Genomic DNA, 218345 nt, shown 5'->3' on the forward strand with positions numbered 1-218345 from the left:
GGTTAAAATGCAACGTGATGGTCACTGATGGACATGGGCAGTATTGAGGGTGTAGGGGGAATGTTGACTATTGGCTGACCGTGGCCCTAAAAACAGTACTTTGAATTTGGGGTCAAAGTGAGCTTTTTTGCCGTCAAGGGGGGGCAAATTCCTGGCCAGAGACAAAAACGTTGCTTATAAATGACTAGCAGTAATGCAGTTTTCTGACCTTTTCAGTTCAGAGATCACTTCCGCTATCTAGCGGCCACACTTGTGAATTGCGTGAAAAGCATATATTGCTTAGCAACAACAACTAAATTATTGCTACAATATCAAATGAAGTACATTTCAACGAAAAATTACAAGGATGAGCTCTTCAAATACCGTACAAGCAAATTCACTTGAAGAATTTAAAACAGCACGTTAACTGCAAATATAACTGCTTGATGCTAGACGTGACCGCTTATTTTTGATCAATGGCAACATTTGTGACTTTGTAAGAAAAGACAAGGAAATCTTTGACAAACATTACTTTAAAATGATTTTATTTATTAATACAGTGGTATACTTAAAATTGTGTTGAAGAAAAAAAAGAAATCAGCCACACGTGTAGAGCAAATATCCAATTAAAGCTGTTAAAGTCTAAAAATAAGATGGTACTGGTGTGCCATATATCATTAATGGTCTATAAGTACAAAAATACATTTAAGGGCACACGATACAGCATCCAGTACTGAAATTAGTGAAGGGAACACTTTGGGAGCACACCTTTTATTTTAGAAAAACAACAACAACAACAACAACAACAAAAACATTTTAAATGTTTTTGAACCCAAGCACTTTCCTGATCCTTAAGTAGCCACAAAAAGACTATTGAATGTTGGTAGAAAAGGTGTATTATTGTCAGATTCATTTTTTTTTTTTTCAAGGCTTGAGGGTATAATCCAGAATACAAAGATAATCATGTTTCTCTTCTGCTTTTTAAAACATGTTTCCGCTACATTTTATACAAAAAGAAAGACTTACAAAAAAATGTTCATTTACAAAGAACCAAGGCAATATGCTAGCATTATTTACAGCCTCTCTTTTTCTTCTATGTTTTTTTTTTTTCCTCAAAGTAATGCATAGGAGACAAAAGACCAACAGAAATGTGTTATCCTCTCTCAACTGTGTGCTGAACCCGAGTTGGCTTATAGACTGGGTTAACAAAAATGGCAGCCCAAACAACACTAGAGAGTTATTCATCATAAATTATTTTCTTCATGAAAAGAGGTGATCTGCAGATAAGGCATCACTGCTTATTGTGTTTGAATGCAAGAGTGCAAAACGAGATGAGAATGAAACGTGAGGAAGCAACTGAGGAGGCCGCTGGACCTGAGTAGAACAACATGCATAGATCTCCCTCAGGCTGGAAGGAGAGAGAAAAACTCAAGCTACAAGATCTGACTGGAAGAAAAGGTGCAACAGAGGAAGAATAAAGGTTAAAGTGTGCTGCTTGGCTTTCAGATCCAGCTGACCTTCAAACTCCAACTGTCTCATCTCAGACTAACACCTTCATCAGATTCCCACCAAGTGGAAGAATGCGGATACATATTTAAATTCAGTCACCTGAACTGAAAAAATAACAGGAGGTTGAAATCAGAAGTGAAATACATTACCATATACAGTTTGTCTAGACTACTATATATACTGTATGCATATATAGCATAAATACACGACACTGGTTTGTAAAATATGTTCGCTGGTGGCGCAAATTGGAAAACCATCTATGTATAGGCATGTAGAAACCTCTGTGTATACTGTATATAACAAACCTTAGTAGGAGGGGCGGGTGCATGCATCAGTGGTTTCATTTCACGACTTCTAGACTTCATTTGGGGGAAAAATTACTGAATAAATCTTCAGTGCCCAGTCGTAAACAGCACTGACTGGATCTTCTTCACACTACCATGAGGAGTCGGAGAGTGTAGCTGTGTGTGCGTGTGCGTGTGTCCTTGTTTATCCAACATCGATTCATATTCAGTAACATCGCACCTGCTGGCCCCTCCCCACTTAAAAGTGGTCGATGAGCACAGACACACAATTGGCTCCCACCAGATAGTTGGGGTCTCCAGGGAGCGATTTGTTCTGCCAGTTTTTGGGGTCACCTGGGAGGAAAAGGAACAGATGGACCAGATGGTGAGTTATAACGGTCTTGTAGGTTAAATTCAACTGTAATGACTATATAAGCACTCCATTTTCACAGGCTGTACAGAGAAACAACTTTAGTATAAATTCATTTAGTGAGGAATACTTGAGTGGCACTGAAGGGCCTGATTGCATCTCCTGCCTGCCAGCCAGCCACACTTGGATATTACAAGACAGTGGCCTACATCCAAACACTGGAGACACAAGAGAATAGGCAAGTCATTTCATCTTTAATGAATGTCCCCGGCCTCTTGTTGACTCTAAATTCAACCTCAATCGCTATGAGGACTATGTGCACTATACTGCAGGGGAAAAGTCCACATTAAAGGGGGGGAGGGAAACAAGTACAGTACATCTTGAATTAACTTTGGCCTATTTCTGAAAATGTATTTTTTGATATCATGCGCCACACAGTTACTTTCATTGTGTAGTTAAGTGTAAGTGTATTACATTGGTTTGATTTGGTACCTACATTGTGCGTGGATGATTTGCATTATAACAGTGTTAGCAGGGTCCGAAATTAACACTCACCAGTCACCAAATGCAACTAAATTATCCATTTAGCGAGTGAATCTCAAAAGGACTACTCACTACATGGCGAGTGAATGTTGTACCCACGTACACTAACATATACGCGCAAATCATTAGCGCAGTGACGCGTGTCCTGGAGCCAGTAATATTGGAGCAGGCCGTGTCCTGCCAGGAAACTGTGTGGGATTCCTAATAACGCTTCGCCACCATGGCCTGTAGCGAGATATAAAAATAATAAATATAATTATTATAAAATAATTCATGAAACCACCAATTCATAATGTCATATGTTTTGTAGTCAAAATAGAAAGTTTTACTAAAACAATTTATTTTCCGGCGGCATGGTGGATGACTAATAAGCACATCTGCCTCACAGTTCTCAGGACAATGGTTCAAATTCGGCTTCGCCTGTGTGGAGTTTGCATGTTCTCCCCGTGGCTGCGTGGGTTTTCTCCGGGCACTCCGGTTTCCTCCCACATCCCTTTTATGCCAGAGCCAGAGTCTTGGAATTTAAGGATCTGACGGTAGCGAGTCCCGATCCCAGACCTCGACAATGCATTAGAGTGCATCCAATTGTTCTCAAATTAATTTTATGTGTAGCCTATGTATATAGTTATACATACATACATACAGGTATATACATACAATACATATATATAAAAATGATATGGGCCATTGACATACACACAGCTTGCTCTCAGGGTGCATGGTCCGTGTCTGTCTGCTATGAGCATGGTGCAATGGGCCAACAGAATCAAGGTAGACGGTCACGCACGCACACACTCTTTCACAGTGACTTATACACGTACTAAAACCGCCCCCCGAAATGTACATTGTCTAATATAAAATGAAGCTATTACTGTTCCATTTGGCAAGTGGGATGAATGACGCAGCTGCTCGGTGCTCTTCGGTTCATTATATTGTATGGAAGTGTCTTGTAGTATTGCTCCTTGTCCTGACCACTTTTTGCCGAGCGAACTACATCTACAGCCGACAGGACGTTCTCACGATCGGAGCTGGCAGCGAGAGGAGTGTTACAACAGAGTATGTTCGCTCCCACAACATCCCGGTGGACATAGCGAGGAGTCCTGGCTCTCCGTGGTTTACCATCACCGCGGGACAATGTCGGAGGCGGTGCAGAGAGAGGAAGCAAAAGGGAGGCTGCAGGGCTGGCGTACTAGCGAGGCTATATGGAAGCAGCCGGTTAAACCTCTGCTTCCCAGCATCTTCCTCACGTTGCAACGCCAGATCTCTCATCAACAATATCGACGAACTGAGGCTACACATTGCGACAAATAACACTATCAAGAACAGCTGTATTCTATTGATCACTGAATCGTGGCTTCACTCATTTGATTCCTGACTCTGCCATCCAGCTGACAGGTTACACTGCAGAGCGCCACGATCGGACCAGTGACTCCGGTACGAGCAGTCTGTGTGTGTTTATAAACAACGACTGGTGTACAAACACAGTAACTGTAGACAAGTCACTGCTCCCCAGACCTGGGAGTATGTGACTGTTAAATGCAGACCCATATACTGTACACAGAGTTCATTGTGGTCATGATCACCGCTGTTTACATAGCATCTGGATGCTAATGCTAACTATCTGACTTTTATATCTTTGCTGGGGACTTTAACTATGTGCTATGTGCTACGGGCTGCCAACCCACGGAAGTCGGCTGGATCTGATGGCATCTCAGAAAGGGTGCTAAAGGATTGTACAGACCAACTGTCTGCGGTCTTCACCAGGATATTCAACCAGTCTCTGTCCCAGTCCGCCGTCCCACCCTGCCTGAAGTCCACCATCATAGTCCCTCTGCCCAAAAAACAGACCATCACCACTCTCAACGAATATAGGTAAGTGGCACTGACTCCTGTGGTGATGATGTACTTTGAGAAGCTCATCAGGAACAACATCCTGTCCTTCATCTCTCCCACGTTCGACCCATACCAAAATTTCAATTCCCAGTTTCGATGCCTAGTCCTCCAGCCGCGAAGAAGTGGCGACAACGATGACATGCTTGTGCCCAACGGCAGCGGCGGCGAATAAAAGTGTGTCTTAACTTTGTTAAAATGAATGACCAGTCGCCTCAGTGGAATACGACTACATTGTGCAAAGGAGTTTTTCCCGATGTGTAGCATCTGACGCACTCTGACCCTCAGCCTACACCGCGCGGAGCTTCAGTGAAGTCAACTCTCAGTCAATTGGGTGAGTGAAAAAATTATTTAAGTCTATGCCAACATTGAGACAGTTAACAAGGTAAATGGTTTCTTGCACTTTTGCACTGATGGTTTTTAGCGTTTATTTTAGTCTTCAAACCAACTTAAGAGCCAATGACAGAAAAAAAAAAAAAAAAAAAAGCTTATGACAGCTTAATTTGGACACCCTTTATTTAAACCATGCAAACTTTTTTGACCCAGCCCCCTAAAATAATCGGAACCGAACTAGAACCGGAACCGGAATCGCACAAATTCAAACGATGCCCAACTCTAACTCCACCTGCTGCTGGATTAAGGACTTCCTGAGTGAAAACACACTGAGGGTTAAAGTGGGCCCCCACTTCTCCACAGCCATCAGCACCGACTCCCCTCAGGGCTGTGTACTAAGCCCCCTCCTCTACACCCACTATACTATCGACTGTACCCTTGCTCAACACAGTAACACTATCGTTAAGTTCGCTGATGACGCCACAGCAGTTGGGCTATGAGGGGGACGAGTCTCCCTACAGGGATGAGGTGGAGCAGCTGACAGTGTGGTGCAGGAACAACTTGCTCCTGAACACAGCAAAGAAAAGGGAGCTTATCGTGGACTTCAATAAGAGAGTCAGCAATATCCAGCTACTCATCATCAACGGTGACATGTGCAGAGGGTTTCAGACTTCTGCATCAGGGAGGACCTGACCTGGGGAACACACACTGCTGAGCTAGTGAAGAAGGCTCAAGATAGACTCTACTTCCTGAGGGTTTTCAGGAAGAACAACATCCATGAGAAACTGCTGGTGTCCTTCTACCGCTGCACAGTGGAGAGCTTCCTGACCTACTGTCTGTCTCTGGTTCACCAGCTACACAGTAGCACAAAGGAAAGAGCTCCACAGGGTCGTACAGGTCGCCCAGCGGCGAGTCAGCTGTCCTCTCCTTTCACTTGAAGATCTGCACAGTTCCCGTTGCCTTGGGAATATCAAGAGGATTCCCCAGGATCTATCAGACCTTGGACACAAAGTCGTTCAGACTGCCCTCAGACAAACGTTTCAGGTCCATAAAGACTACAACAAACAGATTAAGAAACAGTTTCTATCCTTCTGCCATTACCATGTTAAATGCTGCTAAGTTGATCTAATGCAATTTAAGACTGCACTTTTGACTTGACAGACATGTTTATATACTGTCTATATAAACATATACATACACACACATTTCTTTTTTACCGCTCGTTTTGTTTAGCATATTTTATCTCCCGAGCACCTCAATTTCATTGTACGATGTCTCATTGCAACAATGACGAAGAGTATCTGATTCTGAAGATCTTTGTATCTTTGCATTATTTTGTCACTTTGTGACATTTAAAATGTCAGAAAATGAATAAAACCAATCTTTTTCAGCCGATTTCGATCAGCTGAAAATCACTTTCGATTGGCCCTGATTTTCGATCATGTGATCAGACCGGTACATCCCTACTATTCAGTACTCACGCAATTACATTTTCTAGTTTGACAATGTTAATTAACACCCACAGACACACACACGACAAAATCTGTTTTTATTTTGACACATATATAGCTTATGCGACGGTTGATGCAAGCTCTCAGGCTGGCAACGCTGTAGTCTCTGTCAGTCTTTGTTGACTGGACAGCGGCATCAAATTGTCGCAGGGTATCATTCAAAGTGTTCTGTTTGTATTGGGCAGTTTTTGTGCCAGCAAGTGTCTCGGTGTGTTAATTGCCTATTTTGTTGTGTTCTTGGCCTTGATTTTCATCCTTGTCGGCAAGTTGATTTAATTCTGACAGCGTTAACTCTTTGTGCCACTTCTGTCTCTTAATTTTTCCCCTCAATTCCTCAGCAGCATCCCAGTCATCAAAGGCACTGTAATCACCAAATAAAGTAAATGATTAAATCACTGATTGTTTTCATTCATTTTCCGTACCGCTTCTACAACTCCAAATCCAATGAAGTTGGGACGTTGTGTTAAACAGAATACAATGATTTGCAAATCATGTTCAACCTATATGTAATTGAATACACTACAAAGACAATGGCATGGGTAACTTACACATCTGTGACGGAACCATTAATGCTGAAAGGTACATACAGGTTTTGGAGAAACATATGCTGCCATCCAAGCAATGTCTTTTCATGGACGCCCCTGCTTATTTCAGCAAGACAATGCCAAACCACATTCTGCACGTGTTACAACAGCGTGGCTTCGTAGTAAAAGAGTGCGGGTACTAGACTGGCCTGCATGCAGTCCAGACCGGTCTCCCATCGAAAATGTGTGGCGCATTATGAAGCGTAAAATACGACAACGGATACACCGGACTGTTGAACAGATGAAGCTTTACATCAAGCAAGAATGGGTAAGAATTCCACCTACAAAGCTTCAACAATTAGTGTCCTCAGTTCCCAAACGTTTATTGAATGTTATTAAAAGAAAAGGTGATGTAACACAGTTGTAAACATGACCCTGTCCCAGCTTTTTTGGAACGTGTTGCAGCCATAAAATTCTAAGTTAATGATTATTTGCTAAAAACAATAAAGTTTATCAGTTTGAACATTAAATATCTTGTCTTTGTAGTGTATTCAATTAAATATAGGTTGAACATGATTTGCAAATCATTGTATTCTGTTTTTATTTATGTTCAACACAACGTCCCAACTTCATTGGAATTGGGGTTGTACTCAATAGGGTCGCTGGCGTGCTGGAGCCTATCCCAGCCGACTCGCGGCGAGAGGCAGGGTACCCCCTAAACTGGTTCCCAGCCAATCGCAGGGCACATATAAACAACCATTCGCACTCCCATTCACACCTATGGGCAATTTAGAGTCTTCAATTAACCTACCATGCATGTTTTTGGGATGTGGGAGGAAACTGGAGCAAACTCCACAGCGAGGTCAGATTTGAACCCAGGTCCTCAGAACTGTGAGCCAGATGTGCCAACCAGTCGTCCATCGTGCCACCACTCATTGTTTTAAAATCCCTCATTTCTGTCCTCAGAATACTTCACATTTACTGACTGTGCTAGGTTGCCATGTTGCTCATATAATCTAATGGCTAAGGTGCTGTGCATTAAGTTGGAAGAATGTAATGATTTTTTTAATTTTATTTTATTTTTTACAGGGACTACAGGTCCTTGAGATGTTCGAAAGGTGTACATTATCGGTTGGTAATGTACACAGATGGAATTTTCTGACCCAATCAGAATTGGGTATTCACCAAGACCATGGTATAGCACTGTGTGCTGTCACACAAACATTGTAACTGTGCTTCCAAACACCTTTTTTTTTTTTTTTTTTTTTAAATATAGAAAATTAGTGCTGTTGTAGCAGTCTTGGAAATATGAATATTTTTCCTTATGATAGTTTCCAATTTCCATACTTTTGCAGACCTGGAAAATTATGAAATCAAACTCCATATTTTACCATAATTTCCATACTTGCTTAGGAACCCTGTTGCAAGCTTCCCTCTTTTTTCTTCAAACGTAACAATGCTCATTACGGCCAAATAGTTCAATTTTAGTTTCGTCAGACCACAGGACATGTCTTCAAAAATTAGGGTCTTTGTCCCTGTGTGCAGTGAGAGATCTGCTGCTCATGCAATCTAAAGTTCATTAGCTTTACGTCTTTGGAATAAAAAAATAAATAAAATTTAAAAAAATCAAAGTGTGATCAGAGAACCAGACATACTCCAAGGACGAGCATCCATGAGACGCAGAGTGCTGTAATGAAGGAAAAGTGTAGTGGAGACTCGATGTAGGAAGAAAGTGACAAGAGAGAGCCGAAGCAGGCCGGAGAGTGGCCTTGACTCGTAATAAGAGGATTAGCACGCAGACTGATAATCCTCCTACTATTCAGCGGAAAATTGGGAGCAAAACAGATTCTCATTCTTAAAATGAGGGTAATTAACAGCTAATCCTAACAACGGCTAAATTTCCCACTCTTCTTGAAGGGATGAGGAAATTAAGTGACTCTTTTTATTTCTTTCCCGTAATTGAGCCGAGCTTTTTAGAAGTGTTCAAATGCTAAAGTGTTGCTCATGCACTTTAGCCACCTAATGTCACATTTTAGTCTTCTATTATAATGACTACAGGCCTTGTATTAATGCATATCTGTTGCAATGTATTTAATAGGAAATGTGAATGAATGGTTATTATCAAATTATCAAAAACTTGTTCTGGAAACAAGCACAAACATCCAGTGTAGTCAACAAAATCACGGACATCAAAGGGAGGACTTCCCTAACCCAATCCTAATTGATCAATGCATCACAACATTAATCCAACCATCCCTTTTTACTCAACTTATACTCGTAAGGATCGCGGGTGAGCTGGATGTCTAATTTAATTGGACTGGGCAGAGTCAAAAAAAGAGGTCTATAAAAGCACAGATCTGTAAAAGCAGTTCTACGGGCCAGGATGTGAGTGGCTGTGTGAGAGGAAAGAAACAACAACATTCAATATCCTCACGCGGGTCGCGGGCGTGCTGGAGCCTATTTCAGCTATCTTTGAGCTAGAGGCGGGATACACCCTGAACTGGTTGCAAGCCAATCGCAGGGCACATATAAATAAACAACCATTTGCACTGACATCCACACCTATGGGGAATTTAGAGTCTTCAATTAACCTACCATGCATGTTTTTGGAATGTGGGAGGAAACCGGAGTACTATGCCCACGCGGGCACGGGGAGAACATGCAAACTCCACGCAGGCGAGCCTGTATTTGAACCCGGGTCCTCAGAACTGTGAGGCAGTCATCCACCGTGCCACAGACAGACAGACAGACACACACACACACACACACACACAAACACACACACTGAGAAATTAAAAGTTCATCGTATATGCATGCATATACAATGAACCAGTGAGGTTGATGTACACTCAAGGGCACAAAAATAGGTACACATGCTAATGAGATCCAATACAATAAGCTGTAAAAAGAAGAAAACTGACACAAATAATTGAGTTAATGTATGAGAAATTAAAGTGAACATTACTGTATAATTTTTGATACAGTTCTTATATTGGCAATCATTAGATTGACCACTGTGAAGGTCGATGGGAAGAGTGAAACAGTACCTCCAGTGAGTAAAAATAATTAAGAGGGTGGCTTTGATGACCACAAAGACAGACAAGTTGTAAATGAGTAAACATAAAGTGATAGTGAAATGGATAAAACTAAAGCCATTGTGATTAGTGCTGTGTGATATGGCCTACATTTGATATCACATTTTTTCTCCCTAATGTCGATATGACTCGATATTTATTGTCTTAAAGTTAATACATTTATAAAACTGGACTAGACCAAAATAAATTACTTTACCTTGCAGCTATTACAAAATATAATGATCTTGAAGTCAAGCCACTGTAGTAACCTGACCTGATTCTCCTCATCCAGCTTCCTAGAATATAAGACACCTTTAAGTCCTTATGCAATTGTCTCGCCAGTATTATCTTCGGGTCCATAGCGTGTCTGCAAACAGGTAATTTTCAGCTCCCAGTCTTCAAGGTAGTGAAGTACGTTGCACTGTGTGACTACTCCACCGGTCAGTCGTCGCAAAAAAAGTGTTTTACACACTTGGTGTAACTTTCTCCCTGATGTTATTGTAAAGTTTAGGCAATGCTTCCTCTGCAAAATGTTTCCAACTAGGCAAATTGTATCTGGGATCCAATGTTTTCATCAGCTTTTTGAATCCATCTTTTTCCAATGCATAAATAGGAATCATGTCCTTGGCTAAAATATATAGAATGAAATTGTTGACGTGACCTCCCTCCATTTGGTGCTCAAACTCTCATAACGAGAGGAGTTAACATACAGTAGATCCTGTTGTTTTGTTGAGGTTATAGGAAAGGCACAAGGAGTCGTGACTCTCTTTAGAGTGATACATGCATCGCACTCAATAACGTGCTTCATCTTCAGGTGATTTTACACGGATATGCCTTTCTTCGTCACAATATCTTTCATACACGTTTTGCAAACTACGGTTGTTTCCAAATGATAGATGTTACGTGCCCTTTTGTTTGGATTATTTCTGACTCGCTAGTCGCTAGCTAGAGCTGCCACGATCCCCTTTTTCCATATTGAGCTTTAATAAATTATCGAATTGAGCTTCACGATATATCGCCCAGCACTAATTGTGATATGCAAATGGAAGGACAGCTTTAATTCACCGTAGACTGATTATTTTACCAAAATGTCACCCAAAACCAAAACCAAAAAAAAAAAAAAAAAATCACAACTAGGGAGAAATTATTTAGATGATACACAATAGTCACAGAGCCAGCCCAAACGACCCCAGAGGAACTGAGAGCACAGCATACCCGACGAGGAGTCGGAGGATTTTAGAGCAAAAGACCAACCATCAGGGGTCATTGACGCACAGTGAGGTAAGCGCAGCTCCACAGGCTTCAAAAACTTGAGGCCGTGAGGTCCACACATCACTAGAGGGCTCAGCAGAGTCTCCCCTAAAAAAAACAAGAGCAGAATAAAAACATCACAGCATCAGAAACACAAATGATCAAGTAAAACTGCATTCACAAATAGAAAAGCTTTTTTTTTTGGTGTGTTAAAAAGTGTTAACTTCCTTTATTTTAAACAGAAAGATACAGGAGAAAAACTTTGCATTAAACAAATGACTGACATCGATTGATTAAATGGACTGAGACCCCACTGGCAGGCAGTTAAATTTGCTAAGAATGTGAACCTTTTACCCAGTGTAGGGAGTAACGTGACAAAATTTAATAACAATTACAGTAACTATCACTCTTTAATGTAACTAAGTAATGTAAATGCAATACCATCCAATGTACCGGTTACAATGTCAGTGCCGTGTAACAATATATAAAACACTACTGTAATTTCTCGTGTATAATGCGCATTCCCCCCCCCCCCCCAAATAAATTGTCAAAGGTTAATAGTGGCCATTATACATGGGTATAAGGGTAAATGGGGGGGGAAAAAAATTCACATTTTATAAATGTATGCCATCATCTAGTGGTTATGAAAAAGCTATACACTTTCATTCCAAAATGCCACCGCCACCTAGTGGTTATAAATAAAGTGTTTGCCTACACTTTCATTCCAATACGACATGGGTAGGCATGACTGCATATATGTACAGTTGTGCTCATAAGTTTACATACCCTGGCAGAATTTGTGAAATTATTATTTTATTTTATTTTAAATATGACTGAACAGCAACCATCATTAATTTCTTTTTTGTTATGTTTTGTTTAATGTTAATGCTTTTCTGAAATGCTTGACCGTTTAATTTGAATTCCAATAAATTAAAATTAAATGTGTTTCGCCTGGTCCTTCCGGTTTTCTTTAAAGAATTGTACCCATCTTACAAATTCTTCCTGGGTAATCAAACATATGAGCACAACTGTGTGTTTTCTAATTTACCAAATAAAAGTCGGGCTGTGAATTTCAAAATAAGAGCGAGTAAATTAAAAAAAGGATTACGTTTTCAGATGAAGTGCTTAAGTTCAGAATTATTCTTTGAAAAAAAAAAAAAAAACAGACAATACTACGTTTTGATCATATGGGTAGACGCAAAATCAGGCATTGTAAAAATGCATTATACATAGCTAGAAGGGTTTTTCTTATTTTTAGGTCAATTTTGGGGGTGCGCATTATACACGAGAAATTACGGTATATATTTTAACGTTGTGGTGACAATACTTTGTTGTGTCCCAGTTTTTCCAACTTCCTCATCCAGTTCCTCTCAGTTTCTGCTTGATCCTTCAGAATTAAAATCTATTTCAAAGTAGCTACAGTGTAAATGATATTTTATTTTCTGAAGGTTAAATGTTGCATTTGTTCGACTGACTATCCTAAGTAGATAAAAGCACCTCCTTGCACAAAGCAATCGAGGCATGGAAAATAAGTCACAAATACACTTAGAATAAACACAGGTGTACAGACATTTTAAGACTTCCTCGGGGTCACTTTATTATTAATAGATTTTTCAAAATTAGGCCACAGTGTTCCCTCGCCACTTCGCGGCTTCAGTGCTTCGCGGGTTTTTCCAAAATATTCATTAAATTTTTTTTAATAAAATACAGCCATATCAGCAGCCATATTGTGGAAAGACGCGTTGTTTCATGTTGATGCGCGCGAGAGAAGGTTTCCCTTCATGCCAAACAAAGAGATGAGTTGACTCAGAGGCTTTGTACATGCCTGCACTGTGCGGGCACTCATACAACGCGCGTGATTGGTTCCCGGCGCGACATCGACCAATGAGAGCACGAGTGGATTTATCCCGTTAGCTGATTGGCTGCGTATCATCGCAACCTCACCCAGCATCTTCCCTTGTTGTGTCTCGCCAGTCTCGTCCACGCTGTTGTGTTCGCAATAACTTTTTTTGTTTAAGCGATTTTTTTTTTTAAATTAATTAAGCCCTTACAATGCCGCGAAAGCACTGTGCCCCTGCGAAAGCTTCCTCCGGGGCGCCCAAGAGGAAGATGATGATGATGACCATCAGCGAAAAAGTGAAACTTTTAGATTTGATCAAAGAGGGCAGAAGTTATGCATCTGTGGCACGCCATTATGGCGTGAATGAATCTACAGTGCAGAACATAAAGAAAGAGGAAGCAAACATCCGCAAAACTGCTTCAATAACCTTCAATAAGGAAGCGAAATGTGTGGTAACTCCACATAATAAGAGAATTGTGTAAATGGAAGCTGCATTGGCATTGTGGATTGCTGATTGCAGGGAAAAGACAGTGAGTAATTAATTACTTTATAAGGTTTTCTAATTAAAGATGTAAGTAAATACGTGTACTGTTGTAATCTTTGTCTCAAATATGTAAAGTATAAATACTGTTTAAATATTTTAAACATTCTGGTACCCACATACACATCCACAAAAATTCCTGGGGTGGGGGGGGGGCAAATCCTACTTCGCGGTTTTTCACCTTTCGCGGGGGGGTTCTGGTCCCGGTCCCCATTAACCACGAAAAACGAGGGAACACTATTTCATTTTTTAACATCGCGCTTCCAGTAAGCATTTGTTGTACCAGGTAGCAGAATTGCAGTATGAGCCCTCATATTTTGTAAGGTTAAAAAATAAACGTACCCAAACATTTTTACTTTAGCAAGCAAACTAAATAAATATGCTATTACAAAGTGCAATCACAAATTGCAACATAATGGAAGCAAATACAGTTAATGCATTGTATTTAAATGCTTTTAATCATGTAAAGCTCATTGAGTTACCTTGTGTATGAAATTAGTTATATACATAAATTTGCTTTGGGCTGCGAACACCGACTTTTCATTTGAAAATCCTCATCAAGATAGTGAATTGTCAAGGATGGTACGTCTCCGTTGTTCTGCTTGACCATTGGTCAGTCGTGCACGGTCACAATGTGCAAAGAACGACAGTTGTGATTTCCCCCTCTATTTACTCCCAGCGTCTTTTTTTCCATTGCGGTCAGGCCAGCCAAAAAGTTTAAGTAAAGGCAGCCGCTACAACAATTAATAGTGTCTTACCGTGATATGGCACCTCTCCGCCAACATGCTGAGGGGTCCAACTTCAAAATAAAAGCTTCATATATTCTACATTGGACATCAATGCCATTTTAAGGCTTTTATTTTGAAGTTGGTACTGAGCGCAGTGCCAGTGCTTAATGAAGCCTTAACCATATGTTCCCCCGCTGGCTGACTAGGCTGCGGGCACTGAAACATGATGTTTCCACCCCCATGCTTAACAGTAGGTACAGTGTTCTTTGGATGCAACTCAGCATTCTTTCTCCTCCAAACACGACAAGTTGAGTTTTTACCATAAAGTTCTATTTTGGTTTAATCTAGCCATATGACATTCTTCTGGATCATCCAAATGCTCTCTCGCAAACTTCAGACGGGCCAGGACATGTACTGGGTTAAGCAGGGGGACACGTCTGGCACTGCAGGATTTAAGTCCCTGGTGGCGTAGTGTGTTACTGATGGTAGCCTTTGTTACTTTGGTCCCAGCTCTCTGCAGATCTTTCACTAGGTCCGGCCGTGTGGTTCTGGGATTTTTGCACATCGCTCTTGTCATCATTTTGCGTGGCACCCCAGATCGAGGGACATTATCATTGGTCTTGTATGTCTTCCATTTTCTCATAATTGCTCCCAGAGTTGATTTCTTCACACCAAGATGCTTACCTATTGCAGATTCAGTCTTCCCAGCCTGGTGCAGGTCTACAATTTTGTTTCTGGTGTCCTTTGACAGCTCTTTCGTCTTGGCCATAGTAGAGTTTGGAGTGTGACTGTTTGAGGTTGTGGACAGGTGTCTTTTATACTGATAAAATACTGAGTTCAAACAGGTGCCATTAATACAGGTAACGTGTGGAGGACAGAGGAGCCTCTTAAAGAAGAAGTTACAGGTCTGTGAGAGCCAGAAATCTTGCTTGTTTGTACATAGGTGACCAAATACTTATTTTCCACAATAATTTGCTAATAAATTCTTTAAAAATCAGACAATGTGATTTTCTGGATCTTTTTTCTCATTTTGTCTCTCATAAGTGAGGTATACCTATGATGAAAAATACAGGCCTCTCTCATCTTTTTAAGCGGGAGAACTTGAACAATTGGTCGCTGACTAAATACTTTTTTGTCGTACTGTACGATGAATAAAAAAAGACTGCTTAGATGACAAGAAACAATGCAAAGATGAAAACAGAAAGAAAGACAGCATAAGTGCAGGAATGTACATATGAGTGACTTTGCAATCTCATCTCAATGTCATTTTGTGTTTTTATGTTACCTTTCTCCTTGTCAAGCGGAGGCAGGATGCTGTTATCTCGGCAGACCTTGAAGTAGATCTCCTGTTCCACACCTTCAGGAATGGCGCCCTGAGGGATGATAATGCTGACACCTGTCTCAATGGAGCTCAGGACGCCACCATTGGTGTTGAAGATGCCTCGAGCAGTCGCAACCACTGTGTGGCCCTCATCTTCATCATCATCATCGTCCAGGGCAGTGGGGCTAAAAGGCAGCAATGTTCACTATAATACATTCAATTTCATCTATGGATGATGTGATTAGATACCTCACGGGGATTGCTTTGGGCACTGCGTCGATATTGTTGTGCTGGTGCTTGGAGCGATGATCCGTTGTACGAGTGAACGTATCAAGGCCACTGTCATGGTCTGTGTTGTGTGACTGGGAGGGCTTCACTGGGCTTGCACTCTGACTCTGTTCAAAACAAAACTGACTAATTACTTTACCGGAACCAGAACATTTTTCCTAAACAGCCAGCTATTTGGTTATAGAAACATATTTCTATCACACAAATCCATATTTTAGTTGCAGGTAAAACAATAGATAGTTGGTTCCCACAGGTCTAAATGAATTGTCGATGATTTGCCTTGGTCAAAGTACCCCAATTAGTTGGTTTTATTTCACAGTTGATGGGTGAGCAGGCCTTCCAGTGATTGATAGGGCAGGGTGATTAATCGAAATATAATTGTGATTTCAATTTTGGCTTTTCACATTCATAAAAACTTTATAACCTAAGAAAACCAATGTGGCGCGGCACGAATTGTGTCTGCAAGTTCCTGTGCTGTAAATGCACCTTGAACACACACTGTATACATATATGTATACATATATGTATACATGTATATATGTATAAATATACATGTATATATATATATATATATATATACACACACATGTATATATGTGGAGCTGGAGCCCATCCCAGCTATCATCGGGCAGGAGGCGGGGTACACCCAGAACTGGTTGCTAGCCAATTGCAGGGCACATACAAACAAACAACCATTCGCACTCACAGTCACACCTACAGGCAATTTAGAGTCTCCTATTCATGCATGTTTTTGGGAAACCGGAGTGCCCGGAGAAAACCCACGCAGGCACGGGGAGAACATGCAAACTCCACACAGGTGGGGCCGGGGATTGAACCCCGGTCCTCAGAGCTGTGAGGCTGACGCTCTAACCAGTAACCAGTCGTCCACCGTGCCGCCTATATACATACACATACACACACATATACATATATAGATTGTGTGTTACATTGAAACACCTTTTTTGAGGTCATATGCATTCATATTACTATACAAAAATTTATTTTTTTCGTAGCCGGGTCATGGTGACATTGTTGACGTACAATACTCATTATAGGCAAGTCGCTTTCATGAGCCACGTGGAATTCGTGTGCTTCCTCGTTCCAAATTTATTCCAAATCTTTTTAGTGTTTGTATTCCTCAGAGTTAACACTGCCTCCATCCCGCTATCGCTCTCTGTGCTGCAAGTCTATGTACAATCGACAATAGATATATCCATCAAGACAGGGCTGCCACGTCAATACCCCACATTCAACATGGCGGCCACGTAAGCACTGGAGGCACGTCTTTTGGAATTGGATCTATTTTTTTTATATATCTGTGACCTGGAAATATGTCAGTCCCATTCTCTGCCTGCATTACGCCACAGCACCAGTGAACAACAGCGGCCAATTCTGCAACTAACAGAGTTGGTCAACTGCAGTTTAAGTGACAATTATTTACAATTATTATTTTGGGACGCATTGTTCAGTTCCAACGGTCCATTTTATCCTGTATCTGTTATATCGGGGTCCGTTTTATCGAGGTTCCACTGTATAATAGACAATACCCCTGGCGTGCCAATGTTTTTAGCCATGGCTATATTCATTTTTATGTCTATAATTTAATATATTATTATTTTATTTGTTACTAATTTACTTTCTGGTTGTTCGTTTAAGTTAGATTTAAAGTTGAGCTTTGGTAATTAAATAAATACTATGTTTCGAAAGCAATGAATATTCGTGTTTATTCATCTGGATTTGAATATCAATCAAAACGCCCAACCCTACTGACTGAGTTCACTTGAACATCATTATACACACCAGCCACAACATTAGGTAAACCAACACCTGTTCAAAAGCCGCTTACCTTTGAGGCCATATCTGGCTTGTCATTGGGCAGAAGGTTGTGGTTGAATTTGGGACTGTCAAACTTGCGCTCGAAAGGCCTTGCAGAGGTTGTGTAAGGTTTGGGCACATAGCGGTTGTAGCTAGGTGCCGGGGGAGCCCCGCTGCTAGTAATTGTTTTCGGAGGCTTTTCACTAGTGCCATTCACTGGAGGCTTCTCAGGAAAACCTTTGTGAGGCAGGAAGTTGCTCTGGACAGTGTCCTCTCTGTAAGGATGCTTGGCTGAGGAACAGTGTTTCACAAGTATTAATAAAGGAATTATTAGGGTGTTTTTTACACAAAACTATTTGCGCTACTCAGCAGGGTGTGTGTTGTACCTTCAGTTGAGGGCTTGGGAAGTGTGGCTGGTGGCAGAGAGGGTGTCAACTGGGGTACTGGTTCATATCGTTTCTCTGCTGCACTTGGTTTCTCCATTGATTCAGTTCTGTAAACACAGGAAGAAAACTATCACAAACATTGAACGTGGACAGGATATTTGGGTGCAAGGAATGTACAGTGGATTCAACAACCCCTCCGACAAAAGGCCTTCTGTAGATTTGACCTTATAAGGACCCATCTAATGAACATTGGCACTTATTCCATAGTTCTGGACTTAAAAACGATTTCTGCAGAAAAAAAATTCCCACCAAAATAGACTCAGTAGTAATTTCAGGCTTGTTTTCTGATGACAAGTTAGATTTTCGGACAGATTGTGGCCGCCCACATTTAGGTAGAAAACCTGCGTAAGCCTGCTGACGTCAACAAGAGAAGACAAGGACATTCATTTTTGTTCAACCAATATTTAACCAGGTATGTTCTGTCCCTCATTTATGAGAAAATTCTACTGTAACGCAAATTAATCTGTCTCGAAAACTGCTTTTGCTCTTTTCTTGCCAGTAGATGTCACTGTTGCCATTATTATACCTGTCTGTGCATTTCATTGTGTATACCAGTGCCATCTAGCGATTAATGATTTTAAGCAGCAGCTAAATAATTGGGAGTTGCTACAGCACAACTCAGAGGTCTAAAAACGACAATTTATCTCTCTCGTCACCATTTATCATTTGGGAGCCCTGGCAAATCAATCTTTTCACAAAATGAAAAAAAAATAATGCTATGAATGGTCTTCAGTAAATAATGGGTACAACAAAAGTGTCCTTTTATTAGGAAATCTGGGCTTCCATAACTCCCAGGCAATGCCACGGCGCATCGAGGCAGTGATTAGAGCAAAGGGATTGAAAGTGTAGCTTTTTGAAAGGAATTATGAAAATAAAAAACTTTTCCATGATATAATTTTTTTTTGGAAAGGGTCTGTACATATCTGATGTTATGCTTCGCTTTCATCTGAACATGTTTCCATTATGTCTTAAAATTATATAAATGACCTCTTTAGTCAGCCACTGATTGCTGCAAATAAACTTAATACAGAGTAAAATATTTTGCAGATACAACTTGAGTCACTTTCAATCTTCATTAAATACAACACTACACTATGCCAATTAAGTAAGACTACATCATGCATGGTCCAGTGCTACCAATGGAAAAGTAGAGCCCTGTAAGTGTTTGATTTTACATTAATTTCTTGATGATTTTCTTTTTATTTTCGATTGTATTTTGTTATTGAAATATTTTAATTTATTGTAAGTTATTCAGTCAGTGTTTGTTTACCCTTATGCCCGCCTTCCTCGGATACGGCCAGCCACCAGATACTCACCACCGCAAATACATTCTGTTTCTATGGGGAAACACCGCATGGTATTGATCTGCTGGTAACCCTCTGACATTCATGTGCATGGAATGCAGTTTCCCTAACAGCACAGGAGAATCCACTACAAGTGTCTTTGCTCACATAGCCTCGTGAGCCACGGACGGTTACATCCCAGTGGCTAACGCTAACACATGCTAATTTGTCTGCAGGAGGAAGTCGGCAGTTTGAAGCCATTTCATTCTCCAGATTCCCACACAGTCGCGCATACACACACACACAGAATCCACCCTCCACACATAATGGCATTTTTAACCTGTCGAAAGACAGGCAGTCATTGGCTGACCCTGTACTGGCCTTTAAGTTGCCATATGAACGCTGTCGCAGATTTTGAAAATAAAAAAAATAAAAAACTGGTACCGTGCTATTTTTGTCATCAAAATACCTCGTTCCGCTACTGGTATCGGTACTTTACAGTTCATAGTATCGTACAGTACATTCCTTTGCCCACATGGGCTACGTAGTGAATTTGGTCTCCAGTTGGCGGCCTATCAATTTTGGCCATGTAAAAAGGGGCGTTCCCAGGGCAATTTTTTATATTCTTATCGCTCCAAAATGGATTGATATTATTGGAATGACTGCCAGTTTCATTTAGTTGAGCGGGGGGAAAAAGGACAACTTGTGAAATATAGGCCATCTGGACACTATAGGTCCTTTAAAAAAAAAAAAAAATAAATAAATAAAAAAAACATTGAAATGCCAAGAGTCACAACAAAACCACACGGAAATCGGACTTTTACTGGAGTTCCAACATTACCAAAAGTAACTACAACGGATCCATCTTTTTTTGCACATTTTTCAATCATTAAAAATCCTGAAATCCCAGTCTAATTTGTATACACGACATTTTCTTCAATTTGTCGATTTCTGTATGAATTCAAGAGTAAATCTGGTGCCATGGGTGACTGCTTTAGAACAAACCATGTCAAAATCATAATGCACTTTTGAGAATTACCTGGAGAAGTTGTGCGTTGGTTGTGCTTGAGCTTGAGCTTGGGGTTTGGCGGGGCCAGTCTGGAGCCTGTCAAAGTAAGAGAGCTGTTTCCTGTAGTAGTCCTCATCCTCATCTGGGTCATAATTGTTGGAACGCACAATGTCATCAGCCACTTTGGACAGAGGTTTCTGAGGCTCTGGGACTCTAGGTGGATAAACAATGCCACTCATCAGTTGCAATGCAAGGAAGACATGGTCGTGCAAGGAGCAATAAAATAAAATAAAATTAGTCAAATTGGGCGTGACAATTAAACAACAAACGTCGTTCTAGAATCAACCTCAAATCTCAGAGTGCCAAAGAGTGAAAAACAAAAACAAAAGCTTACCTAAACCTGTTTTCTGAGTCCAGGTTGCTCAAAGAATTCGCTTTTGGGATGATTCCCCCTGCTTTCAAGGGCAAATCTGTGACCTATGTTAACAATAGGACAAATGTGTGACTAGTACATTGGGGAAATTTTCCCATACCAGTACTGAGATTATTTAACTTGAATTATTAATCAATGGAAAGCCAAAAAGTTTACCTTGTTCCCAGATGGATCTGCTGTATCTCTGGCTCGGTCAACGGAAACAGACCGTTTGTTCTCAAACATCTTGACCCTTGTTAGGACCGACTGTGGTTGCATGGCAGGATCATCTTCGTGTAACTTATTTCTGGCAGTGTCTACAGGGGAAAGTGAGGAGACCTCTGCTTTGGGAGGTGATGTGGGGCTGGTGTCAGAGTTTACAGGAGTAGTGTCATACTGCTGAGGTTTGTAGCCTTTTACGTGCAGTGTTGGTCCCTGGCTGTAGGCAGGCCACTGGCCACTGGGAGAGCGGCCAGCCGAAGAGTGAGAAGTTAGTTGAGAATCATGGTTGTAGTGCAGGTCATGTCCTGGAGAAAGGGGTGGGGGATCATCGTAGCGGACAGGCCCCGGAACTGTGGGTTTACCATAGCGAGGACGTCCGTCGAATCCCTGCTGAGGTGGAGGCTCATCGAAGCGGAGTGGAGGGGAATGCTGAGAGTCGAGGCTATCGCTGTATGGCAGGCGTGGATCATAGCCCTGGGAGTTGGCAGTAGAGTCTGTCTGGCCGTAAGGGTTCCACTGTTGCTGGTCGTAGTGAGGCACACTGTTCTCAAACGGCGGCTGAGAGTCATAATTTCGGTACTTTGGTTCTAGATAACCACCTCCACTGTTGCCATCATATCGACTGGGTGGGTGGTCGTAATCTCTGTACGGCTGCTGTTCAGGGTGATAGCCCTGCTGAGAGTTGTAAATTCCAGGTTTCATAGCAGAACCAGGTCTCCCTGTGCTATCTGGGCTGTATGGATCCTTTTGAAACATCTACAAATACACAACACATTAAAAGGTTAGCAGCATCACAGAATCCACCAATATATTACACACTTCAATACAAGATGTGAAAGGCTGAAGTAACTAAAAATCTTTAAACAATTATGTGAAATTAATTACAGAAGAGGAAACGAGTGGGGGAAAGACCTGCAATAGAGAAACTGAGAGGGAGGGATTACTGATCAGATAATATATATTAAAACAGAAATCACAATGACAGCATACTTTCAAATTAATGAAAATTATATTGCAGAAAAAAAAAATACTACACTACAAAACAATGGGATACATTTTTGCCTGAAGCATTTTCTGACATCCAGATGTGTGGAAATTTAACAAGATATGCACTGTATAAGCCATTGGTACAGACCAATCTGAGGTGACTGATCAAATTTAGGAAAATGACACCCACTGTCTTACAATAACATAACTAGCACATTGCATAAACATACTTTAAAACATGGTATTAAAGAAGTAACCATTCATTTTCCAGCCAAATCTTAAGTCTTTCACCAAAGCTTTTATTACAGGATTCTTTCTTTGATCACTAGAGACGTAGATGTGACGGTTGGAAAATCAACAGCTACTTTTACAAAAACAAAGGCTCTGTTTCATCAGCTTTTGGAAAATACAGCACAGAGATCTAGTTCTAGTGGCCATGCAAATAAATTAAACCAGTGGTTCTCAACTGTTGTCATCCTGGGACCCACATTTTCCTATTTTTACAAAGTTGTGACCCACTAAAGAACAATTAAGATTTCTTTTTTTTTTTTTGTTTAGAAATAGCCTCCGAAAACATTTGGGCAGTATATTTTTCAATTCTGTTTCAAATTCGTTTGACATACTGCCCAAGGCATATTGCTAGCCATGATGCCTGTTAGTCAGAGGCTGAGCTCCACTGTCCAATATTTATGGAGTAAACTAAACATTTCCTGTCCCTTACCTAACATGCTCCATGTGGGAACTTGGTACGATTCTGAACAGTACAGAAAAAAATCAGAATAAGAATACAGGTAATTTAGCTGTTCGTGATCCACCCAAAATAGGTCAGTGACCCACTTTTGGGTCCCAACCCATCAGTTGAGAATCACTGGATTAAACAACAGTGAGAGATGCCAGACATTCACTGCACCAGCTAATACTTCCACACTCACTGTTGCTTACCAGCACGTGCTCACACATGCACAAATGTAAACACGCACACACACAAAATTCTATGTCTTCTGGGCAGCATTGTGGTCAGCAGACATGCAGGGGGCGAAAAGTAGAGACGGATAAGCGTGGCAGCAGAAGTAGGCAGGTAGAAATGCAGCAGCAGCACAGGCGGTCAGTTGGGTCATATCGAGCTGAGCTGGGCCCGGTCATGGAGCATCCAGTGGCAGGTCAGTTGGATACCTTTGGTTCTGAACTGTCCAGTCCAGACTGTCTTGGTTCTGGTGTGACACTCTCAGGGGCTAGCTCAGGCGTGGGCCTCTTTAGTGAGCCAGCCTCTGGGTTGGGACTTGGTAGGCTGTGGAGAGCTCCAGGAGCCTCGCCAGGGCTCAGGCCCTCTACAGTTTTTACAGCAGGGGTCACTGTCTCAGCCAGGGGGTCAGAGAGCTGGGGGTTGCTAGGGGTGGCAGTGGCTTCTGCTTTCTGTGAAGTGGTTCAAAAATGTTTAATAACACGTGCTGACACTACTGTGCAGTGCAAACAAGTGTTAGTGTTGTCATGGCCTCTCTATAATAGTCTGCTCCTTGCTTGTGCTTTACAGTTTACACTGATTCAAACAGCCAATCACCTTGCCTCCACACTTACTGGGAGCTGTTGATCAACTAACAGCATGCCAAGTTAGGAATTAGGACACATTTTCAATGTTAGAATACACTAATTTGGCTTTAATTCTATGGTAACAATACAGTAATGTATCCTTCTCCCTTTTTATGATTATTAACAGATACTGTATCGACAAACATTTAGATTTGGAAATCGAATTGTGATAAATACATTTTTACAACATTAATGGATTTACACGTTTTTTTCAACATGCACACAATACTTTCTGGTATCAACACAGTCCCAATCACAAGTGTAACAAGAGTAGGAAGTGCATATAGGTGAGTACTGTTACAGACAATTGGACAAATATGTGATTGTTTTCTCAGTGAAAGCAGCAACTGTCACACAGATGAGACAAGTCTTGGTAATACAGAATACAAGAGGAAAAGTGAGTATTAAGTTCTAATATAAGGTTCTAAAATGCAACACAGAGATTAGTCAACACACACACGAAAGGGTTAAATACATAAATACTGTAGTAGTAATAGATTTTGTATAATATTTTTATAGTGTGGTGATAAATACCTTACCAGCAAGTTTTGACTTTCACACTGATATTGCATTGGAACAATAAAGGTACACAATAACTGTAAAAATAAACATGAGCCTTCAATAGCGCTTCCAGAACACCCTTCTAACGCACACCACGTCCTCCAGACAACAGGGGAGACGCACAGCTCTCAGAAACGCTACCTGCTGCGGCGCTGGTGTCTTGAAACCAGCCGGGTCGATGCGGTTCAGGGGGTCAGACTGCAATGCGTGTTGGTAACCAGCGTAGCCAGGTGCTTCCTGGATGACAGGCGGGTCCTCTCGGACAGGCTCAGATGAGCGGGTGATGGCAGGCCCCGTAGGAGGACCCACATCGTCATTCAGGGTTTCGTCCAACTCCTGGTCGGTGTAGGCTCCACCCTCCGTGTCGGTGTCCTCGTAGTCAGAGGTGTGGCGGCTGTCGGTGCTGTACATGGAATATTCACTGCCTGGTGCAGACAGGTAGGACAGACGGTCGTCATGGATATCCAGATCGTCCTCTGCTGCTCCATCAGCCTGTAACACAAAGTGGCAGCAAAGAGTTTTCACTCAGCAATATGAACAAAGATTCATTTAAGGTCGATGTTAAATTTCTTTCAAGCAGTGCAATTCAGATAATCAGTGCATCGGCTATGTAAACCACATAATGCAGGGTAGCCCACCAACTAAACCTTCCCACTCTATTGCCAATGTTGCGTAGAGTCAATTCTTTCAACTGTGCCATGGTGGATGATCAATGCAAGATCACCTCACAGCAACAAGGTCCTGAACTGTACTACTTGGTGAAAAAAACATTTCCTTTGTGTGCTTTACCTTGCCCTCTGAAACCCACACAAGTTGGTTTTGCTGCTGCTGGATTATTTCCTTCAGTGCTCCAAACCATCCATCATTCATGTTGTTCAAGTTAATCGTTGCTGAACACACAAAGAGTAGCAGAGACAAATGAGATTTCAATTTTTATTTTTATTTTTAAACGGAGAACTAACATCATCTGCAGCCTTATTTTTGCATGTGTGTTTGTCGAGGGGATTATATAAAGTAGAACTGCAATAATTTTTATCATTTACAGATGCTTCAAAAGCATAGCTGGAGCATGGGCCTTGGCAGGAAAAGCAAATGTAGAGGAAGTCTAAATCTGGATGAAACAGCAGCATAGCTGCTGCATGACGTCGCCTCTGAACAATACCAGTTAGATTGAGTGTAGTGAGGCCAACACTGCAGACCATGAAATGTGTCTTTACGATTGTAAAATGTTATAATTTTCCCTCCTTTAAAACAACTCGTTCATTCTCCCCCGAGGGACTTACTGGTGAAGAGATGGTGATTGTTCTTCCTCAATTTTAGGGCTCGTTCATAGAGCTTCCTGGCACTCTTCCGAGACTCAGGACAGAGTCTGGTCCTCATGTTCTTGACGCCTTGCTTTGTGTCAGGGTTGAGAAACACTACAATTGGATACCACTGTGCGTAGTTCAAGCGGTCCACTGCATTCGGGGTGATGTCCAGCACCGCATGTTTGTCCTTATGCAAACATTAAGCGTCAATACATATTGTTTTCAAAGCATGTATCTTGTGCACGCTACTTGAGGGTTTGCCGTGCTCTGAAAATTACATCCAATCAGACCAAGTTTGTGCACTCCACCAGAGGGCAGCATTGAGCCGCTCATAATAAAGCAACATGCTACAAAAGTTAAAAGAATTATACTTATTGTGATTTTAGATCAAAGGGTTCTCTCACCCGGTCAATAATCTGTTTGATGGTGTGCAGGCGAATGATGCCAGAGCTTTTCTGGTCAGTTCCAGCATCCCTTGGTTCACTTTCTGTGGAAGGCAGAGAGACACTGTAACTGCATCACATCAACACGAAAGATAAACTGTCAAAAGACAAGCAGTGCCCAAATTAGTCTTCCTTGTGGCATGCGGTTGTCGACTCCCATAAAAAGAACTGTAAAATACAGAATAATAATCTCTGTACAGGAGAAGACAAGTGTTTATGAAAACAGATGCCAAGACAAAATGAGGATGGCAGCCAATTCATGCACTAGCCATTCGGAATTTTGGATAGATCAATGGAAATGACAGATGGTTTGTAGTGAATGTGTGCGTGCAAATGCAAACAAAGTGAATCAAGTTGCCAGAAGTCTGTTTTGTGAGAAACACTGACATGAAATATAGGAACGGGAGGGTCATTTGGCATTAATGACAATTCACAGTCACTGTAAAATGCAGGGATTTAAGCATGGATGTGTAAAGGGGATTATGATTCATACAACTATCAGAAATTATGTCCAGCCTGGAAACACAAGAGTACTAAAAGGGTAGTTTTCTCATGAGGATGCTAAGGATAGTGACTCATAGAACTCCAAAATACACAGTACATAAAACGTTCAGATTTTTAATTAATTACTGGGCTCCAGTAGGGTCTTCTTTGACTATTACAGTACAAACAGTACTGCCATGCAACAAGTCAGATACTCAACCATATGCAGCAATATCAAAAAGTCAATAGGATTCATAGGTTTCTATAGCTTTACATTAAATAAAATGCTCAAGTTGCTGACAGTATACAGTAAGTCATTGTGCAGGCATTTGTTTTTTTCTAACTCAATGGGACACAAGATAAAATTTTGTTTTGTTTTTGGATTTTGCCAAAGATTGTTGTCAATTCAATAGTGTCAGCTTTATCTTAAAAACACATGATGATTGGTGGATAAATAATGGCAGTTTAGAAAAGATGCCTCTTTCTTTACTCAAAAATATCACACGCTGAAGTTAGAATCTTCTGATTTCAGTGTGTATTGAGACTACAACGATCCAAATATTATGGCGCCTTTTGATGGTGTGAAAATCTTAAGACAGTAACCAAAGCAACATGGGATGTGCAAAAAGTTGATTTTTTTTTTTATTTGATTTTTTTTATGTTGATGTGCTGTCATCTTGCTTCCTTTTAGTGTCAAATTTGTGCCAAAAAAAAGTCAATCAGTCTAATCTAAATGTTTTTACTCAAGTGACTCGAGAAACGTCATGACTTAGTGGAGAATTTGCAGTGGAGCTGTGTGGCTGCGAAACTGATGAACCATTTGACTGGCATGTCCCAAGGCATAGTAAGTCATTCAACTACCGTTTCACATGAGAATGCCACTCAAAAAGAAACATGTTTTTAAATCACTCTTAACACAACTTGAGTAATAATACAACAGCTGTAAATCCATCCAACTCTTTTCTCTACTGCTTATTCTGTGTAGTGCCACACTGTAGCTAAATTCTGAGAGTAAAGGTAGAAAACTGATGGATATGAATTCAAATATTTTTTACTTACAGCATTAGTCATGATTAATAATGGGAACTCAGTCCCATGAGACTACTTAAAGAACCTTTAGAAAAATACCTCATACAGTACTCATATTTGTAAGAACAGGTACTAATGGCTGTGAGTTAGTATGTTACATTTCATTAGTGGCACGTCTCCCATGTTGAGTCAAGCCATTACTGTTTTGCGAGTTATTTAATCAAGTGGTATTACCCAACATATCTAAAAGCAAGCAAGCCATTTACCAAATGCTTGCTGATTAATTATCTGCCATTCTTTAAATCAAATAAAACAAATGCAAGTTGATGCACTGAATGACATACTTTCTCCTCCTTGTTGTTGCTGTGTTTCTGAAAAGAAAATACAGTTACAAAAAGATCACTAGAGTTACGAAGACAAATCAAGAAATGGAATCATTTCTTATGTTGGTCTCAGTAGGTTTGGTTCAATCTTTGCTTACTTGGAATTCATAGTACGCAAATTTTTATGTAACAAAGTAAAGAGCAGTACACAGTAAAAACTAAATAAGTTAAAAGAGTTGAGGATGCTTACTTATCGCTGGTGTCAGGCCGAAACTGCCTATGTCCATATTTGGTCAATTTCATGTTTTTTTTTCACAAATCGTTACTATTGGTCAGTCCCCACGTGGGTATGTTATTTATTTACTTACTTACTTACGTATGTATGTATGTATGTAGGTATGTATTTATTGGCTGGCAGACAGAGTGTTAAAAATGTGTTGCTCTCTTTGACAATGCAATGTTAATGGCTCAACAAATCGGCCGTCTTTTTGGTTTCACGAAAAGTAATATTTTTGGAGATGCAAGGTTTCTGCCCGACACCAACGTTATGTTGCTTTAATTGTTGAAGAATGACACCTAAACATGAGAAAAACAATGAACAGAAAATGCCACAGGAACAAGACCCGACAATGTGCATCATCAATGATCATTGCACTGCAGGGTTCAAACATGAGCAAAAGAAGAAACTTTGTACAGAATTTAACTCTGCTTCCAGTCAGTATTATATAAGTGTATGAAATAATTATTGTTCTAATTCAAAAGACAAGCCTAACAAAGAATGTACAGTATGTGTAATGTTATAGTGTGACAATCTTTCTCCTCCACTGTTCTTTTAAATCAAAAAGCCATTTAACTTAAGTTAAAAAAACTAACATTTTTATGAAACTTCACATCTCTTGCAACCATTGAACCCTAATTAATGGACCTAAATCAACTAATTACAGTGTTGTTTAAAGAACTGCACCATTCAGTCAACCTTGACAATGTGAGAGATCTGTAAACAGGGCCAATGAACCAACACTGATTTCAACATTTGTTACATGCAGGCTGATTCATAAAATACACTTTAGCATATTAAGAGGAGCAAAAGGGGACTGGTTGTTGACTACTTACTTGCTAATTCAAAGACATCAGGCTCTTCTCTGGCCAGCTTTTCTCTTGCCACGTCTGCTATTGGCCCAAAGATGACCACAGGCCTCAGGAACCCAGCTGTTTGTATAAAAAAATAAATAAATAAATAAAAAGACCATGTCAAGGTGAGCTACAGTTCTGGGCATATTAGCAATATCAAACAAGCTGAAATTTTCTAAAGGTCTAATGTGGAAATCTATGCCACTGACTAATATGATGAACTCTAAACTCATCATTTTGTAAAACATTTAGGTATGAATAAAAAAAAGCGATCAACATAAAAAGGAAGGGATATTCTTCAGGTTGAAACATCACTACTAGTTCACAGACCTGTACAATGTTAATCTTGATATTCTCAATTTGTCAATGCCTTGACCTTTGCTCACCTTCCCTAAGCACCACCCTCTCATAGGCGGGGAACTTAGTCTGAACTGGTTGTGCTGATAGGTCCTCCCTGCTCTTCCGCAAATTCCTCTTTGAGCTTCGCAAGCCACGGAATCGCCAGAAATCCGCTCTATCACCCCCTGGTGTTTTGGGGAGGGTGTACTGCACACTGGACAGCTGCTCAGCCCTGTCGCAAAGAGCAGTCGGATATGTTGTCATGACTTCAAAAGTAGTGTTCAGTCTCAAGTTACAAATTAATTTAATGATTTACACATCTAAAAAAATATAGTGTAAAGCAAAATTAACATTTACCAATATTCAATTACATTATATTACACCCGGTTCAGAAAATGGATGCATGGCTGGATGGATATTATGTTCGTGCTTTACTAAAGCATCTCCATATCAATATCTGCAGGTGTCATTAACGTGTGAAATTATGAATACGTATGAGCTACTTCACATTCATACTGGTAAAAAAAAACAGTCCCAAGACTACAAAAGGAAGTGGCATAATTTGCTGCAAGGTTTTGGATGTTTTGTTGTTGCTGCTTCAAACTTATGTCCTTTGGTGTGACCTGAGACTTACCTGTTCTTGTTGGGTATGATGCCCCTCTCCACCTCCTGATGGTTCTTGCCAATGCGAATAGCAAGCCAGGATCCTAATTTGCCATTGTAGAGGGTGTCTACCACTCGGAACACCTCGCCCTTGTTAAAGCTCAAGCCATATGGTGACTCTTTTTCATATTCAAAATGTGTGCGAATGTAGAAGGAGTCGCCCACATCTGACTCCACTATTCTCCGATACACTTTTGATATAAAAAAAATAAAACGAATTGTTACAATGACATTGTGAAATTATTTTAGTATGCAGATGGCCGATGTGATTCAAGTACTAACAACTCACCATCTTTCTTCTTCTGAGCGAGGATTGTAACTTCCTCTCCTCTCGGGAGATCAAGCAGAAACAACACCGCCTCTTCCCTAATTATGTTGGCAAAGTCCACATTGTTCACCTACAGGTACAAAAAAATGAAGCAGTTCATAATCTTCCTTCACTTCTAAAATATTTCATTTGCTTATTATGTTCTTAACTGGACATTGCACCGACAACTGGAAAATCATTTGAGTCAGTCAGCAAATTCTCTCGTAGACACTAAATGTTTTTTTTTCTCCTAGATCAGTGATTTCCAACCTTTATGGAGGGAAGGCATATATTTTACAATTGAAAAATCTCACGGCACACCAACAAACAAAAATGTCACAAAAAGTGGATACATTAATTACTGTATGTACTTCCTGCCATCTAATACAAGAGCATTTATTTGTTCCGTCTGTCACTATGCCTCAAAACCACGGGGATCACCAGTGACACCGCAGCGCATGTGTATTTCAAACACCTTGCTACTTCGTGCAATTTTAATCATTCAAACTGCCCCCGAAAGCTGTGAAACTAATAAATATATCTATTATTATGGTGCTAAAAGGGCTAAATAGATGAACAAAGATACATTATTTCTTGTGAATAAAGAATTGTTTGAGCAATTAAGTAAAAGCTGATAATTTCCCATGGCACACCTGAAAAGCCCTCACAGCACACTAATGTTCCACAGCACACTGGTTGGGAATCACTGATCTAGAGTAGATGGAGAAAATTCTACAGAACCCGGAGAAAATGCTTAGGAAGAATGAGCATGAAGTATAAAAATATAAATTTATATCAACTTTTGGACAATTTTGCATTAGCACGAAATTAAAAACCTGTTTGTCATCAGAAGCTATCCAATCATCCCCTATGACATAGCTGCCTCCCCCTCATGTCCTGCTACCCTCCCAAACACAATAAGTGCATGTTTATTGACTCTGGTTGAAGGGCAGCGGGGGAAGTGGAATCACAAGGGCTTAATCACAGAACTTCAGAACGACACCTTTATCCTTCCCTGAAACAGAGCGACTTGATGTCTTTATCTCCACCAGAACACCAGGAACAAAAAGCAAGAATTCAAAGATGGAGAACAATGTCCTGGAAGTCTTAACATGTTTGTGCAGCAGAATAGGAAGAACATTTAATAAAAGAGATAAACAATTACATGAGCTTCGATACTAGTTTGTCTTTTACTTAAAACTACCATGACGAGAGATATTTTTTATTTAAATAATAACAAAATCAATTATTGTAAATTACTATGCACAACCTCAAGCCATCAATTTTCTATACCACTTATCCTCATTAGGGTCACGAGTGTGCTGGAGCCTATCCCAGGTGAATTCTGGCGAGGCGGGTAAAAACTGCACCAGAAGTGGGACCAAGTCATTGCTTTGCAAGTCACATGTAGGTCAAGTCTTTGCCCTCAAGTCAGAGCCGAGTCGCAAGTCTGACACTGAGTTTTGAGTCCTTTCGAGTCATTTTAACAACAAAGTAATAATAATCCACATGAACGTGCCCATCAGGGCATTACTTGTTAAAAGAAAATAAGCCTAAAGAAAGCTTTAGTGTTAGCATTGTGGAACATTTCCATGAATGATATTCGTTAAGAACAGTGACTATCATTTTGTCACTCATAAATTCCTGTAAACTCTTAAGTATGAGTCAATTAAAGCGATGGAGAGAGAGATGCGGAGCATTTGATTCTTGGTGCTTTCATACTTCATAGGAGACAACCCAGAAGGACACTGCTGTTGAAAAAAGTAAAAAAAAGTGAGACTGGAGTTTGCCAAACTGTATGTTGATAAGCCACAAAGCTTCTGGGAGAATGTTCTATGGACCGATGAGACAAAACTGGAACTTTTGGGCAAAGGACATCAGCTCTATGTTCACAGATGGAAAAAATGAAAGCACAGGAGGCTGTGTTATGTTCTGGGGCAAAATGCCGCCGAACCGTAGGGTCTCCTCGGTTACATGCTCTATAGTATTGTCTATCTTTTTGTGTTTTTCGTTCGTCTTTCGAGACATTACGCAACTTACTTACACAAGGGATGACTTGCTAAACATAAGGCGGTCTACCCCGGACTTTCTTTCACCAACTTTAACAAATCCGCTCAGTTTTTCTCTGAGTTACTTATCAGAGGGATGGCCTCGGTGTACGGAGCATGGAGGCAAAGACGACGCCATCGGGGGAAATGAGGCTTAAGAGAGGATTCCAAATGCTGTTCCTGTCGTTTCACCTCGTAAATCTATGCTACCTATCCAACAAAATGGATGAGCTTCATCTTCTCACAAAGACCAGTAAAGACTTCGGACATTCCGCCGCCCTGTGCTTCACGGAGACATGGCTTTGTGAACGCGTCCCTGATGGCGCCGTAATGCCAAGTACAACGGGCAGACCGCGTCATGGAGTTATTGGGGAAAACAAAAGGAGGCAGGATATGCGTCGATATCAACGAAAAATGGTGTACAGACGTCACGGAGCTCAGCACACACTGCAGCCCGGACTTGGAGTCGCTGTTTGTGAACTGTAAGTCATTTTGCTCGCCGCACAAGTTCACCTCTTTCATCCTCGTCAGTGTCTACATTCCTCCTCAAGCTAACACGAATGCCGCACTGCTAACACTTGCTGAACAAGTAAATGAACTCGAAAAAATAGAACCCAGATTCTCCCCTCATTATTGTTGGGGACTTTAACAAAGCTAAACTCAACCACAAACTCCCGAATTATAAGCAGTACATCGACTGTCCTACCAGGGAAAACAACATCCTAGACCACTGCTATACTACGCTAAATAACGCCTATCGTGCTATCCCCCGTGCAGCTCTGGCCTCGTCTGACCACTGCTTAATTCACTCAATACCAACATACAGGCAAAAACTAAAATGTGCAAAGCCTATTATGAAAACAGTGAAGAAGTGGACCAATGAAGCAAAGCTCGAACTTAGAAGCTGCACAAACTGGAGTGTCTTTGAAACTTCAACTGGCAGCCTGGATGAATATACAGACACTGTTACATCCTATATCAGTTTCTTTGAAAATGTGTGTACCAAGTCATTTTGCACATTCAATAACAACAAGCTGTGGTTTCACTGCTAAATTTAAGCAACTTCGCCAGGCTACAGAGGTCACCTATCGAAGTGGGGATAGAGCACTGTATAATTGCAACAGAAACCAGCTGACTGCAGAAATTAATGTCGAAGATAAATTATGCAGTAAAGCTAGAAAAACAGTTTAGCGTAAACGGCTAAATCAGTCTGGCGTGGATGACAATTGCTAACCAACTACAAGCCACCATCACCCCAACCACAGAACAATAAAGGGATACCTGACGACTTTCATACCTTCTACTGCAGATTTGAAAAGAACATCCCTGAAAAACCTCGACGGCAGGGGGACCTACACGGGGATCCTGTTCGTGGACTTCAGCTGTGCGTTCAACACTATCATTATCGAACTCCTCTCCTCCAAGCTTCTCCAGCTCAGCGTCTCAAGTGCTATCTGCCAGTGGATTTACAGCTTCCTGACGGGCAGGACACCATCTCATCCACACGCACCACCAGCACCGGGGCGTCCCAAGGATGTGTCCTCTCTCCGTTGCTCTTCTCTCTCTATACGAACGACTGCACCCGGCTGTCAAACTCCTGAAGTTTGCAGATGACACCACAGGCATCGGCCTCATCAAAAACGGTGACGAGGCTGCGTATCTACAGGAAATGGGGCGGCTGGAGCTCTGGTGCCGCCGACACAACCTGGAGCTGAACATGCTCAAGACTCTAGAAATTGTGGACTTCAGGAGGCATCCTTCGCCACAGCTGCCCCTCACGCTGTCCAACTGCCCTGTGTCAACCGTCGTGACCTTCAAGTTCAGTCTCTCAGGACCTGAAGTGGGAGACCAACCTCAACTCCATCCTCAAAAAGCAGAGGATGTACTTTCTGTGGCTTCTGAGGAAACACGGCCTGCCGCAGGAGCTGTTGAGGCAGTTCTACACAGCAGTCATCAAATCAGTCCTGTGTTCATCCATCACAGTATGGTTTGGTACTGCCACAAAAAGGACAAACTCCAATTTCAACTGCAGAGTCTTCAGTTAACCTACCATGCATGTTTTGGGGATGTGGGAGGAAACCGGAGCACCCGGAGAAAACCCACGCAGGCACGAGGAGAACATGCAAACTCCACACAGGCGGGGCCGTGATTTGAATCCCGGTCCTCAGAAATGTGAGGCAGATTGCACTATTGTCAAAAAAAAGTATCAGCATTACCACATTACTGGTAACCTTTCATTGCTCAGTGACTCTCCGTACTGTGTTTTTATGTTTTTACGTCTCAAAAGTATTTTCTGTCAAATGGCTGTCTGGTGTCGTACTAGAGCGGCTCCAACTACCGGGGTCAAATTCCTTGTGTGTTTTTGACAAACTTGGCAAATAAAGATGATTCTGATTCTTTGCTGCATCTGGCACAGTGTGTCTTGAATTTGTGCAGGGTACAATGACATCTCAAGACTATCAAAGTATTCTCGAGAGAAATGTGCTGCTCAATTTCAGAAAGCTTAGCCTCAGTTGCTGGTCTGCTGTGTATAGCAGCCAAAGCTTCTAAGGTATTTTTGCATAATGACAGAAAAATTGGTCAGTTTCCACATATTTTGCAGAGATCATTTTCACACCTGCAGGGAGGGGTCTGCCATGTCAAAACCTAATAATCCAGTAAAAATATCAGTCCGAAACCTTGTTGCTGATAATGATTGGCCGCAGCCAATTATTTACAACTTCATCCATTTGGACCATCAATTGTGGGGGGTAGAACAAAATACAGTTTCATGCATGACTGCAAAACCATTGGAGGATCCTGCATTGAGAGGTTCATTGTACTATAGAGTCCAGCAGCTTCAAATACTTTATTTCTGCTCATGATTGGCTTTTTAACAGCTGCTCCCTTAATATGATGCATTTGCCTGACAGAAACCTTTCCCTAATACACCTTTATCGGAACAAACCTCTGAGAATGTTTGAATAGTTTTACAATTGCTTGTTTTGTAGAAATGACCAGTGTGAAAAATATTTTAAAACCTGCGTGCATAATAATTTTGAACAAAGTGTACATATTGTAGATTGTCCAAACAGTGGATTCGAGGCTGAAATCAAAAGCGTCATCCAGTCAAATGGCACTCAGTGAAACAGAAGAACTGTTCAAGAGGTCAGGCAGCAAGAACGACTACTATTGTTTGTTCACACTGGACACAATGGGAGTCTTGACACTAGGCACAGCTTGGTAATGACTCATAGACTGACAGATAAAGTACATTGTACTGTATTCCCAGTACTATCAGGGTGTTGGGAGTCCAGTGGATTCATTAAAGTTCGTGTAGGCTGCTACCTCTTGCTAACCACCAGCTGTTCCTCCCACTATGATATGATTTGGAAAAGGAATTTAACTAATGGTACTTTCCAAAGACCTTAGATGTGCACGATAGACAACAGTACAACTTAAAAGCTATGTTAAAAAAGAAATCATGGCTCTATGTGAGCCAGTCCTCCTTAGGTCAGAGACAGGTGGCATTTTCAATATGTGCCAATGTGGCGAGAAGGCTTTTTTCTTGAAACACTTCCGACTTCTGGTTTAGGACAGTGTAAACAATGTCATTAAAGACAGATTAGCCTTGAAAACCACAACTATTCAACTATTCAGTCAGATCTTTGCGCGAAATGTTTTGATACAAATGCAAGACTCATGCGTTACCCTTCTGCCTGAAACGATGTAAAACAGTAAAATCAACCAAGTCCTATGATATTTTCTTTTCCCCCAGAGAAAATGTTTAAGGAATACATCACTAAGGTGCATGTGTGCAAGTGCATGTAAAGAAATAGTTGAGGTGCTTAGTACCCTGAGAATCTGGTCCCCTTCTTCCAGTCCTTCCTTGGCTGCAGGACTGTCCTCCAAAACTCCCGCTACAAAAATTCCAACGTCGTTTCCTCCAGCTAGCCGAAGACCAACACTTTCTCCCTTTTTGAACTTTACCAGCTTCATACTTGGCCTACAAGAGAAAATTGGTGGTCATATAGCACTTGGCAAAATGTTACATTCATCTGAAAAGAGAATTTAAAGGCTTGATTTTGAACTAGACTTACACAGGTGGACAAAATTGTCAGCACCCATCCAAAAGAAAGAAACACCCCAAATTGGAAACTGAAATAACTTGTAATAATGTAATCCATTGAAAAGAAAGAGTAAAAATTAGGTGTTGCTTAATTTTGTGGTCCTAAAGATTTAGTGAAGGCTTGACTGAGCTTTGTGTGAGCAGAGAAGATACCTGAGGATACTGTCATCATGAGCAGCGCTGGGCACAGGTGCGTCAGAGGGGCTGACTGGCAGGTCCACATCAGGCTGGCCAGGCTGTGCATACACAGGCTTTGGTTCTGCCAAAATACAAACATCAGCAGGTCAAATTCTAAACCAAGGGGGGGGGAGAAATGTGCCATACCAAAGCCTTACGTACTGCGATATGAATAAAAAATTATTCAGTGGGGTCAAACAATTTATTGCACCTTTTAACAGACACTTAACTAACTTAATTGTCAAAGTAAGTAGTAAATAAATAACTAGAATTTAAATGCTTCTGAAAAACCTAGAGTAAGGAGTGAAGTCCACTACACTAAATCTAAAGAGTCCCAGATCTTTACTGTATTGAGCACCAGTTTCAGAATTATAATTGTTGCCAAGGTTTAAGTCCCTTTTATCATTTACTGACACGTTTCATGTAATTCTCACCACCTTTCCCCATTAACAACAGAGACTTGACAATAAAAGAAAAACTGTGTACCGGGCAGCGGAGGTAACTGTTTGTCATCTCTGGAGCTGGTCTGGTCACTAGACTGAGACAAGACACCATCATCAGAGCTTTTGACTGGCGTGGAGATAGCCCCTGGTTTAGACCGCTCCTCATCTCGACTTCGATGACTGAAACAAACAAGCCTCACAATTATACTGAAATCCATACCAGAATGCTTCCTTTTGCTTCTTAAAGGGCTGAATAATTTGTTGTGTCTATAATAACATTTAGAACGCTCAAACACATACAATTCAATTGCAATAGCAGAATCAACAAGAAAAAAAGAATAGAACAATGAATAGAAATGATTAGGGGTGCTCCGATCAGGGTTTTATGCTGCCAATTCCGATAACGACCATCGATGACTGATATCTTCCAATCACTGCCAATACCGTTCATATGGATTAGCTGTAAATTTTTCAATTATGTTTGGGTTTGCGTTGCAGGGGCTGGGCGCTTGCGCAATGTGAAGGGCGATGTTACACTAGGGCTAGGTGACTATGGGGAAACTTAAGAATCAGGCATCTCGTTTGATTTGCGTCCCACGTCTGAGACACACAAAAATGAGCAGGGACGCATGAAGCCTTGTGAATCTGCGTCCACAGATGAACAGCATTGCTAACCCACGTATGTGTGTGTGTTGTCTTGCTGAAGTGCTTCAGCGAATCCTTCTCCACTAAAGGTACAACTCCTGTTTTAGAGCTAGCGAGTAGCCAATCAGAGACAGAGTAGGGCGGGTTATGGTTCCAAAAAACAATGGAGACTTTTTTCCAGACTCAATAAATTGTCATTGCTGTGGTAATATCCGGCACGCCACTCACGACAGCAGCGAGCCGCTGGCGGAACAGCATTGGCTCCTGTAGATGAACACAAGTGAGACACTTTAGGGAAAGTCAACTAATTATTCATGGCCTAAAGTACTCCGGTGTAGTGCTGGAAATCCGGCGTATGATTTTTTTTTTTTTTTTTTTTTGACGAGACTGGCCCATGTATGTGTGTTAAAACAGAGCTTCCAAAATTAGCAGTAGCGGTGACTAGTACTTAAAATACATAAGCGAATGCACAAGTACCGATGCGGCTCCTTTGAAACTGGTACCCGATTGGCCAACTGTCGTATCACCACTAACCCAACACTGAGTACTGTATAGTTCATACAAATAAGATGCTATTCATGGAATTTACTGCATGTTTGGCTGATGCCGTTGTGCTGGCCAATGTCATGCTGACTTTTGATCGCCACAGGGCGGACAAAATTGCTGCGCGGGCCGGTAGTGGCCCACGGGCCGGGAGCTTGGCATGTCTGAATTAAGGTTTCATAATATAAGAATAAATGTGGTTAAAGGTAATTGATTTCATGGAATTAAAATGTATGTTCTGTGTACAAAGAAATAGAAAAAAAACCCCAACCCTACAAAAAAGTTCCACATGAAAAATCTAAAGGTTTAACTGTGTTTATCCACTTGTGTGTGTGTGTGTGTGTGTGTATTAGAAGAGAGAGGTGGGCGGCACTGAGGGCTGTTGGGAAGAGTGAGGCAAGAAGGCCATGAGAGAATGGGCTGTGCTACTTAAAACAATAGTTGAATTCCAATCTCATCACATGACTGCCTGCTGGAACAGCACTCAGAGCTTTTTAAAAAAATAATAATAATAAAATAAAATTAAAAATTTAAAACGTAGACCAAACCACAAGCTCCAACTAAACCACGTGTTACTCACGGTGATATTGACACACTTAAAGGTACATCAAACATGTACTATTATATATATTTAGTGTATATTGTATGTTTCATGCTCAAGAATGCCATTTCAAAGTTCCTTAAGACATCCTTTCCTTCCTCATTTTACAATGACCTGTGCATGTTTGTTTTACATCAGCGTCAAGATCAAGTACAATTGTATGAGGTTATTGTGGAGCTGGTGCTTATTGATAAAGAATTACAAATCATTATAACACTATTACAATAACATACTGGTAATTACATTTGGAGAGAATGTGTACAAATGTTTGCACTGTGTGTGCAACACTTGAATGATGTGAAAACAGGGCAAAAGATGGACAGTTAGTGCTATGAATGAATTATTACCAATTACATTGCTCATTACAATTTACAATTCAACACATTTATTGTAGGAAAACATAGCATCTTGTCCAATCAAAATACAAGTGACAAAAATTGTAAACTAAATACATATTTTATTGTTTATAAAATTAAAAAAGATTAAAAGACCAAAAAAACAAAATTACTCACATGTATGTCTGGGTAAGCTGCACCATGATACTTAAGAGAATCTTGAATGAAAGTACCTGAGAAACACTATTCCCTACACCAAAAATAGACTCATAGCCTAATAGAAGGTAACCTGTATGAAGTGAGTTTTAAATGATTTGGTCAATTCAAAAACACTGAACAGTGTCTTGTCCAAAGGAAAAGAATGCATCTAAGCCCTGCAGCCAATCAGGTTAAACAAACCATCTGTCCTCAGGCAAAGCACTGTGGGAAGTATGTCAAATTCCTTTTATCCTTCTGAAACGGAGAGATAATAAAACTTTCTGTTACGTCATGGTCTAGTGACAGGCATACTGTTATGTCCTCTTCTACCACTTTGGCCATAACCACAGAATGAAAACTGGAACAAACTGAATGTGATTGCATACAAAGTAAGGCTTAGGTCTAGAGTTATGAATTCTCTGGTATCTTATATTGACATACAAATGAACATGATAGTATTAATACAATTTGTAAGAAAAAAATAAAGGTTAAAAAACAATCTTATTTAAAAAAATAACACATACACCATGAATAGTCAATTACATGAAAGGAAAAATGAGTCAACTACAGTAGCTCAGGAAAAGGAACCACATTTTAACAGCTGCACTAGGGCTGAAGTGATAAGGCTTTAATATAAAAGCTGACTTTTTTCCCTCCATGAAAATCTGATTTTTAATTTTTTCCTCTTCGCTTAAAGAAAAATCAAATGACAATGGCATTATTCAAAATAGGTTTTGTTTGTTTTTATCCTGTCTAGGATATCTGATACCAAAAAAAACTTTTTTCTGATGGACTAGTCTGGGTTTGGCGGTTGTCAGGAGAATGGCACTTGTCTGAGTACATTGTGCCAAGTGTAAAGATTGGTGGGGTTGTTTTTCAGGAGCTGGGCTTGGCCCCTTAGTTCCAGTGAAAGAGGTCTGAATGCTTCAGCATACAAGAGATTTTGGACAATTCCATGCTCCTAACTTTGGGGGCATAATTTGGAGCTGGCACCTTCCTCTTCCAACATGACTGTGCACCAGTGCACAAAGCAAGGTCCATAAAGACATGGATGACAGAGTCTGGTGTGGATGAACTTGACTGGCCTGCACACAGTCCTGACCTCAACACCTTGGGGATGAATTGGAGTGGAGAATGAGACCCAGGACTTATCGTCCAACATCAGTGTGACTTCAAATATTCCCATAAACACACTCCTAAACCTTGTGGACAGCCTTCCCAGAAGAGTTGAAGCTGTTATAGCTGCAAAGGGATGTCACCTAAATTCATAGGGGAGTCAAGGCAGATGAGGGAATAATTGTTCACACTAACTAATGAAAATACTGTATAATCCTTGTGATCATAGACCGGCTTGTGATCATAGACCGGCAACCAACTAGCATCTCTTGTTTCAGCCAGTTGGTGAAAGGCTACTTTAAATAAGTGACAAGCTTGTTTCACTGCCCAGTCTTGTTTTATCAACTACCTCCAACCCTCTGAGACCTATGCCAACAAGATGTTTAATCTGTTGTTTTTCACTGTAAAATTTAAATGCTTGGCGTCAAACAGTCTGACATAAAGGTAACGATGTGTTACATCTCTTGACGAGGGCGTCATTGTCATATGTTCTTGTATGTGTATCTTTTATGCTCTCCTGTGCAGCCACTAATTTACATTAGATTAGATTATATTAGTAAAGATAAAAACTGTATTGCCAAGATTAATCAATTGAATTGCAAATGTTGAGATGAGAACATTTTATTTAAATTATGTCTAATGACACTGACATATTTGACTCGGCAACAATTCTGTGTTTGGTTGCTTCAGTCTTGGTTAAAATGGTTTAAAGCTCTAGTCAAGCAAAGTCGCTTTCTAACACAGTAAACTGATAAACAAGAAGATGGATCAATACCTCTTTCCTCACTAAACCTTAGTCTTGGGGAGGCATATGAAAACGCACTGATGACTCCAGAGGGAGTTTGATGGTTTATGTATGCATTAGTGGTGCACAGTCAGCAGACCACCTGTGGGTGTGAATATGATCTATGTATGTCCAGCAATGGGAGTGGGGATGTATCTCTATGCATGTGTGACAGATGTGTCACATGTGTTTAAATCAGTAGTTTGCAAATGATTACTCCCGTACCTGCCATTAGTGATCTGCCGAGGTGAGAGCCGGAGATGGTCCGATGGCTCATTCTTGTCAGGTGAGCGTGATCGACCCCGGCCACGGGATCGATTGGAATGGTCTGATGTCAGTGAATGTATTTCTGAAATGTCTGTGAAAGTCAAATATCTATTGTATTTAAGTGTTCGGTAATACACATTGAAATATGAAATGAAATGTACACACACACAAAATAGTAGGTACTGAATCATATACATTTGTCTATTGAAAAATAAACATGTAATCCTAATTACACTGTTACATCCTTGAAGCCTGTTATCTCACCATCTCTATCCGAGTTATTGGCTGAGGGAATGCTGTCATCTAAATCAGGAATGTTCAGGAGCGTGGCTCGGTCATCTCTCTGAACAACCATTTTCAACTTGCCCTTTGATCGCTCAATCAGCTTCTTGGCATCTATCAATGATAGGTTCTCAGTAACTGTGCCATTGATCTGTTGAGGGAAACAGATGGATCTTCATTAAGAAATGGTAAAAATCATGTACAGCGTGCACATTGAGTGACCAAAGAATCATTAGAATAAGGATTTGGTATCAGAATAAAAGGATTGGGAATGGTTTACCTTGACGCGATGCTTGCATAATATAACTATATCCAAGACAAGAGCTGCATCTATAATTTATCTTTTGTAAAAGATACTAAATGCTTAGTTTTGTCAGAGGGGTATTAATTCAAGATTATGTTTGTTAGTGCAGCTATAGTTCGTAGTGGTGTACAATTGTGTTGCATTATAATAGTTTGGTGACTTCCATTAAATACATGAGTCCAAAATAGTAGTAAAGCACTACACTGCGGTTTCCAAACACAATAATGAACACTTAAACGTGGTTACATTGAGCAAAACTGAACATTATTACTTTTGTAAAGGCAAAATATTTGCTACAGCATGTATACCATTTTACAAGTATGATTAAGAATTTAAAAAGCAAGTAGTCATGTTCTAGCAGCTTGGTGTATGTCTTAAATTAAAAAAAATGTGGTGACTAAAAGTAAACTTATAATCAGGGCACATTAACAAAATGATCACAATATTCCTAAAATAACAAATACAAGCATTGCAACATAATTTTTTTTAATACAAAAATGATAAGGGGAAAAAATATAAATAAATAAATCAGTAAATCTATGTGCTTTTAGACAAGAAATTGTAAACAAAATCCTTGCAACAACCAAAGCATGTTAGACCGCACGAAAATGACGACGACAGCAGTGATTTATTTAATAATGGTGGGAATAAAGTATAATAATAATTGTAAATAAGTGATTTAGCTCATTTAAAATATAAATGTGACACAAATACTCTCCAATTCAAATAGATTTGGGTTGATGAATAGACAAAAAGGCAGTCATTTACACAAACACTTTACAGAAATTATTAAAGGAACGTGTTCACGTAGTATTTTAAGATGTCAATATTCACAACAATCCAACTCATATACATATTCAAGTTGGCTATATTTAAGATCTGGGATCTCGTTAGATGTGCGGCCCGCGTCTGAGACGTACAAAAATGAGCAGGGACGCAAAATCTAAAATAAATCTGCGTCTAAGAACGGAATGCTATGGATTAAACTATTGCGGCGTGGTGCTGGAAATCCGGCGTAGGATTTTTTTCTTTTTTTCTCTCAACAAGACAGGGCTCTAGAATGGGACTAATTTGGTCACATATGCACCCGAATTTCAGAATGGTGCGGTCCACCTGCACGCCGAGCCATGAGGAAGAAATGCGACTTGAAAGCAGACACACAAAATCCATCCGGTCTCGAAACCAATCAGAGATAGTGAAGGGCGGATGGGCCCCTTCCGGTGATCGGTGGTATGCTTGCCTGTGTGCTTTTTTGCAGGCACTAACGTAGTAAGCGTCCTGAAAGCGAGCCGGTCGCTGCACAGTTACAGTAAGTTGAGCGGCATAAATGGAATTAGATCCAAACCCTAACGCCACCGCAATGATGTGGGAACATTTTGGATTCAAGCCAAATGAACGCAGCCAACGAGCTGGTATGTTGAATTTCTATAACATCACTACAAAGACAACATAACTTAAAACCTCTTAGTGACAAAATCCATTTTAAACACAACCATCCCACCCAATTTCTTCAGCTGGGAAAAAAAAAAAACACGGTGTGATATTTCCCGTCAGCTTGGACTTATAGAAATCTTTGCCCAACAATGCAAATACAAACGTGACAGCATATATAGTGCACCTATGCTCACATTAAAAACAGTTACTATTGTAAGAGCTGTAGCCGCTGAACATGTTGACAAAGCAGCTTTTAAAGCAGACATGCGAAACACCAAAGGCATGAAAAATGTGACCAAAAAAAAAAATAAATAATAATTTGTAGAGGAGGTCTGTGGGGATCCGGCCTCCCGCAGAGATTTTTATTTTTACATATATTAAGCATTCTCTGAAGAGTACAATAAGGCAAAATAAAAAAGAAAAGTTTTTTTACTCCCCAACTCTGGTATTGAGCATGACCAGTTAGACTTACCTGTGTAGATTGTCAGACATCGAGGTCATAGGTAATCCTCAAAGGTTGAATCAAGGAAACTGGACTGTTCTTGTTTTTTGAAGACATTTCACCTTTAATCCAAAAGGCTTCTTCAGTTCTAAATTTCCAGTGTGAAGTCCTTCTATTTATGCCTCGGCGTGTGTGTTCCCTGGCTTAGTCAACAATAGGGTGTTGCTGTTTTTGCCCCATGTGGCTAGTGAAACGACCGTCCTCTATACTAATCAGTCGACAAGTCAACATTTATTTGTTTTTTTAAATTCATAATTTACTTTAAGAGCTCTGGGATTTTCATGCAGAAACCTGTTTGTGCACTTTCGTGCCAATTTGAAATGTGTTGTTTTTTAATAAAGGAATAGAAATTAAGAAATATTGTATTTTATCCGATTCATCGATTAAAATATTAAATTAATTGTTAGTTAAAGCTCTATTTTCATTCCCGTGAGTCGGATCTCGGGATGCCGCCGTGAAATATAGCCAACATTTGAGTGCACTTGACCGAACAGGGCAAGCTCAAGCCACGGGCACAAGCAAATGTTTTAGGGCACTTGCACTGACAAGATTTAGTTTTTCAAATAAAAACAAATTATAATTTACAAATATATCAGCTTCTTTCACCATTCATACTTACTGCAAGTTTAAATCTTTTACACACGAGCTCATGCAATCACAGTCTATTCTCTTACCTTCAAAACAACATCTCCCTCCTGGATGTTCCCATCCCTGGCAGCAAGGCTCTCAGCCGAGATGTCCTTCACAAAGATGTGGCTAGCTAACCGCAGTCCATATTCTGCTTTCAGTGTTGAAATGTACATTTAAAAAAAAAAAAAAAAAAAAAAAAAAAGAAAAAAAATGTTAGCAGAGAACCAAGTGATTGCTGTGTGACCGTAAAACTTTTTCCACAGTTACCGTATTTTCACGACCATAAGGTGCACTTAAAAGTCTTACATTTTCTCTAAAATGGACGGGGCACCTTACAATGCAGGCACGCCTTATGTGTGCACCGAGTTCCAAAATCTCACTCACGCTCACTTTCGACATCCCGGTGAACCAAACTGTAGAGAAGAAGGGGACCAGCACGGTAGCGATACGCACAACGGGGCACGAGAAGTCGGTTTTTACTGATGTGCTTGGTTGCCATGGTAATGGCCAGAAACTGCCACGTATGGCGATCTTTAAGAGGAAGACGCTGCCGAAAGAAAGGTTTCCAGCCGAAGTTATCGTTAAGGCCAATCAAAAGGGCTGGATGGACGAGGAGAAAATGAGAGAGTGGCTGAGCGAGGTGAGCGTAAAGAGACCGGATGTTTTTTTCAGGCGTCACCGTCCCTGTTGATCTGTGACTCCATGCGCGCCAATCTCACAGCCGCTGTGAAAAACCAAGTGCAGCAAATGAACTCGGAGCTTGCCATCATTCCGGGAGGCTTGACCAAGAACTCCAACCGCTGGACATCGGTGTAAACAGGGCGCTCAAAGTGAAGTTGCGAGCGGCGTGGGAGCGATGGATGACAGAGGCGAACACACCTTTACTAAAACTAGGAGGCAACGCCGGGTGAGTTACACCACCATATGTGAAGGGATTGTGGATGCCTGTACTAAGGTATCTGCTTTGACTGTTGTCCGAGCTTTCGCAAAAACCGGCATCATTGCTGAACAGCCCCTTGGCAACGAGACTGACTCCGACAATAACGAGAGGGAACCTGGCATGTTTGATGGAGAACTTTCCCAGCTGTTCATTTCGGATACAGAAGATGAGGACTTTGATGGATTTGTGGATGAGGATTGATAAAAAAAAATAACGTGAGTACATTGTTAAATACTTCAATAAAGTACAACCGAACTCAGTTTTGCTCCCGCTGCCTTTTTAAAAACATACGCTAGCATGCATGCCAGCATATGTTTTCCATGCCTGCGCCCAATAATACGGTGCGCCCTATGTATGTGTCAAATACAGAAATAGACCCCGTAACTGAGACTGCGCCTTTTAATACGGTGCGCCTTATGGTCGTGAAAATACGGTAATCATTCTGACTGAACTCTGAATGCACAGTAAATCTGACTTATATTTAGGGCTTTCACTATCGAATATATATATAATCGATTAGTCCATCGATTAATCGAATTCATCATAATTTATTTTGCATTAAAGTTTATTGCGCAATAATTTGTTTCCTGATTACTGTTTATTGATGAATACTTGTTGTTATTTGGTGTTTAATGATTAAACAAAACCAAATAACTATTACGGTAAGCAATATCACAAGAGGTACTAATTTATGAGAAGGTCTGCTCGTTTGATATACACATCTGAGGTTGCTTCAGGTTCAATTACAGGTTACTTATACTATAGCTGAAAATAATGATTATTTTTGTAATAGATTAAACTGACTTAATTTTTTTCCATAAATTGATTATGATTCAGTTACTGGTTTGGTCCGTAACATGTCAGAAAATTGGGGAAAAATGTTGATCATTGTTTTCCAAAATAAAAGCAGATGTTTGCAAATGGTTTATTTTAATTAAACACAAATATTAACAGTCTGCTTTCATGAAGGACTACATAAATCAGAGACTTTACTGTTGAGAGGCTGAAATCAGAGGATTTGGACAATTATAAATTAAACAATGATTCTAAACAATTCATTGATTATAGAAATGGTTAATTTGATAATCGATTAGCTGTCGATTAATTGATGAATTATTGCACCTCTACTTCGATTGTTACAATAATAGAAAACTGTGTTGCTTTGAGACTTGTAAAATGTAACATTTTGTATTGTGCCCTGTCATATATAGCCAGTTTGTTTGGATATTGTGTTTGTGTTGCTCACCTTCATTCTTCCGCGACTTGACAAGTGTGACCTTGGAAGGTCTGCTGGGAGCAGAGGAGGCTTGTGAACGTCGATCAGAGCGTGGTGAGATGCTCCTTTCCCGTGAGGCACTCTGATCCCGTCTTCCACTGCTGCTACGTTCACGATCGTGTCGCCTACTACTGCTCGTGCCTCCACTTGCGCCTGCATAGGCACTTTGGCCTCCATGACCACTGTGATGCTCATAGCCATCTTCCTCATTACTCTCGTCATCCTCATGCTCTGACATGGTCTCCCTGTCCCCTGGCCGAGAAACAGGGATCTGTACTTTCCTTTTCCTCCGAATAGTCTGAGAATTAAAAGACAGGAGTCATAAGGCACACACAACAGGCACTTTTCACACTGGCATCCCAGTAAATAGAATCACCAGCATGATAGTAAAGCCAGAATTTATACACCTGTCCCTTTTCAGAAAGAACTCACCAAAGTGGAACATTGCAGTGTTCGAAGTACGTATTTACACAGCCATTGTGGGGATACACACTTGCAGTCCCCTCCAAAAATATTGGAAAGGCAAGGTCAATTCCTTTGTTTTTGTTGTATACTGAAGACATTTGGGTTTCACATAAAAGGATTAATGAGACAAAAGTTCAGAATTCAAGCTTTTATTTCATGGTATTTACATCTAGATGTGTTAAACAACTCAGGACAGAGCACCTTTTGTGTGACCCCACCCAATTTTCAAGTGAGCAAAAGTATTGGAACATGTGACAGATGGGGTTTTGTAGTTGATCGGATTAAGATTGATTGCTTAAACATTAGCGCTTGTTTTTGGATTTGGGTTTCACCTGTGAAAACTGAATTTGCTTTTAAGCAAACATGAAGACCCGAGAGCTGTCTATTGGAGAAAATCAAACCATTGTGAAGCTGAGAGAAGAGGGAAAATCAATCAGAGCTATTGCACAAACATTGACCATAACCAATGAAAACAATTTGGAATGTCCTGAAAAAGTAAAAACTACTGGTGTACTGAGCAACAGACATCGAACAGGTCGGCCAAGGGTATCAACAGCAGTTGATGATAGAAACATTGTGAGAGCTTCGAAGAAACACCCAAAGACAACAGTCAGTAACATCACTGCCAACCTCCATGGGGCAGGGGTTAAGGTATCACATTCCACTGTTCGAAGAAGACAGAAGAAATATACAGGCCATACCACAACATGCAAACCACTCATCAGCAAAAAGAATCGCAAGGCCAGATTGGATTTTACAAAGTACAGAGATGAGCCACAAAAGTTTTATGGACTGATGAAACCAAGATTAACCAAAGTGATGGAAAGGCCAAAGTATGAGAAAGGAGAAAGGATCTGCTTATGATCGAAAACACAGGTCATCTGTGAAGCATTGGTGGAGGAAATGTCATGGCTTGGGATTGCATGGCTGCTGCTGGACTGGGCTCACTCGTCTTTATTGATGATGTAACTCACTCTTTTTTTTGGGGGGGGGGGGGTCTTGTTCGGCTGTTAGGTCAAGCAGAAAGGAGGATTTGTATCCCTTTTATGCCGGAACAGTGTTACTGTGTCACAGTGGACTTTTGAAGCTGCCGCTGTGGTTTCTTAGTATTTTAATGGATATTTATTGTTAGATTATTATATTGTTTAATATGTTATATTACATATTATTACTGTTATATTTATTATTATTTATATAACCCAGAGAGCAGAAGTCAAAAGTTATTGTCAGATGGGACTCTACCCAGGCAGAGGAATAAAAAATCTAGATTCGGCATGGTGAAGAAAGGTGACCAGCTATCTGTGTAATTATGTAATTGATTTTTTGTTTCATTCCGCTCATGATGGTAGCAGCAGAATGAATTCTGAAGTCTACAAAACCATTTTGTCTGGCAATTTACCAAAAAATGCATCCACACTAATTGAGAGAAGCTTCATCATGCAACAAGACAATGATCAAAAACATACTGCCAGCACAACAAAGGATTTCATCAGGGGGGAAAAGTGGAAGGTCTTAAGACTGGCCAAATCAAGTACCGTACCTTAATCCAATAGAGCATGCATTTTACCTCCTGAGGAGGAGACTGAAGGAAGAAACCCCCAGAAACAAACAAGCACTAAAAGAGGCCTGGAAAAGCATTTCAAATAAAGAATGCAACACTCTGGTGAAGTCAATGGGTCGCAGGCTTGATGCAGTTATTGCAAGTCAGGGTTATGCCACCATTTATTAAATGTTATTCACTTTAATTAATTTAATCATGTCTCTTCCACTACTTTTGCTCACTTGAAAAGTGGGTGGCTTCAAACACAGGGTGCTCTGTCCTGAGCTGTTTAACACATCTAGATATAAATAGCATGGAAATAAAAGCTGGGATTCTGAACTTTTGTCTCATTCATCTTTTGATCTGAAACCCAAATGTCTTCAGTATAGAAGAAAAAAACAAAAGGAATTGACCTTGCCGTTCCAATATTTTTGGAGAGGACTGTAGATAAATGTGTGGCAAGATCAGTGACAATTAGTTTCAATACAAAGAGGTGTGGGCGTGAGTAAATTTCATACTTCCTTACACACTGGTGGCGTTACAAATGACACTATCGAAGAAGATGGTCAATTCGCAGGTCGACTTCAAATCCCTCATATTGCGTCGGCGCCTTAAATTTGCTGCATACCGATCGACGCAACTAAACAAGGCAAAACTGGACAATCACGAACAAATTAAAGTCGGCAACTGACCATCATGCATTTACTGATGACCCCGAACTCAGGAGAGGGGTTGACCTCTGGCATTCTTCGCGGGAAAGAAAGGTTTGAAGTGCCACTTTAAATATTGTACTGAATCACAAGCAGTAGGCAAGTTAAAAGCAGATTACCCTGGAGCTGGAGCTGTATTTCTCATTCGGCAGTGAATACAAAGACAGGACGGGGGAAAAGAAAGGAGTATTTTTTTTTTTATTATTTTAATAATTTTCAATCTTGTCACGGAGTTTCAAGATGGCAATCACACATCCTTTGCACATTTATCCATGATGCATACGGAGATACATAAGAGGCTTCTGGCAATGATAGCCCCATTCATTGCCCGCATGAACACAAACCTTTGTTGGGACCGATCATGTGATAAAACCTGGCATTTTGATTGGCCGTAACAAGTCATTCTATGAAAATGTTGGCTTACTGAACAGCAATTCCATGTTTATTGTATCCTTTTTTAATTTAAAAAAAAATAATAATAATCAATCTCATAAGAGTTAACTACTCACCATTATAAATATTTTTTTTATTTGTTTATATTAAGTTGAATGGTGTTACTAAACAGAAAAGCAACACGAGTGACAAATCTACAGAGAGGATGGATTATTACAGATTTTGGACATTGTAGGAAAAAACACAATTCTTAACTTATGAATAAATATATCAGCTAATCTTATAGTTTGAGTTTATTTTAATCAGAATCAGAATCATCTTTATTTGCCAAGTATGTCCAAAAAAACAAGGAATTTGTCTCCGGTAGTTGGAGCCGATCTAGTACGACAACAGACAGTCAATTGACAGAACACTTTGGAGACAGAAAGACATTGACCAAAAAAAAAAGAAAAAAAAAGTCACTGAGCAGTAAAGGGTTGCTAGTTATCTGGTAATGCAGGTACATTTTATTTTTTATTTTTTTTGACAATTGTGCAAAAAGATGCAGAGTCCTCTAGCACTTAGAGCAGTTTGAATGACTAATATTGCAATAGTCCGGTGCAATGACCATTGTGTAAAGGGCGCTGAGACTTCAAGGAGTGTATGCGGTTTAAAGTGACGAGTAGTGCGATAATCTGGGACAATGTTGGTTGTGCAAATGTTACACATACTCCTCAATCAGTGTGCAAATGGAGCAGATGCTACTCTGGCATGAGTGGCCAGTATATGCAAATATGCAGCATGGCGAGACAACTACAGTGAGTGGACGAGTAATACATAATTGAATGCCGGCTCGCTTCCCTCTGTGGCGCCGCTTCCGTCTCCATGCGCCAAAAACCACGGACGCCGCTCCTGTGAGTAACTCGGGGAAAAAACTGAGCGGATTTGCGAAAGTTGGTGACAGAAAGTCTGGAGAAGCCTCCTTGATGGTTAGCAGGTCTCCCCTTGTGTAAGTGAGTCGTGTAAGGTCTCCAAAGACGGACAAAAAACACAAAAACAAAAAAAATACGAGCGCGCGTTACCGAGGCGACCACACTGGGAGGCGCCATCTTGGTTCAGAGATCCAGAGAAAGATTGGAGTTGTGTCCTCTCTCCGCTGCTCTTCTCTCTCTACACGAACAACTGCACCTCAGCGAACCCGTAATACATAATAAAATTTCCATTCCCCTTACTATAAATTCCGTAACACCGGTAACGCGTCTTACAACCCCAATTCCATTGTTTTTAGCAAATAATCATTAAGTTGGAATTTTATGGCTGCAACACGTTCCAAAAAAGCTGGGACAGGGTCTTGTTTACCACTGTGTTACATCACATTTTCTTTTAAAAACATTCAATAAACGTTTGGGAACAGAGGACACTAATTGTTGAAGCTTTGTATGTGGAATTCTTTCCCATTCTTGCTTGAGTCCGGGGTCTCCGTTGTCGTATTTTACGCTTCATAATGCGCCACACATTTTTAATGGGAGGCAGGTCTGGAATGCAGGCAGGCCAGTCTAGTACCCGCAGTCTTTTACTACGAAGCCACGCTGTTGTAACACGTGCAGAATGTGGTTTGGCATTGTCTTGCTGAAATAAGCAGGGGCGTCCATGAAAAAGACGTTGCTTGGATGGCAGCATATGTTTCTCCAAAATCTGTATGTACCTTTCAGCATTAATGATGCCTTCACAGATGTGTAAGTTACCCATGCCATTGACACTAACACAGACCCATACCATCACAGATGCAGGCTTTTGAACTTTGCGTCCATAGCAGTCCGGATGGTTCTTTTCCCTCTTTGGCCCGGAGGACACGACGTCCACAATTTCCAAAAACAACTTGAAATGTGGACTCGTCGAACCACAGAACACTTTTCCACTTTGCATCAGTCCTTCTTAGATGAGCTCAGGCCCAGAGAAGCCGGCAGCGTTTCTGGGTGTTGTTGATAAATGGCTTTTGCTTTGCGTAGTAGAGTTTCAAGTTGCACTTATGGATGTACCGCCGAATTGTACTAAGTGACATTGGTTTTTTGAAGTGTTCCTGATCCCATGTGGTGAAATCCTTTACACATTGATGTCGATTTTTGATGCAGTGCCGCCTGAGGGATCGAAGGTCAAGGGCATTCAATGTTGGTTTTTGGCCTTGCCGCTTACATGCAGTGATTTCTCCAGATTCTGAACCTTTTGATGATATTATGGACCGTAGATGATGAAATCCCTAAATTCCTTGCAATTGTACGTTGAGGAACATTGTCCTTAAACTGTTTCTCATACACTTGTTCACATAGAGGTGACCTTCGCCCCATCTTTGCTTGTGAATGACTGAGCAATTCAGGGAAGCTCCTTTTATACCCAATCATGGCACCCACCTGTTCCCAATTCACCTGTGGAATGTTCCAAACAGGTGTTTGATGAGCATTCCTCAACTTTCTCAGTGTTTTTTGCCACCCGTCCCAGCTTTTTTGGAAGGTGTTGCAGCCATAAAATTCTAAGTGAATGATTATTTGCTAAAAACAATAGTTTATCAGTTTGAACATTAAATATCTTGTCTAGTAAATATAGCTTGAACATGATTTGCAAATCATTGTGTTCTGTTTTAATTTTTGTTTAACACAACGTCCCAACTTCATTGGAATTGGGGTTGTAGTTACAGATCGTTGGCAACTACTGAGAACTAGTTGCAGAACCACGCACACTGTGCGATGCAACTGAATGGTTGAGTTGCATCCATCCATCCATCCATTTTCTACCGCTTATCTGAGGTCGGGTCGCGGGGGCAGCAGCTTTAGCGGGGACGCCCAGACTTCCCTCTCCCCAGCCACTTCATCTAGCTCCTCCGGGGGGACCCTGAGGCGTTCCCAGGCCAGCCGAAGGATGTAGTCTCTCCAGCGTGTCCTGGGTAGTCCCCGGGGTCTTGTCCCGGTGGGACGTGCCCGGAACACCTCACCAGGGAGGCGTCCGGGAGGAATCCGAAACAGATTCCCCAGCCACCTCATCTGGGTCATCTCGATGTGGAGGAGCAGCGGATCTATTCTGAGATCCTCCCGGATGACCAAGCTTCTCACCCTCTCTCTAAGGGAGAGCCTGGACACCCTACGGAGGAAACTCATTTCGGCCGCTTGTATCTGGGATCTTGTTCTTGATTGGTTGAGTTACATTTGGTGGTTTTACACACAGGACAGTGATCCGGTAATAAGGCATGAAAAAAGGAGCACAAAAAAATTCAGTGTATCCATGTCAAACTTACTATCTTTGCATTTTTGCCACTTTTGCGCAGTTGTTGCACAGCATATGCATGCTCCACGTTGTCCATAGAAACTGCATTCACCATTACCACACGGTCATTTTCTCTGAAACGTCAAACATGAGGATAATTAACACAGAGAAAGACATGTATGTCGAGGGATATGCTCATGGAAACTTACTGCAGCAATCCCTCTGCTGGACCTCCTTTTAAAACATCAGATATCACGATGGAGGTCTCCCCGCTTTGAAAATGTGGGTTGTCTCGCCCACCTGAGATGGCAATACCAAACCCAAATCCAGCGGCCTGCACAAATAAGGAAAAATTCACAACATACTAATATGGAACAATATTTTCTTTACAATGTGTAAATAAATGAACTCGGGCTGGGGGGGTGGGGACGACGACGACTAACTCGGCTAACTCGACATCAAAAATAGGTAGATGCAAAATTTCTGTTCACCTGGAACCAAACAAATAAACTAAAAAAATAAAGCCGTTCTGCCCGGAATGTTTGCGCCGCCGGAACCCATGTTTCACACACACATTTATTGACAGACGCAGTGTTGGGCCACTGATAAACTCGCCAGAAACGACAGAGTGTCTGTAAGTGATTTTTAAGACGCTGTTAGATGTGTAATACATATAACATGATGGTTGGGTGAGCTGAATAGTAGTTTTTTGACATAAATGGTCATCGCTAGCGTGCTAATGCTACTTGCTAACCCTTTTGCATTTAGTTGTCCCAAATTCTGTACACCGAATTTACACCATACACGTATTACCAACATCTAGAGTTTCAGGATAGATGTCAATTCCTCATAAATGAGAATAGAATGCATGTTAGTAAAAAAAGCATTTTAAATTAAAAATGTAAAGGAAATTTGAGCGGGGGTGATTATTATTAAATTATTCCATCAATAATCAAAAAGAGAATCGATTCTAAAAAGATTCAATGGTGACAGCCCGAAAATTAATTGTTAAAACTAGCAATTAATGGCTCATATTTGTCATATTGCAATTATTGTAAAGCAAAATATGTTTGTGAAACAACATTTTTCCATAGAGACAGCCCAACAGAAGCAGGCCATGTGATGTAAACTTCCATCCATAAAATTAGCAGCGAGCCAGAGGGCTCTGAGCCAACGGGCTGCTCCTTCAGCCTCACTAAAGCTGCTACTAACTAGATTACAACAACCAGTCCAGTCTAGACAGGTACTCCAGTCTACACGTTCCCGGAGCACAACTGCATCAATTAAAAATATTTGATAACCTTAGTTTTGCAATAGGGAAATGACTAATATTTCATCTAAGATGTGTACGCAATATACCACTAGTTCAATATACTATACGCATCATTTTGATTACATGAATTAGCTGGGGCCTTTATTTTCAATTTTTTGGAACATTACTGTCATCCATCCATCCATCCATTTTCAACACCACTTATCCTGGTTAGGGTCGCGGGACGCTGGAGCCTATACCAGCTGGCTTTGGGCGAAAGGCGGACTACATCCTGAAATGGTCGCCAGTCAGTCACAGGGCACATTCACACTCACATTCACATTCACACCGTCACTGAGTGGGAACTGAACCCACGCTGCCCGCACCAAAGTCAGGCGAGTGTACCACTACACCATCAGTGACTCATTACTGTCATATTCAAGGGAAAACTTTGGGAAAGGCCGTTTACAGTTCAAGCATGTCTCTACCCCAGTGGACAAAACAAGCTCCATAAAGGCATATTGGATGAGTTCGGTGTGAAAGATCTTGACTGTCCTGCACAGATGCACTGACCTCAGCCCCACCCAGCACTCTTGGGATAAACTAGAGTGGAGATGGTGAGCCCGGCCCACTCACCCAACGTCAGTGACCTCACACGTTCTTCTGGTTGAATTGGCAAACGGGCACTCACAGACGCATGATGGAATTGTGTAGAAAGTATTTCCAAAAGAGGGAAGGCTAATAGGTGCAAAAAGGGGGACCAACCCCATATTTGCTGATTGTGTAAGAGGTGCCCCAATGCCTTGGCTCACAGTAAATGTAGGACAGTATGACTTCTAGTTGTGCCTGAGAGACTGATCAGTTGGTCATACCAATCTCATCTATTAGAATTCAGAGGTGCAGTCCATGAAAATGAAATCTGACTAAGATAAAAAGCAAGAGTGCATTTCCTTCTTTGTTTTGAGCAGGAAGGAAGCGAAAAGTAGTAGTAAGGAAGTGGATGCTGTCTGTCTGTCTTTCTTAGTTTCCTGCCATTTAGGCTCCTTGACTATTGTTCCAGCAACATACATCCTGCTCCTACAGCTGGTCCTCTCAGTACAAGGAAAGAAGACACATGATTGGGTAAAGGACATGGGGCAACATTGAGGGAGATGTTCAGAACAAATAAGAACTAGTTCGCAATTACGACACAAGATACAGACAGGAAGGGGAAAAGACAATAGAGAAGAAATGGCAAAGAATTATAGGGCTGTAAACACCAACCCTGTGAAGGGTCACTGTGTGCTGTTCCCATATGACTGTTTCCTCCATCGCTGCGCTCTGGAAGAGAAGAAACAAAAAGGAAATCTTCATTATGACATACAGTAGGCGTTGATTTGTAAGGTTTTCCTTGAGTCTTGTTATCTAATTTTAATTGCAGACCAAAAGTTTAAACCAGAAAAAGCAGGTCGCACACAATAATCCAAAACAACACAGCTTCTAAAAACAACAAATTTTGCATCATTGCATCAAAATCACATCATATTGACATTATCTTGCATGTCACTGGCATCGGACCTTAAACCTCCTTTGTCCAAATTTGGGACATTTCGTCTTTTTTTCCCCCCCACAAAATACTATTGGTCAGTCCCCACGTGGGTGTGTTATTTTTACAAATTACTGACCAATATAAAGTGTTGAAAATGACTTGCTCTCCTTGACGATGCAATGTTAATGGATTCACAAAGTGTTTTTGTTTTTTTTGGCTTCCTGAAAAGTGATGGCCTTGGAGATCCGAGGTTTCCGGCCAACGCCAGCTATAACAATAAAAATATAATGATTTTATTATACCCATTCTATATTATATATCCATTTAACCAGAAAATCTTAACATTGAAAAAACAAAATATGATAACTGGATGCAAAAGCTCTTATAATCCAGGAAATGAACGTTGCTTAGTTTAATGAAGGATCGAGAACCAAGACACAGAGATAACAGTCATAAGGTAGGTAATGTCTTGATTATTTACATGACTGGGGAGCCGCAAGTCCATATGTGAAAAGATTATGAGTGACAGCAATGTGAGTGAATAGCCACTAAGGATCTTGTGAGATATGAAAAGCAGAGTAAACGTGCAAATATTATTCCTGGCTGGGTCATTTGAGAGCTGAAGCAAAGATTAATTTAGCTACTCATCTCTCTCTGTGGATTAAATTTACGCTACACAAGCATCTCTTGCTATCACTCATTTTCAACATTGGGTTGCATCAACTATAGGGGCAACTGGGTTGACAGTTGATTCAATTGTCACTACCAAGTTGCTTACATGACTGCATGTCTCTTTTGCTTTAAAGTCCTTAATGTCAGAAAAGAGCCAGTCACACTTTAGCGGTTCTTTTCCTGGATCCAGAATTAAATAATTAGGTCTGAAACCAACATTTTAACCGAGTAGTACATTGTTTGCCTTAAATTTCCTCTCTCCATTCCTCCCTTCCAGCTGATAAAGCACTGTTGGTCGGTTGCATCTGCCTGTAGGGAGTGAGTCTACAGCTGTCTGTGGCAGAATGCTGAGCACAGTCCAATGTGGCAAGAGAAAGAAAAGACAAACACCACCATGCATGCCACAGTGCACATTAACTACCACTTCCATAATCAGGCCTTCAAAACAACTCGGTGTGCTATCTGTCCACCCCATCATTGGGATAAGCGTCCCAATCTTAATCAGTATTTTGTAGTAGAACAACCTCACTCATCATCTTCAGGCTCATAATAATTACTGTCATTATCATCCTCTTCATTAATATTGTATGGCTGCACTGCAATGTAATAAGAATGTGCAACAGATGGAATGTAGGAAAGACTCCATTTTTATTAACACAAGCACATTCAATAGTCAAGTTGAGCAAGAGACTGACGCCTCTTTTACAAGAAGATTGTGCAACGTCCACTGTCGTGCCAACTTGGCTTGTTGACACAGAACATAATCAAGATAGGCAAAAAGCCACCTAGCATGTGGATGAAACATTCCTAGACAACTGCTGTGCCTTGGGGGCTAGAATTGACCAAATGCACCTAAAATAAATGGAGAAAATCAGGAGCAGATTGGCTTTCCAAGTAAAATTTTGTCAGATTATGCACATATAAAATAGGAAATTTCCTGAAGTGGGAAGATGGGTTACAGATCACAAATAAATCATTTTCGTTTTTTAAGCAATGTGAGACATTTTGCCGAGAACAAAAACTGTACTTCACTTACAGTACTGTAAGTCTACTTGAGTTTTTTTTCATTCATCTTATAATTTCAGTCACCTGCAACAATAAATCAGTTGGCCCCATCCTATTGAAATCACAACCCTTTGACCCCAATTTCCATGGCAGCTCTGTGTGGATGTTATTTATGTCCATAATTGGCGCAGAGCTTGGGTGTCCCCCAAAACTACCCCCCCCCCCCTCTCCAGTCCCCCTTCCATGTCTGCCACTACAACTCCCACACTAATACTGCTATTGTTTGATGGGTCGTGACCCATTTATCCACAGCTCCCTCTGACATTCCCAAACACATCCATTTCTCTCAAGTGTTTTGTGATCTATTCAGCCATCCGTTCATCCATCCTATCATCTAACTGTCCAGGCCCACCAAGGGGAACTACACATGAGAAACAGGGTGATTGGGTCACAGAGATCAGGCAGAAAGGTGCCCTTGTCCTTGAACTGTGGTTTGCGGTGTTAGGCAGGGAGCAGTGTGAAGAGGAAAAGAACAGCCAATGACTGGTTTCACTAATTACACATGGGAATGTAGGCTATCCGTTGAAACATTAGGGGGAGATATATATATATATATATATATATATATATATATATACATACACACATACACACACACACACACACACACACACACACACACACACAACTCTCGTTTAACATTTTCTGTAAAGGGCTACCAAAAGGCGGGCACGGTGACCGACTGTTTAGAGCGTCAGCCTCACAGTTCTGAGGACCCGGGTTCAATCCCCGGCCCCGCCTGTGTGGAGTTTGCATGTTCTCCCCGTGCCTGCGTGGGTTTTCTCCGGGTACTCCGGTTACCTCCCACATCCCAAAAACATGCATGAATTGGAGACTCTAAATTGCCCGTAGGCATGACTGTGAGTGCGAATGGTTGTTTGTTCCTATGTGCCCTGCGATTGGCTGGCAACCAGTTCAGGGTGTACCCCGCCTCCTGCCCGATGACAGCTGGGATAGGCTCCAGCACGCCCGCGACCCTAGTGAGGAGAAGCGGCTCAGAAAATGGATGGATGGATGGGCTACCAAAAGGCCACGGTGCACATACACAGACGATGACCCAGGCTGAGAAGGGCTTACAGAAATGGAGAGTCATACTGTAGATCAACTGACTCAGGAGTTATCAGTGGAAGAACAAGAGACACAGAGGCATCTTGAAGCAGGGGGGTTGATCGTCTAAATTTTCTGCTGGCGATTGTTAGGGTTATCCTGTAAATCTAAAGATATTCTCAATTTAGCACCGAAAGGAGGTTATGATCATATGGGTAGAAGCAAAATTATGCATTGTAAAAATGCATTATACATAGGTACAAGGGTTTTCCAGAATTTTGGGGTCAACTTTGGGGGTGCGTATTATACATGGGTGTGCATTATACACGAGATTACAGTAATAAGGAATCAAAATTTGCATTTTCGCCAGGAGCAGAAGAAACAGATGGTTGAAACTATTTCTGCTAGCCAACGACCCATCCACCCATGTTTTATCAAACCTTCCACACAACTCAGAGTAAAGTGAATCATATGCTGGAAACTTTCATTGCTAAAGATTTTTACTCACATTTGGGGTTCCGTGGTCATTTCTGTCCTTCGGCAATTGTGCAATACTTGGCTGTAACCAGTAGAGGTATTGTTGCTTCAGTCTGAACTCACATGCGCGCTTAAGAATAACCTAACATATGGCACAACTCCTCCGTGACACATTATTTCTACTCAACCACAATGGCATAAAGGAGTTAAATACATTCAGAAAAAAATTAGAAGCATTAGGTTCATTTAAAGGAACTGCCTGAAGAGCTCAGAGACATAATTGTGCCAAGGCACAGATACAGCCAAGGTTACAACAAAATTTCTGCTGCACTGAAGCTTCGTAAGAGCACAGTGGCCTCCATAATCCTTAAAGGGAAGACGTTTGGAACGACCAGAACCCTTCCAAGAGCTGGCCGTCCAGCCAAACTGAGCAATCGGTGGAGAAGAGCCTTGGTGAAAGAGGTAAAGTAGAACCCAAAGATCACCGTGGCTGAGCTCCAGAGATGCAGTCGGGAGAAGGGAGTAAGTTCTAGAAAGTCAACCATCACTGCAGCCCTCCGCCAATCTGGGCTTTATGAAGAATAATAATCACCTTTTATTGTCATGAACATGCATGCATGCACACGAAATTTGTTCTCTGAATTTTACCCATAAAAGTGAACACATACACATGTTAGTGGAACACACTGGAGCAGGGGGCAGCTGAAGCGCCCGGGGAGCATTTCAGGGTATCAGTGTCTTGCTCAAGGACACCGCAGCCGTGAGCCTGGGGTATGTTGGCGGCTGGTCCAGTGGGGGTCTTGAACCTCGGTCCCCCACTGTGGCAGGCGATGATCTTAACCATTGGGCCACGGCTTTATGGCGGAGTGGACTGACGGAAGCCTCTCCTCAGTGCAAGACACATGAAAGCCCGCATGGAGTTTGCAAAAAAAATAAAAAATAAAAAATAAAATAAAACACCTGAAGGACTCCAAGATGGCGAGAAATAAGATTCTCTGGTCTCTTGAGACCAAGCTAGAACATTTTGGCCTTAATTCTAAGGGGTATGTGTGGAGAAAACCAGGCACTGCTCATCACCTGTCCAATACAGTCCCAACAGTGAAGCATGGTGGTGGCAGCATCATGCTGTGGTGGTGTTTTTCAGCAAAGCAATACTGAGAAAAGGGTTTGAATACTGTGGCTGTGAGATATTTCAGTTTTTCTTTTTTTTAATAAATCTGCAAACATGTCAACAATTGTGTTTTTTCTGTCAATATGGGGTGCTGTGTGTACATTAATGAGGGGGGAAAAAATGAACTTAAATTCAAGCCACAGTGTTGAAAAACAGGGGGCTCTGCCTGTTTCAGACAAGTATGAATATTTACTGAGACTATATTTTGCACCATCATTGCGATTATGATGGTAATTATTCAGTGCAATCAGAAAGGATAATTAATACGCTGTCTGATTGAATGTGAGCTAATCAGCATCCTAAGCATAACGCAGAGTATCAACAGGGACGTCAAAGAAAAAAAGTAATTATAGCAAAATAGTATTTTTATTAATATATATATTTTACATTCATAAACATTTCTCTTCAACAACGTGCAAAATTTTGATCTCTTCACAAGTGATACAATCAAAGGAGGGATATTCTGAGAGGTAGCTCAAAATCTGTCAGTTTAAAAGCACATCTATTTATTTTGTCATTGGAACAGTGCAGGTCACTTCCCTAGCAAAGAACACAGGTCATGCATGTCTCATTTCTATACAAAGAAAAGAAAATTATTAGCGGGAGAAAGGAAAAGGTTCGTTGAGGTGAGAAAGTAAAAAACTGTGTATTTGATGTTGCCTAAACTAATGGCAGCCTAGTGTATTTATACTTCCACATTAGTCAGGCTTGAACTATGGCCAGCAAGGCCGGGGGCTGGGAAACAAAGAGCAGCAATCAAACCACACGAGTGTGTACACACATCCACATATACAGAAAAAACATGATGTACAGGGTCTCTTTGTTGAAGCCTGCCGTGGCCTGGCCCTGGCTCTTGATACACAGTCCAGTACAGATGGTAAAAACTCACTCAGACAGTTCGAAGGCTAATCTACTCATTTTGGGCACACTACTGAAGTGAATGGAACATCAGTGACAAAAAGGAGAGTAATAATTTTGCTACAGAAAGTCATCAAAGTCTTGGCATATGTGACAATTGTGAAACCCACACAAAATAGTGTCCATCCATCTTAAAAACCTTTAAAAAATAATAATAATAATAATTAATGATCTAATCGAGCTAAGTCATCCTAAGAGCATCAAACGCGTCAGCCAAAACTAGCCACAACTAAGTCAAACTCTACTTGAAAGCACTACAAACACATTGATTTTTATCACAATCACCCGAAGCCAAATACACCCACAACTTAAGTATTCCTTTCATATCAAAGCAACCCTTAATAAACAAATTAGAAGATACTTTAGAAATTAAGTAAGAGGAATAATTGCTCCCAGTACTTCTGTGTGGGCAATGACCTATTATCCAAGTAGACCATTACTCACCTTTCCAGCATCCTCTTAGCGGAACCACATGAATGATTCAAAACATCAGGAAAAACAGAATACAGATCAGTAAAGATCATCACCCACATCTCTGCCATTCAAGCAAATGGTTCGATAAGTCCAAAGTTATTTGCATATTTGAATATTGGCTAGCATCAGAGACTCAGTCTTCTAGAGAAGGACAAGAGTGAGGTACAGCCCTTCCAATGCTTTAGATCAATGTTCCTGTACTCCTTGCTAGCCTGAGGCAGGATGTAAGCAAGAACAGCCACAGCACCCACAGGAAAACACTCAGTTTCCTGTTTGCAGGAAATCACTTGAGCTTCCACTAAAGACTTGAAAATTCCTCCTCATATAGCTCAGCTAATCTCATGGCCTCATCACTTTTAGGAAGTCCAGCAGTCTTTCCCATCAGGATCATTAGCACACAAAAATATGTAATTTGGCTGGTTGCAGTGTAGTGGACACCTGGTTGTGATTTGTTAAATTATTATTATTATTATTATTTTTTTTTTTAAATAAAAAACGGACAAAGTCCAGCATTTTTCAAATTAATATCAAGACAAGCAACTCCAACAAGACCTGCCACCCTGTACCAGCATCTTACTTAACACTAAGGCAGTAGTACCCATGGTAAATGAATTTTCAGTCTTCCTGAACCCACAGGAACATTTAAGCAGGAGTGTCAAACTAAATACAAAATACAGGGGCCACATTCACCCCAATTTGATCTCAAATGGGCCAGACCAGCATATTCATGGCCTAATAAGATGTTAATAACGACAATTCTCTATTGTTCCCGTTTTTTTGGTGCAAATAATTACAAGTACAGTATTTTCACGACTATAAGGCGCACTTAAAAGTCTTAAATTTTCTCCAAAATGGACTGGGCGCCTTATAATGCGGCGCGCCCTACGTGTGCACAGACTTCCAAAATCTATAAAAGTTGTTGTGTGATTAGCGCTCCGCTTGACTGACTGGGACAGAGGAAGGCGGACGTGACTGAGGACAGCATACGGACGTAAAGGGGGAAGGGTGCGCGTGACAGAGGACGCTAAAGACACGCCCCCAGTAGGTATATAGTTCCGGTATGTGCATCGGTTTGGCTAAGGACCCCCGAAAATGACTGCGGTCAAGCCAGCCTCCACTCGTAAAGTAGCAGTCAAGCCAGCCACCCCTAATTTTGTTCATACTCGGCATTACGGTAATAAGTCGCCAACTCGCGGCGAAAGCCACCTTCAAAATAAAAGCCTCGCAATAATACGGACGTATTTTGTTTTACAGATTTTTTCAGTCAGTGATAATGACAGTAAAATATGCAGTTTTCAGAGACTTTTATTTTGAAATACAATATCAGATCTTCATCAAACCTCTTTTAGTGGAGTCCTTGGTGGTCTGTCACACAGATCTGGACTTGTCTTGCGATACCAATGGGATTATGTTGGGGTGTCTTTGGCTCAGTAGGTAGAACAGGTTCGAATCCCTGCTACGACTGTCCGCATGTCGAAGTGTCCTTGGGCAAGACACTGAACCCTAATTTGCTCCCAGTGGGCCTGGCAGCGCCTTGCATGGCAGTAGTCGCCCATTGGTTTATGAACGTGTGTGTGAATGTGAGGCTTTGTAAAGCGCTTTGGGCACTGTGATGATGTAGATAAAGCGCTATGCAAGTATTTATTTATCCTAAGATATCAAAAAACTAAATTTTTTAATGTATCTCAAGATTCAAATTAACTTTGCTGGTTGCATTCCTTAACCGAAGAGCACTGACGTCCGTATTATTGGGAAGCTTTTATTTTGAAGGTGACTTTCGCCTCGAGTTGGCGTCCTATTACCGTAATGCCTAATACGAACAAAATTAGGAGCGGCTGGCTTGACTGCTACTATACGAGTGGAGGCTGGCTTGACCGCAGTCGAAAATGGCACCTACGAAGAGACACGCTTACGAAGCACAGTTTAAACTGCAAGCTATCAGTTACGCGGAGGAACATGAGAATCGAGCAGCCGCGAGAGAATTCAAGATCAACGAATCCATGGTTGGCAAGTGGAGGAAGCAGGAAAACGAGCTTCGCCAAGTCAAGAAGACGTAGCTGAGTTTCCGCGGAAACAAGGCGAGGTGGCTCGAGTTGGAAGACCAACTCGAGCAATGAATTAATGAGCAAAGAACAGCCGGGAGAAGTGTCTCTACAGTCACCATTCGACTGAGTGCAATAACTCGGAGCTTGATGAAGGAACTCCAACCGCTGGACATCGGTGTAAACAGGGCGTTCAAAGTGAAGTTGGGAGCGGCGTGGGAGCCATGGATGACAGATGGCGAACACAGCTTTACTAAGACTAGGAGGCAGCGCTTGTGGATGCTTGGGCTAACGTGTATGCTTGCACTGTTGTTCAAGCTTTCGTAAAAGCCGGCATCATTTCTGAGGAGCCGCACGGCAACGAGACTGTCTCAGACAATGACGAGAGGGAACCTGGCATGTTTGATGGAGAACTTGCCCAGCTGTTCATTTTGGATACAGAACATGAGGACTTTGATGGATTTGTGGATGAGGGTTGATCAAAAAAATAACATGAGTACATTGTTAAATACTTCAATAAAGTACAACCGAACTCAGTTTTGCTCCCGCTGCCTTTTTAAAAACATACGCTAGCATGCATGCATGCATGCATGGTACCGTATGTTTTAAGCTAGCGTATGTTTTACCATGCCTCCGCCCAATAATGCGGTGCGCCTTATGTACGTGTTAAATACAGAAAAAGACCCCGTAACTGAGACTGCGCCTTTTAATACGCACCGTATTATGGTCGTGAAAATACGGTACATGAAGAAAATAAATTTACTGATTATTATCTTGTTGCAAATGTTTCAAATCATATCAGTAATCGGAGATTTTCTTAAGAAAAATGAGTGCAATTTCAACAATATTATGAATCAGTGTTTTACACATGCAATTTACCGATCACAGTGGATCTACAATATATCGGGGGTGTCCAACTCATTTTAGTTTGCGGTCCACATTCACCCCAATAGACTATGCACGCACCACCTCTGCATTTGGGGTATGGTTCCATGGTAACTTTCGGTCACCAGTCAAATGCATAGCGATCAGAATAACAGCATCAAACTCCTCAAAGTATAGCCGCGGGCTGCTGGAATTATGTAAAGTTACTGTGAATGACGTATTACCTTTATAATTGCTACAGTTTTCCAAGTATCACCGAAGTAAACAAAGGATCCATGTCTGATGTAATGAGCCATTCCCAGTTTCACCGTAGTATATACATACGCTATATATACACGCGCAGGTCCGAGTGTACTTCCTCTTGCATGGCTTAATCTTTGAGACACTCAACTCAACTTTGTTTACAAAGAGCACTTTAAAAAACACACAGCTGTAATAAAGTGCTGTACAGTGACCGAACGCGAAGAAAGCCTTTATTGTCATTGTATGACTCAGATACAAACACATTGGGTTATGAAAGCATTTAAAACAACCTGTTAAATGTGCTAAAATAAAAAGCCTAGTTGGATTTCTGAAAATAATGGGCAGCAAACTGCAGTGTTAGCTAATACAGCTATCCCTTTGTCTTTCAAAAGCAAAATCTTCCGATGAAATTTCCACCTCAAGGTACTACCACCGAACTATTGAATTATACCCATTACACAACCCAACATTATCACACATTTAACGAATGGGGTTATTTTTTCCATCAGACAGTGTCGCAGTAGCATTAAACAAAGGGACACCGGAAACTCATACATCACCTAATGCTTCCACTGAATGCTTAATGCGTTGCCGGGGATATGGTCCATTGGATCTCAAGTGGGCCGGTGTTCTGTCATGTGTCAAAGTCATGCAGCTTTGTCAAACTGCACTTCCAACCCTTCTGCACATGCGCTTGTCGACCGGTGACATCAGTGTCGCGAGATGTACATCTCTTGAATATATTTTGTTGGCAATCACTGAAGTTCGGAAGAGTGGCATAAATCTTGAGAGCAACTTTTTTTAGATATTAATTAATGACAGTATTCAACAGATTGCTCGTTTCAACAAGCAAGGTAAACTGTTCAATACGTCTGTGATTGTACTTGTAGCTTTTACAAGAAATGCAGCCTATTGCGACAGGTAAATAGAAAAGAAATTGCTACCCAATTAAGGTTGGTTGGTAGGCCAATATTAAAATCATTATCCTTACTCGATTGGAATAGTATAGTGTAGTATATTGGACAGTATTCCTCTTGTGCTGAGTTGCCATCCAGCGGAACTGACGGAAGCTCAGAATAGTGCGGTTTGACAAGATCCTTGTTGAAAATATTTGAAATCATATGAGCAATCGGAAATTGCTTAACAGAAATCAGTGCAATTTTCAACAATATTGTAAATCACTGTTGTCATTTACACATGCACTTTACAAATTACAGTGATTGAAAACCTCAACTGACTCATCACCCCATACAAACTGAATTGGGTACTTTTCAGAATGGGGGTGCAGTTGTCCCCCTGCCTCGTCAATAAATGTATACATAAAAACACATACAAGTTGTGTCAGTGTATGTAAAAAGGGTTCCACCAAACCAACCTCTTTAGAACTGAAGATGCTGACTGGTATTTTACAATATTCAGGCTCATGAAGTTTTTCCTAAAGGAGATTATTCATTTTCACAGAACCGTATTCTTCACAACGCAGAGGTGGCAGAGCATTTTATTGAAGTAGGCTTACTTTGCTCCTAAATATGCAATGTTTCAGCCTTTACAAGTGCATGAATATCAGGCTTTAAATCCTGAGTAAGAGCCAATTTCAGAACATAATATAAGAGGTAGGTGGTCATTTAAGTGGTTGTCAGTGGACAAATTAAGCAACAACTTATTTTTATTAAAAAATAGCAGTTAATGTGTTCTATCCGTGCTTAGTCTGAGCTAGACAGCGAGTTAAACTCTGAATAGATGATGCAAGATGTCCTAATAGTAGTTTGCAGCTTTAATGTTGTCTTGACAGGCAGATTGACATAGTTAAACTAAAAAATGAACAGAAACTAAATCTATTAGCTATGACAACATACATAGTCACAGTAAGTGCAAAATAGAAACTTAAATTAGCTGCTAATATACAATATCGTATTTCAAAAATTTTGTACAGCCCTGACATTATGAATATTTTAATCTTTTCATGGGACAAAAGTGAAATGACACTTTGCTACAATGTGAGGTAGTGTACATCTTGTATCACAGCGTAAATTCATTGTCCCCTCTGTAGCCCGCTGACAACAAAAGTGAGTGCACCCCTAAGTGAAAATGTCTCACTAATGCCCAAAGTGTCAATGTTTTTTTGGGCTAGCATTATTTTCCAGCACTGACTTGTCTTGCAAGGCTTGAAATATTTTTTCTCTTTGAGGAGCAGTTTTGCCCATAATTTCTTCATTTGAGGAGCAACTTCCTAATTTTAAGGAGAATTTTTTTGCAGCTTAATTCCAGAGGGACCCAAACCAAGGCTTTTATTAAACAATAAAAAGTATATAATACATAAACAATAAAAAGTATATAATATAATGGGGGAGTTGAATGTAGGGCTGCAGCTAACATATTTTAGTACTTGAGTATCCTACAGAAAATTCTATCGAACAATCGAGTACGGCTGTCACTATCGAATCTTTTTTGAATCAATTCTCCTATTGATTGATCGATCTAATAATTGAATAATAACTGCCCCCATCACGATTCATCACAAAAACAAACAAAAAAAAACTTTTTTGAATACTAACATTTTATTCTCATTTATGAGGGACGGATTTCAAGCCTTAAACTGCATATGCTGGTACTAAGGGTCTGGTATAAATTTGGTGTACAGAATTTGAGACAGCAAAAGGCTGAATGTTAAACCGTTACCAATTGTGGTTAGGATTACCGCATTAGTAATAAGCATTTTAGGTATATAAAAAAAATAATAATAAAAAATAAATAAATAAATAAAACTCAGCTCACTCATTCTTATGTTATCTGTACATTACAGATATAACAGTGTCTTAAAAATCACTTACAGACGCTTTGTCGTTTTTGAAAAAGTTTAACAATGGCCAAACACTATGTCAGTCTACAATGAAGGTCTGTGTGAAACATGGGTTGCGGTAGCGCAAACATGGTTCCAGGCGGAACTTTTTTATTTTTTTGGATCCCGGCAGAGCTTCGAAGCAAAAATTTTGTGTTGACCTATTTTTGAAGTCGACTTAGCAGAGTTATTAAAAAAAATTTCCCCAGCCCTACAATCGAGTGTTTGGATAACATATTTTTGCTTGGTTAAAGAGCAATTATGAATACAAAATAAAATAAGACCTTACTCTTAATAATGTACAACAAACTGGTTTCCTTTTCTATACAATCAACAATTTGTAGTTCTTAAATTCACATTGTGCATAAAAGGCATACATTTAAAAAAAGGGTTAATGGCTGTGCTTTTATGAGTTTAGGCCAGCTGACTAGGAATAAGACAAATATTCTTTGTACTACTACTAGTTTTGAAGTACCGTATCTTCACGACCATAAGGCGCACTTAAAAGTCTTAAATTTTCTCCAAAATGGACGGGGCGCCTTATAATGCGACGCGCCTTATGTGTGTTCCAACATCTATAAATGTGTGATGAGTGCTCCGCTTGACTTTTTTCTTTTTTTTTTTATGAGCATTTCCAGCCGACATGCTGCTTACACAGAGGAAAAGCGGACGTGGCTGAGGACAGGGGAGGGTGCGTGAAGGAGGACGCTAAAGCCACGCCCCCGCGCAAATGATTTTTTTTCATTTAAATATATTTATTTATAATAAGATATTAAGTAAGTGTTCATTTACCTTTAACCCCCATTGGGCAGTGACCCCTGGAAACCTCAGGCCTGCAATGCTATTCCATTCCTTCATTACAGAGCTAGTGATGTTAGAAACCTTGTGTTCCTCCACCTTCCATTTGAGGATTCCACACAGATCCCCAATATGATTTAAGTCAGGAGACATATTTGAATATTCAATCACATTTACCATCTAGGAGATACATCAGCTGAAATAAGTATACAACATGTCACCATTTTTTTTCCACTAAATACAATTCAAAAGATGCTATTGGCATGAAATTTTCACCAGATGTTGGGAACAACCCAACTAGTCCATACATACAAAGAAAGTAGAACAAATACGATCAGAAATTAAGTTGTGTGTAATAATGTGAAATGACAGGGAAAAAGTATTGAACACATGAAGGGTGGTGGAAAAAGGAATGGAAAGCCAAGACAACAACTAAAATCTATCAATAATCAAACAGCAATCCAGCCCCTTATCAGTGCAAATGAATATCAGCTGGCTCAGTCCTAATTGATGGCCACCAAAAAGGTCTAATTGCCAAGGTGTGAGTCTCATGATGGGTAAGTGCAGAGTTGTCTCAAGACCATCACGAAATAATTGTTGCCAAACATAACGATGGCATTGGTTACAGGCGCATATCTAAGCTTCTGAACGTTCCAGTGCGCACGGTTGGGGTTTAAAGTTAAAAAAAAAAAAAAAAGACTTTTGTCCTTAATTTGCAAACAAAAACACGCAACAGAGTATGACACGAACAATGGTGAAAGGATATTGACAACTTTGCATTTCCCGCAGCTCTGGATGACTATATTAAAATAATTTATCCTTATTAGGCTTCACACGATCAGGATTTTTAGGACCGATCACCAATCAAGTTGGAAGAAAAAAAAACATAACCGATCACCGATCCGATCACAAGATGGAGCAATGTGTCTATTTCAATGACTTGTTCAATTACTGTATATACTTGTGTATTGTATACTGAGTATCTTCAAAAGTATTCTCTAGTCAGGTCATGTATTCTAATCAGTCAGGTCAAACAAATATTACAACATGACAGAAATAATGGGTGCTAACTTAGTGTAATTAAATTATTGTAATTAAATTACTTCACACACACCGAAACTTTAGAGCATGATTCGACAGAACGCCGGCATGTTTACGTACAACCGTTTGTGCTAGCACTAGCTTGCTAGTCTACATAAAGCTTTGTTGCGTGCTTGCGAGCCGTATCGTATTAAAAGTATGTGAAAATACCTCAAGCAGTCCTTAAATGAAAGTCCTCTCCCAAGCACAGGTGACCACCACCACACGTTTTCCCCCCATTTTGTTCGTCTAATACAAGCAGCGCGATCAATTGTTGTTTTTGTCGCCATGGTAACGAGTGTATCGGGTCGCATTTGAGTTGAAGAGGTAAAGCCCAGTGATCGTAAAAGACGGGATGCGGTGGTATCGGAATTCAAGATTTTATTGCAGTAGTCTGACATAGTGCAATCGGGAAAGACCACATTTTTCTTGTAGTCTGATGCAGGCATTATGTGTTGTCTGTCTCAGATGTGTTCTGTCACACACCGCCGACAAGTTTTTTTTTTTTTTTTTTTTTTTTTTAAATAACTATTGGTGGTGAGATATTTACAGTACTACATCAAAATACACGCAACAAGGCTAAAAATAAACTCGCTTTTGGATTAAAATACACTGTACACAACGGCGATGCAGAGTTAATGTCTTTTGCGCAGCCAATCAATGACGTCATTGATCGGATCGGCGAATTATGACAAAGCCGATCAGCATAAAATGCTAATTATTGGTCTATACCGATCAAGCCGATTAGATCGGTGTAAAGTCTAATCCTTATATTACAAAAAAATAATTAACATTTCACAAGTGTGATAACACAGTGTTTTAACTAAGGCATTCTGATAAAAAAAAAAATTTGTTGTATCCCTATTTGTAACACCAATGAGGCACATGACACTGGGAAGGGAAAGAGGATTTTCACTTGGGGGTGTACTCACTTTTGTTCCCAGAGGTTTAGACAATGGCTGTGTGTTGTTATTTTGAGGCGAAAGCACATTTAAATTGTTGTACAAGCTGGACACTGATCACTTTAAATTGTAGCTGTCATTTGAGAGGCCAGGACAGCACGCAAGACGATGAAATAAGTTATGAGTGTGACGTACTTCCTCTCTGATTAGTGTAACATTGTTCGATGTACGTTTAATATTCAACACAGACAAAATATTATAGAAAGCTCTGATGGACAGAGGCCATTTTTAGAACAGTTTTTGTGACTGTGATGGGGGAGAGAGGACAGCCAGAACTGTGCATACACATGGGTGGGTAGATGAGGGCAAATAGCCAATGGGCAGATGATGATGATGATGACGAGCCTAAGTACTGTTGCTGAATCGTGCTGGCATGCTTTAATATGCTTGAGTTAATTAGTCTCAAACAGCAGCTAGACTCTGTCATATATCTCTATGATAACCAGTACAAGGACCCCCTTTAGCAGAACAAATAGATAAAAACACTTAAACACCTCTGACTGACAACTATCTGTCAAAGAGTTACTGCTGGACTGGTGAAGCTACGAATAAAATACAAAACCTATAATCCAGGCTTTTGGATTAAAACGTTAATCTGAGCCATGCTTCCCTCTGAAGACTATTGCTGCTGCTGTCTCATGAAAGCAGACGAAAGGAAATAAATAGAAGGTTGGATGGACTGAGGGCTTTCTGAAAACAAAACGGGAGACAACTGTCATGTCTGTAGATGTGATTCTGCCAGTGCACTGCCACATTCATGAAGACATGCCTCAGTCTCAGGTGCATGCCAACCATTTGAGGAAGAATGTTTATCTCACACTCAACTACAGCTGGCCGAAAAGGTTCTAAAATATTTTTTTTCTCTCAAAAATTCTATATTCCAATTTCAATCATTTTCCCCCTTCATGTATGTACAGCGGGTGCAATAAGTATTTAACCGTGGCCCAATGGTTAAGCTCATCGCCTGCCACCGTGAGGGACCTAGGTTCAAGACCGGACCATCCGCCAACATCCCCTGGACTCACGGCTGTGGTGTCCTTGAGCAAGACACTGATACCCCGAAATGCTCCCTGGGCGCTTCAGCTGCCCCCTGCTCCACTAACATGTGTATGTGGTCACTGTGATGGGTTAAATGCAGAGAACAAATTTCGTGTACATGCATGCATGTTCATGACAATAAAAGGTGATTTTTCTTCTTCTTCTTAACATGTCACCATTACAGTGGCTGAAATAAATACTGGCTACAGGCGCATGTTTAAGCTTCTGAACGTTCCAGTGAGCACGATTGGGGGCATAATATGTAAGTGGAAAGCCAATTATACCACGATAAATTTGCCTCGATCAGGTGCTACTCACAAGATTTCTGACAAAGTGCAAAGAATAATCAGAAGAGTTGTCCAAAAGCCAAGGACCACCTGTGGAGAGCTTCGAAAAGACCTGGAATTAGCAGATACTGTTGTCACAAGGAAAACAGTGAGTAATGCACTCCGCCGCCATAACCTGTATGGACACTCCCCACGCAAGACCCTATTGCTGAAAAAAAAGCATGTCGTTTAAAGTTTGTTGAACAAAATTTGAACCAGCCAGTTAAATACTGGGAGAATATAGTCTGGTCTGATGAGAGCAAAATTTAACTCTTTGGATGTCATAATGCACACCACGTCTGGAGGAGAAATGCCACTGCACATCACCCTAAAAACACCATACCAACGGTGAAGTTCGGAGCTGGGAACATGATGGTGTTTGGCTGCTTTTCAGCAAATGGTACTGGTAAACATCACATTATTTAAGGAAGGATGAATGGGCAAAGGCGGCACGGTGGCCGACTGGTTAGAGCGTCAGCCTCACAGTTCTGAGGACCCGGGTTCAATCCCCGGCCCCGCCTGTGTGGAGTTTGCATGTTCTCCCCGTGCCTGCGTGGGTTTCCTCCGGGCACTCCGGTTTCCTCCCACATCCCAAAAACATGCATGAATTGGAGATGCTAAATTGCCCGTAGGCATGACTGTGAGTGCGAATGGTTGTTTGTTCCTATGTGCCCTGCGATTGGCTGGCAACCGGTTCAGGGTGTACCCCGCCTCCTGCCCGATGACAGCTGGGATAGGCTCCAGCACGCCCGCGACCCTAGTGAGGAGAAGCGGCTCAGAAAATGGATGGATGGATGGATGGATGAATGGGCAAATGTACTGAAGACATTCTTGACAAAAATCTGCTGCCATCTATGAGGATTATGAAACTGAAAGGAGGGTGGACATTTCAGCAGGATAAGGATCCAAAACATACTGCCAAGGAAACTCTCAATTGGTTTAAAAAAATAAAAATAAAGCTGCTCGGACAGCCCAGTCAATCACCTGACGTGAATCCAATCGAAAATTGATGTAAAGAACTGAAATTCAAGGTCCATAAAAGAAGCCCACGGAACCCTCAAGATTTGAAGACTGCTTTTATGGAAGAATGGGCCAAAATCAGACCAGAGCAATGAATGCGACTAGTATCGCCATACAGGAGGCGTTTTGAAGCTGTCATTGAAAACAAAGGCTTTTGTACAAAGTATTAAATAATACCAGTTGGCATGTTCAATACATTTTCCCTGTGTCATTTCAAATTATTACACACAACTAAATTTCTGATCTTATTTGTACTACTTTCTTTGTATGTATGGATTACTTGGGTTGCTCCCAACATCTGGTGAAATTTTCATGTCAATAACACCTTTGAAAATATATTTAGTGAGCAAAATGGTGACGTGTTAAATAATTTCAGCCGCTGTATACTCACTATTTGACTTTTTAAAAAATAGTCACTCAAGGGGTCAAAAGTTGGCTTCACTCATCGAATCAGTCCTGTGTTCTTCCATCACAGTATGGTTTGGTGCTACTACAAAAAAGACCAACTCAGACTGCAACGGACAATAGAAACTGCTGAAAGGGTTGTTGGTACTCTTGGACCCTCCACATCCCGGTCACCAGCACTTCCAGCTCCTTCCCTTAGGTAGGCGCTACCGATCAATGGAAACTAGAACTAGCAGCCATTCAGCTTCTTCCCTCTTGCAATCAACTTCTTAAACACCTAACCTAAAATTCCATTGCAACATGCTGGCAATTTTTTTTGTCTTGAGTTTGTTGTCACTTTTCTGTCGGGGCAATTATATATTACTTGTGCACTCACTGTAGTAGTCTCGCCACGCTGCACTATTTGCATATCTGTTGTTGACCAATACTGGCCACTCGTGCCAGAGTAGCATCTGCTCCATTTGCACACTGATTGAGGAGTATCTGCAACATTTGCACAATCAACATTGTCCCAGATTATCGCACTACTCGTCAATTTAAACCACATACACTCCTTGAAGTCTCGGCGCCCTTTGCACAATGGTCATTGCACCGGACTATTGCAATATTAGTCATTCGAACTGCTCTAAGTGCTAGAAGACTGCATCTTTTTGCACAATTGTCAAACCAGATAACTAGCAACCCTTTATTGCTCAGTGACTGTTTTTTTTTTTTTTTTGTCAATGTCTTTATGTCTCTAAAGTGTTCTCTGTCAATTGACTGTCTGTTGTCGTACTAGAGCGGCTCCAACTACCGGAGACAAATTCCTTGTGTTTTTTGGAAATACTTGGCAAATAAAGATGATTCTGATTCTGACATTTATAAAATGTGAAAGTATTTCCATTCGCCCCTATACCCATGTATAATGCGCACTATTGACTTTAGACAATTTTTGGGGTGGGGGGGAATGCGCATTATACACGAGAAATTACGGTACATTGTTCGTAAGAATAAACGTCTGCTTCACCACTACTACCTGTACATTTTTGGAACCCAGCTTTAATATTTTGGTTGCACAACTTTCCCAATCCTCTCGAGCTGTCACATTATCGTGGTGGAGGGGTTTGTGTGCCCCAGTGATCCTAGGAGCCAAGTTGTCTGGGGTTTTATGCCCCTGCCAGGGTCACCCATGGCAAACAGGTCCTAGGTGAAGGACCAGAGCACGGCTCCAAAGACCCCTATGATGTTTAAAAATACAGGAAGACGTTTTCCCTTGCCTGGACGTGGGTCACCGGGGTCCCCCTCTGGAGGCAGGCCTGGCCTCCAGGCCACTCATGGGGCCCGGCCGGGCACAGCCCGAAAGGGTAACGTGGGTCCCCCTTCCCATGGGCTCACCACCTGTGGGAGGGGCCATAGGGGTCTGAGTGTTGTTTGCGCCTAAGCACCAAACAGCAGTTCAGAGTACCCACCCTTTTTGAAGTCCTTGCAGGGGGTGAGAGCGTTCCCACTGGGGAGTCCTCGTTCTGCTGGGGGACTTCAATGCTCACATGGGAAATGACAGTGAGACCTTGAAGGGCGTGATTGAGATTCATGAGTGAGGGAGGGCGGATCGGTGCAGGGTCTGCAGTGATGCAGACTTTGTATCGTTCCGTTGTGGTAAAGAAGGAGCTAAGCCGGAGGGTGAAGCTCTCAATTTACTGGTCGATCTACGTTCCTACCCTCACCTATGGTCACGAGCTGTGGGTCGTGACCTAAAGACAAAACAAGATCCCGGATACAAGCGGCCGAAATAAGTTTCCTACGCAGGGTGTCCGGGCTCTCCCTTAGAGATAGGGTGAGAAGCTCGGTCATCTGGGAGGGGCTCAGAGTAGAGCCGCTGCTCCTCCACGTTGAAAGGAGCCAGATGAGGTGGCTTGGACATCTGGATTAGGAGACCTTCTGGACACCTCCCTGGTGAGGTGTTCCAGGCATGTACCACCGAGAGGAGACCAGGGAACGACCCAGGACACGCTGGAGAGACTACGTCTCCGGCTAGCATGGGAACGCCTCGGGATCATCCCAGAAGAGCCGGATGAAGTGGCTGGGGAGAGGGAAGTCTGGGCTTCCCTGCTAAAGCTACTGCCCCCCCGACCTGACCTCAGATAAAATGAATGAATGGATGAATGGCTGGAACTTAACTCCATTATCTCCTTTGTCCACAATTATACAGTCCTCAGATAAGTGGAAGATAATGAATGAATGAACTTTCCCAATATACAGGCCAAACCACAAAGTCCACATTAAAAGCTCCATCTCTATCAACTCTGAAGCCTGGCAAAAAACTTGTGTGTGCAGCTTATAGGCCACTTCATACTTGTGGAAGATGATGCTCCGCATGGTCAGCATCTGCTTGACCTTTTTGGTCAGGTACTGACCTTGGAAAAAATAAAAATATTTTTCATAAAGCAGTTGTGCTAAGTGCAAATGACTGCAAACCTAGTGTATCTACTGACAGAAAATGATAGGAAGGCTTTATTCCATCTCATATGCAGTTTATCCAGCAGCAAAGTCATCCCAACTCAACCGCACTAATTGTCCTCTGCCAACAGAGGCAAAGTGCTGAGAATAAAAAGAAAAGGCTGGATTCCATACCAACCTTTGATTTGCTTTATCTTAAAATTGATTTATTGTTGATTTTATTTTTTTTTATTACTAATTGTATTCAAATAGTTGGGTCACTGGAGTGCCTGCCCAGTCATTTGAGTTGAGTGAAATTACGCAAAAAAAGATAATCGGTTGCTTACATGCCCATTTCCCAAAAATTGTAAATGAACCATTCTGAAAATTGTGACAGCCAATTTACAGAGTACCCCTACATCGAATTTCTCCACCCATGATTTGCCAGCTGGGCTGGGGAAAAAAAATAATTAGCTATTTTCAAGCAGCGGCCACAGTTTAGCTGTCCAACAATATCATGCTAAAGCCAAAAGGTAAGAAGATCTGCAGTGTTAACACAGATTATGATTAGAAAACAGTATTATCAGCATTCACTTCTCTTTTGGAAATTAAATCAGAAAACAATCTTGTCTTTTGTAGTTTTAATAATATCTTTACAAAGAGAGAGACATTCAAGAGAGGTTACAAGTTGCTTCACATCTCTGCCGTCTCTGAAACACATCTGCAAAAGCAAAGCCTAATAAACTGAAAAAATGGGAGGGGAATGAGGAAAAAGACCTATTCATACAGTTATCTTGTCCTTGAGAGAAAAGGGAGGTTGGTACAGCCAACGAGACAGTATGACGGAAAGGAACAAGAAACAATTTAGCTATTAGACAATTTAGGTGTTAGGCCACACAAGAACAAAGGAGTATTGAAGTAATAAAATCATATAAAATAAAATAAAAAATTAAAAAATTAAAAAAAACATTGTGGGGGGGGGTTCTGGGTGCTTAATTTATGTTAAAATGAAAAACATTCTCTGAGGGAGATCACGCAGAGAATGTTTTTGATTTTAACATAAATTAAGCAATCTGAAGACTCTGAAGAGTACAAGGCAAAATTTAAAAAAATTCTTCACGCAGAAAAACATTTATTTAAACCGCTGAAATACATGTTGATGTACAAATTTAGGATTAAAAGTCAATTTGCCTGTACTTCCGCAAACGTCATGGCCGAGTGAGGACGGTAAACTTTTCAGCGCCGACAGAATTATTAAATTAAGCTGTTTTGAGAAAGTTTCTTGATAAATGAACACCAGACTTGGCGAAAGAGATAACCCAAAGAGTATGCTGAACCCAAAAACAGCCAAGAACGACGGAAAAGTGAGTAAAATAGGGGATGGAAAGCAATGACCCAAGCAGCTAATGATAGCTTAAGCTTCCATTGAAAACTACTGGGGAAGCTAACGCTGAAAATGACGTACTAGCGGAGCTACGAAAACTCAGACAGGAAAATACAAAGTCAATCCAAGACTTAAAAACTTCATTCACCAGATTGGAGAATAAACTGACGGATCTTGCAACACGCACAGACGATTTGGACCACAGAATGACTGAAGCGGAATACAGAGTGAGTGCCACAAAAGACCGACAAAATAAACACGAGAAGTTGCTAAGTTAGCTGAAGCACAGCGAAATCAACCTTGCCCATAAATGTGACGATCTGGAAAATTGTCTACGTCGTAACAACATACACTTGTACGGTATACCAGAGCAGTCTGAAAAGGATGACATGATAAATTTTGTGGAGCATTTTTTGAAGGGCGCGCTAAAGTTACTAGATGGGCTCGACATCAAAGTGGAAAGAGCTCATCGTGCGCTCGGACCGAGACCAGAGGCCACAGCCCCACCAATGTCCATTATTATCCGCTTCTTAGATTTTCAGGTGAAACAAGCAGTGCTGCAACAAGCATGGAAACAACGCAACGTTCAGTTGGAGGGACATACAATCTACTTTGACCAAGATTATTCTATTGAAGTGCAGAGGTCAAGGAAAAAGGTGCGTGAAGTGATAAAAAGGCTTAAGGAGATAAACATCAAGGCTCAATCACCCTACCCAGCCCAGCTGAGGATTTTTCTGGACTACGGCACCAAAATTTTCACTTCTTTACTGGAGGCACAACCCACACTAAAACAACTGGGAGTGAACGTGGTGTTGGACGAAGGAGAGGTCCTGGATATGGAGATGGTCCGAGATGCTTGGACAACGCAGCCGACCAAAGATATCAGAAATCAAAAGGGCTCATTCATGGAAAGGAGGGGAACGATTAGAACACTACAAGTCATGAGTAATGTGATCGTTTAGGCTGGTTTTCGTTTATCGGAGGATATGGTTTGTACATTTTGGTTTGAGGCTTACAAGCAAAATATTAAGATTTATTACCTGAAGTCTGTCAGGGACTGTGGAATGTACCAGTTTGTTTAACAACAGCTCAGCTTTGGACGATCTGAACACAACCAGAGGTCTTCCTGAGAGATCGTCTCCACTGCACAAAGTGCACCTCACCCGGAGAGCATTTGCTCTTTGCTCAAAAGACATCGGCGCTGGAACGCTCTTAACTTGTTTTCAATCATTCTTATTGCAAGGGCTAAGCACTAGTTAAATGGAAGTTCATAAGAACGTTAGGTTCTACAGTGTTGTTTGCACTGTTGTTGATTTGAAGTGTTGTGTGGCTATCGGCATACGTGTCTTGTCTGTTTAGCGGCACGGTGGAACTGGTTAGAGCGTCAGCCTCACAGTTCTGAAGACCCGGGTTCAATCCCCGGCCCCGCCTGTGTGGAGTTTGCATGTTCTCCCCGTGCCTGCGAGGGTTTTCTCCGGGCACTCCGGTTTCCTCCCACATCCCAAAAATATGCACGTTAATTGAAAACTCTAAATTGCCCGTAGGTGTGAATGTGAGTGCGAATGGTTGTTTGTTTGTATGTGCCTTGCGATTGGCTGGCAACCAGTTCAGGGTGTACCCCGCCTCCTGCCCGATGATAGCTGGGATAGGCTCCAGCACGCCCGCAACCCTAGTGAGGAGAAGCGGCTCAGAAAATGGATGGATGGATGGATGAAAATACTTAATTTCTCAATTGCCTTACTCCAAGAGACCCACCTTGATGACAAGGAAAATATGGACGTTCCTCACATTTGGGAGCTCTGGAACAGAGTTAATTTGTGCAAGACGAGAAAAATTGGCTGCAATGTCCTAATTATTGATCCTTGGGGTATTTTGATGAAAGCATATTGCAGATACGCATTGTTTGAGCATCGTCATGTACGTGTGCGCAATAGTCACATCGTGGTGTCCAGCGATGATGGTCTGCTGTATTGAGATGCAGTGACTAAACTGTCATATTAATAAATGACCATCAGAGGTACCTGGTTGGACATGCTAATAAGATTAGCAGTGATGTTACAGTAAATTATATCCCTTCAAATAACACACTGTGCAACCCAGAGTGTTATATACTTATCTTCTTGTATGATAACTATTGAAGAGGACACGGGGAAACAGTTATACACCTGCATTTACTGTATAGCTTTTCAGTAAGTGACAAACAAATGTACATATTATGGTTGGACAATATTTTGTTTGAGCATCGTCATTCCGTGCGCATAATACAACGCTGGGTCTGCTGCGATGTTGGTGTTCTTTAATATACAATGAATCAGCTGTAATATTAAAAGTGACCAGCAGAGGGACATGTTTGGACGAGCTAATAGAATGTACATGCTGCGTTTCCTACTTCCTCTTCAGAATGAAACCACTGTAGACAGCTGTGCACACGGCAGCTGCTTGAGTGCACGAGGTGCATTCAGGGACACTGTAAATGGGAGTAAATGTCTTATTTTGTAATACAGCACATAATTGTAAAAATAGATTACTAGGAAAATTATTATTTGTAGCACAATGCTTTAGTTAAAACACTGTACGATCACACTGTTATAATATGGAATTTATTTTGTTTTGTAATATAAGAGTACCGTATTTTCACGACAATTAGGCGCACTTAAAACTCTTAAATTTTCTCCAAAATGGACGGGGCGCCTTATAATGCGGTGCGCCTTATGTGTGTGCAGAGTTCAAAAATCTGTAAATGCTGTTGTGTGACTTTGATGAGCGCTCCGCTTGACTGACTGGGAGCATTTCCTGCCGACACGCTGCTTATATAGAGGAAAGGCGGACGTGACTGCGGACAGCATGCGGACGTTAAAGGGGGAGGGGTGCGCGTGAAAGAGGACGGAATCGAGAGAGCTAATATGGAATGATTGTAGGAACAAACTTCAGGTGTACACAACAACATGTGTTGATTAAACTAATGCACTAGAAATACTCATACAAATGTTAAAATGTGTAAAAATATCAGACTGGTTAAAAAAACTGTGTCAGGAATGTGCTAATGCTTATACAGTATAACGGCATGAAAATAAATTATTTTAACTTTGAATCTGGCTTGACTGTTAGCTGCTCAATACCACAGTGCAATTAAATACAGGTAGACTTCATACAAATGACTACTGAGCATAGTTTATTTTCTCCTAAAGCTATTATAAATTGTCCAAACAATACAGCGAGGGAAAAAGAATTATGTGCTGCTTTTCACGTCATGACTATGTTATTCTGTATTTTTTCCACACTGCAATATATATTATAGGGTTTTAAAAAATAATAATAATAATTGCAATGACATTTTTTTTTCCCCAATATCGGGCAGACCTAGGATGGGCATTGTAAACTCACTGATTACTTGAGCGTTAGTCCAAGTTTATTTGCATAGCCCTTCAAAGATTGGCAACATCCTCTGATCTAAACCCCCAAAGAATTTGGTTGATTGTGCAGATATGATTGTTGATTAATAAGTTTTTGTAGTAATAAAGCCAAAATGGAGTACATGTAAAGCACTTGAAAATTATTTCATCGGCCTAATTTTATGATAATCATCTTTCATTCATTAATCACAGCTTCTGACCTTGGCAATGCAATTAGATCGTGGTTTGTGCTTCATTTACCAAATGAGTGACCAGAGACACACCCATGACTATGGAGAAATACTTGAATGCAATTACCACTAAAAATTTGTATTTTATAAAATTTGAAATACTTTTTATATACAGAAACTAGGGCTGTCACGATCATCTTTTTAAGACGATATATTGTGTATATATAAGACACGCTGGAGAGACTAAGTCTTTCGGCTGGCCTGGGAACGCCTCGGGATCCCCCCGGAAGAGCTGGATGAAGTGGCTGGGGAGAGGGAAGTCTGGGCGTCCCTACAAAAGCTACTGCCCCCGCGACCAGACCTCAGATAAGCAGTAGAAAATGAATGGATGGATGGATTATTCTCTGTAGGTGGCTATATTTAGAAGTGCAGAAACTAAATGCAAGCCAGGCACAGAGTAATAACCAGGCCTAGAACTGAAACCTTTGTATTCAGCTGATCTGCACACACACCCTACACTGAGTCAAACCCCCCACCACCACCCCTCGACTGACAGTACTGAAACTAACTGTACCACAAGCAAACAAGAAATATTAGACAAAGCGGTTATTCAGAAAGGAGGCTCTCAGTCTGATGCAACTGTACACACGTGAGCAAAAATTTGCTACTGCTGGCCAGACCAACACAAGAATTGTCTTTTTGGATTATCGTGAAAAAAAAAAACAGTATCTGAATGCGCAAACAGGCAGGAATTTGGAATATTTGCCAAGGAACATACAATTACAAAATTCCATAAAATTTTCAAGTTGCACATCAACATATAAACGCGCAAATCTGAACCAATAGTTGACAGTCAGATGCTGGCGTGAAAGAAGAGGCCAAGCCCACTCAACGGCATTCCCAAGCCCTCTGAGGACTTTGCTACAATAGACATGTTGTGGGGCAGAATCTATAGTGAATTAATGAGTTACTGTTTGACAGACCTTTTTCCCAAGCACTTAAACAGCAACATAATTATGATTGGGATAAGAAGGGGGCACTTGCATTCTTCATATAGAAGACTAGCATCAAACTAATTATAAATAAAGAGCAGACAAAACGCTGCACAATGAAGTCTCTAATTATTTAGGGCTGTCAAAAATTGAGTCAACATATCTGTGTACAGCAGAGCCTCTGAGCAATTGCACAATGACCAATACAAATAGCGTGACTGGTGGTTGGCTGTCACAATTTGTTATGTATCACGATTTCTGACCATGGTTCGATACGAACGATGGGAGGGGGGGTTAAAAAAAAAACCAAAAAAAGATATAAAAAAAAAAAAAAAACGTTTTTTTCTAAAATGTATTTAGAACACTTAATTACACATGACTGTAAATGTAAAGAAGTAACAGAGGTAACAGACTGTGCTGTAAACCAGAAATTAAATATGTATAAAAACAAAAACTTTTCTCTAACAAAATAGCTACTGTTTATTAAAAATATACTCAGAACTAAATTAAACTGTAAGCTTTAGGGGGAAAAAATTCCATCTGTTCCATAAACTGCAACAATGTAAACATTGATTCAAACCAGAAATTAAACAACAAAATGAGGAAAGGAAAAAACACTGTCCAGGACTTGCCACACCTGGGCAGACAACAATAAATATTCAGCATTTAGCGAACAGAAATCATTTGGTAATGCTAACTGACCTAAAACAGGAATTTCATGTCAGACAGTCAGGGGGGGAAATGACTACCTGCTGAACGAGACCTTTAGAGAAGCTTTATAAAAAATAAAAAAAAATTAAAAAAAAATGTAAAAAAAATAAAAATAAAAAAAAGTAGAACAATGTCACAATAGACCTTTTTTCAGATATTAGGAAGAATATTTGCCTGTGAGTATTGTTATATTACCTGTCTGTATATGTTAGTACGCCGTTTGTGTGTGACTATTCGTTATTTGAAAGTAAATCCGACCCCATTAACTAGTGCTAATTTTAGCTAGTCCCCTCAATAGGGTTTTCCATTGACTGTACAAGACTCGAATGAAGCTGTCTCGCATCGCTATTTGAGATTCAAAATTAGCATTTTGCGCCTCATAAAACACATTGAAAAGCAAAACCGCGAATAACAGTTTGTTCACAGTGTTGAACGGACGCACGGACGTGACAACGCGATTAGGTTGTCGCCAAAAAGACGTAAGTGAAGCGAAGCTTGTTTGTTGGCGCGAGAGGGGCGAGGCTGAACTGATAGGAAAAATGCAAGAGCAAAAGATGGAAAATGGCCAAAGTGCGGTAGGATTTCATAGTGAAATGGAAGGCGAGTACCTATGACATGTAAGTTTGTAACAAGGACCTCTCTCTGCTGACGACGCAGAGTATGATGGCTGAACACGAGCCTTCATATGTCGGGGGAGGCTTGTATATAGTGTGTTCAGTCGAGGTTCAGCAATCATACTCTGTGTCTTCGTTCATCATAAACACCGTATTTAGCAACCGACTTAGTGCGGTCGCTGCTGCCATTCATGGTTACATGGCAGCTGGTGAGTGCGCGAGGTGCACTGAGTAAATGGGAGTGAATGTGTTCTTTTTTTATTTTTTAAATACAGTACATAACTGTAAAAATTGATTACTAGGAGGGGCGGCACAGTGGACGACTGTTTAGCACATCTGCCTTACAGTTCTGAGGACCAGAGTTCAATTCCGGCCTCACCTGTGTGGAGTTTGCATGCTCTCCCCACGCCTGCGTGGGTTTTCTCCAGCTACTACGGTTTCCTCTCACATCCCAAAAACATGCATGGGAGGTTAATTGAAAACTAAATTGCCCGTAGGTGTGAATGCGAGTGCGAATGGTTGTTTGTTTATATGTGCCCTGCGATTGGCTGGCGACCAGTTCAAGGTGTACCCCTCCTCTCGCCCAAAGATAGCTCCAACTTGCCCGTGACCCTAGTGAGGTTACGCGGTACGTAAAATGGATGGATGCATTACTAGGAAAATTACTTTTATCAGAATGCTTTAGTTAAAACACTTTACAATCACACTCGGGCTGTCACTATCAAATCTTATTAGAATAGATTCTGCTATTGATTATTGGTCAAATAACCGCCCCCACTATTATTATTTTTTTTTTAAATTCTAACATGCATTTTATTCTCATTTATGAGTGATGGAGTTCGATCCTTAAACTGCATATGTTGGTACGAATTTGGTTACAGAATTTGAGACCACAAAACGCTAAATGGGCAGCAATGCTTGAATTCCCTGGTGGTTTTTTTATTTTTAAATGAGGAATTAAAACAAAAACAGGACTGGAGTCCTGAATGTGCGAACAAAAACAGGCAAGACAGATGTTTTGTTAATATCGCCAGCCAAAGCTGCTCGTTCCTGTCATCCAAAACAAAATAAATTCCATATTATCACAGTGTGATCGTACAGTGTTTTAACTTAAGCATTCTGATACAAATAATTTTCCAAGTAATCCATTTTTACAATTTTGTATTGCGTTACAAAAGAATCAAGGAACACATTCGCTCCCATTTACGCAGTGTCCCTGAACACGCCTAACGCACTCACGCAGCTCCGGCGTGCCTACCTACAGTAGTTTAATTATGAAGAGCGAAGTATCTTATTACTTACACAATGGGAGACTTGGTAAACATCAAGGAGTCTACTTCGGACATCAAGGAGTCTACTTCCAACTTTCGCAAATCCGCTCAGTTTTTTCCCCCGAGTTACTCATCGGAGCAGCGACCGCGGTCTTTGGGGTATGGAGACAGAGGCGGCGCCACAGTGGGAAGCAAGCCGGCATCCAAGTGAAGTCCCGCAAGAGAGGATACAGATTGGCGTTTCCGTCGATCCACCTCGCGAATCTACGCTCCCTCCCCAACAAAATGGACGAGCTTCATCTTCTGATAAAGACCAGTAAAGACTTCGGACGTTCCGCCGCCCTGTGCTTTACGGAGACTTGGCTGTGTGAGGCTGTACCCGATGGCGCCGTCATGCTTCCCCGGCTTCTATCTTCACCGGGCAGACCACGACATGGAATCATTGGGGAAAACAAAAGGCGGCGGGATATGCTTCTATATCAACGAAAAATGGTGTAGGGACGTCACGGAGCTCAGCACACACCGTTTAGAGTTGCTGTTTTTGAACTGTAAGCCATTTTACTCGCCTTGTGAGTTTGCGTCATTCATTCTCACCCGTGTCTACATTCCGCCTCAAGCTAACACGAACGCTGCACTGATAATGCTCGCCAAACATCCATCCATTTTCAGAGCCGCTTCTCCTCACTAGGGTCGCGGGCGTGCAGGAGCCTATCCCAGCTATCATCGGGCAGGAGGCGGGGTACACCCTGAACTGGTTGTTCTCCCCAAACAAGTAAACGAAATTAAAAAAAAAAAAAAAAAAAAAAAAAACACACCCGGACTCACCCCTCATTATTCTTGGGGACTTTAACAAAGCCAAACTCAACGACGAACTCCCTAAATACAAGCAGCACATCGACTGTCCTACCAGGGAAAATAACATTTTAGACCACTGCTATACTACACTAAATAACACATGCTGTGCCATTCCTCATGCAGCTCTGGGCTGGGTTAGATCACACCTTAATTCACTTAATACCAACATACAGGCAGAACTTAAATGCCTGGATGACTATACGGACACTGTCGCATCCTATATTAGTTTCTGTGAAGATGTGTGTGTATACCAACAAAGTCATTTCGCACATTCAATAACAACAACCCGTGGTTCACTGCCAAACCTAAGCAACTTCACCAAGCTAAGGAGGATGCATATCAAAGCGGAGACAGGAACCTGTATAATCGCACTAGAAACCAGCTGACTAAAGAAATTAACATTGCAAAGAGAAACTATGCAGCAAAGTTGGAAAAAGTTTAGCGCAAACGACTAAATCAGTCTGACATGCATTCCAATCGCTGACCAATTACAAGCGACGATCACCCCAAACTGAGAACAATAGTACACTAGCCAACGACTTGAATACCTGCTACTGCAGATTTGAAAAGGACACTTTCACACCCCACACCCACCCAGCAACACCCAAGACCACAATCACACCTCTGACTTCTGCATTAACCATCCACGAACAGGACGTGAGACGCATCTTCAAACAAGAAAAGAAAAGATTAACAAAGCGGCAGGCCCAGAGACCATGTGTCCCCATCCTGCCTCAAAATCTGCACGGACCAGCTCGCTCCAGTCTTCACACAGATCTTCAACAGATCTCTGGAACTGTGCGAAGTACCATCCTGTTACAAAAGCGCCACAATCATTCCAGTCCCCAAGAAACCTACACAAAGTCTTGAAGTCTCGGCACCCTTTGCACAATGGTCATTGCACCGGACTATTGCTATATTAGTCATTCAAACTGCTCTAAGTGCTTGAGGACTCTGCATCTTTTTGCATAATTGTCAAAAATAAATAAAATAAAATTGTACTGGCATTACCAAATAACTAGGAACCCTTTATTGCTCAGTGACTGTTTTTCTCAATGTATTTATGTCCCAAAAGTGTCTGTTGTCGTACTAGAGCGGCTCCAACTACCGGAGACAAATTCCTTGTGTTTTTTTGGACATACTTGGCAAAATAAAGATGATTCTGATTAGCATTTCCAAACAGGGCCCTCTGCTGGTCACGTTAAATATTACAGTTGATTCAGCTGGTCTATTACAGTACACCAACATTACAGCAGACCCTGCGAAGTGACTATTCTACACACATACATCGCGATGAAAATGCTCAAACAAAATATTGTTCAGCCCTAACTGTGAGTGCATGCAGTATGGCTGTGTGTGGAGTGGAGGCACACAGTTGAATGGGCGTGTCACGGTTCTGCCATTTCAAAGACGACACGGGTTTGTGTATTTGAAAACCGCAATTTTCAGTTTCGATACAAAATCGTTACAGCTCTATAGTTGGTACTGTAAACTGTTATATTTAAAGATTTCATGCAGTTATGCAGTAATGTATATTTTGTTATAGGCTCAGGGTCATTATCCCTTCCTCCACTACAATGTAATAACATAATGAAACATCACTAAATGAACTCAAACAGTGTGGATGTGTTGTGTAAAGGCATGTAGGGCAACAAGCCTTGGGATGAATTTGTTCCATTCTCTCTCTCTCTCTCTCTCTCTCTCTCTCTCCCCTAACCAGCTGAGCCATGGCAAACCCAAAATCACCTTCCATGAATCTCGTATCTCTGTCTCGCAATCTCTGTCTCCCACACACACACAATTCCCTGTGGCAAATCCCTTATGCCTGTGATAAATCCCTGCAGAGACCTACCCTACCCTGTCCTGTCCTGCCAAAAAAGATGCAAGGCCAGCTTGGAGTGTCTGTCCTAGGTTTCCTTGACAGGGTGTCTGATGTGAAACAAAGAAAGTACCAAGACAGGTTACATAACACTTACAGAAATCTTTAGAGTAGGAGAGTGAAACTTGATGAATAATACATTGCTAAAACCAAGACCTTTTCTGATTTAAATTAAAGCATAAGCACTCGCGTTATACAATGTAAGGAACTCAGACCTTTCTAAACTACTCACAGCTCTTGTCAGGAAGCTAGGACTACATCAGTGACTTTATGTACAGAATATACGGTACGTCGACAGTATTGTCGCTGTTAGGCAGATGTCAAAATATGGTCAATCTCATTTCTTTTCACAAATCGGTACTACTGGTCAGTCACCAAGTCTGTTAATTTCACACAATCAATTTACGGTGTTAAAAATAGCTTAAGAGAAAATCTAATAACTTGAACGCTCAACTCTCAGAGGTGTCACTCTGTGGGAGCCTTGCGGGATTATGTCGCCTCAAAATTGTAAATTTGGATGTTTTTCAGACAATGAATGAAAATAGGTTAGCTACATTTGAGTAAGCCCGTTGTTTAAATGGATAACTGTAATGCATAAGTGCAGAAAGAAGCACCAGCCACAAAGGTAAGTTTGCATGCAGATTCATTTTCGTCTATTACATGCTTAGTCAGCTCATAGTTTTATTTACTGCATCACTCTTGGTGCTAAGACCTTTTAAAAAGAGTTTGGGCAGATGAAGTAACCACGGTAGTTTGCTTTCGTCAAGTATTAAAGGGTTTTGTCATTTCGTGGGATTGGCATGAATGCAGTCTTCTGTGTGACTGCTGGCGGTGTGTTCATAGCATTTTAATGAATGACAGGATAATGAAATAGCATTTTTTTGGGGGAGGGGTTTATTAAATTCATGATTTAACAATTTTGGGGAGAAGGTGTGGGGTACCAATATTTTTTAGCATGACTGTATTGTCTATTATATATATATATATATCTGTCTCGGGAAAAAAAATCATCTCACTGTTCTGGCATTTAGCAAATAGAGCAAATAGAAATCATTTTGGTAATGCTAATTGACCTAAAACGGAGAGCTTGTTTTTTTTCATTATTATTTATTACTTTTTTTTGTAATCAAGTGGTTGTTTTAAGTTGTAAAAACGAGCTCAACTACTCTGATAAATTGATGACATCTTGATAAATGATGTGACGTTCATGGCCATGTGCGCATGTCACACGGCTATTCCGATGAAATGTAATGCATATGTATACATGCAATCGGAATAGATCAGGTCACATAAACAGTTGACCAGAAATCTTTAATCAGACTTATTTCAATCGGAATGACAAAAGTCTCCATGCAAACCCGGCTGAAGATTCTGGGTCATTCGGGAATCGTGCACAAATAAAACGCAGCTTTGGAGGTCACATAATCGCATTGTGTGAAATCACGATTTCAATCGGAAAACGATAAATTGTTGAGCCCTAATACAGAGTCAGAAATAAACGCTTCCAAACGGAACTAACAGAGCTAATAATAAAAAACGTTCACTGATATCTGAATGGTTCTCGATGCCAAGAGATGAGCCAATTTCAAAATTACATAGTATGGCATGGCAGAAGAACAAGCGATCTGTTCATGTAATGTCTAAGTGAGGAAAGTAACTGCATCATCTACATTTTATCAAACAATAAAACTAAAACTTCTAAGCCATCGCCAGCAAAGATTAAGGGGGAAACAGTGTTATTACAGTATGAATTTCAAACACCCCAAATATTGTAAAATTTGCAGTTTGACTATAATTTTTGTGAAAGATATGCATTAAAGTTCATACAATTTTTAGAGTTAAAGCCACCATCATATGTTAGTTTCACAAAATGATATTAAAATTATTCTGAAAATCCCAGAAAACCTCAGACAACCTCAGACAAGGCTAAAAATAAATTAGTTTTTGGATTCAAATATACTGTGCACGATGGCGACGCGGAGTAAATGTCTTTTGCGGAGGGGATCAATGAAGTCATTGATCGGATCGGTGAATTATGACATTAAAGCCGATCAGCATAAAATGATAATTATTGGCCGATACCGATAAGGCCGATAAAATAGGCGTAAAGTCGATATAAAAAGGTACCATGGTTGGATACTGTCACGTGAATGCATAAATACGACTGTTGAGACTATTTGGATGCGCTCTTTTTATTTTTTTTTAAATGGATTGCCAACGTATCAGATCAGGACGGTATCAGCAGATCCTGAAATGAAATGACTCATACTCAAGTTAAAAGGTAATTTTGTCAATTCTACAATATGCATAGCATATACAGAGGATTGAAATTGTGGTAATCAAGGGCCCACGGTGCTACAAAAGACGGTATAAATAATGAACATCAGTATAAAGAAGCTAAATAAAACTATGCTATATACATCCATCCATCCATTTTCTGAGCCGCTTCTCCTCACTAGGGTCGCGGGCGTGCTGGAGCCTATCCCAGCTGTCATCGGGCAACCCTGAACTGGTTGCCAGCCAATCGCAGGGCACATACAAACAAACAACCATTCGTACTCACAGTCATGCATGTTTTTGGGATGTGGGAGGAAACCGGAGTGCCCGGAGAAAACCCAGGCAGGCACGGGGAGAACATGCAAACTCCACACAGGTGGGGACGGGGATTGAACCCCGCACCTCAGAACTGTGAGGCTGACGCTCTAACCAGTCGGCCACCGTGCCAAGCTATATACAAAAATATTTTAAAAAAATAATATTTAAAAAAAGTATAAATTAAATTTGCAAATATCAAAGATTAGGAGACGTGCAACATTGTCAAAGTCTGATTACAAGGCAGTGTGGGGAGGTGTCCGTGTGCGTGCATGTGCGTGGGGGTTCAGGGTTCAGACTTCAGGTAGGCAGAGGACAAGAGAAATAGAGGGGGCAGAGCGGGCAGAGAGTTCAACTTCCTGACAGCCTGATAAATAAAACTGTCTAAGTGGGCTGGTCCTGGCCCGCAGACTCCGCAGTTTCCTCCCTGATGGCAGCAGACTGAAGAGGCTGTGTGATGGATGGGTGGTATCCCCGCTGTGCTGAGGGCTTTGTGGGTGAGGCGGGTGCTGTAAATGTCCTGCAGGGAGGGAAGAGAGGTTCCAATGATCTTCTCAGCTGCCCTCCCTGTGCAATGGAGAGTCTTGCGGCAGGATGCGGTGCAGGCTCAGTAGCACACAGTGATGCAGCTGGTAAGAATGCTCTCTATGGTCCCTCTGTAGAACGAGCACATGATGGGGGTCGGGGCTCTAGCTCTTCTCAGCTTGCGCAGGAAGTAGAGAGGCTGGTTTGCTTTCGAGGCCAGTGATGAGATTGCTGCTCCAGAAGATGTCCTCACTGCCAAGATCTCGCCACCGCAGCACCATTGATGTTTCGGGGAGCACGCTGGGAGTGCACTCTCCTGAAGTGCACTCCTTGGTTTTCTGCACATTCAGGGAGAGACTGTTGTCCGTGCACCACACAGCCAGGCGGCAGACCTCACTCCTGTAGTCTGTCTCGTCCCCATTGCTGATGGGACCCACCTCAGTTGCATCGTCTGCAAACTTGATGAAGAGGTTGGAACTGTGTATCGGTGTACAGTCATAGGTCAGCAGGGTGAAGAGGAGGGGGCTCAACACACATACACTTGGGTACAAAACAATGTGATCGGGACATCCTTTGTGTGGTATGTTTTAACATTTTACAATAAATTAGTGTTTAACTGCATGTTATACTTGTGCATCAGAGGTAATGTTATAGAATGAGATTAGTAATGAGTCTATTTTGTTTTGTTTGTTTTGAGTCTAAAACTAGACCAGAATCTCAGAAAGGATTGAGGCTCACGTATAAGGTACTTTGAACATGAAAAGTAAGTGAAGAGCACTAATGCGGTGATTACAGAGGAGGAGAGAGACAATCTTTTTAAATTCTGACATGTGACTCAGATTATAGCCAGTGCACCCCCCCCCCACATTGTCCATTCACCCACGCAATAACCCCTCCTCATCCTCTCCTTTAGAAGGTATTCTGTTTTTCTTCTTTTCCCTCTAACAGCAATACACTAAACTCCTTATCTGTGTTTATGCCATTTGTTGTCACAAACCAGCTAATTTATTCTTGTAGTGTCATACTGAGTTCAGAATTAAACCAAAACAGGCGAAAACAGTGGTGAACAAACAAACAAAATGGAGCCCCAATGAAAGAAATCGCCACGAGCTATAGTTTTCAATATAGGCAAGAGAACACCTCCTCATCTGTAGTGACAGCTTACACCTTGAGAAACAGGAGAACGCACAGTCAAGGCCTGTTGTATGCATAGATGTGTTTTTTGTTTTCATATAGGTAGATTGTTAAGGTCAGTTTGTTTGATAGGTGTCTCGTTTGAATTTGTATTCGAGGCATGCTTCCTCCAAGAAATTCGAGAGCTAAACACTAATGTGGTTTACGTTTCCACCACAGTGTGTTTTCTGGATAACGTACGCTATGTCAGCTATGTAAATAGTGTGATATCATACCAGCAGGACACAGTGTAGTTGAAGTGAAACAAAGGGCAAAGATGGAGTATATCCATCTTTTATTGTTTGTTCAGCTTCCCATGGAACTGTTTATTATATGAAGACAAGCTTTCTTCAAGATAACGCACATTCTTCCCTCTCAATTTCTCCTGTTAAACAAGTGTAGATTCTTAATCAACAAACCGCAGAATTCATCCCATAAGGGAACAAAAAAGTGGTACGTTACAGATCTGTTTTTCAGGTACCCTTCTGGAATTTTGATAAGGGAAATGCACACAAAAATGCCTACAGAAACTGAACTCAACTGCAAGATGAAGAGACCCCCACAGGGACTTCTTTCAAAGCAAATTTCAGTGATGAGTACCAACCCTACTTATGGTACATGTAAAATATGTTGGAACAACAACACAGCCTAATGCTACTTGACACAAACACACCTCCACCTTGAGCAGATTTGATGCTGATGTAACAAATAGTCTTGTTCTGTTATGAAAATCCAATTAAAAACACACAGTATACAATCTGAGAGTGATGAATTTCAATTTGAATTGTTGCAAGATTATTAAGCGCATAAAAAAAAAAAAAAAAAAAACATTTTAAACAGAAACAATAGGAAAATAGATTATTTTAGATTCTAGCACTTTTGTGGATTTGTTGGTGTCCCTGGTCTAGATGTATTAATATAGACAATCAAATAAAAATTACATTCTTCACTATTGATGTTGGGCCTTTGAGAGTTCCATTTTAGTTTAAAATCAACAAAGATTGCATGAAACTCAGTAAACGTATAACAAACTAGACAATAGCTCCTCACAGGCCACATCTGTTGTGATTCGGACCTAGAACGTAAACAACATGCTATAGTCTGTTCCTCCTTGCACTTGGTCTTCTAATGACGTTTCCCTCATTCAGTGATGTAAATGGTGATGTGTAATCATCAAAGCAAAGCAGAGGGTGTTCTTGCCCCACTATGCACCACTAATTAATACCACCTCCTGCATTCAAATGCATGTCCCCACTCTTTTAAATCTCTCTTTTTAAAACAGAAGCCTGAAGACTAGTGGGTCTAGTGATGCTCTAAATAAAATTAACTTTTTGCATCCGTGACAGTAAATGGGAATGGAGTGAGGCTAAATCGTAAAGGCCAGTATTGCTTGTAAATAATAATAATAATAATTTTAAAAAATAATGAAAAAGGAAAAAAATAGTTTGTCAAGATCGTGGAAGGTGAATAATGTTTACAACTAACCTGGAAAATACATTTAATATAATTTTCTTCTTTTTGGCTCAGACTGCACACAATAAGTATGCTGATAGCCAATCATTTGACAAGAGGCTGTCAATGTTTTGACCGTGTAGATTGGCGGGTGAAAATGTAAAAGCATTACTAATCACTCCCCTCCTGGAAGCCCTCACCTTATCGTGGTGGAGGGGTTTGTGTGTCCCAATGATCCTAGGAGCTAAGTTGTCTGGGGCTTCACGTCCCTGGTAGGGTCACCCATGGCAAGAAGGTCCTAGGTGAGGGACCAGACAAAGCATGGCTAAAACACCCCTTTGATCAAAAATATGAATGGATTCAGGTTTCCCTCGCCCAGACGCGGGTCTTGGACACTCGGGTGAAGAGAGGGGCGGAGCTGTCAACTGATCACCACCTGGTGGTGAGTTGGCTCCGATGGTGGGGGAAGATGCCGGTCCGACGTGGCAGGCCCAAACGTATCGTGAGGGTCTGCTGGGAACGTCTGGCAGAATCCCCTGTCAGAAGGAGTTTCAACTCCCACCTCCGACAGAACTTTGCTCATGTTCCGGGGTAGGCGGGGGACATCGAGTCGGAGTGGACCATGTTCTGCGTCTCCATTGCTGAGTCGGCCGACCGGAGCTGTGGCCGTAAGGTGGTCGGTGCCTGTCGTGGCGTCAATCCCCGCACCCGTTGGTGGACACCAACGGGGAGGGATGCAGTTAAGCTGAAGAAGGAGTCCTGTCAGGTTTTTTTGGCCTGTGGGACTCCTGAGGCAGCTGATGGGTACCGGCTGGCCAAGCGGAATGCAGCTTTGGTGGTCGCTGAAGCACAAACTCCGATATGGGAGGAATTCGGTGAGTCCATGGAGATAGACTTCCTGACGGCTCCGAGGAAATTCTGGTCCACCATCTGGCGTCTCAGGATGGGGAAGCAGTGCACCATCAACACTGTGTATAGTGAGGATGGGGCGCTGCTGACCTCGACTCTGGACGTTGTGAGCCGGTGGGGAGAATACTTCGAAGACCTCCTCAATTCCACCGATTCTCTTAGGGAGGCTCTCCTATATATGGGGTTGAGGTCACCGAGGTGGTGAATGAGATTTGTCGAGTGCCTAAAGGCTCTGGATGTTGTGGGGCTGTCCTGCGTGGACATCGGGGACAGTGCCTTTGGATTGGCAGACTGGGGTGGTGGTCCCCCTTTTAAAGGAGGAGGACCGGAGTGTGTGTTCCAACTACAGGGGGATCACACTCCTCAGCCACACTGGTAAGGTCTATTCAGGGGTGCTGGAGAGGAGGGACCGTCGGAAAGTCGAATCTCAGATTCAGGAGGTGCAGTGTGGACCAGCTCTACACCCTCGGCAGGATCCTTGAGAGTGCATGGGAGTTCGCCCAACCAGTCTACATGTGTTTTGTGGACTTGGAGAAGTGTTCGACCGTGTCCCTGAGGGGGTCCTGTGGGGGTACTTCGGGAGTTTGGTGTACCAAAACCCCCTGATACGGGCTGTTCGGTCCCCGTATGACCGGAGTCAGAGTTTTGTCCGCATATCTGGCTCGTTTCCGGTGAGGGTCGGACTCACCCAAGGCTGCCCTTTGTCACCGATTCTGTTCATAACTTTTATGGACAGAATTTCTCGGCGCAGCCGAGGCATAGAGGGAGTACAGTTTGGTGGCCTCAGTATTGCAGATCTGCTTTTTGCAGATGTGGTTCTGTTGGCTTCATCAGGCCGTGATTTCCAACTCTCAGTGGAGCAGTTCGCAGCAGAGTGTGAAGCGGCTGGGATGAAAATCAGCACCTCCAAATCTGAGACCATGGTCCTCAGTCGGAAATGGGTGGAGTGCCTTCTCCAGGTCGGGGATGAGATCCTGCCCCAAGTGGAGGAGTTCAAGTATCTTGGGGTCTTGTTCACAAGAGAGGGAAGAATGGAACGGGAGATCAACAGGCGGATCGGTGCAACGTCTGCAGTGATGCAGACTTTGTATCGGTCAGTTGTGGTGAAGAAGGAGCTAAGCCGAAAGGCGAAGCTCTCTATTTACCGCTCAAGCTACGTTCCTACCCTCACCTATGGTCACGAGCTGTGGGTCAAAAGAACAAGATCCTGGATACAAGCGGCCGAAATGAGATCTGCAGGGTGTCCGGGTTCTCCCTTAGAGATAGGTTGAGAAGCTCGGTCATCCGGGAGGATCTCAGAGTAGAGCCACTGCTCCTCCACATCGAGAGGAGCCAGATGAGATGGCTGGGACATCTGATTCGTATGCCTCCCGGACGCCTCCCTGGTGAGGTTTTCTGGGCACGTCCCACCAGGAGGAGACCCCGGGGACAACCCAGGACATGCTGGAGAGACTACGTCTTTCGGCTGGCCTGGGAACGCCTCGCGATCCCCCTGGAAGAGCTTGATGTGGTGGCTGGGGAGCGGGAAGTCTGGGCGTCCCTGCTAAAGCTACTGCCCCCGCGACCCGACCTCGGATAAGCGGGAGAAAATGGATGGATGGATGACGAATCACTGGTTAAAATTACCTGAAAGTTAAGCCCAATAATCACTCCTTTTAATTGACACCTCAAATGTTTTTGTTTTTGTCTACAACTAATATTATAGCTTGACAAACGTTGAAATTAGAAATGTGATTCAGAGATCTGATACAAGGTTACAACCAGCAAGGCCATGCTTTACTGCAATTGTGAAGGTTGAAAAACTCCCCTAAAAAATAAAAAAAATGATTATTTGATGCTGGTGCCCCCTCATAATCATACCAAGTCTAATCTATGTACCCACATAAGCTCCTCAATGAAAACATCATAACTTTTAAATCACAGTTAAACAGCGCCCTAATGCCGTGTACGACTCCTGGTGACCTACCGCCAATCTATCAAGACTCATCAGGCAGAAGTAAATGTTTGGATGTTGAAAGACCATAGCACAGACATATTTGATTCACAGATGATTTCTCAAAGTGACAATGCATGATGAAGTTGCCACAAAATTGAGTGAGGGCACGTCTGCATGCAGCCTTGGATGCCTGCTTTATATACCTTCATTGCCTTGGCACTGTCTGCTAAACATGCAGTGACGTCTGGGCCGAGGTCACTGTATGTAACGAAGATTGTGTAGCAGGCCCTTCAAGGGTTGAGGGAAAGGGGGGGGGTCTCCTTATACTGTAAATCCACAACATTTCCCACTGAGGAATACATATTAAACAGCTTTATGATCAAATCGAAGTAATCAGTTTTGTTCAAAATAGCGTGTAATTCAAAAACACAAAGCACCAAAACATTTTACAAAAAACAGGAGGAGAAAATCTGAAGAGCATAAAATTTGCAGTTTGCAATCTTAAATTCTACAATGAGCCAACATTTACAGCACAGCGTCACTACATTACAGTTGACAGAGCCTGTTTCGTCTAACAGGAACAACTGACCAAACCTGAATTTCACCACCTCTATTAGACAAACACAGCACATTCCTCACTTGTCAAAGTGGGGAAAAAAAAGAAAAAAAACATCTACATACTGCAGGGGACTACTGAACACACACATATGCAGCTGCAATAAGAGGATTGACCCACTTGAAAATAGTGGAATAGTGGTCTGTTTACAAAATATTTTGTCCAACTAATGAATTCTAAAAATCTATATACTATAGGCACACTGTCCAATTGTGGCATTATAAGAGTCGCAAAAGAGTGCTGACAGACAATAAGACAGTTAGTTACAAGATTGTTCTGCTGTCTGTAAAGACCAGAACTGACTCAATTTTGACAATTGATTCAAATGCTAAATGCAAGCAAGACAATATAATTATTACTGACATCAGGCAGAATCCTCACATCTCCAAAAACTATTTTCAGGAAACCCACAAAAATAAATAAATAACAAATAAACAGCATGTTTTCTGAACCATTAACATTGCATTGTCAAAAAGAGCAAGCCATTTAGATTAGTTAATAAATGTAAAAATAAGACAATGTGGGGACTGACCAATATTATAAATTTGTGAAAAAACTAACCAAATTTAGACAGGGTTTCCACCCGACACTGAAGATGTTATATACTGTGTATACCTATATATAAAGAAAATGTTCTTTGTTTTATGATGGTTGGACATGCCCTGAAGTTTCAAATGATAAGATCAAAAATAGTTTACAAAAGTCTAGCTTCTGGTCACAACTTACAGATCAAAGGGTGCTGTCATTTCCCCAATTGAGATTAAGAAAAAAAATAGATACAGGACTGTCTTCACTATTTCTTTTATTTATTGATAATTGTATTTATTTGGATTCAGGGAAACAAGTAACTTACTAATTTGGCAAAAAAAAGACCCCCCCCAAAAAAAAAAAAAAGCTATAAAAGCTATGTAACATAATATAATGTCCCCCCAACCAAACATTGTATTACATCTTAGTTTTACTCTGATGTCCGCAGCCAGGTCAGCACTACAAAATGAGAATCTATTCTCAACTGCCTTACCTTGAAAAATAAAAGTTCAATCAGAAATAAAAGTTAAAAAAAAAAAAACACACATACCCATACCCTCTTCAATGTGTTACCTTCCAATCAAGTACTGTATCAATTCGGATGCCCTGTCCCTTTTGTAATCTATTATGATGTCAGGGACACTTGCTATCAACAGGTTGTCTTTGGGGAATGGGATGCCACATGGAGACAGCATGGTCATTGTATCAGTAAGCAGATGTATTTTATCAACTACTAGAACAAACAGTACAAAGAAACGAGAAGAGCATGCCTAGTTACAAGATAAGTGTAGATTTCAGAAAACCCTTGAGCTACAAACAGTGTCACTATTATTTGTGCCTGGTGTCACTTTTACAACCAACTAGCCAACTTTTATAGCCACGCTAACAAGGAACTCGGGCGAATACTATCCAAATCGTGCTAATTTGAGCGATTGGATTTGAAAGGGTACAAACACTTCAGCATGTTTCCCGAGCAGAAACCCACCTTATTTGACGCTTTGGAGGACATTTTCGTCTTCTGTTCGGCTTCCCAAGTGACAGCTTAAACCGTGGCCGCTGCCTTTGTTTTGATAGTCACTTGGCCGAGTGCACTATTTCCCTCCACTTGAACAGTCGCCCAGCTGCCGCCACGCCGGGCCGTTGTGTTATTTCACTTTATCCAGGAAACATGTCACGGAAAGTCCAAAGTTCATTATCTTATCGTCGGTGCTTATATTGTAAACGTCATTCCAGTCAGTCAGGTATCGAGACAGAAAACGCCGGTCTAAAAACATTTAAAAAAATAATTTAAAAAAAACACGCATACACACACAAAGGCGTGACTCAGCTCACTTTGTGTGGATAGTTCGTAGCTAATCTCCACCCTTGGATGAAAAGTTGGGAAGAGAAGGCATCACTACGGCGGTGTACAGCAATGGCAGGCGGGGTGAACCTCTCCCTGCTCTCGCCTCTATGAACAACTGCCGTGTCGCGGCTGTGCGGAACGTACCACAACATGCACATAGGGGCGCACTGAATTAGAAACAACGACGACAGCGGCCATGTAGCGACGCAACACATAAACTAGGCTATAAATGTTCACATTTAAATTACGTAAATAAATTCATCTCCAGTTACGCGTTGAGGTTTTTTACTTTGAAGATTTTTAAGAATGTCGATAGAAGATACACCCCTGTTGTCCCGTGGAATACATAGTCCATGATACAATAAAGAGAAGCGACGCCGCTGTCCCTGCTGATGCTGAATGTTCACTTTCTATGTAGTGATGCGAGTGCTATGCTGTTGTGAGACAAGGACGTTTGCATCGAAGTCTGCAGAAAAAAAAGCAACGTAGAAACTGTGGAAAAGGCTTGTACTAAACTGTGTTGGGTAATCATTTGCATCTTTCGTGGTTATTCTGGGACAGTGTAGCTTGTGTACTGCAGGAACAACAAACGAATTCCTCACATAAAAAGAGAAAATTGGCAGGAGTGTTTGTGGCTGATAAGTCATCTCACAGGAGACTACAAAAAAAGCCATTCAAGTCAAATTCATATGACTTCCTAAACCTAACCCCACCCTCAGGATATAACAAACCCAGCTTGCATTGTTTTACAATTTACTCATGTTCTATAGCAAACAAATTCTGCAATAAAAAAGGCAGAATGTCAGTAATGACAATGCTGTGTGATAGTACGTGACAATTACATGTAATTTCCGGCATTTACCATGTTAAAACATAGACACACCCCGAGTTTTCCCTCACAAATTCAGCAACCGCGCACTCTGAATCAAGCCTTTCTAATGATTATTTCCTCTGCCTCACTTCCTCAACAGGGGAGAGGAGGGCTCAGCAGCAGTGTAGGTGGTCTCGAGGTTAATTCCCACCAGACATAATCCTACAAGGCGAAAATACTACCAGTCAGAAGTAGCAGACTTGTCCTCAGGGTTGCAGGTAAGAAAGACCAGGTCACACGAAGAGCAGGATCAATGCAGATCAACCACTCCAAAAACCTGCTTCCACACTTATTCACCTCTACCCTTAAATAGACATACTGTATGCATTTCCTTCCACCGAAAACAGCCCTTGGTAAAACAAACCACACACTCATATTAAACACAAACAAGATACATACTAGTATTGATGCAAGTCGCTCGCTCCTTCTGAAGTTCCTTAAGTGCCTATCAGGATCAAGCAGAGCGGACAGCAGGATGTTTAACATGATTATCCAGGTAAATGAGCTATATTAGATTTTAAAAAAATGTGATGTATAGATCCTTTCAAATTATAACAAAAGCTTTCCTCCCCTGCTTGCCTCTTACTCTAATCCACACCTGTGCTAGAGCCTCAGATGTTCTGGCTGAGAGAGGCAAGACATTAATGACACTCCACTGGGATCAAAGTTATCTTTGTTTCATGTGCTTGTATCCCTGCTATTCTCTCTGCCTTTGTGTGTATGTGTCTTTGCATCAATCTGTCCCTCTCTCTCTCTCTCTCTCTCTCTCACACACACACACATACAAATCCATCACATAAAAAGTGACACAACTCGGGGTCGACTCAAAGCTCAGGTGCGCTCATGGAAGAGTAGGCACGTGAAAATCAGGCAACCATGTAGGCCTACATTCGGTACTTAGAACACATCACAGGGTTCACTCAGCCCAGCTACTTCAACAGTGAAAAGGCTAATACGGATGCCCTAACACTGTACAGCTGCCTCTTAATGCACACAGAGGCTAGGATGAACTGAAAAAGAAGCATCGATGCAAACCAGTTGTTTGAGTGAAAGTTCTGAAGTAGAGGTTGTTTTATTATCTCCATCTGTCTTGAGTTTGGGCTCTGAGTGAGAGTGTGTGATCCCCTCCATATGCCCTGTTGACTCGGGGCCGTCCTGCACGTCCAGCAAAGGGTTTTGTTTCATCACTCTAATTGAAACCTTCTGCAGACTACAGGAGGTTTTTATCAGTCTTTCACAGTACTGCAGAACAGGTCAACTGTGGTAATACTTACAACGCAATCATCCTACTCATTCCTAAATCTGAGTTCATATTGTGATTTTGGCCCAGGTTAATGTTGCAAAAAGGTCGAACTTGCTTTGTGAGGAGTGGTACCCAAATTGCACTTCTCTGCTAACGTTTGTGACTGAAGATTCGTATTACAAAAGATTAGTAGGCTCCTCTCAAATTCACCTCTATCCTTCCGGGTCAATATTGTTAAGGCTTTTGTGTAAATCCAAACAGTGAACACAAACCTGGTTTTGTCCTAGACAGGCCATATGTAACATATTAAAGTCCCAGAAATGATCTTAGTCGCATGTGTCGATGGATTCAAACCCGGTTGCACGTGATACAATAATAAAACAAAACAAAAATTAAAAAAATCTACCAAGCCTCTTGTAAAAGTTCAAACACAGTATATTAAAGGTCCCTTATTTTACCAAACCAACTTTTACTAGTATTTGGGATGTAATATTCTCTCTGTGCTGCCACAGTAAACGTAAAATATGAATTTAAATTGTCCACACATTCCTGAGTTGAAGACGTTTTTCTGCCTAAATTAGGTCATTCAAATTTCTCAAGCTTATCTACGTCACTAGCAAAGATCTCCGCCTATCTCTCCACTCCCGAGCTAGGGGCGTCATCATAACAAACACATGTGCTCGCACAAGTGGGTCATATAAACACAGGACCTATCACTGCCCTGTTATGTAAGAAAGTGCTTAACATATCGTGACACACTCTGCATGTTTATTAATGACAATTGTAAAGGTGAGTGCGCTATTAAACCTCATATACCATTTAAAACTTCCCATTTGTTTCAGGCTGTTCAGGCACTGTCTTCCATATTCAAATGTAGTTCATTCATCACAGCCTCACCTCATCCTAAAGTTGAGCTGTTTTTGCCAAAAGTGTAACTAAAACATCACCTACAAAGTGAGACATTCCGGTGCAGAAGGATGTCAATTACAAACTTTTGTGTTTTTGCCACTGTGACACAATGCAACACTTTTTTAGATTTGTACTTTTTTAGATTTGGAATTTGAGATTCCATAGCTACTGATGCGAAACACTGCGATGCACCTGGACTTGGTTTTTTTCCTGCAGCACCTCATCGCTTAACAGGTGACGCTCTGTTGTTGAGTTTGATGCAAACTCATTCATCAATTCAGTACCTTTTGACCAACAGATATTGTGGTAATGGTACATAATTTGGGGAAGAGGGAAATGAACTCGTATCAATTAAAATCTGTAGACCTGTTTACACACATAAGGTCATTATATTACTTAAACTGTAAATCAAAATTCTAACAAAACAAAAATCTAAACCAATCAATTAGGGGACACTGTATGTACGTGAGTTCGCCAGCAAATACCTAAAGGACAGTTCATCCTATTCCTCTCATTGTTGGTCCATTTGCACACAATGCTAAACTAACTGTAGATAACAATAGTTACTGCCCCGTTTTACTCATCAAAGTGAGTGCAAGGACACTGTTGTGCCAGTGTGTTTTCCAGCTTGTGATCCAAAGGTGGATGAATCATATCACACTTCACACACAATTATATACTGCAGCTTTTTGTCTGTGGTTCAAAGAGCAATAGCAACATCTATGAGCCTTGCACAAACCAGAATGAAAACAATCATCTATCACCTGAAAACCAAGCCACAAAAAAACTTTACACTTTTCTGGTGTAAGATGGTAAGAGAGAAATTCTGCTGTTGTAACAGAAATGTGTTAAATAACTTGAACCAGGCTGCACTTACATGTGATTTTTATCATCAAATTACAACAAGGTGACCCAGGTAACAGGTGGCTGTATGAGAATATCATGTTGCCACGTGATAGTTTTTTCCCCTCAATGTTTTGGGCTGCTGTCAGCATAAGCAACAAGTTTTGACATTGTAATCAACATATCTTAAGATTTTTACAAACACAAATGCATACATTTTTTTACAATAAGTTCATTTGTTCAGTATTTATAGATACCCGACCCGCAAAAAAAATTATTTTAATCCTATCATTTTGTTATTTTAACAACATTGTATTGTTTTTTTGTCTTTCAGTTTTTCAATGTTTTTTTCTACAGCTATATGTAAATTTTACAGAGACATGATTATTTTAACAGATCTTTACAGCAAAATGTATATTTGGGAATGGTTAAGTAATTTACAAAATATGAATCTATATTTTGTGTTTTTTCTTCAATTTTTTTCTGTTATGATTTTACAGGGCGGCACGGTAGCCGACTAGTTAGAGCGTCAGCCTCACAGTTCTGAGGACCCGGGTTCAATCCCCGGCCCCGCCTGTGTGGAGTTTGCATGTTCTCCCCGTGCCTGCGTGGGTTTTCTCCGGGCACTCCGGTTTCCTCCCACATCCCAAAAACATGCATTAATTGGAGACTCTAAATTGCCCGTAGGCATGACTGTGAGTGCGAATGGTTGTTTGTTTGTATGTGCCCTGCGATTGGCTGGCAACCAGTTCAGGGTGTACCCTGCCTCCTGCCCGATGACAGCTGGGATAGGCTCCAGCACGCCCGCGACCCGAGTGAGGAGAAGCGGCTCAGAAAATGGATGGATGGATGGATGGAGGATTTTACAGCTTTTCGTATTTCACAGTCGTTTTTTACAGTGTAGTACATTGGTGATAATTGAAAAGGAAAATAATCTACATAAACTGTAATGAAGAATTCTTAAAGGTTCATAAATAATGGTGTGCACATGAAATCAAATGAAAAACAAATTTGAAGTTGATACCTACCTGTTACCGTAGGTACCAGTTCACCTGTTATTGAAGACCAGTTATCGTAACAGGTATTCTTTTGTGGGTTTTCCTGACTTCAAATGTTTAAACTAAAAGTTAAAATTTTGACATTTATTCTCAGCCCAAGTCAAACAAGTTTATATTGGCTGAGTATATTCATAGTATATAGTACTTCTTTAAATATAGTATATTTAAAGAAATATAATATTGTAATTGTGACCTAATCCTACTGTTTCTTTTCAAACAGACAAACAAACAAATTAACAGATCTGAGTGAAAACTTAACCTCCTTTAAGTAGGTTTTAAAGTACTTAGTCAAAAATCCTTTGCAATCACTTGCCAGAGAATGCAAACATCAGGCATTGGCAGACAATTACTATCCTTTGTTTTCTACCAATCTTGGTACTGATGGTATCATCATGTCTTGTTTATTTTAGAACCCCTTTTCATCCAGTTGGATACAGATGAACACATATTCAACAGGACTGTGGATTTGTACAATTGCAAACTAAATACTGTAATATACAGCAGGTCTACTGTACATACAGTATGTAAAGGAGTGCTTACACTTAAATCAGCCTAAGGTCTACGGAGGCGACCGCATTCAGCCAATTTCGTTCTTATACAGGTGAAAACAAAATAAAATAGGTGAGTATTATACTGTATGATATCCCAATCTGCAATGTCCAACTGCTCGCAGACTACAGGTGGAATTTAATGAGTAATTCTGTTCAAACATTCAGGGATTACAGTATATCTATTCGATCAGGAGTTCTACTGATGATATTGGATGCACGATATCTGAGGCATTTGCTGTCAAAGTTACACTATCTTGGGGCATTACCAGTATGTAAGAATGTTGTATTTGTGTGTTGCTCCTGTTCAGGGTCGCAGGGATCTGGTACCTATCCCAACTTAGATTGAGCAAACAGAAAACATTTCCAGTCGACCACGGGAAACATATAGAGACAGACAACCATTAACACTCACAATCACACCGTCACTGAGTGGGAACCGAAACCACCGTCCATGCAAGAAGAAATCAGGTGGATGAAACGCGACACCCTCCATGAGCACCTTATCATGGTGGAGGGGTTTGTGTGTCCCAATGATCCTTGGAGCTAAGTTGTGTGGGGCTTTATGCCCCTGGCAGAGTAACCCATGGAAAACAGGTCTGTGATGAGGGACCAGACAAAGCACGGCTCCAAAGACCCCTATGATGAATAAAATGATTGTATTGCATTTTCCCTTGCCCAGACACGAGTCACCGGGGCCCCCCTCTGGAGCCAGGCCTGGAGGTAGGGCTCGAAGGCGAGGGCCTGGTGGCCGGCCCTGCACCCATGGGGCCCGCCGCCCAGGCACAGCCCCAGAGGGTAACGTGGTTCCCCGTTCCCACCTTGGGGAGGGGCCATATGGGTCAGGTGCAGTGTGAGCTGGGCAGTGGCTGAAGGCAGGGACCTTGATGATCCGAAGCTGGTTCTAGGGATGTGGAATGTCACCTCTCTGGCAGGGAAGGAGCCCGAGCTGGTGTGTAAGGTCGAGAAGTTCCGACGAGATATAGTCGAGCTCGCTTCCACACACGGCTTGGGCTCTGGTACTAATCCTCTTGAGAGGGGTTGGACTCTCTTCCTCTGGAGTTACCCACAGTGAGAGTTGCCGAGCAGGTGTCGGTATACTTATTGTCCCATGGCTCGGCGCCGGTATATTGGGGTTCTCCCGGGTGGACGAGAGGGTAGCCACCCGCCGCCTTCAGGTTGGGGACGGGTCTTGACTGCTGTTTGTGCCTATGCACCAAACAGCAGTTCAGAGTACCCACCCTTTTTGGAGTCCTTGGAAGGGGTGCTGGAGAACGCTCCCGCTGGGGACTCCATCGTTCTGCTGGGGGACTTCAATGCTCACGTGGGCAATGACAGTGAGACCTGAAAGGGCGTGATTGGGAGGTACGGCCCCCCAGATGAGAACCCAAGTGGTGTTCTGTTATAGGACTTATGTGCTCATTACGGATTGTCCATAACGAACACCGTGTTCAAGCATAAGGGTGTCCACACGTGCACTTGGCACCAGGACACCCGAGGCCGCAGTTTGATGATCAACTTTGTGGTCGTGTCATTGGACTTGCGGGCGCATGTCTTGGACACTGGTGAAGAGAGGGGCGGAGGTGTCAACTAATCACCTCCTGATGGTGAGTTGGCTCCGATGGTGGGGAAGATGCTGGTCCGACCTAGCAGGCTCAAACGTATTGTGAGGGTCTGCTGGGAACGTCTGTCAGAATCCCGTCAGAAGGAGTTTCAACTCCCACCGCCAGCAGAATTTCACCCACGTCCCGGGAGAGGCGGGGGACAATGAGTCCGGTTTAATGGCCTCAGTATTGCATCTCTGCTTTTTGCAGAGGGTGTGGTTCTGTTGGCTTCATCAAGCAATGATCTCCAACTCTCACTTGAGCAGTTTGCAGCCGAGTGTGAAGTGGCTGGAATGAAAATCAGTACCTCCAAATCTGAGACCATGGTCCTCAGTCGGAAATGGGTGGAGTGCCTTCTCCAGGTCGGCGATGAGATCCTGCTCCAAGTGGAGGAGTTTAAGTATCTTGGGGCCTTGTTCACAAGTGAAGGAAGAATGGAACGGGAGATAGACAGGTGGATCGGTGCAGCCTCTGCAGTGATGCAGACTTTGTATCGGTCCGTTGTGGTGAAGAAGGAGCTAAGCCGAAAGGCGAAGCTCTCAATTTACCGGTCGATCTACGTTCCTACACTCACCTATGGTCACGAGCTGTGGGTCGTGACCGAAAGAACAAGATCCCGGATAGAAGCGGCTGAAATGAGTTTTCTCTGCAGGTTGTCAGGGCTCTCCCTTAGAGATAGGGTGACAAACTCGGTTATCCGGGAGGGGCTCAGAGTGGAGCCGCTGCTCCTCCACATTGACAGGTGGCTCGGCCATCTGATTAGGATGTTTCCTGGACGCCTCCCTGGTGAGGTGTTCCGGGCACATCCCACCAGGAGGAGACCAAGGAGACGACCAAGTACACGCTGGGGAGACTATTTCTACTGACTGGCCTGGGAACGCCTCGGGATCCCCCCGGAAGAGCTGGATGAAGTGGCTGGGGAGAGGGAAGTCTGGGCTTCCCTGCGAAAGCTAATGCCCCCGCAACCCGACCTCAGATAAGCTGAAGAAAATGGTTGGATGGATGGATGAAACACTACATCGTCAGTGACTTGCATTTGTTCTGGTAATTGATCATCCATCCATCCATCGATTATCTGAGCCGCTTATCCCCACAAAGGTCGCGGGAGCGCTGAAGCCTATCCCAGCCCTCATCGGGCAGGAGGTGGGGTACACCCTTAACTGGTTGCCAGCCAATCGCAGTGTTTTGGACATACTTGGCAAATAAAGATGATTCTGATACATATAAATAAACAACCATTCGCACTCACATTCACACCTACGGGCAAGTCTTCAGTCAACCTACCATGCATGTTTTTGGGATTTGGTAGGAAACCGGAGTGTCCGGAGAAAACCGACGCAGGCACGGGGAGAACATGCAAACTCCACACAGGCGGAGCCGGGGATTGAACCCCGGTCCTCAGAACTATGAGGCAGACGCTCTAACCAGTCGTCCACTGTGCTGCTAGTAATTGATCAATTTGAAACAATTTTTTAAAATCTAGTGATAGATGGATAGTCTTACACATTGACACTGACAGCATTGATTAGTAGAGAGCTCTAATTATGTGATGCTGACAGAAGAGTATTCAGATTAATGCTACTGCGAGCATTATAATTTGGCCTTTCTATTGTATTCTATTGATACACGCTTGCTTGATAGCGGATTTATTTTGTGCTTATATGTTGACCATGAAAAAAAATACAAACTATGAAAAGTTACATTAACAGTGTAAATGGTTAAAGGATCATAAACTCATCAAGCTACTGCCCCCGACTGTCTGTTGTCATACTACCGGAGACAAATTCCTTGTGTGTTTTTTCCATACTTGGCAAAATAAAGATGATTCTGATTCAGATTCTGAGATTGTGGGTGTCAAAGTGTTCTGTGGTCTAATATGCTTAATTAAAAGGCTGACGAAAAGGCAATAAATAAGTGCTACTAAGTCCCACATAGATTGAGAGGCTGTTCAACAGCTGCAGCTCACTCAAATTAGTTAGTGTCGATGGCAAACACCAGGCACTGAGTTGCCTTTTGACACAAACTGTAAGTGGCATGTAATTGAATTTCATGGAAGAGCAAAGATTTAAAAGTCTAATGCAGGAAACAACAGTAGATGTAGGGCTGCCACGGACTGGAACATACAGTGAATCTATCAGTGTGAAGATCGAAACCTGAAATTCACTGTTACACGTCCATAATGAGTGTGAGGGTTTACCAAAGTAAATTTTCAATCGGCAGAAGAAACTGCAACAACCACTGTATTTAGAAAGGTCAAGTATCACAGCTACTGTATATCAACAACATAGTATAAACAAGGTAATTCATAACTCTGAAAAGCACATGAGCTATAGCGGCCAAAAAAGCAAGTGATGCATGGTCAGACCGGCGACTCTTTGGAATCCACACAAACAACCAAGATACTAAATATGTGGGTAATGTGTATATTTTGGTAACATTTATTTAGGAAATGCTGTAAAGTTTCACGGTTTGAACCTGACTGTTACCCGTGGGACATGATGTGAAAACGACCTTGAACAGTAAATCAAGACAACTTATTGTAACACTTTCTAACAGCAGAATGTGGATTTACTCTCAAATGACTCAAAGTGAAGCCAAATTTCTATACATCCATCCATTTTCCGTACCACTTACAACAATGATTTAATAAGTTTTGTAAAGCAATCTTTACGAACCAATAAAAGCAAGTGTGACGTATTGTACCGAAATGTATCAATTACATATTAAAGCTGAAAGATGTTTAGAACAAAGCAGTTCTGTGCGCATTTTGACCTGTCTTGTAGGATTCGGAGAAATAGTATCACCATGGTGAAGCATCATGAGGCAAGCTTTCAAGAACAGCACAAACAGCATATGTATGTGATGATGTAACTCATTTTTTTCATTCGTGTTAATTGTTAGGTCACGGGCTTAAATCTGGAAATCAGCATCATTCATTGCAGAAAATAAATAAATCATTTGGGGTAGAAGAGAAAAATCAAGATAAACCCACCATAAAAAAGGAGCTTAGGAAGTGGGGGTGAGGGCCTGGCTTTGGGGGAAAGAGTCAAACACAAAACTGGGAGGAAAACAGATTAAGCATGTCGAGAGGAAAGCAGGAGACAAAAGGAGAAGAGACAGAAATTATTAATTTAAGAAGAAAAGCGAGGAAGAAGAGGAAAATAGACACTTATGGCGTACAGTGAAAAGTTCACAGCACAAAAAGGTTGAAAAGTTGATTGAGAGTGAAAAGTGTTGCAGAGAGAGACAAAGAGAAGAGAGGTGGGGAGATAGACTGTGCTGAATTACACTATCAGGTCCCATAGTCTCAATGAACGAACGAGTGTTTCAAGTCCAGTGAGGTCAGCGTTGGCCTGAATAAGGCACCTCCCATCAGAGAGTGACTCTTGCCTTGGTACTGGCTGTTACCGCTGCATTCCAACACCATGAAGCACACGAGGCAAACGAGTGAAAACAGTGGGAGCTTCTTTCAGAGTGAAGTGGTTGCACGTACTTCTTTTCTTTTCCAAAGTGAGGATGAATATTTCACAGTGACATGTGGCTGTCATATAATAAGTATGCTCTACCGGGATTCTGCAAAATCAATGGCATGAACTCCTAAAGCGAAGCAGTGGTTAACTGTACAACTGCCAACGTGTTTTCATGTGTCAGTGATAATCAGGTAAATGTATTTGTTATAAAAGCAAATCCATTTACATGCGACTGTTTGTGTGAGAACAAATATGAAGATGGATGTGCGTACAATATATCGCTATCGCTCGCTGTTTGACTACTAATATAGTCTAATATATTTTTTTATTATTTTTTTTACTTATTTGCAGACTGCGTGACCTCAACAGCCACTTAACCGCTTCAGGGTATGACATCATATGCTGCGCTGATGAGGGCACAGAGTGTTTTTGGTAACGCAAGGAGAAGCGTTGGAGGATGGTAATGGGAGCTAGCGAGTCAGAGAAGCGTACGGGGACACGGCAGCCACGGGCCTCACTTCAAGCCTGGTGGTGATGAGATGCGATGGGACCTGACCGTGCAGAAGCTCCGGCCTGTGTTAGCTGACTAATCCTCTAGCCGTCCAGTGCCAGGATCTAGACTCATCAGCTTTGGTGTTCTCTTGTCAAGACACATTTTTATAACGTCCCACTGGTCATTTCTAGGCGCTAATGCCCAACACAACAGCCCCTAATGCCAAATGATTACGCAGTGCTGTTTTAGCACATTTGTCGCCTGAAAAGAAAGAACAAGCCACAAGGCAGTGATGGGCTGACTCCCTGCTCAAAGGACCAGCTTGATGAACTCAGCAGAAAGGGAGTGGACCTAAAAGCCACTCTAAGCCACCTCTCTTGGGATGGGCACTGTGGGGGCCTGAGCTGGGTCATGGCTGAACTGGGCGTTGGGCAGGCATTTACAGTGCCCTCTTGTACAGTCTATAGACAGATCTTGTGCACTGATACGTGAGGAGAGACATAATGTGCACTTCCGGATTTATCTGGCATATCAAGTGGCGAGATGTAAAGGTTCGGATTGGAGCAGCAGTTGGAGGAGAGGCATGCGCAATGTCATGCAAAGAGGTCATTTGGAGCTAATGATACAATTAGAGGCTATAATATTTAACATATTCATCTTAAAATATTATCTTCAAATTGAATATTACACTGAGTCATAATAAATAGAAAAGATTATTGTTATTTTTGTTATTGCCATGGCGACACCGACAACCTACTTAAAAGTCTATAGACTAACACTTTCGGCAAGGAATCATATTTAAGGAACCTTTTGTAACATTCATAGAACTATGTAGATAATCTTTTACAACCTTTGCACATTAAATGTATTCTTCCTTTGTTTATTGCATTTGTTATTTTTTCCTGTCTTGTAGTGTGTCTATACTGCTGCAGATCCTGAAGAAACACGGTTTCGTTTTACTGTCTACATTCTACATGATTGAAATGACTCAATAACACTTTGAACCTTGATATTTGGTAACTTCAGTGGGAATTAAAATAGCAATAATGATATTACAGTAATGAAATCCTATTAACGAACTGTGGCCAAATATAATGAAATATGTAAAGGGATGATATTGGCAGACCAGCCAGGCACCCTTTCACTTGTACTTAGCTTTAGTGCTAAAGTGCAGAGCTTCTACAAACTTTGTTGCACACAAAAATGATCAGTTATACAGTATATATTTCATGACATACCTTTAGAGTTTATAGCACAAACTACTTGTGTTTCGCTTGGTATCTGTAGCTATTGACGACATATTTGCTACTGTTCGTACACTTCGCTTATATGCTAAGAAATCTATTAAATAACCTTGAGCGAACACCCGCAACAATAAATCAACCAATAGTATAGCAATATAAACTAGATCAAAATTCTGAATTCAAAGGCTTTATTTGCCCTTGCCAAACTACAACCGGGGAACAGATGTTATCTACTGTTTGCCTACAGCGCTCACCTGAGCTCCCTACTGTGAATGAATGCCACCAGCCTGACCACGTGACTTGTACAGTAAACAGCATATGGAAACACTCCTACTGGGACAAGAACACCAGGGAACACACGGTGCAGCACTAGTCATAGCTGCAACGCTAGGTAAGGCACCATGGATACTGTATCAACCAAGCGGAGAAAAAAGCAAATGTCTTTTAGCAGTTGTGTGTCCACATACTATTTGGGAAAGCAGAGAGAAGCAACTGTTTCAACCAATCAAACGTAATGCAAACTCTTATGTAAGTACATTGATTGGAAAAATATGTCCTGACACTCACATAACGGACACCATGTTCCCGGAGGCCATGTCAGCCCCTTTTGCTTGAAATGTAGTGCGGCGTGAGACTTTGAGCATTTTTTTTTTCACTGTAGTTGAGTCTTGCTATGTTTTCTCACGGTCTGTCACCGTATTCATAACAGGCTGTGGGGTGACGAGGGCTGCTGAGCACTGGAGGCTCAAAGGCGCACTACAATTCAGCCCTCGGTTTATCACGAACGCCAGTACACGCACACACACACGCACACACGTGCACACGCACACGCACACACACAATCAACATTACGGGCTCTATTTTTGTAGATCGTTTATCTGCGTTGGAGTGTAACAATATGGTGTGTCCTGATTTTCGTCCTAGCGTAAGACTCACTGCGCATGTTTACCAATTTGGCAGACCGGTCTCCGACAATCTGGGCGTACCGGCGTGACAAGGGTGTGTCCTTTGTCATGCTCCCAGCCAAGTGACAATTTGGTGGCTGAAAGTCAGTCTAAACTTACACCTGCTGGGATCATGTCTAAGCAGTAGGTAGACCGCTGATCTAATGCGATTTTGGTGAATTTGATCAGGCAGGCTGATTCTGCGCACTGTGGACATGTGTGGTGGATGTCAGACGTAATCCATTCAGAAATATGTGAGCAGCGGGCATCAAACATACATATAAACAAACAACCATTTGCACTCACATTCACACCTACGGGTGTTTTAGAATCTTCAATTAACCTACCCTGGATGTTTTTGGGATGTGTGAGGAAACCGGACTGCCCAGGGAAAACCCACACAGCCACAGGAAGAACATGCACACAGGAGGGCAGAATTTGAAACCCGGTCCTCAGAACTGTGAGGCAGATGTGCAAACCAGTCGTCCACTGTGCCGCCTTAATCATCGTTATATTTTTTTAAATCATCCCACTGGTCAGCATGGGGGCCATGGTGGTGTTCTCCAAGAGCCTACTTCACAGTGCAGATATTTGTGATCTCCCTTACATTGTCTGCCAGTGGAGGTCTGCTTGCAGTTCCATGTAAACATACTCTGCACGCTTTGACCTCCCGGACTCTTTTATTCTTCTTTTTTCTTCCACCATGTCAAAGACGGTCAGTGCGCTTCTATGGCGTCACATATAAAGGGAATGAGGGGAGCCACTTTGATTGGACATAATTAAAGTTGGCTGTGATCATGCCCACAGCAGCATAGATGTCCCTCTTTTAGATGTGCCGGTCCACAAAATTACCAACACCGGGAATAGTTACACCCCACAACAGATATGCCTCGGTGAGCTTTATAGGCAAAATAAACACATAGTTCAGCTCAAGAAAAAGGTGTAGGTGGAAACTGTGAGATGCCAGAGAACGTTGTAGATGCAGTATGCTTCCCGTCCCACAATGCATCGCCTCCAAGTTTCAATAAGACCGATCACGTACTGTCGGGTTTAGTTGCTTCACCCCGTTTTACCACAGCTGACTAGGTTTCTCATCCGCACTGTCAGAAATGTTTGTAAAATTTAAACATCTCGCCGGACATCCATGCCAATCGCAGTCTGTCACGTTTGCCCATCCCATCGCCCCGCTTTGCTCCACAGTGGCCTGAACTGTGGCTGCCGGGAACATAGAGTAAACATAGCCTTAAATAATAGAAAATGGGAAATTGAAATAATACTAGTGTCAATTAGGAGCAGCACATACCTGATATACCATAATTATAACTGATTCATATTTAAGTACATTTTAACACATATTTCAAGCTCATCGCTGACCATCTTGTGTGTTCTATGTATAAGAAAATACAATCCATATTATCTCAGCGTGTATCGGGGGGCATTATGCAGACCACAGCCACAAGGCTCTGAGTCATTGTGTTGTCATACTGTTAGTCAGTGTGTACTGTGCAAGAGCAGCAGTCACATGGGCAGTTCAGAATGTATGACACACAATGACGCCACAAAATAACAACATTTTTGACCAGATTGTATGTGAATCACAGCCTTTAACCGTGAGGTACATAGGGCTGACACAGTACTTAATTATTAAATGGCATGTCCACGATTAATTTTTTAAATAAACAATTGATATTTTTGTCAATACCAAAATTATATGCAATTAAATGGGGGTTTCCTTAAAAGACCTGACATTTTACTTAGTCTTGGTTTGCTTAAAATGTTTTTTTTTAAATATATATTTGTCTTTTTCTGTAGTATAGCCTGCTAAGCTCCCCTTTATGTTTTCAATAAAGAGATGTGTGCTCTGCCTTCAGATGATTCTATTTTTGGATACATTTGCACTTCTGCAGCCACAGTGGAAAGGCACTTTATAAACCTCACAAACATTTTAAGACAGGACATCATTCTGTCTCGGACATTTGTTCAGGAAAAAACATTCAAATTTTTTTTTTTTGTAATAATTCTGAGACACTAAGATACTAAATTTATTGGCTAATTATACTAATCAATTACCATTACCATAGCCTGAAATACAGACACTGATTTAAAACAGTTTGCACGGAAAACACATACTATAACACCTGCTGGTTTGGTTGATAGTATTAATTAAATTTGGAAAGTTGAAAACTGTCAAGGCTTTTAAAAAGGAAGACCCTTTAGTGTGAACATTTACCTTCATAATAATAAAACATATTTCGACACTTGCACCATGAATAAAATATCTTATATCTATCTTATAAAATAAAAATAGGGCAACAGACATTTAAGTTTGCAAAACTACTGGAGCTGCAGCTCATCACACATTATAAGCACATCACTGGTGTACATTCACCACACGTGTGCATATCGCTAAACAGTCTCTTGTTAGAGCTATGTCAGCCCAGAGGGATGCTTCTACCTGCATGTGTTTGAATTCCTCCGCATGCATGAGAAGCATGCGATGCAGCACGTTTGGCCGTGTGACTAAATGTGGCTTGATCTTCAATGTGGACTGAGAGCAGAAACAACCGTATGTGACATCTGTGAAGGCCGCAAGATCATCTTCATGACACTGCCACTGATTGGAGAGAAGATATTGATTTAAAAAGCAGCAGCTCTGAAATTAGATTCCGATGCATTGTGATTGGGTCACACGCGTGCACCTTGGTTCTGTTTTCAGGACGAGACACTGAAGAACAACATCTATATTTCAAACAGTCGAGACTGAAGTCCTCCTAACAGCATATGACCTTGTGCCCCCTTCCTCCCTTCATCCTCTCTTGCTGTGATAACAGAGACATTCCTGAGCTTGTTCCCTGCTTCGCCATAGGCCTCTCCCTTAATTCTGCTGGAGTGTGTGGAATGTTGGACAGACGAGTGGAGCGGTCAGGGGGATAAAGAGGAAATGAACAACATTTTATGGACAGAATTTCTAGGCGCAGCCGAGGCGTAGAGGGGGTCCGGTTTGGTGGCCTTAGTATTGCATCTCTGCTTTTTGCAGATGATGTGGTTCTGTTGGCTTCATCAAGCCGTAACCTCCAACTCTCACTGGAGCAGTTCGCAGCCGAGTGTGAAGCGGCTGGGAGGAGAATCAGCACCTCCAAATCTGAGACCATGGTCCTCAGTCGGAAAAGGTTGGCATGCCCTCTCCAGGTCGGGGATGAGATCCTGCCCCAAGTGGAGCAGTTCAAGTATCTTGGAGTCTTGTTCTTGTGAGGGAACAATGGAACGGGAGATCGTCAGGCGGATCGGTGCAGCGTCTGCAGTGATGCGGACTTTGTATCGTCCGTTGTGGTAAAGAAGGAGCTATGCCGAAAGGCGAAGCTCTCAATTTACCGGTCGATCTACGTTCCTACCCTCACCTATGGTCACGAGCTGTGGGTCGTGACCGAAAGAACAAGATCCCGGATACAGGCGGCCGAAATGAGTTTCCTCCGCAGGGTGTCCGGGCTCTCCCTTAGAGATAGGGTGAGAAGCTCGGTCATCCGGGAGGATCTCAGAGTAGAGTCACTGCTTCTCCACATCGAGAGGAGCCAGAAGAGGTGGCTGGGGCATCTGATACGGATGCCTCCCAGACGCCTCCCTGGTGAGGTGATCCGGGCACGTCCCACCGGGAGGAGACCCCGAAGACGACCCAGGACACGCTGGAGAGACTACGTCCTTCAGCTGGCCTGGGAACGCCTCGGGATCCCCCCGGAAGAGCTGGATGAAGTGGCTGGGGAGAGGGAAGTCTGGGCGTCCCTGATAAAGCTACTGCCCCCGGATAAGCGGTAGAAAATGGAAGGATGGTTGGATGGATGGATGGATGGATGGATGGATGAACAACATTAAAAAACTGAGCTCTGTAACGGTTCTTGATGCGTAGAACACTAGAATGCCCACATCAGAGCGAATTAATGCAATGGCATGCACACAAGCTCACAATCAGACAACGCAGACATACAGTAAACTGTCTAAACTGATCAAGATGTAGCTCTGTAGTTGGGTTATGTTTGCAAAACAGAGCAATTATGACAATTTAGTGGGGAAGCACTCAATTACAGTGAAACCTTTAATGTCAAATGTCAAATTCCCCTGATACTTTATAATGGCAACCCAACCAAATGTTTGGGGAAAATATGGCTCTGAAGTTGAATACAAAACACATCTTTACATATATTTGAGTAAGAAAGTGAATATTGCATTAATAGACATTACATTTTATTCGTTTATGTTTTAGAGTGGTTGAAATTTGCAACTTATTACTGAATTTGCAATTTAAGAATGTTAATAAGTGAAATTAGTGAGGCACATGTATGAAGTGACTGCTTTATTGTTTTCAAGTGTTATTATTAACAGTGGTTACAAAATGTTACTTGTCTGACTATTAACAATGTTAATCCCATTTAAAACACTGCCTATTTATGATGGCAACACTTTGACCATGAATTGAAATACATATATTTTGATTTCCTATGGGTTAAGTTAGGTTCTGATTTCAGTTCAGGGTTGGGACAATTAAGAATTCAGCTTATTCAAATAACCATATTTGTTTTCGACAAATGCTTTTGTCCCTTTTTTAAACTTAATTCTTGTGGGAATGTGCTCAAAAGAGAACTGGATAGAAGAATTTCTTAAAACTTGATGTACATAAAAGGTATTTGGAGAATATTTTACTTTCTAGAAATTGTGTCTCAGAAAAGCAATTCTGAAAGTACCAGAAAGGCTAGCTCTATTATGACTGTGGAACTTCTCTCATCTACTGCCGAGAATCACCCAAACAGAAAATGAGCAACATGAGAACATTCCAGAAAGTCAGACGCTGGTCTGTTAGAGCTCAGTCAATTTCCAACAAAAAGAGAGACATAGAACAAAGGAAAAAAACACAGCTGCCAAAAGCCATGAGCAAAGCACAGGGTTGAATAAATATGAAGATACAAGAGAAATCCAATCTTCAAAAAACGTCCTCTCGACGAGTAAGAAGGATATAGCTATCGCACTGCAAGATCATAAATCTCCAACATGCCTCTGTGTTTGTGGAAATCAATTCCCTCCACCGGTTGCCATTTTATTCATGAGTCACCAGTAGGGATAAACAGTGGTGATGATTGAGTTGCTGTAAGGGGGAGGAGGAACATGTCGCCAAATTCTTTAGCAGCTTGGTCTGGTTTGTCTCACACAATTAAATTCCTTCCTAGTATCACTGCCCACCTGCTTGTCCGTTTGCCAGACCATTTTATTAAAAGAAAACAAACAACAAATAACATGGACGTGGGAAATATGAGGAAAGTTAATAGTCACAAAGACTCTGAGGGAGCTTCTGCTAAAACCAAGTCAGATGCACTACAGAGCTAAAATAGTACAGTCTAAAGACATCAGAAGTTGTTCGTGTACAAAGATGATAATGGTCAGATTTGACTCACAGCCAGGGAGGTATTAGTTGAATTATGCTCATTATTGTGGTTGTAATTTGCAGAGGGGAGGTGTTTTTGTCCCTTTCATGGTGCTGAATGAGGTATCCATAATATTAGAAACATCTCTTAGGATGACGCAATTAAGCATTTGTACACCACTACAAACTAGCATAATAATACACAGATTGTTATATTCATACCTCTCTGACAGTGCCTCTACAGCTATTGAAGTTATACTGTATATCACATACTGTCTGAGGGTACCACAGTGGACAATGCTATAGGGATCTGAAAATGAAAACAGACACCAATTTTGATGGCACTTTGCAGAGCCCGCTTTTCTAAAAGGGCAACCTAACATTCAGGGAGGGGTGCAAAGTCGAAGAGTCAAAGCTGCAGAGCAGTGTTTTGGGTGTACAGGAAGCTCAAAGAGGAGGCACTGAGCCATGGATGACAAAATCCCCATCACCTGACTGATCAGTCATTCTACTTCACCTCAACTCTCACTCCCAATAAAATTGCTCTAACATGACACCATTCCACAAATATGAGCAAGCATGCTAGGGAGTTCAACAGTGCAAAAACAATACCTTGTTCTTGTTGTTAACGTTATCATCTTCACTGTATGGCCTGCGTATCAAGTCATGTACAAACAATGAATTCATCTCTTGTTCCGTGACATCATGCAGGTGTTTGTCTCACCCAGTTGCTATTCAAGAATCAGAGGTTTAGGGATGCTGATTGAGCTCCCTGCCAGGCAATTTGGCATAAATTTCACTATTTTGAACATTTTAACACAGTTCCCTTCCCACACTTCTGAATGACAAGCATAAAACCTTTGGGGAAAGTCTGTGAATAAACTGTTAAATCTGATCAAGGTTATTTAAATATTGTGCCACATAAAAAGAGGAATGGATTGGAATCCTAAAATAAACAAATTGTAACCCTAATTCCCGGGGAAAACAACTCATGATACAGCAGCACCTCTTCATACACATTAACAGTATGTATATTTTTCTGGACTAAACCAGCCCCCTATAGTGTGTACCAAAAATGGACCGTGGACTTTTATTTGAAATGCTATGCACAACCTGTAAAACACATTAATAGAAATTAAGTTTTGTGAATACTTTGTATATTGATATCTAAACTCCTCTCTTAGTTCTTCTCACTCTTTGTCTTAAAAGGAGTTGGCTAATAATATTAATGGGCTTCCAGTCAGTCGGCAATTCAGTAGCACCTTGGCTTTAACATTATGACATGTCGTGTACATGACACAAAAACTTAACTTCTCTCATTCCAATTCCAACAGTGGACAGCGGTACTTTCTGACCACCTGAATCGTTTCGGAGCGAAAAAAATAAATAAATACTACGATTAAATGCATCATAAATGAAGACTAGTACCGGTAATGATAATAGCCTGTTGGTATTGGGTGGGTGTAGTTAAGAAATTGGCCACATATCCTGATTTAAGCCGGCTACATACACCATATCACTAGAGAATTCAGAGGGAGCGGTGGGAGGAATAGGGTGGAGCTAAACATTTTTGAGGCAATGGAGGGGTGCTGTATTTTTCTTGTTTAAATATTACGTTGCAAGAAGTACTGTATGGTTTTGCACTTTTCTTTGTTGTTTAGGAAGGACTTACAGTATAAATTGTCTTTTTTTTATCTCTCAAATTTTAGGGGTGCTGGGATTCATTTTAGGGCTCACCCTTCATTTTTTTAGCTTACATCAATAGGCAGAATACATGTATGATGCTCATGCAGTATTTAATAGACTTACACCGATTTTATCGGGCTGATCGGTATCGGCCGATATTTAGCATTTTATGCTGATCGGCTTTAATGTCATAATTCGGCGATCCGATCAATGACGTCATTGATCGGCTCCGCGAAAGAAATTTACTCCGCGCCGCCGCGTGGACAGTATATTTGAATCCAAAAGCTAGCTTATTTTTGGCCTTGTCATGTGTCTTTTGACGTAGTACTGTAAATATCTGATGGCCAATGAAGTCATTTAAAATAAAAATAATAAATATATGATGTTTTTGAAAAAACATGTCGGCAGTATGGGACAGACAACACCTAATGCCCGGATCAGACTACAAGACAAATTTGCTCTTTCATACTACTGCAATGAAATCTTGTATTGCGATACCACCGCATCCCGTTTTCTACGATTATTGGGCTTTATCTTGTCAACTCAAATGCGACCGGATACAATCGTGTAAAGCCTAGTATTTAAATTGTGAATTACACTCGATGGGCTAAAGTGCTGTGATATACTTATGTGGGAACATTTTGAAGGGCCCCTGAACCAGCACCAATTGAACAAAGCAAGGCCCATAAAGGCATCCTTGGGTGAGCTTGGAGGGAAACAACTTGAGAGAACTGGCCTCATCATCATCAAATGGGATGAACTATAATACAGATGGATAATGGGCCATCAGGCTCCATATCTTCTTTAATTTCCAGCCTCTATTTGATGGCCGCATGACCAAATACTTTAGTCGACATAGTGTGTTAGCCAGTAACACCAAAGTCCAGACAGATCAGTATCCATCTCTCTCTTCTTCCCTGTCCGTCCCTCTGATGATACACATATCTGCCACTCTGCTTGATAGCGAGATCCCCAGCGGGCCGTTCCGGAACGTCAATTTCGGTTAATTAAATTTTCCTGACTCCGCTCTGTTGATGAAGTCCCTGTGGGAGACACAATTGCACGGGCGTCTGCAGACGATCTGTCACAGGTTTATATGCCTAAAGTGAAAAGTCTACATGTATTTTCACTGAGCAACAATTAAATTCTTGTGTTTGGGTATTGAGAATATTAGTACATCATGGTTTGCTCACATGAATAATAATTGTAAAACAGAGCTGTCTTTCTTTATCTGATCTTATGAACTCACTTCTTCTCTTTGCTTGTTCAATCATTACATTCTTACAGAGTTCAACTTTAGATTAGACAATCTGTACAGGATCACAGACAATAAAATATAAAACTACGAAGATAAATGTGCACCATTTCCTAGCTATGTTTGCCACTATTTTTGATGAGAAATAGCATCTTCTTCCTCTGGGGTGATTAACATGGAGGGGCGCGCTCCTCCCTAACATTCTTGAGATAGTTGGTGGGGAAACTGTGCCCTCTGCAGGAGAAAATCTGCCACTGTTTCTTTTTGCACGAGCATCACTGTCCTCATTGGATTCTCTCACTTTTCACAACACTGTAATGTAAAATAGCATTGCTGGAGGGAGTCAGAACTTGGAATTTGTGGGCATGTGCGTGTGACTTATACACTATTTTAAGTGAGAAATACAGAATTTAGACACTGTGTTATATGTATTGTATGCATTTAAATTTTATGAAAATTTAATAAATGGAAATGCCAAACCCATGTAGACGGTATAAATACAAGGGAAATGCATATATGAATAGAAATTATTTTAGTATCATGGATCAAAGGTACTCCGCCTAAACAAGGTTAGAAGACGCTCACATGAATGTAAAGGTAAATCAATAATTTGTTGCGATAGCGCCATGGAAAATGGGGCTAATACATCTGCCACACAGTTGTGGGGTTCTGGGTTCAGGACTCAGCTTGGGCCTTCCTGCCTGAAGTTTCCATGTATGCCAGTACTCTGGCTTCTTTGCACTTTTCCAAAACCTGCTTTCGCCCAAAGTAATGTCTTGGGTAGGTTCCAGTTTACAGTGGGTACAGAAAGTATTCAGACCCCTTAAATGTTTCACTCTTTGTTCTATTGCAGCCATTTGCTAAAATAATTGAAGTTCATTTTTTTCCTCATTAACGTACACACAGCACCCCATATCGACAGAAAAAAAACGCAATTGTTGACATTTTTGCAGATTTATTAAAAAAGAAAACCTAAAATATCACACAGCCATAAGTATTCAGATCCTTTGCTGTGACACTCATATTTAACTCGGGTACTGTCCATTTCTTCTGATCATCCTTGAGATGGTTCTACACCTTCATTGGAGTCCAGCTGTGTTTGATTATACTGATTGGACTCGATGAGGAAAGCTACACACCTGTCTATATAAGACCTTACAGCTCACAGTACGTCAAAGCAAATGAGAATCATGAGGTCAAATGAACTGCCTGAAGAGCTCAGAGACAGAATTGTGGCAAGGCACAGATCTGGCCAAAGTTACGAGAAAAAAAATTCTGTTGAGCTTAAGGTTCCTAAGAGCACAGTGGCCTCCATAATCCTTAAATGGAAGACGTTTGGGACGACCAGAACCCTTGCTAGAGCTGGCCGTCCGGCCAAACAGAGCAATTGAGGGAGAAGAGCCTTGGTGAGAGAGGTAAAGAAGAACCCAAAGATCACTGTGGCTGAGCTCCAGAGATGCAGTCGGGAGATGGGAGAAAGTTCGAGAAAGACAACCATCACTGCAGCCCTCCACCAGTCGGGGCTTTATGGCAGAGTGGCCCGACGGAAGCCTCTCCTCAGTGCAAGACGCATGAAAGCCAACATGAAGTTTGCTTAAAAAAAAAAAAAAAAAACACCTGAAGGACTCCAAGATGGTGAGAAATAAGATTCTCTGGTCTGATGAGACCAAAATTGAACTTTTTGGCCTTAATTCGAAGCATTATGTGTGGAGAAAACCAGGCACTGCTCATCACCTGTCCACTACAGTCCCAAAAGTGAAGCATGGTGGGGTCTGCATCATGCTGTGAGGGTGTTTTTCAGCTGCAGGGACAGGACGACTTGTTGCAAACGAAGGAAAGATGAATGCGGCCAAATACAGGGATATCCTGGACAAAAACCTTCTCCAGAGTGCTCATGACTTCAGACTGGGCCTAAAGGTTCCCCTTCCAACAAGACAATGACCCTAAACACACAGCTAAAATAACAAAGGAGTGGCTTCAAAACAACTCTGTGACTGTTCTTGAATGGCCCAGCCAGAGCCCTGACTTAAACTCAATTGAGCATTTCTGGAGAGACCTTAAAATGGCTGTCCACCAACGTTCACCATTCAACCTGACAGAACTGGAGAGGATCTGCAAGGAGGAATAGCAGAGGATCCCCAAATCCAGGTGTGAAAAACTTGATGCATCATTCCCAAAAAGACTCATGGCTGTATTAGCTCAAAAGGGTGCTTCTACTAAATAGTGAGCAAAGGGTCTGAATACCTATGGCTGTGTGATAATTCAGTTTTTCTTTTTTAACAAAATCTGCAAAAAATAAAACAATTGTTTTTTTCCTGACAATATGGGGTGTTGTGTGTACATTAATGAGGAAAACAATTCACTTAAATTATTTCAGCAAATGGCTGCAATATAACAGAGTGAAAAATTTAAGGGGGTCTGAATACTTTCCTTCCCCCCCTGTGACAGTGACCCAAATGAGGACATGCAGAATCATTTTTTAAAAAGATTATTTTGTCCATTCTATGCAAACAAAATTAGCTAAAAATACCACATGTATCCTAAAACACACTTTTAAGACCTGAAGTGAAGTCATTTTTTATTTTATTTTTTAAAGAAATTTACTGAAAATGTGCAAAGTCTGAGAACTATGCTGTGTTGAATTTTGGAGAGCGTTAAACCTTTCCACCATTTTGCTTATCCAGATTTTTGTGGCTAAAACTGTACCTCCAGTCGCACATTTTAAGAGTACAGCATGAGTCCCCCCTTTGTCACGAATGAGAACTTAGTTATAATTACTTGGCCCATTTCGACCACTACAGCATGCACTTAGCTAGCTAGCTATACTTAGACCCCGAAAACAGCTCAGTGTCATTGAAATTACCAAGCGTTATGTATTTTGTGGTGAGTACATTATTATTACATGCACTATTATTGATAGTTGAAGCTAAATTAAGACAGTTTTCCGATAAACTCTATACTATATTTCAATCTGTTTCCTTCTTTTTTAAAGGTTGAACCTGTGACTGGGAATGTGGGGATGTAAGGTCTGTGGAAAATCAGTATCATGTAGGTACTGTATATGAATTGCTTAAATATTGCAAGCTAAAACATGGCCTTCATAAAAATAGGTTGAGGCATCGCTGGCCATATTTTATTTTTGATGCACATTTAGACTACGGAATAATCTTTTGAATCATATATATCGCAGTCACAAACCTTAAATATCTTCATAACATCTTCAGAGCCATCTGACTTCTATTATTTCATGTCAAAAATATGTCTGGACGTCTTCGGGACAATCCCCCTGAATGCAGGCGGAAAAATTGTTTTGGTTTTTTTTTTTGTTATTTGAAAATTACATATGGCACCCCTCCAAGATTGTTTTTTTACTTTTTTTTTTTAGACTACGCCCTAAAGATAACTTTATCTTGGGGATGTAAACATTTATGCTCTGTAAACTGATTATTGAATTGTTGGTACAACCCCGTGTAAGTAACTGCCAAGTACGAAACAAGGTTCGGGGCCTGGGTTGTGACCTGCAACTCAATGCTCATTGACACTGAATTTTTCCACGACCCCCTAACATTTCAGATTGGCCGATGCCACGTGATGAGCTCCCTGGACAAGGAGGAATTTTACAAAAAAAACATAATTTTCTTTGTAGATGCAGGGTTGTGAGCTAGGAAAAATGCATAGGCTTGGTCTGGTAAATATGGAGCATTGGGATGGCTCCTGGGGCGCGGTCACACATGATATTACGTGCCATAGATCTGGGGCGTGACCATAAGTGACATTATTTAACACAGGTGTGATCAGAAATGACATTTTTTGTCTCAAGTGTGACTGTTACTGACCCCCATTGTTTTCTTTTGTCACGCGACATAGATGCTGGGGACATGACGTCATGGGTCACAGGTGTCGCTAGTGGCGACGTCATCGGTCACATGTGCTCGCAGCATGCCAGGGAGTTATATCATAGGCAATCAATCAAATTTTGATGAGCAGGGCACTTTACGCTCTCCCTGACAACTCGAGATTTAAGCCCAGAACCTCAGAATTGTGAGGCAGATCTGCTGCCCAAAGTATAAGATAGCATCAATCGAGAGCTACTTCATGGCTGGATGTGACCCGAGAGGTCAGTTGCATCTCTGCAATGTGGAGGCCAGTCAACAAGAATGCTGACTCATTTCCTGTAAATCAAAAAGAAGTACAGACACCCGCCTCACTCCACTCTTTTTCTTCACTTCAGTACAAAGGAACACTTTCCAAATTACAAAGAAGGCAATTTCAGGGATATTTGAACACGCCGTCATAGGTCATCAACAAAATAATGAATTCTCGAATATCTTATAACAAGAAGGCATTGAGTATGTAACCTGTTTTATTTTTTACAGATTCCAATAAAGGTCAACCCTCAAGTTAAATATCACGTATCAAATTGCTTCAGTGGGTATTTGTGTTGTTTTACTGGCCAAACTCAGGCACTTGGGTTCAACAGAAATATGCCCTAATACTAATAAATAACTAAATGCATCCTGCAAATGCAAATTAAGTCTATACTTGGTCATAATGTGAAAATAGGTTCAATTCTTGTTATTGGGGGGCAGAGGTCAACTCTGCCTTGTTTAATGGCGTTGTGCGGAGGAGGCCATCAAAATTGTGAGGAGAGCACATCCCTCAGCAGGTAGCATCCTGAAATAGCAAGCTTGATCCTAATGCTGCACAGCACAGCCCCTGGCTTGTGACCACTCCATCCTGAGAGCCCCCATCCCATAGCAAGTAGTCGCTTGCACGCGCGCACACACAACACATAAATGTACACAAGCAGTGAACGGGAGACACACAAACACAGGATAGAATCAAGGCAGACTGTGCGTGTCTCTCACACACACACACACACGCACATACACAAACGCACACACAGTATATCTCCATGCATCCATCCGCTCTGATTAACCCATTTCCTTCTGGGCTTCTTTCCCCTTCTATTTTTTTGTCATCACTTGCTTTATTTTCCTATGAAGACGGACACCAGAAAGTGAGATTGCAGGTTGGCATGACAACTTCCTCAAGGGATGGCTCACTTTACAGAGTTTTGTATTTCTGGTGGTTAATTTAGATGACAGAGGACGCTGAAAGAGCCCCTTCTGGTGTGGCGCACTGGAATAATAGCCATAACCTCCACGGATCCAAATGCAATATAGCTTTCAACACAAACAGATTCCATCCGTTTACTTCACATCAATGTGTTTCATATCGATCCATCCATTTTCTGTACCGCTTATCTTCACTAGGGTCGCGGGCGTGCTGGAGCCTATACCAGCTATCTTCGGGCGAAAGGCAGGGTACTCCCTGAACCGGTCGCCAGCCAATCGCAGGGCACATAGAAACAAACAGCCATTTGCACTCACGTTCACACCTATGGGCAATTTCGAGTCTTCAATCAACCTACCATGCACGTTTTGGGGATTTGGGAGGAAACCAGTGTACGCGGAAAAAACCTACGCAGGCACGGGGAGAACATGCAAACTCCACACAGGCGAGCCCGGATTTGAATCCGGGTCCTCAGAACTGTGAGGCAGATATGCTCACCAGTTGACCGCCGTGTCACCACGTCGGCATTTCATTTAGAAAAAAAAAAAAAGTGCACATCCAAACTTCGAACTTCTTTTATTGCTCTAAATTTGATGATACACATGCTGTATTGAACTATTCAAAATGTGTATTGGCCCAACTCGGGAAATGTATCAGTCCTTTTTTTTTGTACTGAAACTCCTCATTGATAGCAATGATAACACTAAGTACATTACCCTAAAAAAATAATAATAAACTATTTTCATGGAATTGTATGTTGCCCCTGGGGACGCGAGTGGCCCATAAAGCTTAATCATGGTATGGGGGATGCCTCTGTTTGAGTGTATGAATGGATTTACATAGTTATAGCGAGTTTCTTAAATGTAGGCTAATGCAAGCAAGTGGGCAACAAGCTTGCTTGTCACAAAATGATTCACACTCGTTAACCTTCTATTTTGAAGTTAAGTCGTCATAATTGCCAACCTGCCTGACGTTCTCTCCACTCGTTGACGACGCCGTTCAGCTTTGCATTTGCAGATTTGTTTAGAAGTCGAGAATGTTTCAGTTTGCTCTCAGGGTGGGCGGTCCTTATCGTGTCTCCAATTCCAAAACAGTGCGGTGCAACGGGCCAATAGGATCAAGGCGGGCTGTCCGTGTGTCTCACGCACACGCCACGCGCGCGCACACGTGCACGCACACGAAGTCTGCGTCTCTTTCCCATAGAAAATATAAAAACGAAAAATGACATTGTATAATATAAAATGAAGCGATTACTGTTCCATTTAGCAAGACCTTTGTAGTTTTGGATTTTTTTTGGGGGGGGGGGGTTCAGAAAATGAACACTCTTTTTCATCCGATCTCGAGCAGCTGTAAATCACTCAATCAATCGAAAATCGGTGTCGATCACGTCATCGGATCTGGACCTCCCTACATCTTGCTAAATCTCTTTTTTTTTATGGACTACAAAAAGTGATACTCGTACAATAAAAGATGTTTAAAATATGTCATATTTCTAATGCAATGTGTTTATCGGATCCTACGTACCAAATGAAGAGCAGCAAAGTGTATTTCTCTCTGCTGTAACTTTTCCGTGTATTTCTGACTAAATCACGTTTCACCTGTACATTTATTGCTTGTCTAATTATCATAAAAAATAGTTGAAGGGTGTAGCCTAACGAGGACAGGGGAGAACATCCAGATATTTCCATGAATTTATCAAGAACTGGTTAACTGACCTTGGAAGTGGCCATTTTTTTGCCCTCCAAGTGAATCCAAGATGTTTATACGTTTCGCCTGTTAGATAGCTTCACAATTTATAAATGTTTCTGGAATCAATCATAGTTGCTGTAGATAGCCTTCAGCTATTTTTTTTTTGGGGGGGGGGGGGAGCATACTTTGTGTATGTTATATCGTCTATGGTTTGTTTTCAACACTCAGGCAGCTCTGATGCACAACAGACCATTTCCAACTCTTTTAAGGTAGCTAAAAATAGTTTTTTTGTTGTTTTTTTTCTTTCCCAAAGCCAGTTCAATGAGTGCTGCTGCATTATATTTGGGAGTGAGGCTTGTTGCCTACATTACCCTTTCTTCAGGAACTTCGCAGATATCCAGTAAAAGCAAAGGAAAAATATAAATTGATGCTTAAATTTGTCTATTACAGCCATCCATCTATTTTTTTTATATCGGTTGCCCTCATTGGGGTCACGAGTTAGCCGGAGCCTAATCAAAGGGGACTTTTGATGAGAGGCGGACTACACCAAGGACTGGTCACCAGTCAGTGGCAGAGCACATTCACACATATGGACAATTTCAAGTCTGTAATTATAACCTAACACGCATCTTTTTGAAATGTGGGAGGAAACCAGAGAAAAAAGTGCTGCTCATTTTACAACCAGAAGATGATCAAATCTTAGTCAAAACCTAATAAGGATGAACAGAGAGTGAATATAAAGTCATTTCACAAACATATTCACCAAAATAAAAATAAAAAAACGGAACTATGTTATAATAAAATGAATACACATTGAAATTACTGTAAGTAACTGCCACAGCTCCACAGTACAGTGTTTCCCTTCCGTGTCCGCCCAGCAGAAAACTGCCCATTCACATTACTTAAACCTCTGTGCAATATCACATGTTCCTCCCACCCCTCAGGCAAAAGTCCATGCAGGTGTGGCGCCACAGCAACCAAGGAGTGTGCCCGAACTCAAAGCCGAATCCATCCCATCTTGTTCGACAAGCGTCTGCTGCCACATGCCATGAGAATCACGCTGAAGTCATAAATGAGCCCGGTCCTGTCTTTCATAATGCAACACATCTTTTAAATGAGTCAACTACTTTATACAACACATAAACTGACATGCCAGGGGCTTTTAAGAGCAATACATTATTCATTGCAAAACATTTCTGCTCTGAGACCAGCACTTGAAACGTAACGGCGACCAAGACACAGATGAAAAGTTAACCCAAAGGTCAACTGACATAAAAAATGTAATTGAAACACTGAAGGGGGGAGGTCAGAGGACAGTCACCCACTGAGTGTTGGAATATTCTAGGAAGCAAAAATGGCATGGTGCAGCACATTTGTCCTCTTTTGTCCCATGTGAGCAGATGCTTCCTGGTTTATATGATGACGATGATGATGATGATCAGTGTTGTACCTGAATGAGTTAAATGAACTCATTTAAAGTTCATGAACTAGTTCATCTTTTTGGCAAAAGTGAACTCAACTCACTGTAGTTCATTTCTGCCTGATAAACATCAGTCTAGCCTCTGTGAATGGTTTTCGAACTACTGTTCATTTTCATTCAAGAGTGCCAGGTTTTGTGAGGGGCGTCCAGGACAAAACCCGCCTGAACACATTATATACGAGCATTCATATTTCAGGGGATGAATGCCGTATTTGGCAACCTGCATTCATGTTTACGTTCGGCAGGCACATCGCAGCGAACTTGAGTGGACGAGGTGCATTCAGGGACACTGCGTAAATGGGAGTGAATATGCTCTTTGGTTGTTTTGTAATACAGTACATCATTGTAAAAATGGATTACTAGGAAAATTGTTATTTGTCTCAGAATACTTTAGTTAAAACACGGTATGATCACAACGTCATAATATGGAATTTATTTTGTTTTGTAGATAAGATGAAACTAAATGTTAATATAGTCAGCCAGGAATGCAGTTATCATTGTCCCTTCACCATTGTTCCTGTCACACTGTGTTGTGTGTTTTTGTTTGCACATTAAGGACAAAAGTGGTGTTTTGTTTGAATTCCTCATTTTACAAAAGACCATTCAAGCGACATGTTTTTCCTCATGTTTTTGAGATTGTAGGGTGAAAGCTGCAGCTGCATACTAGTGTGTGTGTGTGGGGGGGGGGGGGAATGAAATGGCAGTATTTTGAGGGTAATAGTCCGTCAGCAACATACAGAAAAGATCTATTAACTCGTTCATTTTTGGAAGCGTGAACTCAGTTCCAAATTTTTTATTATGAACTATGAACTGAATTAGTTTCTTTTTTGAGCGGTGAACTTAACTTTGAACTAGTTTGCGTCGAAAATGAACTTTCCCAATACTGATGATGATGATGATGAATGAATAATGGGGCAAGATATCTGTGTATTGTTTTCTGGAGGCATGTCCGCAGGCTACTTCCTGAAGTAAGATGATAGATTAATACCATTTGATGTTGGATGGCATAAGAGAAAGGGCTGAAACACAAAAGATCATCTTTAACCAGATGGAGTGTATTTGGTCAAAAATATAGAAATGGGGCAGTTCTGAGTTGGTGGCCACATCAACAACACCAATATTAGTTTTTCATTGAATCTTCCGGTCATTCTTCTCTATTTTGGATGCCTCTCCATCCTTTCATTCATGAGCTAATCATTCCCCCTGTGTGCTCTCTGCCTTCCAACTCTTCTTCAGTCCCTATTGAGAAATGCTGACCCGCAATCTCTTGTGAGCAATCAATAGTATGCAGAGGACAAATGACCGGCAAACATACCCATATGAAGACACATTTCCTGCAATGAATGCAGGCAACCAGTCCTTCATTTAAGAGGCTAACCAAAAGTGATTGATCAATTTAATTTCATGAGAACTCTTCCATATGACCCTGTGTTAAATAAACCCTTCTCCCTTATAGGCTGCTGTGCGTGTCATAGATCATGGCTTCATCTATGTATGGAACCAAAATTGATTCTTCCTGCCCTTTCTGCCCAGCATTACAGATGCACAGTGCTGCCCGATGATCTAACATGAGGGCAGGGAGGGTATCATTATGCAGAGGACTGTGTGTCTTTAAACAGCTAATAAATCACTGCAATCAAACTCAAAGCTGTAGGGAGCCGAAGCCAAAGCCTATAGATTTGCTGCTGGTTAATGTGAGAGACAATTAACGGAAGATATCCCATTGCAGCCTGTGATGGAAGGCATTAACTTGCGGTCTGCACAAATGATCAAATATTATGAGCTGAAAAGTGTACTGACAAGAGTCATAGGAAAGGAAAGAAGAAGGCTGCCTCATTGCAGTTCGCTTTTTGTTCATTCCTTGGATAATTGCTTTTTTGAGTCGGACACACAGTTACTGCACGTTCAGAAGTATTTGGACGTTAATTCACTGCCAGGCCTCCATGTTAACGTGGATATTTGAATACAACAGCCGTCAGTGGCAGTGAATGAGTTATTAAATTCAATTGTAATTTAAGATTTTATAAAGTCATACATTAAATAAAGCCAGATGTGATTGAAATGTAAGCTTTCATATTTAATTTGAGAGGCTTTACAAAATATGTAATATAAAATATGTATTGAATAATATGGTTATATTGAAAATTATGGCTCTTTGTTCAAATACTATACATGTGAACCCTTGACTTGACAGGAAAAATCCCTGAAATGTCTTTTTTGCTCAAGAAACCTCCAATATTGTGGTGAATAAGGGCAAACATATGTATGAGCAATTGAAAAAAGATCAAACCAAAAATGTGCTGCAAATTTGACTTGAAATGATGATAATGAAGCTGGGGTGACTGGTTAGCACATCTGCCTCACAGTTCTGAGGACCCGGGCTCAAATCCGTCCTCGCCTGTGTGGAGTTTGCATCTTCTCCCCGTGCCTGCATGGGTTTTCTCCAGGTAATCCGGTTTCCTCCCACATGCCAAAAACATGCATGGTAGGTTAATTGAAGAGTCGAAATTGCCCGTAGGTGTGAATCTGAGTGTGAATGATTGTTTGTTGATATGTGCCCTGCAATTGGCCTGCGACCAGTTGAGGGTGTACACCGCCTCTCGCTCACAGTTAGCTGGGATAGGCTCCAGCATACCCGTGACCCTTATGAGGATAAACGGTGTAGAAAATGGATGGATGTATGGATGGATGATTAGAATGAATTTCACCTTGGATTTCATAGTGTCAGAGACATCACAAGGGAACCTTCGGGTCATTTACGTCTGACATTTATGACTTCAAGTGAATGACAATGTTGAAACAGCCAGATATAATTAAAAAAAAATAGTTTGAGCAGGAATGATAATGATTGGTAGAAAGTTATAAATTGGAGGTAATAATAAATCTAAAAAGTGAATAAATATGTAATGTACAGTGTAATATACTATAACCCCATGTGTGGTTTTTGCCACTGCCTGAAATTAACAGCATTGGTAATTAGCAAAGCAAATGTATTTATATAGCGCATTTCATATACAAGGTAACTACGAAATGTACTGTTTTAGGGGGAAAAAAATGAAGCACATTATTATTTCATAATTGAGATGTGAAATTATCATTATTTCCTTGCAGTCCTTAACATCCATCCATTTTCAACACTGCTTATCCTGGTTAGGGTCGCGGGGCGCTGGAGCCTATCCCAGCTGATTTCGGGCGAAAGGCGGACGGCACCCTGAACTGGTCGCCAGTCAGACGCGGACAACCATTCGCACTGTCACTGAGTGGGAACTGAACCCACGCTGCCCGCACCAAAGTCAGGCGAGTGTACCACTACCCCATCAATGACATTCCTTAACATAATTTTTTTTTTTTTTAGTTGATGAATGTTTTGCATGATTGGTCTGACTTCTCAGAGAATCCCAGCGACCTGGAACGAGAGGCCTGTGGATTTGGCACACTGCATATAGGCTAAGGTAACACTTTACTTCTTTACCTTATTTGACTACCAAGTAATCCTCGACAATGTTTGGGGCCCAAAGCATGAACAATATCAAACTATGTCAGCGAAGGATGCGCTAGGAAAAAATAGACTTCCCTGTTGATAGGAACATCCTCAAACACACATCCTAATTTTCCGTTAGGAACAAATCTCTCTGGTCCGCAGTGACGCACATACTGGCACACAGGGTGTATTGGATGTCAAATAGAAGAGTCTGTATTAAATAATTACCATCTAAAATCTCTGATGATTTCACTCAATTTTAGACTTCTCAGTCTCTCCTCACAGCCTCCACAGTGCTCTTTTACTACACAAAATAGCTGCACGTAAAAGAAAGAAAACACTCCATTATGAAGTACGGTAGATAATTTCTTCAAACTATTATTCATGCCTCAGACTTACAGTACACCCATAAACTACTTGTGGTGGGTTACTGAAAGGTAGGAGAAAGCAAGCTAATGTACCTGGCTAACATGTTCCAAGCAGCTGATCGTGCCGCAAGCTCAGCGAGATGGCATAGATACTAAAGCTTTTTTTAGACTCAATCTTCTGTATTCTATATGGACAAGAAGACACACATTTGGCGGGTAGTCACACTGTCTCATATCATCTTTGTGGAAAACAACAGCATGGGACATGTCTTGTTCATTGTGTTCTATTTGCTCTGTTGTTGAGATGTTCATGTAAGGAGATGAAAAGACAGGAAGAAGGGAAGTTGACTTCGGAAAGGAATTGGCAGGTTATCTTGACGCTTTGTTTGAAGCTGAAGGATAGTCCTGTAAGATAAAACTGTGAAGTCTGATTACTCCTTCTCCAAATCTGACTTGTCTTCAGTGAGGCGTGCCAACTGAAGGTCTGCAGTATTCAAATCAGAGTATGAAATGGTTTGTACATCAGAGGGAGGACAGAGTAGGGAAAATAAATTCTATGCCAGAACAGAAAATAGACACTGTGAGGAAAATGTGCTCAAATTAATCTCAATGTGTCAACCCAAATCTCCATTCCTCACTTGATTCAAACTCATTCAAAAAACAAAATGTTAAATTGTTCAAGACAGCTAAGCCATTATATTTTTAGCAGTAACACTTACCGGTTCTAAAATATCCAACTTTTTACACCGTAAGATATCACTGAAGAGGAAATTGTGTCATGAGAGGATGCCGTCATTTGATTCTGATGCATCCCCTATCCCAGTGATTCCCAATCACTGTGCTGTGGCACCCTGCATGAGAGGTCATCATGTGTACAACAGGAAATTATCCAATTTCACTTTCACTTCCACTTGTTGTGAGATGTTTGTTTTGGTTGTGTGCTGTGAGAATGTTTCACTTTTTTTCAGTGCTACAGCCCAAAACATCTGTCCATTTTCTGTACCACTTATCTTGTTGTGGGTGGGGTTGGGCTATCCTAGCTGACTTTGGGTGAGAAGCGGGGTACACACGAGAATGTTTGCTACCCAATTGCAAATATAGAGAAACAACCATTCACACCTATGGGCAATTTTGAGTCTTCAGTTAACCTGACATGCATGTTTTTTAACTCAGTATTGAGTAATGTGATACGTTTCTTCATTTTTTGGTCAGGAAGATTACCATGGATCACTTCTCTCTCACAATCCATCCATTGTAGTCCTCTCCTCTGCTGTTTTTATTCGTTTGAGCCAGTGTCAGTGGCTGCGCTGAAAAAATGTGACTAAAATAAAACCCCCAGACTCGCCAGCCGATGTTTTCCCTGTCCATCTCCCTAAAGAATATCTGGGACACATTTGACTCAAGGACCCGCGCCATGATTAGTATGAGCTACAACACTACAGGTGTTGTACCTATACCTGTTTTTAACAGCTGTAGCTCCTGGTACAACAAACAATGAAACAAACAAAAAACCTAACTAACAAACTAAATGCCCTGGACACTTCTCATTTGAACAATTTTAGACTCATTTCTAAATTGCCTTTTTTTTCTCGAAAAAAAATTGAGCAACTTCAATCTTTTTTAAAAAAGGAAAAAAAAAATGTAAATCATGTCCTTGAGGGCTTCAAGTGTGACTTTAAACCCCTCCACAGCACAGACTCTGCTCTTTTCGAACATTTGGATTTCCTGCTTTTCGCTACAGACACTGGAAACACAGCTGATCTTCTATTAGCTCTCTCAGCAGACCTTGACACGGTTGACGATTATATCCTTGTCTTTCGCTTGAAGAATTACAAGGGGATAAGTGGTAACAGCCCTGGAGTGGTTCCGGTCTTACTCATCCCGAAAAAGTTTTTATGCTTCTATTGGTGAATTTTATTCATCATCTGCTCCCCTTTTACATGAGTGCCCAAAGGTCTCATTCTTGGGCCCACTTTATTTTCTTTGTAGCTGCTCTAACTGTGTGAGTTTACTAAAAAGCATGGCATCTCTTGGTGAAAGGGCCATCCTGCATACCTATCTGTCGCTGCAAAACAGCTCTCAAGAGCGACTCTGGAAAGTCACACCGGGCAACAACAACAACCAATTATTGACCACCCCCAAGGAACACACCCACTGAGGCCTAAATAGGGAGACTACGCACCTAAAATTTTAGAACTGAAGAAGCCTTTTGGATTAAGGGTGAAATGTCTTCAACAATCAGCAACACTCCAGTTGCCTTGATTCAACCTTTGCGGATTATGTAGTATAATGTGGTTTCTTTTGGTTATGGCTTTTAACTGAGGTGATGCTTTTATCTCAGCCAGGTTAGACTATTGTAATGCTCTGTGTGTTGGTGTTAGCCAGGCTGCCCTCTCATAGCTGTAGCTAATGCAGAATGACGCTACACATTTGCTGACTGGCACACGCAGGAGAGAGTAAATTATACTTGTTCTATTAGAGCACATTATGCCTGTTCTAGCTTCCTTGCACTGGCTCCCATTTTTTTTTTAGAATACTTTTTACTTTTGAGCTATATGTGAAACTCTTAATTGTCTTGCTTCATCCTCTCTCAGGGATATTTTCCAAACCTGTGCTCCGATAAATCTCACCTGATCATTTCCAGGTCACGGTTGAAACACAGGGGAGACAAAGCCTTTGCGGTAGTGGCTCACAAAGTTGTGCAACCAACTGCCCCCCTACATTAGACTTTCCCCCACTCTGGCATTTTATAAATTACTTCTAAAAACCCACTTCTTCTTGACGTTCCCTGATCATGCATAAGACTTGATAGATTTGTGTTTTATTTATTGATTTTTTCACAATGGTATTCACAGAGTTATTGATTTTATTGTTTTTATCTTCTGCAATGCTAGTTTTTATAGCCTGTGAACCTTACAGCACGTTGGTCAACCCAGTAGTTTTTAAATATGCTGTATAAATACACTTCAATGAGCTTTTTGGAATGTGTGAGGAGGTTGGAGTACCTGGAGAAAACCTAAGAAATTACAGGGAGAAAATGCAAACTCCATGCAAAAGCCCAGAGCCAAGACTTGAACCCTGAACATGTGCTAACCACGAGGGCATCATACTGCACACCATAATTTCATGGTATCTAGAAATTGCTATTTAATTGTCACTGGTGATATGTATATACATCTGTGTATGTTACATATACCTTCAAGAAATTGTTTTACAATCCTGTATTTCACTGAAACACACCACACATAACAAATGATGAGATACAGTCGCTTTAGCCTCGTAAATGTAGATCATCTCACAGACATCACTTTATGTTGAATGTAGAAGTTTTATGTTTTGAAATGTTCAAGAGAACTTGTCGGGAATGTCCGTGTGTGAATGTGGACTCGTGGTGCTGTGAAAAACTATTGGCCCCCTTCTCAAATTTATTGAAATATTTTTTCCATAGTTTCCCCACTTTGTTTAAGATCCGTCCATCCATCCATCCATCCATCCATTTTCTTTACCGCTTATCCTCACTAGGGTTCGCGGGCTGCTGCAGCCTATCCCAGCTATCTTCGGGCGGGAGGCGGTGTACACCCTGAACCGGTCGCCAGCCAATCGCAGGGCACATAGAAACAAACAACCGTTCACACTCACATTCACACCTATGGGCAATTTAGAGTCCTCAATCAACCTACCACGCATGTTTTTGGGATGTGGGAGACAACCGGAGTTCCCGGAGAAAACCCACCCAGGCACGGGGAGAACATGCAAACTCCACACTGGGGGGGCCGGGATTTGAACCCCGGTCCCCAGAACTGTGAGGCAGATGTGCTAACCGGTCGCTCCCCGTGCCGCCATATAAAAAATAAATATAATCTTCAGCAGCAATTGTGGCTATAGGAAATATAAATAGATCACGTGATTGAAAATCGGTGTCGATCATGTGATTTTCAGCTGATTGAGAATGTGTGAAAAAGATACATTTTATCCATTCTCTGAACTTTTAAAGGTTACAAAGTGACAAAATAATCCAAAGTTATAAAGAACTTGCCAAAAGGAAGCGTAATACCTTAGTTTTATATTACACTTTTCAGGGTAATTTTAGTACTGGTCTCGAGTGCCTGTAACAGATACACGGAGAATTTGTGTGTGTGTGTGCACGTGCGCACACAATCTTGTGTTGATTCTACAGCCCCTTTGCAGCACAGTTCGTAGAAGGAGCAACTTCTTTGTCCCTCTAAACTTGTCCAGGTTTTCAGACAACGAAAAACACGATGTGAAAACATTTTGCTTTCAGTGCCTTGAAAAAGTATTGGCCTCCTTTTTGCATTTCCCCACCTTAATGTTTAAGATCATCAAACAAATGAAAATTTCAGACAAATATGACCCAAGTAAACTTAAAATGCTGTTTTTAAATGGTGATTTCATTTATTAAGGAAAAAACCTAGTTCCATGGTCCTAAGTGAAAAAGTAAGATGGATGGATGGATGGATGTTAAATCATGAATTAATTGTGGCTAACCGCAATTTTTGGTATATTTTCACTGATCACACCCAAGCCCGATTACCTCCAGAGCCATTCAATCAAGAAATCACTTAAACAGAATCTGTCCCGACAAAATCAAGTCAGACAAAAGATCTAAAAAATTAAACGAAATGACACGATCCAAAGAAATTCACAAGGGAACTGCAGGCCTCCCTTGCCTCAGTTAACGTTGGGGTTCAGGACACAACAATAAGGAAGAGATTGGGCAAAAATGGCATCCATTGCAGAGTTCCAAGGCGGATCCAAAAGAACATAAAGACTCGTTTTACTTTTGCAAAAAAAAAAAAAAAAAAAAAACATCTGAATGATTCCCAAGACGTTTGGGAGAATATTATATGGACTGACGAGATGAAAGTTGAGCTTTTTGGAAGGTGTGTGTCTTGTTACATCTGGTGTAAATGTCGCACAGCATTTCAGAGAAAAAACATCTTACCAACAGTCAAACATGGTAGTGGTAGTGTGATGGTCTTGGGGTGCTTTTCTCCTTCAGGACCTAGACAACTTGCTGTGATTGATGGAACCATGAATTTAAAAGAAAATCCTGAAGCAGAATGTTCAGCCAACAGTTTGTGACATCAAGTAGAAGCGCACTTGGGTTCTGCAGCAGGATAACGCAAATCAACTTCCGAATGGCTTAAAAAAACAAAATGAAGGTTTTGGAATTGCCTAGTCAAAGTCCAGACTTGAATCCGATTGAAATAAAGTGGCATGACCTTAAAAACGCCTTTCATGCTCGAAAACCCTACATTTTTGCTAAATTCAAAAACATTGTGCAAGAAAGAGTGGGCCAAAATATCTCCACAGAGATGGAAAAGACTCATTGCCAGTTATAGAAAACGCTTGATTTCAGTTGTTGCTGCTGAGGATGGCTCAACCAGTTGTTAGGTTTAGGGTGCCATTACTTTATCACACACGGCCAGGTAACTGAATAGTTTTTTGTTTTTTTTTCTTAAAAAATGAAATCACCATTTAAAAACAACATTTTAAGTTCACTTGGGTTATATTTGTCTGATATTTACATTTGTTTGATGATCTTAAACATTAAAATGGGGAAACAATGTAAAAATCTAAGAATTTGAGAAGGGGGGAAGGGGGCCTTTTTTACGGCACTGTTTATGTGCATGTTACAATGACTTCCTATGATGAATGGGTACTTATGAGCGACAAATATCTTGTTTGTGTAGCTTTTAGCTTGTGAAGATGGGCAGCAAAGTGAAACAAAATGGCTCACAATGTCATAAAACCATTGCTTTCATTTAAAACAAATCGAATTTATCTAATCTAATTTAAACAGCTGCGATTGGCTGGCAACCAGTTCAGGGTGTACCCCGCCTCCTGCCCGAAGATAGCTAGGATAGGCTCCAGCACTCCTGCGACCCTTGTGAGGAGAAGCGGCTCAGAGAATGGATGGATGGATAATTTAGACAGTTCAATGGATAATGTAGGTACACAATTTGTATTTGCATACATTAATCCGTTCAACAAAATGACACCTTGTCAATACTATCTTCAAAACATTCAAATTAAGTAGGCTCCTGAAGTCAGTTGAACTGAATTAATGGTGATAGTCTTCTGTTCCGCGTTAGTAAGATTGAGGAAATGAGTTATGCATAAGCCATTTTACACATTGTGCAACTTTAATGAAATAGAGGTAGCATCCAAATTGAATCAGTGAAGCCTCCTCAAAGTTCCTACCAACCTACATTTTTCTTATGGCCAGAAGGGGACGACTCTGCTGGCATCCATCCAACCATGCTCTGGACCGTTTATCCTGTACCGCTTTGGAAAAAATATCCAAGCTATTTTTAGCTATCTTAAAATCAGAAAAAGACAAACCTGCACGTGTGTGTGTGTGTGTGCATGCTAGGGGTTGTGCATACTAGTTGAGTAGTGGACTTTACTACTGCACAATGAGGATTTCTAGTGCTGTACTGAAAAATTATCAATGACATCATCAGCGACTAGTTAATGTCGACTTGTCTTTCATCACATTATTGTTCAATAAAAAAAATTCTGAAGTCGTGCAACCCTCCATGATGTGGAAAAAAAAGTATTACATCACTTGGGGTGGCAGTGCTGTATCATCTAAGAGGGTCCTTGACTTGTCACCCAATTCCCCTCCACCGTACAACTACCACCACCTTCAACTCTCCTTCACATCATTGAACGTGAGCTTGCATTAACCCACGTTGACTGCAAATGCTTCCTCTTAAACATGGTCACAACAAGTCTGACACTCCCTGCACTGACAACCAGGCGGCTCCAAAAAAAGAAACACTACTGAACACGCAGCAAGCCAGCACGCACACGTACACACACTTGCACACGCAGGCACGCACGCGCACACACACACACACACACACACACACGCACAAAACTGCCAACACAAAGAGGAAGGACATCACATTGTGAATCTTTATAAAGGGATACATCTGCCGAGGGTTGAGAATAGCAGTGGTACAGAAACATTCAGAGCTGTGCAGGAGAAAGATTTATCAGTATCCTAGTGTCCACTGTGGTCCAGTGCCACCAGAAACAGCCTCGACAAGCTTGCATTAGTCATAGTTTGGCATGGTTTTTTGGCCATAAATCGTTGGTGGCTTTCCCAAAACAGCTGCTCACAGGAACACACAAGCACACATGCAAATCTAGGCATGAATTGACTGGTGGAGAGAGTGGAGCTCAATGGGCGATCCCAGAGTTGGTCAGCCTTTTTAGCATCAAGCAGCTTATCCAATCAAATATTAGATTAATACTTTTTATGAGAATAAGGCAGTCATAGAGAGAGGCATATGGAATGTGTTGTGCGCTCATCTCTAAGCCTAAGAAACATTGCATAACCAAAGGTCATTGTGTCGTGTGTGTGCGGCTGTAACGCGTGTAGATGAAAAATCAGTTGAGTGGAGAAAAAAGACATTTTAATTTTAATAGGCTTGCCATGTTAAAGCTATGATTCAGTGACCATAGCCTACGCTTTTCATTGCATGGTAGTCTGGCAGACTCAGAGCTGGACCTGGTGCATATGATCCAGAGTACTGCACGGCAGTGCACGCACATATGAGGGATGACAAGATTGAGCAAAATAATTGCATGTTTCCCTTTATTTTAATTTTACAGTTGCAGAAGTGCTACCGGGACCATCAAACACATTTTTTAAATGTATGCGTTACAATTAAAGGGAAAGTTTGCAGATGAAAAAAAAAGTCTGTAAAACTGTCATTACAAACCTGACAGTCGTACATTAGGAAATTACCTGTGAAAAAAAAAAAAATCATCCCTCTCTGGCCCCATCTTGTTCTCTAATTTGATTTTTAAGAAACCATCACCCCTGAGTAAGAACAACCAATCAGAGACAGAAGGTGTGACTGACGAGGTGGCGATCATCTGCCGTGGACTCGCAGGCACACTTAAACACTGCCCCCCCCCCCCCCCCCGCAGCCTCGCACTGACCTGTTAGCTACAGCTTCAGGAGCTTTGCTGTAACTGTTGGAAAATCCACCTCTGGAAACAAATGCCCATCCCTCGTTTGCTAACAACTAGACGTAAGACTAGCAGACCAAGAGAATTCAAGCAGTTGAGGATTCAGAAGCGACGCAGAATCAACGTTTATCACCTCGTTTTGATAAAAAAAATAAAAAAAACACCAACTACGAACCAATAACATTTACTGTCATAGTAACACTGGGACGGGTATGGATCAGTTGGTGGTGCGGCTCATCCAGTGGCTGAAGGGTCAGCGGTTCGAATCCCGGCTCCGACTGTCCTCTATTGAAGTGCAAGACACTGAACCGTAAATTGGCTGGCAGCATTGTATGAATTGTGTTAAAGCTGGACAGTGTATTTATCACAAGTATGCACTTTCATAATTGCATGAATGGCAATGTTTGGCACAGCTTTGATCAGAGACTCGGGGATGGGGGAAGGGGTGGATTTGTAAAGTGAGGCTACATTCAAATCCGGCCAGTGGTTTGAAAACTTCAAACTATCCCTTTAATTGGACTTTGACACTGTTGTCACATCAAGCTTGCGCTGCAATCAAGAAACTCACGTGATTTGAAAGATGGTCATAGATTTCAGATCATATAGAGTATGTATGAGTTCTTTGCTTAATAAAATGAGTTAATAAACGCCCACGTTCAAAAAACTGAAAGTGAAGAAACAAAATGATGATTGAATACGAGTTCAGTATAACTGTGAAAGCTGCCGGCATGAGACGCATAAGACTTGAACCACAAAAACTCCTCCACTCTTTCACTTGCCCGGATAAAAATGAGCTTTTGAGGAAATCACTACAATCAGAATAGTCCGATGGAACAGCAACTAAGCTTTCTGACACTAGGCAATGCAGTTCGCTACAGAATGCCTTGAGAGACATTTCTTTGCACCTTGGACATGTTCAAGACACCCTGTGCCATATTTAGCAGAGCAGCCCCACAACAAAAAGGAGCTGGCTTTTTCACAGTACGTACACTGCTATTTTCTTCATCTATTTTAAATCCTATGATACAACTCTGAAAAGTGTGTATCTCTGTTCAAGAACAAATGAGTTTTCCCCCAATTCATGAACGAGTTTGTGCATTCCCACTTACATTGGAGTCAAGCAGATCAATGCTGTCTAGGCTCTTACTGCGGTGAATGCGGCCTTTGATTCGACGTAAGGAAGGTTTTCCCTGGCTCATGGGCAGGGATAGCGTGGACGTGGCAGGCATGGCCATAGCACCAGCACCCCCAGTAGCACCAATAGGCCCATCTGAAGACTCGGGAGCACCAGAGGGCGACGTCTCTCCATCTGATGGCGTTACCCTGCAAGACACAGCGAGAACAACGATGTTGATGGTGTTTTCTGCCATGTTGATATTTTTTTGTCTGCCATCAATAGTGTAGAGACAAACCCAGAACAGAACTGGGTATGCCTCACACAAATCTGAACCTTCCAGACTTAACAACCTCATGTAACCACACCAATGTCACCCCAGATTCAATACAATTTTTAATACCACAATTTATCTGAATCTTCAGTGCACACTGCTTGCCAGCAGTAACTGATGCATATTCAAGAGAAAAACCTAAAGATACCTGGGGGATCAAAGTAAGACAACTTGATGCCTTTTAAAGGACATTCTCGCCTGTTGGGTGTAGTGAGAGTCAAGCAAGTGTGAGTAATTGGGCTGAATGTTAGCTGAGTAGCCTGCAGATGGATACAAGGTATGGAGTACCCACTTGTCTTCTATTATTCGGCCACAAAGCTTCATATACATGTAAGAAAGCTGGTGTTGCTGTGAAAAATAAAGTCAACATTTTTACACTGTTCTTTTGGCCTTTACTCTGCATGCAAACCATTGTTAGCTAAATAGAAACTGGGTGACTAGTGTGAAGTTTGGACGGCCACTCTGAGTTATTTTTATTTTTTTTAAACCTGTCTCCTATTGACATGTTTTTCTTATTTTACATGCAACTGTAATATCGGGAGTAATGCAGTCCACATACACCGGCTGCACATTATGACCCTTTAAATCAAATGATATCCAATCCAAGAGCTGTAGCAAAAATGCTGCGATTACAAAGATACAGTAGGTTAATCATTATAGTGCCACTAGTTGTATTTTCAAGCTCTTAAAATTCACTTTTATGTGAACAGAGATTTTTTTTTTTAACCCGCAAGGACTTTTTATTTATTTATTAAAGTGCTAAATATGCACATACTATGGACTAGTTCCAGCCAAACAAATTATTTTAGACATTTTTTCTTCACAGTAATCCATTTCCTATGCTCGTAAATCCAAAAATATATTTTGTGTTTTGTCATAGATATTTACTGTAATGGATCAGTAAAAATATCTAAACAAAAGTATAAAACACTGAGTTGGAAAAAAAGGACCAAAGATGAATTGCCTGGCAGCCAGTCAGCGTCTCTGACTGCGCAAAACACATGCAGTTAGCGATATAACAAAAGGTCAAGAAAATACAGAGACACTCAGGCAGTTCTTCAGTAAAAGAACATATCCAGTAAGCAGCAGTTCAAAATGTTAAAAATACATTGTCGATAGCAAGGGTGAACTGCCACACTTGTTAATGCTGATGAAAATAGTATAGTAAATCAAATAATCGCTTTCCTACAGCCGAGACATGTTGGCAGTGGCGGTTTCTGATATGGGTGATTTGGGTAGCTGCCCAGGGCGGCATCTTGTGGGGGGCAGCACATTCACCACTATGGAGAATTTAGAATCTTAAATTAACCGAGTGCATGTTTGTAGAATGTGGGAGTAGCCACAGAAAATCCCGCCATTAAGAACAGGGAGAACATGCAAACTCCAAGATCCGAACCCTGAACCTCAGAACTGTGAGGCGGATGTGCTCACCACAAGGGCACTGTGCTGCCTTAAAAAAGACAGTTGAGAATGAAGGGGAAGCAAGTCAATTATGCATTGAAAAAGAGGTGGATGAGTTGAGTTTGTCTCACTGCACACATATGACAATGTTTTGACCGAGGCTCACGGAGGTTGAGAATGCTCTCTTGTTAGTGCACGGCGCTGTGGCTTTGGGAGCAAGAAGGGATGCTCCAATACAAGTGGCAAATCAAATATTCATAATGCTTTAGTAAAGTAAAATGGATCTAATGATTTTATAAATTAAAAGCTATGTGGTACTGCGTGAAAATGTCAGCTAGCATTATTGTTCGTCACTATGTTTGTTAAATCATTGTGGACAAGAGCTGATTGGGCTTTTTGGTTCCGCAGGCAATACTTGTGAGGAGTGATTTGTCTATAATGTTGGTCATTCTGATCATGGCAAATATTGACAGCATACCATGGGTAAAAAATCAGGAAACCTCTAAGCCTAATTGAATTCTTTGCTCTGTTGTTGTTTAAACAACTCCAAACAAAGAAGCTAAATGCTGACAACATCAGTGTCTTTTTGAGTCAAGTTGTGGTGGCCCTGTCAGGTCTTGTACTGGCCCCGTATATTCATGATGTAACTGTAATATATTAAGTTTTAGTAATTATTTCGGATTTAGCGTCGTTTAAGACCCTTTAATAAATTATTCGTACAATTGCATTCATGGTGATGACTCTGTACTAACCTCACTAAAATCAAGGCATTGCAATTGCACAAATTAAGAATAATGCTTAAAAGAATAAATCAGTAAAAAATTATTTAAATATTTACTGAGCATTCACATTCCAACAATGCTTTATCTTGTGTCTTGAGGTTATCCACAGTAAGTATAATTAGGGGTGCTCCGATCAGGGTTTTATGCTGCCGATTCAAGTACCAATAATCCGTAAGTGAGATGTATCTCTGCACAGTGTGAAGGCGGGAGGGGACGCGACACTAGTACTGGGCTAATATGGAAAAAAAAAATAACCACGATTATTTTTATTGATATTGAAATCATGATTAATAAACATAATTATTCATTTATTTCAACACTTTGTATTTATTCAACTACCAAAAATAAATTAGTAACAAGTAAAATAATTATAAATTAAAATACTAGAAATGGGAAATAAAAACAATAAAGAATGATAAATACATTGATGGCTAAAAACGTGCCAATGCTTTTAACAATGACTGTATTGTCTTTATCTATGATGGTTGTCTAAAAAAAAAAATCCTCTCATTATTGCAGAATTTAGCAAATAGAAATCATTTTGGTAATCCTTATTGACCCAAAACAGAAAAAGATTTTATGTCACACTCAGGAAAAAGAGTGTGTCTTTTTATACAATCAATGACTGCATCTGCTGCTTCTGCTGTTTGGGCGTTGGCCTCTTAGGGGCAGTGTGGTGCGATGCATGCATAGATCTACTCGTTTACTGGATGCTAAAAAAAGATCAGAAAAAAGTTGCGATATAACGTCCATAAACTCATTTTTCACAGATTAGGAATAATATATGCCTGTGAGTATTATTATATTACCTGTCTGTATGTGTTACTACGGCGTTTGTGTGTGACTATTCGTTATTTGACGGTAAATCCCTCCCGTGACCAAATGCCAATATTAGCTAGTCCATCAATAGGGTTTTTGACTGTTAGCATTAAGCTGGCGATTTCGAAAACTATGTGTGTCTTGTATTTAAATCTAAAATGAGGGTAATTATTTTTGTTGTGTGCTTACTTTTATCGTAAACTCCAACTGAGGTGTCAGTAAATGGCTTAAAGCACGCTCAGGGAGGGCAGAATAACATTCTACAGGCTGCGAAGTACGAGCTGTTGTATGAAGCTAGCGGCATTAGCTTCGGTTTGGCCATCGTCTTGAGGCTAACTCGAATGTGTGCCCGTTTATCCAGTCTGGTGGTCGCGGTTCCTCCTTGCGTCATCACAACATCCTGTCTTAAACAGGATGTTTCGGTGATAATAGAATTTCAGATCGACACTGAAAATGCAGTTGTGGGCCTTTTTCGGCAGGAGAAAATTTGCGGTGACTTAGAAATTTGTACTGGCCCAAGCAGGCTAATACCTATCCATAAGTGGTTGGCCGATACAGCAAAATAGTGGTCCCGGGCCACCGTTAATGTCGGACCCTGCGACATGCAGAGAATCGCTTGTTCCAACAATGTCACGTGTTTTTCCTTTATCACTTTTGAAGGGATGAATTTCAGAAGATGTCTTTGAATAGATGGATGGATGGATGGATTACTAGTGCTGTTGCTAAACAGTGACTAGTACCACAGTTGACTAAGCGCACGATTCACCTTTAAGCTTGGACTGAGGGGTTGGACTAAGGGATTCTACTGTATATACAAATGCTGTATATACCCCCAAAAAGTCAGTCGCTAAAAGACATTAAACAGCTGGGCGCAGCTGGTCCCCTGTTCCACGGCCAGGACGAAAACCACACGGCTCCTCCTGAATCTGAGATTCGACTTCCCAACGGACCCTACTCTGCAGCACCCCTGAATAGACCTTACCAGGGAGGCTGAGGATCCCCCTGTAGTGGGAACACACCCTCTGATCCCCCTTCTTAAAAAGGGGACCACCACCCCAGTCTGCCAATCCAGAAGCACTCTCCCCGATGTCCACGCAATGTTGCAGGACAGCCCCAGAACATCCAGAGCCTTTAGGAAGTCCGGGTGAATCTAATCCACCCCCGGGGCCTTGCCACCGAGGAGCTTTTTAACCACCTCGATGACCTCAACCCCAGAGAGAGGAGAGCCCGCCTCAGAGAACCCAGACTCTGCTTCCTTATGCGAAGGCGTGTCGGTGGAATTGAGGTATTCGAAGTATTCTCCCCCACCGACTCACAACGTCGAGGTCAACAGCGCCCCATCCCCACTATACACAGGTATCTTGGTGGTGCACTGCTTTCCTCTCCCGAGACGCCGGATGGTGGACCATGGCCTCACCGAACTCCTCCCATACCCGAGTTTTTGCTTCAGTGACCACCAAAGCTGCATTCCGCTTGGCCAGCCGGTACCCATCAGATGCCTCAGGAGTACCACAGGCCAAAAAGGCCCGATAGGACTCCTTCTTCAGCTTGACAGCATCCCTCACTGTGGGAAATGTGGGTAGGGCTAAATGGAACAGTCCTTAAATGGTTCAGGTCCTATTTGGAAGTAACGAGTTATTTTGTAACAATTGGAAGTGTTCAATCTTATCGAATGGCAATGACCTATGGAGTCCCTCAAGGGCCAGTTCTTGGACCCCTCCTGTTCAACCTGTATATGCTACCCTTGGGTCAAATTCTTCAGAACTTTAACTATTTTACTATCATAGCTATGCAGATGACACACAGTTATATCTAGCAGTTTCTCCAGATGACTACAGTTCAATTGAGGTTTTGTGTCACTGTCTAAAACAGATAAATAACTGGATGAACCAAAATGTTCTTCAATTAAACCACAGCAAAACTGAGATAATTGTTTTTGGCAATAACGAAAAGAGGATTGCTGTTTGTAAATACCTGGAGTCACTCTCTTTAAAAAACAAAGACCAAGTCTGAAGCCTTGGTGTTCTGATAGATTCTGACCTGAATTTCAACAGTCATATCAAATCAATTACTAAAACTTCCTTCGACCATCTGAAGAACATATCCAGAGTGAAGGTCATCCATTCTTTTATCTCAAGTAGACTTGACTATTGTAATGGTCTTCTGACTGGACTCCCCAAAAAGAGCATTAAACAGCTGCAGCTCGGGTTCTGACCAGAATAGAGAAGTCAGAGCATATTACTCCAATTCTAAAGTCTTTATACTGCCTCCCAGTCAGCGTTAGAATAAATTTGAAAGGTCTGCTACTGGTCTAATAAATCAGTTTATGTCAGATAAATTGGTTTAGTTCCTGAATACATGAAAGAAATGCTCATGGAATATAAACCCAGTCAGGCTCTGATATCGAGAGACTCAGGTCAAATAGTGGAGTACAGAGTCCAAAGCAAACATGGTGAAGCAGTATTTAGCTATTATGCTGCACACATATGGAATAAGTTGCCAACAGAAGTAACGTCAGGCCCAAGTGTGAATGCTTTTAAGTCCAGGTTAAAAACTTTTTTTTATCATGCTTTTTAAAGCATTTTCACTTTTAAATGATATTTCTTGCACTGTACGCTGTTTTAATTGTACTTTTTATTTATTTATTTATTTTGTTTAAATGCTTCTTAGCTGTTTTTTTCTTTGTTTTTAAATGCTTTTAATTATGTAAAGCACATTGAGTTACCTTGTGTATGAAATAAATAAATGTGCTTTTATTTTCTTTAAATGGATACACGGTAATAATATTAGCTGAGTGAGGTTCTCAGAACAAACTTATCAATGCAAGCTGTGTAAAGAAAATTCTGAATGACTCGAAATTCTTTTTGGGGGGATTTATCCATTTATGAGTCATACCTACAAAACAATTGTTCAAACAGCTGAGCTAAAACATTGACATTTTGCAGAAACTGCTTCCATTTCTTTCATTATAGATTTCAAAACATTCTGCAACAGATTTTAGGCTGAGGGTGGAGAGTACCCAAATGCCCTTCTCCCAACTTCTGTCTGAGTTTTTGGGACAGAGAGCATAAAGAGGTCCTGAGAATGCAACAAATTATGGCCGGTATTTTTCTGCCTGATAAAAAGACACAGATAGGGGCAACGCAGACCAAGAATTGCCTAATAAATAAAGGTGTACCAGTGAGTGAGCCTGCAGGTCTCCAACGCAGGCCATCCAATCTGAGAATACAACTCACAACGGTGAGACCGAGCTTTACAATTTGTAATGAACTTCAAAGATAAATGGTAGACAATATCAAGCAGATGGAGACACTGTGCAGAGGCATACATGTACAACAAATCACCACAATCTAAAACAGGTAAAAATGTCGCAGCAACAACCCATTTTTATTTATTTTTTTTTTTTACATTAAAAGAAAAACACATCTTTTTTTAAATAATAAAAACAGTTTTATCCTCAGTCTTTTCACAAGACACAGTACATGTGATTTTAAATTGAGGGAGTCGTCAATCAGTATGCCCAGGTATTTGAAACAGAGTGCAACCATAATGCACAGTGCCGTTTGAATGATCACAAAGGCATTTTGCAAATTTTCAACAGCTTGTGCAAGAGATGCAGCACAGCAGTACACAATGCCATCATCTGCATAAAGATGGAGTTATGCATTTGACACATTTTGAACAAGATTATTGACATTATATATACAGGATAGTCGGAAGATGTGTCATTAAAAAAAAACGAACAGAAAAACGGGACAAATATCTGCTTATTGTATCTAATGTGTCTAATATTGCACACAATTTCTTTGTTCTTTTCTCTTGGATCTTCATTATGCATGAGAGCCCTAATAGTGCCATTGAGAGTGACAGATAAAAGTAAAACACGCGTGCTTACTTGCGGGTGGCCGCTGAATTATTTATCACGACTGATGCTCCTGGTTTTTGGGGCGATATATTGAGTCATGGCTGTCATGTCAGTGCAGTTACAAGTTAATAATACTTTTTTTTATTGCATCTAGAGAAAAAGGCAGACACTCACAAAAAGGCTGGAGCGCACTCACTGTGTCCCCAAAGCAACCTCTTCAGTGAAAACAACAAAGCACACGCCTTGAAGTACAAAAATATAGAAATAACAAGAAAACATTGACAGTCGTGAAAAGTAGGTCATAAATGTTGCATGAGACTTTGGCCCAAAATAGAGTATTTCCCTCCTGCCCAGGATTAAACAGGTCAGTAGCAGACTTCATCAATTACCCAAAATCACAGAAATGTGCACATGTAATTTGTCAAATAGCATTGAAATCATGATAAATGAAGTATAGTCTACATAAAAATATGATTGCTGTAAAATATAGGAAATGAAATAAGAAAAAGTGTGCGTGTCTGAAAAAAAAGACAAATATTTTGTAATTAATTATTTTTAAAAATGTAGTCCCCGAGGGGAAATGTAATTTGAATTTTTACTGTCAACATGTGCCCTGCAATTGCCTAGCAACTAGTCCACGGTGTACCCCCTGCTCCCCTTTCCCAAAGTGGGCTGGGAAAGGCTGCACTCACCTGCAAACCAAATGAAAATATGGTGTATAGAAAATGGATGGATGCATTTATTGTTTTGCATACATTACACTACACAGACCACATACAGTGTTCCCTCGTTTTTGCGGTTAATGGGGACCAAAACCCCCACGAGAGGTAGGATTTGCTTAAATCTTTAATTATAAAATCGTATACAGTAATTAACATTACTGAGAGGCGAATACAGACCATACAGAGGCACGCTTCTGAGGCCGTATCATTTTTAAAATTTCTCGAACCAGCCTTTGCTGGCTGAAAAGCCTCATCCTCGAGGAGGCGAATCACTCCTGGCAGCGCTAGTACTGGCTTGAGGTTCGTCAGCACCTTCTTCAGCCTCTTCATTGTCGTCATCGGGCAAAATGTGGTCGTAGAGAGCTTTGGCCTTTGTCCTGATAATATTAGTGTCCAAACTCACTGTCTTTCCCCTGCAATCAGCAATCCACAATGCCAATGCAACTTCCATTTTCAAAATTATCTTACAACACAGCGGCACGGTGGAAGACTGGTTAGAGCGTCTGCCTCACAGTTCTGAGGACCGGGGTTCAATCCCCGGCCCCGCCTGGGTGGAGTTTGCATGTTCTCCCCGTGCCTGCGTGGGTTTTCTCCGGGCACTCCGGTTTTCCCACATCCCAAAAACATGCGTGGTAGGTTAATTGACAACTCTAAATTGCCCGTAGGTGTGAATGTGAGTACGAATGGTTGTTTTTTTGTATGTGCCCTGCGATTGGCTGGCAACCCGTTCAGGGTGTAGCCCGCCTCCTGCCCGATGATAGCTGGGATAGGCTCCAGCACGCCCTCGACCCGAGTGAGGAGAAGCGGCTCAGAAAATGGATGGATGGATGGATCTAATTACGCGGAGTTACCACACATTTCGCTTCCTTATTGAAGCAGTTTTGCGGATGTTTGCTTTCTCTTTCTTGATGTACCGCACTGTAGATTCATTCATGCATAACTTCTGCACTCTTTGATCAAATCTAAAAGTTTCACTTTTTCGCTGATGGTCATCATCTTCTTCTTCCTCTTGGGCGCCCCGGAGGAAGCTTTCGCGGGGGCACAGGCATTGTAAGGGCTTGCTTAACTAATCAAAAAAATTTGCACTTAAACAAAAAAAGTTATTGCGAACACAACAGCGTGGACGAGACTGGCGAGACACAACAAGGGAAGATGCGATAATGCGCAGCCAATCAGCTCACGGGATAAATCCATTCGTGCTCTCATTGGTCGATGTCGCGCCGGGAACCAATCACGCGCCTTGTATGAGTGCCCGTACAGTAGAGGCATGTACAAAGCCTCGGAGTCAACTCCTCTCTTTGTTTGACATGCAGGGCGCGCGCATCAACTTGAAACAACGCGTCTTTCCGCAATATGGCTCCCGATATGGCTGTATTTTTATTTTATTATTATTATTTTTTAATAAATATTTTGGAAAAACCCGGGGAAGCACTGAAGCCGCAAAACGTGAAGCGCGAAGTGGCGAGGGAACACTGTATATGCAGGAATGCAAGGAGAGATGACAGAGTGTGTGTTGTGAAGGGGCACACAAACAGTGTTGTGGGTGTCGACGTCATGCTCAAGGGCAATCTATTTTCATCGACAGCAGGTTTTCCTTACATATCGAGCTCCTGCTGCCTCATATCAAATTAAACTCTAATTCTGGGCTTTCAGATCACGTTTTCTACCAATCCCTAGAAGGGCAATGAATGCTGTATTTAAGGTTTCTATAGCTCATAGTTGTCTCTTTAAGAGCCAGCTCACTGCGAGATAACGGTGATGAATTAGGGGAGTACCTGGGGTCATTGCTTTTTAGACTTATGAGCTAACACACTTTATTATGACAGATGTACGCATGGAGAGCACTTTACTTTAGTAAGGACTACAGGGACAACGGCAGTGTGTCGTATTCCGAGTAGGACACACACACACACACACAATACGTGTGAGGTTTCTTCCGCACTCCTGAATTGGCTTTGAAAGAAAACCGCCCTTATGCATTGTAGTGTAAAATATGCTTGGCTTAAAGTGTACGATATACTGTACTATACTAATGAGATGCGTTTGTTAATATTATCCAGGCCATAATGTGATGGCCATGCACCAAAAATAGCTCCACTGAAGTAGTTCACTCTGTTCGACTTTCCACGCTCACCAGCCAAAAGCAAAAGTTTGAGCACTACGACAACAAAGACGAAACAAAAGGAGACAGGTGAATAAAGCATGAGGGAGCATGAGGCTGCAAGGCGAAATGAAGACACAGTGAGGAATAAGGATAACGACTATAATGCAAAGAGACAAAGGACAGAGGGACACTGTCAGTGTATGGCTCTGAGTGCTTCGTAATGTCAGACTCTTCAGGCTGAAGTGATGGGTTCAACATGCATCATTCTGCTCACGGGCCCCACTTCCACTGTTGCAGACACGTGGTGACTAGAAAGGAATGACACATCCTGCTTGATTCAGACAACCTTGCTGACCTCCCTTGAAGCTCTTTTATTGTTCGGCTCCTTGAAAGGGGAGGGAGCTTCTGCCAATATTAGTGAAAGTGGGTTTTTGCATAACATTATGCAATGTCCATCCATCTTTACATTCATTTTCTATACCGCTTGTCATTGAGGTGACAAGTGAGCCAGAGCCTATTCCAGCAGACTTTCGACGAGAGGCGGTAACCCTGGACTGGTCGGCAGCCAACTGCACGGGTACGGCTCATACAGTTAAGACAAACAGCCATTCACAATCATAGTCACACATTTGGGGAATTAGAGTGTTGTTGACTGTTGAACTACCATGCATATTTTTGGAGAGTGAAAGCAATATTGTACTCAGAAAAAACATGGAGAGAACATGCAAACTCCACACAGGAGGGCCTGAGCCAAGAAGAACCTCAAATCTCAGAACTGTGGGCAGACATGCTGTGGACACACACATTCGAATTTAGTAGGTAATAGTTTTAAAAGCACTATATTAACCATGAAATGGATGATTTTTCCAACAACATGAGTCACATGCATGGTCATGACCACAATATAGCCTAACGTGCATTCTCTGCTTCTTTCAGATATTGATTAAATACTCTATTTGTATAGCATTGTAAAAGTTTTTCAGCAAAGCAATCGAAGACGAAAGAGAGGTGGAAAGCGAGTTCTTAGGCAGGAAGAGAAGAGGAAAGCACAGAGCCTAGAACTGAATGTGGGGACCTTGAATGTTGAGACTATGACAGGAAAAGCTTGGGAGTTGGTTGACATGATGATTAGGAGAAATGTTGATATATTGTGTGTCCAGGAAACCAGGTGGAAAGGCAGTAAGGCTAGAAGTTTAGGGGCAGGGTTTAAATTATTTTACCATGGTGTAGATGGGAAGAGAAATGGGGTCAGGGTTATTTTAAAAGAAGAGTTGGCTGAGAATTCAAGATCAACGAATCCATGGTTCGCAAGTGGAGGAAGTAGGAAAACGCCGGCATCATTGCTGAACAGCCCCCCCGGCAACGAGACTGACTCCGACAATGACGAGAGGGAACCCGGCATGTTTGATGGAGAACTTGCCCAGCTGTTCATTTCGGATACAGAAGATGAGGACTTTGATGGATTTGTGGATGAGGATTGATCCAAAAATAACGTGAGTACATTGTTAAATACTTCAATAAAGTACAATCGAACTCAGTTTTGCTCCCGCCGCCTGTGTTAAATACAGAAATATTGTATTGTACTGAGACTGCGCCATTTAATACGGTGCGCCTTATGGTCGCGAAAATACGGTACTTTGAACTGGGTTAGCTGTACTGTTACTGTTACTGTTTTTTGTTATTTTTTTGTCATTGAGAATGTATTTCTGCAGATTTGCACCCAGTATTCATTGTCAATAGACCCTGAGAGTTCTTTTTCCCATTTTGCAATTGGTATGTGTATTGAATTAGTACTTGAGATTAATTTGTATACTTTTGTACACTTTTTTTGAGTTGTGGGAGTAGTTCCACTATTTTGTAAAGTGTTCACGTGGGTTGAGAATCTGTTTCGAATTGCTGTTCTGATTAGTATTGAAAGAAGTTACCACCTCTAATTTGAAATTCTTGGAATAAGCTTTCATATGACATGAATGCATTATTTTTGAATAAGTGATGTAGTTGGTCAATTCCACTTTGTTCCCATGTGCTGCCTGCAGTAAAGGGGTATTTTGTCAATCTCAAAATCGGGATTGTGCCAGATTGGGGAAGAATAATATGGTGCTGACTGAGATTGTGTGGTTTCTATACTTTTTCACCAAGTTTATAAAGTGGCTGCCATAATCGGATTCTTAAAACAATTGTGGCGTTTGAAACTTGTACTGATAAATGGGAAGTCTGAAAGTTTGGTGCTATTGCAGTCTATTTGTTTTGATTGCAGCCCTATGAGAGGCACAAGTCAGTGCAAACTGTAGGCCGGTCCCAAGCCCAGATAAATGCAGAGTGTTGCGTCAGGAAGGGCATCCGGCTTAAAACTTTGCCAAACAAATACGAGCGTTCATCCAAAGAATTCCATACCGGATCGGTCGTGGCCCGGGTTAACAATGTGATATAGTAAGATGTTAAATATTACATTACATCATAGCACATTGTGAATAAAAGGTCCATAAAAGGCATGTGAGCGGATATTCTCTAAAGCTGGAGAACTTACATGAACATGAAGAAAAATGTAATTGCCTGACTGCCAAGACATTAGAAAAACATCCATCCATCCATCCATTTTCTTTACCGCTTATCCTCACTAGGGTCGCGGGAGTGCTGCAGCCTAACCCAGCTATCTTTGGGCGGGAGGCGGGGGACGCCCTGAACCGGCCGCCAGCCATTCGCAGGGTACATAGAAACAAACAACCATTCGCATTCCAAATTGATTATTAAAATCCTTTCAAACTTTTTCCGGTGTGCTGCATGTTGGTCCTAAATCACACTCGCCCCTTGTCAACACCGGTCTTATGAATGACATTGAGTTTATGAAACAAAATTGCCTTAATGCCCTCAAGAAACATACTTTTTGACTATGCTGCATAGTTACAAATATCATTTTACTCGAATTCAATTAGTTCTCGTGTACTCGTAGCACACAAAAAAAATGCGGAATCCAATGTATTAACCCAATAAGCACAATGACCATACACCAATAATTCCCCATTGAAAATACTATTCCACAGACAATACCATATTTTACCATAATTTCAAAAAGATCAGTGTTTCATCCATCCATCAATTTTCAATCGCGCTTGCTCTCATTAGGGTCGTGGGTGAAGTCCGAGTTTACTTTGTGCGATAGGAGAGATAGACTCTGGACTGGTCACCAGTCAATCGCAGGTCAAAAATGGACAAACAACCGTTCACATTCACATGCAAACATATTTCAAACACAGAAACTCTCGACTGTGCAGCAGACACACAAACCATTTTTTATTTTTCTTGAAACATTCCAATTTGAACAGGATACAGTATACCATGTTGAGTGTGCTTTCCACTTGACTTTTTATCCTGTTAGATGGAAGTGTAAAATATTCTCATGATCAAGAAATGTGGACTTTTCCTTTGACCTTGACTTTTCCCATTTTCCACCTCGCCAATGGCTAATTAAAACAGGATGTGGCGAAGCGAATATCACCCATGTTTGCCACACTGGCGAATCCAAATTGCCTGCATCAAAAGCCCTTCCAGATAAAAGTTAAAGTGCTTATTCCGCCGTGTGTGCACAGTGTTCATAGTTTCGTTTTTCACCTGCTTCGTAAAATGTTTCAATACACTGTCCAAACACTGCATGCTGAACATTCAGGCTCACGGGCGTTCCCAGCTGCGGGGAGCAGCGCATCGGGGAAGACAAGACCTGATGCTCCTTGGTGCCCAATTGAAGCACGCATATTACCGCGGCGTATGTTTGAAGTTTCGATGTTCAATGTGTGCAGCAATTCACATTAGTTCTCGCAAGTACAGAATCTAGCAGCCTTCTTCATCAATGCATGAGCCGCTAATCACAGCTCGGTTGTTATGCCGAGCGGCGGCGACGCTGTCTCAAACCAGTGCCGTAGTTAGACATAGTCAGGCCTCTTCGGCCCCCTTATGCAATTTAGACCACTTTGTCCTGCTTTTGAAGTCTGTCACAATTATCTGACAGGTAAAGTTAGCCTACTAATATTTACCACCAAAGATTTTAAAATATCTTCAAGTAAAAAGTTCTCCTATTTCCTGAGCTAGATAAAGTCGTTAAGATCCTTCTTGAGGATTATAGTATTTGTTGGCTGTGTCCAATGTTGCGTTGGTTATTTTTTGTATTTAGTGAATAATGCTGAAGCTAACAAACCTCCCCCCCGAAAATAACACATGCTAAATCACAATCACAATATTTGTTTAAAAGGAACAGAAAAAAAAAACTCGCAATTAGCGTATTTTCCTAAATCATTCAGCCCGAGTCCTAATTGACGACTAAGAAGTTCTAATTGGGCCGATATCGTTAAAAGCTTATCGCCTTGCCAGTGCCGAGGACTGGCCAAGTGTGGCTCAGAGTTTAGCCACATAAACACACGTGATGTTGTGGCTCACTACACATTAGTGTGGCTAGGAGATTTTGATACTGTTTAGCCACATTGGCTAAGAGGTTTCATGACCCAGTGCCAACCCTGTTTACCGAATGTAATCCATTTATCCACAGGTCCAAGAAAGATCATATTTGACACATTCAAACTGGCATGGAATCTTGTACACAAAACATGATGCCTCTACTGCTAGAGCAAAAGATCAATGTAAATGCAACACATTAAACAGCCTGTTAGTGACTCAGGCAACTAGTCACAGTGTGTAATCCCATTGAAAGGCACCTGGGTAGAGACGGAGGGGAGAGAGGCAGGATCAAGTCTGTGCTTGGACCAGACAGCCCTAACAGATGGAGAGAGCAGATTAGGCGTATAGACATCGTATCAAACAAGTCGGGACACCAGTCATGTCGCGGTGCTGTCTGACCCCTGCAGCGAGGAAGATAAACAACTTTTTTTTCCAAAACATAAAAAAACATGCTGTTACCAAACAACTGAAAAACACAACAAATCACCAAAAATGTCCTAGCCTTTTGTTGAGGTTTGCTGGGAGGACAATTCATACACAACAACTACATTGCATCAACTTAATTCACAGCACTATATCCTGAAATAAACACACAGCTCACCACTTTTCTAATATCTGTCATATTACTAGGAGGAGGTGAGGATGGGGGAATCATTATCAGTGATAACAAAATATGCTCATAGCATGGTTCAGTGTATGTATGTAGTTTTTATATAATACTGATATGTCTTGCATCATTTTCACTGGTAAAAATGCTCACTTTTATTGACTGAGGTAATAACAATATGTCTGTTCTAGAAGCGGTAATGTACAGGGGTGGAAAACTACTACTGAGAGATGTTTCAAATAGGTGTTTATCAACCATAAACTCAAATACACTTGTCATTCACTAGAAATTTCACTATAATTATCTTTTAAAGGCAAACATTTTGATAATGAATGCAATGTAATGAATATCTCTAATCTGTGCATGTGTATCTAATGGAGTGTGACCAGTGAGTCTCCTATCCGATGACGGCTTGATAGCAACATAAAAGTAAAAACTGTCAAACAAAAGTGCAGATCCTCCTCTATGGCTGAGTTTGGAATGGTGAAAGCTAAAAGAGGGTAAGAACATCTGATCAGCATGAGAGTAAACAGATTATATTGCTGTCAGGCGATTTCTATGAACTGGACTTCTGCTATCTTTTTTTCCAGCTCGCCATAAATCCGCCAAGCAGAGGGCAAGAAATAAAATAATAAATCGCATCTCTGTCAAACAGAAGTAGATCCCCTGCGCTGTGTCCTTCTCTATTTGAGGGACGCCAGTGATGTATTTCTTCTTGTCAGCTCTCTGTGAGCCATCGTGCCAGTCATGAGTCACCACAGGTCAAGAACGCGTGACTCGCAGATTCTAAAAGTCATTGCTGCTCTGTCTGTGATGGTGGCGACTGTGAGTCTCGGATGGGCCCCTCTTTCCATCCAATGCCTCCTGAAGAAGTTACTACTTCACATTTACGAAGGTATACCATTGCCTGAACTCCACCTACAAACACTGTCAAATAAAGCCTGCTATAATCAATGTTTTCATATGGCCTTGGTTCACTGAGGATCAAACAGTTGAAAAGAGCAGGTTTTTGCAGTACTTTGTCTGAATGCTCTAGTTTGCAGCAAGCCTAATCAGTACAGTGTAGACAAAGTCCATGCATCATTAACATGGCTGGTTTAGGAATGTTTATAGACCCCAGTAAAACATATCAAGAGTGACAAAACTGTGCACGCTAATAGTGCTATACCACACATTCTCATCAACTCACCCGATTATGCAATCAAAACTATTTGTACCTGTAACTAACACTGACACGTTATTATGTTATGTTTGCCACAGGGTTTTTTTTTAGTCTTTTGTTCAGCGCCTGGTCAAAGCAACGTGAACATGTTCATATTGTATCAACCACTTAATCAACTTATGAACAACGCAGCACAACACGCTTTATATAATAAAAGCAGGGTCAACAGACATTTTAGCACACGCATGGCAGTACGACTGATGATAAAACTGTCAGGAAACACCAATGAGAACACATGAGGTAACGTCAACGTGACTTGTGAGCGAAGAACTAAGAAATCAAAACAATACCATATCCATCCATCCATCCATTTTCTAAACCGCTTACCCTCACTAGGGTCGCGGGCGTGCTGGAGCCTATCCGAGCTATCTTCGGGCGAGACACCCTGAACTGGTCGCCAGCTCTGTCTGCATATGCTGCGTCCCGACCTATTCCGCACTAACATCAACATTTACGCACGGCGTAAATATGGAGGCTCCTGTTTTTAACGACTTCTAAGTTGTTTTTATGAAGTGTTTTTTTTTAAATAAACATAAAAACAATCCCAACTACTGTGCTGAATAGACAATGGACTTCCATCTTGATAAATGACGTGACATTCATGACGAAGTGCGCATGTCACACAGCTGTTCCGATTAAATGTGCACATGTATACATATGATCGGAATAGATCACGTCACATGTAAACAGTTGACCAGAGAGCTTCAGTCAGAAGGATTTCAATAGGAATGGCAAAATAGTCTCCATGTAAACCCAGCAGACGGGTGAAGGGCTCCTTTTCAGAGAACAAACCACACAGTCTTGCAGCTCTTGATTCTTTATTTCAGACCCCGGGGGATCCATATCACAGAGTAAAGAAAAAACATTTAATAGAAAAGCAAGAAAAGAAATAATAATAATAATAATAATAATAACAACAACACTGAATTAAAAGCAAAATAAAAATAAAATAAAATAAATAAATAAATAAAATAAGGGCAGGCCTTATTTTTCATGATTCAGAGGCATTAAATACAACAATACTATTGTTTATCATGATAGTTGTGGGGGAAATATATTGTCTTAAAAATTTTTTTTATCGTCACAGACCTTATGATATATGAATGAATAAATGCCGCTGTTGGTCTACCCTTTGCAGCTGTCACATCTTCAACTCTTGTGGGAAGGCTTTCAACGAGGTTTAGGAGTGTGTTTATGGGACTTTTTGCCGATTCTTCCAGGAACATATTTGTGAGGTCACACACTGATGTTGGATGAGAAGGCCTGACTCACTGTCCACTCGAAATCAACCCAAAGATGTTCTATCTGGTTGAAGGGAGGACTCTGTGCAAGCCAGTCAAGTTCATCCACACCAAACTCTCTCATCCATGTCTTTATGAACCTTGCTTTGTGCACCAAACTGTTTGACTGTCCAAAATCTCTTGGTATGCTGAATTATTCAGAGTTTCTTTCACTGGAGCTCAGGGGCTAATATTTTGGACATTTCCAACTTTATGGGAACAGCTTGGAGATGGCCCCTTCCTGTACCAACATGACTGTGCATCAGTGCAAAAAGCAAGGTTCATAAAGACACAGACGGATGTGAGAATTTGATGTGGATGAACTTGACTGGCCTACATAATTCTGACCCAAACCCTATAGAACACTTTTAGATGAATTCCAGTGGAGACTGAGTGCCAGGCCTTCTCGTCCAACATCATTGTGTAACCTCACAAATGAACTCACACATGCACTTGGTTATAGATTCCCATAAACACAGTCCTAAACCTTGTGGAAAACCTTCCCAGAAGAGTTTAAGATCTTATAATTGCAGAGGGGGTACCGATGTCATATTAAACTTTATGGATTAAGAATGGGATGTCACTTAAACTCATCTTGAGTCAAGACAGGTGAGTCAATACTTACGGCATTATAGTGTATGTGTCTGGAGTCATGTAATTTTCTGTCAAGTTCATCTTGCTGTCCCAGAGAGGACAATAAAAACTCGGACATCTGTTTAAAAAGGTAAATGGAGGACAAGTATAGCGCTTTATGAAACTTCACATTTACCGATTCACAAACCAGTGAGTGAACGCTGCCATGGAAGGCGCTGCCAGTTCCACTGCGGGAGCATATTAAGGTTCAGTGTCTCTCTGAAGGAACCGTCCATAGCAAAAGGACGGTGATGGGAGGCAGATGTGCTAACCAGTCGGCCATCATGCCGCCGGAATTCGTTCCTATTTCTCAAAAATATTGTCACTGTTAAAAAAAAGTCATTTGACATTTAAATTAACGTATGCATTGAAACAATTTGAAATCTTAATATGGTCCAACGGGACTGTGCTTTTACAAATTTTACGACATTTTGGCATTTTGTAAATAAATTGGTGAAAATATCATTTATTAACCCCTTTGTACAGAAAAATCCTTTATTGTGCTTTCAACAACTTCCATATTAGAATGCATGAGACCATGCAAAAGATTAACGATGTCATGACATTGTGGCCCCGTGCAAAATATTCGATCATAAAATTGTAGTTGATTTGTCATTCAGCCTTCATATACTTCAACATAGTTTAAAAGATTATACAGTAGAGATTCTGCGGATGAACGCAATCCATTTTAGGATGCTTGTTAACCTCCACTTTGGTCAGATTTTTTGCAAACGACTCTACTGTAATGAAAAAATGTAACAGTTCTGGGGTCAAGCTCATAAAACTTTTACTGTCTTAAGTGCCACACAGGTGTAAAAAGAAGTTAATCACACACACACAAAATAAAACACAACCTTAACTCTGACAATAAGAAAAGAAAAAAGCTAAATTAAATGTAAATCAACACTTTTGTTGCTTGCGGAACGAAGCACCTGTGAGATAATGTGCCAAAAAATAAAATTGGAATCGTACAACCTCAGGGGTGTCTAACTTTTGAGGTGCCGCTGGATAATATATTCTTAGTCCTACAATGGGAACGTTCTGAATGATGACATACCACAGTACAACTCCAGGAATCAAACCAGCAACCATGACAGACACTCCGCACACACCTATATACGGTACACCATAATAGTTTATGCAACTCATTTGACTATCTTAAATGAGTAACTGACTGTATTTGTGTTTCCATTCATCAAACTACGTGAGTGAACGAAGACGACGAGTCAAAGACAACCACAAACAACTCAACAAATGATTGGTAATTATCTGCCACACTCCACCCTGTGGTTGACCAGCATTTTACTGGGTTTATCAGAAAAAGTAACGAGGAAATAATACAAAGCAGTACTACTGGGCTACATTCAACTAAATTAAATTGGAGCTGGGAATCTGCCATGAAGTGTGAAAATAATGTTTTCAACTCGGGGTATTTTTAACCTGGAAATGTTATGATGCTAAAAAGAAAAAACTGTAAATATATTTTATTTTCTCTTAAAGTAAACTGTTTCCAAGTAAGGAATGTAACCCTAATTGTTAAAACACAGATATCCCCCCCCCCCCCAAAAACATCCACATTGACCTACTCCCACTGGATGCTGAGAGAGCGGATGGTGGTGAAGGGGCGAGCCGCGAGTCATTTAAACCCTTGTTAATCTGTTCCCTTTAGTGGCATAAACCATTTGAAAGGAGATTACAAACATTCTGCCCAAAGTAAGAACATGCGCGTTCCTGTTAGAGGGAAACACACACAAATGTGTTTAAACCTGCACGTTGTTGAAATAAGAACTGTAGGTGTTGAGATGTTGTGTTGGTGTTATTTGTCCATGTTCAAATATTGTTCATGGGAAATTGTAAAATAAGAAGGTGATCTGAGGAATAGAAGACTATACACCGTAATTTACTTCGTTCACACTCAAAGCAACAAGACTGTCCCTATTATAATAATATTGAGCATGATCACTGTAATAAAGTGTTTTTGAGGTGTATATTTACCGCTCTTTTTACATAGTGCATTATGAATGTTTAAAAGAAATGATATTATGTGAGGTGTCGGGAGAGAGGATCATCTGAAATGATGCACAATGTTGATACAATGTGCACAGGGCCATTTTGTGGGGGTCAGGCGCGGAAAGTGCATGTCAACTACAATTTCTGACAGTTACTCTAAGTGACGTCACTTAACGGAACATCTTGAATAATGATCAGTATCGATCCCTCTATAGTTACTGAAATAAAACAGGATGTATGTGCATTTCCTATAATGCAGGTGAATTTGCAGTTCTTTTCCATTTAGGATTCAAATCGAATCTAAACTACAGTAATACAAACTGTATTCAGCAGTACAATCACTGCGTTGCCATACACAAGACAGGACACTTTACATCCATGCTAACACTACATGCAGTACTCCTAACATTATTTTCATTCTATATTTTAATTTATATCTGCATTATGTCTTAGTAATGTGATAAAGGTGAAAACCTCCTAACAGGACTTCAAGAAGAGCTAGACAGATAAAAAAGAGATAAAGAGAAGAGAGAAGAAGAAAAAAAGAATGCATTTCAGCCCAATTTTTGCCAAACTTGTGATTATCATGACAGGCCCGCCCCAGACTCAGACTCTTGCTGAGGTAACTAATACGCATCATTGTCAGTTTGTGTAGGAGTACGCTTCAAGGCCTCCTTGAGTGCAACGGGGAGGGAGAGGTTGGTAGGACAGGAGTTACAGAGTAGTGCGTGTGCGTGTGTGTTCTTTCCAGGAGGGAGGATGTGGGGTCAAGCGAATGAGAGGGCAGACTTGTGTGCACGTGTGGGTGTGGGTGTGTTTTTGTGTGTTGCGGGGAGGAAGGGAGCTGACTTTATGCATCATTAAGCAGGAGGACTGGGAACACCAGGCAGATCTGTCACTCTAAGTGGGAAGCAGACTAGACATCTGGTCCATGATACAAGAGGATACGCCCACGTGTTAGGAAGAGTAGTGGACAGTTTAAAGAGATGTCAACAAGCTAATTACTATTTATGGATGTTCTCTAACTAATAACAGTTATGACACCCCGATTTTATTTATTTTTTAATGTAAAACAACATTTTGTTTAGCACCATGAGTCCCTGAGAAAGACCACTTGAATAATAATAATCGTCATAATAATAATAATTCATTTCATTTATAGGGGCCTTTCAGGCCACTAAAGGTCACCGTACAAACATAGTTAAAAGAATTCAAGCACTACAATAAAACGAAGAGAACATAAAACATCAATTAAAATGGCAAATGATATGGGAAATGTTGAGAGTGAATAGGCAGTCCGAAATAGGTGTGTCTTGAGTTTGGATTTGAAGAGGGTTAATGAGTCTGTGAGTTTTAGCATGCCAAATTTGCCCCTCTTCCATTATAACGGCATGAGCAGGAAGGTAGTGAAATTGTTTCCATTCTGCCAATTGAGCCTTCTTGCATAATCCTGAGGACAACCAAGCCATCCTGTTTATCTGTAGCTTGAATCTGTTTTTTAGTGTAACTTTAATCTCAGTCAGAGCTCAAGCTGTGTTTAGTTGGATTAAAGTGTATCAGCTCTGCAATGGATGGGCAGGCTTCCAGGTACAGGAAGTACTTTTAGTTGGTGGTACTGTAGATAGTTTTAGTCAAATGTACATATGCTTCTAGGTGTGTTGTGTACCCTCTAATTATGAATTAAAACTGACATCATTTTGGTATGATTCTGTCTGATTTATGCCTATTTAAAAGCGTCTTTGCATCCCTTAAAAATCTCTTCATAAATCCAAGCTCTTATTATTATTACAACCCCAATTCCAATGAAGTCGGGGCGTTGTGTTAAACATCAATAAAAACAGAATACAATGATTTGCAAATCATGTTCAACCTATATTTAATTGAATACACTACAAAGACAAGATATTTAATGTTCAAACTGATAAACTTGATTGTTTTTAGCAAATAATCATTAACTTAGAATTTTATGGCTGCAACACGTTCCAGAAAAGCTGGGACAGGGTCATGTTTACCACTGTGTTACATCACCTTTTCTTTTAACAACATTCAATAAACCTTTGGGAACTGAGGACACTAATTGTTGAAGCTTTGTAGGTGGAATTCTTTCTCATTCTTGCTTGATGTACAGCTTCAGCTGTTCAACAGTCCGGGGTCTCCGTTGCCGTATTTTACGCTTCATAATGCGCAACATATTTTCAATGGGAGACAGTCTAGTACCCGCACTCTTTTACTACGAAGCCACGCTGTTGTAACACGTGCAGGATGTGGTTTGGCATTGTCTTGCTCAAATAAGTAGGGGCGTCCATGAAAAAGACGTTCCTTGGATGGCAGCATATTTTTCTCCAAAACCTGTATGTACCTTTCAGTATCAATGGTCCCTTCACAGATGTGTAAGTTACCCATGCCATTGGCACTAACACAGCCCCATACCATCACAGATGCTGGCTTTTGAACTTTGCGTCCATAACAGTCTGTATGGTTCTTTTCCTTTTTGGCCCGGAGGACACGACGTCCACAATTTCCAAAAACAATTTGAAATGTGTACTCGTCGGACCACAGAACACTTTTCCACTTTGCATCAGTCCATCTTAGATGAGCTCGGGCCCAAAGAAGCCGGCGGCGTTTCTGGGTGTTGTTGATGAATGGATTTTGCTTTGCATCGTAGAGTTTCAAGTTGGATGTACGGATGTAGCGCCGAACTGTATTTACTGACATTGGTTTTCTGAAGTGTTCCTGAGCCCATGTGGTGATATCCTTTACACATTGATGTCGATTTTTGATGCAGTACCGCCTGAGGGATCGAAGGTCACGGGTATTCAATGTTGGTTTTCGGCCTTGCCGCTTATATGCAGTGATTTCTACAGATTCTCTGAAACTTTTGATGATATTATGGACCGTAGATTATGAAATCCCTAAATTCCTTACAATTGTACGTTGAGGAACATTGTCCTTAAACTGTTCGACTATTTTCACTGCACCTCACCCCATCTTTGCTTGTGAATGACTGAGCAATTCAGGGAAGCTCGTTTTATCCCCAAGCATGGCACCCTCCTGTTCCCAATTAGCCTGTTCACCTGTGGGATGTTCCAAACAGGTGTTTGATGAGCATTCCTCAACTTTCTCAGTCTTTTTCGCCACATGTCCCAACTGTTTTGGAACGTTTTGCAGCCATAAAATTCTAAGTTAATGATTATTTGCTAAAAACGTTAAAAATAAATAAAGTTTATCAGTTTGAACATTAAATATATTGCCTTTGTAGTGTATTCAATTAAATATAGGTTGAACATGATTTGCAAATCATTGTATGCTGTTTTTATTTATGTTTAACACAACGTCCCAACTTCCGAATGAAATTACATTCGGATTTGGCCTGGTTATTCTGACTGAGGTGCTTATATGTTTTTTTTGTCATTCTGATTGGGCTTCTAAACAGATTACAATCAGAATATAAGGCTCCGAGTAAACCCCACTATAGTTTTAGTCTTTATGGCGTCAGTGGAACTGTCCTACCTCTCTAGCGCATGGTCATCAGCTGACGAACAAACACTTTTGATACAAGTTCAGCTTTGGTGAAGGTATGCATTGTGCATTGTGCTTTAAACAGCGGCTTTTTGTATTTTACTACATGTATAGTATGTTTGATTTCAATGGTAGTTAGGCACGATAATTGGATAGGCTAATGGCCATGGCATTTTCTTAAAAATCATCTGTTGCATTAAAACAACGAATAGTTTCAACCTAATAAAGCATATACTCTACGTTCCTGAGGTTCAACATCAAAAGATAAGAGGCTGAACATAAAAATACATTTCATATCTGGCTACATTTAAAAGCAATACCATATTTAAAATGAAATTAACTTATTTGTGGTGTGTACTTCAGTTGATTTCACATGTATGCACACAAGGAGAGCAAAGAGGCACCTTCATACTGCATCTTAAATCCAGTTGATATTATTTTAAGATCGGCATTCTGTCAAGGTGCTATCTCTAAGATATTAATTTTTCGCGCTACAGCGGTCAGAGAATAGCTAGATAAATAGATAAAATAGATAAAAACACACGTGACTTCCAAAAACGTTTGCCATGCTCAAACCAATGGTGGAAATGGTGAAACTTGGTGTGCGAAGCTTCCCTGTGTGCGACTATAGCTTCACTGTGAATAAAGATGGACATGGCATGCAAGTGAATGCACAAGATGACTTGAGGAGGCGCACGCTCTGAAGGCACACCCAAGATCAGCTTCTCTTCTTTAAAGTAGCTGTCGGAGGCAGTACAGTAATCCAGTTTTAATGGCCGTGCCCCTTCCCCCACACTGATGTAATGGCCACAGACATACCCCCGTGCCGCTCTTAAAGGGAGGAGCGTCAAAACCAAGTCACCACTATGTCCTTTGCATCCCATTTGACTGCAGTCACATGAGCTAAGGAGTGAACTCAAATCATTTCCCTCGTGTGACTCAGTCGGACATATTACTCCAGGCCAGTGATTCCCAACCATGGTGCCATGGCACCCCAGTGTGCCATGATAGATCATCAGGTGTGCCACAGGAAATTATCAATTTTAACTTAATTTAACTTAAATTATTATTTATCAATTACAACTATATCTTTGTTCACCAATCCATTACAGCGAAGTCTAATGACAGGCAGAACAATTAAATGATCTTCCACAAGCTAGCAAAAGGTACAATAAACCTACTGTATGTATTCACCGTGTGTCATTTATAAAACGGCCATTACACTGGATAGGTGCCATTTGCGTCCCCAGGAAGTCGAATGTATAAATTCACAATACAATTACTACTTACCCTGCACATTGATCTGATTGCTTATGATCGCTCATTTTAGCTGGCAATTTAAAGAAAAATACATCCAAACTAATCGGGAGAAGCGTCATCATGCAACAAAACAATAAACCAAAACACACTGCCAACACAACAAAGGACTTCATCGGGGGAAAAAGTGGTAGGTCTTAGACTGGCCAAGTCAATCACTGGAACTTAACCCAGTAGAGCATGCATTTTAGCTGCTGAAGAGGAGACTGAAGGGCAAAACCCCCAGAAACAAACAAGAACTGAAAGAGGCTGCCGTAAAGCATTTCAAATAAAGAATGCAACTGTCTTGTGAATTCATTGGGTCGCAGAAGTACTGGCAACATGGAAAGACACAGAAATCATTTCGCTACATAAATTTGGAGATAAAATGGACCGAAGAAATTATCGCCCAATAAGCCTGCTCGCAACGATTTATAAAGTCTTTGCTAAGATTTTGGAAAAACGAATTGGAATCTAACTCAATGAAGCACAGCCCACAGAACAAGAAGGTTTTCATAGCGGTTTTAATACTATGGACCACATACAGACAGTTCAACAAACACAACGAGCATGAAAGGCCTCTGCGTGTAGCCTTCATCAACTATGAAAAAGCGTTTGACTCAGTCACCACCACTTCGATACTGCAGGTGCTGGTAAATCAAGGGATAGAGCCGACCTATATCAACATTCTACAATCAATATACAACAATGCTTCTGTTTGGATACGAATTGATGATGAAAGAGTCATCAGGCAAGGCGACACACTGTCTCCGAAGCTATTTACAGCTTGCCTTGAAGAAATATTTAAAAAGCTCAATTGGGAAAAAGAAGGACTAAAAATTAACGGGGCTTATTTGAGCCAGCTTCGTTTTGCAGATGACATCATTTTATTCTCCTACGATGCTGAACTACAGCATTGTATCAGGAATTAGACTTTGAAAGCAGTCACTCAGGTCTCAAAACGAACAAAAACAAAACGAAGGTCATGTTTCCCCAGCCGCTCGCTGCGTCGTGGTGTTACCGGGTTACCGCCGGGTGTTACCACAACAATGAAAGTTTATCGAGTCCTGAAAATAGTATCGTGTCCATTGTATTTATGGAACGATAACCCACCCTACTCTGCCCCTGACTGGCTCGCACCAACACAGGACTCGTACTTTTAGTGGATAATGATTCACTGAAGCACTTCAACAACATACATACGTGGGTAAGCAATGGTGCGGATTCACCATGCTTTATGCATGCCTGCTCAATTGAAAATGCGTCTCAGAGGCGGGATGCGCATCAAACGAGATCCCTCATAAATAAAACTTATAATCCTTATAGTCCTGTTTGAAGTATTTTATGAAGTGTTTGTGTTTGACTTCCTGTTCTTGGTAAAAAGTGACTTATGTATGAGACAAAGTTGTATCAATCCATCCATTTTTTTAGACGCTTGTCCTCATTAAGGTCATGGGTGAGCTGGAACCTACTCTAATTGACTTTTGGGGTTAACCAGGGTACCCTGGACTGATTGCTAGCCAACCACAGGGCAGATGTAAAAAAAATAACCATTCATTCTCACATTCACCGCAATGGACAATTTAGGGTGATCAATTAAGCTAATAGGCATGTTTTGGAGTGGGAGAACCACTTCACACAGGAAGGCCTGACATTAGACTTGACCGTGAGGCAGATGTGCTAACTACCCAAGCTTGTATCTGGAAATCAAATTTACATATACTATAGATACCCATCAAATTATAATTAAAAACTAGGTGAAATAATGGAAATGTAATAGAGGCTAATATGGCTATTAATTAACTGCTCTTTGCAATTATGGAGGTGATGATAGCAATAGAAATAAGACAGCCCTCTTTTTTTTGCTTAAATATGTTCATCTCTAGAAGGCAAAAGCCTAGAACACAAATTTCTAAATATCAAATACCAAAAATAAAGATCTTCGAAGGAAGTAACATCACTTATCAGCTCATCTGCATTTATTAACACAGTAAAAGCCTCACGTTTTCAAAAGCAATAGACAGTGGTTTTTCTCCAGGGACGCCAGCTTGCACCCATGTATTTTAGGTTAACTGAAAAAAAAAGCGTAGTTGATGTGTACTATAGTACTAAATCATTCAAGTCAGATATATCAACATGGTGAATACATTTCTCCTTAAGGTTAAAGCGTCAATATGACCTGAACAATGCATGTTATACCCCTTACATGTGATTCTACATGTTTTGAAAGACATGCCCGATTTTCGTGCCGTCATTAGCGGTGCGCCACCAACCGGGACAGTGCGGGAAATGAATCGGGCATTCACTTAATAGAAAAAGTAAGATACTAACAAATGCAGCAAGATGTTAGAGGGGCTGAATGGCTTAATCGCCATTGTGTCATCTCCTTTAGTAGTAGCTTGGGTGCAAATAACTTTTTTTAAACAAACAAACGAACAAACAAAAAAGGTTATGGATTATAGCTTGAATTAAAAGAAAATACAAATCCATATGTTTACAGGCAGTTGAGACTATCTTGACACAGCAATAATCTCCCCAGTATGCTTTAGTTGTTGATAGTATTTTAACATAACTTGAGGGGATTTCTATTTGACTGTCTTTAAGACTGTTTATGCCATCTTTGAGCTTGCTATTTCTGTTTTACAGAATCAGCTGTTTAGAGATGAAAGGAGGAGTGGAGGGGGTTGCGATGGAACCTCATTTCATTCGTAACAGACCAGGAACCATTAGACTCATAGGGCTATTTGCATTATCGTTTGTCTGTTTGATGATGATGATACTGGTTTGTTAAAAACAAAAAAAAAACCACACACACACATTAAATAAATGACTACAGAAACACTGATGACAATGCTTGTGTGCGTGATGTGTGATTGCTGATGTTGTTTATGTACAGTTAAAGCAGACAACTAACTGGTCAAACGAAGTGGAAAATCATACACACGCATAATGAGTGAAGCCCTCAGCAAGAGACTCCCACATGCACAGGAAGCTACTGAATAAGTAATTAAGAGAGTGGGGTTCAATTTCCTTTTTTTCCTCTTTTCTTTATCTCCAAGTAAAAAACACAGACATAGAAATGGGAAAAGCGTGGATGAAATGGTTTCAGAGGACAAATAGCAGGTGGACTTTAAATGAGTTGAAGACACCTGCCCGGTATTGTGCGCTTGTGCACGTGCACCCACGCGCGCGCGCGTACAGGCGTCCACGCCGGGCTCCGAGTGCGTCGTGCACCGGCGTGGATGTTGCAGAAGGCAAAGCAAAGTGCACAGTGTGCAGGAGAGGGCAACGAGGCGGCAGCGACTTCCGTCAACAGCTGCTCGTGTTCCGCTGCAACTTTGACGCCTCCCGTGTCACAACGCTGCCTTAAGAGGCTCAAATGGAAGCAATGTTTTTTCCTCTCGACACGCTTCCACGCACGGGCACGTAGCGCACTGCAACTCACCACAGCTGTCTCTTGGTGGGGAGGCAGTCTTTGTTCGAGGCTGTCACTCCCATGGCCATCTGCATCACCGTGATGTATTTCTGGTACTTCATCTTCGGGCTCCGTACGTCTCTCTACTTTGGAGCGTCTCTCTACTTCGAGGGATCCGCGCCCCGCACGAGCGGCGCAGGTGAGCGTGCGTTCGAATGTCCCCAAAGGCGCCCCGGCATCAACAGCGCCATTTCCAGGGGGAGCAGTCCCCGGGGAGGCGAAGGAGAGGTACCACCGCGCCGCCGCCACCCTGCATGTCTGCGCGCTGCCCCTCTAATCTCATTACAGCTCAGAATAGATTGGCTAATCCATTCAATTTGAGGCAGGACGGGCTCATTGTTGTGGCTCGCCCGGGAGCGGCCACTTGTTTCTCTTTGTCCACCCTCTAATTTGTTTAGTTTGATCCCCTCCAAAAGAGTCAGCAGAGGGGATTCGGGTCGGATGCGGCGGCGGCGGCGGCGGCGGCGGCGGCTGCATCCATGAGTCTGTGAGCTAGGAAGAGGAGTGCGCTCACAGAGGAAGAGGAGGAGGAGGACGACGAGGAGGAGGGGAGAGGGGGAGATGAAATGGTTTAAGAGAGGGGCTTACAACCACGGGCACTGAGAGAAAATCTCGGCAACGATGGACGCCTGTTTTATGTTTCAAGGTGCAGCATCAGAGAGGAGAAAAAGATGGAGAAGAGCAGAGTAACACACGTGCATTCAGCTTGGAAGCAATAACAACAATAAAAAGTTTTTTTTTTTTTTAATTGCTATTATTGTTGTCTAACTGTTTTGAGGAGTGTCATATCTAAAAGAAAAAGAAAAATGAAGCACACCTATTTATTAGTAGTTTATTTCTTAGCAGGTGCAGTGCTAGACCAATAGTATTCCCAATGTACGTGGTATATGCCATTTAGCTACCCTAAATTAACTGCATTTGGAATTATTCATATCATTTTTTTTCATCTTAATGTAATTGTGAATACACTCATTTGTAGGGCGAGCTGCTTTAAAAAAAAAAAAAAAACCTCTGAAAGAAATAGTGACCATTTGTTTTTTATGATTATGAGTTCCATTGATGAACAGAAAGCAAAAACAAAATAAAATGGAAAAAAAAAAACCCGCAATATACATAACTGCGCGTTGCATCACAGAGCGAAAGAAGCATTTCTCGCATTTGAGTAAGTGAAAGCCCGGACTCCTGTGAATTATCTAATTACATGACCAAAACCTAAAAAAAAAAAAAATAATTAAACAAATCAATAAATAATTGAAAAAAATATATATATATTTATATTTATATATATATATTATATGTATATATATATATATATATATATATATATATATATATATATATATATATATATATATATATATATATATATATATATATATATATATTACATTATACTCATCAGAGATGCTTATTAGTTATAGACAAGTCCATCCTCTTTCGGTAGCTGCGTTGGGTATACAGTGAACCCCCACATACTTTCGGTTCAGCACCGGCGGATTCACCTATTTGCAGATGTTTACATTTTTTTCCCCAATTTTTTATTTTTTTTCCTTTAATTTTTTTTCTTTTTGGGGGCGGACGCAAGCCCAAAAATGCTGATTGATTCTAATGGCCGTCAATTATCCGCAGATATTCGCTATTACCTGTCGGGCCCGGTCCCTATTAGAGGTGGGTAAAAATATCTATCAATCAATGCATTGTATTGATTGATAGAATATCTGCGGATAATTGACAGCCATTAGAATCAATAAGCATTAGAACCATAAGCGAGTGACTTCTACTTTTATTTTCTACTATCTGACGTTTATGGTAATTTTTGGATTTGCCCTGTAAAGCGGAACACAGGAAATGGGCAAAATACACTCCAACCACAATACACAATACCAACACAAAAACACATCACAAGTTGCCGTCCTGAAGCTCTACACAGAGTTAAGACAGCTGTTTTGAAGTCATTGAAGCCGGCAGAAAGACCAAAAGACCGCCCCATACTGTACGTAACTGTGCCTTCGCATTTTATTTCTAACGAGTGGTAATTAGTGTCAAATGTTCGGCTGACTAGAGGCCTGCACAAAAGCCACGCAGGGACTATAATATAGTGGACTTGCTGACAGAGACAATAAATGAATGAATGGGGCACCGGCAATTGTCACCATGCCGCAAACATGCTACTTAATTAGGTATCACTTTAAAATAATAACAGTAACCCTAACCCTAAGAGGAAAATAAATATTGTTGAAATATACATGAACTTTACTTTTTTAATACAGAGTGTTTACTTTTGTACTCCATATGCACAAATAGGTTATTGTTTTAATTTTTGTTACAATTTCCAAGATGAAATATTTTTTTTTTTTAAAGTTAACATGTACTTTACCTTTTCAGTGTTTATACACAACTGCCATGTTTTTTACTTTTGTACTCCATGTGGACAGATAAATTATCTGTACATTTTGATTTTCTGACGTTTTATTGCTTAGAAATGTGACGTGACATCCGACATATGTTTACATGGAATCAAACATAAATATTTCAAAATTGTCAAAATGTACTGTTAATTTTGTTTGTATTGCTAGTTCTTACTGAACCAATACCGGAGCATTTAAATCAATATCGAATTGAATCTAAATGGAACCCAAAGAATCGAAATCGAATGGAATTGTGAGGTTCTTAACAATGCCCAGCACTACTCCCTGTCCCCCGTAAATAGCGGGGGTCCACTGTTGTCTGAGCTACCTATTTGTTGCCGCCCTGAAGTGACGAATAAATCTCTTACTGGATTGAAACAAGCCAGTCAGCTACAGCGTTGACTGACCTCTCCTCACAATAGTCCTTTTTTTTTTAAGTCCACCTCGATCGTCCAACATTCGTCCTCTACTGCTCCGTCATCTGCACGTAATTATGAATCCCACTTGTGTAGCTCTGATCAACCAATCAAAGGACGGAAAAATGCAGATGTCGCTCTGAGTCTATGCAAAGGCGGAGAGTGGCGAATCTGAAATCTGATTGTTCACATTGGTTAAAAAAACAAACAAACAAACAAACACCCATTTCTTTAGTGTGTATGTGACATGGGCCAGCCTTTATGGCATTGAAGGCCCTGCTCAGATTACATTGACAGGGCAACACATAGAAGCTGAAATCTGATTAAAGAAAATAACATAGCTAAACACACACAGCCAGGACACACGCTACGAATTGAAGAAATACAACTTCATGTAAATTGTAAACGTAGGTCAATGCTTTTGATGCCGTTTAGGCTAGCAGAGAAGGCTTTGAAGGCCCTGACTTTACGCCACTGGTTTGTATGTATGTATGTATTTAAAAAAAATTGAGTAGCTAAATTTCATTAAGTCAAAAACATAATAAAACGGCAAATCGGAAAGCAGTATTTGGTGTCTTTTACGGGTTGTGACTTGTGAATCGGAGATGGTGAACTGAAATTTGTAGTTGTGGTCTTCCTATGGTCCCTCATGAAAATAAATAAGGTGTGCAAAAATTAGGAAAACATCCCAGATGATGCGTTACAGTTCTATATCATTTTTAAACAGCACCCATAATAATGAAGATTGTTAAATGAATAATCATCTGACCGTTTCCAACAAAACTTTATCCTTGTAAAGGCATCATTTTATTTTAGTATATGGTATCTCATTAGATTGTGCATGTGGTCATAATCTGCATACAAAATATTCCAGTAGGTATGAAATATGTATTCATCCGTATCATTTTCAAAATTCACTATTAGTATAATGGCTATATATTTATGATATGCAGCAAATACAGCATCTAGTATACATATTCAGATTGTATACTGTATTGGTGTCCTGATTGGTGTTAAACAAACAAAATAAACAGACAAACAACCCTAGCCCATAAACAATTTTGAATGGCAAAATGAGAGTAACATTCCTGTTTGTTTATCATTTATTCCTAACTCTAAAATGTTGATTTTAAAGATTTCAGTCTGTCCTCTTTAAATTCATTGATTGACAGAATAATAAACACACTTTATCATGTGGCATATACATTGTTCGGTTGACTGCCTATTGTTTACCATTAATCTCTTAATGCGTACTAACAATGTGATGCTAGGTTCAAATACTTACTTTTCAGCATCTCACAGAGTCTCTGTGAAGATGCAAATCGATCCAACAATTGATTCTGGGTCAAATTGAGATGGCCAGTAAACATGAGTCTTAAGTGAGTTGTCAAGGGCGACGGGAATCTCGCGTGAATAAATGAGCACCAAACAGTCAGGTTATGGTGACTGCATGCTTGTTTACGTGTTACACATACAATTACATGCAGTGTTTTCTTCCAAACCACTAGTGTTTAAATCTTCCATTATCTACAAGACAAGTGATGCTGCACAGCATGTGTCCTTTCGCTGTGAAACTCAAATGTAAGAGACACTCTTATGTCACTGTCTTTAAAATATTTATTGAGACTCATAAATAGTGTGAAGGTCAAAAGAACTGCAGTGTATACACCCGGAGGCCTGTTGAGATTGCCTATGCACCCGAAAAAGTAAATGTAGATAATCAGGAATGAATAACAATACAATGCTTTGTGAAAAAGTCAGCAAGGAAAGGCAGCTAGAACTCACATGGCACATGTGGGTAAGCAGCTGGTGGGGAAGGTCAGAAGGGCTGCGCTCAGCACTGCTTGATTTTGGCAGCACAGCATTCACCGAAAGCACTCCACAAACCACCTTTTTCAAAGTCATCTGATGTACAGTGGGAACGGAAAGTATATAGACCCCCTTAAACGTTTCACTCTTAGTTATACTGCTGCCATTTGCTGAAATCCATCCATTTCCTGAGCCGCTTCTCCTCACTAGGGTCGCGGGCGTGCTGGAGCCTATCCCAGCTATCGTCGGGCAGGAGGCGGGGTACACCCTGAACTGGTTGCCAGCCAATCGCAGGGCACATACAAACAAACAACCATTCGCACTCACACCTACGGGCAATTTAGAGTGGGAGGAAACCGGAGTGCCCGGAGAAAACCCACACAGGCACGGGGAGAACATGCAAACTCCACACAGGCGGGGCCGGGGATTGAACCCGGGTCCTCAGAACTGTGAGGCTGACGCTCTAACCAGTCGGGCCACCGTGCCGCCTTTGCTGAAATAATTTAAATTATTTTTTTCCCCTCATTAATTTACACACAGCACCCCATATTGACAGAAAAAAAACGTAATTGTTGACATTTTTGCTGATCTATTAAAAAAACCAAACTGAAGTATTCAGACCCTTTGCTGTGACACTCATATATATATAACTCAGGTGTTGTCCATTTCTTCTGATCATCCTTGAGATGGTTCTACACCATCATTTGAATCCAGCTGTGTTTGATTATACTGATTGGACTTGATTAGGAAAGCCACACACCTGTCTCATCCCCGATCGGGGATGAGATCCTGCCCCAACTGGAGGAGTTCAAGTATCTTGGGGTCTTGTTCACGAGAGACGGAAGAATGGAACGGGAGATCGACAGGCGGATCGGTGCAGCGTCTGCAGTGATGCAGACTTTGTATCGATCCGTTGTGGTGAGGTGTTCTGGGCGTTGTGGTGAGGTGTTCCGGGCACGTCCCACCGGGAGGAGACCCCGGGGATGACCAAGGACACGCTGGGGAGACTACGTCCTTCGGCTGGCCTGGGAACGCCTCGGGATCCCCCCGGAAGAGCTGGATGAAGTGGCTGGGGAGAGGGAAGTCTGGGTGTCCCTGCTAAAGCTACTGCCCCGCGACCCGACCTTGGATAAGCAGTAACAAATGGATGGATGGATGGACACACCTGTCTCTATAAGACCTTACAGCTCACAGTGCATGTCAGAGCAAATGAGAATCATGAGGTCAAAGGAACTGCCTGAAGAGCTCAGAGACAGAATTGTGGCAAGGCACAGATCTGGCTGGATGAAGTGGCTGGGTAGAGGGAAGTCTGGGTGTCCCTACTAAAGCTACTGCCCCGCGACCCGACCTTGGATAAGCAGTAACTGCTGCACTTAAGGTTCCTAAGCGCACAGTGGCCTCCATAATCCTTAAATGGAAAATGTTTGGGACGACCAGAACCCTTCCTAGAGCTGGCCGTCCGGCAAAACAGAGCAATCGGGGGAGAAAAGCCTTGGTGAGAGAGGTAAAGAAGAACCCAAAGATCACTGTGGCTGAGCTCCAGAGATGCAGTCGGGAGATGGCAGAAAGTTCTAGAAAGTCAACCATCACTGCAGCCCTCCACCAGTCGGGGCTTTATGGAAGAGTGGCCCGACGGAAGCCTGTACTCAAGACACATGAAAGCCCGCATGGAGTTTGCTAAAAAAAACACACCTAAAGGACTCCAAGATGGTGAGAAATAAGCTGTTCTGGTCTGATGAGACCAAGATAGAAATCGTTGGCCTTGATTCTAAGTGGAATGTGTGGAGAAAACCAGGCACTGCTCATCACCTGTCCAATACAGTCCCAACAGTGAAGCATGGTGGTGGCAGCATCATGCTGTGGGGGTGTTTTTCAGCTGCAGGGACAGGACGACTGGTTGCAAACGAAGGAAAGATGAATGCGGCCAAGTACAGGGATATCCTGGACGAAAACCTTCTCCAGAGTGCTCAGGACCTCAGACTGGCCGAAGGTTCACTTTCCAACAACACAATGACCCTAAGCACACAGCTAAAATAATGAAGGAGTGGCTTCAGAACAACTCTGTGACTGTTCTTGAATGGCCCAGCCAGAGCCCTGACTTAAACCCAATTGAGCATCTCTGGAGAGACCTGAAAATGGCTGCCCACCAACGTTCACCATCCAACCTGACAGAACTGGAGAGGATCTGCAAGGAGGAATGGCAGAGGATCCCTAAATCAAGGAGTGAAAAACTTGTCGCATCATTCCCAAAAAGACTCATGGCTGTATTAGCTCAAAAGGGTGCTTCTACTAAATACTGAGCAAAGGGTCTGAATACTTATAGCTGTGTGATATTTTCAGTTTTTCTTTTTTAATAAATCTGCAAAAATGTAAACAATTTGCACAATCTGTCAATATGGGGTGCTGTGTGTACATTAATGAGGGAAAAAAATGAACTTTAATGAGTTTAGCAAATGGCTGCAATATAACAAAGAATGAAGAATTTAAGGGGTCTGAATTCGTTCTGTACCCACTGTACATTTGCACTTCTTGCCATTGCAAACAAACATAAACGTAATGTCCATCCAAAAGCCTGAAGGAGACAGGATGGGTAGGTAACTATGACACGGGAGCAGGGAAGGAAGCGGAACAATGTTTGTAACAGGAAGGTTTCAGGCTCGATCCTCTGTTCACCCTGCCTCCTGCCAAAGTATCCTTGAGCAAGATTCTGAACCACGAATTGCTGCTGGTGCTGCATCATTAATCTATGAATGTGCTGTTTACTTTCCATGACAGCATGCACCGTCGTCATCCATCATTTTGATTGTGTGGATGAAGCAGTTTTTGAACATTTATTGAAGGTAGAAAATTACTGTGTAAATGCAAATCATTTACCAACATGTTCCAAAAATAGAGGCATGGTTAACAATGCACAATGGTGTACAAGTATATCCATCAATCTATTTTCTATAGCGCTTATTCTGTTCAGAGTCCTGGGGAATTGGCGCTTATCCTACCTGATATCGGCTGAAAAATCAAGATTAAACTAAATTACAAAAAAAGGAAAGCTTTGCTTCATCATGAAAATACATGTGACAAGTAACCCCAAAATGTTTGCCAATGAGAGCTCAATCTTAAAGTTATGACAGAACAATGACTAACATATATAAAATTTACTTTTTTTTAATTTTTTACTTTGGGTTGTACAAAAAGGTTGATTGGCGCTCATCTCAGGTCATAAAGTGTGATTCTCTTCTCAGACAGGACATGACCCGTGACCGTGTAAAGGAAGAAAACTAGTATTCTACTTTTTAGTTGTGACCTCTGATAGAGAAGATAGTTGCAATGTGACAACTTACTCATGTGACAACAAGCCCCCGGTCTCCTCTACAATTGGAATTATACGCCAGGAAAATTATAGCTGTGTTTACTACATCCATTCTTATGTCTGGTGTGTGTTTTTTTTTCTTACAATTTATCTTTCAATTCAATGTGATAATTAGCACGAAAAACACCAAATATGATTGATCACATAAACATTTGCTCAGCCACTTCGTGGACTAAATTTCCATTTTCCCACAATGATAAACTAGGGCCAGACAAAGGACAAATAAAAAAAGAGTTACAGTATATGAAATTATTGTATTTACAGTTAACACATTGCTTTTTCAGTTGAATCACTACGCTGGATTAAATTTTAAATTTATCATGTTGCATTTTCACACATAGATCAGAATCAGAATCTGATCAGAATCCTCTTTATTTGCAAAGTATGTCTGAAAAACACACAAGGAATTTGTCTCCGGTAGTCGGAGCCTCTCTAATACGACAACAGACAGTCAATTGACAGAGAACACTTTTGAGACATAAAGACATTGACAAAAAACAGTCTCCAACACAATATTATAGGCCTGGTATACACATCAGCATTTTTCAAGCTTAAAATATTTTTTATCTGCTACAGAGCCCACATATGACGAGAGGGGGAAGAAAAAAAAAAATCATTTAAAAGTTTTGCTAATATTGTGTGGTGTGCTCTGAGAAACTCAACACAGAACACCACACGTATAAAGATTATTTTCCCCTACCGATCTCAAAATCTCGCGTGATCATACATGATCTCACAAAAACTAAGGCAAACAGATACTTCTGGTTATGCGCGGATCTTTGCTGATTGTTTCCAAGGGGAGCGAAGGCGGGATCATTAAAAATGGTCAAAAGATGCAAAATACCTCTTACCATCCGGGGAACCCATCCATCCATCCATCCATTTTCTGAGCCGCTTATCTTCACTAGGGTCGCGGGCGTGCTGGAGCCTATCCCAGCTGTCATCGGGCAGGAGGCGGGGTACACCCTGAACTGGTTGCCAGCCAATCGCAGGGCACATAGAAACAAACAACCATTCGCACTCACATTCACACCTACGGGCAATTTAGAGTCTCCAATTAATGCATGTTTTTGGGATGTGGGAGGAAACCGGAGTGCCCGGAGAAAACCCACGCAGGCACGGGGAGAACATGCAAACTCCACACAGGCGGGGCCGGGGATTGAACCCAGGTCCTCAGAACTGTGAGGCTGACGCTCTAACCAGTCGGCCACCGTGCCGCCCCGGGGAACCCACTTATACAAAAAAATGACATTGGATAAGACATTTTTATTTATGGTGTTTTCCTTTTGCTGAGTCAGGGCGCTCCTTGATTGGCTACATTTTGTTCCACCTTACAATTCACGCCGTCGTGACTTGGGGAGACATCGGCTTCCCCCACACACCTGAAGAGTTTTGGTCATAAATATTGAATATCGATATTAAAAGACTGCCAGCCCTAACCTATTTCTTAATACACCTCACACCTAAGAATAATCTTTTAAAATAATCTTCTAAGACATAAGATAGTCTGGCGTTTGACGTCCTTGGTCGGGAAGGGGCCAAATCAGGAAAAAAACACTATGATAGTCTTTATGTGTGTATGGGGTTTAAGCCTGCTGCACACTGAGCGACGCGGCTGAACTGGACTGAACTGCCTCGCAATGTGTTTAAAAAAAATCGTTTCCAAATAAGAACACCTGGGGTAGGGTTTCCACAATTAGTCTAATTAGGCTAATTACAACAACGTCGACGATCTTAATCGTCTGTCATGGGTGTGTGTTCCGTTTTTTGTCTTCCCCCTGTTTCATACACACCTGCTCCTGAGAGCATCTTCACCACCTGTGCCTCGTTCACCCTAATTACACCTTGCATTTAACCTCGTGTCTCATTCTTTCTCGTCGCCAGTTCGTTGTACCTTGTCGTCGCGTTCCAGCATTCCTTGCTTCCCCGTCGAAGTCTCACAGTAAGACCAGACCCAGTTCCAATTATCGACCTCTTTTTGAAACTGTCCATTTGTTTTGGAGTCGTGTATTTTTGGGTCCTATCTTCTGTTCCGTTCATGACATCGTCGACAATTGATTAAATAGTCGATGTACGTAAGTATTCTGACCCTTGGCTTAATATTTTCTTCAAACACCTTTGGCAGCAATCAGAGCCTCAAGTCTTCTTGGGTATGTCTCTACGAGCTTGGCACACCTGTTTTGGGGCATTTTCTCCCATTCTTCTCCGCAGATTCTCTCAAGGTCAATCAAGTGGGATGGGCAGCGTCGATGGACAGCCATTTTTAGGTCTTTCCAGAGATGTTCGATTGGATTCAAGTCCGGGCTCTGGCTAGGCCACTCAATGACATTGACAGGCTGCGTCTCAAGCCACTCCTTTGTTACCATGGGTGTGTGCTTTGGGTCATTGTCATGTTGGTAGGCGAATCGACATCCTAGTCTGAGTTTCAGAGCACTCTGGAGAAAGTTCTCTTGAAGAATTGCTCTATATTTGGCAGCTGTCATCTTACCCTCTATGTGGACCAGTCACCCAGTTCCTGCAGCAGAAAAACAGCCCCACAGCATGATACTGCCCCCACCATGCCTCACAGTAGGGATGGTGTTAGCCAGGTGATGTGCAGTGCCTCTTCTTCTACAGATATCACACTTCCAATTCAGGCCAAAAAGTTATGTCTTAGTTTCATGAGACCAGAGAATTTTGTTTCTGCAGGTCTGAGAATCCTTCAGGTGCCTTTTGGCAAACTCCAAGTGGGCTGTCATGTGCCTTTTAGTGAGAAGTGGCTTCTGTCTGGCCACTCCACCATAAAGGCCTGATTGGTGGAGTGCATTAGCCCTCTGGATGGTTCTCCTATGCCCGCAAGGGAACACTGGAGCTCCGCCTTAGTGACCATAGGGTTCTTGTTCATCTCTCTGACCAAGGCCCTTCTTCCCCGGTTACTCAGCTCGGTCGGACGGCCAGATCTAGGAAGGGTCCTGGTGGTTCCAAACTTCTTCCATTTCTAAATAATCGAGACCACGGTGCTTTTCGGGACCTTCAGTGCTGCTGAAATTCTTTTGTATCATTCCCCAGATTTGTGCCTTGTCTCTGAGCTCTGCAGACAATTCCTTAGACTCCATTGCTTGTTTTCTGCTCTGATGTGCACTGCCAACTATGAGACTTTCTATAGACAGGTGTATGCCATTCCAAATAATGTTCAATCAACTGAATTTACCACAGGCGGACTCCATTCAAGTTGTAGAAGTATCATCCTCAAGGATGATCAGTGGAAATCAGATGCCCCTGACCTTAAGTTTGAGTGTCATAGCAAAGGGTGTGAACTATTATGTTTGAATGCTTACGTTTTTTTTAAATAAATTTACACAAATGTCTGAAAATATGTTTTTACTTTGTCATTATGGGATATGACATGCGCAGGAGGTGTTATCCTTTACAGGTATTTCTAGTGATGCGCATGGGCAGTAGTGGTCATCCCGTGAAGTACCCCGAAGAACCACCGCGATTAGGTGTTAGCTTTAGCATGAGCAATGACTGCTAAAGTTTGACTCATTGACAAAAGATGCGGTGCAAAACCTGCAAGACAACGTGCCTTTTATGGGAGCACGACAGTGATAGACGAGCATCTAATGAAGAAGCACATAGTGGCTGGTTAAATTTCTGACAAAGAGCATCAACGCAGAGCGAAGGGCTGTGTGCTACTTGCTTGAAGCTGTAAACATTGACATGATGACGTTTTCATTAGCCACGTACAGGCTATGTGTTTGATTTAACATTATAACCACATAAATGAATAGAGGATCGATACGCTGTCGCAGGTCGGCGAGTTTGCGCCGGCCGCCGGCAGCTTGGGGGATGGAGAGGGGCGGAGAAAGAAAAAGAGAACCAGACACTGTTCTCTCCATTTGCCTGCTGCTCGGCCACAGATTGGGCGAGGCCACGCTGGAAGTAGCGGAGCGAGTTTCAATGTATTGTAATGCCCTCGCAAGTGGCCAAGGAGGACCTGATCGCCAGTGTACTTTCAGTCGCTTTATTGAACTCGTGGCAACACAAGAACATCACAAACATACGAGCTGCTGTCCGCCACAACTAACGTTAATCTAGTCATTTTTCCATTTGACTTTTTGATTTAATGTATCGTCATCGTGTCTCAGGACTTATTTAAAAACAACAAAGAACACCGTGCACTGAGACAAAAACAAAAACAAAAAAAAAACAAAAACAAGTGCGACATTGCGAGAAGAAATAGTTTCCGTGAGGGAAGGTAACTTGGTTGGCAGTAGACATGGATTTTTTAAGTCCGACAAGTCAGACGACCAATGCTGTCTTCAAACTAAATGATTATCGTTTGTTATGTACTGAAATTTCAGCCGAAAATAGCCCAAAAGTCCTTTTTTGGTTTCTGACGTTAATACTTTTTTCACTGAAATAAAACGGCACATGTTGAACACACTGACGGCCGTTGCGCGTCGCGCGAGTTTGTGCGCTTCAAAGTAAAAGAATCACTGACTATTACTAAGCTATGCCCTATAGAGTATTGCTGAATACCCAGTTGATTTGACTGGGAGGTCTCTTTGTTACACAAACCCTACAGCAAGGGTATCAAACTCATTTTTGCTGCAGGCCACATCGTAGTTATGGTTTCCCTCAGAGGGCCGTCATGAGCGTGAACACATATACAGTAAATGTACAATTGCCTTATGTTATTACATATACACAGAAAATAAAAAAATAAAAATCAATGAATAACTATATTTGAAGCCAGTAAAAAGTTGTTAATTCAGTTTATTTTGAAATGGGGATTGGTAACAAAAATGTTTGCAATCAACGTTATATAAAAGGGAAGATGCTTTGCAATGTTGTTATTTTAGCAAGAAATATGAAGTCGTCGCACTTGATTTGCTTTCGCAGGCCACATAAATTGATATGGGGGGCTGGATGTGGGCCCCAGGCCTTAAGTTTGACACCTGTGCCCTACAGTAGGCCACATAAATTGATGTGGCGGGCTGGATGTGGGCCCCGGGACTTGAGTTTGACACCTGTGCCCTACAGTCACGGTTTGTTAATGACATAATGCCATCAATCAACCATAAATGTGAGCATAAATGTTAAATAACACATCCATTGAACAAACTACTAGTGACATAAACAAAGATGACTTGTCTTTTTTTTTTTTTTTTTTTTTACTGTAGTGATTCAAATTTGCACGTCGCAATGAATTATGAGAACCATGTTGCTTTTCCGTCATCATGTTAGCGGCTTCTAGCCCAAACAGAGCAAACCCTATTGTCGCCCAACATCGCTGCTTTCCGCTGTTCGTGGGTGGAATGCTTCTTGCATGCTAATTTGAGGGGCAGGCGCCCCAGCTATCTACGAGCTACAGCTAACGCAGATAAATACGAGGCCAACGTGCGCCTCGCGTCCGTTGTCAGCGCAGCATGAGTCACTAATCATCGCCTCCATGACAGTGAATAAAATACACCTTTCGACAAGTATCGTAGTAACGAAGGATGGAGCATAAGACTGTTGTTGTTTTTGTTGTCTGTTTGTTTTGTTTTTTGTAATGGCGTATTGGAGTGTAAAGATGGCAATGGTGGATGTAGACTCCAGGAAGAAGAGGGATGGCGCACTAATTATCGTCCCTGCAAAGTCTGGCAAAACAATTTATTTTACCATGTCAGTCACTCTCATCCATTTGTCCGTTTGGACATTAAATATCTTGTTTTTGGAGTGTAGTCAATTAAATATTGGTTGAACATGATTTGCAAATCATTGCATTATGTTTTTATTTATGTTTAACACAACGTCCCAACTTCATTGTAATTGGGGTTGTGTGTATATGTATATGTAATATATATGTATATGTGTATATATGTATGTATATATGTATGTGTATATATATATATATATATATGTGTGTATATGTGTGTATATATATATATCCATCCATCCATTTTCCATACCGCTTATCCTCACTAGGGTCGCGGGCGTGCTGGAGCCTATCCCAGCTGTCTTCGGGCGAGAGCCAGGGTACACCCTGAACTGGTCGCCAGCCAATCGCAGGGCACATATCAACAAAGAACCATTCGCACTCACATTCAGACCTACGGGCAATTTAGATTCTTCAGTCAACCTACCACACATGTTTTTGGGATGTGGGAAGAACCTGGAGTACCCGGAGAAAACCCACGCAGGCACAGGGAGAACATGCAAACTCCACACAGGCGGGGCCGAGGATTGAACCCCGTTCCTCAGAACTGTGAGGCAGACGCTCTAACTAGTCAACCACCGTGCCGCCAACACTAAACTTCAGTAATGAAATACATGGTGTGTTGAAGCATACCCAATGAGAAATGCAAACTCCCTATTTTATATATATATATATATATATATATATATATATATATATATATATATTTATATATATATAATCCGGTTAGTCGACGAAATAATTGGTGACCAATCGACTTTCAAAATAATTGTTTGTGGCAGCCCTAACTGGGGGCGCAGTTTTTCCATTGCAGCGAGGTGTATACATGCGGGGGCAGATGGAAGTTGCTGACTGTATTCTTTTTTTGCAACTGTCCAATCCAGTCACGTTCGGCCGTGTCGCTCAATGTGCGGCGGGACTTGGAATGCAGTATGTTGCACAAGCCCACTTCCTGAGATCATTTTCATCAGAAGGTCTCTGGCCAACATCTGGTTGTAATCGTCTTTACATGTGTCAACTCTCCTTCATTAAAAACTGCTCAAGGGGTCTCTTTCATCACCTGCATTGTCACATGAATAAATGGCCTACTTCATCAAAGCCCAGCTTTGTGATACTGTGTTGGTGGAAGGAGACCTGGAGAAGAAGAGTGGATTGGTTGAGATTTCCCCCTGGAGTAGCAACCATCCCAATGTGTTGACCCCGCCCCACCCCCCCAACCACCATAAATTACAGCACCTCTGGTCCCTGGCCACGATTAATCACAAGACCATAGCAGCCAGATTAAATCTGTAGCCTTGGACCGCTTCCCTGTCTCACTCTCTCTCGACCTCCTCTGTCAAGTGGGACACATGCAAACAGGGAGCACGAGCACACACACGGAAACAGAAGATCAGGAATAAGTTATAAACACAATAGTGTAATTTGTCACTGTGTCAGTACGACCTCAGTCTCAGACTACATGAAACACCGAATGTATCCTGTAGCTCAGCCCTCCATTGCAGAGCTTTGCCATTTCTCACTGAGAGCTGTAGCACGGTAACACTGGGCTCCCTGGGCTCTAGGCTCAGCTCGGGAAACCCAACATGATTTGTCAAATTCTCAAGTAAAATAATCCAGGAGTTATACTATTATTATGTTATATTTACAATATTACTGTAAATTTAAAAGCACCCAAGGTGCAGGCGTCCACCACAGCTAAACAATAATTCCAATGATAGAGTCCTCACTTGTAGCTCAGCTACAGTATGTAATATCGTGGACTCACACAAGTCGATCTCCCTGACGTTGTACAATTCAGACATTGGGAATAATATGCCACTATAGTCAAGTCATGACAATTGTATTTATATAGCGCCAATTCAAAACAGAATCTCAAGGAACATTACACATTGAGCATATCGAGAATCACACTTCTCATCCATTATATGTACATAAGAAAAAAAACAACTGAACCCCACATTAGCAAACAGTTGGCGATAGAAGACAGGAAAAACTCCCTCGATTGAGGAAACCTCAAACAGAAACCAGGCTCTGCGGGGCGACCGTCTGCCTCGGCCAGTTGGGTTGATATGGAAGGGCAGAGTAGCAGAGGGTAGATAGAGAGAGAAAACAGGATAGAGGCGTTGAGCGAGCGGTGTGGGGACAAGAGAACAATGGCCACAATAACAGCCCGTATCAACAAATGTAATAGTCCTATGATGACAGCAAAAAAGTTGAACAAACTTCGAGTTCAAACCACTATCATGACACCAGTATTTAATATAAGAGCTTTACATCCCACAGTTCAGTTTGTCTTTGTCTTTTTTTGCAATATTTATTCCAAAAAGCTTCAACAAGGCGTGTTAAGAGAAGAAGCCAGCCGACACCACAAAGTGTTCGCAGGTACATGACGAATACAGATACGTGAGCAACAACAGGCATTGCCTTTTATTTAGATTTAGGTATTAACACTAAACTTCCATCCATCCATCCATTTTCTGAGCCGCTTCTCCTCACAAGGGTCACGGGAGTGCTGGAGCCGATCCCAGCTATCATCGGGCAGGAGGCAGGGTACACCCCGAACTGGTTGCCAGCCAATCCCAGGGCACATACAAACAAACAACCATTCACACTCAAATTCACACCTAGGTGCAATTTAGAGAGTTCAATTAACCTACCATGCATGTTTTGGGGATGTGGGAGGAAACCGGAGTGCCCGGAGAAAACCCACGCAGGCACAGGGAGAACATGCAAACTCCACACAGGCGGGGCCGAGGATTGAACCCCGTTCCTCAGAACTGTGAGGCAGACGCTCTAACTAGTCATCCACCGTGCCGCCAACACTAAACTTCAGTAATGAGACTTAATTTAGACAGTTATGAAACTTGAATTAGTTAAAGGTAACAATGAATTAAATTATACAGACAAGGGCCAACCATGCGAATAAAAGGAATGTTTAGTTTATTTAATTGAACTGTGAAAGGGGATCTATAATTAAATCTATGGTAATTTGAAAAGCAAGGCTATCTGCACTGCAGTCCTCGTAATCCTATTAAGGCAAGAGGATATTGGAACTGGATATTGGTATGTTTTAATTATGTGTTTGTTTACTGAATTACGGAAACATACTCGGGATGCGTATATAAATGTCACGGTTAAGATAATCACCCCTAGGCCTAGGTGACACAAGAGGCAAATGACTGATACGTTTGCATTCCAATGCACAGTAGAACACAGCACTGACCGATAGGGACCTCTGCATAAAACCCACCTCAGAGATTTATCAGCCATGATGGTAAGAAGGCGCACTTGGATTCTACAGAAGAAGCTTAAAGCACATGAAGCCCACCAAATGTAAGGCAATATGTAAATGAAACAGCTGTCAAAGCTGCCGGCTGTTGCTTCTAAATAATTGCATGTGAAATGCATATGACATGACTGACTGGAAAAAAAAAACACACACACAGTATACTCTTTCTATTCTTTGCGCTTTATTGTCGAGACTCAGGGTTCAAGCTCAGGTCGAAGATAGGGGGAAGAAGACAAACACTGAAGTCAAAATCTGCTCACACAGCTGCACCCTGCATAGTTTTTTTTTTGTCTTGAAAGTCAAAGGAGATTTCGACACAGCGGCCATTCTAACTCAGAATTACTCAGTATTACTCAGCATCACATAATTCTAAGGGAAGGGCACTGTGATGTGGTGTGAGTGCGTTGGGGTTGTGTGGAGGAATGGCTGCAAGAGCCCTGGACACTAAATGACTGCTGTTAGTGTTCAGAGGATGATTTATGGTTCTAATGCAGGGTTGCATACATGCTGTGTGTATGGGATGCGTCCACTTGAAGCATACACACTCATATTCAGGCAAGAAGCTGAAAACAAACAAAATGTCACAGATTCAATGTATACAAGACTGTTGCCCGAGTACAGTCCTATACCTTTGAATGACTATATGTTAACTATATTTTATGCAATAATAGGATGTAATTAGAATACAGGGACCAAGCCCGACAGTGAATGGCAAAAATCAGTGAATAACTGACTCTCATTCTAACTTTTTCTGAATAAGTAGGGAATTGTTTAAATAATACCATAAATAAGTGTGTGTGTATGGGGGGAATGGGGGGGGTGGGGGGGGGGGGGGTAAGAAACTGGGACTATGTTCCATCTTTTCTACACCGCTTATCCTCACTAGGGACGTGTACGTACAGTGGGTACGGAAAGTGTGCCTTGCCACAATTCTGTCTCTGTGCTCCTCAGGCAGTTCCTTTGACCTCCTGATTCTCATTTGCTCTGACATGCACTGTGAGCTGTAAGGTCTTATACGGACAGGTGTGTGGCTTTTCTACTCAAGTCCAATCAGTATAATCAAACACAGCTGGACCCCATTGAAGGTGTATAAACATCTCAAGGAAGATCAGAAGAAATGGACAGCACCCAAGTTAAATATATGTGTCACAGCAAAGGGTCTGAATACTTATGGCTGTGTGATATTTCAGTTTTTCTTTTTTAATAAATCTGCAAAAATGTCAACAATTTTGTTTTTTTCTGTCAATATGGGGTGCTGTGTGTACATTAATGAAGAAAATTAAAATTAATTAAAAGATTAACAAAGCGGCAGGCCCAGACCACGTGTCTCCATCCTGCCTCAAAGTCTGCGCGGACCAGCTCGCGCCAGTCTTCACTCAGATCTTCAACAGATCACTGGAAATGTGCGAAGTTCCATCCTGCTTCAAACGCTCCACCATCATCCCAGTCCCCAAGAAACCTGCAATCTCGGGTCTGAATGACTACAGGCCTGTCGCTTTGACATCTGTGGTCATGAAGTCCTTTGAACGTCTTGTGCTGGACCACCTCAAGAGTGTCACAGGTCCCCTGCTGGACCCCCTGCAGTTTGCCTACCAAGCGAACAGATCTGCGGATGATGCAGTCAACATGGGACTGCACTTCATCCTAGAACACCTCGACAGTGCAGGGACCTACGCGAGGATCCTGTTCGTGGACTTCAGCTCAGCGTTCAACACCATCATCCCTGAACTCCTTTCATCCAAGCTTCTCCAGCTCAGCGTCTCACCTGCCATCTGCCAGTGGATTACCAGCTTTCTGACGGGCAGGACACAGCAGGTCAGGCTGGGGGAGGCCACCTCATCCACACGCAGCATCAGCACTGGGGCGCCCCAAGGTTGTGTCCTCTCTCCGCTGCTCTTCTCTCTCTACACGAACGACTGCACCTCAGCGAACCCGACTGTCAAACTCCTGAAGTTTGCAGATGACACCACTGTCATCGGCCTCATCAAGGACGGTGACGAGTCTGCATATCGACAGGAAGCGGAGCGGCTGGAGCTGTGGTGCGGCCGACACAACCTGGAGCTGAACACGCTCAAGACTGTAGAGATGATCGTGGACTTCAGGAGGCATCCTTCGCCACAGCTGCCCCTCACGCTGTCCAGCTGCCTTGTGTCAACCGTCGAGACCTTCAAGTTCCTGGGAATTACAATCTCCCAGGACCTGAAGTGGGCGACCAACATCAACTCCGTCCTCAAAAAGGCCCAGCAGAGGATGTACTTCCTGCGGCTTCTGAGAAAGCATGGCCTGCCACAGGAGCTGCTGAGGCAGTTCTACACAGCGGTCATCGAATCAGTCCTGTGTTCTTCCATCACAGTCTGGTTTGGTGCTGCTACAAAAAAGGACAAACTCCGACTGCAACGGACAATCAAAACTGCTGAAAGGATTGTCGGTACCCCCCTACCCACCCTTGAGGACTTGCACGCTGCCAGAACTAAGACAAGGGCGTGCAAAATCCTCTCGGACCCTCCCCACCCTGGTCACCAGCTCTTCCAGCTCCTTCCCTCAGGTAGGCGCTACCGATCAATGCAAACTAGAACTAGTAGACATTCCAACAGCTTCTTCCCTCTTGCAATCAACTTCTTGAACAGCTAACTTACAATTCCATTACAACAAGCTGGCAATTTTTTGACTTGAGTTCGTTGTCACATTTCTGTATTATGTATTACTCGTGCACTCACTGTAGTTGTCTCGCCGTGCTGCACTATTTGCATATAGTGGCCACTCATGCCAGAGTAGTATCTGCTCCATTTGCACACTGATTGAGGAGTATCTGTAACATTTGCACAACCATTGTCCCAGATTATCGCAGTACTCGTCACTTTAAACCGCATACACTCCTTGAAGTCTCAGTGCCCTTTGCACAATGGTCATTGCACCGGACTATTGCGATATTAGCCATTCGAACTGAGGACTCTGCATCTTTTTGCACAATTGTTGTTTGTTGTTGTTTTCTGTTAATGTCGTTATGTCTCCAAAGTGTTCTGTAAATTGACTGTCTGTTGTACTAGAGCGGCTCCAACTACCGGAGACAAATTCCTTGTGTGTTTTGGACATACTTGGCAAATAAAGATGATTCTGATTCTGATTCTGATTCTGAAAACAATGAAATTTAATAATTTTAGCAAATGGTTGGAATATAACAAAGAGTGAAAAATTTAAGGGGGTCTGAATACTTTCCATACCCACTGTAGGTATGCTGCTAACTGCAGGCGAGAGGTGGGGTACACCCTGGACTCCTTGCCAGCCAATCGCAGTGCACATATAAACCAACAATCATTCACACCTACGGGCAATTTTGAGTCTTCAATTAACCTACCATACATGTTTTTGGTATGTGGGAGGAAACTGGCGAAAACCCACCCAGGCACGGGCAGAACAAGCAAACTCCACATAGGTGAGGCCGGATTAGATCCCAGGTCGTCAGGACTGTGAGGCGGACGTGCTAACCAGTTGTCCACAGTGCCTCATGGAAATATGTTCCACCCCAAAATCAGCAAATAGGTGAATTCATGAATGCCGAACCGCAAATATGAAGGGGGTCTATTCTATATATACTTTAGGGTGTGTTTGTCCTGCTGATCAGATTGGCAGAGTTGAACACAATCCCGTCTAAGAACACAATCCCTCGTAGGATGCTGCATGGTTAACCTCCAATTTGTTGGGATCATGTAAATGGAATTATTCCATTCCAGCATCAAAGTGGTCAAACTCTCATCATCATGAACCATTACAGTACAGACCATTTGCATTACAAAAATATATACAGTACCTGTAATTTACAAGTGGAACAAAAAGTAAACCACAGTAACTTTGATCGTGAGTGATGACTGCGTTGATTCCATTACATTTGACAACTTATTGCCAAGCGATGTTACTAAGCAGCCATGAAAAAGACAAACATTTTCCCAGGTCGCAATAACTCCCCTCACCCAGATTTTTCTTCGCTGATTTGTAGGGGTGTCCTGATCCGATCTTTGAAATCGGAAGTCGGTCTGATGTCAGCAAAAAAAAAAAAAAACAAGCAGGCAATTCCAGGCTCCGCCCCATCACTTCAAGCAGCAATTCACCTGGAAAATCTCAAATGTCATGAATCCTGTCACTCCTATTAAAACTAAGAATCTTGAGGCGACCTAGAACACCATGGAGGAGCACAATGATGGTAAAGACCTCTAAAGCAAAGTGTGGGAAAGCAGAACGTAAGTGGAGATAAACTAAACTCCAAATTGACTATGACCTCTATAGACAAAGTCTAATATTAACCAAGAGTTAGTCTGGGCAACAGTTTTCTGAAATCATCAGTAAGAACCTCAACAATACTCGCACTCTGTTGGCTGTGGTTGACAAGCTCACCCCCCCGAATTAAATAGCTCCAGAACTCCTAATAGCAGATAAATGCAATGAATGTGCTTGTTACATAATAGAAAAATACTATCCATCAGGTTAAATATCAGTACAAATCAGCAAAATGATAAAATGATGCTACATCTGAAGCCACCCAAGAAAAACTATTACCGTGTCAGAATTTGATACATTTGACCAAAACACTATAGAGCAAATGGTTCAGTAGCTCAAACAATCAACGAGCTGTCTTGACTCAATATCATCTGACTTTTTCAAAACGATTGCAAAGTCTGTGCTAGCTGATTTGCAGCAGATAACCAATTGATCACTTCAGTCAGGCAAGTTTCCTAAAACTCTTAAAGTAGCCGCCATTAAGCCTCTTCTAAAAAATAGAAAGCTGAATGCTTCCACGTTAGCAAGTTGTAAACCCATATCAAATCTTCTTTTCATAGCCAAGATTGTTGAGAAAGTTATTTTTAATCAACTCAGCAATTTCTTGAACTTAAATGGACTTTTTGACAAATTTCAATCAGGTTTTCGACCTAATCAGAATCCGTTCTTATTAAAGTGCTAAATGATGTTTAATACTGACTCGGGAAAGGTGTCAATTTTGGTCTCGTTGGATCTGTGTGGCTTTTGATACGGTAGATTATAATATACTGCTGAATAGGTTGGAAATGTGGGTAGGACTAAATGGAACAGTCCTGAAGTAGTCCAGGTCCTACCCGGAGGAAACGAGTTATTTTGTAACCATTGGAAGTGTTCAATCTAATCAAATGGCAATGACCTATGGGGTCCTTCAAGGGTCATTTCTTGGACCCCTCCTGTTCAGCCTGTATATGGTACCCTTTGGTCAAATTCTTCAGACTCTTAATGTTGACTATCATAGCTATGCAGATGACACAGAGTTATTGCTAGCAGTTTCTCCAGATGACGACAGTTCAGTTGAGATGTTGTGTCACTGTCTAAAACAGATAACTGGATGAGCCAAAACTTTCTTCAATTAAACTACAACAAAACTGAGATAATTGTTTTTGGCAGTGAAGAAAATCGCTGTTAGTAAATACCTGGAGTCATTTTCTTTAAAAAACAAAGACCAAGTCTGAAACCTTGATATACTGATAGATTCTGACCTGACTTCAGCCATATCAAATCAATGACTAAAACTGTCTTAAGTCTCCACACTGGTTCCCAGTCAGCTTTTGAATAGATTTTAAAGTTCTGCTACTGGTCTATAAATCATTAAATGGTTTAGGTACTGAATACATGAAAAAAATTATCATGGAATATAAACCCAGTAGGGCTCTGAGATCTACAGACTCAGGTCAGATAGTGGAGCACAGAATTCAAAGCAAACATGGTGAAGCAGCATTTAGCTCTTATGCTGCGCACAAATGGAATAAGTTGCCAACAGAAATTATGTCAGTCCCAAGTGTGGATGTTTTTAAGTACAGGTTAAAAACTTTTCTTTATTCCCCTCATGCTTTTTAGAGCATTTCCACTTTTAAATTATATTTCTTGCACTGTATGCTGTTTTCATTGTGTTTTTATTTTTCTCTTTGTTTTAAATGTTTTTAATCTTGTAAAGCACATTGAGTTACCTTGTGTATGAAATGCGTTATATAAATAGATTTGCTTTGCTTCTGTCCACCAGTGCCCGGATGGCATGCAGAGCCCATGTGATCACAACAACAGGTTGCTACGGTGCTAACATAATAGCAAGGTGTTAGAGTTAATGTTGCTTGCTTAAAGTTGTTTATTGACACTTGAGTTGAAGTTCACTGGAAAGCTAAACTATCATACCAAAAGAATAGTACCTATTAAATGTTCTAATACATCATAGACTTAGTTTCTTTCTTCTTTTCTGTTCGCAAAAATCGCTAGCTCAAAGCTAACACAAGAAACTCAAAACACCATTGACGAGCTAAAGACAATTAAGCATCGAACTTGTGCCACTTATGTCTCTCAAAATAATTAATACTGGTACACAAGCTCTGTATAAACATACAAACAGGCAGTATAACAATACTCTCTGACATTTCTGTCTTCAAACCCTGTGAGCAACGAGTTATAATAACAATATTCGAATGTGACTTCTACTTTCTTTGTACTGCAAGTGTGTATCTCATTGCGTGCACCACACTGCCCCACAGAGGTCAAGAGGTGCACAGCAGTTACTTGATGTAACCCATTGGTTAATATTAAACGGGTCAGTTTTTCTCATACCTACTGTTGCTGATTATTCTTCTCTGTTTGAGTCATATCACTTGATCGAGCTTTTTCTAACATTTCACACTACAAAATATGTAAATTATGTATGATTATTTCTGAAATCGGATGGGACCGATATCGGTATCGGCCAAAACTCAAGGCTGCAATATCGATATCGGCTCGGAAGTGAAAAAGTTGGATCAGGACATCCCTACTGTGTATCGAGGAAACCCTGCAGCGCTACGGCCTACAGTAAAATATGTGTGGTCCATTTAAATAAATAAATCCCCACCCAAATATGGTTGTTTGCTTGGCAAAGGAAGTGCAGCATTTCTCCACCAGCACCAGCAGCTTTCCGCCCTCCCACTGTCATCTTAATTAGCATCCTGCTAGGCCCAATGCCACGTTTACGTCAGAGTTGCTGAGTTAAGTGACGAGTGAGGTACTGAGGACATTACAAAGTCAGTTTACAGCAAACACATCAGTAATAGATGTGTTTATTTACATCACATCTATATGGCAACATTCATTTATTAGTAATAAATGATTACTTTTCTATGTAATGTGGTGAAGACATTTGCATCTTTTTAAATTAGAAAACACTGGATGTGTAAGCGTGGCTGTCAAAATTCATGGCTAACCGACACGAATCGTATTTTTAAATATGCATAGTCCATCGTTCTTTTTTTTAACTCATGAATTTTTATATAAAATACTACATATCAAATTCTGGTGCAAATTATACGTAAAGGATCTGTGATTCGGACTGTTGATGAAGATAAAAAAAATATTGCTCTTGCAATTTTTAAGTAATAATATTACTGTATGCGAATTATAATACATTAGGCCTGCTGTACACCAGGAAAAAACGACTGAGTGGCTGATGTGGCTGGTTCTGTTGTGATTCAAAATTTGAATTCATGGTAAATGGCATTGCAAACCTGCAGTTGTAACAGCCAAACAAAAAAATCAAAAGTGAAAAATATCAACACGCTCTCTTATACACTGAACTTGTTTTTTCTCTTTGTGGCAATCCACTTCTTTACAATCGCGTCATGTTTTTGTGGTTCAGTAAAAAATTATACTGTACCGTATACTGAAATGATTCCCAACCAGAATGCCATGGCACCCAAGTCTGCCATAAAAGATCATTAAGGGTGCTGTGGGAAATTATCAAATTTCACTGAGTTTGTCCAAATATTACATATTAATTACAAATATGTCTTTTTATGCCAGAAACATATTGTAACAGGCAGGACAATTAAATCCTCTTTCACTATATGGCAGAAGGTACAATTTATTTGTGTATTCACCTGTTGCCATTCATAAAACAGAATAAGTCATGGCTTCCTGGGAATATACCAGTTTTGTGTTTAATTAAACAGGCCCACATTTTACACCAAGTTAATTTGTGAGTAAATTGAGACATGTCATGGTCTGTGTTTTAGTTCCGATTGTTTAGTTTTGTTTCATGTTTTCCTGTGTCCCATGTTGTTCATGTCTTGTGTGCTCATTTAGCTATTGTGCCCACCTGTTCTAATCAACCATCTAGCTTGTGTCAACCAATCAGCTCCCTCCAGCCACTTGTGTGTTGTCCAGGTGTTCCTCGTTGGCTCGTCAATTTGATTGTATTTAATTCCCTGTTTTTGTTTTTTTTTCCTCCAGTGCTTGTCAGTTCATTGTCATATGTCAAAGGTAGTCTTGTCTCAAGTCATGTTTCCTGGTCCCGTCTTGTAGTGGTGAGTGGTGTCCCCCGATGTTACCTTTTATTAAAATGTTGGGACTTTTGTTAATTTAGTGTTACCTCCTTTATCCTCGTTTGCCTTTTAAAACATTGTTTTATATTTATATATTGCCTCCCTGCTTCCCTCCACTTGGGTCCTCCAGATTTTTGTCTTGCCTTCCAAATACCACGAAAACCCAACCATGAAAACAGTCATTATTTCAGTATTTATACATTTGCCCATGAATATTCTGATTCATCCAGATCATTTCATTCTTCGGGCATTTGTCTGAGAAGACGGTTCGCCTCTCACCCGAGCAGGCTTAATCAAGTTGGTGTGGAGAAACTCAACTATATATGCTCCAAGGTGGAGGCAGATCCCAAAACCCTGGACTGTCGGGACTGGATTTTCTGTTAAAATCAGTCAAGACTGGCACTGTTCTGGAATTCTTCAACTTCATTAATGTGATAAGAAGAAGCTATTGGGTCACAAAAAGTGACCCCACGCCTAATTCCACAGTTATACAGTTTTAAAGTTGTGTAAATGCTTTGTGAATCAAATAAGGACATATATGCAACTAAGTCTCATGTCCACTATTAATATAAGATGGTGTCAGCATCCCACTTCACTTCATACTGCCACAGGACTCTCACTGTAAACCCACAAGTTCTTCATTAAAATATTCCAATTTTAGTTTGAACAAAAGTATTTAGTTGTAATTTTATGTACACCATGTTTTGAAAACAACGAAAATCAAGTTCTGATCATTTGTTAAGGTTTTCTATTCAATTCCATTACCCCCCATTTATGCTGAACATTACGCTGCAGTTACGTTAAGTACAGTGTGTTTGAAAAACAGAATACATTTAAAAACATGCATGCCTTTTATGATTTGCTCTTATCTCAACATGCTTATGTTTCCATTGTCTTGTAAAATTATATAAAAGAAATAACCTGTTTCGTCAGCCAATGCTTGTTGTTATTGTTAATTGAAATGTTTTAATTTATTGTATTTCGGTAAGTGTTGGTTTAACTTTAACCCACCCGACCCCACCCCGAAACCCCCGGGCAGCTGTGGGACACCCGCCACCACAAATAGATTCCAGTCCCTTGGGAAACACCGTAGTGTTGTTTTGCTATTTGTCTCGTAAATATACTTTGTCGCAGAGAGTAGCGCTGTGTGTTGCCAGAAGAATTTACATATTCACTGTACAGGATGTCACTGTGCATCAAATCACAGCGCTCCAGTGAGTGAAATATAGTGCATCACCATCTGTGTATAGCTATGTATGCCATTTATGCAAGTGAGGAGCATGTCAGTTTGCAATGGTGCTTTAGTAAATAAACCCAAATTGTTCTACCAAGTTAAATCAGGGAATGTTGGAGACACTTTAACCAATCTTTTATTACCCTCAAAGCAGTGGCAAAATGAGAAGTACAATAATTGGATGAGTCAAAAAATGAGTCAATACCGCAATAAAAGAACTACTATCTGTTGTATTCGCTTTGTCGGCCAATTAAAGCGAACATGCAAAGTTGTGAGTCACAGCGAGGCCACTCAGCTTGCATGAGAAGGGAGACTCCCAACTGCATTTTGTGTTTGTGAATTTTGGTCCCATCGATTGCTAGTGTGCAATGCGTTTTTTATCCTTCCGAGCTCACACAGTTGGAGAAAGTCTTAAGAGGTACAAAATTGTAAGAAGCACTCCATGACAACGGTAGAGTACTTGAATGTCCTATTGTTTTCACTGATCTATGGTTGGGTTGTTGACCTAAAGAAATAAATACAAAAATAGTACTGGATCCTGCATGACACAGCAAGTGTCTTTTCAGAGATTGTATATACTGTCGTCTAAGTTCAAACAGGTTACAGTATAATGTGAGAAATGGATTGTCATGTAATGCTTGCCAACTGTTCTTGAACACATTGAACCTTGGTCATCAACAGTTTACCAGTAGGTGAGGCAGACCCTCTAACCAGTCGGTTCCGTGCCGCCGCTAAAATAGTCAGTAAAAATAAAAAATAAAAAATTGGGAGTAACTAACAAGGGCTGAGGCTTACCGGGGTGCAGGGGCTAGTGGCGATTGTAGCATCCCCAATGAAAGAAAACTAGAAAGCACCCAGGCTCACGTGGCAATCACTCACACAGTGAAGGTACTCAGATCCCAGGAAAACACGGCACACACCACAAAAGGGGGGGATTCCACCACCACAGGGCCTCAGCAACTGAAATCCAAGATCCAAGATTGCCATCCAAGATGGCGCCTACCAGTGTGGTCGCCTCGGTAACGCGCACTCTAGTATTGTTTTTGTGTTTTTCGTCCGTCTTTGGAGACCTTACTTTTTAGGACTCTGCATCTTTTTGCACAATTGTTTTTTGTCAATGTCTTTATGTCTCCAAAGTGTCCTGTAAATTGACTATCTGTTGTACTAGAGCGTACTAGAGAGACAAATTCCTTGTGTGTTTTGGACATACTTGGCAAATAAAGATGATTCTGATTCTGAAAGAGAAAAAAACAAAAACATAAGGGACTTAATGGTGTTACACTGAAAACAAACAATTGGCAAACACAAATCTGTAAACCAAATGCTAACAAATTAAAATAAAAGCTAAAACAACAAACAAATGAATCGACTAAATTAAAAAAAACATGCACTTCAAATAAAACTAGTAAAGGAGAATCTATGAATACAAAATGTTTAACTCCACTCGTTACTCAGACAAATGTAAAATATAATGCTAGTTAGTTGCTATTAAAATACTAGTTAGTTGCTATTAAAACATGTAAACCAATGCATTTGCATAGAGCCACACACAGGCAGAGGAGGAGACTCTTACCACCACCGGAGGAAAAAGGTGGCACATGCCGTGAAACCTCCTCGCATCCGATTCAGCCACTCTGCGGTGCAATATAAAATTCTTAATCCCCAGTTGCAAGCTAAACCAAGCAGCAGGTGCGCAGACCAGCTGTGTTACCTGATTGAAGCGAGCTTGTGGTACGGAGGAGGAATCATTGGTTGGGGAACCAAAGAGAGTGGGCAGGCAGCGAGTCACTTCTTTTATCCCTGCGCACCTCATGCTTGGCTACAGGTGGTATCAATTCGGCTTGGCCCTGAACATGGGGAAGCGCAGTTCTCTATGCTGCCACAACTTCATGAATCTTCTGACTTTTATTTATGGTAAATACTTGTACTCATAAATGTATTACTATCTTAAATTTAAAAGAAATAATAATCATAATAATTTGAGTTGAACATGATTAGGTCAAACTCAGGAATATGTGATTCCACTAAAGAGAAACATGTATGACATCACACCAGTAAACAATAGCCAGGTTTACTTGCAGACTTTTTTTGTCATTCCGATTGAATACTGTATCTCTAGTCAACTGTTTACATCTGACGTGATCTGTTCTGATCTGGTGCCTAATTGTGCACTACATTTAATCGGAACAGCAACAACTTGATTAAAAATGAGTTACAAGTAGTTAAAAACATCACCATCACAGACTAGCTCTGGTAGGAAGCCACCATATTTTCAAGTGGGTAAATGATGACATCAGTACACTTATTCGTCAAGGCAGAGGATGCGCAGACAGAATGCAGCGTGACTATTCTGATTTAATGGTATACATGACTTTGGATCAGTTTGGGAATAAGAATATTCCACCCCCGTGAAATTGAATGACATTTTATTTGGATTCGGCCTATTTATTCTGATTTAAGTGTTTATATGGAGCATTTTTATTCGGTTGGGGCTTCTAACCCAATTCTAATTGGAATACAAGGCTCTGTGTAAACCAGCCTAGTGACTCACACACAGCCAGACACCATTAGGAAGTAAACCTAGACAGAATGGCCAACTATGGTTATAACAAGATGAGAAATCAGTCGATCCAGAAATGACCAATCAGAGAAAAGGGGATTGTCCAAAATGACATCAATCTGTGTACAGTATATACAGTGTGTGGCTAGTGATGTACTTCAGTCTCTTCAGGGAGACGCTTCATGTGTGTGGGGAACGCCAACTTCCCCCGAGTCATGACGCAGAGAATGGGGACATGACATAAAATGTAGCCAATCAAAGAAGCACCCAAGACTGCCGAACACGGAAATGAACGTAAATGAAAACAAACGTGTCTCACCTGATGTCGCTTTTTGTAGAAAAGTGTTTTCCCCAGACTGCAAGAAGTATTTTCCACAGCAGTTGTTTTTTTGAGAACATAGACATTTTACAAGGCTCTCTGCTCTGGCAACCTTCAGGAACAATTGGGAAACATGGGAAGTGTTTCTTCTTCTTGTACTTCTTCTACATCACGTGTGATCACGTAAGATTTCTAGATTGGCGGTTGGACAGAATCTTTGTATGTGGTGTGCTGTGTTGAGATTCTCAGAGCACACCACACAAATGACAACCAAGAATGTTAAATGGGCAATTTTTTTAAAAACTTTATGTTGGGGGTCTGTAGCAGATTTAAAAAAAAATAAGAGTGGAAAAATCTTTACGTGCGTCCCAGACCTTTTTTTAAAATGTATTTATTTATTTGTTTTTTAAAGTTTGTCTGTAAAGTTCCAAGAGCCACACAGTGACTCATACCCTCCTTGATTTGCACCAAAAGGTAAATGGTTTTACAATCTACCGCTACCCATCTACACGGTTCTAGCCCCCCCCAGACGACAAGAAGTATTTTCCAACAGTTGTTTTTTGAGCCCAGCCGACAGTTTCTACTTGCAACACAAGAACATCAATCTACCATACGCTACCACTCTACGATAATATAACTGGATCTGTCTTAAGATCTCTGGATGTTATGTGTGTTAATTTTGTGCTGTGTTCAAATTCTTGTTTTTCAAAAACTGTAACCAAACTGTGGTCTGTCTGTAAAGGAAGCAGTTTATGGTTTCACAAACTTGAAAAGGCACTCAACAGGCCCAAGAAATGTCATGTAAATTCCACACACCATAGAGAAGAGTCTTGACAATCCTGCCAAATTTTAATGAATAAAAAAAAAAATATCAGAAAATCAGTATATAAAATCAGGTTTCAAAACTTGAATAAGGGCCACCTCTCAGCTCTCAGACACTGTGGGCGTGTTGAATGGATGCGCCAAAAGGGATCAAACATACTGAGGGGGTGATACATTATACAATGTAAAATCACATTAGGAGGCTCAACCTCAAATTTTAATTGTTATTGTGGACTATAATCATAAAAATAAGCACGTCAACTGACCCTCGATGTTTGTGACATGTCTCAACTGAACATGGCACCTGACTACAGTGGGACGGTAGGAGGAAGCCCAGGGAGTTAGACAGTCGGCACTGCCCCATTCACTCGTGTCAAGTTACCCACAAAGCCAGTTTAGAAAACATTGCAAAATGCGCACTGCAGAGTCGGGTGGTGATGTTTAGCTTTGCAAATGTCTTAAAAAAGTCAATCCATTGGTTTTTTTTTTTGACTAGTATCAAGTTCCCCACGAAGCCATGTTGTCTCTGGTGAACGTTTGCAAAACTATCCGTTGTAAAATGCACAATGCAGAGTCGGGTGGTGATGTTGATGTTCAGCACGCCATCTACGTGTGTCTTCAAAAAGTTAATCCATCGCTTTTTTTATTTTCTCATTTTTTTGGGAACTAAAAAAATGTCACCGAGCTGTTCTATAAATTGAGGCATTCAGCGAAGATGCATTTTGGGGTGTAGCCATCGTTAGCTTGCTAACTGCACACTGGACTGGTAAATGGGCCTTGTAATGGAAGCTAAGCACAGCTAACTCACAACTGAGCAGCATAGCCAAAGGAAATGACGTCACTTTGTCCTTATATAGTGGAAGAGGGAACTCGCTCTAGAAAGTAAATGCTACAGCCCAATAGCCCAATGATGTCACGGGGCTGCCCTGCCCCACAAAATCAGGAAAATTCAAATGGTGAAATAGATGCTTAAGCTGTAGTTTAACAATTCAGCACTATATTATGTCTTTTCATATGTTTCAGCACTTATCTTCAAACATATGTAATGTATTTAGAAACAAATCACTGATATCTGCTTAGTGCCACTTTAAGAGCACAATCACAGTTATAAACAGTACAGAAAATCTACTTTTCCATTTTCCCCAGACCTGCTTGTATTTAAAGTGTCACTCATGTCATACAGAAACAATTGTTCTGGTCTGCTGCTGCTGCCTTTGCAAATAAACCCTGCAGATACTGTATGTAAACAGACAGTGTAAATTAGCAGATGTTATGCAGAGCCTGTGTTAAGGTCTGATTTGGTGATTAGTTAAAAGGCAAATTTTGGGTCAGCCAGGATTTTGTTTGATTAAGTACAGCACAAAGGCTCAATCCTGTACCTATTTTGTGATGGGAGACAGCAATGGCACAGTTGAAATTGCTGCATCATAACTGCCCAAACAGGAAATAACCAAGCAAGCTTTGTTTTATTAATGAGCAGCGAGGGACAAGGTGTTTATCCAAATGCAATTTGTCATACTGTAACAGCGACACTTTCCTACAAATTACAATCACCAGAAACCTCCATCTAACAGCGACGTGTGGAGAGCTGCATGACTGGTGAGGAACTGACTCCACTGGAGTCTGATATAAAAGTATGCATCCAAAATAGAAGCCTATATTTCAATTTTGATCTTAATCGAAACATTTCGGGCACGGTGGGAGACTGGTTATCACATCCGCCTCACAGTTCTGAGGAACGGGGTTCAATCCCCGGCCCCGCCTGTGTGGAGTTTGCATGTTCTCCCCGTGCCTGCGTGGGTTTTCTCCGGGTACTCCAGTTACCTCCCACATCCCAAAAACATGCATGGTAGGTTCATTGAGGACTCTAAATTGCCCGTAGGTGTTAATGTGAGTGCAAATGTTTTCTTGTTTATATGTGCCCTGCGATTGGCTAGCGACCAGTTCAGGGTGTGCTCGAAGATAACTGGGATAGGCTCCAGCATGCCTGCGACCCTAGTGAGGAGAAGCGGAACGGAAGATGAATGAATGAATGTATGAAACATTTTGCTTTCAAAGCTTTTAATTATGCTTCAATCAATTTCAAACTGTTTGAAGAGAAACAAAATATTTAATATAAAGTCAAATTCGTTTTTGTTTTTTTGCTGATCTCTCTTTTTTTTAAAATTAAAATAGCATTTCATCTTACCTTTTTTTGAATGAAATCCATTCGCCCGTCCTTCTCTGTCATAAAAATGATCCTTTTCTTTCATTTTCAAAAGTCTGGCTGCTTCAATGGAGATGATTGCCAAGGAAGACAGTCGTCCTGTATCGGTCTTTTCAGTCCTTTCCACGGATGCTGTTGTAGCTGGTAAAGTGAGCACTAGCTGGAGTAACTTTGTCAGCTCAGGGACCTAATGCAGACTATTAGGTCCTTCTGGGCCAAAAAATGAGAAGTTGTCTGGGAGATATACATTCATTCCTCATAGATTCCTTTGGCAGCTGTACAGTCCAAGGAGATCGGCCTTTAGTCTAACAAAGTCAAACAACTTTGCATGTTTGGAAATGCTCTGCAGTTTGTTGTCATCACATTGTTTTGAAATTTCCCAAAATTTTGTACATTCGACCGAACCAAGGAAAGCTAGCTCATCGAAATGATCAAAAGGAGCTTTCATCTGAACACTGATGTTGTCTATAATGTTGTAATATGTCAGCTTCCTCATATCTCTGTCAGCTTTTTCAGATCCACTGTCTGTCTATTGTGTTGTGGATTTGTTCACAGCAATATCCAATAACAAATAAACAAAACAAATTAACATTTCAGTAAACAAATGAACAAATCCTAAAAAATGTTTACATTTTAGAAAACAAATTAACAAAAGCTGAAGAAAATTACAAGTGACACAAACCGGAAAGGGAATGTACCATATCACAGATTGACGTGTTATTAGGAATCCCACGCCCTTTCTTGGCAAGATGTGCCCCGCTTCAACATGATTGGCTCCTGCATCGGAGGGAGGGTAGACTACGCAGATATAATGAGACGACCATCCCAAATACTGTATGTATCACATTTGTACAATATAAAAAAAACATAACGTTTGTCATGGTTAGATTTAGGACTAGGGTTGGGGTTTAAGGAGTTTAGGATGGGTTAAGGTTAGGATTATGATGGGTTAGGGTTAAGGCTGGAGCACACCGAGCGACGCCGTCAAATCCAACTGAACTATGGCACAGTGTGCGTGGTTTGGCAACTGTTTCCACGAGTGGCCAATTTGTCAGCCACTGGTTTTGCCGCGATTCAAAATTTTAATCTTCGTTGCACGGCGTCTAAACGTTGCAGTTTACGTTCAATCAACATGGACAGAAGCTTTTGCCTCACGGTGAAAATACATTTCCGGGTTTCCGAGCCGTGCCGCCGCGTCGCCTCGGCTCAAGCCATATAAATAGTACGTGAAGCACCAAATGTTGTTCTACATCGATACGATACGATACTATATTCATAATGTATAATGTGCCTGTGGATGAAAAAGCGAAGTTTGTGACCAGAATGTACGTTCAAATGAATGGAGCTGACAGCTTCCTTTCAAATATCCACACTTTCCCTTGAATTCTCGCCAGCATCCTCTCTCTTTAACAACCTTCTTCTTCCTTAACTCTAAATCTATCGTCTTATGGTTTAAGAAATGTGATCAAGTACTTCTTCTTTTCCTTTAGGCTTGTCACTTTAGGGGTCGCCACAGCGCGTCATCCTTTTCCATGTAAGCCTATCTTCTGCATCCTCCTCTTGAACACAAACGGCCCTCATGTCTTCCCTCACGACATCCATCAACCTTCTCTTTGGTCTTCCTCTAGCTCTCTTGCCTGGCAGCTCCATCCTCATCATCCTTCTACCAATATACTCACTATTTCTCCTCTGGACGTGTCCAAACCATCGAAGTCTGCTCTCTCTAACTTTGTCACCAAAACATCGAACCTTGGCTGTCGCTCTGATGAGCTCATTTCTTCACTTCCTGACCACACTCACCATTGCTCTGGACGGATGACCCCAAGTATTTAAAGTCATCCACCCTTGCTATCTTTTCTCCCTGTAGCCTCACTCTTGCCCCTCCACCCCTCTCATTCATGCACATATATTCTGTCTTACTTCGGCTAATCTGCATTCCTCTGCTTTCCAGTGCATGCCTCCATCTTTCTAACTGTTCCTCCACCTGCTCCCTGCTTTCAGTGCAGATCACAATGTCATCTGCAAACATCATGGTCCACGGGGATTCCAGTCTAACCTCATCTGTCAGCCTATCCATCATCACTGCAAACAGGAAGTGTCCAACCTGCCATACATGTCATCATATGCCTCTTGTTTGGACTTTGCCACCTCTACCTTTGCCCTATGTCGCATCTCAATGTATTCCTTTCACCTCTCCTTAGTCTTCTCAGTGTCCCACTTCTTCTTAGCTAAAAATTTTCCTTGTATGATTTCCTGTACTGTGAGGTTCTACCACCAAGTCTCCTTCTCTCCTTTCCTGCCAGAAGATACACCAAGTACTCTCCTGCCTTACTCTCTGATCACCTTGGCTGCAGTGGTCCAGTCTTCTGGAAGGTCCTCCTGTCCACCGAGAGCTTGTCTCACCTCTTCCCGAAAAGCTGCACAACACTTGTCCTGTCTCAGCTTCCACCACATGGTTCTCTGCTGTGCCTTTGTCTTCTAATCTTCCTCCCCACCACCAGAGTCATCTTACACACCACCATCCTATGCTGTCTAGCCACACTCCCCCCTATCACAACCTTACAGTCGGTAACCTCCTTCAGATTACATCGTCTGTACAAGATGTAATCTACCTCCGCTCATGTAGCTCACCCTATGTTCTTGCCTCTTCTGGAAAAAAGTGTTCACTACAGCCATTCGGATCCTTTTTGCAAAGTCTACCACCATCTGTCCCTCCAAGTTCCTTTCCTGGATGTCGTACTTACCCATCACTTCTTCATCACCCCTATTTCCTTCACCAACATGTCCATTACAATCTGCACCAATCACGACTCTCTCTCTGTCTGGGATGCTCAGAACTACTTCGTCTAGCTCCTTCCAGAATTTCTCTTTCAAACCCTGCCCCTAAACTTCAAGCCTTATTGCCTTTCCACTTGGTCTCCTAGACACACAATATAGCAACCTTTCTCCTAATCATCATGTCAACCAACGCCTGAGATTTTCCTGTCATAGTCCCAACATTCAAAGTCCCCACATTCAGTTCTAGGCTCTGTGCTTTCCTCTTCTCTTTCTGCCGAAGAACCCGCTTTCCACCTCTTCTTTGACTTCGACCCACAGTAGCTGAATTTCCAACGGCGCCCTGCAGGTTGACGGCGCCGGTGCCGGACGTTGTTAACCCGGGCCACGACCGATCCGGTATGGAACTCTTTGGATGAACGCTCATATTTGTTTGGCAAAGTTTTAAGCCGGATGCCCTTCCTGACGCAACCCTCTGCATTTATCCGGGCTTGGGACCGGCCTACAATTTGCACTGGCTTGTGCCCCCCCTAGGGCTGCAATATGTGATCAAGTACAATATATTGTATATACAGCATCAAACGCCTATACAGGCTTGCTATTCAGGGCGTCCATATATACAACAGCTCAATGTGCGGGGGTGCGTCGGCAACTCTTATTTTTATGCGATGGTTCGGTCCAGTCGGGTTTGACCACTTTGCGCATTGTTCGGCAGGCTTTATGGTTAATGGCATTTTTATTAACGCACCCTGCGCATTGTTCGGCAGGCTTCATGGTTAATGGCATTTTTATTAACGCAGCCACACATAAGTCGTCACATAATTCCTTTAACGTCTAGAAGCAGCAAGGTGTGTTCTACAAGGATACATAGTGCAGCGGTGCGTGTCCTGGAGCCAGTCATATTGGAGCAGGGGGTGTCCTGCCAGGAAAATCCATGGGAATCCTAATAATGCATGTGGGAATCCTATGCGTCAGTCTGTGATGTGGTACCTTCCCTTTCTGGTTTATGTCACTTGTAATTTGTTTTGGCTTTTGTTAATTTGGTTCTTGTTTTAATTTTTCTGAAATGTTTATTCATTTTTTTTAAATTTGTTTTCTGAAATGTAAATTTGTCTTGTGTTTTGCGGCACGGTGCGCAACTGGTTGGCACATCTCCCTCACAGTTCTGAGGACCCGGGTTCAAATCCCAGCCCTGCCAGTGTGGAGTTTGCATGTTCTCCCCGTGCCTGCGTGGGTTTTATCTGGGTACTCTAGTTTCCTCCCACATCCCCAAAACATGCGTGGTAGGTTGATTTGAAGATTCTAAATTGCCCGTAGGTGTGAATGTGAGTGCGAATGGTTGTTTCTTTCTATGTGCACTGCGATTGGCTGGCGACCAGTTCAAGGTGTACCCTGCCTCTTGCTCGAAGATAGCTGGGATAGGCTCCAGCACGCCCGCGACCCCAGTGAGGACAAGTGGCTCAGAAAATGGATGGCTAGATAGTGGATGGATGGATGTTTCATGTTTTAAGTTGTTTTCTGAAATGTACATTTTTTTTTGGTTTGTTTTATGAAATGTAAAATTTGTTTCAGGTTTTGTTAATTTGTTTTCTGAAATGTAAAAGTGTTTCGTTATTTTTTAAATTTGTTTCTTGTTGTTAATTGTTTTCTGAAGTGTAAAAGTGTTTTGGCTTTTGTTATTTTCTAAAATGTAAATTTGTTTCAACCTTAGTTAATTTGTTTTCTGAAATGTGAAAGTGACTTACAATTTATATTGTTTTGCACTTCCCAGCCACCGTACTTTCTGTGCCATACTTTTCAGTGCCAGACATTCTCGATATGCAGAGTAGAACATTAAGTGGAAGAGCGCTGTGCTTCTTCTTCTACGCATTGCACCAATGGAGCTCAGCACTGCCAACTGTCAAAGCGGCACGGTACTTTCCGGGCTCATCGGCGCATCTTTACTCTCATGTATGGCCGATCAATAAATATTTTAGACAGACTGAACGTCAGCATGTACAGTACATGTGTGATAAAACGTATACTGATGATACAAAGAGAGACCGCAATGGGTTATGCGTCAACTGCCTGCGTCAATTTATGTGTGTGTAGCCACCCGAGGCACTTAGGTTGCACTGCTTCTCGCATATATATTTGAACAGAAAATATGCATATTAGGCTATTTTAATGATGAAATCATGGATATTATTGAATTGAAAAAGAAAATGTAGATCAAGCATGAACCAGAATACTAAAATGGAAAATAATTTTATGTAATTATCATTAGGTTGTTGGGATTTATTTATTTAATTTTTGTTTTTTACTCCACATGCAGGGGATTTAATTTAGGGAGGGAGGGCCTACCCCGACTGCACGTCCCTATCTAATGAAAACCAGTAAGAGATCTGTATAAACTCTGACTTTTCAAAGATAGTAGTGATCAGTCTTATTGATACTGTTAAAGATATTCGTTTTTCTTTAAACTGATCATTTAATATAGACCTATGGAAGACCATAGAAGCGTCATACCCATTTACTTAAGAGATTAAAAAATGCATACAACTTGTATAGCGCTTTTCAAGGCACTCAAAGACTCTTTACAATTGCAATCATTATTCGTTCACTCCACAGTCATACCCTGATGGTTGTAAGCTAATTGTTGAGCCAGTCTGACTAAAATATGACAACATATCTAATATACCCTATTATTAGTTGGTTCTCATCATGCAAAATAAAGGTTGGAGCATTGGCAGCACTCTAAGGTTTTTCTTTGCCTTTCTGTGTGTTGGTCTCAGATTTCTTCTGGCGGGGGGAAAAAAAAAAAAAGCTCAGTATTTTTTTTATCAAGGAGAGACAAGCATGGGAAAGCAAAGGCACGGACCACCATTTTTGGGTCCCTACACCAGCTCTTGCTTGAAGTTATCCGGCATAGGTACCAGTTGACTGTGACCCTAATGAGGGCAAGCGGGATAGAAAATGAATGGATGGATTGACTGTAGCGATAAATAATGGCTTTTCTAAAATGTAATCTCTTAATATTGTCTCTAGTATCATGTCTTTTATTGGAGAATGGGGGGCAATTGCAATTTAGAAAGAAACTGACTTACTAACACCGGTGCATGATTTAGAGTGTATTATCCATCCATCCATCCATCCATTTTCTGAGCCGCTTCTCCTCACTAGGGTCGCGGGCGTGCTGGAGCCTATCCCAGCTGTCATCGAGCAGGAGGCGGGGTACACCCTGAACTGGTTGCCAGCCAATCGCAGGGCACATACAAACAAACAACCATTCGCACTCACAGTCACACCCACGGGCAATTTAGGGTCACCAATTAATGCATGTTTGTGGGAGGAAACCGGAGTGCCCAGAGAAAACCCTCGCAGGCACGGGGAGAACATGCAAACTTCACACAGGCGGGGCCGGGGATTGAACCCGGGTCCACAGAACTGTGAGGCCGACGCCGTCTTGGATGACCTCTGGCCTAGAGAAGCCGGCGGCGTTTCTGGGTGTTGTTGATAAATGGCTTTTGCTTTGCATAGAGTTTCATGTTGCACTTACGGCTGTAGCGCCAAACTGTATTTATTGACATTGGTTTTCTGAAGTGTTCCTGAGCCCATGTGGTGATATCCTTTACACATTGATGTCGGTTTTTGATGCAGTGCCGCCTGAGGGATAGAAGGTCATGTTGGTTTTCGGCCTTGCCGCTTACATGCAGTGATTTCTCCAGATTTTCTGAACTTTTTGATGATATTATGGACCGTAGATGATGCAATGCCTAAATTCCTTGCAATTGTACATTGAGGAACATTGCCCTTAAACTGTTCGACTATTTTCTCACACACTTGTTCACAAAGAGGTGAACCTCGCCCCATCTTTGCTTGTGAATGACTGAGCAATTCAGGGACGCTCCTTTTATAGCCAATCATGGCACGCACCTGTTCCCAATTAGCCTGCTCACCTGTGGGATGTTCCAAACAGGTGTTTGATGAGCATACCTCAACTTTCTCAGTCTTTTCTGCCACCTGTCCCAGCTGGAACATGTTGCAGCCATAAAATTCTAAATTAATGATTATTTGCTATAAACAATAAAGTTTGAACATTAAATGTCTTGTCTTTGTAGTGTATTCAATTAAATATAGGTTGAACATGATTTGCAAATCATTGTATTCTGTTTTTATTTATGTTTAACACAACGTCCCAACTTTATTGGAATTGGGGTTGTATTTGGGATGTTTTTTTTGGCTCTCTGGTGTCTCAGTAAACATGTGAAAGATGGATTAAAATTGTCCACACATTCCTGATTTCCAGACGAAAGGCATGAAATCAGGTCATTAGAATTGCTTGAGCTTAACGACGTCACTTGCAAAGATCTTTGCCTACCCCTCCGCTCTCGAGCCAGCGCTCTCAACAAAGCAAACACGTGTGCTCTCACAGGTTGTGAGCGTGGGGTCTTCTACACGGAGGCAACCAATCAGAGGAAAGGGGTTGTCTTACCCAAATATGGACAAAGTGGATACAAAACAGGACAAACAGAAGTAGCTGACAGAGGGGCCATTTCACTTAATAAAAAAATATATAATCATGCTATTTAAAACTTGATATTTGAACCATAATAAACTAGTCTATTAAAAATATATATATATTTGACAGATTATAGTTAAAATCCATGACAGCAAGTTACAGATAACAGTTGTAAAGCTTAGTTGTGTGCGTGTGTGTGTGTCTGTGTGTTATGAAGAAAGGTAGAGGCTTGTTTAGATAGCAGCATCCTGCAGTGGTTAAACAAGAGGAAACAAATCTCCACATGACCCAAGATCATGGACTACCAGAGAGAATCCAGATCCATCCATCCATTTTCTCCACCGCTTATCCTAAAGAGTAAAGTCATTTAAGTACCTCCTGTTTACATCCTTTTAATAGAAATGGAAAACCTGACACACATACCTTTTTTGTTTCAGGCTTGTTTTATCAAGCTAATACCAACTCAGACAAAATCCACTACAGACATCCAAATGGTTGCTTATTATTATAAGCACAAGCATACTTTCACAAACTAAAAAAGTTGTTACGCACTACTTATATAATCCAGAATAAGGAGAAGGCCTATTACAATTTCAACATTAAAAGAAAATTTAAATAGCAAGTATATGGAACTTGGCTGGGAAGCAGCAAGAAACAACAAAAAAAGCTTATGCATCTACCTTTGACTGCCACCAAACCCACATAGTAGCACAAGGCCCCATATCTTTTAGGGGAATAACAGGATTTTGTGTCAACCTCGAAGAGCTTCAGTCAAACCACTTGACATTCAAGGAGAGGGAAGCAGTGCCCTGTCAAAACTGTTTAGTGCAGTAGGAATCTGCTGACCGCAACTCAGGGTGGTAGTGGGCAGTAAAGGAATAGTTTGAGGATACAATCAAACTGTCATATCTTCTGTAGTGGAAGCAGAGTGAGGACAGAAACGTGACCATTACTGGCGTTGAATGGCATTGGGGGTTGATGAGATTCGCCTAGAACACCACAAGACTTGGACTGTGGTGAGACTGTCATGCTTGACTTGTCTCTTCATTGCACGGAAGTCAGGGACATTTCCTCTGGATTGGCAGACTGGTGTGCTGATCCCACTTTTGGAGAATGGGGGAGTGGAGGCTTGCGCTTCAGCTAGTCTTTGCTGTTGGAAAAACTACGATTGAGGAGGCACAAATCAGTGCACTTTATTTTCATCACTCAAGAACAATGAAACATTTAACAGCTCAGTACCCTCACCTGTGTCCTGAAGGGTGTATAGCAGTTAGTACAACCTGTCCACATGTACTTTGTGGACTTGTGCAAAAGGCAGAACTAATGGAAATTGCTCAAGTTAAATATTCTTGTCGGATCCTTTAGTTTATTGCTTTATATATATATATATATTATACACAATATGGTGAAAACCCCAGCACAAAGTTGGCGAGAGAATTATGAAATATAATAGCAGCCTTTCAGACCACACATCAATGTCAGTTTAAGCTGGTCGCATGCTTCTTCTAGCTAACGTCAGTTAGCTTTACCACAACACAAAACCAAGCCACCTGCAACAGTAGCCTATTATAATAAATGTTACTTCTATACTGTGTTGCTGAAATATCATGTATTACTCTCCATTGCTCTTTGATGCCTTTGAAAATGGGAATATGTGATGCATAGAAGATGTCTGTCTATCTTAAGCTAATTGGCAGTCTTATTCCCTCGTCAGCCTTTAAAAGAATGTGCTGAATACAATTAAAAATACAACTAATTTATCAAATTAATGAATAAATACTATGAATTAAAAAAAATACAGTCAAGCAATTTAGACAATCGGATGTGTGTGAGTGTGTGTTTTCTCACGTGTGTGTGTGTGTGTGTGTGTGTTTCAAACAGTGCCCCTCTGACAAAACCTCTCAGCAAAATTGATCTCAAACTGCCACTGATTACAGCATGGTAAATAATGAATGTGTAGACATTTTTAATGGTCAAACATGCCTCATAAGCGTACCTTTTTAACTATAGTGTCTCATTGTATCTACTCCACTGCTGGCAGAGAAGAAAGGTAAAAACTCGGGTACAAGAAGATGGTGACAGAATTTTAAAAACAGAGATAGAGGTCAGGCCATTATTCTAGATGGCTGCTGTTCGGCCAGGTGTGAACCCCTAGGAGCGGTCATCATTCAGTGATGCCATACTTTTGCCTCGAAAAGATGACTCATGGTGGATGCGAGTAAGGGCAAATAACATTCACACTTGGTATTGTCACAGACAGTCGTGGTGAGACACACACCTACAGTAAATAAATATGAATTCTGTTTTGGCTTTGAATGTGTTCAACCACATCTTTCGGGGAGGGCGGTGCGCGTTCGAAGCCGTGGTGTAGCTGGACAGCGCAGGATCACAGCTGTTACAATGGTGCCGTGACCCGGATTGGGAGTGAGGTTTTCGGGGGGCAGCTCGCACTGTGCAGATGTATGTTTGTCAAACCTTACTCTTTGGAATAATTAAAGACCCTGTAAAACGATTTCATTTGTTGCTAAATACATTAAATATGTTTGAAGGTCCAGCGACCTGAGTGAGGATAAGCGTTACAGAAAATGGATTGGTGGATGTTTGAAAGTAGTTGCTGTAAACGTGCAAAAATTGAGTTCTGAATTGTTAAGATATAGTGTAAAACTCTTTTCACCATTTCAGGTGTCCAGATTTTTGGGGTAAGTATGCATTTTCTGTCATGAGTCAGCCCCCGCCCACTAAATAAGTACTGAGCGCCTTTATTCCATCAATGGCTATTTGCGCAATTGTGAGTTACTTAGTAATAATAAATTGGCTCATTTCTACCACTATAGCATGCAGTTAGCTAGCAAGCTATGCCTAAAACCTGAAAAATCTTTCTTGAAGTGTCATGTGTTTTGTGTTGTCCAGGCTACAATATCTCTGTTATATAATCCACGCACGGTACGAGGCGGTGACAAGACGGACGACCACGCCCTTGGTCTGGTCGCTGGCCTGCTTAGAATTACTTATAATTTTGATGAGTATAGGTAACGTAAATTGCTAATTTACCATTTCAACAAATTAAGACAATTACTTAAAGGAATCATATTATGGAAAACTGACTTTGTTTGTATACAAATTGCTGGGTCTTTGGAGTGTTTTCTGGAAATGTGTCTGAGTGGAAATCATAATAACCACCGCCCAACCGAGTTTCTCCACCAATGACTTGGCAGCTAAACTGGCCAAAGTTCCAGAATAAAAAGAACCACTTTGACATGGCAGCCAAAGCACCATCATGTCAAAGCCAAACAGCAAGCAGAGCTGCAGGATCAGGCAAGGCGAGGCAAATGTATTTACAGTATATAGCACATTTCATACACGAGGTAACTCAATGTGCTTTATATGATGCAGCATTTCAAATCAAAGAGCAAAAGAAATTTAAAAACAAAGTACAGAAAACCAAAAGACAACTTAAAAGTATTTTAAAACAAACAGACTAAAATTTTTTTTTTTTAAACCCAATGCAAGAAAGATTGTTTAAAACTGGAAAGGTTTTTAACTTGGACTTAAAAACATTCACACTTGGAGCTGACATCACTTCTGTTGGCAACTTATTCCCTTTGTGTGCAGCATAATAGCTAAATGCTGCTTCACCATGTTTGCTTTGGACTCTGCGATCCACTATTTGGCCTGAGTCTGTCGATCTCAGAGCCCTACTGGGTTTATATTCCATTAGCATTTCATTCATGTATTCAGGACTTAAACCATTTAGGGATTTATAGACCAGTAGCAGAACTTTAAAATATATTCTAAAGCTGACTGGGAGCCAGTGTAGAGACTTTAGAATTGGAGTAATATGCTCTTACTTCTTTGTTCTGGTCAGAACCCGAGCTGCAGCATTCTGAATGAGCTGCAGCTGTTTAATGCTCTTTTGGGGGGAGTCCAGTCAAAAGACCATTACAATACTCAAGCCTACTTGAGATTAAACCATGGATGAGCTTCTCCTGGTCTGCTTGGAACATGCAAGCCTTCACTGTGGATATGTTCTTCAGCTGGTAGAAGGCTGTCTTAGTGATTGATTTGATATGACTGCTGAAAGTAAGGTCGGAATCTATTAGCACATCGGATTTCGGATTTGGTCTTTGGTATTTAAGTTTAAGTTACTCCAGGTGTTTACTAAGAGCAATCCTCTTTTCTTTACTGCCAAAAACAGTTACCTCTGTTTTGTTGCGGTTTAATTGAGTGGTTTTGGTTTAACCAGTTATTTGTTTTAGACAGTTGTTACTACTTTGTTTGTGAATAGTTTGTTTTTGCATATCTAAAAAAGATATATTCAAAACCCATTTACTATTAACAGTAGTTACACATTTTGCTGGATGATGTATTGTCCACCATCACTGATGGTGTAGTGGTACACTCGCCTGACTTTGATGCAGGCAGCGTGGGTTCAGTTCCCACTCAGTGATGGTGGGTGTGAATGTGAGTGCGAATGATTGTCCGTGTCTATATGTGCCCTGCGACTGACTGGCGACCAGTTCAGGGTGTAGTCCGCCTTTCGCCCGAAGTCAGCTGGGATAGGCTCCAGCGTCCCGCGACCCTAACCAGGATAAGCGGTGTTGAAAATGGATGGATGGATGGATGATTGTTTTAAAATTGAATTAACCCCTAATGTAATGATAATATATCATAATGCAAGTACACACTTTAAAATGCAATAACATTTTACTTCTAAGTAGTTTTCATCATTGTAATTTGAATGGCAAGAACTTTTAAATATCATAAATAAAGAAAAAATAAAATGGATGGGGGGGGAGTAGTTCTACACAGTGTTTCACACCGAAGGCAATTTTTTTTTTTTTCAAAATGATGGCTGCACAAGACATGGTTATGTACTCTACTGCGATTTTGATTTACTTGTATTAGTATTATCATTATTATTCTGTATGATATATTGGTGATTATATGTATGTGTTGGAAGGACCCCCTTGAAAATTAGATGATGCATCCCAAGGAGCTATTCTTGAAATAAATAAATACATACACAAATAATACACAATATAAAATATATTTTATATAAAGGCAGTGGTACCAAAACGTTTTAGCGCCACTTACCCTTTTCATGTGACTACATTTTTTAGTTATTTACTCCATACACCAGGTTATTTACATTCATATCTGGAGAGTTCGGCAAGATGTATCTTTCTTTTTATGTTGGACCCTGTCGTGGCTGAAAGGAGGAGGTCTGTGTCACAAAGTCTGTGTCGTAAATGCGACGTACCGCAAAGTGACGTGGTGTGAAATGCAAGCATCGTTAAGGAGAACCGACATTATTGGAGGTGTACAATTCCAATGCAATTGGTCGATTGGACTCTGTTCTAAGTCGGAACCGGTTTTCAATTACCACCCCTAACCTGATGTGGCTTAAAGGAGTTATGGGGTCTAAACGGTCCATATTTCACTTAGGAGTTGATTTTAGGTATTTTTGCTCAAGAAAATGAAACTTCCAATAATATCAATCAATTTGCAAGAAATTGGTACATTACTAATTGCCTTTGGAATGCCCCCTTTTTATCGCCAAAATCAACACGCCCCCTATGTCTTGATGTGACATCAATGGCAGAAGTGGAGACCAAATTCACTGCAAAGCCGGTGCGGACAAAGAAATGTACAATACGATAAAGTGGCAGTATTTACTCAGAGTTTATATATCAGAGTTGTCGGGTGGAATCCCCTCACATTCAAAATGACAACTTTTCATAAAAAAAAAAAAAAAAAAAAAAAAAAAAAAAAAGGCTGCTTGCTTGAGTTTCCAAACACCGCTTTGGTATGAAGTTAGTATAATAGAAGGTCGCTACTGTATACCTTTATATTGCTGTCACCTATCATTGCATGCTTCTTTCCATAGGTGCCAGCTCTGGTTCCTTTTTCTTTCTCTCTTCCTTAAATTACTCCCCTTTCCACAGCCGCCAGTCCGCGACTCTAGCAGCTGGCGATGAAGCACTGTGCATGCACTGCTAGCACGAGTGAAACATCTGGTTCCTTCTTTCTTTCCAGCCCCGCTGGCCAGTGACTCTCACTGCTGGTGAAAACTGCAATCAATCGTCACCAAAATGTATGTTGATATCTCTACATATGCCCACTTCAACTTCTGAAAATATCAGAACGGCTGGCCCAATAGTTTGGATTTTATGGATGCAGAGGATGCTCTTTTTTTCTCTTGCAAATTTATTTGGAGAAGAAAACGCTTAGCGTTCATAAAAATAGAAAATATCCGGCCGATTGTTCTGATATTTTCAGACGTGTAAGTGGGCATAAATAGACGTCCCAGCGGTTGTTTGGTAAACTCAACTAATTCGGGTTAACTGACTGATCTTATTGGTGATTGATGCTAATCTGGACATCAATCGCTTTTTAAACTGTATTTGTCTCTGATTTGCAACTTTATGCAGCTGCTCGAGCGCAGGGACACATCATATTTTCGGTTTAGCAATGGTCAATCTGCGTTGTCAATCACTGTTCCATGTTCCAAACACAAGTGAGCTGAAGTGACAGTACATCAAAGATGAGTTGAACAATAAAACCTCATCCTGCGGCAGCCCTTAATCCTTCAACACCTGTGATTTCAAGGCCGCTGCTTTGATGTATCCGCTGCAGGGAAAAAGGCTTGATATAGCTTAATGACAGGTCACATGGCAGGTGGGAGAAGGAAACGACACTATTTTGTTAAATCACAAAGCTTTGCTAATCCATCTCGATGATTCAGTATTTGATGACTTGATGTATTTCTATGTGAAAAGGGAACGCAATGATAACATCCTGAGCTTTGTGGAAAAATATTGGTTCACTTTGTAATCTACTTTTTAAAAATGAGAGAAACGTAGTTCTGGTAACATCATTGTTGCTGACATTATGGGAATATTACTTGCTGTTGCGATACTGAGTCACTGATGGTGTAGTGGTACACTTGCCTGACTTTGGTGTGGGCGGCATTGATTCAGTTCCCACTCAGTGTGAATGTGGGTGTGAATGGTTGTCTGTGTCTGTATGTGCCCTGCGACTGACCGGCAACCAGTTTAGTGTGTAGTCTGCCTTTTGCCCGAAGTCAACTGGGATAGGCTCTAGCGCCCTGCAACCCTGAACAGATTAAGCGGTGTTGAGAATGGATGGATAGATGGATTAATACGGCTGTTGTTGTGCCCATAGTTCTTTTGTCCCTCCCTCAGTGCTCAACCCCTCTATCCTGTTTTCTCTCTCTATCTACTCTCTCACTCTCTCTATTCTGTCTCTCCATTTCGACCCAACCCGCCCAGAGAGACGGTTTGCTGTTAAAGGGTACTTCCTTAAAGTGAGTTTCTCTTTGCCTCCTTCGCCAAGTGCTTTTCATGTGGGATTTAGTTGGTTTCCACATATATATGGGTCATTTTCATATAATTTGATCAATAATTTCATTTTGAAAATCTATTATTCTTAGTGGTGGCACGGTGGGCGACTAGTTAGCACATCTGCCTCACAGTTCTGAGGACCCGGGTTCAAATTTCGGCCTCCCCTGTGGGGAGTTTGCATGTTCTCCCGATGTACTCCGGTTTCCTCCCACATCCCCAAAACATCCATGGTAGGTTAATTGAAAACTCTAAATTGCTCCTAGGTATACATGTGAGTGCGAATGGTTTCGTTTATATGTGCCCTCCGATTGGGTGGCGAGCAGTTCGGGGTGTACCCCGCCTCTCGCCCAAAGACCCTAGTAAGAATAAGCGGTACGAAAGATGAATGAATGAATATGATTTTTAGTGATATGAGTATTTGAATTGTTGTTATCCTTCAAAAGGTGATAATTGTTTCTAAGAAAAATATTGTTCTAAAGTGATATTTTTCACTGTTTAAATGCCAAAATGTCTTTACCGTTAATGTGTCCCAAATGAAATTTCATGATTTGCAACATTTTTTCCCAAAGATGCTAATTACATTTTAGGATATGTAGTATTTGGATATGCCTTTGCCATGAAAACAAACAAACAAACAAACAAAAAAACTCTTTGTGTCTTAACAGTTTCTTTTACAAATGGTCCTACAGTATGTGGTACTGGTCATGCATGCTACAGGGAGCCGGCTCGCAGTCTGACACTTGAAGAATGATCTTTTCATTCTTGCCGCCAAGTCACGTTTAAGCTGTGACAGGACAACACATTTATGTTCGGATCGTGAGAGCTGGTATTTTCCTTTTGGATTTTTAAACGTATGGACATTCTTCAACAATTGTGGAATTCCTCATGGCCGAACTTAGCCTGCGAGTTTGCCAGTTTGCTCATGGCTGAGCTGGCCAGCTTGCTCACGGAATAGCCCAACCTGCTTGCCTGTGACAAGCCTCCGGCCGAGCCTGCTAGCCTACTAGCTCCGTTCATCGGGGCTAGTATATGACAATGCCTGCTGATTACCGTAATGATCAAAGACGTTTGCTGGAAAAAGCCAACAAAACTGTCTGAGAGAGGACGTACACCGTCTTTCAGATGAGCTCAGCAAAAAGGAGTGGCTGATTTACAGCTTCACGACACTCCTCCCCCAGCTCCCCGCCATCATCATGGGTAGGCATTTAAGCAGACTCTCATCAACACCAGCTGAAACCCCCATGAAGGACACCCAAATAGCTGAAGCTCCCATGGACGACACACTGACGTAGATTCCCACACCATACTGCTCAACCCTGCGGCATGGTACCACCTGGGTCGAGGTGATGGCACCCTGGCAGATGATTCCGCTGCACCCCCGGCCATGTCTGTCGCTCCTACAGTTCAGCTGCCCCCTCACGCATAAGGCTGCTTTGGGACATGGTGTCTTGACGTGACAGTGAGTCACATCGCCGGCAACATCCCCCGGTGACGTCCTCAACTGCCACCCCCGCAGCCACTCAGCTTCGCCAGCACCATTCCATGCGACAGGGCAGTGGGAGCGTTTCCCCTCCCGGAAGATGTGGCTCCCCAGACGCTCTCATAG

General features: G+C 41.4%; 1 protein-coding gene and 1 long non-coding RNA gene across 16 annotated transcripts; one reads left to right on the forward strand and one right to left on the reverse strand.

The window, feature by feature from the left end:
- Positions 1–507: 507 nt before the first annotated feature.
- tjp1a (tight junction protein 1a) lies at positions 508–169749 on the reverse strand. Of its 15 annotated transcripts, none has more exons than XM_061759182.1 (31): positions 169609–169749; positions 141119–141332; positions 55824–55880; positions 53518–53642; positions 53340–53442; positions 46937–47264; positions 44795–44898; positions 41863–42031; positions 41557–41689; positions 37153–37289; positions 36643–36748; positions 36216–36366; positions 30316–30424; positions 29998–30217; positions 29411–29595; positions 29007–29102; positions 27915–27941; positions 26020–26102; positions 25592–25802; positions 25098–25198; positions 24450–24800; positions 23334–23573; positions 21129–21929; positions 20934–21016; positions 20570–20752; positions 18188–18294; positions 17833–18092; positions 15948–16093; positions 15663–15883; positions 11233–11376; positions 508–2126 (listed from the first exon to the last, which is right to left on the reverse strand). In XM_061759182.1, the coding sequence occupies exons 1-31, from the start codon at positions 169698–169700 to the stop codon at positions 2032–2034; spliced, it is 5382 nt and encodes a 1793-aa protein (XP_061615166.1). In that variant the 5' UTR covers positions 169701–169749; the 3' UTR covers positions 508–2031. The 15 variants fall into 15 exon arrangements, with proteins under 15 accessions (XP_061615166.1, XP_061615199.1, XP_061615188.1 ...); XM_061759215.1 differs by having other exon boundaries at positions 11293–11376; positions 44795–44901; XM_061759204.1 differs by having other exon boundaries at positions 11272–11376; positions 44795–44901.
- On the forward strand, positions 169728–170386 carry LOC133470676 (uncharacterized). Its single transcript, XR_009786043.1, has 2 exons — positions 169728–169866; positions 170055–170386. It is a non-coding gene; the product is annotated as an uncharacterized LOC133470676 (long non-coding RNA).
- The last annotated feature ends 47959 nt before the right edge of the window (positions 170387–218345 follow it).

This window comes from Phyllopteryx taeniolatus, chromosome 2 (assembly GCF_024500385.1).
Source record: "Phyllopteryx taeniolatus isolate TA_2022b chromosome 2, UOR_Ptae_1.2, whole genome shotgun sequence".
NCBI classification, from domain to species: domain Eukaryota; kingdom Metazoa; phylum Chordata; class Actinopteri; order Syngnathiformes; family Syngnathidae; genus Phyllopteryx; species Phyllopteryx taeniolatus.

Excerpts from the sequence above, each read along its gene's own strand:
- tjp1a (XM_061759173.1), bottom strand. The coding sequence starts at position 169,700 with ATGAAGTACCAGAAATACATCACGGTGATGCAGATGGCCATGGGAGTG. Across the intron at positions 26,103-27,914 it reads GCAACAACAAGGAGGAGAAA|AAAGTGAACCAAGGGATGCT; the intron begins GTATGTCATTCA and ends TGCCTTCCACAG. Across the intron at positions 18,093-18,187 it reads TCCCAAGCCCTCAACTGAAG|CCAAGCATCCTTACAGAGAG; the intron begins GTACAACACACA and ends ACTGTTCCTCAG.